Source organism: Xenopus tropicalis, chromosome 1, assembly GCF_000004195.4.
Source record: "Xenopus tropicalis strain Nigerian chromosome 1, UCB_Xtro_10.0, whole genome shotgun sequence".
In the NCBI taxonomy this organism is placed as follows: domain Eukaryota; kingdom Metazoa; phylum Chordata; class Amphibia; order Anura; family Pipidae; genus Xenopus; species Xenopus tropicalis.
In genome coordinates this window covers 165,842,012-166,068,112 of record NC_030677.2, presented here as the reverse complement: position 1 = coordinate 166,068,112, position 226,101 = coordinate 165,842,012, and the positions used below count along the sequence as shown (strand labels likewise).

The 226,101-nt window shown below is 38.1% G+C and overlaps 2 protein-coding genes across 4 annotated transcripts; both read right to left on the bottom strand.

Annotated features, from left to right (window-relative positions):
• Positions 1-72,150: 72,150 nt before the first annotated feature.
• On the bottom strand, positions 72,151-141,491 carry susd2 (sushi domain containing 2). Of its 2 annotated transcripts, XM_031892850.1 has the most exons (27): positions 141,189-141,488; positions 127,404-127,608; positions 125,035-125,186; positions 124,258-124,425; positions 123,086-123,260; positions 122,559-122,763; positions 120,786-120,871; positions 116,599-116,867; positions 116,350-116,484; positions 114,076-114,306; positions 112,890-113,138; positions 110,030-110,284; positions 108,881-109,057; positions 108,369-108,573; positions 107,620-107,771; positions 106,376-106,543; positions 103,869-104,043; positions 102,500-102,701; positions 100,345-100,430; positions 98,997-99,265; positions 96,732-96,875; positions 95,213-95,368; positions 93,413-93,661; positions 91,644-91,916; positions 90,178-90,354; positions 74,032-74,128; positions 72,151-72,438 (listed from the first exon to the last, which is right to left on the bottom strand). In XM_031892850.1, the coding sequence occupies exons 1-27, from the start codon at positions 141,250-141,252 to the stop codon at positions 72,387-72,389; spliced, it is 4,776 nt and encodes a 1,591-aa protein (XP_031748710.1). In that variant the 5' UTR covers positions 141,253-141,488; the 3' UTR covers positions 72,151-72,386. The 2 variants fall into 2 exon arrangements, with proteins under 2 accessions (XP_031748710.1, XP_031748716.1); XM_031892856.1 differs by lacking the exons at positions 72,151-72,438; positions 74,032-74,128 and adding an exon at positions 89,383-89,704 and having other exon boundaries at positions 141,189-141,491.
• A 9,807-nt stretch (positions 141,492-151,298) lies between these two features.
• Positions 151,299-216,575, bottom strand: ccdc60 (coiled-coil domain containing 60). Of its 2 annotated transcripts, XM_012968689.3 has the most exons (14): positions 215,631-216,432; positions 186,431-186,520; positions 183,109-183,191; positions 174,515-174,712; positions 173,016-173,129; positions 170,529-170,633; positions 169,763-169,859; positions 167,455-167,701; positions 162,362-162,449; positions 161,359-161,439; positions 160,447-160,587; positions 158,541-158,675; positions 155,733-155,922; positions 151,299-151,518 (listed from the first exon to the last, which is right to left on the bottom strand). In XM_012968689.3, exons 1-14 carry the CDS (start codon positions 215,916-215,918, stop codon positions 151,402-151,404), a joined length of 1,974 nt encoding a protein of 657 aa, XP_012824143.2. In that variant the 5' UTR covers positions 215,919-216,432; the 3' UTR covers positions 151,299-151,401. The 2 variants fall into 2 exon arrangements, with proteins under 2 accessions (XP_012824143.2, XP_031748706.1); XM_031892846.1 differs by lacking the exon at positions 174,515-174,712 and having other exon boundaries at positions 215,631-216,575.
• Between the last annotated feature and the right edge of the window lie 9,526 nt (positions 216,576-226,101).

Here is a 226,101-nt window from a genome sequence, read left to right as displayed (position 1 = left end):
GCCCCCTGTAAGCTGATAGTGTGCATAGAGGCTGCCTAATAGCCAATCTTAGCCCTTATTTGGCACCTCCATGAACTTTTATGGTGTTTGTGTTGCTCCCCAAGTCTTTTTACATTTGACTGTGGCTCTCCAGTAAAAAAGGTTGGGGATCCCTGCTCTAATCTAAAGGGGTGACCTCTGGTGCGTTGATCATTTTTATGGGGAAAAAAACATCCCTTATCTGCCTATAATCCCCTCTAATGTACTTGTACAGAGTAATCATGTCCCCTTGCAAGCGCCTCTTTTCCAGAGAAATCAACCCCAACCTCGACAGTCTCACCTCATAGCTTAAATCTTCCACCCCCTTTACCAGTTTAGTTGCACGTCTCTGCACTCTCTCCAGCTCATTAATATCCTTCTTAAGGACTGGAGCCCAAAACTGCACTGCATACTCAAGGTGAGGCCTTACCAGAGACCTATAAAGAGGCAAAATTATGTTTTCATCCCTTGAGTCAATGCCCTTTTTTTTATACAAGACAGCACTTTATTTGCTTTAGTATCCACAGAATGACACTGCCTGGAATTAGACAACTTGTAATCTAAAAAAAACCTAGATCCTTCTCCATTAAGGATGCCCCCAACACACTACCATTCAGTAGATAGTTCGCATTTATATTATTTTACCAAAGTGCATAACTTTGCACTTGTCAACATTGAACCTCATTTTCCAGTTTGCTGCCCAGTTTTCCAATTTTGTCAAATCGCTCTGCAAAGCGGCAGCATTCTGCATGGAACCTATAGTTTTGCACAATTTAGTGTAGCTGGCAAAAAATAGTTTCTTGTTTCCACCCCACATACAAATTTCCAGTGTTGAAATATACGCAAAGTTGTCCAATATTTTCTTGCAAGGAAACTTTGGGCTACTTTGGATAGCCAAAACTCTGCATATCTCCAAAGGAAGGAAAAGAGATGTTTTGTTGCCCTTGGTAGTGAAGATTTATCATGGGTGACAAAATATCCCATATGTTATTACCCCAAGCATTACTTTAAAGGGGATATATTGTGTTAAAATTGCAATATACTGTAAAGTGCAATATACTCTTTTAAATATAGAAGGAATGTGCTGAGAAAAGTCCGGCTGATTAATTGAAATTGTTTCCAAAAATCCTAATAGTCTTGGCCATCTGTTCCACTTCCTGCTGCCTCCTTTTCCAGGCTGTGCAGGGGAGCCAGTGGCACTTGACACACTGCACTATTGGATAGGAACCAATCAACAGCTAGATAGACCTGACCTGAACTGAAGCCTACCTTTACATGTGTTTACTATGCAGTGGTGTAGCTATAGGGAAAGCAGACCCTGGGTGCCAGTAGCGTCCAGGCGAAAGGGGGACCCAGACCACAGGTTGCACTAGATATTATTTATTATTGGCTGTATGTAATTAATATTGGCATTATGAAAACATACAAATGTATCCTATAAGCACTTAAGCAATTATATATGTTCATATAAAATTATAGTAATGTACATGCTCAGTGTGAACACAGCATTGTACAGAAATACAATACATTAGACCTAACAGACTTCCTCATTGCACAGTATCATATGATAGCCATAAACTCAATAGTCATGCACAAGAAAATCCATAGTTTACTTAATGCATTCAAGGTACAAGGTAGTTATCTGTGTGCATATAAGTTACCCAACCAAGTAGTACAAACAAACATTAGAATTGTGCAACTGTACTTTATGTGCCAATTTTAGTTGGTAATTATTGATAGGGATGCACTGAATCCCGGATTCGGTTTGGGATTTGGGCAAATCCCGGCTTTTTTTTAAAGGAGAAGGAAAGGCAATGTAACTTGGAGGTGCCAAAATGTTAGGCACCCCCAAGTGACTTTAATTGCTTACCTCGTACTCCGGGCTTGTGCCCCTGTACGGAGAAAACAGCACCAGCCCGGGGTACCTGGAGTGCAGCGCTTCCTCCTTCCTGCTTCCCTTTCCGAAAATGCCAGCGGTCGGCGCATGCGCAGTAGAGTGAAAAGCCGACTTTTCTGTTAAAGTTCAACTTTTCACTCTACTGCGCATGCACACCGCAGGGAACCAGGAAGGAGGAAGCGATCGCTGCTACGCCGGGCTGGTGCTGTTCTCTCCGAGCAGGGGCACCAGCCCGGGGTAAAAGGTAGGCGATTAAAGTCACTTGGGGGTGCCTAACATTTTGGCACCCCTAAGTGACTTTGCCTTTCTTTCTCCTTTAAGGATTCGGTTTCGGCCGAATCTGCAATCCCATCCAAACCGAATCCTAATCCTAATTAGCATAAATTAGCATGTGCTAATTAGAATTTGTAAAGGGTTAAATGGGTGAAAAAAAAAATATCGCCGCGTGCTGCATGTGAGGGGATTTTTAACCCCTTCTGATTCGGCCGAATCCTTCTGAGTAGGTTCGGGGGTTCGGCCAAACCCAAAAAAGTGAGTTTGGTGCCTCCCTAATTATTGAGTATGTTTTGTGAATCCTGTGCAGGTTTTTTTTGGTGATTTTAAAGTAGGAATGTAGCCACTTCCAGTATGATAGTATAATGGAATTAGTGTGCAAGTCGTTTGTACACACTAAAAAGTGCCTACCACAGTCAGGCTCACCACCCTCCCATCGAGGGCCCACAACCATCACTTAAGGTCCCCATACACTATAAGATCCGCTCGCTTGGCGATGTCGCCAAGCGAGCGGATCTTCACCCGATATCCCCACCTACGGGTGGGCGATATTGGGTAGCAAGTAGCTTAAAAAAATAATCTGATCGTTTGGCCCTGGGGCAGTTGGTTCAGGGACCGCATCAACGAGCCGATGCGGTCCCCGATCCGACTGGATTTTCTAACCTGGCCGATCGAGATCTGGCCAATTTCAGGCCAGATATCGGTCGGCCAGGCCGCTTGGTTCTGCCCATACATGGGCCGATTAGGTGCCTAATCGGTCCAAGGGACCAATATCGGCAGCTATAATCGGCCCGTGTATGGGGACCTTTAGTCACTACCAGTACGAGCCTGATGCCTACCTGGAACTACCACCACACCCAGTTTACAGGTTACCCAGATTAGTTCATGCAGTTGTGCAATATTCATCCAAGCAGGTCTAAGCGCCTGCAAGTACACTCAAGTGCTGGACTGTGGATAAGCTCAAGTACCTTTTATGAATGGTGTAAATGCTTTGCGCTTGCAGTAGCAAATAATCTGCACAATCTCATAAGAGTAACCTACAGATAGAATTGTTTTATAGCTAGGCCTGTGGAGAATGGCTTAGTAGATGCAAAGGCCACAGTAGCTCTATATCATGAATAAGTTCTGAAAAATAGAGTTCTGAAGGTAGAGTAAGTTATTCCTTTATTCTTTAATATTTATTCAAAGTGAAACACATAGAAAAGTAATACTATTCACAAAACTGGCAAATACGCCACATTTTATTGAATTCCCATTAACGTGTGTATACGTTTCATGTGGTTACAGACATTTTTGACATCATCATCATTAGAACTTTTGTGGGCTTGACATTTGTACATTGCCATCTACATTCTGTCAACAGATTAGTGAATAAGCCTTTGAAACCTTTCATGTTGGTTAAGTGACTTTTTTCCCATTACTATATGTTCTGTTAGAACAAGATAATTAAGAGCAATGGGTGTGATAGTTGCTTTGTTACTGGAAAAATGTTACATTTATTTCAATCTGCAAGGTTATAATTCACCATTGGTAATTTTATTTCCTTTTAACTAACAATTATTTTACACACCCTCACAAGTAATGAAGGTGTTACTCCAACACTTTTCCAGTTCTGTAAAGAATAATGACTATAATACTACATGAAGATCTTGGGTGGTGCCCAGTATAATTACTGACCAAATTCCATGCTCTTGTGTCACCTATTGTCAGCTATTAGAACTTAACGGACGGTGTTTTTCTCACTGGTACTTGGAAACAGGTTTATCTGCCTAGATGTATGAAAAATTACTCATTATTTCTATTCACTTTTTCTTTGAACTCTTCAATTACAAAATATTATCTACATAATAGGGTAGTAACAAATATTAGGAGGATCCTTGTTGCCATGTACACTGTCTTTAGAGTTTAAAAAGGTCTTAAACTTGCAAGCCCAAAGATTGGTGCCGGAAAAAAGAGAAACATTGTCACTTGGGACCTCTTGTATTCCTGATTCTGAATAAAAGTTCCCTTTACTAACAAATCACATTGTAATTCTCAACTGATTAAACCTTTTAGCAGCTAAAATACAGTGGTACAAAGGGTTAGCTCTGGTCTCTGGTCTTAGTCTGAATTAGGTACTGATCCAGATAGCCCTTTTGTTACTTAGCAATGAGCATTGTATACAAGCGATCTATATTATTGCCAGCTTATTTTGAGAAAATTGGGACAGTCAATCCCTAATATGTATAATCTGAACACTTAGTCCCAGTAAACAAGTTAATTTGCTAGTTTGGAACATACTTGCTTAACTTCAAAAGTGTGGAGGCAGCCGCCAAGCTGCAGATCCTTTTTACCCATGGGAGCCTAAAGCCTCCGGCCTAAAGGCTAGTTAAGGTGATGGCTGTTGTGAATGCGTAGAATTAAAAACATTGCTTCGCTGTCCTAGATATTTTTGGAACCATAATAGGGAAGTAGTGTAAGAATAGTGTTAAGTAAATGTTAACCATGTATATATAGATAGTAATTGAAGAGTAATTGAATCTGCACGACTCCAGTCTTAGTGTAAAACATCTTCAATTCTCCAGTTAATCATCCACAATAAAGAATTGAAGTTGTTTTACACTAAGACCTAAGTCCTGCAGATTCAGTTACTTCTACAGGATTTTAACTCTTTGCACTGCACCCAAGCAGGAGTATTATAGTTTATGTGAGTGCTTGCCCACTTGTTATAAAATATATATATATATATCTATATAAACCTGGATATAAGTTGGGTGGACCAAAAAGTAGGGCACAATCCACCCAAAACTGGGCATTAGACAAACAGCTCTGCTTCCATTGTCACCAAAATTGCTGTGAAACACATCAAACTATACAAATACAATATGGGCTTTGATGAAGATAGCTCAATGTTTTTAGGGGATTCTTATAGTGACAAAGGTGCAGGGTGTCTGCATATACAGCAGCTTCACAGTTGTAGGTAGGTATAGTAGGTACAACAGGGCAACATGGTGACATTAACGACAGATGCCTCCCACCATCGCTTTTGCCCTGGGTACCTGCTAATACTACTAATGACAGGCCTTGCTCTGTAGCTATCAAACAAGCACTTGTTTTTTAGTGAACATAGTTCATGTATCTGCTAACTTTTATATTCCTGCATTAACATATGTTTAGTGTCGCGTCCTTTTAACTTTAGGAAAGAAATACCTTCTCTGAACCATAAATAGCATATATCTGTTATTTCATCTTTACTAATGTTGCTTCATTAGTAAAAAATTAATAGCGTCCAAAAAACCCTTAAGATAAATTCAGAGAACCTGGCAATACTAACAGAACATAACTGATGGGGCAAATGCAATTGCTTACATAGCTGACATTGTTTGCACTAAGGCCACTTTATACATTCCTTTCTAAAGAGGATCAGATACTGAAAGGTTTGAGTGTATGACACTTGGTTCCCTTTACTCATTAGCTCCCTTGTAGCTGGCCTTGCTCCCAAAACTTTCTCCCCACTCCAAGTCAGACGGAAAGCAGCTGCCACACTCATGTACGTCATTCATCCCTCTTAGTTGCTGCACTACATCATCCATATACTGAATTCATTTATTCTTTACAATTAAATTAACAATCATCTTTATAAATATATAATTATAACATACACCAGAGCACTTATGCTACCAAAAGCTTTTGGACAGAAGATTCAGGCCACACAGATCATTTGCAGATTCCTTTTATAGAGAGAGAATGACTGCAATCCAATGGGATCACATGCAGTGATTGTCAGACAAGAAGGTCAAAATTACTGCATGTGTGACAATTCATTCTTATGAGTGGGAGCTTCCATGTGGCTTAGGTGGGCCTGTAAGCACTCTGTAGCCACAACAACAAAAACATTAAACAGTGATTTTGTTTGTGTTCTGTTGGCATTTTCCTTTTATTATTCTAACTGCACTAGGACCAGTAAAATCTAACTGTAGATTGGCTGCCATGTTACAGTTTTGGGAAATCCTTACTCATGTTTTTTGTATTCATACTAATTATAAGAAGAAAGTTTATCTAGCTCCATGAATATTTTAGTAGGGTAGGTCCCAGTTTCCCTTTGAACTCTCTTGGTATATGTCTGCTGCTGGTCCATGGTGTGTTTAGATAGCATTCATCCCTGAACAAATGCTGGAATGCTGAGGTTATTCATATGTTTGAATACTATGCATTGCACATCAACTGCTGTTACCTGGGTGAGAAACATCCAAAAGCATCTTGATTCGTTATGAGCGGTTCCAGTCACCAATATTGGTGTACCTTTCTACTATTAATCACCACTGTCTGCCCAAGATTGAATACCACAGATGGTTGTCATGTTAACCCTAATGCAATTGCCATGAACAGCTGACCTTTACAGACTGGGTTATACTGCCACCCCTGCATACGTGCTACTTTATGCCATGGCTTCTGGACCCTCCCCAATGTTTGGACCCTAACCAAATTTTTAGTTTTTCCAGCTAGCAGTTGCCGTAAATTGTTTGGATATAGCAGATGAGACTAGCAGAATTGAAAAAATAATAATAATAATAATACATTATTACAGTGCTTTGGCATCTGTTTACTATGTATGTAAAAATCGTCCATACCATTTCTGTAATTTTTCCCCATGATATCGCGCTCTGGTTGGTGATAGAAATTGGCACCAATTTTGTCTTTATTTGGTGACTTTATTTCGTTACTAAACCTTGCAAAACAGCTTACTTAGCGTAGATGTGATAACAAATGTTGATATTTATCATCAGAAAATCTGCACTGACCGAAGTGTTCACACATTAGTAATCCTGCTCTGGAATTATTTCCGCTGCAAGTTATTATCGATGTCTGTCGCACTTTAGTAAACAGATGCCTTAATCACTTTCCCATACTCTTTTACAGCCTGAAGTCATAAAACTTGCTATGCCGTCATCAGCACAGTGTCCATCTACTATTAAAAGGTATGTGCTGTAACTGAAATCCTCATTCCACTGACTCCTCCCATTTTTATGTCCATAAAGTACAAAACATGTCAAGCCAATCTGAGGCAAACGATAGTTAACGCTTTATGATATGCTCCAGCAACATTCTAATGTATACACATCTGGTCTCACTGATAATACAACATTCTTGGAGTTCTTGATTTGTCACAAATTATAACAATTACACTTTCCAAAACAGCCATAAATGACTCACGCAGCTATTTCATTATATTACTGACTTCACACATTTTCCCTTTCCGTGCACTAACTAGCCTTGACAAGCCTAATTGTACAAAAATTTATTTTAGGCTGAAATGTACTGTATTTTCAGATAATGTGTCTCAGTTCTCAGGCTGTGCAACTTAAGGCCTAATTTGTTTATTAGGAAGCTTTGCTGAACGGATCTATTTTATCTTTAATATGATAATGTACTTGAAAGAATGAGAATGACCTTGCCATAGAGCTTTAATGAGCAAGAAGCATTTTATCTCACACATTAAAGCTTTGCCTCCTTTACCTACTCTGTATTGATCTTTTATTCCCTGATATTTCCAATGATTTCCCATGTTAGGTAATGTACATGAATGTTTTGACAGTACTTGTTCTCCTCTCAAAATCTGTCACATTTGTTGCTTCACTAGTGAACTGTAACTGTAAGGAAATATGTGTTGTATGCACACAGTGGTAGAGGATAAACTGTCTATGCACAAATGTGCCCAGACCAATATTGTTTTTGTCATAGCAGCATATTTACTTTGTAGGTGTAATAGGCGCACTTGAGTTCTCAAAGTATTGGCTGAATATAGCAAATATTTTGCAAGATCTGGCCATATAAATATATCTACTATACCATTATTTAACTGATTTGGAGATTTCTCCTCCAACTCTGTTTGACCAATTGAAGCCCTCCTGCTTGGTGGGTTTGTTAAAAATTGGATGTTCTGGTATGAACATTAATCAGAAGGCCATACTTTTGAAAATGAGTAATCTGTAAAACTGGTTTTTAGTCTTTGAAGATGAGTAATTAGTAAAAAGGAGCCATCCCTAGGAGGGCAAGATGAAAGGGGTAAAAGTCCTCTAGATTCTAGATACATCTGACAAACACCACCTAATACTTTTTATAACTATATTATTACTATATACTACAGAGAAAAAATAAATCATTTTTTAAAATGTGAATTATTTGGTTAAAATAAACTCTATGGCTTCCCATAAGTCGTTACTTTCTGTATAATGGGTTTCCGGATAAACCAATCCCATACCTGTATAGTATAATATCCTCCTACCCTTGTACTTAAGTGACGACTGCTGAAGTGGACACCCTTCTGAACCACTCCCCCAAAACAGCCTTGTTTACCTACGGAGTTGGAACAATTTAACAATGTTTTGTTTTTTTTTGCTCCACTATTTTTTTTTTAATTAAACTTGAGTTTCTTACTTAAATATACTGGCAATCATTGTAGATAAAATATGTAATTGCAATGTTGCACCACATTTGCCAAACCTTTTTAAAGGTGTAGTTCACCTTTAAGTTAACTTTTAGTATGCTATAGAATGAGCAATTCATAGAAACTTTTAAATTGGTCTTTTTCTGTCCAGCTTTCAAATGAGGGTCACATGAAAGCTATAATACTATTGCTCTGTGAGGCTGCAATTTTATTGGTACTTTTTATTACTTATCTTTCTATTCAGGCTTCCCCTGTTCATTTTACAAACACTCATTTATGCCACTGCCTGGTTGCTAGGCTAAATTGGACCCCAACAACCAGAAAGCTGCTGAAATTCAAAACTAAGATGCTGAACAAGAAATAATTTAAAAAAAACAAGCATAATAAAAAATGAAAAACAGTGGCAGAATATAACTCTTTACATATTACTCCAAAGAAATGTAAACATATACAACTCATTTAATTAATTGTTATTGGTTAAGATGCACTGGTGCCTGTTCTGAGCTGGTGCCTGTTCTGCAACAATCTTCCTGAAATACCTCCAGCCCACCCATATTCTGCACAGGTGTGCCATTTTCACTTGTCCATCATAGGAACTAATGCAGCAAATCAAAGTATTTTCTTCTTTCTGTTTCTTTGGAGAATAGTTCCTGCTTAAAAGCTGAATTATGTACCTGGCGTAAACATTAGTTGACTAAGGCACAGTTTGATACAGTGGTTTTTGCCTAAGGTCACAGGAGCTTACTCTGTGTTATTATTCTATCATTGTTAAAAAAAAATGACATTTTTAAAAGGTGTCACATTTGTATGTGTATGGTAAGGAAGGCAAAAAAATGGGAAAGTGGAAACACTCCACTGTAAACCTTATAGCATTAGACTAGAAGAAATAATAATTCTAAACAGCTGTATCCTGGTATCCTTCTTCCTCCCATTTCCTTGTCATTACATAGTTATGTTGGGTTGAAAAAAGACTAAAGCCCATCAAGTTCAACCCTTCCAAGAGAACCCCAGCACATACACATAGACCCATACTGAGAGGCAAAATTATGTTTTCATCCCTTGAGTCAATGCCCTTTCATATGCAAGAAACCACTTTATTTGCTTTAGTAGCCACAGAATGACACTGCCTGGAACTAGACAACTCTACAAAAATCCCCAGATCCTTCTCAATTAAGGATCCCCCCAACACACTATACTATTTAGTGTGTAACTCACATTTATATTTTTTCTACCAAAGTGCATACAGTACCTTTGCACTTTTCAACATTCAACCTCATTTTCTGTTTTGCTGCCCAGTTTTCCAGTTTTATCAAATCACTCTAGTATCTAGTCTCATCAGCAAAAATAGAAACAGTACTTTAAATTCCCACCTCCAGGTCATTAAAGGAACAGTAACATCAAAAAATAAAAAAGTAATTACAATATATTGTATTGTTGCTCTGCACTGGTAAAAGTTGTGTCTCAGAAAGACTACTATAGTTTATATAAACAAAGCTGCTGTGTAGCCATGGGGGCAGGAATTCAAAGGAAAAAAGGCACAGGTTACATAGCAGATAACAGATAAAACACCATTATATTCTACAGCATTTATTTGTTATCTGCTATGTAACCTGTGCCTTTTCTCTTTTTTCTCTGCTTGAATGGCTGCCCCCTTGGCTATATAGCAGATTATTTATTTAAACTATAGTAGTCTTTCTGTAGCAAACACACAACGTTTAGAAGTGCAGGGCAACAGTTATTAAAATGTTTTAATTACTCTAAAGCTATTGCATTTTTGGTGTTACTGTTCCTTCAATAAACAAGTTAAAAAGCAAAGGACCAAGGACAGACCCATCATTTTTGCTGTTTTGCAAATTATTTCAAAGTTTTGCAAATTTTTCACCAAAGCTAAATGGGACAGATGATCATCACTATATCTGATCATCATCTATCCTTCAGTCAGTACTCTATCCAAGTACAAATATTTTGTTCCAAGTCAATAATACTCAATTTTATCATTATCTTTCTGTGCCGTACTGTATCAAATGCTTTAGCAAAGTCTCAGTAAATGACATCCACTGCCATTCCAGCATTGAGGGTCCTGCTCACCTCCTCATAAAAGGCAACTAAATTAGTCTGACAAGATCTGTTACGCATAAAACCATGGTGGCTCAAACTCATAGTATTGTGATTTGCAATGTATTCAAGTATTATTATTATTATTAACATTTATTTATAAAGCGCCAACATATTCCGCAGCGCTGTACAATAAGTGGGTTTCATACATTGGACATATAGAGTAACATATAAAGCAATCAATAACCGATACAAGAGGTGAAGAGGGCCCTGCCCAAAAGAGCTTACAATCTACAAGGAGAAAGGGTTGAGACACAAGGTGTGGGAATGGGCATGACCAGAGTTGTGAGAGGTGTGGCACAGGGTGTTGCTAAACTAGATTAGGGTAAACTTCTCTAAATAAATGTGTTTTTAGAGATCTCTTGAAGGCAGAGAGATTGGGAGAAAGTCTGTGGGAGCGAATTCCAGAGAAGGGGGGCAGCCCTTGCAAAGTCTTGAATGCGAGCGTGTGGGGAGGGAATGAGAGAGGAGTTGAGGAGCAGGTCAGCAGAGGAGCGTAACAAGCGGGTTGGATGGTACCTAGAGATAAGTTCAGAGATGTAGGGTGGGGCAGAGTTATGAACTGCTTTGAATGTAAGAGTCAGGAGTTTGAATTTTATCCTCGATGGTAGGGGAAGCCAGTGTAGGGATTGGCAGAGCGGCATGGCAGAGGAGGAGCGGTTGGAGAGGTGTATGAGCCTGGCAGCAGTATTCATTATGGACTGGAGATGGGAGAGTCTTTGGAGGAGAAGGCCAATTAATAGGGAGTTACAGTAGTCCAGGCGAGATATTATAAGAGAGTGAATAAGAATTTTGGCAGGATCATGGGTTGTAAATGATTGTATTTCGGAGATATTTCTTAGGTGAAAGTGACATGATTTGATAAGTGATTGGATATGAGGAGTGAAGGACAGGGCAGAATCAAGGATAACCCCAAGGAACCGGGCCTGGGAAGATGGGGTGATGGTAGAATTGTTAACCTGTATAGATACCTCTGGAACAATGTGGGCGTTGGATGGGGGAAAGAGAACCAGTTCAGTTTTAGAGAGGTTTAATTTAAGGTAACGTTGGGACATCCAAGTGAAGATAGCGGCCAGGCAGGAAGAGACGCAAGTTAGAAGCTCTGGGTTGAGATCAGGAGAGGAAAGATAGATCTGAGTATCATCAGCATAGAGGTGGTACTGAAAGCCAAAAGAATTGATTAGTTTGCCAAGTGAGGAGGTATAGAGAGAAAATAGTAAGGGGCCCAGGACAGAGCCTTGGGGAACCCCGACAGAAAGAGGCAGGGGAGAAGATGATTCCCCATTGTAAGAGACACTGAAGGATCGATCTGAGAGATAAGATGAAAACCAGGATAAGGCAGTGTCACGAAGGCCAAGAGAGCGGAGAGTCTGGAGGAGAAGAGGGTGATCCACAGTGTCAAAAGCAGCAGAGAGATCGAGAAGTATTAGTAGCGAGTAGTGTTTTTTGGCTTTAGCCGATAGGAGGTCATTTGTTAGTCGGGTTAGAGCAGTTTCGGCGGAGTGTTGTTGTCTAAAACCAGATTGTAGGGGATCCAGGAGGTTATTGTCAGAGAGGAATAGCGTCAGTCGGTTGTAAACTAGGCGCTCAAGCAGTTTGGAGATGAATGGGAGCAGAGAGATAGGTCAGAGGTTAGTAGGATTGGAGGGATCAAGGGAGGGTTTTTTCAGAATAGGGGTTATAAGGGCATGTTTCAGTTGGGAGGGAAAGATTCCAGTAGAGAGTGAGAGATTGAATAGATGAGTTAAGGCTTTGATAAGACAGGGGTTGGCATTACGTAGAAGTTTGGTAGGAATGGGATCAAGTGGGCAGGTAGTAAGGTGAGAGGAAGACAACAGTTTTGAGACTTCCTCTTCAGTCACTGGGGTGAAGGAGCCAAGAAGAGACTGGGTAGCATGTAGGGAGGGAGGGGAATGGTTATGGGGATTAAGTTGTGCACTTCGGATGGTGTCAATTTGGATGGTGTCTTATCGCTTATTACCCCTTCCAAAAGCTTTCCTACCACTGATGTTAGACTAACAGGCCTATAGTCTTCAGGATAAGAACAGGATATCTTTTTGAATAACGGCACCACATTATCAATTCACCAGTCCCTCGGCACCATGCCAGACCTCAATGAATTAAGTAAAGAGATTTGGCAATCACAGAGCTAAGCTCATTTAATACCCTGGGATGAATACAATCCAGTCCTAGACTTTTGTTTACCTTTAAATGTTCATGTCTCTTTTGAATTTCCTCCTGAGTGACCCATGCATCAGTACTTATATTACTAGAATTGGGTCTTTAAAAAAGGAAGCCTTCATTAGCTTTTTTGCAGGATTTATTTGCTTCCATGTTCATGATAAAAGTTTCAGCTGTCCCAGGTAAGTTGAATACTTTAAAAGCACATACTGACATGTATACTTGTTAAGCAACATTTTAAAGACATTTCAGAAGTTTGCACATCTAAAATGTAGTGTTTAGTTACTCCCTAGTTACTCAGTAGAGTTGTTTGTGCAACATAATCTCCAAGGAGATCATGTTATGATCACTACTCCCTAAATGCTCACCCACACAAATGCTAGAGATGAGTTCATAATTATAGTTATTACCAGGTCCAAAAGAAAATAATTCCTCGTAGGTTCTTGAACTGCCTGGTAATGGTCATGGTAACATTTATATTAAAGGGACAGTAACACCAAAAAATGAAAGTGTATAAAAGTAATTACTATATAATGTAATACTGCCCTGTTCTGGTACAACTGGTGTGTTTTCCTTAGAAAGACTACTATAGTTTATATAATAAAGCTTCTGTGTAGCCACGGGGGCAGCCATTTACAGGAGAAAAGGCACAGGTTACTTAGCAGATAACAGATAAAACCCCATTATATTCTACAAAGCTTATCTGTTATCTGCTATGTGCCTGTGCCTTTTCTCATTTTTCCCAGCTTCAATGGCTGCCCCCGTGTTGACACAGCAGCTCATTTATATAAATTATAGTAGCGTTTCTGTTGCAAACTTACCAGTTTTACTAGCGCAGGGCAACTGTACATTATATTTTAGTTACTTTTATACACTTTCATTTTTTGGTGTTACTGTTCCAACCCTGATAGTCTGTGCTTTTAATACATTTGTTATGTGTTTAATTATTGTGCTTTTTCTAAATGTGTCCCTTTATTTATTGGTCATCTAATGCTTGGCACCTATTGTGTAGTTCATGATATCAGATGATGCGGTCTGGGCTTAAAAAAGACATTTTGCTAAAGCCAAAACTATCATACTTTGTTGTGCCTATGTCAGACAATGGCCATGGGCTCAATGTGCTTTTTTACTTTAGATTTTTGTTTAGCGCATGAATCATAGTCAAAACAATTCAAAGGAAAACAAACTTCTTCTTTGATCTTTTAAGTGAGCTATAACTTAAAAGACATGTTTTCTTTCCTTCTTCAAGAGGAAACGTGACTTTTTGTTGCTTTGTGTTGAACAATGTACAATGTTGTATTAACCCCTTCACAAATTCCTAATGTGTATGAATGTGAACATAAAAAATAACTGTCAGCACTTGCTTATATTTAAAAGTCTCAAAGAGTTTGTTTACAGTGCAAGCCAACATTTTGAGCCCTCCCATTGTGCAGGCAAAAAAAGCTTCTGACTCCAATGAGTGAATCATTTATACATTTATAATTCATGCATTTTAAGTGGCTGGCTTTTGGAGTATCTTGGATGTTACAGGGTTAATAGTGTATTTACTGGTAGGACATATGACTATAAATATTTTTATTCATCCAGGCCATGTTATATCTAGTAAATTAAATCTAGGGCAACTAAACTTGTATAAGTAAATCTAAAGCTACTGGACTTGCTAAGTAATGAAGACGTTTCTCTACTCATCCAAGTAGCTTCTTAGGTTCAACAAACTGGTATGGGAAGTCTTCTGCATATAAACCCTTTGGAAGAGGTTATATACTGAGAACTTCCCATACCAGTCAGTTGAACTGAAGTAGCTGTTTGGATGAGTAGTGAAACCTCTTCAATGATTACTTAGCAAGTCCAGTTGCTTTAGATTTACTTATACTAGATTTACTGGTAGGACCTAAATTAAATTTACCACACATGTACCCAACATGTATTTGTCTCAAGTGCAGGTACTATTCAATATATAGGCAACAATGTCATATACTCTTTATTGTTCCTGCCTGCATAGGTTCCACTTATAGTTTTGTTTCAAGCAAACTTGATGGTTTTTATACTATACATTCCAAAATATGGCGGGGTGGTTTGGCTAATTTGGACCATACTGTGAAACCACATGGTTATATAAGGAACCATCTGGTATTTACAGATTGTTTCACCAAAAAGGACTGTTCAATCTAAGGACTTTCAATTGTTTCTACTAGAAATCTAGCATCTCCTGGTTGTTTGTTGGGAGAGTTGTACTGTACTTCAACACTAACAGCAACCAAAGCCTCACAGGATGTAAAATATCAGACCATCAGTGCATGGGCAACTATGAAGGAAAGTGTTATTTTGGCCACCTTGCCCCAATATACCTGCAATCCTATTGCCAAATTCCCTTCCCAGTTGGTTTTTAGCCAACTGCTTCTATAGGTCCCATCTCCCCTGCTATCTCACAGCCATGATCCCTAGAGGATGCTACAGGCTGTACTGCCGTCTGCACAGGCAGGTGGTTAAGCCGTGATGCATTACTACAATGGTTCCAATATGTGCAAGAAGGGCAGTCACCTCTGTTGGGAACCCCTTAAAGACAGTTCTGACTTTCACAGATACATACATGTACATACAAACATTCCCAGAAGTTGACTGAGCAAAAGATATTGGAAGAGACACCTTTTCTATTTTAGGCAGGCTGCAGCTATTAATAAATAAAGTACTGGTTAATGCAGCACTTACAGAGACATCATAATGTAGATTCCTTCTTATGAGTGTTTTAAAAGGTTTGAGGTACAATTTGTAAAGCAGCAGCAAGTACATCTTCTCGTAATTAAATTAAATTGCAAACATTCTGTTGCAATGGATATTGGTAAATGTTATACTGTAATATGCATTTCCATGTAAAAACTTTACTTTTCCTTTATGAAATATAGAGTCTAGCATATTTTCAGTTTGGGGGGAGACCTAACAAACTGTTGGCTTTCATTTATAATTAATGCATTAATTATGCATTAAATCCTTTTAGTGTTTAGTACCTCAAAAAGTATTCTGCTGACTTGGTATTAAACATGATCTGCATAATCTTCCTAGTCATCTACCCTGACTCACTGCTATGAATTTTGATCTGTGCCCTTCGCTTGTCCCATCTTCTCAAAGGTTCAGCGGTCTATTATTATTATGCCTGATAGTTTCCTCTTTGTCCTTACTTCCATCCAGTAGGACACGGTAAGCGAGTCTGGATAGGGGAACTGCCTGGTCTTCACACTAAGATCTTGATAGTAGAAGTAGAAAACTCAGCCAGAAGCACAGGTGTTGTTGCCTCTGATTCTATCCCAAGTCCTCAGAGTCCTGTATCTGTGCTTCAGTTAGCCTATTTGTTTTTGTTACTTTGTTCTTAAAACACATTTTCCTTTAACTGTCCTGCATGTAGCTGAGACCTTGCAGCCTTTAAGCACTGATAGGTTTATTTAGAAGGCAAGGAAGGTACCCAAGACATAAAAGCAGTGCACATACCTCCCAACTGTCTTACTGAAAAGTCCCTCATTTCCTTTGGTCTCCTGCAGTAAATGCTAAAAAAGACACAAACTTAAAAAGTAGCTTTTGGCAGAGAGCCCAGAAATCTTAACAAGCTTCACCTGCAAAATACTTTGTTTCTCGGACTTAATTAAAGAAGTGGGCTTTTGGCAGAGAGCCCAGAAAGTTATACAAGAGAGATCCAATAGTAACTAATATGCTAAACAAGTCTCTTGGGGGGACTGAGACTTGCAACATAAAGGGAAATTTCCGCTTTTTTAGCAAAACTGTAATAACACATAAAACAAGACCCCAGAAATGTGTTTAAACTTTAAATAACCTGCCAAATTTTGTAAAATGGGTGTGGTATTTAGAGGGTGTGGTTGCAAAAATGGGTGTGGACAAAAATGTTTGCGCAACATTTCTTTTCGTCCCTCTTTTCATTTTACAAATGGTGGGAGGTATGTATTAACTACTCTAGTCCCTAGAACAGAGCATTGTCTATTTCCCATTTATTCCCACTCTGGTTCTCTAACCATTTTCTGGTCTCATTATCTGCTCTGGCTCTTGACCAATGGCTAATGTCAGACCAACCATTTTCTCTGGCAGAGAAATGCACACTTTAGTGGTTTCTGGGCCAAAATCCACGTTTTCTCATTCTGCATTATTCCACCAGTGGGGACTATGCTTGGTCTGGCATTTAAGATTATCTGGCTCTGACTACCTCCACTACTACTACGGGAGTATTTAATAAGCATGGTAAATAATTAATGTGCAGTTATGGTTACGATTATGCAGCATGCGGGGACCTGGGGTTTTCCACATACAGGATTTTTCCCTTTGGAGAACGATGCTTTAAATATATAAATACAGGTATGGGACCTGTTATCCAGAATGCTCGGGACCAAGGGTATTCTGGATAAGGGGTCTTTTCATAATTTGGATCTCCATACCTTAAGTCTACTAAAAAATTAATAAACCATTAATTAAACCCAATAGGATTGTTTTGCCTCCAATAAGGATTAATTATATCTTAGTTGGGATCAAGTACAAGGTACTGTTTTATTATTATAGAGACAAAGGTAATCAATTTTAAAAATCTGAATTATTTGATTAAAATGGAGTCTATGGGAGACGGGCTTTCCGTAATTCTGAGTTTTCATCCTAAGTCCTGTGTGAGCGGTACCTTAACATCGGAAACTATATATATATAGAGCACTCATGGGACTTAAATTATGTGCAAAAATCTAACGGTGTAACTCGACATTTCGGTCCTACACAGAGGACATTTAGCTTAGTTATTATCAAGGTCTAATTAAAGAAAAAGAGCAATTGCTTGTTTAAACAGGACTCTATCCCATAGAAAAGTGCCATATTTCAGAGCATTCTAGGTAACGGCTTTTCAGATAATATATCCCATACCTGTATTTAAAAAAAAAAAAAAAAAAAAACTGTTGCGGATAGCTATTCCAATATCAAAACTCATAACTGATCCTAATGTTTAAATGGAAATATACAGGTATGGGACCCATTCACCAGAATGCTCGGGACCTGGGGTTTTCCGGATAAGGGGTGTTTCCGTAATTCTTATCTTCTACCTTAAGTGTACTGAAAAAATTATTTAAACAGTAATTAAACCCAATAGGATTGTTTTGGCTCCAATAAGGATTAATTATATCTTAGTTGTGATCAAGTACAAGGTTCTGTTTTATTATTACAGAGAAAAAGGAAATCATTTTTAAAAATGTGAATTATTTGATTAAAATGGAGTGTATGGGAGATGACCTTTCTGTAATTTGGAACTTTCTGGATAATGGGTTTCTGGATAAGGGGTCCGACACCTGTATTTGACTTATTAATTACAGTTCTCTATATTAAAGTATTAATATAAATATGAAAATACAATTAGCTAAAGGCCTGAAAAAAGTTTTAAATCAATAGGCTGTGTCTTTTAAATTTTCCATTCATTTAATCCACTTCTGTGTAAGATCATTAGAGAAAGCAGTAGTACGATGTTATATATTGTGCAGCACAATGTCCGTGGAGGCTGCTTTAAACATGGTTTTTAACTAAGCAGAGCACAGGGCAATAATTGTAAATCTAGCCCAGGGTTCAAAGGCTATATCCTATTCTGCACTGATGTGAGGCATATAAATATGCAGTGTGTTACTCTAACAGGGCACAGAGCAGTGGAGATGGAGGTGAAATTAAATTCCTGCCCTACCAGTTATGCATTCTTTACTAGCATTAATGTAAATAGCAGAGCACAGGGGCTGTGGCTGTAGTGCTGCATAGGAGGAAGCTGCCAAATCATGTTGGGAAGCCCATTGTAAAATTTGCAGTAAGGCCAATAGCAGTAACATATGTGATGTGGTGTTTTCATTGTCAACTAGAATATCTTTCCAAATAAACATTAGCATATTATATTTCACTTTACCCCCTATCTATAATCTATTTAATCAAGTTCTCAAAATGTATTCAAAACATGCCCTACATAATCTAAAGACTACACAGATGCTATTGTGGTTGGCATTTGACCCAATCAATAAAACAACATAATCTTACATTCCAATTTATTTTAATCAGAGTATTATTGCACAGTCACCAATTTTCCTGGTATACTTTAATATGATTCTTGAAATATAAGTGTGAAACCCATGAAGCAACAATTCAAGACTCCGACAGGGTAACTGGACCAGTCCCTAGATTAATTTTTTATTAAGAGTTAAAACTTTGTATTTTCATGCTTGTTAAAAAGGCATCCCATCCATCTATATAATGTAAAAAAGGTTTAATTTCTGGTGTCAGTATCACTTTAAGGCAGAGGTGGGCAAACTACTTTCTTCATAACTAAGACTTTATTTTCCCTTTATCATTATAGTCGTTCTTCTTCTGAGTTATTTCAGTAATGCTGCTTATGACCTGGAGACCAAAACAGGGGGCACTTTGGCTGCATATGGCCCTCCAAAGGACTTTTACAGCCTCAATACTGCTGGCCAGCTCCTTTGACCACTATGGATTATTCTTATATTTACGTTCAGCTGCAGATTGGATTTTATAGGCAATAAATTATTTCACTTATTGTGCTATAAACTTGACTTAGATATACAGCCTAATTATAAGTGTACCATTAAAACTACAATTACATGCCTTTTACAGGACTAAAATGCAAATCTTTGTTGGCAGAGACTTTCCTTTATGTGGCCTGTGTTACACAGCAACTCCACTCTGCACATCTCATATCTGCACTTCAAAAGCCACACAGTATGTTGTATGCATTGCTATAAATACATATTTCTTGGTAAAATATGATGCTTAATAGGTCACCAAACTTACCACTCTGTAATCACAAGGCTGAGATCAAAAACCTTTTACATTAATGGAAATACATCACCTTCAATCCATATGCACTTTACCAAGCAAAAAATAATACTTAGAATATTAGAAATAATACCTAGGCTAAACCAGAAATAAGTGCACATGGGAGTTTCATACTTTTTACTAAATATATATTAAGGCATACAAAGCACTAACTTTCATGTCTAATCTTTTATTTTAATAAAGAATTAAATTTACGAGCAATCTATTCTATCTTTTCTATTTTTGCAATCTTGATTACACTACAAGCTAAACTGCACCCCTGCCCTCAGGCTCTCAGGAGGGGATTGCAGAAGTAGTGCCAACAACTTTTACTTTACTAAATGTGTAGCATATGGTGTAAATTCTGTTCTTCTAGATGTAGTGTAATGGACCCCAAGCCCAATTAATCAATATATTTTAACCCTTTTCTGGCATTCCCTTCTAAGGCAGGATTAGACTCCTACATACACAGGGCCCCTACTTACTGGTGAAATCAAATGTGGTACTTGGGTGTGCCTCAGTCTAATGGGTGCCAAAGAATACACCTCATGGGATACTAATAGGTAATAAAATAGTATAACACAACTTCCACAATATTCTTGATTTAGAAAGGAGAGGCTAGCTGACTAACCGATGCAGTCTCTTAAAGTGCCAGTCCCAAAACTGACAGGCTTAATTCAGTTCCTGACACAAAGTCCCTTTAAAACTAAAGTCAACTTTAACTCCCCTTCAAAAGATGCTGTCATGGGTGCCATCACTTCATGCTTCCCCTTTCTTCTCTTTTCAGTTGTTGGTGAAGCAACCTAATAAAAATCGTGGATAGATACATCTGAAATGTACTTGAATTTGAGCTGCCAATATCTCAGAAAAGGTCATTGTTGCTGAAATATAAATAAAACAGTTGGACAGCTATGGATTAACTTATTATGGCTTTGGTTGACTTTGGCAGGTTCAGACTTTAGTTCTTCCTACCCCAGGTAGTACAACCTTTACCAAACAACCTCTTCTTGGACAAAAGGCAACTGCTCCCATGTAGTAGGCACAAACAGACCTGTTCTCAGACAGGAGCCAAAAATTTGTAATTTAACTAACATTGTTCTAATGGAGATATACTCACTAGTATGATCTCAGGGGGAGGCATACCTTCCTTCTCTCCTGGACAGTCTCTCTGGCTTAGAATTGCTGCATGAAGCCCCTGTAGCCTCTGGGGAGCTCTCCTTCTATTTTGGAACCAATACCAGGCTCTTCTCCAGTCCTCCTTCTATTCCAATTTATCTATTGGGCTCCTAACTGCACCACAGTTAAAACTCCTGTGACATGGCGTCTTGGCCATTTGGATTGCTTTCCCCCTCCAGTGGGTAGATGTACGATACAGTTTGGGAAGATGGCTGGAGGGCTAGCTGGAATGGGTATAAGGTCCATCTTCTCCCCTTCTAAGTGGTTTTCTTTGAATACAATAGCTTTGTCAGTAATGTGCTTGTGGATATCTGTTATGCAATCATGTCTCTATTCATGTTTCTATCATGCCCTCTTTCATTTAACTGGAAATATTCTAATTTATTTTTATAAATTCTATTTTATAAGATTCTTTAATCTCAAATTCAGATGGGCACCAGAGTTTTATATTTTCCTGCAGATCTATAGTAATGCATGACCAGGCTATATACAAATTAACCTGGATTTTAAAGCTAAAATCCAGGCAGCTAAAAAATTGCCAGAGGCAAAGGGAATTCACAAACTACCATGAAATAGGTTATAACATATGAATGAGCATTTATGAAGGTATGCAAAGCAATTAGGAAGATCTCTGGCATTGTTTAAAGCAAGTGGTACGTTTTCTCTAAAAAGAAAAAATAAAGAGCAATGATAGTAAAAGAAAATGATAATGACTTGTATATTACATTGTTAAACAGAACTGATTAAAAGGCTGCACAAGTTCATAGAAATCTTCTCTGGCTGTTCATTAATCAGTCTCATTCCCTACATAATGACCTGTCCGGCATCATTTAAGAAATAACCATGCATAGCACCACTACTAAATTATTAAATTACAGTGAGGTTATAAAAATATATGTTTCCCCCAAAACATGAAAAAAGAATGAAAGATGTGTATTTTTCTATATAGCAGTGTCGAGAGACTACAACCTGAAAAAATCACCCATGGCATGCAAAGGGTTTAAAATGGTAGCTGAAGACATTACTCGGTGTTTACTCTACTATTTATTGCTGTGAATATGGATAGAGCTACTGAAATGCTATATACCATCATTTTATTTTCTATTCTATATGCATATAATTATATTATATATAAATCACTGACATATTTGTCAAATCTTAACAGATTGGATTTATAGCATTGTTTTCCAGGGATATCGGTTTTTCTTTGGGCCATCAATATTTTTTGTAATGGCAAGGTATTGATTAACTTATTATGACAATAATATAAATGTATTGCTATAAAGAAGTGTTCAGTTGAATGTGGCACTGATGGGTTTGATGGTGGTTTTTCACTAAGGAAACAGTACAACGTCATTATTTGTATTTGTACACTTTAAACAGTTAAATGGCTGGACTCCCTTTTCTGTGACTGCAGTTCATGGTCAGCAACCAAGGCACTATGCTGTGGAAAGAATGGGAGCTATATCACTGAGCTTTAGGCTTAGGACTCCAGCACACAAGGTACTTTTATTGTGGCAATTAAAATGCATGTTACCTGTCACTATTGCTTATCTATTGACATGAATGAGAAGTGACATAACTTGCTCTGCAGGGATAATTATTGCCCAAAAATGTGCTAGTGTGGGATTTAATTACCCTATATATAGATTATGTTTCAGCATGTAATTATATGATTAAATCAGAGAACTCATCCAGGGCACCCCAGCTTCCACAGGCCAAATACAGCCACTTGGTATTAAGGATAATAATTATTGGCTGTACGTATGCTATTATGGGAGATAATGGGAGATAATAATCCCATATATATAGATTAATTATCAGTATGTAATTATGTGATTAGTATCACTTTAATATTTGACCAGTTCTTCTTTAATATTTTCTCTTGTCCCTGAAAAAATATGAGCTATGAAGCTGATTAAATACCCCAGGTACACTTGGGGGTCAGTGATAGAAACATAACTGATTATTATATTCCTTTCTTTTGTTCATTTGGGTTTTGTGTATTTATTTAGAAGGCATCCTTTGGAAAAACCTGCTCTGTGAAGTTTAAATACAGGCTGGGTTATGGAGCTGATTAAAGGCATCTCTGGGCGTAATAAGATTCACATACACTAATGCGCAGAGGATCAGTATTGCTGATTCTATCTGCAATCAATTAAACTCCCATTTTATTTGTTTTCATGTGCCACTTGCTAAGCCTTAGGGGTTTCCCTTAAAGAATTGTCTTTCTTTATCTTTGAAGCAGTGAAGGAACACACCAGGGGCCCAGCACATGGTGCACTATCAATTATCAAAAGAAACTGTCCTCTTGTTCATTTATTCGGTGTGGTCTGTGTCCATAGTTTGTTTCTTGGGGAAGAATGATGACTTCATCACATATTGCTGTTATAACTAGACTCCTTTCTCCATTAAAACCCATAACAAATGCAATGCCTATCTAAAGGATCAGTAACACCAAAATATGAAAGTGTTTTAAAGTAATTAAAATATAATATACTGTTGCCCTGCACTGGTAAAACAGATGTTTTTGCTGGAAAAAAATGAGAAATGGCACAGGTTACATAGCAGATAGCAGATAAGTCCTGTAGAATACAATGGTGTTTTATCTGTTATCTGCTATGTAGCCTGTGCCTTTTCTCATTTTTTCTAGCTTGAATGGTTGCCGCCATGGCTACACAGCAGGGCATTTATATAAACTATAGTAGTGTTTCTGTAGCAAACACACACATTATACCAGTGCAGGGCAACAGTACATTATATTTAAATTACTTTTTTAAATACTTTACATTTTCATTTCTTGGTGTTACTGTTCCTTTAAAGACAAAGTGGCATTAGTTGTAAATTTAGGTATCGATCATTTGTAGTGTCATAAAGTTGCTCTACCCACAAATGCACACCCTAGCAATATGGCAATGACGTAAAGGTAAATGAAGATTGTTTACTTTAATTGCTTTTTCAGAAATTCAATTAATGTTTGACAGCCTGAAACATTTTCCAGTATAATCATCTTCTTCTTTTTTAAATAAAATATTGCAAACTTATACAATACTTTTTCAACATTTAATTAAAACCCTTTTTTTATCATAAACTTTGCTGAATAACTTCCTGGTTTCCACAGGTTAATAATATGCAACAATTGTGTCAAACAAAAACCTTTAACTTATCAAAACAAGTCAACAATAAATGCACTGTTACCTCAAAAGGGTAGTTCACTAACTTTTAGTATGAAGTAGACAGAGATGTTTTGCAATTGATCTGAAAGATGATGAGGAGAGGGCCTCAATAGAGGGATAAGTAATTAAAAGTAACAATGAAAATACAATTGTAGCCCCTCAGATCAATAGTATTTTGGCTGCAGGAGTCAGTTACCTGGGAATACTGGAATGTAGACGGAGCATTCTGTAAAGTTATTAGTTAGAAAATAGCACACAACAATGCAAAAAGCACCTGTCAGTAAGAGAATCTATTACAAGTTATAAGGCGAATTAGGGTGCAAACCTAAGAATGGAATTTGCATGTAGTAAGAATATTTTTCAGAACACAGTTATCACACTATAAGGTCGGTTTGTTTCTTTTGGTTTCCTACACTGCGCTCCAACAAATCTACCATGAACAATCACTATATGTAAGTGTGAGATCTATCACCTCGCTTGGGCATTTGGATTTTCTGTACTGGTATGGGATCCATTGTCCAACCCATTATCCAGGAAGCTTCAAATTAGAAGAAGGTCGTCTCCCATAGACTCCATTTTAATGAAATAATTCACATTTTTAAAATGACTTCCTTTTCCCTGTAATAATAAAACAGTACCTTGTACTTGATCCCAACTAAGTTATAATTAATACTTATTGAAGGTAAAACAATCCTATTGGGTTTAATTAATGATTAAAGGATTTTTAGTAGACCTAAGGTATTGTGCAAAATTACGGAAAGGTCCCAAGCATTCTGGATAACAGGTCCCGTACTGTATAAGGGGTCTTGCTGTAATGTGGAGCGCTGTGCCATCAACATGGATTTATGAAACTTAATTAACATCAAATACAAAGTGTTGCCTTATTACAGAGGATAAGAAAATCAGTCACAAATATTGTTTATTTAATTAGATAACAATGGGAAATGGAATTGTCCTATTTTTAAGCTTTTAGGGAATTTTACACATGTTTTACATTACAGCATTTGTTACATACTGTAACTGTCACTTCCCAGAAGAGTAGTCAGGACTGGGAGACTGTGTAATTATATTTATTATCAACATGCCAACATATTCCATAGAGCTTTAAAATAAATTGGTGTAAACATTTACACACAAAAATACCATTGTAGTATTTCACTTTTACACACACTCCTTGCTATGGCTAGTAAATCTATAGTGCAGACCTTTAGATACGTGTGCATGCCTTTATTGATCTTTGTGCCTGTCTAGAGGCTTGACACTTGAGCCCTTTTGACCCTTACCTAACACTGCCTCTGATGTGCAACTGGATTTCCATGCTTGAACAATCTAGTATTAAAATTGTTTGCTCTGAAGGACAACTGTTAAGAGATTTTCTGAATGATTGAAGATTTAAAGATTTAAAGAGTTGAAGATTTAAAACAAGACGGGGCAAGTCTAAATAAACTGGGAGAGATCCCACATACAAAGACCTTACATTTTCATGGCACAAATAACTCCCAGGTGCCTTTTATGGATGGACCTTCTATTGAATAAATAAGTATTGCAATGCTCACACTAATGACATTTACTGTATACAGTTAATTCACTGACTGAGAAAAGATATGGGAACTATAGCTTGCAGTAGGATAGTACTTTATATGTATTAGATTTTCAAGTTGTTCACAGTTGATTATTTCAAGAAATGGCATTTGCAAAACCAAGATGATATAAAAGAAAAGTCTAAAAAAAAGGTATCATGTGGTACTTTCTAGTGTATAAAAGTGAATGGATACCAAACCTGGGTCTCTTGTGAAGAGTGAAGAGCCTTTTTCTGAAGAATCTCATTAGCCATAAATTACAGTTACAGTTTTAAAAATCACTGGCACCGAAGTTATTGCAGAGATCTCTGAAATGGCATGTACAGTAACATTCACTTTATTATGAGAGTGGCAGAAACTACTAAAAATAGCTTTACTTGCAATTTATGTTTCTAGAAGTGTTATGGAATTGCAGCAAATACTTAAGAAAATAACGTCAATTTGTGTAATTGGGCTCTGTGTTTGAGAGCTGAGATCTTCATCACCATGAAAGGACATTTTATTTATTTCTGCTTTGCACTCATTGTCCCTCATGGTTTTAGTAATAGATTGAGGCATGTCATTTTCCTTTCTGGTATGTTCTAAAAGATCTATCTTGTACTGGCAGTCATAGCAGGAAGGAAACATTTCAGGCATATTTGATAGTAAAATAAGTGCTGCTCCTTTCATAGTTTCGCATATTAATAGCATTGCTTTTGCAGCTGATGAGACACTCTATAATTATTGGTTAAATGCAATGACTTTGCTGTGGGACAACAATACCTTTGGAAAGATATGGAAATTTATTTTTGTATTGTATTTTTATGTTTTTACAGGAAACAAATAGGTTTATTTTTCTGGATCGGACTGAAATAATTGGCAAATATATCAAAATGCTGCATTTTTAGTTTTTTCAGCTGCCACTTTGTACAGCTTAGGGGATTGAACAATTTTAACACAATCAGAGATAAAAGAAACCTTAAATGTTTATGGTATTGATTCAATTCAGTATTATACATACAGTTACAAATCCCTGTTGGACAAACACCTTGATCCAGGATAATTGAGCACCCAGGTTTAGTTGCTTTTTGTCATTTAATCAGTTCAGTGCTAAGAAAGTGAAACATTTCTCATGTGTTATTATAAAGAATAGAGAGTCAACAAATCGCTGGGCAGTGCTTCCTGCCTATCATTCCAAATCAAGCACTGCTGCACCTATTGACGCAGGAGAACCTTGCAGTTACTGTCACCTCCTGACCAGGCAGTAGCTTCAGGGTTCCCTTTGTGCCAAAGGGTCAACACAATTGCTTCTGAAGAACTGGGCGCAATTGTCACTCATATGCTGAACACTGACATGATGCCAGACAAACATTTGTGCAGTTGTGTCTGATTTGCAGTGAAATGCATGCTCAGTTGTTGTAATTTTGTAAATTGGTGCAATGTAGGGAGAAAACATACCGATTGACTTTGAAAACACAGAGATAAACTTGTGGAAGTACATATGCCCTCTGGTGTATTGCTCATAGGAGTAGGAGTATATGTGAGATATACATACTTATATGTAAAAGGGAACTGCAGGAAGCACTATACAGTGTAAAAGCACAATAGCAACACAACACAGATAAACTGTAGGAACCAAGGCTGTGGGACAGAGCTATATATATATATATATATAAATATATATTACCAATAAGACAACCCAAAAAATAACTCAGAAGGGGTTATGCAAGGACACCAGAATGCTTACCAAGAAACGTTACCCCACAGACCAGTATATCTTGTTCCCCAAAAGCAGTATCTTAAAATAAAGGGCAGGATACAAAAATAATTTTGGAATGTGCACTCGGTTTGGGCCAGTACACAGAAAATAAGGCAGCACTTTTCTTAGGCTTGCTATGAACTAAAACCTCAAATGTTTACTTAATGATATGCCTTTGGGTGGTAGGGGGGAGTGCTGTATATATTCTACTCTCTGTTTGCAAACTGCAGCCAAATATTGACTCATTTTGTAGGCTCTTAGAGAAGTGTGGTCTTTTTTCAGTCCAAATTATGCATTTCAGGCATTGTTACTTGCTACAGGCTCATGACCATTTTTAAACTATATAGTTACAATGTATTCTGTAAAAAAAAATTCCAAACAAAGTAATAGTAGGAGGTAATCAATTGCCTTTGAAAAAGTATCCCTATGGATATGGGAAATCTTCAGGGATCTATCCACATCAAGGGACACATATGGGGCAATGAAATAACAGAAGCAAAATTGGCTCTTATTAGCCAATAACAATAAATCAGATGTTAGCTATAATTTGCTCAGTTGTGGGCTGTAACTGTAGCTGCAGCTTCACTGGACCATAGCATAGATGCTGTTCCAATACTTAAAATACAAAACACGACACAAACAAGGTTTGCATTATTTATTCTCACAATTTATAATTATAAGTACTTATAAGAATTAATGTTTGGCTAATTAAACAATGAATTACCAAATATGTATAGTGTTAATGTATATTAACACTTTAATCCTGTGACCCAAAAGTATTGTTTTTAGTAGATGATCTTTGTTCCAGACCATAATATTTAACTGCTATATTAATAAATAAAAATATATAAGACATATATATTTTTCATAAATCTAAAACCAACAGATAAATTAAGAGCGAATCAGAATAAGTCACTGATTGTGGAACCTTTCTCCTATCTAGAGAATCACTTGCAGATAATGATATTCAGTAGAAAGTAGTAGTACAGAAGATATCCATGCCCAAAAATACACTAGTATGCCATTTCTTTTAAAGGGTTCCCTCAGTGGCTATGAAGCATGATACACTGCCAATCTCTAATAAGCAAAAAAAACATTGTACAACTCACAAATATTTATAATTAGGGCAAAGTAGCCAGACATCATTACAGTGGAAGGAATTGGCCAACCATGCGGATCTGCTGGCATGAACTAAAAGTTTGTTCCCTGTTTTGATCAGTGCCTATAAAAATCTTCTCCTGGATCCCTATGCCTACTGGATTTATAAATGAGTTGGATAATATTTTTGCAAGAAATGTGTAGCTGTTAAAGGCACAGGTTTAGATTTGAGGCGAGAAATAATAATAAGGGCTACACATTATAGAAATATGGAAATGCTCCATTCTTGGTTTTTACCTGTTGAACATTCCAGAGTACTGATCCATTGTGACCGTGGTCTGCTGTTGCAGAAAGCATCAAACCCTATGCCACCGTCACCTTACGCAAGGGAGTGTGGGATTGCTTGTGTAGGAATTGCACTTGTGCTAAAAGAGCCAAATTTTCCAATAATAACACAGAAAATTGGTTTTAAACTTGCCTATTTTTGTTCTTCCTTCTGTTATATTAGTACTACAAAGTTTGGATTATTCAACATTAGAATATATTCAGTAAAGCAAAAAAAAAAACAAAAATGTAACTCATACATTTAAATTGTCATTCTGTATTGCCTTTCTATGTAATAGATAGATAAGAGTGTTTAAAGCATTGGTTTTTAAGAAAGACCATTTTGCATGAAAATGTTGCTCTCACTGTATGCTTCTCCTTAAATGGGAAATCTATTGTGTATTTGTAAATCTATTGTAAATTAATGCATAAAAGTAACTCTAAATGGTATTAGGAAGCAGAAGTGAAAGTATTCCTTTGATAAATTATAGGACGCTGTCTATATAGGTCGCATTGTTTCCTAGAAGAGGACCTTTAATACAAACAAAATGTTATCTTTTATTATTATAGTCTATATTTGAAGTAACACACTCAGCTGTTGTAGCTTTTTGGTTCTAAACCAGTTGCACCATCTCTGCTCGGGCACTTGACAATACAGGTTTGGCTAAATACTAAGATTTCATTTTCAACATCTTTATTGGCTAAAGTACTCTAAACTGAATTTGACAAAGAGAGGCATAGAGTGCTGGTATCCAAAATACTTGTTGGGAAAGAGATTTGCATGGAAACAATATGAGATATGAAAAATGTAATTTTGGATAGTGAACAAATTACATAGTTTAAAATATCAGTAAGGGAATCTTCAGGACTTTCTCCCTTGAGTATACTCTAATGGGGTCATATAATTAAAGACACAATGTTTTGCAGCATTTCATAAAATATTTATTAGCAGGATTGGTACTATGTATTTTCTGGAATGCTTGGGACCTGGGGGATAAGGGATGTTTCTGTAATTTGGATCACCATGCCTTAAGTCTACTAAAATTCATATAAACTTTCAATTGCTTTAATTAAATTTGAATAAACCAATGGTTTCATTAGGATCAAATACAAGTCCCTGTATGTAATAAAAGGCACTAAGTCTGCCCAGGAGCAGTATCCCATAGCAACCAATAAGATGTTTGCTTTTTAACAGGTGACCAGTAAATGCTTTCTGCTGATTGGTTGCCATGGGTTACTGCAGTGGGCCAAACTTAGTACTTTTTATTACATAACCCCTAAAAAGGAAATCATTTTTAAAAATTTTAATTATTTTCTTAAATTGGAGTCTATGGGAGATGGCCATCTCATAATTAGGATCTTTGTAGCTAACAGGTTTCTGGAAAAGGAATCCACAACCTGTACTTTATTCTAAATAATATAAGTTCATTCTACTATGATAAGTAGGTACCGCAGCCCTACAGTATCCTACATGGCTGCTTGCATAGCTCCAAAGAGATTTGTCTTTCATAAATGATATTAGCTCTTCTTGAAGGACACAGGGGCATTTTGCATGTAACAGTTGTGATCACATTTAATTGTATGTGAAGCTATTTTTCTGGCTTTACTGGATGTTAGAGTCTGTGACTGTACAGTGCTGGAAGTTAAAGGCTTAAAGTTACATTGTGCAAGGAGATACATACTCTACATTACTGGGTTCAATATTATTTCAAAGGGATCATGTGTTGATGGGCAGTTAAAGTTACAAAACAATAAAGTATTGGTATTATCGTCATTAGCCCTGCTATTATCACTATAGATATGGATTTTGCTACACTAACAGCAGAATTAGCAACAGCGGGACATAGAGCCATGATAACCATAGGCTCAAAGGAAGGAGCAGTTAATAAGCTCTAATGCTGAAATCTGAGGTACAACAGGAATTAGTGTCAAAATGAGCAGGGGCAGAACATTAGTGTAAGTGTGAGAATGAGCAAATATGTACATTATATACAGTATATAGTCATTCCATTTGTCTCTTAGTAGGGCACTTCCAGCCCAGTCATTATCCCACAGAGGTTTTCCTCCTGCTTTTATTGGCAGGATTCACATCCGCTGAATCCATGTGCCTTCCCGAACTGAATCTGTATCCTTAAAATCATGGGACTTTTGGTCACGTAAACATGAAAGTAAAACCTTTTTTAAGCACGCACTTCTATTTAACCCTTCAGTAGCCTAATTTGCATGCGGAAGTTAGGATTCGGATTTGGTTCGGTAATCTGCCAAATCTTTTACAAAGGGTTTGGGGGCTTTAGCCAAACCCAAAAAAAGTGGAGTTGGTGCATCCCTCATAAAAAAATATTAGTTTTCTATTCTCCTCTTTTAGAACCTACTCTCTGGTGTGTGTCAGTGGGTTTCCTCTATACAGGACAAGCCTTCTCCGACACTTATATTAAAGACACTGTTTTACCAAATTCACTTATTTCAAGAGAACTGATAGCATGCCATATATTTCCCTTCAGATGAGCCCTGTCTGTATCCTCCCTTGTGTCCATATGCTTCTGCTTGCTTTTTTTGCAGGAACAGGGAACAAGAGCCAACAGGCCTAGGGCCACTCCAGCTGCTCCAATTCCACTCTACAATTTAGAACTGAAGGACCAAATGCGTGTGCAGTTTAATCCTCACCATAGAGACAGACAAATAAAAATGCATTAATGGATGTGTGATGGTATTTTGGGAGTCTTGACATGTTTGCTGCATTATAAAGCAGATTAATCTATTCCTGCCTTTATTAGACTGTTAGGAGGACAGTGTCAGAACTGCTGGAAATATGAAAAGGAACACTAGTAATCATTTCTAGCGTGACTGACTAAATTACAACAGTCTTAATTATGTATGTGAAAATGTCACAGTCTATTTGTAATGAACAGGAAGATGAAAGTATCCATGCAACCACTACCTCCAAAAATTACTTAGAGGCACATGTTCTATTTATCATAGGGTTTCATTTCACTTTTTCTATTCACAACCAAAAAAAACCCAAACATGGCCACAAAAAGGCTCATCACTCTGCTAATTAACATTCATATTAGCTGAAGCAACCATACAGCTTTCTCTGTAAAACTAAAATGAAAATAATTCATAAAGTTGGCCTAGTATGAGGTAAATGCTTTCTGATGATTGGTTGCTATGGGTTACTGCAGCTGGGCAAACTTGGTGCCGTTTATTACATAACCCCAATTGTGTTTTATTATTACAGAGAAAAGGAAATCATTTTTAAAAACTAAAATTCTTTTCTTAAAATGGGCTTCTCATAATTTGGATCTTTGTAGCTAATGAGTTTCTGGATAAGGGATCCGTTACCTGTTTTTGACATCCATCTTACAACTTCATATTCTTGTTAGTAAAGTCATCGGTTGTGACATTTTTTTTCAACATTTATTTATTTAATATAACCTTTTACTTGTGCCAAAGCGATCCCAGGCTGCACTGACAGGGGACACAGGTACTAGGGGGCTATTTATAACTTGCAGTGTCAGGTTCTAGCACAGGAAGGAAACTGGCCATTCAATGTTAACCCTGCCACTGGTGTGAAACCATTATGACCTGGGCCTGGACCTGGGAGGTCGGGTGGTCAACTAATTTCCAAATCATAAAAACGGTGTTTCGCCACCATGCCATGCCCAAAGGGGAAAATTTTGCCTCCCAATGGGTAATATCTATAATTATAGATTTTTAGTTAAGGAATACAAATATAGAAACATAAAGCACTGTGATACAGGCCCTGCTTAATTGGTGGACCAGACAACATAGGTATAGATAGCACTTAAAAATAGTAATCATGTGATTTGCCAAAAAATGTGTGAAACTGCTGAAAAATTCATGAAGCAGCAACAGATTCATGGCAAAATTAGCTGATGGCGAAATGTGGAATTTCACAGTGAATCCATGCCTGGTGAAAAAATTTGGTCATCACTACTTTTAAAGTAAAATGCATTTGATGTTACTTGTGTGTTTTAAGCTTGTCCCCGATCAAAAAACAGCAGAGTAGGTTTCATGTCTGAGCTGTGCCAGTGGAAAAATAAGAATGTCAATGTCAGTTTCTGAAATGGATCCCTGTTGGAAACATGCAGACATTCTGTTTATATAACAGCTGCCAAATGAGGCATTTCGTTGAGCAACTCAGCAATGTGGAAGGGCTAAAACCTTGTAAATAAAAAACAAAGCAAACAATGAAAGAAAAATACTTAGACCTAGGGGCACATTTACTAATCCACGAACGTCCGAAAAGCTTCTGAATTGGTTTCTTTGTTATGATCGTTCTTTTGCAATTTTTCCGTTGCCGTCGCGACTTTTTTGCGAATTGTCGCGACTTTTTCGTTGCCGTCACAATTTTTCCGCGTATTGTCGCGACTTTTTCGGCGCCGTCGCGAAATAATCGTACTGTCGCGCCAAGTACGAAAGTTTCGGATTCATTCAAGCTTCAGTATTGTGACTTTCCTTGGGCCAGGTTGGAGTTGCAGAGTGCCATTGAGTCCTATGGGAGGCTTCCAAAATCATGCAAAGTCGCAAAGGTTTGCCCGCCGTTTACGAGCGCTCAATACGAAAAAGTTGCGATAATTTGCGAAAAAGTCGTAACAGCGATGAAAAAGTCACGACAATTCGTGGAAAAGTCGCGGCGGCGATGACGAAAAAAACGCAAAAAATACGAAAACGTCGCAGAATGTTTGTTTCCAATCCGATTTTTTCCCATTCGGGATTCGGATTCGTGGATTAGTAAATGTGCCCCTTAGACTTAAGTCTAAATACTAATAGCTCTAGGTAGGGTCGCCACCTTTTCTTTCCTATAAATAAGATTGGCATCAAGCAATATGTTTACTGGCCAGGTTGTTAAAATGCAATCCAAGTGGTAACCCTAGCTTCAGCTTATATAGACTTTCATAGGGGGAAAAAAAGCCAATTGGCTAGCATTCATATATTTCCTTGCAGATTACATTTTATCTGAAAAAGAAAAAAAAAAGAATTGTGTATTCACTGTCAAAGATTGCAATACAAATACTATGCAGGGTGACCCAAATGTCTGTAAATTTTAAATTCTAACGTTTGACATTGTTTGCTTTATTAATATACCATATTCTTGGACCATAGAGGGAATAAAAATGCTATCAAAATGGTGTCAAAACAAATTCAGCCACAGTCTGGATTTGATAAGTTATCTTGCTCATGGAATTTCCACTATTTGGAAGGTAGTCTGGCAGAACACAGGCCAAATGGGAAGGTAACTACATTGTAAAAATACACTTGTACTTGTGTACCACCCAGTTGTGAAATGGGCCAGCAGTAAATATGATAAAACTTGCTGTTTTTTAGGCATAGTCGATATAGTTAAATTAAAGGTTAAAAAGAAAAAAACAACAACTATATATGTTGTTTTGGTCTGTGCATGATGCAGTTTTAGTATTCATTAGCAGAAAAATCAACAGCAAACAGTAAAGACCATTAGATTCTGGGATAAAAACTTCTTATAAGAACAACCCAGCCAGTAATTCACCCACCTAGCTAGTAAAATACCAGCCAAATACCAGGAATGTACTTGCTGGCAAATTTGTAATCCCTAATTGTTCAGCCTCCATCCTTCCCCTGATCCAACCAAGTTCTGCTCACCATTCCCCCTTTCATGCAATAATTCTGTCGCGATAAATAGCATGCGCGGTATTTTCTGCATGCACGCTATTTATCGCATGCGCTAATTGTCGCGACATTACGCACGCGACAATCGGCAGCATAAAACTGGCGACATTTTGCCCTGGGAGAGCACAGAGTGCTAGAGAGGTGCTGTATAAAAGTTTATTTGCAAAAAAAACCCCCCAAAAAACAATAAAAATATAAGTAAGAAAAAAAAAGAAGTGCTAGAGATAATAAAATTTGGGGGGGCATTTAAGAATATTTAGCCAAATACTTAGGGGTCCGTTTGCTAAAGTGGCTTAAATTAAGTGGGAGATTTTAGACACAGAATAAATGGCAAATATGTTATGGGCACTTTATTAAACAGGGACAAATATAATATTGCAATTATTCTGGCAACAAAACATTGGATTATCACACTCGCCAGAAAATACGCTACGTACTAATTAACGCAAGTTTTACTATTCAGCAAAATGGGCTAAAGGCAAAATTGTTGCCAGAATATTTACAAACATTTAACCCATATAGCATATTGATGCTGTTACTGATAAATGTAATGTAAGAGTGTAGGAGAAACTACATGAAAGTATAGAATACCATATCAAGGAAGGAAAAATTACTCAGTTCAAAAGTAGAAAACTAAAAACTTTTACTCAATATAATAAAATAAAAAAGGGGGGAAAAAATGTAGGGCTTGCTGCCCTTGAGTTCTCGCATGTCCCTCTTTAGTTCATTCACTTCCCCCCGGAGCTGGGCCAACTCAGCCTTGATGTTGGCCAGGTCCCCCTGCACTGATGGTCCCTCGTGCGCAGGAGAACCTGGCGCCCAGCGCTTGGCCTGGGGGGAGAACTCAAGGGCCTGGGGGGAAACTGGGGGAGGAATCAAGGGGGGGGTGTCCGGGGCCTCGGGGGCCTCTGGGGCATATTCGGCCTCGGGGGCCTCTTGTTCAGGGGGCCGATGGTCGGGCCTCTGGGGCCGAAGGAGGTCAGGCCTCGGGGGCCGCAGGTCGGGGGCCGGTGGTCGGGCCTCTGGCCTCGGGGGCCGGTGAGCCACAGGAGCCTGGAGGGCCTGGGGTTCTGCCTGGGGAGGAGGCGCCAGCTGAAGTTCTGTGAGATAGTATTGCAAGATGTTATTTTGTGTAATATATTATATATATATATATACATTCATACACCATCATAAATAACGGGGCCCCTCACAACAACATTTTTTGGGCCCCCCTCCTCCCACGCCCCCAATGGCCCCTCCCCCTGTGAACCCTCACATCAATACAAAGGACACACAGACATTGTTAGCCAGGGCCCCCTAAAACATTTGTGGCCCTTCCCCAAATGACTAATAATGGCATAATAAATGGCATAATAAAGTACAATAATTACCTTCCGCAATTTCAGCAACCAGATCTGAACTCCTACGCTTCAGGTCAGACCACAGACGCTGGAGCTGGCAGAGGTCCACATCAAAGGCAAACCCGGCGAGCAAACCTTCTCTTAGCTCGCCCAGGATTGCCCTCTTCCTCTCGTGGACCCCTAAGTCCCCCAGCGGCGGGTCGTCATATCCTGAGCGCAGGAGCATGCTGATAATGTAGCGCCTCTCCCCTGGTAGCAGATTAGAAACCCCAGGCATGGTCCTCTCTGTAGTGTGGCTGTAGGCTCAATGACACAAAATGGCCCCAAGTCGCACATGTCACGAGATTACAAAATCGCCACAAAATGTCCGCAAGTCGCGAGATTACAAAGTCGTGACAAAAAAAAAAATCGACAAAATATACATAGTAATGTATTTTGCGCAACAAAATATTCTCCGCTACAGTACTGTATATTATCGCGACAAAATATTCACTGCTATAGTACTGTATATTATCGCGACAACATATTGACCGATATAGTACTGTATAATATCGCGACTAAATATTCTCCGCTATAGTACTGTATAATATCGCGACTAAATATTTACCACTATTGTACTGTATATTTTGGCAACTAAATTTTTACCGCTATAGTACTGTATATAAGTAGCGAAATTCCATACATGCCAAGACTTTAGTGAAATTGAGTAAAAAGACACATACTTGAATAAATAACACTGTAAGTCCATATTTTATTGCCAAAAACTCATTTACTGTACTTTTCTATAATTTTTCGCCTGCCTGTAGTAGGTGTTAATTTTCGCATAGCCAAATGCGATATTTAGCGCGCCTAAGTTATAGTGAATCATGCGATCGTATTCTTTTCAGCGCGGAAATTAACGCATGCGTTAAAACTAGCGCATGCGGTCGCGTGACAAATAACACATGCGATCACCTTTGATCCAGTTCATTTGCCCACAATAAGTAGATTTTTGTGTGTTTTTTTTTGGTTTCTCTCTGAACGATATTTTAGAATTAAATTGGCTCCATAATAAATTGAGAAAACCCACAATAATGCATTCCATTGCAAAAGTGCTTTAAAAATACAGGTATAGGACCCGTTATCCAGAATGCTTGGGACCAAGGGTATTCCGGATAAGGGGTCTTTCCGTACTTTGGATCTTCATACCTTAAGTCTACTGAAAAATTAATAAAACATTAATTAAACCCAATAGGATTATTTTACATGCAGTAAGGATTAATTATATCTAAGTTGGGATCACATACAAAGCACTGTTTAATTTTTACAGAGAAAAAGAAAATCTATTTTAAAAATCTGAATTATTTGATTAAAATGGAGTCTATGGGAGACAGGCCTTACGTAATTCGGAGCTTTCTGGATATCGGGTTTCCGCATAATGGATCCCATACCTGTAGTGTTTAATTATAGGGTGGTTGATATATAGAAAGAATATCTTATATTTCTTGATAGATAATATACAGTATATGAAGCTATAAAACACACAAAATATTGCATAGGGAACAGGCTTAGGTAGAATTATACAGTACATGCTTTTATTGAAGGATGTGTAAACCCCCCAAAAACAGCCTCTGTGAAATATATAAATACCTGCCGCTCTGGGTGTTAAAAGGTTTATAGTAAGGCTGCAGCATCCCCTTAATCACTTAGGATTCACTCTCCTCTAGCCCACTCAGCCCCCTCCCTCAGGAATTTTCTTTGGCTGTTGGCTAGTGAGCATGCTCAGTTCTTCTCAACTCAAGTTACCAAACACAACCTCCAGTCTAGCAACCAATGTAGAGATGGCACTGCTGGTTTCCATAGAAACTCTGTGCACTCTGCTGGAGAAACACGTTTATGCATCAGAGGCATAATGGCTGCTGGGTGAAAGCTGCTATTTGTTATAGAAAAATGTAATGGTGCTGGTAAAAGAAGGGGATATATGCATTACAAATTATGGAGTTTGAGTGGGGGAGATGAGCCCAACTTTAAACATGGTAGGAAAATGTAGGGTTTACATGTCCTTTAAGTTGAGGCAACAGTTAACACACCAATTGCCTCGTACACACTTCTCTAGTGGGTTCAAAGCTCTGCTTCCACAGTTACAGTTAAGTGGACTCCCAAATTAACTGAGCATGACTTTTGCACAAGTTAAGGATTATTGCATAAAATGGAAGGGAGAGATTAAGGGAGAAGAACTGGAAAAAGGGATCATTGGTAAAAGGACCACTACATATTGATTGTTTTAATTTTGACTATACAGTATTATTTCATGGAATTACTATGAGAGAAATTATAGTATTTCCCTATTGCTTTGTTTTTCCGTCATACATAAAGTGCTAAAGTTTCATGCTATCAGGGACCATGGACAAGTAGGCAAAGGGGTGGAATTTAACATGACTTTGGCTATGGTCAGCCAAAAAAGCCTAGTAATTGTGTAGTCCAGGCAGAACATAAAGAGAAACATCCCATTAAATATGCTTAAAGCCTGAAATATAATTTAATAATATGCCAACCTAAGCATAATTGTTTGCAAAGGACAATAGAGCAGGAAAGATTTACAGTAAAGAGAATATTTAAATGGATGAAAATATGAAAAGTAAGCTAGTGTGAAAGAGAGACAACTTAGAAGAAGAAAGGGATAGGAATGCAAAAAAACCCAGGAATGATGAGACAATAGAGGAAGAAAGGCAGAATGACAAACATAACATGTAAGGAAGAGGGCAAAACAGAAGAACAGAAGAAAAATAAAAGATGGTATATAAAGAAAGGGAAAGCAGAATGGGGAGAAGGGAGAGATCTAGAGCAAGTGTTGCGGAAGAGAGTTCAGAATAATAACAAATAAGGCAATAATCCTGGAGTCCTGAGAAGATTTTAATAGTTTGGTGCTAAAAATATCAATGAATTGTTTAGAAGCCAGTGTTTGCCATGTGCTAGAAATTATTATAAGTGATTATTGATGCCATTTGAAAGGCACAGATTTTTTCAGAGATAAATTTGAAGGATAAATTATATAACTCAATTGAATAAGATTGTTGTCTAGATGTGCTATGAACAAAAGCAGGATGAAGTAGACCACTGAAGTCTGAATGGTGGGGGTTTTGGCCAAGGCAGCACCACGTTATAGCAGATATCAGTGCTGAATAACTAAATCTGCCTTCAACTTGGTATTTTCGTTTTGGTGTGGTAATTAAACACTGAAGGGAGACAGCTCACTGCTCAAGTACATGGCGTTTCTTCATGTTAATAGGGCACTATTAAATGAATTCCACCATGCTTTGTTAAGAAACACTTTATAATGAGGCTTCCATTGTTATGTAAAGCAGATGGCAAAATTCTAATTGTTATTATATAAAACTCTACTGGCTGTACAGACGTTTCCAGTAAATTCACATACAATGTTGTTTTTTTAATAGTGTGTTTTTCCCAAAACAAAACACGTCATACAGAGGCCCTAGTTGCATTAACACAAACAAATAATATCCTATTGCTGTTATGCTTGTATCTATTATAATGCAAATTAGGATTTTGGAATAACAAACAAAGCATGCATCACTAGACTGTATTACAGAAACTCAGATATAAAAATCTAATGCAGTACTGCACAATTATTGCTGTCATATGTAGAATGTATTGCCCCACTTGCCCTTCAGAAAAGGCAATCATTGCCAGACTACACTTTAAAATTTGCCAAGTTTTCAGTGGTTCTATTTACAGGTAACAGATCTTCATCCCAGTCATTTACCAGTATTTTGTTGCCAATACCTATCATGGAAATATATGCCACAAAAATATACAAAATAAAGTGACCAATACCCAAATAAAGTAGTGAAGCTAAACTAAATGGGACAAGACTGGTGTTGACATAATATACTCACTTTATCATGGAAGCCAGTTCATTATGATTCCAATGCAAGCAAATACACACACATTATTAATACATTAATACAGTTCCCTTAAAGGAGAAGGAAAGGTAAAAACTAAGTAAGCTTTATCAGAAAGGTCTATGTAAATACAGCCATAAGCACTCACAGAAACGCTGCACTGACTCCTCTATCAAACTTCTTCCGTATCAGACTTCCTCTCTCAGAAAAATCCTTAATTCCTGTGGCCTGGGTCTGCACAGCTCTCTCCTCTCTCCCTTCTCCTGTTCCCCCCTCCCATAAGAATTCACTCACCCTCCGATCAGAGCTGCACAAAAGCTATAGAGACCAAGCTAAAATGGCAACTGCTATTTTAAACAAACAGAGGGACTGTGCTCAGGTACGGTAAAGCTTTCTACAGATTAAATATATTGTTCTAGGTGGCACTGGTGTGGCAAATCTATTGGCATTAAAATGCCAAAATGCCTTTCCTTCTCCTTTAAGCATAAAACAAAACATACACACACCCACACACACACCCCTTTGCTTTATAATTAATATTTTCATATTCATACCAACATTTAATCTCAACATATAATTTTGCACATTAACTCACTGGGGCTTATTCACCATGCATTACACAGGTATGAGCAATTTCTCAACAAAGCCCTATTATGTGCATAGTCAGTCACACTTGCACTAGCACTTACATAGCCACTCATATCATTCAAAAACACTACATATACTTAAAATATTTATGTACAACACTTGTTAGTATTCACAAGAATCTCAGGATCTGCTAAGGGAACTTTACATGTTTGGCACCATGTGTTTTGGTAAGATGTATCATTATGAGTAAAATCCTCTCCCATTTATTGAGCCTTGATTATTCTGCTTGGAGACTTGGCAGAAGGAAACCTATATTCAAGTTCTTTCCTACCCTTGACAGAAACTGTAGTGCCCTCTGGCAAGAAACAAAAGGAGGTACATAGAAAAGGGAGAAATATTATCTGCATTACACCAACACTGAACTTGTAAATGCCTTCCCTTTGATTGTGTTGTGCTGGAGAAAAGAAACATTCATACATGTATCTGTGCACACCTTACTTTATTTCTGCCATTGTCTGTACATTACGTGCCCATTAAAGCCTGGTCTCATGATGTCCAAGGAAGACCTCTCATACCTGCCTCATGTGGTTTTAATGCAATATTGTATTTTGGCACTTAAAAGGAAAATATGTAAGAGGGGGACTGGAGCAATTTCGAGGCAGGCATCACCAGTTCATTAAAAAGTAAACAGTAATATTCTAGTATACAGTATATTTGGAGGAATCACTTGGCACCAGATTTATTACAGATGTTCTTTTATACAACTATCCCTGCTGCTAAAATCCTCCTGCTCTCTCCTAAGGTAGAACCTGTTCATCTGCTGATAAAATCCCTATTGTGGCTGACTGTTAAGCATAGGATAGCTTACAAATTCCTTATACTAGCATTTAAATCCCTTCATTCCTATACTCCACAATACACTCTCTAAATGTCTTCAAAAACAAAGTCAGACCCTGCCTTTTGGAACACTAGAGCATGTCTTGTCTGGTCCAGCCCTGGCACTCAAGGCCCAATGCCCAAATATTTGTACATTTTTTTCTCTTCAATATGTGTCTGTATGTTACCCACCCACTTAGGGCAGGGTCCTTCTTCCTACTGTTTCTTTTAGCACATGGTCCTGTCTGGGTCTGGTTGGGCAGACCCATGCCAAATTCGACCCACCACCCCTCTATGGCCCCCACCCTGGCCTACTACCAGAACAGACCCGTTATAAGTTATATTTACCACCTGACCCTGGACCCACAAAACCGTCAGTGACATTACCAAGTAATGGAATTGACATCAGTCCAGAGGTGGATCAATGAGGTAAAGAGACGTCAGAGTTGGGTGGGAGAGCTAAGAGCCAAATTTTCCTCTGATACCCAGGCAGAGTACCTGTGAATTCTGGTTGGTGAATCATGAAAATCCTACCCAAAACCCAACCACTTTGCAGATGTTCCGTGGATACCTGACCCACTGCTGGTCTCTTCATGGCACTTATTCTCTGTATATTTATACTTATTTATTACTATGCTTGTTATGTATTATATGAAGTTGCATTGGTTATGTATCTGTGTCTGTGTGAATATTTGAGCTGTTGGTGCTATATTTATAGACTATTCGTCTCTTATTACCTTTTGGGGATCTTTGTTTTAAGTATCATTATCCCTTGCTTCTGTTTCCAAGAAGCAACTGAACAACAATGTAACATAGGAAGAGATACCACATGTACAAAACTCTACTGCTGCAAATTCAGTTTTATTCACAGAGATCTCTCTTTATATTGTTGTTGTTATGTTGATATTAATCAGAAGAAACATGAACTTGTAAAACAACAGCCTTAGAGAAGAAATAAAACAGATTTATACAGTAGAAAATGTTTCAGGACGTAGCTTGCATAACAGTACTGGCAAGATGTGAGCTACAGTCTCTGGGCACTGAGCTGAAGGCAGATTGTAAAGAAGTGACAATTGGAAGACAGACGGTGCATCAAGTTATGGAGCACAAATTGTTCAAGTCTGCATGGAGGAGTGACATAGGGTGATAATTAGAGGAAGTTTTCTGTGATGGAAGCTGCAAAACTAACTTATATTTTATAGGATGTTGTACTTAAGAAGAAAGGTAAATTGTACTGGTTAAGATAAGTATGTGTAGAGTGAATGGGTTCAAAAGAGTGGACATGGGGTAGGAGGATGAGCAGTGCTTCCTTAGCTACAGGACTAAAGGAGTTGAGGTTAAAGAGGTGTGTGCAAGGGACCATAGCATGTCTGTGAAGCATCTGATGTGATGATATATCATTACTAGGCACATCATTACTTCCTTAGAGAAAAGCTAAAAGGTCATGTGTGCTATAATTGAGGGATGGGTATGTTCCGGATGAAAAACAAAAGAGAAATATCGGAACCAATGAGAGACATTGAAGTGTGAAAAACAGAACACAGAAAGAAAGATAACTCATTTGTAGTGCAAGATAAAAGCTCCCATAAGTGTAACATTTATTTCGATTGGAGAATATCAGAAACAAAGGTGAGAATGAGCTGTGTGGAACTATGCATTTATTTTTAACATGAGCCACATTGATATAAGCAATGCATCTTCTTTTAATTTAAAATTCATAATATAATTTCATTAAATAGGGAATATGGAGAGAGGATTTGCACCTTGCTCACTCTGGATTCAGCTGTTGGATTAAGGAGACTAAGTTAACCAAAGGGAACTTTTACTGCTCTCTATTCACAAGTATAATGGTTTTAGGGGCATATTTATTTTTAAAAAAAGCTAGAAAAAAGGCTAAAGAGAAAATTTACTACCGCAGGGCAGCGCAGGAAGAAATGCTCGTCAGTAAGAGCAGAAAACAGAACTCTAAACTCTCTGATAAATATAGAAGAAAGACATATATTCCTGTTTTGAGCTTATTTTGACCACAAATAGTAAATATTTGGATACATGTAGTGCCTCTCGTTACATTACTGTCCACATACTCTCTCTTTTTAGCACCCTATTAGCATTATGTATATACTGGCTATTCAAATAAACCTAGTGGTTCACATTAGGAAATATGCACATACATGGGGAGGATGAAGGGACTTACATGGGAAAGTGCAACATTTTGAGTTCAACATGGGCTCAGGATGCTTAAGTGCCTCTCATTGGCTTTATGGAGGAGGCTTATTTGTCTACACAACAGAGTAAGTGATGAACAAAACCTTTTTATAGACAAGTAGAAACTATGCTGATTCCTATCCAACAAAGTTATATAGGTATTCTGACTCTTCCTGTGCACTGTATCTATTTGGCAGGTGTCTGTAGCTCACCACCAGTCAGTAGCAGGTCAATATGGAGTAACTGAAATTTATAGAAACACAAGTCCCGTCACAGTGTGTTGTAAAATTAAGTCTAGAACAACTGGACTTTTCTACTGAATAAGCCACTCGGATGAGTGGTGAAATGTTTTTAAGAAAAGTCCAGTTGTTTTAGACTTAATTCTACTAGACACTGTATATCATGACCTGGATAAATGAGAATCTTCATAGACACAAATCCCCTCAGTTTATTAATCCTTTAAAGTCCATTATAACTGCCTTTTCTTTGGTAATGGTAAACAGCAGCTCCATTTGGCATCCTGTATTCTGTTTATGTCTCCATCACAATTGTGAGTCCATCAAATTCTTCTTAAAACTTGGTGGAAGTCTAACAAATGTATTTATTGTAGCTCCAAGCCAGCCAGGGTTATAAATAGCCAGCCATTGTTGGGGACACGGCAAAAACCATCCTATAGACTTCCTTCCCAGCCAGGCCAAGAAGGATGAGCTTCTTGTAATAACTAGAGAAGTGAGTACCCAGTCACAACACAGTTGCTGAGGGGGTTAGAGTGCGTATTGGATACTAAAAATGGCTACTGACAATCATAGTACTTGATAAACAAATACAAATAAGGACACATTAATAGTCTTGCTAAACAAAGCTTTGCTGCAACAAATATTAGAATATTGGGCCATGTCTTATATTGCCCATATTATTTTGTAATTGTCAGAGAAAATTCCATCACTGTGCATGAATGTTCTGCTAAGCTAGATAAAGATATACAGTATCTCCACAGTGAACACAGTTATTTCAAACCCAAATCCCCAAAAGAGGCCAGACCTTTAGGTTATGAGATTGTTTTGATACCATGCCTGTAGAGCAGGTGTTCATGAATGTGCAGGGGCCTTTGATGCAGTAAGAAAATATTTAGCATGGAGTGGTATTGCTTTTGATTAAAAACTGAACTTATCTAGTCATGGGGTCACCGTGCTCCAGGCTGTCCAGTTAGATTGTTGCATACCATTTGCAATATAAATCTAACATAAATGTCACTATGATGGCAAACATTCTGCAGAACAAGTTGTGTCACATACCTGTGTTATACACCTGCACACCACTGATAGATCATGCACATTCACCCAGACTCTGAGCGTTTTTACATTAACTTGTTTCAAAAGTTTTCATTTCCTCTAAATTAATGGCTCTTTCTATCTGTGAAATGAAAGATTACCCCATCCCTGTTGTTCACTGCTTCAAAGATCCTGGTTGCCACTGCACAGCTGGCCCTTTGTTTATTTTACTCCTGTCTGGTCTCGCCTCACTTCAGAGGTTGACAGTGTATTTACTAACATGAAGGACTTTCTTTCTTGTGTGGGTCGGCAGGCTCCTCCCACCGCTGTCAAAATTAACTGATTTCCTGACTTTTTTAGTACCCTCATTCCATGACTCCTTTTCATGACTTCTGTCCTCATTACTTTACTTTGCCACTTTTTGGATCTTAGAATCAGATGCCCAGCTCTGGCATGTTTCCCTTTTCTCTCTTTCAGTCTGATGGATTTTGATGGATTCATGTAGCCTATACTGTTTTATTATTACAGAGAAAAGAGAAATAATTTTAAAACATTAGATTTATGTGAAATAAAATCAACACATGAAACAAAAATTGGCTTTTTTTCTACAAATGCAAATGCATTGTGCAAAGTGCAATTTCAAATGCAAGTCCTGTGTTTTTTTACCTCAATGCAGCTTTTCTCCCATAGTTCCAGTGTAAATGCGGCAATAAGAAGGAGATGGCACAATTGCATCCAATGTCAAAGCACAAGTAAGTCTTCCAAATATTTCTTCAAAACAGAAAAAATGTTTTTCTAATTTCAAAGAAATCCAAAATGTTACCGCTGTTTAAAGCTTGACTAGTAGATTGCAATTATAAAAGTACATTAATATGCATTTGTAATCTATGTATAATTTATGAACAAAGGACATTTCTTTTGTAGTTATTTATAGTTTTGATGACAGAAAGAAAATGGATGATCTCTCAATGCTGCAAGATGCAAATGGAGAGGGAATTCCCAGCAGCTATTACTGCTGCACCAGTAGCTGGGCTATTACTGGATGGACCTAGTGCTCAGTAATGTAATTAGGTTCCAGTCCAGCAAATTATAGTATGTGAGAAGACATTACATCACAATGGGTGCTGCTAAAGCATTTTTTTCTTATCTTGGAATGTCAGCATATGTCAAGATTTGGCATTTAGATATGTAACCCCTTCCTAGCTCTATCTTCTTGGGCAGGATTACATTTCAGCATATACACGGGGCAAACCTGGCAATGCTTCAACTTACAGGTGCAAGAGACTGGACAACCTGGCCCAATGGCACATTGTGTTCTCCTAATAGTTTCCAAGAGATAAACCTTAAGGTGTTCCATTTGGACAGATGGCTGACTAAAAGGGCACAGGCTAACTGCTGTGTCACACGGTCACACATAACCATGGCTCAGCATGATTAGAGATACAGTTCCATCTGTTATACCAGTGTGCTTTCCCAACAGACCTTCATTAGTCTACCAACTGCTACCAACTCAAAAGTACCTATTCCTTAAGGTGAAGTTGCTAATCCTAAGTAGTAGGCTCAAACTACTTACTCAGTGGTGTACTCACAGGGGATCACATGCAGAACAGAAGAGCTGTAACATCCTAAATTGCATACTCTGCAACTGACTACTGTTGTAAACCACTATGGTAACACTGGAATTACTTCCAGCTCCAGAGTAATGGTAATTCCAGGGTTCCTTTGCTTCTGTGCTTGCATTTGCCTGTTATGTATTAAAGCAGGCTTAAAGGAGAACTGCGGCTTTTCCAGCCCAAGGTTACCACAACCTGTTAACAGGGAAGATATGTGCCTCCAAATATGCCCCAATAGCTCCCCATCTTCTGCTGTCATGTACCTGAGCTTAGGGACCCACTCACAATAAACTGTATATATGGAATACAAATGTCACTATATAAGGCTGATTAGTAATGAATTTGGATTCACATAACATGCCAACTCAGAAACCAGTGCAATTTGCATCAGGATTTAATAATCAGCCCTGTAGCATCAGCTTCTATAACAGATGAATATCTGCATCTCAGTCTGACAGCATCTATACCCACCATTGGTGCTAGGACCAAACAATCTAATTAGCCTGATATCCACTCATTTGATGACCTTGCTTAAAGGGGACCTGTCACCCTAAGAAATAATTCAAATTTCTTTTCTATTGTGTTTAGTAAGCAAAATTAACTTCACATACTATATAAATGATATATATCTTGTTTCCTTCAGTCTATACAGAATATACAATTACAGCCAGCAGGCAGCTGCCATTTTGTGAGCACTGTTATTAAGGCAAGCTTTGTATCTTTGCCTAAGGCATAGAGGAGGGGCAGACAGTATATGATTGACAGCTGGGATTTTTAAATGCATTTATAATGGGTTTGAATGTGTTAATATAAAAATGAATTTTGGTTTCATGTTTAATTTGAAAAGGACTTTTATTATACAGCTTTTCATGTCTGGGTGACAGGTCCACTTTAATGAGCGGATTGTAACGTGTATGGCCACCTTTAGTTTCTCAACATCTGCCCAGAGCAAACTGAGCATGAACAGCATCACAGACCCTTCTAACCAAAGTCAAAATAGGGAGCTCCTGTGAAAACTGGATTATAACTGTTATAGAGATGCTGACCCTATCAGCTTGTGCCCTAAGTACAGTATATAGTATATAGCATTTCTAGTGCTTTTCATTTTTAAGGTTTAGTTCTTCTAAACAGGAAATCAGCTCTGGGAATGAGTTGCACCTCATTGTATTTACTATATCATATTGTAGCACAGAATGTCGCTGTCTTCATGGTGAGCCAAGTTAAAGAACATAAGAACACATATATGAGCCGTTACCCATAGGTTAAAAATCCCTGAAATAAAAGAAACTTTTTACAATTAAAATTCCATAGTTCAAGCCCAGCTTTTGTCAGACGTTCTCAGACTGTCCCTATAGCCAGTGTTTCATTATATCCATCCTTTGTGTATGCTTCCCAGATGACCTCCCTCTGTGGGTTTCCTATACATTCCCCATGTGACACTTGTCTCAGTACCTCCTTACCTACTACTTGTCTCTGCTGACTTTTCCCCTATATCCTGTCTGCCAGGACATTCCCATAGCAGAGAGAAGCTTCATTTTAATAAAAATCAACTCACCCTGTGACCTGAGCAGTCTCTTCAGTTTAGTGATCACTTCATTTAGACTCATAACCTGCTCACCTCTTAGACAAACATCAGTCAGGAGACCATGTCAAAGGTCACATGCCCAAAACAAAATCTCTCTATGGTATTCTTGTTGTCTGCATCTCTGCTGCTCCTTACATTAATTACTTTTACACATCCACCCACCCTACATTTCTGTCACCCACTGGTTGTGACCAGTAACTCCTTAACTCCCCTTGATATTCCGTTGTTTTGTTATACTTGACTTACAGGAGCAGAAACACATACTTAAGTTATTCTTTACACCCCATGAACAGTTACCAGGAAACTAGTCCATTCATGTCTGAAACCAGAAGCCCCTCTGAACATATAAGAATGTGAGAAGCATTACATTATGTCCAAATAGTTTTGGAAGGAAGAACTAGTAATTAAAGGGGACCTGTCACCCTAAGAAATAATTCCATACCCTTTTGTATCACATTAGTAGAGCAAAATAAACTTTACTTGCACTATATAAATTATTGAATTTCTTTTTCCTACAGTCACAGCAAGCAGTTGGGCGCCATTTTGTGTACACTGTTATTATGGCAAGATTTGTTTCACCGCAAAATATTATACATTTGCCATCTAGGTGATATCTAGGAAGTGCTGAATGGAAAGTTAAATTAATTATAATTAAAATCTGAGCTGTCAATCAGATATTTCCTTCCCTGCCTCTATGCCTCATAGACGCAGGGTATGATTGACAGTTCAGATTTTTATATGATTTTTGGGTTTGTTGTTTATTTTTTAAAGAACTTTTATTATACAGCTTTTGTGTAGGTGACAGGTCCCCTTTAATGCTTTATTCATAACATATTCCTTGATTTGTTCTCAAGTTCCGGACAATTTGGGGCTGATTTACTTACCCACGAACGGGTCGAAATGAGTCCGATTGCGTTTTTTTCGTAATGATCGGTATTTTGCGATTTTTTCGTAAGTTTTGCGATTTTTTCGGATTCTTTACGAATTTTTCGTTACCAATACGATTTTTGCGTAAAAACGCGAGTTTTTCGTATCCATTACGAAAGTTGCGCATTTTTCGTAGCGTTAAAACTTACGCGAAAAGTTGCGCATTTTTCGTAGCGTTAAGTTTTAACGCTACGAAAAATGCGCAACTTTTCGCGTAAGTTTTAACGCTACGAAAAATGCGCAACTTTTTACGCAACTTTCGTAATGGATACGAAAAACTCGCGTTTTTACGCAAAAATCGTATTGGTAACGAAAAATTCGTAAAGAATCCGAAAAAATCGCAAAACATACGAAAAAGTCGCAAAATGTCCGTTTTCAAGTCGGAACTTTTCCAATTCGGGTCGGATTCGTGGGTTAGTAAATCAGCCCCTTTGTGTTTCAGTCTTTTTGCCTCCATTCAAAAACCAATACATTTTAGTGGGTATAAATGTAACATAGAACAGCACAAAGCACCAAATGCTTAACAGTTAAACTGTATGAGATCCAGCCCTCTATAACTTTTCTTTGATTGATTAAGAAGATGGCACAAATGCTCCTTAGTTAATTACAGCTCCTTAACTTGAGTATTTGTGGCATGATTTAATGGTGTCACTTATTTTCAGCACAGTTTGGAATTAATGTAACTATTAGTTAATAGTGTTGTAGATATCATATGAATCATATTTACACATCAGTGCAGTCTCAGTGATGAACAATCAGTCTGCTTTAATAAGGATGTATAATAACCAAGAGAATTTTTTGTGGGATCCCTAATACCGTGAGCTAATCTGCTGTGTGCCCTGCTAATCAACATGGCTGTACTCACATGTTAGCTGATTGTTTCCCCATAATATTTAGATCAATTTACAATATTGATTCAAATACACTATAAAAGGCAACCATTTACCAAACCTTTGTTTACAGTGGTGTGAAAAACTATTTGCCCCCTTCCTGATTTCTTATTCTTTTGCATCTTTGTCACACAAAATGTTTCTGATCATCAAACACATTTAACTATTAGTCAAAGATAACACAAGTAAACACAAAATGCAGTTTTTAAATGAGGGTTTTTATTATTTAGGGAGAAAAAAAATCCAAACCTACATGGCCCTGTGTGAAAAAGTAATTGCCCCCTGAACCTAATAACTGGTTGGGCCACCCTTAGCAGCAATAACTGCAATCAAGCGTTTGCGATAACTTGCAACGAGTCTTTTACAGCGCTCTGGAGGAATTTTGGCCCACTCATCTTTGCAGAATTGTTGTAATTCAGCTTTATTTGAGGGTTTTCCAGCATGAACCGCCTTTTTAAGGTCATGCCACAACATCTCAATAGGATTCAGGTCAGGACTTTGACTAGGCCACTCCAAAGTCTTCATTTTGTTTTTCTTCAGCCATTCAGAGGTGGATTTGCTGGTGTGTTTTGGGTCATTGTCCTGCTGCAGCACCCAAGATCGCTTCAGCTTGAGTTGACGAACAGATGGCCGGACATTCTCCTTCAGGATTTTTTGGCAGACAGTAGAATTCATGGTTCCATCTATCACAGCAAGCCTTCCAGGTCCTGAAGCAGCAAAACAACCCCAGACCATCACACTACCACCACCATATTTTACTGTTGGTATGATGTTCTTTTTCTGAAATGCTGTGTTACTTTTACGCCAGATGTAACGGGACACGCACCTTCCAAAAAGTTCAACTTTTGTTTCGTCGGTCCACAAGGTATTTTCCCAAAAGTCTTGGCAATCATTGAGATGTTTTTTAGCAAAATTGAGACGAGCCATAATGTTCTTTTTGCTTAAAAGTGGTTTGCGCCTTGGAAATCTGCCATGCAGGCCGTTTTTGCCCAGTCTCTTTCTTATGGTGGAGTCGTGAACACTGACCTTAATTGAGGCAAGTGAGGCCTGCAGTTCTTTAGATGTTGTCCTGGGGTCTTTTGTGGCCTCTCGGATGAGTTGTCTCTGCGCTCTTGGGGTAATTTTGGTCGGCCGGCCACTCCTGGGAAGGTTCACCACTGTTCCATGTTTTTGCCATTTGTGGATAATGGCTCTCACTGTGGTTCGCTGGAGTCCCAAAGCTTTAGAAATGGCTTTATAACCTTTACCAGACTGATAGATCTCAATTACTTTTGTTCTCATTTGTTCCTCAATTTCTTTGGATCTTGGCATGATGTCTAGCTTTTGAAGTGCTTTTGGTCTACTTCTCTGTGTCAGGTAGCTCCTATTTAAGTGATTTCTTGATTAAAACAGGTGTGGCAGTAATCAGGCCTGGGGGTGACTACAGAAATTGAACTCAGGTGTGATAAACCACAGTTAAGTTATTTTTTAACAAGGGGGGCAATCACTTTTTCACACAGGGCCATGTAGATTTGGAGTTTTTTTTCTCCCTTAATAACGTAAACCTTCATTTAAAAACTGCATTTTGTGTTCAATTATGTTATCTTTGACTAATAGTTATGGTTTTTGATGAGCAGAAACATTTTGTGTGACAAACATGCAAAAGAATAAGAAATCACACCACTGTATATAGCCAGGGTCGGACTGGGGGGTGCAGGGCCCACCGGGGCCACCGCCCCCGGGGCCCCACACCAGTTACCACTGGCCACGTCCCTCCACGCGCCCCCCTAACCCCCCGCAGGGGCTCCCTCGCAACATCCTCCCCTGAGCGCGCATAAGTGAAATGCGTCAGGGGAGGACACTGGTGGCCGGGGAGCGCCAACAGGTCTGGGCCGCCGAGGCCCACTTGAGCGGGCCCAGTCTGACCCTGTCTATAGCCCAAAAGTTCAAATCAGCCTTTGTGGTTAGGAGCATGTGTTTCACAGTCATAGGCAGATGTTATGAAGACAGTTTTTATCGTCACAAAGAAAGTTGAACTACTTAATTATCATTTTCATTATACAGAATTACAAATTATACATGGTGCTGTACAAAAAGTTGCAAAAAGAGTTCTGATCCACTAAGCTTACAATCCAGGATTGATACCTGGCACACAGGAAGAATATTTGACCTCACAAATAGTAAATAAAAATACTATAACATATAAATGTTATTTAGAAAGCCAATCAACTTGTTATGATTATAATAAAAACAAACATTATTCCTTGATGCTTCACTCCCCCTTCTCTTACATGCTGTGTTCTTTCAAAGCAGTGCGCTCTCCAGCACAGCCTCAAGCAGCAGCAGCAGCAGCATGGCAGGGGGGCTCAGCATTTGTGCTGGGCAGGAGTTAACGTTAATATAGTGGAAAAAAATATTTTTTTTAGTGTCGGACTGGCCCACAGGGATACCAGGAAAATTCCAGGTGGGCCCAGCTGTCAGTGGGCCCTCCTGCTTCTAGCCATTTCGCTTAATTCATGGTCATTACTTATTTTTCTATGGGAATAAAACAACTAAATATATAGAAGAATAGATTATAGTCTGTAAAGATAAAAAAATGGTCTAAGGTTTTCTGGTGTGCCCCTGGCATCCCAATCCGACTTTTTTTTAATTCATTTTTTTTAATTGATTAAAATTACAAAAAGCTTATTTTATGAATTTTAGATTTTTCAGTTTAAATAAACTCAACATTTTTACCAATCTGTTTGCTTATTTTGTTAAAAAAATATAATCTGAAAAACTCAATAGAATAAAACCATGAAAAAAAACTCGAATGCATTGAATTCATATTCTACTCATCATTTGGGTCTACAAATTTGAAAAAAAAACCCAGAAAAATAAAAAAAAACTAAAAAAATGAGAACGGTTTGATGCTCCACGGAAAGTTCATTATAGGCCAGAAGTGAATAATGTGCCAGGAATGAGTCCAACGAGGAAGCCTTGTGAACGGCAGAAGATAATTGTCGTTACAGGGTAATTCAGTGGGGCAGTTTCATTTATCTGAGAAGTGACATTATATTATATATTGTATTGATATTTTTGCTTTGGCCCATAGCATAGACTGTATGCATAATAATTGTATTAATGTATAAAAGCCCTGACTGTGGTAATGTTTGCAAGCTATACACACATGATATACATGCTCCAGCAGGGCATTCCATGAAACATCTCTGTCTGGAATGTTCTATATATCCTAAATGATCGTTTACTGAGCTTTAACATTTACTTTAAATACTGTAACAACTATGTTGGGGCATGCTGGGCTCTGCCATTCTTCATAAAGGAGAAGACATTTAAATGTTTCAAAATTTTGTCTATGGATGGCTGCAAGCAATAAGTGATTCTTATTTTGCCTTTCACAACAAATTCTTGCTCATTTGTCACGCTGTCTAATAAGGTATGTGGGCTCATTCTAGGCAGAGTTTGGGTTTTACTATTTTGCTACGACATGAACATTGGATAAATGAAGTAAAATTATTCTAAAGGTGGTTGTGTATGCTAAAGATTCTTTTTTCCCACCACACACGGCTAAGTATCCATATATTTTTGGATATTTTTTTCTGTTTGCTGTGATTTGAGTGCATCAGCAGAGTGGGATTTAAATTGCATAGAAATGTTATTTTCTTTTTTCTGGTTTTACGTATGTTACTTCCTACTCTCTTGTATCAGCTGCATCCATATTGTTTTTAGACTAAACATGGCAGCTTACAAATACAGCTCTGAGTACAGCTCTGTTAAACAGCCAAACGCAAAGGTTTTCAGTTATAATTAGTATATGGGAATACCTGTACTAATATAGGGCCACATATACCTCAGCGTGACAGTCAGTCCCTGGCAGTTTTCCCTTGACCATACCTTTGATGGGAAATAGACTGGAAGACAAGCATGATGTGGCTCTTGCATCTGTATAACATCTCTGAATGGGAACATGTTCCCAAAAATGTGACCATCCTTACCACTAAGTAAATCATAATTGGAGCTAAAGTGAATGCACCATTAACAAGAAGATAATTATATAGTGGGGCGCTGTTTAAGGTTTAAAATAATTGCATAGACAAATGATCTTAGCTTGATATTTGGTAAACTGCTAATTAAATAGCATCATCCTGTTGCTATGATAGGATTTACCCTCCTGTCTTTAAAGTGGAAAATCCTTTAACTTCTACAAGATGAGAAAATGAATAAGTAAAACGATATGTTATTAATACACTTTACCTCTTATCTTGCAATCATATTCTTTACAGTTTGGATATATGACTGCATTTTATCATATAACTACAGACGCTTTGCAACCTTGGATGGTACTGTATGTACTGGTATCAAACCATTAGTGTCCCTAGGTTAGAGATGGTTATAGAGAATCAGTATTTATCTTTTTGTATATTCTATATTCTTAGCCAGTTTGCTAAGCAGTTAAATTTCCCTAAAGAAATCATTGATTTACTCCCCATTGAGAGCATGGGGGGAGTTGGGGATTTGTGCCCACTGCATGTGCAGATGTGATTGCTAAAGGAAAGTGCAAGGTACATGTTTGATGCAAGTATCTTTAAAGGAGAACTAAAGCTCAATTAAAAAGGTAGGGCAGAAATGTTGCCCATATGTTTGGGATTCTGTACCAGCCAATAGCCCAACAGTCGTTTAGCAGTGAAGATGCTCAGTACTGATCTTACCTCGTGGCAGGACCAGCCCCTGGTGCCAGTCACTACTTGATATGAAACATCTGGGAACAAACTGGCTGACATGATGCTGAATCTGAAAAATCTTAAGTTATTCTATATCCTGGCACATCCAGTAAAGCTTTTAACTGATCAGTACATTTGACTCATATATTTGAAATGTAAAGAATCTTGTTCTTCATTACAGAAATCAATCCATTTGCTGTATGTATGTAGTTATACATGTACCTATATCCGTGTTTACATAAATACATACATACATACATGTATTTTCTTTATTGCATGGATTTTTAAAAGACTTGTGGGTAACGATGCTCTGTAAACATTACAGACATAATTATGTTCATCAAATGAAGGGAGAAGAATAAGAAAACCAAGGAGAAAATTGGTTAGTAATCCTTTTTTGCCTCAAAATATTTGGTCCTGATACAAAGGCATAGAAACTATTTATGTGGCCTGAATAGTTTGGAATCTTTTACCCTATAATTAGAAATTCCTCAGGCTCTTATCAAAGAGTATTGGGCAACCACATCTTTGTGGCCACATTCTCATCTCCTCTGACTCTGCTCACCCCAAAGCAAGGCATGAATGCCTACTTCAAAAAAAGCAATTGTGCAACATTCACAGATACACACATTCACACATACACACATTTACACATATATACATTCATAGATACACACATTCACAGATATACACATTTATAGATACACACATTCACAGATACACACATTTACACATACACACATTTACACATACACACATTTACACATACACACATTCACACATACACACATTCACAGATACACACATTCATAGATACACACATTCATAGATACACACATACACACATATACACACATACACACATTCATACATACACACATTCACACATACACACACATTCACATATATACACACATTCACACATACACACATATACACACACATACACACATTCACACATACACATATATATTTATAGATACACACATTCACAGATACACACATTTACACATACACACATTTACACATACACACATTCACACATACACACATTCACAGATACACACATTCATAGATACACACATTCATAGATACACACATACACACATATACACACATACACACATTCATACATACACACATTCACACATACACACATTCACATATATACACACATTCACACATACACACATATACACACACATACACACATTCACACATACACATATATACACACATTCACACATACACACATTCACACATATACACACATTTACACATATATACATTCATAGATACACACATTCACAGATATACACATTTATAGATACACACATACACACATTCACACATACACACATTCACAGATATACACATTTATAGATACACACATACACACATTCACAGATACACACATTTACACATACACACATTTACACATACACACATTCACAGATACACACATTCATAGATACACACATTCATAGATACACACATACACATATATACACACATACACACATTCATACATACACACATTCACACATACACACACATTCACACATACACACATTCACACATACACACATTCACATATATACACACATTCACACATACACACATATACACACACATACACACATTCACACATACACATATATACACACATTCACACATACACACATTCACACATATACACACATGCACACATTTACACATACACACATTCACAGATATTGTTATATGTTAATGTTCATAAATGGATCCCGGCATTACTGGCTGGAGTTCAGGTACAATTAAGTGGCCAGCTCAGGTGGTAGCTAGGGACCACAGAAAGGAGATTGCCTAAGCGAGAGGGTCTTCAGGCGTGAGTACCGGGAAGAACTCTAACAAAGGATCTCTTGGCAGGAGTACCAGAAAATAGGCCTAAGTGAGAGGGTCTCCTAGAGGAAGTAAGGAGAAAAGTACCTGAACCTGCATGTCATACCGTAATACTGGATTCTGTGTGAATACAATAAAGAAGTTTATTTGGTTAATCAGCACTTTCAGTCTCCTGGCTAATTCCTCAAAGAGTGGATCCTCAACTGCCTGGTAAGCAACCACCCCAAGGTGGGCAAAGTCCCGGGAGTCACAGGGAGTCCATACATTTGGAGGACTGCACAGATTAACCCAGAGAACGGTAACCCAGTATAACGGACTATGAATTGGCTGGTCTCCTGCAACGTGGAAACTCTTGTGAAACTGAGATTTAGAAAACCATATGCAAACATATACAGTGATCATAACTCAAATAATGTATCAATCTTCCCCTATTAGAATATATAGCTCTCACCTCTCATTTTAAAAAATGGCATCACATTGTGTCCACTAGACATTATTATGCCAATTTTATATTTACACCACTGTTCAATAGGACTTTTAAAACCTAACTTGTCTTTTGCCATAACTTAATTTATCACTGCAATTATGTACAGGATAAGGTCTCCCCTACTGCAATTGCAAAGATATAGGAAGCCACTAAGACCACTTATAAAATAGATAGAATGATAGATAGATAGATAGATGATAGATAGATGATAGATAGATGATAGATAGATAGATAGATAGATAGATATATAGATAGATGATAATTGATAGATAGATAGATAGATAGATAGATAGATTGATAGATGATAATTAGATAGATATATAGATAGATAGATTGTCTGGTGACATATGTCATAATTTGTGTTTTGGAATGTATTATGCAAACTGGCAGATTTTGAGCACATGTAGGGTCCCATTTACTAACCATCGGATTTATTGTTTCTCGATTCAGATTTTTAGCACTAAAAGTCCCAGAAAAAAAGTCACAATTTTTTTTTTCGAGATTTACTATGTGTCCAAATGGCTACAAATCTGAATCCGTCAATTTGACAGCTAAAACTTGCTGAGATCATGTAGAAGTCAATGGCAGAAGCCCCTTCCCTTTCCTTGAAGATCATTCTTTTGTCTTGAGACTTTTGCATTTTTGACGCTGGCTTTTTGTGCAACAATTCAATAAAATGGAGGTTTTGGTGCAACAACTCAAAAATTTTGAGTTTTCACAGTGAGAATACAAAATAAGTCGCAGGTTTTCTCACACTGACTGTTCATATTGGATTTAATTAGTAAATATCAGACATTTGAGGAAATGAGTTGCAGAAAAGGACTGTTTAGGAATCACTAGACTTCCAGAAGAGGAGAAGCAGGAAAAAAGTTGTTTATCAGGGCGTGAGGGATTTTTAATGAAGTGATGGGAAATGCATCCTGCTGCCAGAAAATATGCTGAAAAACTCCCTGCTGTTTTATAAATATAGTAGGGTGAAAGCTGGCAGCGAAGCCTTGGCCCAAATAAACAAACTGCCATCTATGACACGTCTCTAAACAGTCTGATTGTGCGCAGTCTGTTTTCTTCCCTTCAGGATAAGATAATTGATCACACATTATATTTTTATAGTCATCTGTTTCTGATTTTTATAAAAACGATGTTATTACAATGTTATGTACAGTGCATTTGTTGCTATAAGCAGTCATGCATTTTAAAACAAATACCTAACATGAAGGTATATAAGAGAAGCCAAGGCCCATCTATCCAGACAAACTGGGCCCTGGAAAAAGGCAGAAACCTGCCAGGATACTGATGACAATGGCAACTGGAAAGAATTACACATTTGGGATGATGAGGAGGAATATCTATTACATGCTACATACAAGTGCCACTATGAGCTTGGCCTGTATGGAAGGCTTGGCAAGTAGGAAGGCAATACTGAAAAACATCCCTAATGAAGCCGGCCACAAGGTATTTAGCTATACTGCAAACATGTGGTAAAGGGGTTTGTGGTGAAACAAGACAAAATACATCCAAGTACAAAGCAGAAGCCACACTAGAACTGCTTAACGGGAAGAAAATGAATGATCTTGAGTGGCCCATTGACTTAAATCCAAAGAAAATCTGTGGCAGGGACTGAAAATTACAGTCTATCCAGAATTACCGTACAAGCAACAGGCAAGGCTCGGGCAAGAGTTTTAAAGACAGACCAAAACTGCTCTTTCTCTTTGTCCAGAGCTGCTGGGAAATTATCAAGAAAGCCACAAAGCTGTAATTGCTACCAAGTATTGACTTACAGGAGTGACTACTTATACAGTAATTATAATAATATGTTCTCATTATTCCTGCAGTTCCTCCTGACATTTCACTCCTTTTGCCAATGAAAGTGCTCATCTTGAATACTTAAGCTTAGGTTAGCAAAATGCATGCAGAGATCAATACACCATTTGTAAGTCAAGCAATGAAAGGGCATTCCATATATGTGACAACCCTGAAAACATGGATTTGCGTATCCTTAACTAGGGAAATCTTTGCTCTTTCAGCATTCTTCATGCCCTTTAAATTTGGAACCCCACAGGTCAGGATCCATTAAACTGGAAACATAACTTTGGCTCAAGACCACATTGCACCTACAGAACACACCCTGAGGGTCACTGAGGGTTAATTATAAAATTTGTGCAGCACAGAATTATTCGCACAGTGAACATATTTGCCCTGCCCGTGTTTATATTTATAAAGCTGGACAAGACTGTTGCATTTAATGTGCAAACATAATTGCAAATTTTTATTCAAAGCACAAATGTCCTTAAAAGCTTTTTAAATATGGCATATTCACAAATTGCTCATATATATGCACACACTCTGCGTCTGAGTTACGCCACAATTTTGGTGGTGGAAAAACATATACGCTAAACTCACAATTTGCAAACTTATATTCGCAAAGCAAAACATCAGTGCTATATTTGTGCACAATAAACACACATAGAGGCCATGCACATTTTTTGTGCCCAATTCGCTTTTCACTGTGATTCGCAAAAAAAGAAAGATGGGCACAGCAGTGCAAAATGTAAGCATTTAGGGGATAACATGCGCAAAACAATCTAGTATAAATAAATTTAAAGCAACTGGACTTGTTAAGTAATCATTGAAGACGTTTCACTGCTCATCCGAGCAGCTTCTTCAGTTTAACTGACTGGTATGGGAAGTCCTCAGCATATATACTCTTCCACTAATCCAATCACAATGGCACTATGTAACTCTTCAAAAAGGTGACATCTGAAACTCACAGAGGTGTGAATGCTGTGGAGTTACTTTGAAAGGATTACCAAAGTAACCAGTCCCATACCAGTCAGTTGAACTGAAGAAGCTGCTCGGATGAGTAGTGAAACGTCTTCAATGATTACTAACAAGTCCAGTTGCTTTAAATTTATTTATACTAGATATACCATGACCTGGATGAATGAAAATCTTCATAGACATGCGCAAAACAACCATTTGCAAAAAAATATATGTGTTGTGTGAACTTTATAAATGACCCCCAATGTCTCTGAATACTGAATCGGACTACTTACAGTATGTCATATGTGAGAATCAATTGTACTGCCATGTTTAACCAGTCGCCTGCCATGGCATAATTTTTACAGTGACCTGACTGCCAATGCAGTAAATTTTAAATCTGTGGGTTGTGTTTTGATACATGTTGTGCTGCAGCAGACAAGGGGTTAAAGATAAACATATTAGATCCACCTGCTATAGGTACAGAACAATAGGCAATTATACAGAAATAGCTGGGGGCCCTTGAGCACAGAAAATTAGAGGGTACTAACTGTTGAAATCAATTTACCAGTGTAACTGAGCGGATTCCATTAATATAGAATTTACTTGATTACAGATACCTCCCAGAGTAGTCCAAAGCATGAATTTCCACTTCCCCTCTGAGCTGTATAGGGGCTTAGTCTCTGTATGGTTTTAAATGACAAATGGTAGCCCCAGAAAAACTGTCTATGGGTTGCAGAGTGCAGATCTCCCTGCTGCCTTCTTAGCAAACATATCCCATTAGAGGACTAAAGACTGACCATCCTTGCTGTATACATAGTGAAGATGTTTAACATCTGCATTTTATCTCCAATCCAAAGGACCCTTGTAATGTTTGTAAAAGCTGCCCCAGCATAATTTAAATATGGAAGGTATTCCAATACATTTTGCATTAAATTGTGCACTTGGGCATACCCTAAAAAGCGCCCTAGCTTATCACCTCTAAGACCTTTGGCAGGTGTAACATACAGTGCTCACCTGTATCTGACAGTGCTGTCTATACTTTGTGCCCCTAGTTGCCCTTGCACATGTACATGGGGCAGTTTGTATAGAAAGTTTATTCCGGGCGTGGTCATATATTTTCCAAAGTTAAAGACAGCAGCACTAGGTGGTTCAGTGTGTGGCACAGGTCATTTTCATGTGTTCCATTGCAAGACAATACAGCATTAAGTAATTTAAATCCAGCATGATGCCCAGTGCAGCACTGAAGGGTGTCCTTCCACAGTGCCATTTTGCAGCCTATTCTTCCGCTCTCTAACTTGCGCTTGTGAATAATGTGCATGTTAGGGGAGAGGTTGGGGCGTTGACAGATACAGTCCACTCCCTGCCAGGAACTTGGGCACTCCACGTAACCACAAATATAATGCAACATTGTGTGCCCACAGGGGCGCAGGCACAAGTGTAAGGAATGTGACGTGACCTGCATGGGGAGTGCTGCAAGTGTAAGGAACAGGGGAAAGGTTGGTGGTGGGAGATGGCATTTGCAACTGGGGTGGGGGGTCCCTGAGGTGGCAGGCTGGTTGGCCCAGGACACCCCAGACCAACACTGTGTGGATACAACTTCTAATATGCACCAATATCCAATAATAGTTTAATATATGTACTTAGATTAAACTACTGGGATGCGTTTGTTCAGCATTAAATGGAATTTATTTACACTCCCTACCTTGAGATCAATGGTATCTGAAACAAGGGACATGGCTAAGAGCATTCTCCCAGCTAATGTGGGCATATAAACTGTATTATTGTGTTACAGCACCACCTTTGGGAAATGTGTTCAGCAGCTGAGGGGCAGAAAGAGAAATAATCCCTTACTTTAAGCAGTAAGAAGACCATATAGCTAAATTACATGCTATGCCTGTTTGTAAACTTAAATGTTCTTTTATAAATTGAGATTATTATTTTTATGTTTATTGAGGTGAGTGACCAGTAACAGTTACACATTTTTTCAGTAGAACACCTACATGCCCCTTCTGAGCATAAAGCAATTTGTTCCTTTGTTTGTATCCTCCCTACGGTACATTTAGGCAGTTTAAGACGTTTGCAGATTTGGGGGAGCTTCTTACAATCCAAGGCATTCTGCTTATTTACATTCATTGCTAAAAGCTGTAAATCTCATTGGACATAATGCATCCATGGAAACCATCATAGTGTGCTAACCCAAATAAATCCATGCAATTTATGCCAAGGACATGGTGTTTTATTTTGGAAGACAATTCAATTTGCTTTGTGGTATCTCTGTTTCCGTTGTGACTTTTTCTTTGCTTTAATGGGTATGGCAAGGAAACTTCACTCACAGATAGTAAATTCTCCCCTTGAACCGCTTTCCTGTACTCTTTAAAGAGACACAATCAATGGGAAAATAACATTTGCGTATGTGCTTGAGCAACGTATTTCGGATGAACTGATTTAACTGAATATAGTGCTTACCTATGAATGTATTAAAAGGGTAGTTCACCTTCAAGTTAACTTTTAGTATGTTATAGAATGGGCAGTTATTAGTAACCTTTTTAATTGGTCATCATTTTTTTTTTTTTTATAGTTTTTGAATTGTAGCTTTCAATTGGGGGTCACTGACCCTGACAACCCATAAACTATTGCTCTGTGAGGCTACAATTTTATTGTTATTGTCATTTTTTATTACTTCTGATTCTATTCAAACCGCCTCTTATTCATATTTCAATCTCTCAATAAAACCTCTGCCTGGTTTCTAAAGTAATTTGGACCCTAGCAACCAGATGACTGCTGAAATTCCAAACTAGAGAACTGCTGAACAAAAAACTAAATAATTCAAAAGACACAAATAAGAAAAAAATGAAGACCAACTGATTATTATCTCAGAATTTCTCTGTGCCTCGTAATAAAAGTTAATTCAAAGTTAGCAAAAAGACTCAGGCCGCAGTGGTCAGAGATTCTATCATTGCTTACATCACGCTGGACTTGGAGCCCATAAAATATTTAAAAAGAAGAGATTTTGGAATCATAGTATCCCTTTAACAAGCCTTGGGATATTATCCGTATTTATTGTTACAAGACATTATGGCCAGCGCAGAACATAACGATAACAATTGCTGGACGATGCAGCAGTTATTTTTAAGCAAGAACAAAGTGCAAGCACCTATGTAAAGCCTGTAACATATGCTAAGCAAAACAGTTTCCTTGCTCCGTGCTATTCTCCCTCCCCGGTGGGATTCCAGTTATTTTTACTGTTACAAAATGCAGAAGAGAGTAGTAACTTCTGTTTGACTGGAGATCTGGTCAAAGCCTTAGTTGTGGCAGTAAAACTAGTGGCAGATGAGGCTGTGCAACTAGTAGTGTAGCAATGATGTGACATTCCTGAGCTTGAAGCAGAAATATTCGAATGCTCTGCCCGTCATGATGTTCAGAAAAACAAAATGTCTGAAACGGTTAAAGAATTCCTGAATGGCAATTAAGCGTGTGCAATCCATCACCGGCCCACTGTACTGTAAAATACTGACTCTGACATCTCTTTTTATGTGTTAATAGTATCATTGGCCGCACACCCATCTGCTCTGGCCTGTTTATCTGCGCAAGCAAGATGTGTTTAATTTTGGATTTGCGGTTGTGTGCAAGGCTTGATGTGGCCGTATTGCAATGACTTGACTCCGGCGTGATGATTGACACACACTGCATGGAATCACAATGCTCTTCTTGACAGATCGCCAAACCCACCTTTTGTGCAGAACTGGGAGCAGGCTGTGGGTGGATAAAGAAAATTACTCACACATTTTCCAATCAATGTAGTCATATTACAGAAAGTGGAGTTCAGGCATCGACCCCTGTTTACAAAATGACATACTTCATAACTGGGAAACAACCGCCACGAGGATTCTTTAGGAAGAAAAATTGGCTTTGCACATATTTTAAAGGCATAATCCCAAATCCCTTGCTCAGCACTCCAGTTGTTTTGTACAGCTTACAGATGTGGCAAAAAGTAATTGCAAAGCGTTTAGTTTCTGTGCAAATAGAGAACAATGGTGTTATAATGAGAAAGCCAGCTCAGGTTACCAGGCTTAAGAAGGAGAGTCCTGCTGTAAACAGACTTTAAAGTCTAAAGAAAATTCATAATGCGATGTACGGTAGGGGGCAGCACAGGAGAAAAACATCCATGACACATAAATGCTTGGCAGACTCTTTCAATTCAAGCCACACTTTCAGTTTAAGCAACACCAAAGTTGGACCTTCAGTGTGTAGTCAGCCTTTGGCCAGAGCCAATCCCTAAGGGTGCAGCTTTGGACAGGGGTCACAAGAGTTCAGATATAGGAAGTTATCGGCGTATCAGTCATGGTTTCAAGAATTTCTAGGACAGTAAATACATATTCACCCCAAATATTACCCTAACTGACCATCAAAGGGGATGTTCAGGAGTACATATTGAGTAAAGCATGTAGCCACTTATGCCAATTCTCAGCTTGATTCTCAGCCCCTGACCCTGTGTCAATCACCTCTTCAGGAGGGGGTGGGGGGGCAAGCGCTGCAATTTGAGAAAAAACTGCTTTAGACCCTTCCTCATTAACTGCTAAAATAGAAAGATTACCCCTTGCAGAATAAATATTCTGCTCTGTATTGTATATATGTTTCTTTTCAGTTTAAGCAACATCAAAGTTGGACCTTCAGTGGGTAGTCAGACCCTGCCTCTAAAGGTGCAACTTTGTACAGGGGCCCCCTAACACATGGAAAGAGTACAGATGTAGTAACATATTGGCTTGTCATGGTTTCAAGAATCTCTAGTAAATACATACTCACCCCAAATCTTACCGTCAAGTTGGACATTCAGTCATCATTTAGAAAAAGCATGTAGCAACTAATGCCAATTCTCAACCCCTGGCACTGCTTCAGTCACCTCCTGGGGGGCAAGTGCCACATTTGCTGACCCCTTTGTAGAATGAATACTAGAGGCTCTATAATATATATATATATATATATATATATATTCCAGATTTATATATCCTCTTATTGTTTTCTAGCAGATTTGAAAGCAGCAGCATGAACATCTATTTCTCTGTTGCCTCCAAGGACACCAAAGAGCGCAGTGATGTCATTGCTGAGGTGTTTTATATTAGCGCTGTCTGAGCCTCATTCTCTGGAGCCAGGGATATAATAATGTTTTCTAAAAGAATATAGTAATATGGGCTGCTAATGATTTGCTCTGGTGGCCTTAGCAGAAAATAGGCCTCTGTGTACAATTACTCAGACTACATCTGTAGCTGTGTGGTGATTAGTACAATAAACTGAAGTTGTTACCAACCTTGCACCGTTCCACTTATATTAATGTGAAATGATATATTTATTGTGATGGCCAAAATACACACATGCTGAAATATTCACATATGTGCTTGATAGGTGTCGGACCAAAATGGGAATTTCATTTTGTTCTGGTTTCAGGGGATATGAAAATAAAATGTTCTGTTCCATCAATAAATTGACCACTGCTTTACCTCCAGCAGAATAATGAACATTTGTGCCGTCTCCAGTGACTGCTGCAATGAAACTAACCAACATGTCTTGCAGCCGTAAGGATGTTCCCTGTTGAAATTCTCTCTCTCTATGCTTTGTTTCTGCCAAATGCAGGATAGGAAAAGACTTCTCCTGTACCCAGAGGGACATTGAGCAAACACAATATTTCTATTTAGATCATAATTATTGACAATGGAAGTTCTGTTAATGCGGTTTGTATAGCAGACCCTGTTTAAGCTTCATTAACAATAACAACAATATTGCCTCATGTTGCATCTTGGAAACTGCTCAGGAATATTTAAAAGGGTGGTTCACCTTTACGTTAACTTTTAGTATGTATTAGAATGCCCAATTCTCAGCAACTTATTCATTGGTCCTAATTTTTTTGCATTTGTACTTTTTTTTTAATTATTTGCCTTCTTCTTTTGACACTTTCCAACTTTCAATGGGAGTCACTGACCCCGGCAGCCTAAAGGATATTGTTATTGCTATTTTTTATAACTTATCTTTTTATTCAGACCCTCTGCTATTTCTATTCCAGTCTCTCATTCACACCACTGCCTGGTAGCTAATTTAGACTCTAGTAACTATATAGGTGCTAACATTCCACACAGGAGAGTTGAAATTAATCCAAAACCCACAAATAATAAAAAATAAAGACCAATTGCAAATTGTCTCAGAATATCACTCCACATCATACTAAAAGTTAATTTAGAGGTGAACAACCCCTTTTAATAAAGAACCTCAGGGTTACTCTGCTTAATAACTAGAAAAGACTTGGTGCCTGTGTATATAAGGGATGTTTGCATGTTTTGGGACTTTGTCCTTCCTTTCATTTAAAAACAGATTTAAGCATACACTTTGCTTTTAATGGATCAAAGGCGGGAGATGGAGTTATTTGTTCAGATTAACCTGCCCAAGGTTAGCCATAAAGAGGCAGACAGCTGAAGTGAAAAGCTGTAGGTAAATCATAAAATGTAAAAGCACAAGATACAGCACAAGGCCATAATGCTTTGGCATCTATCTTTCCTCATTTATAAATAAAATTCAATGTGATTAGTAGCCAACCATCAAATGAACAATTAAGTCTTAAATCTTTTGGGCAGGACTGGACCTCAAACAACATGAGGGGGGATTCACTTGGCCCCCAGTTAGAGAGCCATGATCCAGACCCTTGATTATCAGCAAAAACAAAAAGTAAGTAATTGAAGCACAGTTCTATAAATCAGTACAAACTCAGCATGCATTCTTTCACTAAAGTATGCTTCTATATGTATCTGTAAAATAACAAACAAAAGACATCAAAACATGTAAAACACAATATATCCATCTAAGCATTGCCTAGCAATATTGTCAGTTACAGACAGAGCTTAGTACGTTGTGTAACTGAGTTGACTCAATGCTATGTGTCTGTATGTACAGTATCTGCAGGATAATACCCTAAAACCGAGAATAATGTGTAAAGTATATCCTGATACATGGTGCCTAATGATGTCTTTAGTTATAAACAGGTGATCTCATTTGCGTCATGTGACTCTTGTGTACTATCACAAAAATAAACGCACCCCCTATTAAATATACATATAAATAAATAACAAATCTAATGATATTTGTCCTGGCAGGAAAATGACCAGTGTGTGGATGTGATTGTATCACCCTAGTTATGGACTGAGATTTCACATTATACCCCACAGAGCTGATTTATTATATACAGTGGTCTTATAAAATTGAGATCAAAATTCCATGCAGTAAAATATGAAACAATGATACTGAATATATTGGTGTTTTGGTCTTTTTTAACAGTAAGGTATGGCAAGAATTGCAAAAGAAGTAAATGCCAATGGCTGCTCCTAAGCGGAACACATGGAACTGGCTCATTTATAATTAGTGAATGGTTCCATGGTCTCAAATACCAAACAAGTGATATATTTATTTCTCTACAATTTCTAACCAATCCAACCACGAGCCAACACATTTATCATCATGATGCCAAGATCTAAGCTGATTAAACTTGTCATCCTTATTCATTTTCTGTATCCATCTACCTCAGCTTATTTTGTTCCAGGTTGGTTCTAGCAGGAGAGGCCAAATACAAGTTGGATAAGAGCATTAGTGACGACTGAATTTTTTCACCAGGCTTGGAATTGCGGCTAAATTGCAGATATAGCCACTGGCAAATTTTTTAGCGAAACTGCGGCAAAAATTTGCCACAACGAAAAATTTGCCAAGAAAAAAGCACATTGTACAGTATTTGAAGTGAGGAAAAAGTTGCACGTGTAAGAAAGAATTGTCACGCAGTAGAATTGAGTAAACCCAACCCATTTACTTTATTAATGCTTATGGAGTGAGAAAAAATTTGTTGCGTGAAAAAACTTCAAAGCATTTCATTAATTTTTTTGTGTTTTGCAAATTTTACCTCAAAGCCAAACAGGGCAGGTTTGTTCATCACTAAAAAGCATTTATTTCTGAACAAAAGAGGGAGAGATTAACATTAATCTAATTCTAATGCACTGTATATTGACTAAATAACTACATTGTAAAAATAATGTATATATTTTTTTTTATTGAACCCCTTTTTGGCTGTAACAGACCTTGTTCAGATAATTAGGTTACAGCATGGGGTACATTGGACTCTCTTCCAAAGGATGGGCCTTTGCTATGTGGAAGAGTGTGAATGGATGGTGTTGATGAACTACACTTCCTACTGCCAGATGTAAAATAATGAGGTAAAAGAAGGATGCCAGGAGTTCTTTAGCAGCAAACTGGAACTACCAACTTTTATTGTCCAAGACAACAGCAATGCAGAGCAGGGTTGATACTCACAATCAGATGGAATGGCAGGCATGCAGATGTAGAAGAATCGCCATCAGAATCAATTTGTTGCACCACTGCAGAGGACCAGCAAGTAGCTTAATATCCTTAGGGTTTTCACCTTAAGTGGCATGGATCCCAAGAGCAGACTAGATCAGGGAGAATAAATCTAAGTCTGATACCCTTGTCATTACTGTGGTCCAAGGCAACAGAGACTGTAAAGGAGAATACTCCCGCTGTCTCTCCTGGTTGGAGCACACAAAAGCTGCTCTTCCTAAATAAGACTGTCTTACTTTCCTAAAAATTGCTATTAAAGAATGAACCTGCTCTTACTATTCCTCATTCATGGGGTCCCTGCTCCCTGACTTTCACTAGAGAGATTGACTTCCTCTAGGGTAGGGCTATATGCTTCTGAACGGTGTTGATCCCAGGCTCACCTGGGTCAAAAGAGCAAGGCCAAAGAGAAAGTTTAACCCCCTGCTAAACACTATATTACAGAGTGCAGGAAGTAGTCTTAAGACATAATATGCTTGGCTGAGCTGCGTTTACTGATTCTGGGATGATAATTTACCCACACAAATACAATCTCCAGCTGAATGGATCAGGGGTCAGACTAATGGTTTAGACTTGGGATTTACAGTTTTTGGTGTAACCCTGATGTTTGGTTGTGGCACTTGATGAACTCCTTATATGGACTCTGTACATAATTCGGCTATCTGCCAGCTTAGGGCTGCTATTCACCATTTTTATCACAATCCAGTCCAAATTTTTAGGTTACTGGGAAGAATTTATGAAAGACACAAACTGTCAAAATCAATACAAATTATATGCTTTTGATTTCTGCCAACACTACAGCATAGTGACAAAAAGGAAAATACAGCTGGTGTGCCACAAAATGTGAAATTCAGTGAGGAGGCTCAATCACAATGATGTAGGTTTCGCCAGGTCTACAAATTGGTACCATGTAGAAATAAAAATCCACTGGAGAGCCAAATGCGTTCTGTGTTGTTTATTAGTTCAGAGTGCTATGCATCTCTGAACTAATAAACAACACAGAACGCATTTGGCTCTCCAGTGGATTTTTATTTCTACATAACACTACAGCATAACCTGCTCTAGCAAATGTCCATTCATGGCACCAGTGCACCGGCACGCATTACACTTGTGCAGCACATACAATCTGTGGGTGGAAGATAAAGGCAATGGAGTGAATGCACCCCAAAGCTGAGGTTCTTTGCAGTTCTTCTCAGCCAGATAGTTCCAGCCAGTGTCAGAGGTGTTCTGTGTCACTGAAGTCACTGGACTCTTGCTTGCACTCTTGGTAATGTCTTTCCATAACAAATTCAGGGCCAGAAGCAGGGTAGCTGAGGCCCTCTAATGCAGGAAGTCTCAGTCCCATCCAATGTGGAGCTACATGTATATTATAATAAATAAAGTACCCCCAAGTCACCTTGGAGTTCCATCACCTGTATAAAAGCACTTTGGCCAGAGGTGACTCAATATACAGTAATTATATTTTACAATAGGGGGTACTTTATTCACTATATATATATATATATACATACATACACACACACACATATACAGTATATATATATATACACACACACACATATATATATACATACATACAATATATATTCACTATATATATATATATATATCCTTAGGCCTTTAATGTCCCCCAAGGGCTGGGATTCCATTGCTAATATCATCTCTTTATTTACCTTATATCCTACTGAATCCAGCATTTAAAGTGTTATACATGGAAGTTGAATTCTGAAATGTTTAATGCACTTTAGTCATCATTTATTCTTTAACATATTTGCATAATATTAAAGAATGCACCTTTATGATTTACAGAAAATATGCGTTGATATTTTGGTCTGTGTATGAATATCAGCAGGAAAGATTTTAAATAATGCAGAAAAAAATGACACACTTTTTTGTGTATAAATAATTACCTGAAAAATATCCCATAACGTTAAAGTGAGTGCAAATAGTGCTGTGGAATTACTCTTTGCTCACAGAAAGCATTTCTACAAATACTAAAACTCAACATGTCACTGTATATATGCTGTGAAATAAACAAACCACAGTTGAACACAGTGAGTGGCCAGCAATTTGTAAAATAAATTCAAATGTTACTGAATGTTAAACAGACATTGATAATAGTAATAGTGTTAATAGTTAGAGGGATTCTGTCATGATTTTTATAGTATAGTTTTTATTACTATATTTCATTGTTTACATAGCAAATAATTCACTTTACCATTTACAATTTTATTTTTGAACCAACAAATGTATTTTTTTAGCTGTTAAATTGGTGTGTAGGCGCCATCTTAGTGCATTGTGCCTGAGTCTGAGCTTTCAGCAAGAGCCAGTGCTACACATTAGACCTGCTTTCAGGTAACCTATTGTTTCTCCTACTCCCATGTAACTGGAGGAGTCCCAAGCCGGACTTGGATTTTTACTATAGATGCTGCTCTGAAATCTGCCACTATATGAAGAGCATTTTTAGCAATACAGGTGTCAGGGAGCTGCTATCTTGCTAACTGACAATTGTTCTGCTGATCGGCTGCTGGGAGGGGGATGATATCACTCTAACTTGCAGCTCAGCAGTAAAGAGAGAATGAAATGTATCAGAGCAAAGGTCTCATGGCTGAGGGAACATGGGAAATAAAGAATATGGCTAGCCCTAAATCAAATTTCAAAATTAAATACAAAAAAATCTGTTTGCTCTTTTGAAAAATGGATTTCAATGCAGGATTCTGCTGGAGAAGCTCTATTAACTGATGGGTTTTGAAAAAACATGTTTTCTTGTGACAGAATACCTAAGTGGTGTTATTATATTAGTTAACTGAGTATGAGCCAGAACTGTCCCCAGCTTGTGATCTGAAAATTAGGGCAGGTATACTATGGCAGTCATTTAGGCTAAACATGAAACAATAATTTAAAAGTGTACAAAAGTGTACACAAGTTTAAAAGTGCACAAAATCTTTTCTTTTACTTACAATGCTGTCTGTTAGTGGTCCCATATTTTAGAAATAAGTGTTACCCTAAGTGGCCTTCAGGCTGGGCTTTCAGGAGCATCTCACCCTAACTGGGATATAGGCCGGTCCCTTCTTCCTCTGCTTTGGGCCCCATAGGCACCAACCCCTTTGTCTGGGAACCACTGAACATTCTGCTTTCCACTTATAATATAGTCCAGTAAGTCTCGTGCCACACTTCCTTTGTGACTTTGTATCTGTGTGATCCTGTTGCTCTCCTTGCATAAGCAGTGTTCCATTCTGTGCCTGCCTATTTTATTGCTATTACCCATTAAGGACAGTGTTAAGTGCCCCAGATTTCAGTGGGTCAGAAAAATGTACTTGGGTTAAAAATAAAATGACTTGTACGGATTACAGTTCATATTATTCAAGCAAGATAGAGTACAAACTGTATGTATGAACAGATATAGATAGAATATAGAATATTAGAAATAAATTTACATTTAGCAAAAAAGAAGTATAAACCCTGAGAGTTCCTCAGTAGCTGCTACAAGTAGTGCATTATAAATCAGGATTACACCACCCAATTATTCTTACAATCCCATTGTAAATCTACTGTCATCCCCGCTGTAAATATTCAGTTTCAAAGTACAGGCATGGGACCTGTTATCCAGAATGCTCAGGACCTGGGATTTTCCAGATATGAGCTCTTTATGTAATTTGTAACTTCATCCCTTAAGTCTACTAAAAAAAATTATTTAAATGTTACTTAAACCCAATAGGATTGTTTTGCCTCCCATAAGGATTAATTATATCTTAGTTGGGATCAAGTACAAGGTTCTGTTTTATTATTACAGAAAAAAAAGGAAATCAGTTTTCAGAATGATTTGCTTATAATGGAGTCTATGGCCTTCTTTTAATTTGGAGTTTTCTGGAAAATGATTTCCAGATAACAGATCTCATACCTGTACCAAGATAGGCTTTCAGACAAGATTGCTCTAGTTATTTATGTTTTTAGAAGCACAATTTTTTCAAGTTAGGAAATAAACTATCAAAATTATAAAAAAAAAAATGTAATTGATGGCCTTAATCCTCTACCCCCCATATGTAATAAAGGCACTATGTTTGCCCAGTAGCAGTAAGCCATAGTAACCAATAAGATATTTGCTTTAGAACAGGTTGAACACTGATTAGTTGCTATAGGTTACTGCTCCTGGACAAACTTAGTGGCTTTTATTACATAATACCTATCATCTTTGAGTCATGCACATCAATTTTAGTGCTAAAAAAGTTCTCAGTGAAATGGATATTTATTTCTTCTTTAACCTGAGTTCGAATTTGTCTTCATTTGTTGAAGTCACTTGGTGCTGGACCATGGCTTTTATTATAACATAATATTAAAGGCAACATTGTTGTTAGCACATTGAAAATTCCCTGAAATGTTGGACATTTAAATAATAAGTGGAAAAACATGTGGAGATGAGTCTGCCATAAAGTCCCAAAAGCCTTTTGACTGGATGGTTTTCCCTATAGCTCATTGGATGGTTGGAATGTCACGGGAGGGAGTGATTTTTTCTTCCTGTAAAAATAAAAAGTACCTGGTTATTATTATTTAAAACAAGCATTTCCCCCGCGTTGGGTTGCCAGTGGATACTTAGTGATGTCTAAATGTAGAAGAAAAGAAGCGCCGGCGACTTACTCTGGGCCTGCTGACAGCTAGTACTTACTACACACTTTTTATTATTCAATTTAAAGTCATTTGGAAGCTGGGTTTCATTCTGTAAACCACGGGAGACAGGCAATCAGGGTTCAAACACAAACAGAATATCAATTATCTGTTTTTAGGTGCCAGTGTTTGCGCTGCTTTTATCTGTACAGGTGCATAAATCCTACAGCACACGACTGGGAACTATCCTGCGCACGTCAAGCATTTCAGAGGAAGGACACGTCGCCTACTGCCAAAGCTCTTCTTATCTGACTTGGTCAATAACTCTTGGCCTTTACTGAGAATGTTTGGTCTGCACTTTAGTCTTGGGAATTAGAAATAATAGCCTACAGTTCAATACAAGGTTAAACTGAACTCGCCTTTTATAGTTATGTATTCCGCTCCTGCCAACTGACTCCAGCAGGCAAACAAACAAACAAACAGAGTGTGTCTATCATATAAAGCACTCAAGGATGGTACAAAAAATACATTTGTTTAGAAAAAATGAAATATTTGAACGTTATGCTTAATTTAAAGGGCTTCTATATGTTACTTTTTTCTTTTCTTTTTTTCCACTGAATTTGTCAAATAAAAATGTTTTTATTAGTAGTTAATGTCCCTTAAACTGGATGACCACAACCTCCCTTACAATCTACCATAGCTCTCCTTTTGTGATTCATTACCAGAATTTGTGATCCATTCAAACCAGAATGACTGGCCCGGAAGACCAAAAGGAATCACTGATGCATGGGCCGTCAAATGTAAGCTGCCCATAGACAGAAAGATCTTCTGGTTGGATGAGGTCGCCAAGGTGGGTCTCTACTTAAATTGTTCACCCAGTCAGTGGCCCTCAGTGATTTGGCCCTTGGAACAACAACTGGATAATACTATGGACTTACAAAGACCCAATCAGAAAGAACTGACATTGTCCTCACCAACTAAGATCACTTGCCAGATAATGATAGACCCCATAAATGGACCAATAAGCTTTTGACTATGCCTCCACTCTCTATTGTAAGGGCGTTGCATGAACATGACTTGTTATGAACAATTCTGCAGAAAAATATGAGTGTATTGTATCCCTTTGCTTACAAACTGCAAATAACAAAGAAAAGGGTATTAAAAGAGTAACTAATTCCAGGAAACCCTTGCGCAATGAAGAAGCCGTAATAAATATGCCCCTTATTGTTAACTGCTGGGAATTCTACTGTTTTTGGGCAATATGGTGAACAGGATTTACAAAAATAGAAGTGAAAAAAATAAAGAATGTAACTCTATTTATTGCCATGACATTCATGAAAATCACTTGCTGAACAATAAGTAGTTGTTTTAAAAAGTTTTTGATGCTCACCAGAGTGGTACATATGTATTGATTATTGATTTGTGTATATCACATGCAATAAATGTGCACTTCAGGCTTTATGAATGTTAAGTGCTCAGCTGTATCCAACATCTCTATTCACTTACTTTTTGCGGTTTCTCTCATGTAGGGCGATCAATACAATTAGGATCAAGAGAGTCAGGAATCCAAACACACTGCCGAGCACAATGCCAAGTATATTATCTATAATGAAATACAGAGAAAATAGCAGCCATCACTTAAACACATGCTCCATAGAGAGTTATGGTACTTCTAGATAGTTTTTAAGACACATGGCTCAGCCCAGCTTGGGTCTGGTTTATGTCCCAGTTCTAGGCCACAGATGCCCATGGGTAGGTGATAGAAAGGGAATATATGATGTCATGGGAGAGGGCAGGTACCAGGCAGCAAAGGTAAGTGACAATAGGGAAGAGGTAGGTTTACAAATATGGTATAGGCCCACAAAGGAAGTAAAGGAACAGTAGGGGCAATGCAGTTAGCAGACACACTGCTTGCTCAAACTTTATCAATCCAAAGGCCCCAATCACATGTTTGCTTTGAAGACCAGTAAAGGCTACCATGACATGACTTGGGTTCATATACAATTGTGTGTTTCATTTTGAAAGGATGAATAAAAGTCTACATTTGAATCTCACTTTCCCAAAAACAAATTCCCCTGTATAATTATCTCCTTATATTTTAAGTCTGGGACCACTAGTGGCACTGAGGAGGAGGGGGAGATTCATATATGAAGCTTATTAGCTATTCTAGTGGAACCCCTTTTTGGCTGAAAAGTGCTTAAACACCAGCTATTGGTAGAACATGGGGCTGCGATTCTCTTTCTCTGGAATGGGCCTTCACTATATTGAAGGAAATAGCTGGATGGCATTGGTAAACTACAACTCCCACTGCCACTGTGTAGTGTAATAGCTCAGATTAAAGGATAGATGGACGCCAGGATCTCTTGCAATCAAAGGTAGAAATAGCAGACACCTTTAAGGATTAGTAAGAGAGGATGCCACCAGTTTATCCCACCTCTTGTTGGAGAGACTGGGCAGGGAAAAACACCTGTCAGCTTGGCACAACTTTGGAATGCAGTCTGGATAGTTATTCCAACCCTCAGGTTAATAACCTTTAACTTGTGTGGGTCCTATGGCCGGGCATAGATCAGGGTTTTACACTAACCTGTATCCTGTCTCTTATTCGTGGCCCTAAGCTAAGGCATCATTGCCGGATGGAAGGGTACTTCCAGCTGTCCTTCTGGTTGGGGCCTGAACTGCCCTTGCTTTCTAGATCTAACTACCTCTCTCTCCTAGAGAGTGCTATAACCGTATTCTGCTATTCTTTCTAGTCCTCGTTCACGGGGCCCTGTCCCCGACTTCACCATAGTGGATGTTGCTCTGGGGCAATGGCTTGGCTTTACTGGGGCCTATTTCTGGTCCCAGGCTCAGTGGAGCTGTGTACTGAGAGTCAGAGGAAGCCAAAGAAGAAGCCACACCTCCTTTGCTAGACACTAAATGAGACTGCAAGGGGTGTGGTCAACCAGCTAACCAATAAGGCATAGTGAAATAACTAGATACAGAGGACTTTGCCCAGTAACACTATAATCAGGAAGAGGTAGAGTTTAAAGCCATAGGGGAGCTTAACCCTATGGGCCCCTACACTAGCAATAAGTCAGCAGATTCCAGCAGGAGGAACTGTATATAAACCATCAGTACAATTATTTTAACAAAACATCATTAATACAAGCCCCATTTCCCTTGTTCATGTTGTACATATACAGTAGCATCCTTCAACTCACTTACATAGAAATACTTAAAAGGTTTAACTAACTGGTAATTTACAGAATTTAAATCTATGGGTCAGGTTTATGAAATACTGAACTGGGGAATCCAGTTCAATATTTTTCCCAATTTTCCCCCAAACACAACATTAACAGTGCAGCAGTGCTGAGCTCTAACACCCTTCTGAGGATCCAGACAGTTTTTTTGCTGCAGTAAAATGATTTGTTCCAGTATAAAAAACAAATAAATATTAGATGGTGAGTATATGTGGACATGGTATTCCTTTTTTGGCTAATAAAGAACATTTGGAGCTAAGTGGAATATGTATATTTAAACAGTCACACTCAAAAGTGAAGTGAATGAAACCTTCTCACGCAATAAGGCAGGTACACAACAATGAGAAGATGCTTGGCTAGATAATTGCGTCACCCAGCATGCCCCTATCTGATATCGCTTGCCCCATAAACTTGTGAAGGCGCAAAGTCCATGAATTCATGAGGGTTGCTGAGAGGTAGGTGCTCATTATGTCAAGTAATAAATTGTACAGACAAGTTCTGCAATATTTCTGTCACCTTATGTGCAAAGATGGCCGTAGTCACTGACAATCCTAATATGATCCATGAATTCTCTAGTGGCACTTGCTGGTCTCATTACAGGTAGAGGGGAGCCTATTCAGTATTTCAGTCCCTTTCATTATTTACAATCCCATAATAGTAACCCAACTGCCTCTGGTCACACAATCTTCCCATATTCTTTTTTCTACATAGGGAAATTGTATCTCAATCCATCTCCATTACTTCAATATGTGTTTTGCAAAAAAGGAAACCAGGCAGAATGTGTGATTCTCTCAAGCAAGGATAAGCCTTTCAATGTGTCCATTTATAACTTAATAAAAGTCAAAGTGGATGATCAGCAGCTGGACTTTTTCCCTTCTGGGTACATACAATTGTTAAAGACACTGCTGAAAGGAAAGTACAGAATATTTTTTCTGCCGGGTATCTGAACCATCACAGAAAAAGGAAGGTAAGTCACTCAAGGGGTTCATTTACTTTACATAAGACAATGTGCAAAGTGCAAATAAAGGCCACATAAAAAGTAGGTATAAATGTTGTCTGTAACAGTAGGGATAATAGCCCCTGGGAAGGGACTGTGGCTGTGGGATAGCAGGTATAGTAGGGAGAGATGGTGCCTATAGTAGCAGTGGGGGGATAATAGCCTCTGGGAAGGGACTGGGGCTGTGGGATAGCAGGTATAGTAGGGAGAGATGGTGCCTATAGTAGCAGTGGGGGGATAATAGCCTCTGGGAAGGGACTGGGGCTGTGGGATAGCAGGTATAGTAGGGAGAGATGGTGCCTATAGTAGCAGTGGGGATAATAGCCTCTGGGAAGGGACTGTGGCTGTGGGATAGCAGGTATAGTAGGAAGAGATGGTGCCTATAGTATCAGTGGGATAATAGCCTCTGGGAAGGGACTGGGGCTGTGGGATAGCAGGTATAGTAGGGAGAGATGGTGACTATAGTAGCAGTGGGGATAATAGCCCCTGGGAAGGGACTGTGGCTGTGGGATAGCAGGTATAGTAGGGAGAGATGGTGCCTATAGTAGCAGTGGGGATAATAGCCCCTGGGAAGGGACTGTGGCTGTGGGATAGCAGGTATAGTAGGGAGAGATGGTGCCTATAGTAGCAGTGGGATAATAGCCTCTGGGAAGGGACTGTGGCTGTGGGATAGCAGGTATAGTAGGGAGAGATGGTGCCTATAGTAGCAGTGGGGATAATAGCCTCTGGGAAGGGACTGTGGCTGTGGGATAGCAGGTATAGTAGGGAGAGATGGTGCCTATAGTAGCAGTGGGATAATAGCCTCTGGGAAGGGACTGTGGCTGTGGGATAGTAGGTATAGTAGGGTGAGATGGTGCCTATAGTAGCAGTGGGATAATAGCCTCTGGGAAGGGACTGTGGCTGTGGGATAGCAGGTATAGTAGGGAGAGATTGTGCCTATAGTAGCAGTGGGGGGATAATAGCCTCTGGGAAGGGACTGTGGCTGTGGGATAGCAGGTATAGTAGGGAGAGATTGTGCCTATAGTAGCAGTGGGGGGATAATAGCCTCTGGGAAGGGACTGTGGCTGTGGGATAGCAGGTATAGTAGGGAGAGATGGTGCCTATACTAGCAGTGGGATAATGTGGCTGTGGGATAGCAGGGAGAGATGGTGCCTGTGAAGGATTATTTGAGACCATAAACAGTTATCAATCACATATTTTTTCAAATATTGCAAGTTACTGTATATAAGGCAGTAAAAATTAAAAAAACAGCCCTTTTCAAATACAATAAATTTTATCTTGTTGATACATTTTTTTATATATACTGCACATGTCCACTTGAGGCTAAAAACCTGAACCCGACAGATGTGAAAAAACAAACATTTAGGTCAGCACATACTTTGAAATACCTAGGATAATAGAAGTAATTTGCATGCATGCAGTAGGCTGTGCAAAATGATAATTACTGTTATTGTGCACGGTTGGCATCCCTTTAGTTGAATGAGCATGGCTTATGTGTCTGCTTCTTTATACATTATAGCTCTGCTGCTTGGAATGTAAACTATTCTACACTTGATGCGGCAATAGGAAAGCACAGAGCTCTAACAGGCGTGCCAATCCACTTCTCTCATAATTAGAAGCATATTAAAAGTAATCATCAACAGAGAAGCTCCATGGAAACTTTCCTTAAATTAAATCAAACTTCACAAAAAGCAAAAAAAAATGACAAATAGCCTTCCAGCAGTCTGTGGTTGGCATTTTCTTTCAAGGATAAAGGAAAATGTTTTTTTTTTTTAATTCTTATATGTACAATTGAAATCCCATAAACTACACTAAAGCATAAATATTTCATGGCAAATAAACCTGACAGGGGCTAACTAGTTGGGAACAACACACCCTTACCTCTAATCAACTCTCAAGGAAATCTGGTTTGGGGGGATTTAGAGTCACTTGGTTCCTTATGGCTTATTGTACATGGAGACCTTTCCATCTGCCACTGAATTACAGTGTGGCAAAATTTGCACAAATGTGCTTCTGTTTTGCTGCAAAATTGGACGCACTTGTACTTAAACTGGCCTTAGTCTGTTTGGTGTCATAATGATGTTTGCATGTGACTCTTTCGGTGGGATGAACACCCTGCCACTGGCGCAACTAGTGCAGGCAGCTACTTTGGATGCAGGTACCTTTAAAGCATGGTAACCAACTGTGTCTGTTTTTGCAAGACCATTTATTGTAAATGAACCCTACTGCCCTATTAAATACAGACTCCAGCACAAAAATTCTGCAGAGTTGTCTTTTGCTTTTATTTTTCAACACAATTAAAACAAACTTTAGTTGCAGTTATGCCAAAATTCATACACTGGCGCAACTTAGCCACCCTGATTGTCAATATCTATGTCCCGCCTCAGTGCTGGCAGGACTGCTACACTGGCGATCTCCCTTATAACCTAATATAACTCAATGTGTTAAAGATATAGAGCAGGAGTCCCGAACCTTTTTTACCCATGAGAAACACTTAAATAAAAGAAAGTTGAGGAGCTGTGTTTGGTTATTTGGTAGCCCAATGTGGACTGGGAGCCTACAGGAGGCTCTGTTTGGCATTACACATGGTCTTCATGTAGCTAAAACTGCATGTTGCTCACGAGTCACTGGTTAGTGATCACTGATATAGAGAATTTTATGCAGATGGAAGAACTTTTATTGTATTTAGGGCAAGCAAGGCATTTGTGAAGTCGGCAAGTTTCTTTCTCTTTCTTTCTTTTCCTAACTTTTCCTACTTATCTGTTCTTTCCTTTTTATTCTCCCTTATACTTAGATTTATGCTCTTCAACTACTTTTCAGCATTGCTCTACATCTCTTGCTTTTTAATTCACTTAATATGGTGACTATTAGAGACACTAATATATTCATCATTTTAACATTTATGCAAAGTATTGGATAAACAATATTATTCTAACAGGATTTTTCAGACACATAATATCCCATATTTCCATCCTTGCTGTTTCAGAAACATTATGCTGCGTGTCACATGAATACAGATACCACCTGTAGGGTTGCAAGAACTTGTTACCCCAGAGGTTGCTTTAAAACACCCAATTATACTTCACTAAAAATGGAAGAAGGGTGTCCTGAGAGAAGACATTTGTTGATAGCCTAAAAAAGCTTATAATACTTTTGCCATGTTACATCCACTCTATATCATACTGCAGTATAAGCAGCTGTTAAGCTTTCTTTACTTTTGATCTATGCTGGGCTAGACCTAGACATCCTGACAAAGAGCAGAGTAGCGATCCATGGATATTTCTAACCAAGAAGAGATGAATACTCACCATAATATCATATAATCCACTTTTGGAGCTATTAGATGTTTGCTGTGTTCTTTCATTTAATTTGTAACTGATATATTTATAGCCATTTTCACTGAATGTACCTATCTTTAATTGGTTTTAGCTTTTATAAAATCGACTACACTTTTGTTTCATAGAATGACTCTGAATTTTTAGTTATAGGTTAACCAAGAATATTACAGTTATGAGAAGAATATCTGAATTAAAAAGGAAAGAAGAGATACTAAAACTGAAAAATGTTTGAGTTTCTTCTGTGTAGGAGTTGTTTGTTTTTTGGGTCATGGTAGGGGTGTAACCAGGTATGGGTGGTGATAGAAATTGTCACCGGTGGTTGATGTCCACACAAGGATCGCTCTAGGTTGTGAGAATGCTGTTGCAGAATAACTTGCTGGCACAATTAGAAATGTTGTTTAAACATTTTGTCAAGTTGTTGAATTGAGGAGGCAGTTAGTGGAGGAAGGAGGGGGAAAATAGAAACTCTACAGTTATTATTAAAACTAACATATTCTGCAGCAATGTAAAATAAATGGGTGTATATGTTGAACATACAGTTTACAAAAAACAACAAATAACCTATACAAAATGTAGAAAGGGCCCCTGCCCAGAAGAGCTTGCAGTCTAAAAATCAAAGCGAATAGAAAAGCTGGATTTTTACTGTTGTAACCCTGCATGTAACATTGTAAAGCTCACACCCTTTTTTCAAATTTTGTCAAATGCTTCTTTGGTACTCATCTACACTATATATATATATATATTACATTATGCAACTAATCCTGTAATCATTTTTTGCACATAATCCTGATTGAGTGCAATACAAGTATGAGATCTGTTATCCGAAAACCCATTATCCAGAAAGCTCTGAATTACGGGAAGGTCATCTTCAATATATAAGCAAAATAATTTAAAGAGTATTTTTCATATATAAAGAGTATTTTCTAAGCTGTTGGATCTGTTATACCTCCTTGTTGAGATTTACATTGAGATTACATCTTTAGGTAGGTACCTAATTCTGGAAATGTAACTAAGCCTGTTGTATATTTGATCCAGAGCAGACTAGCCCTTAAACAGCATTGCCCCATACTATAATACAGATCAGGCTATAGCAGTTACAATAATAAAAAGGAAGGCTGTGAACGATTTGTGTCTCCTCCTAGCCTACTAATTAGGAAATGCAACTGTTAATAACATGAATTCAATTCATTTTTAATCTATTATTTTAATTTGTGATTTATAATTAAGCATGATTTTGTAATCAAAACCCCAAATCATTGGGGCATGTTTAGATTTTACCAGTAGCTGGAAGGACTCTTATGATACTATGCTGTAGGTTTCAACCCAAATATAATCGTCTCGTGGGTGCAATTACTCAAGGAATTCAGCAGCACTGGCAAGCCATATGCTTAACGGGATTTCACCACATTTGTCTTCTATTAACTGAATGATGGGGACACAACACAGTATGTCTGTGTTCTAAGGACTCTTTGTCACTCATGATGAGAGATTGCAAGTATACAGTACAACATGCCATCAGTGCTGTGCTGCTACTGACACAATGTTACAGATTTCTACATGAAGCATTGAATTGCTGGATATTAAATGAGCATGATAATACAATAATGGGGAATGAAATAACATGGAATATGGATCCTTATTAATTGCTATTTCTTACAAATGAGTCTTTGAGTAACCAGTGATCACTTCTTTGGGTTAAAAGCCTCTCTATGAAATAAAACAAATGACAGTCTCTCTTTAGCATTTCTGTGCTACTCAAGAACGGTCTTTTGTTGGCATTCAATCGATTGCCATTATTGGAGAATAATATGCCAGCAAATGTATAAGAACCAATTGCTGTGTCCACTCACTTATTTCCCACAGAACAATTTAATGTAACAGAGAACCACCTTTAGATTCTTGTAACATTTCCAACACTCAAACAGGTGGACCCTCAAAACAGACTTGAGATTTCATAGTGGAATTGTTTGCATTCTTTCAGAAACTTCATCAAGCCTAGAGAAATCCCTGACTAATGTGAGAAAATAACATTCATGGTATGTTCCTGACAGCAGCACACAATGCATCTCTGCAGTTGTCTTGTATAAATTAAGGAATGCATAGACCCTTCCACCGGCCCCCCACTCCTCATCCACCAACTCAAAGGCACATACATTCCTCACATATGAATAAGGTCTCGGCTAATCTCACTTCATCCATATTAGTATTTGTTATTGAAAGAAACCATAGAGAAATCATGCTCTTGTGAGAAGTAACTAAGTATGAGAATTCAAAATGTAGCAGACCTTACACTAAAAAAGATTCAAGGAAAAATGATTGCTTTTTACCTTCAATCTTGTAGAAGCAGGCCAACCAGGACATGCCCAGGGTATCTGCACTTAGATCTATTTACTACTAGTTATACATTAGAGCTTTCCGATGATGTCAGTCAGCTCAATCCATTAATAATATCACCATTCCCATCATTTATTTATACAGGTATGAGATCCACTATCCAGACAACCAGAGTTATCCAGAAAGCTCTGAATTACAGGAAGGCCATCTCCCATGGGCTCTATTTTAATCAAGTAATTCACATTTTCAAAGATATTTTTTGTAATTATAAAACAGTGCCTTGTACTTGGTCCCAACTAGGAATATAATGAATCCTTATTGCAGGCAAAACAATCCTACTGGTTTTATTTAATGATTTTTTAGTAGACTTAAGGTATGGAGATCAAAATTACGCAAAAAAAACCCCTTATCTGGAAAACCCTATTCCCCAAGTATTCAGGATAACAGGTCCTATACCTGTATAATGCCAGCAAGTTATGCAGTGCTTTTCATTAAAATAATAACACACATTTTACAAACAAGGGTTCCAGTATAAAATAAAAAGACCAGAGATCCCTGCACTCCTTAATAAAGGAACAAAAGGAACAAAAAACAATGTTTGGAGCTGCAAGCTCTAAGTAAACAGTAGCCTTTAAAGCCTCTAACTTGTGGTGCATATTTTCTAGAAGCTTAAAAAGTGTCAAATGTTAATGCCAAAGGAAACATGGATGCACCTGTCTGTAGTACCAAGCTTGCACTGTACTGAGCACACCTAGACGCATGCTGTGACTGTGTGTACTCCTTCATGCCTGTCTTTATGCAGATCGTGTACTGATCCATTTCCATTGTGTTTGCCCTTTGGCCAGCCTTTAGTTGAAGGATTAATTAAGGTTCTTGTTGTTTTCCCGTGTCTGATTACATGGCGTAAATTAACAGATGGGTCGAGACCTATTTTGTACATTCAGTCAGCCAGCATTTGTGATTTTATTTTCCTGTGTGTGCAAACACAGAGAGAAATAATAAGACCCTTTATTAGCCTGTCTGTCATTGCCCAGAAAGCAGATGCAGCAGAAGTGGAAAGCAGCACAAGTGGCATCTGTTGCAGTCACACACAGGGAGAGGTCCCCATTGCTCTGTATACGAGAAAAACTTTAATATTTTGCTGCGGCGGGGTGGCATGCTGCCCCCCAATTTGTGCCACCCTAGACCAGGGCCTTTGTGGCCTTTCCACAAAACAAGGTCTGGTCACACACAGGCAGGTTATCTTGTTTCAGATTTAGTGATAATAAACTACACAACAACAGTCTCCACTTTTTATGCATGACCAGAGTCCTCTTGTCTGGTCTATACATATGCCTGTTATTATTTACTGTATTTTCTCTCTCTGCTCTTGTCCCAAGACCATATTCCACACTTTTCTCTCTCTTAATATATTTATATATATATATATATATATATATATAACCTGGGGATTTCTGCATAAGGGATCGTTCTGTAATTTGGATCTCCATACCTTAAGGGCCATGACAGACAGGAAGCTTGTCTCCCTTGTCGCAGGCGACTAATCTCCCCGAAATGCCATCCAACCGGCTAGAATGTAAATTGCCAGTGGGATGGCATACGTGGCGCGGTGATTTGCCGAAATCGCCGAAGTTGCCTTGAGAGGAAACTTCTGCGATTTTGGCGCCATATATGCCATCCCACCAGCGATTTACATTCTAGCCGGTGGGAAGGCATTTCGGGGGGAGATTAGTCGCCCACAACAAGGGAGATTTGTTGCGCAGCGACTAATCTCCCCGTCTGCCACGGCCCTAAGTGTACCAAAAAATAATTTAAACATTACCTAAACCCAACATTGTTTTGCCTCCAATAAGTATTGATTATATCATCCCCAGTCTGGCCAGTCCCTCACTTTCATATGATTTATTAAGAATTCTACTGCCTCATAATATTTTACACAGGGACTGAGTTTTACCAGCAACTTGCTTGCTTTCACGGTTAAAATGGTTGCCCTATTTGTATCACACTCCCAATATAGCAAAAGATGTCCCGCATGCATTCAAGAGAAATCTTGGATGAGAAAGTGTATCTAATCGTGTTTTAGTCCTGCTATGAGATGTCTTGAGAAAGGGCCTCTTAGGAGGACTGAAAGGTTCACAACAATTGTATACATTTTTCACTCATTTATAAGTGCTGTGAGTTCTTCATATGGATATATATCTGTGCTATAAATATATTTATACTAATTAGAAGACACATGAAGATTTGTTGGTAAATCACAGTTAGGTATGACTGACTTTTTTCTTTTTTTTATATACCCAAATTTCATATTCATAATTATATAAATTACCCCACAAATCACACTACCAGATCTTACAAATACACTGGTTACTTTTAAGAAAGAAACCCTCCTCTACGAATAGACCCATGTACAGGTATTTTATATGGAAACCTGTTATCCAGAAAGCTCCGAATTACGAAAAGCCCATCTCCCATAAACTCCATTTAAATCAAATAATTCAGAATTTTAAAACGCATGTCTTTTTTCTGTAGTAATAAAACAGTACCTTGTAATTGATCCCAACTAAGATATAAATAATCCTTATTGGATGCAAAACAATCTTATTGGGGTTAATTAATGTTTTATTGATTGAACAGACATAAGGTATGGAGATCCAAATTAAGGAAAGACCCCTTATCCGGAATACCCTTGGTTCCGAGCATTCTGGATAATGGGTCCTATACCTGTATTTAAATGTTGTCAGTTGCAGCTTGTGATGTTAATAATGGCATCAATGCCCAGTTTGCTTGGTGGAAGTCAGTAGCAACACAACTCACAAGTGGAACCCTAGAACTACTGTCCGGTTGAAACTGGTTGTAATTCCCAGGTTTCCTTGTGTTAATGGGCGTCTTTTCATTTAATTCATTAGAACAGGCTGGACATGTGCCCTGGCACTAGTACACACTGGAGCATAAAAGGGATGTCTATTTTAGTTGTAAATGAGCCTTTGAGGAGCATAGGAGTCAATGTATTAAAATTCAAGATGGATAAAATTCAATCACGGGTAAGTATTTCTCTGACTGTTAGGAAAGTTTTCTTGGCAGTCAGAAAAGTCTTATCAGTACAATTTTACATAAACGGTTAAAGTTGAAATCTTATCCTACTCTATGGGGTGTTAGAGACAAGCAACAGTGCTGGTCTCTAATACCCATCTGAACCATTTATCATTAATAAATAAAACTAAAATCTGCTATATTGTTTACTAATCACTAACTATTGTTACCATTGGGTAAAAAAGAAATGAATAATGTTCCTCTTTAAATGCATAAGAATTATAAGCACAGCTAGGGTCAATGATGATATTTCCCCAGGAGCGAACATCTCATGAACAATATAAAGCATGGACTTCCTATGAGAAATTCTTTATGGGGCAGATGCAAAGAGTGAATATCTACAGTCCCCTCTCTGCTTATTGTCTGTCAGCTTAATGAGCAATAATATTACGTTAGCACAAATAGTGTGTCATTGTGTGGCTTTGAAAACAAGTTCCCAAGTTAGTACTGTTGTAAAGTTTTTCACTGGCCCCCATGAAATTGGCTGCAGCATTGAAAAGACTGTGCTACTCACAGGATCTCGAATTGTGTGGCAGGAACTTATTATCAAGTCCTCCTTTGCTAAAATGTATTTAGTGAGAAAACATCTGCCAACTAAGCCTATAAAATCACTTATAAAAAAGATACAGTTCTTTTTGTTTTATCTAAAGCAAATGCAAGGCCTTTCTATACATTTACATTTAGTGTCCTTTCACTTTGTAAGATGTGTCTCTGCTTTAGAAGCTTTTCTAGAAATACATTTATAAGCAGCTATAGCAAGAGCTGCACTATTCCAGACAAATAACAGATAAGCTATTAAGTATTCAAGCGCATTATTATTGAAATAAGAAAATACACTGCTGTACAAAAGGCAAAAAAATACAGCTTTGAATATTTTATAATACTGTCTTTAGCTAGAGACTCCCTAGATCTCCTATCTCCAATCAGATTTTAGTTTTCTTCTGATGAACTTTTGGATATCGATCATACATTTAAACGCAACAATCTAAAACTAACTTTCAGATTAAAATTGTAGGCTAAAGGACTAAAAAATTCTATTGAATTATGGAACTTCACAACACCTGCAATTCTAATTTCCTTTACTGTCCCTCACTCCTCTGCTTCTTTCCCTGTCTCACACAAAACTGAACTCCCACCTATTCCCCTTCCGTTTTTCTTCTCTACAACTCTCAACAACTTTACTAACACATAACGCTTATACCTTTGTCACCCCCTTACAAATGTGAACTACAACTGTTGGATCTTGCCCAGCCCCTCTCCACCACATGCAAACCCCTAGCACCAGACAAGCAGCAACCAGTATGGCATGTAGGGCCATTGCTGCAGGTTACCCTATGCATGTTTCTGATAATTGGATTCCATATTACTACAACCTGTAGTTTATAATGTGAGGTTCAGCATGACACCATTTCACACCCACACATAACGGAGTGGTGTGCAATCCTAACCCCCCCCCCCCCCCTTGGGTGAGCTGTTGGTGTGGACAAGCCATGGACCAGCCTCCCTGCCGTTCTGTCCCCTTCTTCCTCTTTCAACTGTAACAAAGCTGTATCTCTTATTAACCTCAACTTCCCATATCCACCCCTCACTACACCGGCCCTGCCAGTGACTTGCCAGTGAGCAGTCTGTTCTGCCCCTTGTTCGTAGTCCCCACTCAGTGCTGTAAGCTGCCCCTTAGATTCTGCAATTCAGATTCTGAAAGGAAAATCCACTTGTATCTCTCCCAAGTAAATGCACCCTGGAACGGCTGCTCCAAGATAGCATGCAATACCTTTTCTGTACAGCACCTTTTTCATTTTAAACCCTTTTTTTTTTTAATACCCACTCAATACTTAATAGCAAATCATAAAGGTGCAGGTACCTCATGTGCCTAAAGCAACTCGGTATAGGTTCCAGCCCCTGAAAGGTTAAAACCTTACTTTCAGGTTCCTCCACACTCGCTTACATACTCAAGCCTATGAGGGCTCCATGAGACTAAATTAGCCTATTCTTATATATATAACTCCAATCAACCATAATCCAAAAGGCATTCACATAAACAGCATTGTGCGGTGGTTTTCATGCTTTCTATTCAGATAATAAAAAGCATATATACATCCCTTCTATGAGCAGCAGGAGCACCAAACAGAGCACCACTTACATACGTACATACAAGAAGCATTCTTGTTTCAAGCTCAAATTTTTGAGATTAGTCAATCAAAAGAAAACTGGAAAACATGAGTAAAAAATGGTGGAGTGTATCAAGCAAGTAAATGTTTGAGGGTTTTTTGAGTGAAATATGAATGCCTATCTATTTGTGCAGTAAATGTAGAGAAAAAGAAGCTCCAAAGCTAGGTAATCAAAATAGACTGCTCATTAAAATTGGACAATAAAGTATCAATAAAAATTGGTCTGCTCATGAGATTTAATGTTTAGGAGAATTACCAAAATGGCACCCTTGGTACCAGAATGGGCTTTCATGCAAAAAAAAGAAATTCTGCAACGTCTGTGACAGACGCCCAAGGTTGTGGCTGCACAGTGTGGTCATTAAGCACGCTATAGCGTTTGTCTAATTTTCCATTTTTTTATAGTTTTCTACATGGAATTAAACTACCACATTATTTTTTTTAAACAGCAAATACTGTACTTTACTGTCACTGGCTAAACCACAATCTTATATTGATAAAAACTTTGGGAAATGAGCCCCTTTCTGGCTTGCAATCAGACATGCATGGCCCACTTGATGGGGATACATCTGTATCCTGTTCCTCCTGTGCTTCCTGCTGAGGAAGTGAGAAAGATTATTTGTTGAAAAAATCTCATAAATTATACAGTCTATTCTAATCCTAATATACGAACTCAAGTAATGGGAAGCAATGGTCATACAGCGTCCGTTATAATCTATACCAGGGGTCCCCAACCCTTGGAAAATGGCACCTGTTTTGTACATTATTTCCTACAAGCTCACTGTATTCCCAGCAGTTATAGACTTTTCCTGAGCTCTCAGCATACTCTGCCTGTTATGGAGGACATGCAATTAAGCAGAGGTTGATGTTGGCTGGCTAAGAATACAAGAAACTGCCCTTCCAAACAAACTGGAAGCCCATGGGTTTCACACCCCTGTTTTCATCCAAAGGCGTGCGACAAGTTTGGAACATTTATGGCCGGGCAGCTCCTGAAAAATAAACTCTTAGTCCAATGTCTGGAAGCAGAGATGAATGACACAGGCCGCCCTTTAAACTGAAGCCAAGCCAGGATTATTTCTAAACCCATAGCCTGAGCAAAGTGGACAGCTGCAGATTTTATAAAGGGACAGACACTGTTTCACTTTGGTGTCATGGAAGTAGCAGACCAGGCAAGCATAATTTGCTTTGATTAATACTTCCCCAGTGGAAGGGATATCAGGGCTGAGTGAGCAGGCAGTGTTTCAGGACAGTGGCCTGCAGTCTGTCCCTTTGGTTTATGGAGCACTTCAAAGCGGTAAAATTGAAGGGAGGCAGATAGGGAAAGATGGGGAGGTCTCTGTCCAAAAAGAATAAAACGGCAGAATCACTCACCTCTGTCACACACACCCAGAGATTTGTTAAACACAGGATCCACAAATGCTTAGGCTAGGCATTCCCTCTGGGCCAAGGGCCAAAAGATTGGATCAACATAGCGTCACCCAGCTCAAAGTGGGCAGATCGGTAAAAGAACTGCTCGTTTGGAGACCTAACTAAACAAATGGATCTTCAAGTGTATGGCTAGCATAAGATATACTTAGCATATTATAACTATACCTACCTGGGTTAGGTATAAGTTGCTGAATAACATAGTCATGCCTTCATTTTCACTGACTATTTACAGTACTGCAGCAAAGATTTCAGGAGGGCCACCCTTAAATTATATTTTATTGAATCATGAGGTTTTGAAACTGGAGTTTTCTCTCAAATTTGCAGTCCAAAAATTGTGTGTATAAATTCAAAGGAATTAATATTAAGTAAAATATGACTTCTGTAGTCAATGTTGCCCCCACTATAAACAAACCCAAGGTTGGCCAATAGCTAGTCATCGTTCTATGCCCATGGTTCTATGCTTCTGTGTCTGGGACAGTTCTGAATATTTAGTGACTCTCTTGCAGTCTGCACTTTGAGGAACCTCATGGACGAATTTTGTGCTTTTCAGTCGGCTTCTTTATGCCACTAACGTTCCCTTTTGCCCTAGGAAAATGGATACTTGGGTAAATATTTTACTGAGAGGCATGCCTTTCTCCCATCACCACTGACACCAGTAAACCACCACTTAGTGTGCCCATAGTTCAAGTGTGCCCCTCCATGCATAGATTCCTCAAAATGCTTGAAATATAACAGCACCTTTAAGAAAAAGCTGTATTATGAGAAAAAGACCTAAGAAACAAGCATTATGGTGACAGTTTAATGCTTGCACCATAGAATGCAATTTGCCATGAAAACTTCCATGCTATTAGGTGATAAATTCTTCATTGCCCTCCAGGAAATGAAGTAGGACAGATATGTATATAAGCAGTATGTTTGAAAAGTGCTCATCCTCCATTGCCATTTGTATGTAGCCAAGACATGGGGGGAAACCAAAAGCTTGCCATGAAAGTGGTGCAGTCTGTTACCAGTTGTGAAAAAGCAATAAGAGAAAAAAGGATGGAAACTAGCGAGCATACCTGTAACACATTGGCTAAGCTGACCACTCCAATTCCCATCTGGTTGGCAGGTCCTTGTTGATGACCCAGATAGCATATATCCTCTGTTACAAGAGAATGTCACCTCTGAGCCTTTCAGGTACCCGGTCCCTTCTTTCTTCCCATTTGCCGGAGCTCCAATCCAGCCACAGGAGACCACTAACAATAAAAGAGAAGCATGTACAACTTAAAGGTCATTTTTTTTGTTCCTTAAAACGTATTTATTTTGTTTTATGTCTGAATGATTGTCTAATAGATATTATTGTAGCCAAAAGATCCTTATTAAAAGATATAGGACCAGAATGCTTGGGATATGTGGTTTTCTGGATAAGGGGTCTTTCAGTTTTTTTGGATCTCCATACCTCAAGTCTACTGCAAAATCATTTAAACATTAATTAAACCCAATAGGATTGTATTGCCTCTAATAGGAATTAATTATAATTTAATTGGTATCAAGTACAAGGTACTGTTTTATTAGTCTATGGTTGATTGTCTATGGTTCTGTAATTTAGTGTTTTTGGATAATGGGTTTCAGGGTAATGAATCCCATACCTGTACTATTATACTGTGTTGCTACAACACAATGATGTTGAAGTAAAGCTAATCTCTGATAAATGAAGAAGAAACAGGGATATATAGCCCCTATAACTTATGCAGTAATGAATCCCATATCTGTACCATTATACTGTGTTGCCACAACACAATGATGTTGAAGTAAAGCTAATCTCTGATAAATGAAGAAGAAATAAGGATATATAGCCCCTATAACTTATGCAGTAATGAATCCCATAGCAAGGGCAAGCTGATTATTTCTATATGGCACACAACAGTGCATGGTTTACACATATAATAACACATCCTTGCTGAAGTACAATCAGACTTTATCCCTTAATACTTCCTATTACCACTTGAAAGCCACCCTACGAAATGCCTAATAATGCAATAAAGTGCATTTTATCCAATTCAGCGGAATCATTTTGCACTGTGACTTTCTTGTTCTTTAAAAGCCCATCCAGGAAATACATTTTAATGTGTTCCACTTCATAGGGAGGTTTAGTTTCATATATCACTTACAATGTAGCTTTGCTTTGGTGGCCTTGTGTGCATCCCTGCTCTGCCCTACGGCTAAAGCAGAAACCTAATAAGCAGCAATGCCGTTGTGTCTTGTTTTTATTATGTTACAGTTGGAGGTCAAACATTCATGTGCCAACTGTGAGTAAATAAATGTCAGCGGATGTTCTTACGGAGGGATAAAGCCTGAAATGAATCCAGTCTTTAATGTCAAAGAACAAGCTTACTAGCACCCAGAAGATTTTTTTTAAATACACTATAATGATATAAACATAAGGCTAATGGTTTGTGTCACCTACAAGACCCTATCTGCAAAGGATTACTTTCTTATGTACCGCTTGCCAGCTGTAAACCCCCTGCCCCTGCTCTTGGCTCACCTGCCTGCAGGCTTTTCACAAAGTCCTTGTGACTGTCATGGGATAACTTGGTAGCATTCCCAATGGCGAGATCTCTTGTAGTGAGGGCGTCAAACCTGCAGAATTCATCAGAGCCACACAGCGTGTCCACTGGCTCTTTTAGTGGATCGGTAGGATCTTCTGGTACATTAAAGATTGGCACAAAGTCTTGGTCGTGTGGTTTTCCTTGATAGTTTTCTATCAAAAACTTTGAGTCATAGGTGAAGAGAGAGTTACTACTATTGGTAACTGCCCCTGGGAAAAAAATAAACAAAAAGCTATGTTGGTGAAGAGTAATATTTACAGGGACAGATGCTATATTTGACCTTGTAAAGTGCTATTAGGAGCAGACCAAACTCATTTTGGGATGTGTTCCATTATTAGAGCCAGTACTAACTGCTGCCCTTAGTGCCAGGCCTGCTTTAGGGTATCAGTGGGCCCAAGGTAAAGATCTTATTGGTGGGCCCCCTCCATCAGGACAATAAGGCAGGAGATACAGAAAAAAAGTCTTGCCTTACTGAAATAGACATGAGGTCCAGGCATGCTAGTCTGTACCAACAGTGGTAGGAAAAGATAAACTGTAATCACAAATACCAGCTTAAAAATAAATGCATTAGGTGCATTTGTTATTAGAAAGTAACTCAAATGGTTACATTGAGCTCTTCCAGCTTATTGAAACGAGGGGCCTGCCATTTTGGGGGGAGTAGTAGAAGGTGCAAGTGTCTAAAGAGGCATTTTGTTCATCAGACGCCAGGAAAGGAAAGAGTTGAGATTAGTATTTTATTAATGCACTTATCTGAGCTTTCTGGATTACATATCTGTCAAAAATTCTTGTTTAAATTAATACTGATGAAATATGGAATAAGTGTCATATATTAAATATATTTCATCTTCCTGCAGTCTAGGCTTACTTCTCTGGTGCTGGACCCCAATGCTCTTTTGATTTCCTCTGCTGTGTATCTGAATCTGTGTCAATGGCAGTGAGAAGCTCTGACTGAAGTATCTTTCTGAGACTTGTAACAGCTCCAGCCAAGATTGCAGAAGGGGCCAGTATCACTTCAAAGAAGTATTTCTAAGTGTCTTATTAATAATCAAAATGACAGGATTGTTTTAGTGCAAAATTACATTTTGTAGCCTACAGCTTCCAAAGGGAATCACAACTGTATAGTCAACATCAAATCATGGCCTATTATAGTGCTGACAAAGAGGTTGTAATCAGTGAACACATGCCCGGCTGCATCAAGTACCCTTAGGGGCTGATTTACTAACCCACGAATCCGACCCGAATTGGAAAAGTTCCGACTTGAAAACGAACATTTTGCGACTTTTTCGTATGTTTTGCGATTTTTTCGGATTCTGTGCGAATTTTTCGTTACCAATACGATTTTTGCGTAAAAACGCGAGTTTTTCGTATCCATTACGAAAGTTGCGTAAAAAGTTGCGCATTTTGCGTAGCGTTAAAACTTACGCGAAAAGTTGCGCATTTTTCGTAGCGTTAAGTTTTAACGCTACGCAAAATGCGCAACTTTTTACGCAACTTTCGTAAAGGATAGGAAAACTCGCGTTTTTACGCAAAAATCGTATTGGATCCGAAAAATTCGTAAAGAATCCGAAAAAATCGCAAAACATACGAAAAAATCGCAAAGTACCGATCATTACGAAAAAAACGCAATCGGACTCCATTCGACCCGTTCGTGGGTAAGTAAATCAGCCCCTTAGTGTGTTAGCTCTGCTAGTAAAAAGTCACTTACAGTGAGCGCCAAGCTCAAAAATCTCCTGCGGAGTAGCATTTGGGGGCAGTGTAGTACCATTCCTAAAGCTGAAGTCATCTGTGGCATTGTAGTTCATCACACCTAGGAGACCTTGGGTTTGGTTGATGAACTCCTCAGGAAGGAGCACAGTGACACCAAGGAAGCCCTCCCTTCCTCTCACTTCTGCTCCAGCGCCAGATGGGAACATCACTGTTACGTTCTCATTTGTTCCAGAAAACAAAAACACTCCTAAATATGAAATAATGAACAAAGTTATAGGGTACCAACATTTTTGTGACTAGAAACATTGCAAGGTCCATTACATTCATCAAAGGATCAGCATAAATTGGTAGCAGCTGTGTATTTACCTTGTGATTAAAAGATTAGCTATACTAGTGCTTTAGTCTATGGTTATTCAGCTACAGTACTGCATTCTTTACTTTCACTGCTCACACCCAAGGTCTAGTAATGAAGCTATAGTAATGATATAGCTGTAGTATAGATTTGAAATAGATTAGAGTAGCTAAAGGACTATGTAACCAAGAACACCAACAGCTACACCAATGATGACACTACAAAAAAGCAGCCACAAACTTTAAAAAATGATGCAGGGAATCCCAAAGTGTATTTATCAATGGGTGAAAGATAGAACTCCCATAGAAATGAATAGAACTTGGGTGAGTTTTTGTGTATTAAGTTCTAAACTCACATTTTGATAAATCTGCCCCCAAGTGTGCATTCATTTTCAGGAATTTCAAAACAAGAAAAAGATTTATTGCCCCAATGGACAAAAGTTGAGCATGTTTCCCCAGTGTTAGTAAATCTGCCCCATAGACTCCATTTAAGCAAATGGTTCTATTTTCATTTTTAATTATTTTATTTTTTGTAATAATAAAACAGAACCTTGTACTTGATGGTAACTAAACTGTGTGAATTCATAATGGTGGCAAAACAATTCCATTGGGTTTATGTAATTTGTTTAAAAAAAATATGATAACTGGTTATTTATGATGATCCAAATTACAGAAAAAAAACACTTGTAACCTGTAACCTGTATTATGCAAAATTTATACTGCACCCATTGGTTCAGAGCAATTTTTGGCAAAAATAGGTGTAGTTCTGAAAAAGCACATTTTAACAGTCAGACTGGGCCAGTGGCACAGCGGAAATATCCACGGTGAGCCCCTCATAGGCTCTGCCGATCCAGAATAGATCCTCACGTAATGACATAACCTATATACTTTCACAATATAGCCCAGTATGACCTATATACTCTATACTATACCTATACTATATACTATACCTATACTATATACTATACCTATACTATATACTATACCTATACTATATACTATACCTATACTACAGTATATGCTATACCTATACTATATGCTATACCTATACTATATACTATACCTATACTATATGCTATACCTATACTATATGCTATACCTATACTATATACTATACCTATACTATATGCTATACCTATACTATATGCTATACCTATACTATATGCTATACCTATACTATACCTATACTATATACTATACCTATACTATATGCTATACCTATACTATACCTATACTATATACTATACCAATATACTGTACTACAAAGCTGAAACATCTGATCAGATTCAATGACACCAGAATGGTTAATACCAACAGAACCTAATTAAGCAATACTTTGGTTTTATGTGATTCTTTTTAAAAACGGTGCTTTACATTAAACTCATTCCCACAATTGGAAAGATTATGTCCACGTCATTCTTTTTGCTGCGACACTTTCAGAACTCACCGTTGAGATCTATCCAGCTTCGATCAAAGTGCACCACTTCATTATTTAGAAGAACCTCTAGTTTTTCAGAAGATGCTGCTCGGCGCACCTCGATCACATCAGACTCCCCCTCCCGCATAGCAATGGAGGAAAAACCTGTTACTGGCACAGTAGATCCTTCAAGAGAAGAGTGTATTCATTAACTTTTAGTATGATGTAAAAAATGCTATTTTGAGACAATTTGCAATTATTTGTGTTTTTGAATGATTTAGCTTTCTGCTTAGCAGAGTTTGAAATTTCAGCAGCTGTCTGGTTGCTAGGGTATGAATAGAGGAGGGCCTAAATAGAAAGATAAGTAAAAAAAAGTTAAAATAACTACAAAATTGTAGCCTCGATATTTTTTTGCTGTTGGGTCAGTGACCCCCATTTAAAAGCTGGAAAGAGTCAGAAGAAGGCAAATAATTCCTAACTATATAAAAGTTGGTAAGAATAGGGTTTTCTATAACATACTAAAAGTTAACCTGAAGGCGAACCACCCCTTTAAAGGGGTTGTTCACTTTTAAATAAACTTTTAATATGATGTAGAGGGTACTATTCTGAGGCAATTTGTAATTGGTCTTCATTTTTAATTATTGGTGGTTTCCGACTTATTTGTCTTCTTGTTCAGCAACTCTCCAGTTTGGACGTTCAGCAGCTATCTGGTTGCTAGGGTCTAAATTAGCATAGCAACCAGAGAGGCTGAAAAATGAATAGAGGAGCACCTGAATAGAAAGATAAGTGGTAAAAAAATGACAATAACAAAACAATTGTAGCCTCACAGAGCATAGTTTATTGGCTGCCTGGGTCAGTGATGCCATTTGAAAGCTGAAAAAAGTCCAAAGAAAAAGGCAAATCATTAAAAACAAAAATAAAAAAATAAATGAAGACCAATTTAAAAGTTGCTAAGAACTTGCCATTCTAAACATCAAGGTGAACCAGGCCCTGATGTTATATATAATTCCATAACAATACCAAGGATAGCATCTGGACTTTCCAGGGCTCATTTGCAAATGCAAAGCACTAAAATGGACACAACTTTGCACTACACAAAGGAACATTTATGTCTGTCATTCTCCTTAGCAAGTTGCAAGATCAGTGCACTCACCCATTCTGCTACACACAGGTATTTACAAGGATGCACAGGAAACCTTAGGGCTTGTATCCATGGCCACAACTGACCAAGTGCATTTGACGCTAATGTTGTTATTGAAGCCATGTACCAAGAGCGATGCTTTTATATTTTGTTACATATTGTTACCAATTATTTACCAATGATTGTGTGTCATTTTCTTTCAGGGCTACAGCCAAAAACTACCCTTTGACACCCACCTGACATGGGAGCACTAAATGATGGAAGTGAAGCCTCAGATGTGCCCAAATGCCAGCAGGTGAGCATTGCTTACAGTATTGGTTACACCAAAATAACCAAAGTGGCAGTTGTCGCAAGCTGAACAGGAAGCCCTAGTGCCAAGCAGCAATGTATGTTACCGGCTATACGTACCATTTGACAAAAGCGCAGCCTGTGTTCTGCCCTGAATGTTGAGAGAGCTGTATGGAGATGTGACCAGAGTGTACTCTCCTCTACCCTTGAAAGTAAACTTGGCACCATCAAAGGTTAGAAAGTGGGGATCCCCAAAAGCAGAAGCTAAAGTATGGCAAAAACAAAAGAAGCCATTTTAAATATGTTTTATAAATAAAGACAGACCAATAGGCATTTTAATAAAACACATCTGATATTTTGGCTTCAGTTTTATTCTTTTTTTTTTGTATTATTATTATTATTGATATATATAGTATATAGTAAATAACGCAACTATATATTCTGTAGGGTTGTAGAACAGAAGGGTGTATACATCAAACATACTGATTATATACAAATACTATATACCAATCCTGACTGATACCCGACCTAATCTTCATATGCACAACAGATAATGTTACATACAATGTCAAATAAAACAGGGGGCTTAGACATTGATTCTGAATGTAACAGAAGACATTCTCAGACTTATATTTTAGATTTTGTAGCATTTTATACATTTTCACATCAGTCTGTAAAAATATAATATAAAAGTTAGATGACCAGGGTAACTGCTTATTTTGTTATAGTGATCTTGCCCCCCTGTATCAGTCAGTATTTGTATGTAGTTTGTATGACTGACATATACACCATTCTATGGTACAGCCCTGGGTAATACAAAGGTGCTTTATAAATACACTGATAATAAAATTAGTATAAATTGTATTACATATTCATGCACATAATATATCACAATACAATTTGTCATATTCCCACCAGATGGCACTATTGTACTATAAACAGCAATCAGTTTACACATTAATATAGCATGAGGTTAATGAATGGGCTGTAAGGCTGTTTATTCATGGATCAAATTGAAGTCAACCCAGAATATCATTTTTGCCTAATAAAAGAAAAATAAATTCTAGGCAACTTTGCAATATACATTCATTACAAATTACTAATGGTTTTTGAGTTGTTTGTATATATAACTGCTATTAGAAGCAGTGTTTGTCTGTCCTTTACTATTCTAACACAAGCCAACTGGAGGAGCAAGACCTTTGCAACATTGTTTAAAAAGAAACAACCAGAAGTTCTGCAAATGCTGCTTTCTATAGCAATTACATTTACACATAACTTTTAAAGCACTGAAACATTTTAATAACTATATATTGGAATGTTGCTTAGAATTATGTTTTCTTTTATTTGGCAAAAACTTATTTTTGGGGTTGACATGTCCCTTAAGATTTCACCATGGCATTTTGCATATGAAGGCAAACACTAGAATACAGACAACTGGCAGATCCTCCAGTGTAAAATATTATGTTATACAGCTGTGTAACCCTATTGCTCATATAATGTACAAGTACTCTCTATTTCCTGGGCTGGAGACAGCACAGAGGAGGCCCCTGGCAATGCAGGATTACTGTGCCCCCCTTGGGCATGCCCAACCTGTAGCCCTCCATGAACAACTGGAGATTTTATAATTCCCCTGATAGCCTTTCAAAAGAATATGTTAACAGAAGGAGGGGCACAAATTAGATATCCCTGATGTATATAATGAATATTTGAAATAACTGTAACATAATAGAATGTGTCCTATGTACCTTTATGCCCCTTTCATGCCCTAAAGCTGGCCCTATTAATGTAATGGTTCTATTCAGGCATAACAATAATTGCACTTAGTTAGAAAGGGGTTGCTTTAATTAATCATGGAAATGTTTAGCAGAAACTCCAAGTGGGGATTAATACACTGGTACCCATACAAATAAATTGCGTAATAACCCCTGACAATTTGTGAATTGCTAATAGTTACCCAGCCTAAAGCAGCAGAATAAAATGGATGATATGCCAATTGCTTTGCGATGGGGCTCATTTAGAATCAATGGGCAAATTTGCACCTGGGCAGTAACTTGGCAACCAATCAAATGTTTGCTTTCATTACTGAACCTGCAGCTGCCAGGGAAAAGCCAATTATTGATTGTTTGCTTTGGGATACTGCCCATGTGCTAATTTGTCCAGTGTTTATAAATGAGCCCCAATGTTGTATAGCTTTCTAGCTGCATAAAATATCTGACAGGCTCTGCATTCAACAGTAATGGTTTGTTAGAGCTAAGTAAACAGAATACTATTTCCCAAGACATTTTGGTCACTCAAATGCATGGGTAAGATTTTACATGCAAGCATTACTCTCCATTCCTAAATAGACCAGCACATATTTTCCCCCTATACCTTACATTTACGTACCGACTTTTGGTGGCTTGTAGGAGCGGCAGTCGCTGGATGGTCTGAGCTCTAGGTACTTCTGACAATTATCTGACCACAGGCAGCAGTAGTAGAAAGTTATGACATCATAGATCCAGTGAGAGAAGCCCGGTACTCTGGGGGGTTTTCTGTATGGGGGAGATCCCCAGTCATGGCCTCTGTCCGGGGTACTGCCCCCTACAGAATCACTTGTGAGGACCTGAAAGCCCCTGGAATCATAACAGCACTGTTGTCCTGCTCCATATAGGGGACTGGGGGGAGATGGAGAAAGGTAGAGCTTTAATACAAAGATATGCAGCTCATTTGTTAATATTTTATCATTGTGCATGGTAGCAGCATAAATAGCATTTACTAACAAACTAATATGTTACACACAATATTTGTTTCCAGTCCCAAAACAATGCAATATTTGTATGTAGCAGGCAGTAGAGAAATAGACCTAGAATGCCAACCTGCCCCCAAGCTATAAGAGAGGGCTCATAGCAGTCTGCAGTCCCCCTTAGTATTCTTAAATTTTGCTAAAAGCAACAGAGCTCTTGGATCATGTTTGTTGAGCTTCAGGCTACAGGAACGATACTGACCAATAATCACGCATAGTGGGCTACTGGCAGTGCTTTATTTAGTAGCCAGATGTTAACTATTTGTGGGAATCCTTGCTGGCGTTTCAACACCCTACTGCACCACCAGCCTTTCAGGCAATCATGTACCTGTTATGATCTTTCCATGCATCACTGCACAGGGTAACCTTATAAAGAACAGTAGAGAACATATGTAGCCTTTCACATCATAAACACAATGTTTATATTGTAACAACACAAAGCAGACAGTGTACATGGCCAAGTAATTACATGCCACTAATAAACAATTGTAAATGCAGCTCTACAGCAAAGTCTTACCCTTTCACCCAAGCATATACTAACATTCCAGCCTACAAGGGGGGACAGGCTGTTCTTACCGACTGCGTACCTTGTTAAATGTCTCTTTCATGGATCACTCACTTCTGTGACATTTAAGCAGAATTTAATTAAAATAACAGAGAGATGTAATTCCCAGTAAATTTCATTATGATTGGGACTCAGCTACAAACTACAAGGAGGGCTGGGCTCAGTTCCAGATAATCAGATCTATAAATGAAAGGCTCTGGTTGCAGAAGAGGTGTATATTTATATATGGGAGATATAAAGGACTTTGTTGCAAACCAAAGAACAAATGTTGCATTTTTGGTAGAGCTCCATAATAAATCCATAGGTTTGATTAACAGTTGTTTAAAATAACCTTTGCCTAAAGTCTACATGGAGGAAGCAATCTCCAGAGTGTACATGAGCGTTACCTGCCATAGATCCCTCTCACGCAATGAACAGCTCCAGGATGGTAAGTGCACACACTGCCCGACCCGATATCACATCCATAGTCTGGCTGCAAAACAAAGCCCATTGGATATTGTACCAGTTTTGTAACCAATACCGACCAATCAGCAGGTGGCATTTACAGGTCAACAGTAGGCTAAACTCATTTTATTGGTTGCCATAAGTTACTATCTCTGAAGCATATCGTAATTACTTTATATTACCCCATTGGAATACTTCTATATTAACTGATGTTCCATAGCAAATGCAGAATATTACCAATACTTGTATTGATATTAGCCTTATAAAATGATACCAGCATTGGATGTGAGGTATAGGCATGTGTATATGCATCTCTACTGTCTGCTGTGCATTTGTATAGAATAGACTTTAAGAAAACTTAAGACTAAATGTAACAATGGACTGACTGACCCAATGTATCCAACTAATCATAGTGCAGGCTAAATGGAGAGATACTGTACAACTGCTCAGCATGGGACTGGGGTGTGCGAGGCCGACCTCAGGTGCCCCCCCCCCCCAAGGAGTGCAGTGCTGCAGTTACTGTATTAGCTGGGCCCCCTGCTGTCAAAGAGTTGCAGACTTGGGAAAGGAGGACAGAAGCTCCTGTACCTGCATGTTCGTTCCCCTACATAGCTTTCCATACTGCTCCTTTTCTAACTGATGTCTAAGCAGAGATGCACAGGGTTTGAATGGAAAGTTTGAACTTCCCCTCCAGCCCATCCAATACCCATGTGGCTTTACTGGGACTTTACTTTCCTCCTTCAGTTCTGAGGTCTGTATCTCACTGACAGCAGGGGGCCCCAGCTAATCCTAGTATGTGCACCCAAAAACCCACCAGGCTCAGGACTGCCCCCCGATGGTGGCAGGACTGGGTTGGTGGGGCCCACAAGGGCTGGAACCCACCAGATTTTTTTCTGGTATTCTGCCAACCCAGTTTGACAGGAAAAATCATGGCCTGATTGGAACTAGCATAAGGGTTATTGCACACATGAGGAGATGTGAGGAAAAGGCATCTTAGCTGGTGAGCACTTTCATGTCTAGTGAAAGGGAAATGGCTGCTTTATGGCATACACACCAGTCATGTTCTGTGCTAAAACTTGGACTACCTTGCAGTTAGCCTTTAAAATAAATCAATTCAATTCCTAAAGTCACTAGTATGCTACCTGCAAGAACTGTTTCTCAGCTTGCAATTTAAAGAAGAGGAAGGAAAACCCATTTTCTCTGCTGAGGAAGGCAAGGTTGTATCGCTTATATGTCTCTGTATGTGCTGTACGGGTCCTACTTTACAGTGCTAGGGGATGTTGTACTGTATAAATAATTACCAACACTTCATATTAAAATTATATATATATAATATTTCCCTCAGTTTCCAGCTGCCCTCTAGTTCTTATTATTCTTGGTTTTTATTTTGGAATGCTCTTACTTGAGTGGGATCAGTTATTACTTTAATACGTATAAGTACGTATGCATGCTGATTACCTAACACAGTTACGTCAGGTATTTCAGACATTTTCATGCAAATACTGTTTGAAGGGAAAATATACTTTCTTTTTGACATGAGTTAATTAAGTTGGGGTTGTGCAGAAAAGGTGCATAAACACTCTGAGAGCTTCCAGAAATAAATGTACAGTAATAACTCTATTTTATGTACTTGGAAATTACGGTTTCCAGGAAATGACATTGTTTATTTGCAGTCTGGCACAGGTAAGCGGCTTTCTTTTCTTTCTGCATTTTATGTTTTCCCACAATGTATGCCAATTATTTTCAGTCCCCGGGAAAACATAAAATCATGTCCTACTGTAAATGTATATTTTTTGTACAGACATACCTGATTCCACAAATTGAAAGGATACCATGTTACCATTTCCCAACTTCTCTTAGGCTCACAGTGTAATGCAACCCCTCACCTCTATTGTGAAGTAAATGGATTCTGAAGTCTTCCATAGCGGGTAAAACATAACCCCAACTAAATGAGCTCATGCCAAAAACTGGGTTTATTGGAGACCGTTTCAGAAGGAGCACTCATGACATTATAAAGCACCTGGACTGGATTTTGATCTTGCCACACTTTGGCTTCAATGTTGCCACTGAATCTATCCAATCATCTACCCAACATACATGGAATCTGCCGGTGTCTGCTCTGGATTGTGCCAATGTGCAGGGACAATCGATAATCTCAGAGAGAAAATCAGGAAGTTTCTTATCATTTTGGTGCCAGTTAAAACACTTGTCTTGTGCCCATGCAGCAGAATCCCTGCGGAAGTCTTCTCCAAGATGCCAGGCCATGGCATGGTCCACACTCCACAGTGAATGGACATTCCTAGACAGAAGGACCCAGATTAGGAAATATGTAAGAAGATGGAAAAATGTGCATGAATAATGTAAGGTTGTAATTATATGAGTGTGAATTATTGTTGAGGTATTTGTGTATGAAAATGTAAAATTTGTTGCAATGTGGGAAATTGGCCACTAGATATAATAAGGATAGCCATGTAGTGAAGGACTCTGGCCACCAGTTAGGATGAGTTAGGGCTTGGGGAGAATTCCACCAGCATGAAAAAATCCTGTTTAGGAGAGCAAAGAGGTATTGGGGATCCCTGACGAGAGGTGTGAGTAAGAGAAGCTCTGAAAAAAAAGAATGCCAGATTGCTAGAAAGGAACAATTGGGAAAAATTGGTGTCTCAGTAAAGTGATGAAAGTGACTAGTGACTAAGAAGGAAAAAGTGTTATTCACAGAAAACTCTTATAGAGAATTGGAGGCGACCTGTATGGAATGTAATGTATAATTATACTGGTGGGCCAAAAGTTAATAAAGCAGTTGGAAATTGAAGTTACTCTTTCATTTTGAAGGTTTTGGGATTCCTTAGTAGGAGGAAGTCAACTATATATTTTATTGAACGTTTCGGTCCTTGTACCTCCTACAAATAGGAAGAATTGCTTTTACAATCAACCCTTTCACCTCCCACAGTTATTGTAAGGTCTGTTCAGCGGGCACAGAGATTCTAAAGTGGCAGTATACCCAGCTGTTCAACATAAGTGCATTGAATAGGACTTGTTCTCGAACATAACTTTTGTTTATTGTTTTAATCTGTAAAATCTGTGTTTTTTGTTATTTCTAGAAGCTGAAAAAATGAAAAAGTAATACCCCAACAGAATAGACTCCTGCCAATAGATAAATGGCTCAATAATAGCCCAAACCATAGATTCTTTGTAATTAACATTATAGATAAAAAGTATATTTTTCACATGCTTATTTATTGAATTAATGTTGAACAAGGGGTATACTGACCCTTTAAATATGAATCATTATTTATAAAAAATAAAGTTCAGGAAATGAAACATAGATATGAAAGTTTTTGTGCTTGTGAATATTAAAAGGCCAAACAGAAGGCACTCGTGTGTGTGCCGGCCAGAGGAAATAGCTCTGTAACCCCTGTTATTTCATCTTCACTTCCTGTGTTTATACAATATATTAAGTACAACTTACCACTGTCCTTCTCCGTACTGACTTGGTGTAAGCCTTAGGCTTCCAAACTCAAACGCACTATGCTCAGGTTTAGCTGGCTGAGGGCAGAAGGTGAAGGACCCATTATTGGGGAAGCCGCGAGCTAGAGAGTACAGATATTTCCAAGAGCCGCTCCAGGAGCTAGAATAAGGTTCTCCTGGTACAGTGAATAGATTTGAAAGCATAATTAGCTCACAATACCATAATCATTTAGTACTGTGTCGTAATAGTCATACAAGAAATAAATATATATGTATACGGATTAAAATTGGAGATTATGAAGCTGCAGGTTCAATCCCTATTCAAGTTCTATTGTTGTAAAAGGTCTAGAAACCTTTAATAGGCAAAATTGAATTTAATTCTGAGTGTCAAAGTCACATTTAATGACAAATGTAACTGTGCATTTAACGCTGTGGGTCACTCTATTTTATGTCAGTTGGGGTCCCAGTGTCATTTATGTGTGGGGGTCAATGCAGCATATTATACCAAGGATTACAGTGCCACTGCGTACTGGGAAACATTTTCCATTTTTATGCTTGGAGGGGAAAAAAACAGGTACAATTCTATCAGAATGCTACGTATTTATGAGCCTGCTAAGTTTAGGGCTCCCTTGCTCCACCTTCATTGCAAGGAGCAACTATCATAAATTTCAAGGTGCTTCTGATACACAAAATGGGCAGAAGTGGAACACACGTGCCCATGGGTTCTCAAATGAGCTCTATTGTTTGTAAATATGAGGAAAATAATGTGTTCCTGATCTACCAACATGTCCCAAATTCCACCTGATCTACCGTATCTACCACTAATTTGTTTTTGTACCAGGGACCATGAACACACAGTAATCAATCATGTCTCTGAATATAGATTTGCTTGCTGGTTTCCTATTTTGTCCCAATTCTATCTTTTCAGTTGGAAAATAAGGCCTGACACATGTTCTTTCACTTTCATCTTCTTCTCCAAAACTGCTGAGTTTTTGTAAAAGGTTTTGGGGTTGCAGAGATACAATAAATGTCCATTTTGGACAGATAGTTAATATTAGCTCTTGAGTTGGAGCTAATTTTGAAAAAACTATTTCGTTAACTATCATTGACCCTCTACTGGCAACTGCTGTCCATCTTTCTGCTGTGGACTTCCTTCACTGGTGTATCGTAGCAAGCCTTATATATTACCCTCTGCAAATGAAAAGGATTTTGTCTTTTTTCATGACTGGTGCTTGCAATCAACCAATAAACTTTTTAAAACTAAAAGTGTCATTTACCTAGACAGAAGCTTAAGAGCACCAAGGGTACATAAGTAAGAGAATGGGATGCACAAGGTTTGGGGCAGTATGCTGCCTCCCCCCACTTTCCGCCATTGGTTTTGAAGTGCAGAGCCTTGTAGCAATTGATCTATATTCCTGGTAGGGCTGCAATAAAACATAGCCGGTGTACTTTGCATTCCTGTATACTGGGTGCAACCTAGCCTGCATGAAGTAAAAGTCTCTTGTGCAGGGTCAGACTGGGCCACAGGCAGATATTAATGAAGACTTTGGGAGGCTGAGCCTCCCCAAATCAAAATCCAGTTAAAATCCCATCTAAAAATCACCTTTACCTGCCTGAAACAGCAATCTGTTCAGAACTTGTTAGAGCAGTGGCAGATGGGGAGATTAGTTGCCCTGCATCAAATCTTCGTTACCGCAGGCGACTAATTTACCCGCAATGCCATACCACCGGCAAGAATGTAAATCGCCGGTGGGATGGCATACATGTCGCTACGATTGCATGGCATTACAGGGAGATTAGTTGCCCGCAGTAATGAAGATTTGTCATGGGGCGACTAAACTCTCCATCTGCCACTGCCCATACAGTTCAATAAACAAAACCTGGGACACAAGGTATCTGAAGTGAGGAGCATACACTGAAAATTGCACTTATATATATATTTGTAATTTATATTTGCAGGTTGGAGAGATACATGTGGACTGTGTGCAGGTAGGGGGCATTCGGGCAAGAGGAGAATAGCTTTAAACTGAAGTGTCTCTCTCCTCCTGGTTTCATTTACTTTGTACAATGACTTCTTATTGGTGTCTGTAGCCCTTCTCTTCTTCACACTGAGAACAAGATTCTAGGAGTGGCAGTAAGGTGTGTAGTATTGTACTTCAGTTTAAGCTTGTACTAGTTAATAGATATTATGTTTTTTAGCTATTTCGTTTTTTTAGTAAATTACTTACAAAAAATAAGTAAACCTGCCCATCACTACTGCACAGCACCCCTGAGAGATTTGTGAACAACCCAAACAAAAAAATCACCCTCCACCTATGGACTGGGCCAGCGGGGGCACCAGGAAAAAACCCTGCTGTTTGTGGGGGCCACAGCGGGGGTCCCTTGGGCGGTGCGGGGCCCCTGGGGCAACCATGCTCTTGTAGTTTAAAATATCATTTATTGATCTTCAGACATCTTGTACAGCAGAAACATATCAGTAATATATATTTTATAGCTAAACAGCTTTACCTGTTTCTTCATATCCCCAGACTTCAATGTTGAGGAACTTATCTTCAAAAGTGTCTGAGTCCCATTTTACAGTCAATGTTCCATCATAATTCGGGGTTCCATAATATTGCCATTTTGTTTCATTCACCAAGGTACATTTTTCAGACTCCATAACCTTTCCAGGGTGTACTATAGGGTGTACAGGATTTCATATAAAAAAAAATACATATTAGGTGTCACAAATGCACACTAAATCAACTTTTCTAAAATGTCAATAGAAAGAAATAGTATGAAAAATATCAGGTACTACATATGAAATGCTAAACAAAAAGTATTCCGCTGGGGTACCTGGCACCCACCAGAGAATCTGGCTCCAAGGTCTCGCCACCCTGGTTAGCACCAACCCTCCCACTGCCACCACTGCATCACCCCCTTCCTCCAGATATTATAGTTGCTGCATACATTCCCTCTGCTGCACACCACCACTCACCTTCATAATAGGCCAGTATGACCACCACAGGCAGCATATTAATTCCTGATGCAAACTGCATATTACAAATTTAGTTAAATACAAACAGTAATGTCATCACTTGGAAAAAATAACTGATCATTGATAAACTGGTTTAAATAAACAGTTCAAGGTTGATATAGACTACATACACCCAGTTAAACTGAAAGCACCGTGAACTGCTGAAGACCATTTTCCACTGCCAATAATAGGAAGCACCACCAGTAGCCTGGGCTTCTCTATACTGTCATAAAGGCAATGGCAAATTGGGGTTTTGTAGCAACAAAAGTGAATGGCACTCAGAGCTGCAAGCAAGGGAACAAGCCCTTTAAATATTTATTGTGGAAGTGCAACGTTTCGGGGCAAAATAACCCCTTTATCAAGCGTTGCACTTCCACAATAAATATTTAAAGGGCTTTTTCCCTTGCTTGCAGCTCTGAGTGTTGCTACGTTGATTTTGGGAGGGTGCCGATCCCTCCAGCAGTGTGCACCGGGCGTTCAATGATTTCGGAGAACTAGGGTGTGTGGAAAGGGTCTCTGTTGTGCTACCCAAATTGGGGTTTTGCCCACCACTATCATGAAACAGAAAACAGCAGTGGTCAGTGGCAGAAAAAACAGCCCTGTCTATCTGTCCTCAGTCAAAATGCTCATGCAGGAGCAGACATCAATCCATAGGTGTTTTGTTCAAAATGGTGGCCAAGACGTCCCACGTGTTATTGTCTTAAGCAGACAGAGGAAGGTGAGAATGTAAAGTTACCTGAAAGCCATGTGCCAGAGAATGGATAGCTGTGTCCGCCATCTGCAGATACTTCTAAGGAAATCCGCCCTGTCTCTAACAGGAGTGGTGAGATACAGTGTGCATGCCCGTCTTTATCCACATACCCATCGGTAAGTATTTCACTTCTGAACCTGGGATAGCAAAGTAAAGTGTTTACAGCTAGAAACCACTGAATTTTCATGGCAGCACCCAGCAATGGGCAGCCCTAACCCCCTGGGATAGATGAGAAGTTCAAATGTTGAAATCAGCAGATACTTAGAACCTGCTTTGGGAAAACAGAGATTCCCTATATCTGCCTTTTTTTTTTACAGCAGCTTCCACCATGATTCACTTGCCATCTCAATGTGTCTTTCTGATTTTAATGGTGTAATAATGATCCAAGGTGGTATAAAAGTAAATACACAGCTTTATAAACATACATTTATTTTACACCACTTTTTACGCCATAAACTGGCATAAGTTAAATTAACTTTTACTGCATTCTGGAAGCCAAACATACCATTATATGTGAAGATAGAAAGACAGAATTTTAAAGCCAAGCCTCTATCTTCATGAGAGAAAATGTCATTTTTGTTTATACAATAAAGATAGCGGATTTGCTGCACATATTTTTACTTTCAAGTGAAAGCAGTTTTAGTTTTTAGCTCATTGATTACACAATATAATTTAATAGATCTGAAGATTCTAATTCTCTAATGGTTCATAACGAATGTAAAGTGACTATATACCTGCATATTACATCAGAACTTCTGTTGAAGGAAACATTTAAAACCATAAAATCCTGGCCACCCATTAGCAAGCCAGACTCCGGTGCGATGCGGATGCAGAAGGTGCGGTAATCTGGACAGCAGGTTCCGAGATTCTCACAGGTCACATGGCATGAACATTCCTGCAGGATCACCCCGCACTGACTGGAACAAGAATCCTTGGATCCTGGATGAATACAATGCGAGTTTGTGGGGCTGATTTACTAAATTAGGCCAACGCAGTTACCATTAGCAACCAATCTGATATTTGTTTTCATGTTTTTTACTTGTAGTAGACTAATGAATATATATTGGTTATTAGCTGCTATTTGGCACCCATGTCAGTAGATCAGAATCAGGATATATAAGCAATTAAATATAATACATTAAATTAAACAAGACAATTTTATCAGAAGGGCTTATAAGGTCCATAAATCCTTACTCTTTTTTAACAAAGGTTTTTGAACATGCAAAGAAATAAAAGTCTTCCATACCTACAAGGCACTGAGCTGCATCACCTGACCAAGTCCCATCAGGCAGACATGTTCTTAGCTTGGTTCCATTCATAATGAACCCTGCATTACATTTAAACTGGACAACTGACCCAGCCAGGTAGGTAGTGCCAATCTTTTCTCCATTTTCTGGAGGAGCTATCCAACCACAGGAGACCTCTAATAAAAAGAACAATAAAGAAAGTAAGCTTTCTGAAATTTAACAAGAGTAAATAGCACCATTGGACCATTGGTAGTACAGTACGGTGTGCATTACAAATGTTTATACACAGGTAATTTGTGCATTCACCAGCCCTTTTCTATATGGTATCCTGTCGCCATCACCTGTGAGACCAGCAGCCTTTCAAGAGTCACGGTAGACATAACACACAGGGTCGGACTGGGGGTCCAGGGCCCACCGGGGCTACCACCTCAGGGCCCCTGACATGCTCCCCTCAACCCAACGTCCTTAAGTGAAACACGTCAAGGGAGGACACCGGCGGCCAGGGGTGTGGCATCAGGTCTGGGCTGCCAGGGCCCACTGGGTTTTTTCCTGGTGTCCCGGCAGCCCAGTCCGACCCTGGGTGGAGATCAATCAGGAATGTGCTCCCTCCCATTATATAAACTATGAACAGAAACTGGGCACAAATCTCCAGGGACAACTGGGGAAACCAGTGTCAGACTGGGACCCCAGGGGCCCACCAGAAAACCTTAAACCATAGGCCCACTCTCCAAACTATTTTCCCCCCCTTTGCTCAATCAACCTCTTTATTCTTCTAGTCTTTTTTATTTACATGCTAGCATCTATCCTTACATTTATTTCTCCTCTTTCTTCCCATTTAGAAATAGGGAATGACCATGAAGTAGGCCAAATGGTCAGGAGCAGGAGGACCCACTGACCCCTGGGACCACTGGGAGTTTTCCTGGTATCCTGGTGGGCCAGTCCGACACTGGTAACACAAAAGTTACTATGGATATTTCAGCTATTCTATTCTTCCTGTATAGTATGTGAATAGATTCAACTTTCTCCATATGTATACAAAGATCTCTAACCTACTTAATAAAGTAAAAAAGGCAAAGTAAAACATATATAGTGGGTCCACAAAGTAACTGAAATTTTAGTGTAGGCCACATTCCTGTTTGTTTTATTACCTGGCTTAAGATTCTTCACCAAATTTGAATGGACGAGAAAGGATATTTTTGTGGCATTTGCAACATTGAGATCATAAGTGGCAAGGCCATCAAACCTGCAGAATTCATCATCACCACACAACTCCAAAAGAGGCTCGCTAGGATTTTCTTCAAATGAAAATGTAGGCTGGAACGTGTGGTCATGCTTGACATGAGAGTTATTTATCAGTTCCTGTGAATCATAGGTAAAGAGTGAGCTCTCGTTTGTTACTGCCCCTGAAACAAAACACAACAAATATGTTTTCAATATATAAATGCTTTAACACACAATGCCTTGCTTCTTCACAGGTCTATCAATTGGCCTTTGTTACACTGTAATTAGTCAGAAGTACCAGTGCGCAGAACAGTAAGAAGCATACACTTAGGGGCTGATTTACTAACCCACGAATCCGACCCGAATTGGAAAAGTTCCGACTTGAAAACGAACATTTTGCGACTTTTTCGTATGTTTTGCGATTTTTTCGGATTCTGTACGAATTATTCGTTACCAATACGATTTTTGCGTAAAAACGCGAGTTTTTCGTATCCATTACGAAAGTTGCGTAAAAAGTTGCGCATTTTTCGTAGCGTTAAAACTTACGCGAAAAATGCGCAACTTTTCGCGTAAGTTTTAACGCTACGAAAAATGCGCAACTTTTTACGCAACTTTCGTAATGGATAGGAAAACTCGCGTTTTTACGCAAAAATCGTACTAGTAACGAAAAATTTGTAAAGAATCCGAAAAAATCGCAAAACATACGAAAAAATCGCAAAATACCGATCATTACGAAAAAAACGCAATCGGACTCCATTCGACCCGTTCGTGGGTAAGTAAATCAGCCCCCTAGGGACAGATTTATGAAAATGTGAGATTAAAGCTCAACACCAACTTTCTATTCTTTCCTATGAACTTTTTAGAAGTGTATCTTTTTCTATGGTGAGCTCTAATCTCACGTTTTAATAAATCTGCCTCATAGTGCTTTAAATAATAATAACATTTACAATTACTTTAAAACCATATATTTTTTAGCGATTAGCCAAAACTTTATTTTTGAGTTTCCATCCCCTTTCCCTCAGTATTGTTAAACATGATTTACACATTTTGACACATTTGCTGTGACAATAGACTTTGTCCACTGATGGCCACACAGGCCTTTTCCTTGCCAATGATGTAACTTCATGTCCTGCTAGCAAGCAGATCACGTAATGTAATAGGGATAGCCAAACTGCATGCAAAGCAAGGGTAAGAGTTGCCTCCAAAGTTACTTCCAATGTCACTTCCAAGACCCCTTCCCCCAAATAGCAATAAAAGGACTATTGCAGCAAATTTTAATAAAATTCTAACTTTTGTAAATAGCAGCCAGTCAGCATTTAGCATTCTTACTGAGCTTTCAGGGCAAACTAATTCAGTATATGTAATACTACACCCCAGCTTTGGCTCACATCTAATCTATTCAAATATAACATCTGTGAAAGAAGCCCTCTATGGCCACTCCCAGAATCTTCAGGAATTGTGCTACTAAGACCAGGCCCAGGGTATATAGTCTGACAGATGCCAGGCCAAAGCCTGGTCCTACCCCCCCCCCCCCCTTTTCTATCTCTATTGATAGCACCCTCATCAACCCCGTCAATTCAGCGTGTTGTTTGGGGGTGATCTTTGACTCCTGTCTCTCCTTTTCTAACCACATTAACACCACTGTCAAAACCTGTCACTTTTTCTTACGCAATATTGCCAAAATTCGTCCCTTTCTTTCTACTGCAACAGCTAAGCTGCTCATGCATGCTCTCATCCTGTCACGACTGGACTACTGCAACCTGCTATTAACCGGCCTCCCTAACTCCCATCTTTCCCCCCTACAGTCTATATTAAACACTGCTGCCAGAATTCTCCTCCTCTCACCCAGGAGAGTTCACGCCCTTCCCCTGCTAAAGTCCTTATCGTGGCTTCCTATTAAACAAAGAATTTCTTACAAACTTCTTCTCCTAACTTTTAAAGCCCTTCATTCCTCTGCTCCTCACTACATCTCGTCCCTTGTGTCTCCGTATGTTCCCGGCCGACTCCTTCGTTCCTCTCAGAGAAATCGTTTGGTTGCGCCCCCCACTACTACTGCGGTTTCCCGCCTTAAACCTTTCTGCCTTGCTGCCCCCTACATTTGGAATGCCCTCCCTGATTTCCTCCGGAGAGAATCCTCCCCCAGTCTTTTTAAAACTAAGGTTAAAGACTACCTTTTGGAGCACTCGCCCAGCACCTAATCTGGGAACTGGCACTTATATTGTGTCACCCACTGTGACCTACAGCACTTATATTTGCCTATTTGTGTCTGTTAGTTACCCTCCCATATAGATTGTAAGCTCTACGGGGCAGGGACCTCCTTCCTCTTGTGTCCTCGACTCTTAACTTATTGCTGCTGTATTTATCTGTATTTATTATTATACTTTGTATTTATCTATTATCTTATTAACCCCCTGTTTGTATTAATGTATTCTACTGTACAGCGCTGCGTACATAAGTAGCGCTTTATAAATAAAGATATACATACATACATACAAAGTGTGAATCTGCACAAGATTGTCGGTTTAGAAATCAAGTAGAGTTAAAGGGTACATAACTAAAAACTTGGGAATTATGATTGCCTACCTAATACTAAATATTAAAAGAATTCTAAGATTAGTTCAAGTCTACTGAACATATGCAAGGCTTTTGGCATTCTGAATCTTTGTGTAAAATGGGGTTTCTGCTTTTAAGCATTCTTCATGGCTGTGGAACAAAGATTGTTGCACCACTCTGTCTGCTGTGTCTTTTGGCTTTACGTTTCTGTAACATGCCATATTGTTCACTTACAGTCAGCACCAAGCTGGAACAGCTCCACTGGTGTGGCATTAGGTGGTAAGGATGTGCCGTTCCTGAAAGTGAAATCATCTGCTGGATTGTTGTTCATCACTCCCAGAAGCCCTTGTGTTTGGTTCATGAAATCATCAGGAAGAAGTACATTTACACTCAGAAAATCTTCTCGCCTTCTCACTTCTATTCCAGCTCCAGAGGGGAACATTACAGTGACATTAGAGCTGATAGCGGAGTACACAAAAACTCCTGAATTGAAATAACATAAAATCAGTTATTATTCAACACCACCCCTTCCATTTCCAATGTTCATAGTCTGCAGTGTAGTGATGAGCAAATCTGTCCCGTTTCGCCAAAAAATCAGCAAAACTACAGAAAAATTTGTGATCAAGGGTGTTGCATGACTTTTTTGTCATACACAACTTTTTTTGACGTGACTGCGAATCCATGCCTGGCGAAAAAATTCACTCATCACTACTGTAGTGTAAGAAATAGAAGAACCAAAGAGGTTAGGATTAGGAGCCAAAAAGCCTCCTCTGAGCATTCAATATGTTAAAAACCCTCCCAAAACACAAGTTATGCACTTCCTTTATACTACACACAAAGCACTGAGAGATTTTAAGCCTGAGAAAATGAATTATGATTAATGCAAACATGTTTGTAGTATAAATAGTGTGGTGAGCCATGCTGTATTGCAGTGTATACAGACAATATTTAGTTTGGCCACTAGATGGTACCAACCACAAAATTCTGGCCTGTAAAGAGAATTCCCCTTCAGGAGCCTATATAAGGAGGAGCACTAGCTGAGCACTACCTCTTTTGCTCTAATAACACCTACAGGAGAGACAGACAGACAGTCAGACCAGGAGGGTACCTTATCCTTGCTAGGGCTAGATAGAGAGAGAGTGAGAATTTGGGGGGTAGAGCCCCTGGGCAATTGTGTGCCAGTTAGGGATCACAAGCGTGTAGGACTAAGCTAGCGTCAGCCTAGAGGAGCTGTAGTGAGACAGCTTTAAAAAAGTTGCAAAATTGTGCCACTTTACCTATTATTTCTTCACTACATCAAAAAATTACTTTGGGAGAAAGGTCAGAAAAATGGCCCATTGATATTGTTCTATAGACAGACTGGCCAAGAGAAATGTTTAGCCAACTTAAAACCTGATAGATAGAAAAAGGTTAGACTTACCTACTAAGTCCATCCAGCTCTGTTCCTCAAAACTTATTACTTCTTGATTCAACAGAGTCTCCAGCTCATGTGAGGACCCATCTTTCACCCGCACCTCAATAACATCCGAGTCGTCTTCTTGCATAGCCACTGAACATAAGCCGGCTGCATGTACCTCAGATCTGTCTGCTCTATCATCAAAATGAATTTCCGCATTTATCTGGCCAAAGTTACCAGTATCTGGTTTGGTAACTGAAAGAAAATAAATAAATAAGAAAAAAATTCTTGGTAAGCTTGTTAAAAGGTTTATATTTCAACTGTTTGGTTTTCTACTTTAGGCACAAGTGGTAATGTTTCTTAGAATTTAGGATATTTCTGCAGTGAATGGGATATCAGTAGGAAGCAACATGGCTTTATGAAGGATAGGTCATGTCAAACAATTTTATTGTGTTTTAATTAGGAATTGGACAGAGAGCTATCAACTTAGATTTAGCCATTTAGTGCTGCATACATGAAAGTCCCAATAAGAGTGACACTAGGGGTATATTTATCATGCTGTGTAAAAAAGTGGAGTAAAACATTACCGGTGATGTTACTCATAGCAGCCAATCAGATGCTTTGCTTTGGTTTTCGAACTGTTAAAATGTAATTGCTGAATGGTTGCCCTGGACAATATCACCGGTAATGTTTCACTCCACTTTTTACAAAGCATGATAAATATACCCCATATGTTCTCAGTTATGAATATTAGAAAAGGTTGGCCAAGGTGGGATTGTTTACACTTGATTTATATGTATGTGTGTGTGTATAGAGAGAGTGGGAGGGACCATACAATTATCTGTTTGCCAGTATTTCTATCCAGCGTCCAATGATATTAGAATACGGAAGCTTTCATCTTTTACAGTTAGAGTTGTGAATTTAAGGAATTCTCTCCCTGAAATGGCTGTGCTGGCACATACAGTATATAAGATCATTTTTAGAAGAGGTTGGTTGTCTTTTTATCAAGGGAGCAAGTACATGAATACTAAAATTAAAGGGATTCTGTCATGATTTTTATGGTGTAGTTTTGTTTTACTAAATTACACTGTTTACAATAAAGCCTTGTTGAACCAATAAATGCATTGTTTAGTTGTAATATTGGTGTGTAGGTGCCATTTCAGTGCATTGTGTCTGAGTCTGAGCTTGCAGAAGGACCCAGCACTGCACCATCAAACTGCTCAATGTTATTTCCCAAGCTGCAAAAAAGCAAATTGGGATGCAAGTTTCTCCTTCTTGGGTGCTATTCTCATATCTACCACCAGGTGGTTCAGCAGTGCAAACAATTTGTGAATTTGTTTTGATCTCTACAATGCTGAAATATTTTCTACCCTTCAAGAAACCTGCTTTGTGGAAGGGTGAGGGGGATTGGTTGGTCAGAAATCATTGCCTCTCATTGTATTTAATGTATCTGAGGCTTAAGTTCCATTGCCTATCCATGTGTTCAATGTGTTTTGGGTGTCAATACCTCTAGAATCTGGAGTCATTGTTCATAGTCAATGTACCATTATTTACAAGTGCATATAGTATGGATATATGTTTATATTCTTTACTGAACAAGCAAGCTCAGGCCAATGGCACATGTAGCATAGTTCCACTTTGTATTTTAGTTTGTAAAGAAAAGCCTGATGCTACCATAAAGTAATAGGAGGCAGTAAAGGCAATTTTGGCCATTTCCCTATTTGCTAAAATTCATGATGCAACCAGCACGTTCTAGCAGCCTAGGTACAGAGGTGTCAGGGAGCTGCTATCTTGCTATTTTCCCATTGTTCTGCTGATTGGCTGCTGGGTGGAAGAGCTGATATCACTCCAACTTGCAGTGCGGGAGTAATGATAGCAGCCTGAAGTTTACAGAGCACAAGTCACAGGTCTGAAGGCACTTGGGAAAGTAAGGAAAAGGCTAGTCCAATGTCAAATTTCAAAATTACATATAAAAATATGTTTGCTCTTTTGAAAAACAGAGTTCACTACACGACTTTGCAGAAGATTTAAAGAATCTCTGTAACTTAGTAGATCCATTAAAAAATTCCATAGTAGATCCAGGGACCATTGTAGTTGAGTTAGGCAGACATTTTTTCCTCCTCTGAGACTAATTGGAGAACTTCATGAAGAGTTTTCCCCTTCATTTAGATCAACCAGCAGTTAGACAGGCATAATTTAGTCAAAAGAGTTGAACTTGAAGTGTGTGTGTCTTTTTTCAACCTAAATTGCTATGAAACTAAAATAGAAAGGAATTTTTTAAAGCAGTTACCAGTTTACCTGTAAAAGCCTTTGTCCGAGCCTGAATGGATAGTGACTTGTGGGATGAAGACACCAGTGTGTATTCTCCTTTTCCATTGAAGGTGTATTTGGAACCATCAAATGTAACAAAATGGGGATCACCGAAACCAGAGGCTGTCAGAAAAAGTTGGTCAGAAAAATATTTTGGTGACATTTGGTAAGCACGTTATGCAAATAATGAAAACTTTTTCCAACAACTAATAACGGCAAACTAAGATTCTTACATACCAGCCTTTGGAGGTTTGTATGTACGGCAATCACTGGATGGTCTTAAATCCATGTAGTATTGACAGTTGTCAGACCATAGGCAGCAGTAATAGAAAGTGACCACATCGTACATCCAATGAGAAAAACCCGGTACTCTGGGGGGTTTTCTGTATGGTGGGGAACCCCAGTCATGTCCTCGATCAGGTGTACTGCCCCCTGTAGAGTCAAAGGTGAGGACTTGAGCTCCAGTGGAATCATAGCAGCACTGCTGCCCCGAAGCATACTGAGGACTGCAAAAAGAGCAGGGAACAATGTGCAGTGTTAGTAATGTCTTTCTAAGGAGACATTCCCAGAGCCCCTTGCTACAAAGTGTATGTTACACTATGTTGCCTAAATCAAATAGAGGCGATCGTTGACAGCTGAGATTCTTCAAAACTACAGCAAGCTAAAGCTGAAAGTAAAACCTAAACTTTCAAAGGTTGCTATACAAGACCATGCATTTAATAAAAATCAAAACAAAAGTAAGAAGACAATTTGTAATAGTAAACAGTTTAACTTGCCTTTATACTCTTTCTCCTTCCTGCATGGAATTTAAATTACATTCAGGGATAGGCCTTTCTTATGGCATCTTTAAATCTGTCATTTAAACCTCCAGCTTGGTTCCGGACTCCTGTCTCTCCGCCTATATGAACCTGCTTGAGCATGAGCAGTTGGTGGTAGCAGGAAATCTGCTTAAACTGCGCACGCGAAAGCAGGTTAGTACCGACTGAGAGACCCGAAGAATGTTTGCTTGCAGGGAAGTTGTTGGCCAGGTACACAGCTGAGTTCCTCTGCTCTTTTAGCTAGAGGTTAGCGATAGGGACAGATTTTAAAGTTAGAGACTATGCGATAATGGAGAGGTGAGAGGGGCCGAGGCAGTGCTAGTTAAGGGGGCTTTTATAACCAGGGGGTATAGTTCTACTTTACGTTTTTATTTGTGCCAATATAATGAATTTTGTAACTGCATCACCACCTGCTGGTCAGTTCCTGTAACTGTACAGAGATATAACTTCTCTGTTTCCTTCTGAAAGGATATCTCTTTGTTTGTTTTTACTTGTACAGTTACAGGAAGTGACCAGCAGGTGGCATTGTTATTCCAACAATGTATTATATTGGCAAAATAAAAACTTATATAGCTCTGAAACTGAAAAAATAAATGTAAATTGCTTAGAAAAGCAGCCTAAGTAATTTTAAATCTATTCAGACTTCATCTGCATCTCCTACATGAATGTCTACCATATCTGGAACAAATCCTCTAACTGTGGCATTATTTAGACAATAGCCAAAAAATGAAACAGATGACCCACAATAGGTTTGTGTCACATACAAGAATTTGGTGCTACAACTTAAAGATGATTAGACATGGGTTTTACTGTGTTGTATATGGCATAATGGCATAACAAATTAAATATACCTACAAGTAGCAACTACAGATCTACGTCTTTAGATTATCGCTAAAGTAATCTCATAGCTGTACAAAAGACTAAAAGGAAGACATTCCCCTTAAATTACAGTACATCTGTGTATTATCCCTAGAGAAAAAAAGGATAATGAATAGATTTAAAAGGGGGTGTTAATATAGACAATTCTTTTGTATACCTAATATATCTCCTCATAACTGTTATTTGGGATGCACCCCAGGTGCTACTCTGCTTTTGATTGGGTTTATTATAAACATTTCAGAGGCTTCCTAGATGTTGCAGACAATATCTATGGTATTTCCTACTATAATAAATAAGACAGTAGGAAATAGGAAATATCATAGTAAGAAAATACCATAGATATTCTCTGTAACATTCTGTTCATTAAAAGGCTACGGACATTTTTTTCCTGACATCATTTTGTGACTTAGTATGGAAACTGTGTATGTTCAGTTGATACGCCACCATCTGACGTGTTTCTCCAATCTTGCTATTTCATTTGTTACATGTCTGTGTGGCCTATACTATATTGGAAAGACTAATACTTCCTTTTAAAACTGCATGGTAAACTGCTGTAGGTGCATTAGAGAGGCGTTTGAAAAGGGGGAATCTGCTAAACTGGTTGTGAGGCAGTTTAAGTAAAGGGATATTCACCATCCTCTTTAAGATGTATGATAAATAAATGGTGCCTACCTTTACTTAGGGGTAATAGAGGTAATAGAGCACATTGGATCCTACCGATGGATTGCAGATGGATTTTCACATTTAACACATTGACTCTTAATGGACTTAATGAGTTAACAGTTATCATTGCTTCTTATGAGATTCTAGGATTTATAAAATTGACCTCTGAGCCCTTCTAATTTTATAGTTTTAAACTTGGATTCTATGTCTAATCACATGGACTTTGCTGCAATGTAACATTAGATCATGCACTCGCTGCTTTATAGCTGAAGTTTTTACTTTGCTACAATTGAACATCATATTATGGGCATATTTAGGCTGATGGCCCACAGAGCGAGTTAGTCTCCCGCAATAGATCTCTGTTACCATGGGCGACTAACCACTCTAAAATGCCTTTCCACCGGCAACAATAGGAGTCGCCATTGGAAAGGCCTACGCCCCACTTCGGCTTTCTGAAGTTGTGCAAAGTTTCTTCCTGCAGGCAACTTTGCACAACTTCGGAAAGCAAAAGTGATGGGAAAGCCTTTCCATCGTTGGAAAGGCATTTTGGATTGGTTAGTCGCCCATGGTAGCAGAGACCTATCGCAGGAGACTAACTCTCTCTGTGGGCCATCAGCCTTATAGCTCATGCTGTTACTCTAACATGGAGTGTATTTATAATCCTGTATAAGTGGATGCAGTATGTCTGCTAATATATAATCATATTATTTGCGTTTTTATTTTAGACTGGCCAATGTAAATACCCATTAACTGACATGCTGGTTAGTACAGACTCGGTGTGCAGCAGTAGGCAGTCTGCAAAGATCTGCAGAGAAGTCTGCTTGTTGGTGTTGAGTTACAATAGCAACCTGTCTGATTTTACAATAGCAAATCAGACCTTTGCTTTTGTTTTCTAATTGCTAATTGGTTGCTATTGGCAACATCACTGGTGATGTTGGCTTACACACTGTAATAAATATGCCCCTTAATCTATCAGAGTATGACCATGATGAAAGTGTATTCCAGAAACCAGCAGCAACATTCAACTGAATGATCTCTTATGCTCAAGCACCTTTTAGCCCCGTTGTAGTAATTCTGCCAGATACAGTTGCCCTGGCTGTGCACCTACTTTGCATGTATTGTGTAAGTATGTAAGTGTGTTGGTGCTTTATAAGAGAAATCAAATAAGTGTGAGGCAGAAAGGAAGGACACATAAACACATTGGGCGCGATTCACTAAAGTCCGAAATAAGGAGTGCTATTTATAGCATGTGTTAAAAATCTTATCACTTCTTATTTTTCATCGATTCACTAAAAGGACACTTGTCATAATTAAGAAGTGATGTTCTTGGCGTTATTTATCTTACAATGACATATTTTAATGAAAAAAACTATGCGATAAGCGTTATAGGGGCCGATTCACTAAAGGTCAATAATGCTTATCGCATAGTTTTTTTCATTAAAAAGCATGCGATAATTAAGTACCGATTCATCAAAGTCATTTCGCATGTGTTAATCCGCATATCGCATGCACAAAAAAAACGCATTGCGTTAATTAGCGAATAGAAATAGTACTAACGCATGATTTACAAACACATATGAAGCGTTAAACGTGCAAAATATCGTGTTAATCTGTGTGAATATTAACCCTACTTGGGGCAGGCGGTACTTAAAGAAAATTGCGGTTCGTGAGCTATTGGCAACACAACATGGAGTTTGCAGTCGTATTTTTTCAAGTATATGTTGGCCCTAGAGTGATGCATCCTCCAGTTTTCAGGGAAATGGTGGTTTTCAGAAAGTAATGGTTACGTGCGTAATATATTGCGCTCTGCAAGTGTCCTTTTAGTGAATCAAGTGAAAAATAAGAAGTGATAAGATTTTTAACGCATGCTATAAATAGCACTCCTTATTTCGGACTTTAGTGAATCGGGCCCTTTGTCTTTATATTAATCCATAATATATCTATATCTATAGTTTGGTAAGGATACTTTTAATAACATTCAGGTCTGAAATATAATTCATTAATTCAAACATTTGATACTTTTTTATTTCTACGAGTAAATGTAATGTTTAGCATGAGTCTCACCTTGCCTGGATGCTCCGTACACAGTGGACTGCCCCCGGGTGATATGTGCACACACTGCCTTTTTCAATGTCGCATCCATAATCAGTCTGAAAGGATCAGAGAGATCAGAATAGTGTCAATAATGTTTCTGCTTTCAGATCTTCACTACAGATTGGTTCTAACTCTGCCCACTTTAAAGTTGCACAGATGTAAAAAGGCTAAAACAAGGAAACATATAGGACATAATGTACCTAATAATGTGACATGCTGACCTACAATTGTAGCAGCAGAATTGTTGGCTGGTAACTGCTGACAAAGATACCAGAGGAAAGGAACATATTCAAAGATAATAGAATTTCTTGTATTGAAGGAAACAAATGAAAAAAAATGTAAACCGTTATATCCTTTTTATGAAATTCCACAAAATATTAGCAAAATTATGTATTTAAGATATTACCAGTTCTGAAACTGATTTTGTACCAACATCACTATCTGCTGGCCAGTTGTTTTTATACTGAGATCCAGTTGTCAGAATGTGTCAAAGAAACACAACTGTTCTGATGTTGCTCTGTTTAGGAGACAATTTTTCTCATGTCTTCCCGAAACAGAGCAACGCCTGTACGGTGTTATTTCTTTCTTCTGATATGTTTCTCAAACTAAATCACAGTAGGAAAGTTGGCCAGCAGGTGGCACTGTTGGTACAACATTCATTATATTAGCAGTTTAAAAACAAATAAGGGGGTCTGTTCATAGTTTAGAGGTAAAAACATTTAAGCATTGAAAAATCCAATGGGATTGTTAATCACTAATATGGATTTATGCTATGGTAGTTGTCATTGAGTACAAAATACTGTTTTATTATTAAAGATCTTTAAATAACTGAAAAGTGTTGTTTGCTGTTTAAACAATTATATAATAGAATATCCACCCACTTGAATGTTAAGGCAGTCATGGGCATGTATGCTATTCATAGTTATCTTGTATTCATTATATATTTATTTCATTGAGTGCCATGTGTTACTGAATATATAGGGTTAAATTAGTCCAAGTTTGGCTAGAAATCTTGTTACAGCCCTTATAGAGGCACTGGTGTCATGTCTAATAAATCTAACTTCTTTTAATATGAAAGCTCCACCCCTACTGAGTTTCCTGTCATACCTCGTCTACATTCTCACACCTACAGCCCTGAAAGGTTATTAGACAAAGGGATGAAATAGTATCCTATCTATTCTGGAAATACAATAGATAAGTTAGGGAGTAGGGGGGTTGCATGAGTCTGTGTGTTCTTGGGATACATAGGCCTGGGACACAATTGGGACATTGGCCACATTAGTAGAATTGGAAACCAACCTAAAGCAAAGGAACTAAAATTTCACTAATGAAGGGAGGCCCAGAGACCAACATTTCTCCCATTAATGCCCATTGGATTGCTATAGAACTATCAGCCCCACTGGATCTGTGCAACCTTGAGGAACAAGAACATAAAGGATTTCAGCATACCAGCCTATCTGTGGCTTGGCTACACATTGACTATCCGTGGGACACTCTAGGTGGCACTAACTGTTATAAACATCTTTAGCACAGAACAACACTCTACTACTAAATTTATGTCTTAAAATGGCACCAAGATCTTGTGCTAGAATATCTTACCCCTGAACTCTAAGTTCTCTTGCCTGATAAATATACAGTGTTATAGCTTATAGGTAAAAAAGGCCTGTTACAAAACTAGTGGCAGTAGTGGAATTTGAACCCATGCCCCTAAAGAGACTAGAGGGCTTCCCATTAGTCACTCACATGGTATCTACCAGTATCCGCTCTGGCCTGATCCAGAGTACAAGGACAGTCTGGGGTCTCTTTCAGGAAGTTGGGCAGGGCATTGATCTCAGCATCTCGCCAGCTTATACACTTGTCAGATGCCCAGGCAGCAGAATCATTTCTGAAACTCTCTTCAAGGTGCCAGGCTAAGGCATGTACTGGGCTCCATATGGCATGCACATTCCTGGTACAAAAAAAAAGCATAAAGTAAGTGGCACAGCAAGTTCTACAAGATCCGAAATATTTACATCCCACACAAGAATTTAAGATCATAATGCAAGCAATACCTTCCCATACTTATGAATGCCATGCAAATCAGCTGCTTCTTTTGGTTTATACCAGCCATAATCTTTCATTTTTTGCAGGTCTTTAAATACACTCAAATTTTTCATTAGCCTAATAATAAATACTAAATGAATAAACAATACGCAAATTCTTTTGCATTCATTATACTTAACAGTCGGAAGTAAATATGACCCTATAAATGTAAATATACTAATTAGTACATCTGTCCATGAGGTTTATCACTTGGAATGATCCTCAGCATTCCCACGTCCCACTGGTTGTATGGTGCTTCAGCAGGAGATGGGGTGAAGGTAAAGGTACCACTGTTGGGATAAGTGGGGGCCAGTGTGTAGAGATATTTCCAGTCAGCCCTCCAGGTGTCACTGTATGGAGTTCCTGAGAAATTAAGGCAAAAATAAAAAAAAAATTGTAATTAATGACCAAAACTAAAGCCAATATATTAATAATCATCATTCTATAATAAAACAGCCCATAAATCCATGGAGATGTCCAAACCACTTGAGATCTTTATAATAGTATATTAACTATAAGTTACAATAGTTAACTTTCTTTTCAATAACCCCCCTGCTTGCAGTCTAGTTAGAACTGATATAGGGCTTTCCCTAATAACACAGCTTGTATCAGAGTTACAGGGCAGCAGCTGTGGTGGCAACTCTGTCCTATTACTGTATTGGCCATCAGAGTAACACTTTTGATTACTGGAGTTTTTACTGGGACATCAGTTCTTATGAGATATAGAGGGGCTTTTGGTAGTTGATGCAATTTAAAATGTTATTTTATGAGATATTTATTTCTAATTAGTAAACATTAAGTCTTATATTTGTTAACTAAGTTTACAATCTACTCTAATGGGTTAATAGACTCAATATTTCTGTGGGCTTGGCACAAGACAGTGCTGTTTTGCTAAATGGCAGTTATTGCTCCTGACTCCATGTGTTCAGCAAGTAGGTTTGTCTCTGTGTAGTGAGTGAGCTGCTGTCTAACAGCATTACTATAATTTTACTATGTTGCTGTCTCCATCACTAAAAGTGGAACATAAGGCTTTGCAGTTTCCATCTTTAATATATGGTGGGGGACAGGAAGTGAGCAAAACTAATCTTTTACAGAGTGACCAACTTACTGTATAAAAAAGGGAGTTTGGAAAATTGTAGGAAACTGTGAGTTATTTTTATAGCAGTATAAGATACTTAATAAAACTGCAAAAACAATCATACTCCAACTCTTGATTAGTGAAGCAGAGTGAAAATGTCTGCCCAAGGGGTATGCTTGTGGCTCAGGCATTTTTGGCCATGCATTGTTACTGCATGGCAAGAGTCTGAATCCCTTGGAATGGATATATAGTACTCGCAGATCTCCAGCATTGTCTCCCCACCTGTTTCACTGTAGCCCCAGACCTCTATGCTGATGTTCTCAGAAGGAAGAGTTTTAGCATTCCAGATCAAAGAGAGGGTTCCATTGTATCCAGGGGTTCCATAATACTGCCATTTCTTGGAATCAAGCTGCACACTCTTTTCAGCCACAGATGCTTTGCTGTGATGAACTGAAAAAAAAAGTACACTGCTCACTGGTTTTTCTGGATCTAGTCTAGTGCAGACTCCTTGCTTCCCAGACAGAAAAAGCTGTTGATACATATGTGACCGCAAAGTCCTGCTTAAAATAATAAAAAATCTATATTGTCCATGGTCAGCCTTAGGGTAATTTGCACCCTCTGAGAAATAGCGCAGTAGGCAACCCCTATATAGTTTAAAACTAATGATACTGGCCTTTAATAAAAATGATCAGTGTAGCCTTATATAAAAGAGAATTTTACCCTTGCACAAGATCTTCAACACTATTCTCACATCAGTACATGTATGAGACAATAATAGTACAAGGTGAGTATAATAGTGATCAGAAGGCTCCATGTGGCATTACCCTTTATATCAGAGGTTTTTAATATTTAGAAATACAGGATCGGGTGGATTTGACATGATTTAATCTAATTAAACTGGTTTATAGCACAGGAAATCTTACCTTCTCCAATAACTTATAGCAAATTCAGAATAGGCAATTATCTTTTTTTATCCTGGGATAATATCCTGCCCAAATACTACAGCATTAGAAAGAATAACTTTGAAACATTGTTCCCCAGGTATTCAATTTACCTTACCTGCTAACCATGTTCCGGATCTTGTAAAATTGTGGCCTCCATCCTGGGATACAGTTAGAGAGATGCGCCCCGTCTCCAGCAGCAATGGGGAAATGCAGTGAGCAATGCCAGCGGCATCTACGTAACCTTCAGTGTTTGTCTCATTGTTGAATCTGTGGATTCATTCCAATCAGAATTCCAGTTATTTTCCCTCCAGATACACAGCCCTACCACATGGACCTAACTTACATCCATAGCTTCTGGAATACTTTATGAAATGTTTAGGTAAGACATTTGTGACTTAGCCTTGTGATTTAGACATTGATGGGCAGTATTGGTCTGTCCACCTTCAACAAAGTAGCCAGTCACTGATGGTCATGGAATGTGCACTAATGTCTGCATGCTATCTATCAAATGGCATACCACTTTGTGGCACCCACTTCTAGCCTTCTGCACCCCCTACACCTTTACACTGCACTTCCCTATACAAGAAACCTGTTTGGGATAAAATAATGTACTCTGTACTCCAACAGATAAAGAGCCAGCCTTTTGTTCAGCAATCTGTACAAATACACTCATGATACAGCTTCACACAAATACCCAGACAAAAAGGGAGAAAACTGACCCACACTATAACTTTAATGTTTGCTCCACTTTACAAAGGGTATGTTTCCTCTGTACAAGTCTAATGTGCTCAGCACCCACCAAACAGAAAATAAGGCGCAAAATATATATTTCCAGTGCATCCCTGGTGGTCTTAGCCCTGGTATTATTCTGTAATATAATAGCACACCAATAGTCACTAGGAATACTAGGAAATATTGCAGATTAATGGGCTTATTTAGCAGTTTTCGAGTTTGTGATTTCTGTGATTTTCGAGTTTGTGATTGTGATTTTCTGTGATTTCTACTTCGAATACACATGCATTTTAAAAAAGACTTGAAAGTTTGCTTATTTTTAAAAAAATCTGAATATGAAAATCTCTGTTGAATAAAAGAAATCTTGAATACCTTGAATTTGTGGATTTGCAAACTTGAAAAAACTGACACTTTATAATAGACTAAAATTTGTACAGCATAGTACCACTATTTAAAAGGATGAACACCAATACGAAAAAAGGAAGGAATGCATAGTGTTTATACAGTATATATATGTTATATATGTTATGTATATAAGTTCCTCTGTGAAGGACCAAAATGTCAACTTACACCATTATTTTTTTGCACATAATTTAAGTCCCATGAGTGCTCTATCTGCTGACGACGGTCCCTTGTGGATCGAAACGCGTCGATGTGAGTGTGGAGCAATAAAACCCTTTTGATACTTTTGAACAATTGAAGCCGTGAGTGCTTTCTACTGCAGCTATGTGAATATTTTTGGTGAGCACCCGGCACGTGGCCTGCGATTGGTGAGTGCCGCCAGTGGAACAGATATATATATATATATATTTATTCAAACTTTGTTTCTACTATTGCAAGTGCCATTTTACTCTAGGTATTTTTAAGTAATATTTCTGCAATGCTTTTATTATTATGTGTTAATAGTGTGTATTTGTATTTGGCATTTTTTTATTTGTATGCACCACAATGGACTGCATTTTAACTTACATTGCACCATTCATTTGGAATTTAAGTTTTATACATTTTTATACACTATGATGTATTGCACTTTATCTTACGTTGCACTTTATAGAATATTATGCACTTTATTTTACAGATTATCTGGAATTGTGATTGGTTTGATATATGCTGGAACTGAGATCTTTTTTAAGGGTTAACACAGCCACTCCAGAGAGGGGTGTGGTTGGGTGGTGGTTAACTGTTGGGTGAGTCTTTATAAACACTGTTTGTTTGCTCATTTTATATCTTGATAAAGGTCCCGGGTGAGGACCGAAACGTTGATCTAAATAAACTAAGTATCTTTTTTTGATTACATTTTCCTGGTGTGCATCAGCATTTTTTACATATATATATATATATTTATTTATTGATATGTTCTTTATGTACTTGTACTTGTGTTCTAGTACCTTTAGACATCAAGATTTTTCAGTCATTTATGGTTTCACATTTTGATTTACATTTCAAGTTACACTGTTCTTTTAACTTGTTGAGCTAAATTTTTCCAACTCTTTTTCCTATTTTCCATTTTTAACTACTTTTTTGCTGGCCTGTTTGTGGGTTTCCAGAGTGCCCAGCACCTCTTCTTCGTTATTGTGTTGTCCGCTCTCCTGAGCTGAGGGCCTGGGGACTGGAGCAACTGGGCCACTTCTTTATTTTAGTGAGTCTTCTAGAGTGGTGAATGTAATTATGTCTGTGTTTGAATATTTTCATTGCTGCCTAATGCAGCCACTACATCCCAATATATAACGTGGCACAAAATAAGGAACAAACCTGCAGATAATGGTAGAGTTGGGACTAAATGTCAGATTGAGAATGATGAAATCTTTGCCTCCCATTAATGTTCCAGAATGGGGGCTGATGCTGATGCAGAACTGGTGGTAATCTGTGCAGCAGGTTTGCAGCTTCTGACAGGTTGTGTGACAGGAACAGGATTGCAGTCTCTCCCCACACTGTGAGCTGCAGGATTCTGAAGCTCCTAAAAAAGACAAAATACCAGGCTGTGTACACTGACCCATGCAGAAGATTATGCACTGTTTAGTAGTATGTATGTATGTATAACCTATAAAACGCTAAAACAACACACAGCGTTGTACAATCTTACAATGTACAACAGTACACACAGGGAGAATGCATATTATAATAAATACAAAGAATAATGAATAAGTATGAGTACCCAGATTAAGTGCCATGTGGTCAGGGCTGGAACTAGGGGAAGGCAGAAGAGTGCAATGATGGGGGGGCACCAGGCAGGTACCTCTTCTGCCTACCCCTACTTAGTACTCTTTTGCCCCTGACATTTACCATTGTGCGGCACCAACCCCCCCTCCCCGAGACATCACTGCTCATGTGTGTGCTTCTTCACTTGTGTGCAAATTATTACCTGTTATGTAGCTCAATCCGGTTTAAAGAAATTCATATATTACCCTCCATTGAGTTTCATAAGCTTTTAATTTAATAATTCAAATGTCTATCGGAGAGAATTTTTATATGTCAGTAGTGCTTAGATTTTTACACAGGTATCTATGATTTGGAGCTATATTTTAATGTGATTATTTTAAAAGGGAATAATAAAAGTTCAGTTTTAAAGTCAACATACACGTGTCTGCTTCAAGTCTTTATAATACATATGGGCGCACCCCTGTGATAAACATGTCTGAGTTTTTCTTATTTAGTAAGTAAGAACGTAAGAAGCTTTAACATTTTACTAAAAATGGGTAGCAACAATTTAAAGATATATAAACGTGAATGCTCGGCAGTGGTAGCAGGAATGTGGTTACTTACATGCAGTTGGAAGTCAATTCTTATTATATGTCTCATTTATTACATACTATAGTATGGTGAGTTATATCATCTCCTTTTTTATGTTAGGGTTTTGCAAGCCTGCAGCCAGAAGCAATGCTCATAGAAAACAGCATACTGTATAAACTGCCACACCATCAGCTTGCTATTACAAATGGCAGGGTGGTGCACTGCTCAATCCTTATTCATCTCCACAAAACAGGAAAGTCTGGTCAGGGAGCTATATTCTTATTTATCATATGACGTCCAACTATTTTATACTGCTGTGATGTAAAATACCTGTTTTAGCATGAAGCACAAAGGCAGAACACCCCTTCTGGTGTGTATTGTTTTTTCAGCATTACGGCACACACTACTATGCTAATAGGAGCATTCAGGCTGTGTGCAGCTAAGAGTCACTGCATTTGTGGTTACAATCCCTGATGGAAGTAGGGTTGCCACCTCACCCCTTTAATACCGGCCACATATTGAATCAACATCGTGCATGGCTAGTTAGCAAATAATTTAGATGCATGCTGCATGGCTCCACATAGTTTAGTCTGCAGCATGCATCTACATTTTGTTATCTAGCCAGGCAGGATGTTGATTAGTGATCAGCAAATCTGTCCCGTTTCACATCAGCAAAAAAGTCATGAAACTACAGAAAAACACGGGTGTCATTTTTTCAAAACAATTTGCCAATGGCGAAATGTGGAAATTCGCTGTGAATCCATGCCTGGCAAAGAAATTTGCTCATCACTAATGTTGATTCAATATGTGGCCGGTAATAAAGGGGTGAGGTGGCAACCCTAAATGAAAGTGATCTATGTCAATCCCAGCTGTTGTGATCACTGCACTTGTGGTAGCAACACCGCTAATGCTCATTTACCTTCACTGAGCACTAGGTGCCCAAATTGTTGAAGAACTGCACCCATCAATTGCCATCCACTGACATATATGTGTTTAAATACTCCTCTCTGTGATTTGCCTGTTGCCCCTATTTGCTGGATGCATTGTGCCCCTATTTGCTAAATACACGGTGCAACATACTCAGAGAGAAGCCCTGTAATCACTACCTGCCTTCAACAAGCAGTATAAGGTAAGGGTTCCCATAGCATGCTAAACCTATATGTGTAATGGCGCATTTGGTACTCTGGGGCCTTCATAACTTATACATCATTTACAATTGGTAGATCAGTTGCAATTTGTAGTGGTAAGTGTAAATGTTGTGCTACCTGCAGTTATGCTGGGATGCTTGGAGAGACCCTTGTACTGTGGGTAAAAACATGGCAAATTGCACCAATGTTTTATGTTTAGCACTTTGCACAAGGTTTATTTAGGGTTCCTTAAACTAGGATTATTCTCAGTAAATGTCTTTTGTAACTGAACAAATATTTATTTAAGTCAGATGTTAAATCATTTTTATCATTAAAAATATATAAAACATGACTGCAAATATTTATTTAAATTAATTTAGATATAACCAGTTCTGGAAGGGCATTTTTTCTGTATGCTGGGGTGCAACAACTTTCAAAGAGGCTAGACCAATATAATAAATGTGTATGACATGCATCTTTTCCTAAAAATTTTATTATTTTTATTTAATGTATACCCCTTTCAATAAATATGATATATATTTTAACCTTTCTGATAAATACAGTGTACAGCGAGTACATTCTAAAGCTGAAACTTTTAAACTTTTAGCCATAAGAACTTGCACAATCCTTCTAATAAATTGTTAGTTTGTATAATGACATCCCCAGGTACAAACATTCCCAGCTATACACAACATACACTCACTATAAATAACAGTGCACCTGTAATGGTGAAGGCACACTTGGCAATTAGTAGCTGTGACTTATACAGTAACCTATGGCGGGAAAGTTGCCACAATTAGTCACCGCAACTAATTGCCCCATGTGTCTTTGCCCTTACTGCTGTGCTGGAGCTTGGGTTAGTCACAGGGTTCCCAAATATCCTTCTCCTGCTTCTATAGTCAGGCCCCACACACACTTGAAATTGCATTAAATCTAGTGTAATAACATACTTGTAAGCATTAACATTTTTTTAGTCAATTAAACAGCATTTCTGAAAGCAGTCAAGGAGTCAGTTAAACAATTACTTGCCTTCCCCAATGGTAGTGGCCTTTAGCTTAAGTGAACAGGTCAATTTGATTTTTCAACTGACTTCAGCTAAATGTCTGTTTATTGCACTGTGTATCCAAGGTACAAAAGCCTGAAATTGCTGGTTTATTTTCAATGTTATGGGGTTTATAGCATGAACCATGGTTAATGATGTGAAATTAAGCACAGGGCCATATAAAATCACTTTATGAATAGGGTACACATTTCATTAGCGCACAATTATAGTTATCTGGAGCAGCCTCAGTCACTACACGTGGCTTCTCAAAATGTTATAGGTCTCCCGAGCAGAAGAGAATCATTTGGCAGATCTTTCCAGCCTTAATGGTGCACGTTTCTAGTTTTATGTCGATGTGAGTGAGCTCTTCACTAGGACCTCATGAGTAAGAGGGTAGTGATAATGAGATATGTCATTATATCCTATAAGATATGTAAGGTTTGTAACTAGTGATGATCGATTCTGTCCCGTTTCGCTTCGCCAAAATCTTTCAAAAGATTTGCGAAGCGGCGAAAAATTAGTGCGAAAATGTCGCACGTTAAAAAAAATTGACGCCCGCGGCTATTCTTTTGTCGTCCGGCTATTCTTTTGTCACCCGCGGGTATTCTTTGTTGCCCGCGGCTATTCTTTTGTCGTCCGCAGCTATTCTTTTGTCGCCCGCGGCTATTCTTTTGTCGCCCATCTATTCTTTTGTCACTCGCGGCTATTCTTTTGTCGCCCATCTATTCTTTTGTCACTCGCGGCTATTCTTTTGTCGCCCGGCTATTCTTTTGTCACCCGCGGCTATTCTTTTGTCGCCCGGCTATTCTTTTGTCACCCGCGGCTATTCTTTTGTCGCCCGGTTATTCTTTTGTTGCCCGCGGCTATTTTTTTGTCACCCGCGGCTATTCTTTTGTCGTGCTGTTATTCTTTTGTCGCCCACGGCTATTCTTTTGTCGCCCACGGCTATTCTTTTGTCGCCCACGGCTATTCTTTTGTCGCCCACAGCTATTCTTTTGACGCGGGCGACAATTTTTGGCCACGTTGCAAATTTTTCCGCTGCAAATTTTTTCATCCGCGAAACAATCCGCCAATGGCGAAATGCGGAAATTCGCCGCAAATCCATGCCTGGATCACTATTTGTGACTGAAATTACTACAGCAGTCAGTTAAAATTACTGTAACTGGCTTTCAGCACCAATGTTTTAAACTCCACAGTGATGCTCTTTCCTTTATTACACACATTACAGTTTACAATTCAACTGTGACTTTTTAGTGAATACTATTGTCATGCTTAGTCCAAGTATGCTCTTTCATGTATTAGAATTTGATCCACCTTTTTACTTATGTCTTGTGTCATTTGAACACTTTTCAGGAGTAAAGACATACAAAAATACCTTAAGGGCTTATTAACTAACATAGGGGCTAAGTGCAAAAGTGCAGTTGATAATAGCAACCAAGCAGCAAAAACAGTATACTCTAAAGCTGGCTATATATGGCACAATAAAAGTGGCAAATTCAGCACTTCCAGAATGAGTTGGTAGCATATTTACTGATATTTAACCAATCGATATCTGGCAGATATTTATCAGGCAGGTTTGAAAGGCTAGATAGGTTCCTGCAGGCCTCCAGTATGATCTGATTATTGGTCTGATCAGTTCAGCCAAAGGCTCTGTAACTATATGGCCATTTGTATAAAACAAAAGCAAAACCCTGATCTGATTTTGATGAGTAAAGTTGGCCTTAAGGTCCCCATACACGGGCCTGTGTATGGGCACTCCCAACGGGCCTGCCCGACCGATATCTGGCCTGAAATCGGCCAGATCTCGATCGGACAGGTTAGAAAATCTAGTCAGATAAGGGACCGCATCGGCTCGTTGATGGCGTCCCCGGACCGACTTTACCTATGCCCCTCATTATAACTCAATCGTTTGGCCCTGGGGCCAAATGATCGAATTACCCTGGGTTCTCCCGATATCGCCCACCCATGGGTGAAGGAATAGCTAAATATTTCTAGATGTGAGTTTATAGCTTAATACATAAAAACGCACTCATGTTCTATTCATTCCTGTTAATAGTGGTAAGTTCTAACTTTCACCCATTGATAACACTTCTAAAAATTCCACAGGAATGAATAGAACATGGGTGAGTTTTACGTATTAAGCTCTAAACTCACATTTTGATAAATCTGTCTAAAATACAAGAGGGGTACATGCATTCTAATTTAGAAATGTTAGCAGGTATGGATGCATCAAAATGAAACTTGGGCAGATCTAGATCTTAGTATCTATCATGAATTTCCTTCTACCCTCCTGGCGACACTATGCCAGGTGCATTTCCTACAACTTAAAAACAGCTTAAACCACCACCTGCTTCCTCCACCTCTACCTCCACCTTCCTGCTTCCATTCACATAAATAGGAAATCCCTGAAACTCCGTTACAGGTGCTTTTCAGCTTCAGGGAGTGATTCTGTTCCAAAGCGTGCAGTTTGAGACAGACAAATCCGTTAAAGTGATGTTGCTTTGGCAGCATGAATGGTTAACAGTCACCCTTGCCTAGAGGCCCACACTAATTAAGATGTGAATGTTATAGGATATTTTAAGTTTATGCTGCAGCAGGTGCTTCCTTTATTATACACCTTGCCGGGTATTCTGACCTCAGGCATGGAAACTCCTGGCAGCACCTGAAATCTGTGCCAGTTCTTTTGATTAAGAATTAAATAAATGAAGGCACACTCGTTCAACAGACAGGATTCTGTTTGCTCTGAAAAGAACTTTCATTCATGAGACTTTGAAACCTGCAAGTGCAAAGTTACTTTACTCCCCACTTAATTTGGAAAACAAAAAGACTTAGAAACTCAGCCAAAGCCCTTAGAGCTGTTGCTTTTTGGCATTTGTCTCATTTCTAGGTATTGTCAGTTATACCTACATATTGTAAATTACTTCCAAAGAAATTCCAAGTCTAGACTATATTATGATTAAGAGAAGGTTCCTTTTTGTTATACCTGTTTAGGTCTCCTGGGTGATTTGGTTGTACATATCTTCTAGCTTTGAGCCACCATCTCCCAATCTGATTGTTTGTTTGCTTTCATAATTCAAAATGCCAAATGTTGTTTGGTTTTGCAGAGTACTTGACCTGGGACAGTTTGCCCAGAGTCCCAAAAGGTCATGCTTGACCTACCCCGAATCACACAATGCTAATAAGTAAAGGGGTACGTATTTCTGCCAATATCTTGAAACAAAAATTAATTAATGTAAACTGCAAAAGTGCTTAGAATATAATTTTTTCATGAATTTCATTTAACGATTTACATTTCCTTTTAAGCAGAAATAAACAAATTCTGGCCCTTAAGTAGCTTGTGTACTAATTAAAGGTGGCCACACACATGGCGATCTGACGATCTTTCGTGCAACCATTGGTCGCACGAAACATCGTCAGATCCGCCACACACCGTTCAGGGCTGAAACAGCAGATAAGGAGGTAGAAACAATAGGATTTCTACCTCCTTCTGCCGATTCAGCCCTGACGGCAGATTTTGGTCAGACGCCTTCTATGGCGCCTGATCAAAATTTTCTAACCGGTCCGATCGGCGAGTCAACCGATATCAGCAGCTTCCTGCAATATCGGTCGACTCACCGACATGCCATACACCCACCGAATATCGTACGAAACGAGGTTTCATATGATATTATCGGTGCGTGTATGGCCAGCTTAATTGCTTTTATCACTTTTTTCATCAAAAAAACAGTTGCACATGCCAAAAAAATTCAGCGCGGGTCATTTTTTTTGAGGCACCCGACAATTTTCGTGTTGTGAATTTTTGTGTCCATTTCGCAAATAAATCTGCCAATGGCGAAACGTGGAAATTTGCCGCAAATCCATGCCTGCCGAATAATTTCGCTCATCACTACTGGTAAGTACAAGAGGGATTTTACCGGAGCATTACTAATGCAGAATGGCACCTTTGGTGCCAAGTGGTACAAAGATTATGTGCTTTATATCATATACTGATATATAATAATTTGTCTTTTTTATGGGGTCACTCGGTCACCCTAACACATCACTATTCCATGCTGATGACAGAAAGTGTCTTGGTTCATTTGCTAAGGGATCCATTTCTAGTAGGGTTGATTTAGAAGCAATATTCACTGAAGGAAGTGATTCTTCACTGTGTGACTGTAACATGTTTGCAGTATGATAAATATGATAAAAACACTGTCTCAGAAGTTCAAGGTACATCCAGCATGAAACTGGACTAATTGTCTAGAGCACAGAATGGACTTTTCAGACCTATAAACAAAGCTGAATATGTCAGCTAATTGGATAAATTAGATTTGCTCTATTACAGTACGTGACCTCTCAGCAATCTTTAGCACTACAGAGCATTTCCCTTACATATTTATCATGCAATTGGAATTCACAATATTTTCCTGTATCTCTGTTCATAGTTTCAGTCTCTGACAACTGATTCTGGCATTGGTCACTAAGATAAAGGGTTAAGAAACTCCTTTCTCTCTGTAGAGTCTGGCCTTAAACTACAAAACACATTGCTAATACTTAAAATACAACAATGGGAAACAAGGGGAGGGAAAAATGTAAATAGGTGATTTAAAGGAACAGTGTTCCCTATGGTAGTTAAGGATACAACTATAGATACCTAAAAGTCAGACATGGTGTATTGTCTTTAAAATATTAGCAATGTGTTTTGTACATTTAAGCCTACGATTAAGTGTCAAAGACCAACACAAAATACATAAGGCCCTGTGAGGTGAGTTTTCAATAAAGATTTTTTTCAGCTTTTAATGACATTCTGTTGGCCTGTTTGAGGGTTCCCAGAGTGCCATACACCTCACCTTTGGTTACTTCACATACGGTTTGTCCACTCCCCTGAGCTGAAAGTCTGGGGCTGGAGTACCAGGGCCACCCGTTAACTTTGGTGAGTTTTCTACAATGAGAAATGCCTTAATGTCTGATTTCAAATATTTCTCCTCAGGGACCCTGTAACGCACCTCTTAAGTTGCCATTTGCTCCAGGGTTCCCACAGTAATAACACAGCGTCAACATGCGCAGCGCACTTGTGCCTAAAGAAAAGTGCACACATGGCATTTTGACAACATATACATATATGCCTGTGCCAGTAGAACCCTTATACATATATGCCTGTGCCAGTAGAACCTTTATACATATATGCCTGTGCCAGTAGAACCTTTATACATATATGCCTGTGCCAAGTGAACCCTTATACATATGCCTGTGCCAGTAGAACCCTTATACATATATGCCTGTGCCAGTAGAACCTTTATACATATATGCCTGTGCCAGTAGAACCTTTATACATATATGCCTATGCCAAGAGAACCCTTATACATATGCCTGTGCCAGTAGAACCTTTATACATATATGCCTATGCCAAGAGAACCCTTATACATTTATGCCTATGCCAAGAGAACCCTTACACATATATGCCTGTGCTGGTAGACCACTTATACATATATGCCTAAGCCAAGAGAACCCTTATACATATATGGCCTGTACCAGTAGAACCCTTATGCGTATATACCTGCGCCAGTAGAACCCTTATACATATATGCCTACGCCAAGAGAACCCTTATGCATATATGTCTATGCCAGTAGAACCTTTATACATATATGCCTACGCCAAGAGAACCCTTATGCATATATGTCTATGCCAGTAGAACCTTTATACATATATGCCTACACCAAGAGAACCCATATAAATATATGCCTGTGCCAATAGAACCCTTCTAGCACAAACAATCTGTCGGTTCTTATAGCCCTTTCCTGAACTATTGCACTTTCTTGTCAGCACAATCTCTAGTTATCTTGTGCACTCACTCCTTATAGTTGTATCCATCACACAACTGCTCACTGCTTTGCCTGCCATTCACCACAACAATTTATGATACAAAATTCCCTTCTATATTAAACACGTATAGCACTTATTACCTTTTCCATCTTTTTGTCACTCTCATTTTCTTCCTAAAAATAGTTGCCACATATTTACACAATTTGAAAATTTGAACACTGTATGTTGCTTCAGTCACATGAGCCTTGATTGTTTGCTTCTCCAACAGGTTCTTAGCGCTCATGCCATTTCAGGTCATAGCTGAGATTTATAGAACTGAAAAAGGAGGTAATGGTAATATTCCAAATTGCAAAGCCATAAATGAAGGCACAAAATGGCCAGTAGTAAAAAAAACCGAGTAGGAATAGTGGTCAAGGTGCACCAGCCCCAGACCCTAAGCATAGGGGCATAAAGCAAAAAGCAACAACCACCATGGGCAAATATGCACTCAGGAAACTCCACAGGGGTCACAAAAAAATGTTAAAAGTAAAAAAGACTTTATTCAAAGATACATTAAAACATCTGCCCTATGCATTTCATGCCCTAGGGGCACTTAGTCATGGGCTGTTTTAATGTAACTTTGAATAAAGTCTTTTTTACTTTTACAATTTTTTGTGACTCCCTGTGTAAATTCCTGAGTGCATATTTGCCCATGGTGGTTGTTGCTTTTTAATATTCCAAATTATCAATTTAATAGATAAGGAATAAATCATGTATTAAATGAGAAAAAAAAACATTTGAAACAGTTTTATATAATTCATTTGTTCACTTGTTAGCTTTACTATGCCTAGAAGGAACCACAAGTAGCGGCCCAAGTAACTGATATAGCGAAAAGAATTTGCACAGATGCACAACATTTAAGAATCCACCCACTTTTGATAATGAAATTTGTTACAGAAGTGAGATGTTCATGTTACTCATTATTGGAGCATTAGGTAACAGCATTGGTGCTTAATAAAATACTGAAAACGTATGTATATCGAGTATTCTTGCCACCCAAATTGAGCAACTGATGTTCTAAGGGCACACACACACATTCTTACATAGGGATACTGCTGACCCATTATTTTACTTCCTCTTCTGACTCTTCCTGGTTTTCAAAAGGGGGTAGCTGACCCTGCCAGGCAAATACCTGCTATTTTAGGCTACAACAATTTAACTGTTATTGTCACTTTTCATTACCTATCGTACTTTTATAGGACCCACTCCTATTTGTATTCCAGTTTTTCATTCAAACCACTGACCGGTTGCTAGGGTAATTTGAACCCTAGCAACCATATTGCTGCTAAAATTCTGAACTGGAGAGTTGCTAAATAAAATAATTCAACCAAGATTAAAAAATGAAGGCCAGTTGCAAAATGCATTATGTCATTCATACTTGTAGTTTTCCAGAGCTCCGCAGCAATGTAAAATAATGGGTTTCAAGTACAGTCTGTTACTTTCTGCTTTACTTTAAGTGTTGGAACTATGAACATATACTGTAGCTCAGCAAACTGTAAGAATGTACAAGCATTCCTAATAATAGATCATTTCCTTATATAATGTTATGGTAGTCAACTCTTACCTATATCTGTATATTACTAACAATAATACATTTAGGGTTAGTTTGACACCTATGCACCCCTGTAGAAAGAGTGTATTTGCATCCCACCGAGGCTACTTTCATATAATTATGTGAGTGTTGCGTAAGTGTGGGCATGAGATATAAATATATTGGGGTATCCCTGATTTGCAAATTAATACAGAAATTCATGTGGGGCAAAGAAGAAATAAAAACCTGAAAAATGTTTTTAAATTACAATAATAAACCACGGCATAAGTCTAGATTTACCTTTGTGAATATAGACACTTCATTGGTGCCCATGTTGCTAAATGGGGGCAGTGCAGATTTTGCTTACACAGAATAGCTCTGTATGTATATATTCCACTAAGCCTTTTATGAGCATTGGCAAACACACACAATAATCACTGATCTCTTAATACAAAGCCTTCTTTGTGTCCCGTTATTGTTAGATGTATTTGGTAAGTTTGAGCTGTGCTGATTTTTACCACTAAGTGGCAAAAATACTTCTTGTATAGTGCTTTAACTTAATGGAGTCAAAGTAGCAGATCTCTCCCGATGCACCTATCCCTTACTGCTAAATAGGCTTGCAAAGGTAGTTCAATGCTATGCTATGAACACAGATGCCATTATATCAGAGGCTACTGACATCAGCAGCTGCAGAAGGAGGGGGCTCACAAACAATAGTTTGGGGGTTTTTACCAAATGAAAAGGGAACAGTATGGCCTGCAGCTGGGGCTGATATTCACATTATCCTGGTTCCAATGCTGAAATATGTCCTGCTGGATTACATTTTATGTGAACACTGGTAACCAGCTACACCTGAGCATACTAATTGTAGAGGAAAGTATATTAATATTCTATATTCCCAAACTGTGAAGCTGGACCCCTGTGTGGGAGGGGGTGGTTAAGCGTGATAGTGGTGAGATGTGGTGAGATGTGAAAGGATAGTTTGCATCTAAGTTAACATTTAGGATGTTATATAATGCCCTATTTCTAACAACTCTGCAATTGGTCTTAATTATTTATTTATTTAATAGTTTTTTATTTCTTTGCCTTCCTCTTCTACATCTTTCCCGCTTTCAAATTGGGGTCACTGACCCCAGCAGCTAAAGGCCTATTGCTCTGTGAGTTTACAATGTTACTATTATTGTTACTTTTTATTCCTAATCTTTCTATTCAGGACCCCTCCTATTCATATTTCAGTCTCTCATTCAAACCACTGCCCAGTTGCTATGGTAAACAAGACCCTAGCAACCAGATAGCTGCTGAAATTCCAAACTGGATACCTGCTGAACAAAAAAGATACATAACTGAAAAACCACAAATAAGAAAAAAATTAAAACCAATTGCAAATTGTCTCAGAATATCTTTGTCTACATCATGCTTTAATTAATTTAAAGGATGAGGATGAGGTGTGCCCTGATATATTTTCCTACATCTCTAACCCTAGGGGGACCCTAACCAAAGATTGGACCTCCAAGGGGTCTTAAACTAAAAAATGTTTTTGACACCTGCTATTCTAGAGGAATCCATATACAGCCATCAGTTTCAGCAATCAGCCCCTGTAGGACCAAGCAAAGGTCACTGAGCTAAAGGATTCAAACAATTTTGCCCAATCAATGAAATTTTACTTTTCACCTACTTTATATCCATCTGATCATCCTATAGGAGAACCAGTGAGACATCAGTTGACTCACACAACACATCACAAGACATATTAGGAAAATAACATGGTCTATTGTGTGGCTATTTGTACATAAAAGAGAGGTCTCTTTATCATTCACTTTAATGATGCTTACTTATATGCTCAGAAGTGCAATCTAGTGAACTGCTACCATTTTGCCACCATACTTTACTGTAGGTATGGATCCATAATACCTCTGCATAATACAGGCACAAGGAACCACTATAATAGCTAAATGTCTTATTATTGTTCCATCAAGGCTCTGATCTCAAGTGAGAATCTGCGTCAACATTTGAAAATAGAGGTGCATCAGACATGTTCTGCTTGAAATTGAAGTTGGTGTGTTGACAGCAAATTTCTCGTTTATTTCCCATCATGCACCACTGCAGCAAAGGTTCTTTGCGAGCACAAATCCAAATATCCAAACACATAGCTGAAATAATGGAGTATTACTTACTGTCAGCAGGTTCATGTTCATTGAACCCAAACAAACAAATACATGAATACAAGCAATGGATCAGTAGCTCTGTGTCTGTTGATACACAGTCATATGAGATATTGTATTTTTACATACATGCACAACTTATAAAAGTGCCTTTTGCTGGGTTGGTATGACATACAGACAGCTGCACATTTCATATCTTGCCATGTATAAGTCAAACCTGAAAATAAGTTAAGAATTAGAATACTTTCTCTTTCAGAAAATAACAAAACAGATTATCTGTGGGCTTACAAAACAAACCAGAACCTGCTGATCCAAAGTACTGCATGGGTAAGGTATGCTTCTGTCTGTATGTGCACCATGACTTGCTGGGTCAAATCCAGAATAGATCCACTCCACTTTCATGTATGGCCATCTGTAGTAATGCCATGTATAGATCCTGGTAGTACCCAATAATACATGTGGCCTATTCCAACAGTCAAACTAAAACATGTTTGTACACTCACACAGGTAGATCACATGAAGTAAGCAACCACCTTATGACAGCCATGTGAGAATCTTTTGCAATATATTGTACTGTTACCATTCTCAAACTGTACACTGATCAAAAAGTTTTTTTTTCCAGGTTTTATCTTTTGGACAAGGGAAATTTAATTCACAAACACATTACCAAAATGTTAAACCTCACAGTAACTGCAAAGGCTTCATATTTTTCATTTCTATAAACTTTTCCTTCCCTGGTTAAGCCTATAAATCACACTGCCAGTACTTTCAATAGTGCCACACATGGCCAAGTTTGAAGCATTCCATAACAAGTAACATTACAAGTTACAAGAGGTATTGATTTCAGACACGTGCAGTCCCCTGCACTTGGCGATTTCTGTGCAGCTCTCAGCACTCCTGCAAGTCTACTTCAGCAGGAATGACAGATTTGAAACCCTTGAACTGTAATAAATTAAATATTTAAGCTTATCAGCCTTTGCCAATAGCTAAATGAAAATATGTTTTATGATCAACCGTGGGAGAAGGGTTCACTTTGCCAGCCTAGAGGCAAAGAGTTAGTCATTAATCACATTGGGATAACATGCACTGTGTAGACTTACCTGAGACCTCAGGGGGGAGAGTGAGAGTAAGGAGACCTATGCAGATGAGAAGTAATGCAGGCATGGTGCCTGGTGCCTGGTGCCTGGTGCCTGCTACAATGTAAGCGAGTGCCAATGGGGCAGAGTAGCAGAATCTTTCTGGCCTGCCAGGAGACACAGTGGGACTCTCCCAGCTGTTACTGCCTCACACACACACTGTGCCAGCCCCTGTGCACACAGATAAGGAGGAGCAAGCAGGGCCTCCCCTTTGTGCTGCAGATCCTGCCTGCTCCGCTCTGGCAGTCTGCAATACAGTGGCCTCAGCCAGCTGCAAAATGCTACAGAACTGACTCGCAGCCAGCCTGGCTGGGTTCCTGGACAAGATGTAACTCTTACAAAGTTCCAGGTTTTGTAGTACTGTATGCAGACAGGAAGCAAATCACAACAAAGAATATAAGCCAGACATGGTGATACTAGAAATAAACTCCGCTGTCATTCCTTCCCCTCATTTTTGTACCTGGTTCCATGCTGCAGTGTGTGGCAGATGACATATATCTATTCATGTGTAAAATTATAACTAGTTGAGGAGCATACATCATTGGGTTTTACAAATAAAAGTTAAAATAATTGAAAAGCAAAATTTAAAGTTCAACTAAAGCCAGTGAGAAGAAAGGGTTAAATTAATTCTCTGTTTAGTGTATGTCTAGATTGCAACTTCCCACAGCCATCAGCCCTATTTGAGCAGGTGCTGGGCATACCTGGGAATGCAGAAACTGTGCCACAGAACTAGAGGAGCAGGAGACCTGCAGCAGTTGCGTATGGCATAGTTGTCATATGAACAGTAAAATTAAGCCTTTTTTAACATATATTAGTTTTGGCTTTAACAAGAGACATACCGGTACTGTAAATAGCTATCTAACATTAATGATAAGTGAAGAATTGACGCATACCTCCCAACATTTTGAAAACATTCAAAAGAGGGACAAAAATAAAAGCTGTGCGGCAAATTTTTACCACACCCATTTTGTGACCACACCCCCTAAATACCACTCCTATTTTACTAAATTTGGTATTTTATTTAAAGTTTGAACACATTTCTGGGGGTTTGGGGGCCCTATTTTATGTGTTATTACAGGGTGGCTGAAAAGGTGAAATTGCCCTTTAACCGTCGAGTCTCAGTTCCCCTAAGGCTAATGTCAGACCAGGCGTATGGCGTATATTTTCGGCAAGCTGAAAAACACTTTCCGAAAATACTGCCATATGCCTCCTGCCTGTGCCTGCAGCTGAATGAATGGAATACGCTTGGGTGCAGGCACATGTAGCCGATATCTGCATAAAAACGCAAGAGAATGCAAAGTGACGCATTTTTATGTGTATTTTGTCTACATGTGCCTGCACCCGAGCGTATCTCATTCATTCAGGTGCAGGCACAGGTAGGAGGTGTAGGGCCATATGTTTGGCTTATTAGTTACAATTGTATCTCAGTGCAGGGGAGCTTTTTACGTTTCTGGGCTCTCTGCCAAAAGCCCACTTATTTAATTAAAAGTGAAACAATGTATCTAAGTGCAGGTGACACTCATTAAGATTTCTGGGCTTGCTGCCAAAAGCTACTTTTAATTAAATTTGTATATTTAGCTTCAGTGCAGGAGATCAAAGGGAAATAAGGGACTTTTCAGTAAGAATCCGGGACTGTGGATTGAGCTATCAAAAGAGGGACTTCAAAAATCGGGACAGTTGGGAGGTATGATGACGGATGTTGCCCAAGTTGAAACATAGACATATAAGAAGCAGGCAGGCCTGCACTTGGCACAGACATTCACTTTTTTTCTGAACACTCTTTAAACCCATAAGTGAATTTTAACTATTGTGCTTATATGTATAAAACATGTGTGTCCCTAGGAATGTACATGCGTGGTTTTCATGTATCTGTTAGTGTATAGACACTGTCTTTGGACAGGATGCCAAACTGTATCCTGCGTTTGTCTTTGGCAGAGCTGTAAGAGCATCCTCCTTATCCAAATTTCAGCAACAGCCTGAGACTAAAAATACTGTTTTCACTGGCATTCTAACCTTCTAATCAAACATGTTCAGTTTCAGCATGTTTACTCCATGCTAAAAGTCAGACTGACACACCTTTAAATGGACTGTATACACCTAAATGCCTTTGCTAAATGAACACTTTAAATAGGGCTTGCATTCTACCTGTTGTTTTCATTAAAATAATTATCCATATGATCCAATTTTAGCCATAATAAAGCACTAATTTAAAAGTTGAGCTATTTTTACTAAACTTACACCCATCTTTCTTTATAAACAGGAAAATCTGTTCAGAGCTCCCTATCTACCTTTAAACAAACCCCTCCCTTCTCTAAGCAGCAGTCTTTGAGCAGCTCATTATCAGAGGCTTCTTAATGGACTGGTAATTTGTTTTATCAGCTTACCCTGTGCTCTGTGGGATTACGAAGTGACAGGAAGTGATAAAGTGAAACCGGCTTCAAATTCTTGTTTAGTGCGAGCAATAACAGAAGCCATTATATTTCTTAATTAAAAGAACAGGCAAAAAATATGTTTAGCACACGTCCTATTCATTAAGCTCTTGTTAAAATGGGTGTATACTGTCTCTTTAATGCACTAGCACAAATAAGCACTTGCCACAACAGTTAAATGGCTGTTTGTTTTAAGCTTGGATTACTATCAAAGGCTGGAATGGCTGATGATACACAGTTTCATGGATGGGTAGCATGGCGACCACTGGTCAGGTTTTCTGGTCAGGTTTGCTGTATTGGCTCCTGAGTTAAGTTCTGATCTGTTCTGGGAAGGGACAGTTCAGCTTTAAGTTAATGTTTAGTATGTTATGGGATGTGCTTTTCTTAGCAGTTTTTCAAATGGTCTTTATTTTTTTTTAAACTTCTTGAATTATTTGCCTTTCTTTTCTGTCTCTTTCTAGCTTTCGAATGGGGATCACTGCCCACAGTATGTCTTACTGCAAGTAACTTCATCAGTCTAGAAAATTAGTTTATTTGATGTTTTCTACTAGAGTGGTATGACAGGACTGCAAAAAATGTGTAGAGCAAACAGGCTTATAGTTACATAGTTATATAGTTACATAGAGTTGAAAAAAGACCATCAAGTTCAACCCATCCAAGTAAACCCAGCACACACAACCCACACCTACCAATCTATACACTCACATACATAAACTATATATACAACCACTAGTACTAACTGTAGATATTAGTATCACAATAGCCTTGGATACTATGCTTGTTCAAGAACTCATCCAGGCCCCTCTTATAGGCATTAACAGAATCTGCCATTACCACATCTCTTGGAAGGGCATTCCCCAACCTCACTGCCCTCACCGTGAAAAACCACCTACGCTGCTTCAAATGGAAGCTCCGTTCCTCTAATCTAAAGGGGTGACCTCTGGTGCGTTGATTGTTTTTATGGGAAAAAAGAACATCCCCCATCTGGTTATAATCCCCTCTAATGTACTTGTACAGAGTAATCATGTCCCCTCGCAAGCGCCTCTTTTTCAGAGAAAACAACCCCAACCTCGACAGTCTAACCTAGTTTAGGTTTAACTCTTCCATCCCCTTTACCAGTTTAGTTGTCTCTGCACTCTCTCCAGCTCATTAATATCCTTCTTAAGGACTGGAGCCCAAACCTGCACTGCATACTCAAGGTGAGGCCTTACCAGGGACCTATAAAGGGGCAAAATTATGTTTTCATCCCTTGAGTCAATGCCCTTTTTTATACAAGACAGCACTTGTATGTATGTATGTATGTATATCTTTATTTATAAAGCGCTACTTATGTACGCAGCGCTGTACAGTAGAATTCATTAATACAGACAGGGGGGTTAAAGATAATGGATAAATACAAAGTACAACAATAAATACAAATAAATACAAGGTACAGTTGCAATAAGAGTCAGAAACACAAGATGAAGGAGGTCCCTGCCCCGTAGAGCTTACAATCTATATGGGAGGGTAACTAACAGACACAAATAGGCAAATATAAGTGCTGTAGGTCACAGTGGGTGACATTACAGTATAAGTGCCAGTGCTCCATAAGGTAGTCTTTAAGTTTAGTTTTAAAAAGACTGAGGGAGGATTCTCTCCGGAGGACATCAGGGAGGGAATTCCAAATGTAAGGGGCAGCCAGGCAGAAGGATTTAAGGCGGGAAACAGCAGTAGTAGTGGGGGGCGCAACCAAACGGTTGCTACTTATTTGCTTTAGTAGCCACAGAATGACACTGCCTGGAATTAGACAACTTGTTATCAACACAAACCCCTAGATCCTTCTCCATTAAGGATACCCCCAACACACTACCATTCAGTAGATAGTTCGCGTTTATATTATTTCTACCAAAATGCATAACTTTGCACTTATCAACATTGAACCTCATTTTCCAGTTTGCTGCCCAGTTTTCCAATTTTGTCAAATCGCTCTGCAAAGCAGCAGCATCCTGCACGGAACTTATAGTTTTGCACAATTTTGTGTCATCAGCAAAAATAGAAACAGTACTCTCTATGCCCTCCTCCAGGTCATTATTGAACAAGTTAAAAAGCAAAGGACCAAGGACTGACCCCTGCGGTACTCCACTAACCACACTGGTCCAATTAGAAAATGTTCCATTTACCACCACTCTTTGTAATCTATCCTTCAGCCAGTTCTCTATCCAATTACAAATATGATGTTCTAGGCCAATATTCCTTAATTTGATCATTAACCTTCTGTGAGGTACTGTATCAAACGCTTTAGCAAAGTCCAAGTAGATGACATCAACTGCCATTCCAGCATCGAGGTTCCTACTCACCTCCTCATAAAAGACGACTAAATTAGTCTGGCAAGATCTGTTACGCATAAAACCATGCTGGCACAAACTAATAGTATTGTGAACTGCAATGTATTCAAGTACCGTATATCCGTATATACTCGAGTATAAGCCGAGTTTTCCAGCACTCAAAATGTGCTAAAAAAGGAATCCTCGGCTTATACTCGAGGCAAGTAGGCACTTACATGTCAGAGCGTTGAGCACTGAGCAGGCACACCCCCCGTGCGACTAGGCGAGTCGAGCCGAACCAAGAATGAACGCTCGCACGTCGGGCGCCCCCCCTGCGATGCGCCAGGCTGAACCGAGAATGTACACATGGCACGTTGGGCGTACAACCACCTCCTCCCGCCCCCCGCGTGCGATGCGCTGGCCCGGGCCGCGAACGTATGCTCGGCGTGTCGCCCGCACACACCCCCCCCCCCCCCCGTGTGATGCAGGGCCCCGAACCGAGAATGTGCGCACGGTCACCCAAACCGCCCCCCCACCCGCTGATGCCCCGAGCTGAAATGCGAGTGAATACACAGGGCACCCCGTGCGCAACGTTCCATTCCCCGGCTGAAAGAATGAACAGATGGTACATTGTGCGCCTCGGCACCCACGGTCTGTGAACAACCCCAGGGTACGAACGTGTCACCCCAATGGTACAAATGCTATGGCAGACACAAACTTTGTTATGCAGGTAAGAGATAAGTACCTGTTATTTTAAGTTTCTTGGAATAAAAGCACAATAAATATGCTGTATTTCTGACCTCTTCATTTCCCAAAATGGTTGGTCCCTAGAAAGGTACCTCTGCTGTCTGCCCCCATTTTCAGCCATACATATCAGCTAGCTGGCAGCACTGCCAAGTGGGCACAGGCCAGAGTCCCACACCTGAACATGTTAGGTTGTTAGAGGATGCTGATTGCAGTTCAGTAATGGCTGTAGGAAGGATAAAGGATTGCAAACACACAGCACTGGTCTACATCTGTCCAGTTGATGATGGCCCCTGTGGCTCCATAAAGTAGAGTAAGTCCTGTGCCAACTGGTCAGAGTTACATTAGCAGCTTAATGCTGTTAGATGGCCAGAGAATGTATTCATGTAACAAGCGCCGGTGATTTACACTAATTTGTCCATTTGAGTGTCCTTTTATTAAATAATTTGATTATTTAAACTTAGCAGTAGCGGCTGCATTTCCCACCCTAGGCTTATACTCGAGTCAATACGTTTTTCCAGTTTTCTTAGGTAAAATTAGGTACCTCGGCTTATATTCGGATCGGCTTATACTCGAGTATATACGGTACCCGATCCCTTATTACCCCTTCCAAAAGTTTTCCTACTACTGATGTCAGACTAACAGGCCTATAGTTTTCAGGCTGAGAACGGGATCCCTTTTTAAATAACGGCACCACATTAGCAATCCGCCAGTCTCTCGGCACCATGCCAAACCTCAACGAATCCTGAAAAATTAAGTGAAGAGGTTTGGCAATCACAGCGCTCAGCTCATTTAATACCCTGGGATGAATCCCATCCGGTCCTGGACCTTTGTTTACCTTTACATGTTCATGTCTCTTTTGAATTTCCTCCCGAGTGACCCATGCGCCAATAGCTAAATTACTAGAACTGGGCATATTACAAGGGAAGCCTTCATTATCTGGCTCCTCAGATGTATAGACAGATGAAAAATAAGAGTTCAAAATTTCCGCTTTTTCCCCGTTCTCTCTTATAGTGATGTCTTTAAACAAAGTTCATATAACGCGCTGTGACTTTATAGGTATGGCACCTGTTATACAGAATGCTCGGGACCTGTGGTCTTCCAGATAAGAGGTCTTTCTGTAATTTTAAATATTTTAAGTCTGCTAAAAAATCATTCATTTAAACCAATAGGATTGTTTTACCCTTAATAAGGATTATATCGGAACTGAGATCAAGTATAATGTACTGTTTTATTATTAAGTAAAAAAGTAATCATTTTTAAAACATTAAATTATTTGCTTTAAATGGAGTCTATGGGAGATGGTTGTAACATCATTTAGGGGTTTCAGAATAACAGATTTCTGGATAACTGATCCCATACCTATATTTGTAAGTATACCTAGGGGCCCATTTACTTACTCACGAACGGGCCGAATGCGTCCGATTGCGTTTTTTTCGTAATGATCGGTATTTTGCGATTTTCGCGACTTTTTCGTTACCAATACGATTTTTGCGGAAAAACGCAAGTTTTTCGTAGCCATTCCGAAAGTTGCGATTTTTTCGTAGCGTTAAAACTTGCGCAAAAAGTTGCGATTTTTTCGTAGCGTTAAAACTTAAAAGGCGCGATGTTTTGCGCAAGTTTTAACACTACGAAAAAATCGCAACTTTTTGCGCAAGTTTTAACGCTACGAAAAAATCGCAACTTTCGGAATGGCTACGAAAAACTTGCGTTTTTTCGCGCAAATCGTATTGGTAACGAAAAAGTCGCGATAATTTCCGAAAAGTCGTAAAGGCGCCGAAAAAATCGCAAAAAATACGAAAAAGTCCCAAAATGTTCATTTTACAATCGGAATTTTTCCAATTCGGTCGGAATTCGTGTCTTAGTAAATCAGCCCCCTAGTGTCAGGAGTTTTAGTATTTTACTGAATAAAAACAACTATACTATATTGCTTTTCTTTATCATGAAAGCTACCTGTATGATGTGGTTTTAGGGCTTTGGCACACGGGGAGATTTACATTTTCGCCGGTGGGATGGCATTTCGGGGAGATCCCAATACAGAGTGAGTTTTTTTTTTATCCGAGAACCATTTGCACTTTCTAGTAGTGGTTTTGATTTTTTGCATTCACTATAACTTTGCGGAGTTTACCTTTTAAATGCATTTATTCTGCATTTTGGTTTTTCTATGTTTCTATAAAAAATAAATCTAACTAATCCTAATAAAACCATCCACTGCAGGAAGGGGGAACAATGACTTATATATAACTTATGATGATACTGTATATCATTTGGGCAAGTTACAATGGGCAAATTAGGCCAATGCAAATGCTGGGCCTTCAAGGCAATAAGGGCTCTGGCACGCGAGGCAACTTCGGCGATTTCCGCAAATCGTTGCGCCGCGTATGCCAACCCACTGGCGATTTACATTTTCGCCGGTGGGATGTCATATTGGGGAGTTTAGTTGCCCGCAACAAGGAGACTAAACTCCCTCGTGTGCCAGAGCCCTAACTGGAGTAGCTGGGGGTCACAGCCCTGTAAGTTTTGCATTCAATAGAGTTTTCCCCAGGGCCCAACCCATGTTAAGGAATCTAATAAAATATATAACTTTTGCTTTGTACATGGGCTTATAGACTGCTAATTTAGTTGATAACTACAAAAATGTGACTGCCATGTATTCAATTAATGTATTGTTCTACTGTACAGAATTGCATGCACAAATACATACAAATATACATACAAATGTCTATCCGTCTATTGGAGCCTCCTCTTCCTAAGCAAATACAAAGTATCTGCCATTCTTCTCAACCCTGAGAAACAGATAAGGAAATAGCATTCTAAGAACTATGTTTATCACTGATCTCTGCAGATAAGTAAAAGTTTCAGTGATGTATTATTAACTAGCCCAAGAAAGGGTAGTATAGGAATAAATGTTCAGGGAGATGTTTGGTAATTAAGATGTTCATTTACAACAAGTGGACTTTCCGTCTGTAGTTAGAAGGAACATGGTGTTTTCTCTAATAAAGGCCCTGATACTTTTCTATGTTAAGCACATGTTTTAATAAAAAATCTTGTTTCTCCAGGATTCCTGTTTAGTTTTAGCTGAGTTGTATGCTTAGGCTGATGTCCCACAGAAAGATTAGTCGCCTGTGCTTAATCTCAGCTACCGAGGGAGACTAATCTCCCCAAAATGCCTTTACACCGGCAACAAAGTAAATCAATGGTGGAATGGCAAGTGTAGCTTAGTTTTTTGAAGTCATGCAAAGTTGTCTGCAAGAGGAAACTTCACCCGTCTTTGGAAAAATGAAGCAACGTTTATGCCTTTCCATCGGCGATTCACTTTGCTGTTGGTGGAAAGGCACTTTGGGGGGATTAGTCGTCCGCAGTAGCCGAGATTAACAGCGGGTGACTAATCTCCCCGTGGTAAGCTTATACAACAAGGACATTATTTGCAACCAAAGGGAGTCACAGAATAATGTTGGAAGGAGACTGAAGGTAACAGTATAACAAGGGATTATGGGAGCTGTAGTTAAGTTATTTCAATAAAAACAAAGCATTCTCCTGGTATATCAGCCAAAGTGTCTAAGAAATTTACACTGTGCAAAGTTCTAAGGTCATTAATGCTGAAACTACTCAAGTTGTGAAACTTCAAGAATAAGTGGAGTGTTAGAAAGATTACCAAGCAAATGATGATGTGTCTATTAGTTTTAGTGGATCTCAACAGGTTTGAGAACCCACATTTTTAGTGGATAAAAGCTTGCAAAAATCTCAAAATTGAGAAAAACTTGACCAGACATGCCCTTTGATAAGCTCTGGCCCTTTGTGGGCTTCAATCCACCATTCAAGACTGTCATGGGGTATTTGTGACATGCTTCATGTTGCTATAGATACAAACATAAATAGGAAGGCCAAATAAATTGCTCACCCCTGGGCCCCCATCCTCTGCTTTGGTCTCCTTTGGCTGTGCTTGCAGTCTGTATATAACAGTTACATTTATATACGTCTTCTCCAGTATTATTAAATGAAATGTATAATATACCTAGAAAAAAGGCTAAAGCCACTAAATATATATACACATATTTATTTTGTATTAAGTATTCTTGTGCTTAAGCTACACTATGCCAGTTTACTGGAACGCGTATTGGATCATAATCCAGAAACCCATTATCCAGAAAGATTTATTATGGGAAGATCATCTCCTATAGACTCCATTTTAATGAATTGTTTTTTTATTTTTTTTAAATGATTTCCCTTTTCTCTGTAATAATAAAACAGTGCCTTGTACTGCATCCAGATATAATGAATCCTTATTTGAGGCAAAACAATACTATTGGGTTTAATTAATGTTTAAATTATCTTATGGTATGGAGGTATGGAGATCTAAATTACGGAAAGACCCTTATCCAGAAGAACCCCAGGTCCCTAGCATTCTGGATAACAGGTCCCATACCTGTTTTTGGAGATGGTCTGAGAGCTTGAAATGTTCCAGTCTGATATAATATGGAATAAATATAATGTCAATACTAAGCTGCAGGTTTAAAAAGCAAAGATATAAAGTAAAATCAGATGAAAAACTGGACATATTAATGGATATTCAATAATCATTCTAAAGAAGAGAAAAATAAACCAACAATATGCTTTTTTATGTAAAGACAAAGAGTAAATTCCATAAGGTTCCTGGTGCATTCTTTGACTGTTACAGCAGAACAAGGTAACTCAGAGCAATCATCTCCTGGGAGGTGCACTCTGGACTCGACCAGTAGACGTAAAACAGGCAAGTCGTGCATTCAGCCATGCTGTGTACTCCTCCAAGGGCATCTGTATTAGGTGTTCCCTCACGAACTGGAGAACAAAGAGCACAGTATGCAATGAGACTGTTTAAATGCTTTTACAGATAACCATAATTGTATCTAGACAGCAAACATGACTTCCTTAAGTATGAGGCTGTATTTAATTCTAAGCACAGAACATTCTTCGATGAGTAATACATTTTATTTTACACAGTGGATACTGCATCAGAGGTAACTGCCATAATGGTTTTTTTGGCTATGAAGTTTTTTGTTATTTGTTTTTTTTTACACTATTTGTAACTTATTACTGGTTAAAATAAGTTAAGTGGTACCACTGTGTGAAAGTTTAAGTGTGTTTTGTATATTTAAATTCTTAACTTCTGATGAAACTCTGGCAGCAAGACATGCCATATTTGTAGCTTATGCAGTATTGTCTTTGGAGGTAGGCAGTAAGAGAGTTCTTACTTATAAGTATTAAAAGGCTATACACCTAAACATTGCAGTTCTCTAAACTTCTGTCCTTCTACTAGGCCCCACCCTTTCCTGTGTAGTGTAGGGGCTAGATTCCCTGCTGAGGGGGCAAAGCAGCATTTGTGCCTCTCCTTCCTGCGTGTGTGGTCCCTAGCTAAAAAGCACACACCACTGTCAGCAATATGTAACTTTAGTTTTGGGGTAAGGGTCATAGCACCGTGCTGGTTAGCATTGCTGCCTTGCAGCTCTGGGGTTTACGGGTTGATTCTGACTAGAATACTATATGCAAGGAGTTTGTAAATAAATTGGTTCTTGTTGATAGTGCCCATAGTATGTGTATGCAGCTGTTACACAACTGCAATGTCGAGCATCTGATGTAGTGGATCAGATTCTGCATTAGGGTGTAAGATCTAAACTGAAAGAAGCATCAGACAAATCAGCTAGACAGTTTCATTATTTGCTTTTTAAAGGGATTTCTGAGAACTAAGTTATATAACATAATAAAATAGAAAATAAGCTATTTTGACATTTCAAGTTAATGGACCAGTTTGATATTTATACTGCAAGCAAGTATGCCTCTAAATATGCCTTTCAATATTGTATATTAGAGAGACAAATGGCTCCAAATAACCACTCCTGCTTTTTTCTGTATGTTAGTAAATATTTTATCTGTTTTCTTGCTTTAAAGGTTTATTCTCCCTGCTATTAAATCAATGTGTTTAAGCACAGCATTTATGTGCACTAAAAAGTCTTCATAAATATCACTAAAGAAATCAACCTGAGTTTTAATCTGAGCTGTGAATCATAGTTTCCTGGCTTCTGTGTGATGCCAAGGAGAAAACAATCGGGAGTTTATAATTAAACTGTAAATAAACATGAATCTGTGTAGGTCTGAAGGCTCGTTTCTCTTTAATAAGTTGGCGAGCCTTAACTCTGTATTGTACTTGATAACTGATTACAAACCATTAAGTTTTGGCCCTTTTTTATTTTTATTTTTTATATTACAAAAGTCCAACCGACTGTAAAACATGGGTTACATCAATTATTTCTCACTGCCTGGATAACAAAATTTATGTGAAACATCCACTAGCTGTAAGAGCATATGCGTTACTAAAAATATAGACTTTAATTGCTGCATGCTACAGAGAATGAAATCATATCTTAACGGTATATTTATGGCAATGTGCATAGCTAGGAGCATTTGTCAGTAAGGAAGACTTGTCAGTAAATTGTGCTGCCTAGTTGTAATCAGGGCTTATGACAGCTGAGCCTATGAAGTATATTTATAAAGGCATTACAAACAAACTTTCCACGGATGTACTTGGAACTGCTTGGCATCTTTAAACTAATGGCATTAAACCAGTGCCTTTGTGTACGTTTCTGCATAAGTATGTTGACAATGTCTTTATGTGTGCTTAAAGCTGGCCATACACGTGGCGATCTGACAATGTTTCGTGCGACCATCGGTCGCACGAAACATCGTCAGATCCGCCACACACTGTCAGGGCTGAAACAGCAGATAAGGAGGTAGAAACAATAGGATTTCTACCTCCTTCTGCCGATTCAGCCCTGACGGCAGATTTTGGTCAGGCGCCTTCTATGGCGCCCGATCAAAATTTTCTAACCTGGCCGATCGGCGAGTCGTCCGATATCAGCAGCTTCCTGCGATATATCTGTCAACTCGCCGACATGCCATACACGCACCGAATATCGTACGAAACGAGGTTTCGTACGATAGTATCGGTGCGTGTATGGCCAGCTTTAGTGCTAAACCTCAATCTGAAAAAGACAATGGAAAGTACCATTGTTTATAGGCCTAGCTCCTGATATTCTGATCTAATCTTCTATTTACTGACCCTTGGCCCATCTTCCAGGTTGTCTCCTTGCTGCCTGCCTAGACCTCTGCCTGTTATTTACCTGATTGAACTCCAACAGCCTAGACTTGGCTTTTTTTTTTTTAAAATTACACTCAATCCTGCTTCTGTCCCATAAAAGTCATCTCTATACCAAGCTCAGCTGAGAAATTCGAATAAATGCACATTACTTGGCTATGTGGATTGTTGGAATTAAACACAAGTGCAATTACTAGTGTAGCCCTTTTATCTAAAATTTCTAGAAGTTAAAAACTGTAGTTGTAGCTTAGCTGGAGCTTTAGTGCTAAAGGCAGCAGGTATATAAAGAGTGTTATTCCCATTAGAACTCCCAAGTATGTGTACACCCGACAGCCCAGAGAAAGTGTTTTGGTTTGCAGTCATTTTAATAATTTATTATATTTAGGAATGCACTATCAATGGAGAGATAAACCATCCACTTCCTTTCCATAACTCACACTGACAATGTGTGTTTGTGCTCCAGTGGTAAGGATGCCTAATAGAGCCAAGCAAAGAAGAAAGCCACCTTGTACTGCAAATTCATTACATTACAGTCAATGGCAGGTTTATGGTGCAATCAAAATGAAGAAAACAATGAGTGGAAATAGGGAACGGGGGACCAGGCAATAAAACTTTGTCTTTATTGAAAATAACTGGTACTATAAAGTCAGTTTAATATGTATAAAACATCAACCAACTTACATAATCATACTGGGTGTAGGCACGCAAAACTATACAATGCACTTATTTTATAAACTGGAGGTTCAAGCTGTTTTAATGATCAATTTCCAGACTCTCCTTTGCACCCTGTGAAAGAATCATACTGCCTATTAAGCAGCTTAAATCTGGTGGGGGCTTATGGGCAGATGTATTAAACAGATTTTTGCAGCCCTTGATTACTAGCAATACTGAGTGATCCCTACCAACTATGGAAACATATCAGTATAAATGTAAAGTGATAAATGGCCTATTCATAGAAACTTTGCCACTGAATTATTTATTTTTTATAGTTTTTAAAGGAGAAGGAAAAGCTAAGTCACTTGGGGGAGCCAAAATGTTAGGCACCCCCAAGTGACTTGAATCGCTTACCTTCTACCCCTGGCTGGTGCCCCTGTATGGAGAGAACAGCACCAGCCTGGGGTAGCAGTGATCGCTTCCTCCTTCCTTCTTCGCTGCGCGCGCATGAAAAGCCGAACTTTAACAGAGAAGTCGGCTTTTTCACTCTACTGCGCATGCGCCGGACTCGGAGTTGCATCGAAACGAAGGCGGAAGGAGGAAGCACATCGCCCCAGGTGCCCCGGGCTGGTGCGGTTTCCTCTTAACAGGGGCACCAGCCCGGGGTATGAGGTAAGCGATTCAAGTCACTTGGGGGTGCTTAACATTTTAGCACCCCCAAGTGACTTAGCATTTCCTTCCCCTTTAAATGTGTGTCACTGACCCCTGCAGCCAGAAACTATAGCTCTGTGAGTCTACAATTTTTAGCTATTGTTACTATTTATTACTTCTCTTTCTTTTCTATACAGGTCCTCTCCTATTCATATTCCCATCTCTTGTTCAAACCACTAACTGCTTGCTAGGATAAATAATACCATAGCAACCAAATTGCTGCTAAATTGCAAAACTAAAGAGCTGCTGAAAACCATACAGAATAAAAAATGAAGACCTATTGCCAAATGATCTTAGAATATCAATGTATCAATCATACTAAAAGTTAATTTAATGGTGGAGGTGAACAACCCCTTGGAGGTTTAGAGATCAGCCTTGAATTGTCATATATAATAATAAACTCTCCCATGATAAACCCTTTATTTTTAGCCTCCCCAAACAAAAGTTGTAACCTCCTCCCTTGTCATTAAAACAGTTTGAACTGTCTATGCATTAAGAATTAGAAAACATAAGTGGAGTTATTAGATAGTATAATCACCTCAATAGCTACACTGACATCTGGAGAACACAGTTCCCACGTGCGAAGACCTTCCAAAAATTTTAAGAAAGCACTGGGTCGTATTCGGACAAACAGTTTCTCTTCTAACTTTTCAAGTTTGTTCACAATATTGTGGATCTTATGATTCTTCATCATTTCCTGTGGGATCCTAGACATCAAAACTACAAACCTAAAGAAGAAGATATATAAAAAGAAAGTGATATATAACTAAAGAATGCAAAGTAATACAAAGTACAGCAATTCCCTAAAGCAGGGGACAATAGAAACAATTGTTTAAAACCTAATTCTAATATTTCCAACTGTGGTTACTGTTACTAGTAGATACTGAGTCTGTGTGTGGGCCAACCTGCCAATTATACAAGCTTTGATTGGTTAAAAAAAATATTAGGCCAGTCTGTTGAGCCCATCAATGTGTCTGTCACCCTAAGAAATAATTCAAAATTATTTTCTATTGTGTTTATTAAGCAAAATAATTTACACAATCACATCAAATAGGCAGGTGCCATTTTGTGGACACTGTTATGAAGGCAAGCTTTGTATCACCCCAAAATCTTGTGTATGTGCCAGAATGGGGGACCAGATGCCCAGGCCCATGCACTGGCTACACAATTATATTGTGAGGAGGGAGGGGGAAAGTGAGAGGTGAATTGAAAGTTAAAGTACTTGTCTGCTCCGCCGGCACAGAGGCGGAGCAGGTAATATATGATTGACAGCTCGGATTTTTAAATGTCTTTATAATGGGTATGGATGTGTTAATTTAAAAATAAATTTGCATTTCTTGTTTAATTTGAAAAGGACTTTTATTATACAGCTTTTTATGTCTGGGTGACAGGTCCACTTTAATGACAACTTACACGTGTCCCTTTCTTATCCCACTTCTCCATCATCCCCTCCCACTCATGCTACCTTTCTCCCCACTTTGCCTTTTTATGCTTTCCATAGACTATGATGATCAATTACATTCCATTTCAAAGTATATTTTCTTAGATGCATTTATTTCTCTGTTTGGTGTAATAGGAGTCTTAGTCATGGAAAGGTCACTAAAAGTAGCACTGTTAGGGATTCTATTCTCTTTCTAGCACATTACAGCAAAATAGGAGGCAGATGTGAGTATTGTGATATAACTATAGGAAAACAGGGTGCACCCAGGCCAAAGTGGAACTGCAAAGTATGGGCAGAAATGCTGAAATCACTGAAGCCCTAGATTTTCCTGTTTAGTGGGTTCTCGTTATCTTTTTTATTTAAAGAATACACTTAATGAGTATGCTAAAATGTAAGCACAATCATGGGCAATACAATTTCAACTGTACCTATGTAAAGGTGATGTCCTAGTGCCTATACCTAATGTGGGGCCACACAGTTTTCAACAAGGCTCTGCATGATATATTTCAAATTACTATCTACTTTATTTCTTTATAAAACCAGCGAGTTGATAGCTGCACATATACATTATGGGGGACATTCACTAACAATTTTTTAGTGATTTTGCAACAAAACCACAATAAATCCAAAAGCACAAATACACCATATAAAAGCTGTCCAGATCATGTAAAATTCAAAGGCAGATTTTTACAACTGGATGATCATATTTGTTTGTGGTTTCAGGGGTTTTTGACATTGGCATTTATGCAACAATATGAAAAAGTCATGGTTTTCACATTTTTTTCACGTCTGTGCATTTTCAATTCAGATTTAATAAATGTATAGACATTCAAGGTTTTAGTGGAAATGAGTTTAGTCATGCTTTAAAAAACCTCTAAAACCACAAAACTGAAAATGTTGATAAAACGGCCTCCAAGTAATACAAAAATGATAATAACAATAGTATAGTGTAGCCTGGCAGTTAATCTGCTTGGGCCAGTGATCCCACAAACAATGAGCTGATTTAGACTGGAACAGGGTTGTAATAAGGCAAGATGAGATTTTTTTTTTATTGTGAATTAAGATTTTTTGGTGTAGAGAGTTCAATTCCACTTGCACTGATCTAAGTGCAGGAGAGGTAAAGGTTGCCATGCACAGGCCAACAAAAGCTGCCTTCCAGGCTGAGTCAGCAGCTTACTGGCCCATGCATGGTGGCAGCCAACAGCTTACCTAGCTGCGATTATGATCTGATCACTTCGGGCAAACGATCGGTCAGCCTGAAGTTGTCAGCCTACATAGTGGCAATTATGATATGATTGATTTCCCCAAGTCAGGTCAGCTTGATGTTGTCCACCTCAAGGTGGACATAGCAGTAAAAAATCTGCTTGTTTCGTGATCTTATAATGTATTGCCAGTGTGAGGATGGGGCTGAGGCAACATCAGGTCTCCTAGTGGTAAGAAACACACACATATCCAAATACAAAATTGCTTACATTTTGTCTGTTAATATTATTCTAAGTGTTTGTGTGAATTTCCCAATTTAAGTGTGTTTAAGTTCCCGGTTTCCTGCTGACAAAGGAGTCACTGGAAAAGACTAAGTTATACAGTCATTTGAAAATGTAATATGTTGCTGGAGCAATTATATCAACTAGAGTCTCTGTTCAAAATCCTGTCTGATAATAAGCTGGGAATGAAATATGCAAAGCAGAGATGTGATTTAGAAACACCCAGAGAGATCCATTATGCTTATTTCAGGTTTAGCCTATCTTTTGTTATACACATTGAACAATTCAGGTATAAAATGCAACACAGTGTTCCTTTCCCCTTAATTGTGGCATCGAATTGTTATACTTAAAAACAGTCAAGCACTATTTTGGAACAGGCACATTTGTCATTCCAGTTACTGTATATTCAATGTTTTCTCACCAGTTATTTTTGTCTTTGTAATCCCTGTCTTCTTTTACATAGTGATAAGCATTTCTCATCTTCTCCAGATCCTGGTGGAAGTTTTGCATACTGTCCAATGATCGATATTTCTGAATATTTACTTCTTGGCATCTTCTGTCAAAAAAGTAACATGACAAGTGCGATATATGAGACAGGAGAAAATACAGAATTATTATTTACACAATGCTTCTACTCATAGGGATCCATATCTTTCAGTCTGGGGGGGCAAAACTAAACAAAATGGACACATTTGTCTAAGTGTTTAGGGATGAAAATAAAAATTAAAAAATGAAAGTGCAGTGTAGCCACATATGCTTAGATTCCATAATTGTACCCAAATGTTTAACCCCAGCATTACTGTGCTTATTGCAAGTCCTATAGTACGTGATACATATTTGTTATATACAAATGTCTGATGATGACCAAACCTTCCTGTCATCCTTCCCCAAAAGATACATTAAATACAATATTGCATTATGTATCAAACTGAGAGAGGGTATAGTCCCCTGCACTTCTATGGTCTCTGTTAACTCCCTCATGTGTCTGACTGAGGGATATTATGATCCTTGAAAATCAGACTTGCTGTATGCTTTGAGGTTCTATTACCCATTATGCCACACATCTAGCAGCTCCCAGTAACAAATTATTATTATATATGTTGTAAATATGCAACAACCCAGGAGGAATTAGTGGTGCTGCCATTATGCAGTTATTAATGGTCATTCTGACAATGCTTGAATCTGAAAGTGTGAAAGTAAAAGCATATCCTTCCAAGATCATTCATAATCGGATACTAATCAAGCCAAAATAAAAATCCCTTTGGGCAGAAACCACATCAGGTAATCGATTGTCTGGACAGAGGGCTAAAGTATCAGGTAACTGTTTGTTTTGCCAAACCAAGCAAAAACACACATATCAGGTGACCTTGTTGTGTATGGCCTGCTTATGGCACTAGTGTAAAATTGCACTAAACTGATGTAGATTTTCCCAGAACTGGTAAATGATCCTCATTTAATCAGAATAACTAATCTGAAAGCCAAAGCATCAGGTAAGCACCTATCCACTAAATAGGAGAATATTTAGTGACTTGGCTTTAACTGAGAAACTAAACCCCTCTACAAATTTATAGCCACTGGCCACAAGCACAGCTCCCCCTGCTCCCTCCTCAACTGCATAAAGTTGACAGGCCAAAAGTGAAAGGTCTACATTCGGAGACCACATACAGGGAATCCATCATAAGGCCTGTCAGATTGATGCAGTTAGGGAGAGGGCAAGGTTGGTAGCAGTACCTTATACAAACAATATATTTCATGTGCAAAATGTGGGGCCATTTAGTAAACAGTGTGCAATAGCACCAACATAAACATGAATAAAATAGAACTCAATATTTTAAGTTTAGTCCATGGCAGGCATAAAGTATAAGGCTCCCTTGTCCCTTATTCACATTAACAGGGTCACCAGGAGCATTTGCACTAGGAGAAAACTCAGGCACAACAACTTAATGCGCTGGTTGTCAAACTCTGGGCTGTCACCCCAAAAGGGGTCTGGTGCATCAGATAAGGCAGGCCAGCCACACATCAAGTTAGGATAACATTTGGGAAGAATACCTATTTGCTTTTTAATATATTCATGGAAGGCCACTTTGAAAATCAGTTACATTTGGTCAACACTTATTGGCTTTCCTAGATATTTCAGGAACTATGGCTAATTGCCCAATATATGTTTTAATATATTTAAAACCTCATTATTACCTAGGGGAAGCCTGACCAAATGTTAAGCCTTAAAGGGGAGACTGAGCTGAAAAAAAGGGACATGTGTATTTAGTTTTGACAAATTTTATACCTACCATTATTACTGTTAATTTTACTTATTTCTATATACTTGCCTTTCTCTTGCTTCCACTTTATCATGAAATATTGTATCTGCATCAGCCGCCACTTCAAAAAACATATCCCTCATTTTTGAGAACACTGCTTGCTTCTTTTTAGTAACAAGGTTAGAGGGGTACAAAGTGGTAGCCGGGGAGCTGTATGAACAGACAAATAATTGTTACAATAGTTGATGTATAAAGCACAGAGTTTCACAGTACTTTAAGTGAGGATGTAAAAGGTATAACAAAAACAAATTATCAATAACTGAAGAAGATTCTTTGGGATGGAGGAAAAGCAATTTCACATGGTACACTTTTCTGAAAGAAGTGCTAGAGGCATGCATTCTAGGAGGGAAGTAGAAAATCATGGGTGGAATGCGCAACACAGTTGTTAAATAAGTTTTGAATAATTGTAAAATCATGAATATTTACAGTACCTTGCAGGGTTTCAACCTCAACCACTTAAAATGTCATCATCCAAATCCACCTGGTTTTTAATATTAGCTATTTTAACTCGTGGAAATAATAAAATACATTTGATGACTTGTGTATAGAACCCTTTTCACCTAACATTTCATATCTGGCCAATATCCACCTCCAATGTTGTAGCCCGCCCCCACACAGCATGGAAATACCCCACATGGCATGGCCACACTGCCATAAATCACTGCTCTGACCCCTGATGTCATGCTTATAATTTAGTCAGTAATTCATTTTTTAAAATTAATTATTTTTTTTGTTTTCTCTGTAATAATAAAACAATACCATGAAGTTTTCATAAATAAGCTGCATGAATCTATATTGGTGGCAAACCAATCCTGTTGGCTTTATTTCATTTTAAAGGGTTTTTGGCACTTTTAAGGTATGGTGATCCAGATTATGGAAAGATCCCTTATCCAGAAAACCCCAGGTCCATTACCATCTTACCTTTTTGGCCTTTGTAAAAGAATTCTATTACTTTGCTGATCTTCCCTCACAGGGAAATCTTCAGTCTGGGCAGATGGGGCCCTACAAAGAGAACATTTTGTAATGTATTTAGTTTATCTGATACAGAAGCTTACTTTGTTTGAGAAGTCAATCTGTGACACTTATGAGTATAGGTCAACACAATATCATGACTTATATTTTGCATTCATGGTTCTCTGTAGGACTACAGACTAAAAACCTTTCTCATATAAAACAGGACATTTGTTTACAAGAAAGTTTAAATAAATGCCTAAACTCCCCCGATAATACTGACACATTCCTATAGATTTATAGCAATGTCTCAGTATCTCTTTAAATGTATATTCACTTTTTAATCTTATTGGTTCTTTAACAGCAGAAAGTAATCTTTTCTTGACATCCACTCTTTACCAGACGTATTGTACTGCCCACATCTTACTTTTTTATAGCTTTGGCCCATACCTATGAAAATCTCAATATGGAAAAAAGGGATAATTTAGGCCATTCTCCTAATCTGCTCTGTTCATGCTGGTTACAACCAGGTTTAGGAACAGTTTAGAAAAATTTGAAGTTACACTGGGCCTGAATCTTTGCTTATGACATCATATTTATGACAAAAAGGGTCAACAAAAAGCAGGTTAAGAAGGTGCCATAGTCTAATACCTATGACATTGTACTAATCAGCAGTGGCATAAGTAGATGTTACTGGGCCCCACAGCAAATTCAATTTAGTGCCCCAAGATATTGGTAGGATAACATTTTCTACTATAATATATTGAAATTGCTCATTAATTAGGGTCTTACTGGGCCCTCTACACTCCTGCCCTCACCCCTGCAACTGCAGGGTCTGCTTCCTTTGCAGTTACACCCCTGCTAATCAGCATGATACACACCACCTCTCTCATGCACATTTTTAAGCGGCTTAAAATAATAGAATTAAAAACAGATTGTTTGCCAGGGCTAAATATTAATCCAACCTCCATACCTTAGCAGTGTGCATTTCTTCTGACTTTCCTCTTCATCTAAATCTGCCTTTATACTTTCTGCAATCATCTCAATTAATTTCTGCAAATCTGACATATGGAAAATTCGAATAGCTAATATTAACCATAGTGAAATTATGATTTAAAGCACTGTTCAACATTACTATTATCTGAAATGTAAGTACTTTATTAATATAACATAACAACATAGTAAACAGAGCTGAAAAAAGAAAAACGTTCATTAAAGGAAAACTATAACCCCAGAACGAATACTTAACCAACAGATTTATTTATATTATTATTATTATTAACAGTTTATATTATGTTAAGTGACCTATTAAAGAATCTCACCAAACTGGAATATATATCAGTAAATATTGCCCTTTTACGTCCTTTCCCTTGATCCACCATTTAGTGATGGGCTGTGTGCTCCCTCAGAGATCACATAACTAGAAATAATGCAGCAACTGGAAATAGTGTGGAAGCAAAAGACAGAACTCTTTCCATTAATTGGCTGATGTGCCCTAGCATGTGTGTGTCTGTGTGCACTCTGAATCCTATGATCTTAAAAATGGCAATTTTCTATTTAGGATTACCCACTGGCACATACCACTAAAAAAGTATATTTTTATTAAAATGGTATATTTAGATGAAGCAGGGTTTTACATATGAGCTTTTTTATGCAATATATTTTCATAGAGACCTACTTGGTTTTGGGGTATATTTTCCCTTTGGGTTCAACCCTTTTTTCAATGCAAAACCTGCCTGAGAGTTGATCCAGAGAAAGGCAAAAATCCCATCTGCAGCCTCTCCAATTTGCCTCAGAGGGGAAAAGGTTCCTTTCTCACTCTGAGAGGTAGAGATGTAGCGAACTGTTCGCCGGCGAACTAATTCGCGCGAACATCGGGTGTTCACGAGTTCGCAAACTTTTCGCGTATGTTTGCAATTTGGGTTCGCATGGCGTTTTTCCGGTGCGTTTTTTCTCGGCCTAAAAACGCCGCACAAGCAACACATGGTGTTTTTCAGCAAATCCCGTTTCCATGGTGCTAATAGTGCGAAATAGCAAAAAACGCCGCGTATTTCCGTTAGGTCTGCCAGCTGCCTTTGCGGTTTTACGCAACACTGTGTCAACAAAGTATTTTTCAGAGAAATTTTTGCCCTTGATCCCCCTCCTGCATGCCACTGTCCAGGTCGTGGCACCCTTTAAACAACTTTAAAATCAGTTTTCTGGCCAGAAATGGCTTTTCTAGGTTTTAAAGTTTGCCTTCCCATTGAAGTCTATGGGGTTCACAAAGTTCGCGAACAAGAGTTAGTTAATAACTTTGTGTTTACTCTGTTTTTAAAAAGGGATCCAACTATTTCCAACTATATACACTATCTAATGTATCCGCCAGTACTACAGCCTTGGGAGAAGCCTTCACTGTAAAAAAAACCCTTTCTACACTTCAAAATGAACCTTCCTTCCTTCTGCTCTGAATGGATGCCCTCACAACATCAAAGAGTAATTATATTCTCCCTTAAGCAACTCTTCTCTAGCGTAAACAATCACAGTTTAGCAAACCTTTCCTCATAAATAAGACCTTATATAACCTTTATAAACTTATTTGTTTTTCTTTGGATGTTATGTGTGTAATCAACATCTTTTTTAAGGACTGGAGACCAAAACTGCACTGCACATTCTAGACGGGGCCTTACCTGTACTTTGTAAAGAGGGAGAATGACCTCCCATGAGTCAGTACTTCTTTAAATATAGGCCCTTTTTATGTATGAACCTTTTGGCTGCTGAGTGATATTGCTTGCTACAGCTAAGTTTATTATTCACAAGTCCCCCCAGGTCCTTCTCCATCAATAATTTAGCTAACTTAATTCTATTAAGAATATAAGTGGCTTGTATGGTTGTATTCATAAGGTAACCTTACATTTATCAACATTGAATCTCATCTGCCACTTAGCTGCCCAGTCTAACAGTTTGTCTAGATTCTTCTTCAAGGATGACACTTCCTGGATGGAATTAATTGTCCTGTATAGTTTTGTTTTGTCAGCAAACATGGATACATTGCTTATAATAGCCATCATGATTCATTACTAAACTAATTAAATAAAAGTAGATCCAATACAGAACCCTGTGGCACCCCACTAAGAAGAATGATTCATTGACAACCAACCTCTATACCAGATCCTTAAGCCATTTTTTTATCCATGTACAAACGCATTACTAAGACCAAAAGACCTTATCTTTAACTCTTTCACTACCAAGCATGTATGTGATAAGTGCTTGCAGAAAAAAGCTTTAACTGCCAAGCACGTGTTTTATTTTTTGTAGTGTAGCTTTGCTGTTTGGTAGTTTGGTGCAGAAAGACGAGCTATTTCAGATTTGTCAGAATGAGTATTACAGTTAGTGGGTCTAACAACACAGGTAAGAAAATTCATATGCACTATTTTCATTTGGGGTCATACCACATACTTCGGTATATCTATTCATATTGATTATCAAACTGTTCAGTATACCTCTAGTGTAATTTGCCTTTCTATGTAACAAATTGTGCAAGATAAATAAGGCAAATTGCAGCATTTTTAGTTGGTTTTCAGAAATGCCACCAAAACCACTATTTTTAAGAAACCTTTGCCATTTGGTAGTTTGGGTACCCATTTTGGATTTGTACTTTCCAAAAATATATGGTTTTCAGGGGTCACCCTACTTTTTTTGTTTATGAATTAGGCCATTTGTTTATGAATTAGGTAAATGTAAGCCATGAAATTAGTATGCACAAGATATACTTTGGAGTCTCTAAGTGCCACTGTTTAGTGGACCCCTGTCATTTATATATGGAATAGAAAGACATATTTACCCATTTTGGACTCGGCAGAATTGTGTTTGTTCCAAAAATATATGGGTTTCTTGGGTGAACTTTCATTTTGTAGCTTTACCTCACATAAAATGATGTGAATGTGTTCATTTTGCAGAAGGAAAAAAATTATATGAGCATATGGGGTTATTTTTATTTTGGGGCCCCTACCTGCCACATACTTAGGTAAACGTATATACATTGTGCTTAAAACTGTTCAGTGGACCCCTGGCATGTTTTATCTTGGTATCTAATGATAAGATATTATCAGAAATGTCTTCAAAATCGCCAATTTTAGAAAAGCTTTGCGGTTTGGTAGTTTGGAGTGGAAAGCCATGTATACCCATTTTGGATTTAGGGGAATGTGTACTTTCCACAAATATATGGTTTTCTGGGGTAAGCTTACTTTTTTGTAGCTTTATCTCACATAAAATGCAGTAAATATGTTGATTTTCCAGTAACTGAAATTACATCATATGTGGGTATTTTCATTTTAGGGCCCCTAAATGCTACACAGTTAGGAAAACCTATGCACATTGAGCATCAAACTTTCAGTGGACCTCTGGCATTCATATTAAGGTTTTTTTTTATCTTTGTACCTTTGGACACTATTTTCAGTGTTCAGTGAATCTGTATTGGCATAAATTATTCTGGCCAAAGAGTCTTAATTATATTTTGTGTATTTCTATGTCATAATGTTTCTTTCAGTTCAACCACTTAACTATCTTCTCTAAACACTGTGACCTACAGCAGACATATTTTCTTTAAAATACTTTACTAAATAATTTCATGAGAGTGCAGGCCTGGAAGTACCTCTTAAGCCTCTTTCTAAGACATTAATGAATAGAAAAGTAAATGAATAGGATTGAGAAACATCAAATAAGAAAGCATTTTATAAATATCTGTATGGCATTTTCACTATTAGCTACAGTTAATGTACTAGAAAGAATACCACTAACTGAAACCATCTTTAAGGGGAAATTGTTATTATGATAAAGAAAATCCACATTATTGAGCTTTCCCAAATTGTCTTCATTTCTTTTACTTACGTCTGGCATGATGTGCCATGATGGTCAAACTAAAAACCTGTATTTAAGACCTATAAATTAATTTACAATGTCATCTAAACACAAAACAAAATATACATTTGACCAAAAATACAGCATGGCAATGCTTGCAGTTCAACAGGGACTCTCCAAGGCATGATGTTGTGCAGAGTGAGTGGTGCATGGGACAAAGAGTTGCAAGCACTGAAGTAGTAACTGTGCTGCTTAGTTCTTTATTAGATGTATATTTAGTCCTGTAGAATGATAGCAATTAGGCACATGGTGTTTTCTATAGGAAGTACGCGAAAATTAGAAAATGTTGCACTGTTGGTATGAGTACTGTGCCTGTACACAGTGATCAGTTAATAAGGTTTTTTATTAAAAAAAAAAATTTCCATCTCATATTTGTTTTAATTTCCTCCAGACATGCATTGGCTAAATTCAGTGCCAGTGTTTGTTGCTAGGCATAACTCAGAAACAACAAAGTTATAACTTAGCCATCACTGTTTCACTTAATAAATGTTCATAAATCTATGATGTGTCATTTTCTACCATTTGACTGCAGGGAACTATTGCAGTCTTATGAATATTTTTATAGCAAACCCATAACAAACAGCCCAGCGTCCAAAATACATATTGTAAATGACAGAACTCCGGGGTGCTTAGCTGTACAGTCTTACATGTTGGCAATGGTACTTGTACCTATCCAGCCATAGATGAGCCCTAATATCTCCATGTTGCAGAATGGTGTTGGCCTGTTTTACCTATAATCAGCTTGTGTTGCCAAAAACACAATTGTGCAATAAAAAATCTGTCTGATTTTCTTAATTTTATCTGGCTATTCTTTATCGTCAGTACATTTTCCATTCTGCATTTCTTAGATGTCACTGCCCTCCTTTTATTCCCCCTCCCTCATCACATCTAATTGTGTAACCAGTGCATGGGCTTGTGCATCAGGTCTCCCATTCTGGCACATAAATAAGATTTTAGCATGATGCAAAGCTTGCCTTCATAACAGCGTCCACAAAATGGCACCTGCCTGCTTGCTGGGATTGTGAATTCCAGGACTGAAAAAACAAGACTAAATAATTTATATAGTGTAAGTAAAGTTTGGCAAACACAATAGAAAACAATTTGGAATTATTTCTGTGGTGACAGGTCCACTTTAAGTGCCCCACACTACATATCCATGGTGATACTTACATTCAGACAAAGGCTCTTTGTCTGCCTCTTTGCTTAACTTGCCATGCACACTGGTCACAGCAGATTCAATTGCATCAGCTCCTTCAAGATTACAATCTGAGGAACTTACACCTCCTGCTGCCATCTCTTCTGAATTTGGAGTAAGAGAGGACTCACTGCCTATGGCTGATGACCGTCCACTGATGCGTGAGATGCTACGGAAGGATGCACTGCACTGGCGACTTGTTTTCTGGCTCATCTTTTTACCCTGGAAAATTTAGGATCTGAGGATACTGTAGGGTAGGGGCAATAGATGTGGCCTGTTTGACAGTATGCTTAGGCAAGGACAGCTATATTAATATAGATTATTAAATTCATTTACATCATTGTAATAATAGGCTCAATACAAACTGTAATTTGTTGCTGTAGCAGGATTTTGATAGCAAGATATGAGGGAGTCACTTTTAAAGGTGATGTATAGTCAAAAATCAAAATCCTTGTGTGCGTAATATAGACCAAATGAAATAAATTTGCAATATAGACCAATTAAAAATTCTTTACCATTTTTTTCAATTAGACGCCTTCGTATTTTGCATCTTATGCTATTCCCCTGAAATGAGCTCTGATCACAGCTCCTGGAAACCAACAGGTCCAGTGGCCATCCCAAAGTAAAAAAAAAAGCAGGGGACTGCTCTGTACCAGACTTGAAAAAAAAAAACAAAAGCAGGGACTGTCCTATACCATAAAAAACTAATAAGAGCAGAGAGTCACGCACAGATAATGAAGTGAAACATGAGCAGAGAGAGAAACATGCCCACTGCTCATTCTGCTGCTGACATTGAGAAATACAGAGCTCCAGTTAGCTGTGTTTTAACCCTGTTTTACCAGCTTTGCTTTCCTATCTTAGGGCTATATATAAACACCAAGTTACAATTTTGACTTTACATCCCCTTTAACAGTGGTATTCTACTGCAATGCTTAATTGATTTTTAATTATTCTAGGGAATTGGAGAATCATACATAAAATATTACTTCTGTTTTATCATCAGGCATTCAAATAAAAAAACACTGGACTATTTTATTACTGCCCTCTAGTGTTTTGTAGTAAATACAAAACACATATATATACAGTACACACTCACCTATAAAAAATGGTTCTGCATGTATCAATGAAGCTGAGTTTTTCAAGTAGAATTTAGAATTACAAATATAGGATCTATCATCCAGAATGTTTGGTACCTGGATTTTTCCAGATAAGGGATCTTTCTGAATTATACGAAGCTCCATACCTTAAGTCTACTAAAAAAATACACATTAAATAAACCCAATTGGAATGTTTTGCCTCAAATATAGATTGATGTATCTTAGCTACTATTAAGTACAAGGTACTGTTTTATTATAGAGAAATGATTTGCTTAAAATGGACTATGAGAGAAGCTTTCTTGATAATGGGTCTCCGCATAAGGGATCCCATACCTGTATAACATTTTCTGTTAAATCTGAAACTAGCATTAGGTATTTACTTTGTTAATTGTATAAACTGGGTGCCTAATGTTCCATAAACTGGGTGCCTAATGCAGGTATTCATTATTATGATGGGCCAAGGGTAAAGGGAACATTAGGGCCCTTACATGAAGCACTTGCATCTTTACTTCTGATGCAAGCTGTACTGAGCCCCCTGCTCTGGATTAAAAATACATAAACATGGTTTTGCAATTAATTTTGCAAGCAGCAAAAATTGTGGTACATGCATGTCATAAGAAAGCACCTTCTACCCTGCAATGGTTTTGCAGTACAGGTATGGGACCCATTATCCAAAATGGTCTGGACCTGGGGATTCCCGGGCAAGAGAAATCTACTAAAAAATAATTTGAACTAAATTATATCTTAGTTGGCTTCAAGTAGAAGGTACTATATAATTACTACAGAAAAAGGAATTCATTTTTAAAAATTAGAATTATTTGCTTATAATGGAGTTCATGGGAGATGGTCTTCCTCTAATTTGGAACTTTCTGGATAACAGGTTTCCGGATAACAGATCCCATACCTGAATTATGTATGTATATTACTGTAGGTTGAAACTGAGCCCAGGCAATCTCTAGATATATAGTTAATCAGTTACTTGGGGAAAAAAACAGATGCTGGACTGCTGCCCCAATATCAATAACTCTATAAAAATGTATTGATCGAATTTATACCACTTTAATTCCTTGCACCTTGATCAACAGCAAGGTCATACATTCACTACAATCCTGCATATTCTGTATGGCACATAATTTTTTTTTTTAGATTAAAGAAAAAAAAAGAATCCATATCAAAGATACTTTACCTTTCCAGCCTGAAGCTGATCCCATTTCAAGTCTGCATTATTCTCTCTGGTAATTTTTTTTACTGGTGTTTTGCTGCCACCTGCATCACTGCATTTACTGTTTAAAAGTCAAAAATAGCATTGTTATTTAATTACAAATAGATCTTTGGGATATTCATAAATGCAGTGTTGTTCTATGTATTTATTTAAAAACCACAGTTGAGGGCTAACAATAGAGAAAGCAGACCTGCAGGATGCACCTGAACAGGAATTTAGTAATGTATTATGTACTCTGCTTTCAGATTTACTATACTATTTATATTTTTTCATTTTCTCTTCATATTTCAGAACAGTTCTAAATGGTACATGATATCATATTTAGGGAACATATGCTGGTACAGTACATACATAAAAAGAGCCAACGAGCACTTAGATTTTACCTGTTTCTATGTCAGGTACATAATATACATAAGTAAGTACACTTAGGGCCAATACTGAATGGGTTAATCATAGTCGCACAATCAATTCACAGCACAAAAATTCCAATCACATTGTAGGTTTTTAACCATGCTGAGAAATCGTGACTTGCATAAAATCTTTAAAAGTAAATTTGTTCATAAACTGAAGATAGACTTTCCACTGACTTCTACGGTATCTTGACCTAATTTTCTTTTTTTTCCAAACATTTTTGTTATAAATCTCAACAAATCTTAGTAACAAATCATAGAAAATGCCAAGATTGTGTTTTTTTTACATGGATTTAATTGCAAATTTTAATAAATGTTACCTTAGGTTCCAGCAGGAAGACACAGGCCTTATAGCACTGGAGGGTTCTAAGGTTAGAGATTCGAGCAGCCAGTGAAGAGCACAGAGTTGACGGAAGAGAGTTTCCCTAATGGACAAAAAGTGATAGACAAACAAGCTGTAATAATTCATGCTGTAAATCTAGACATATCAAACTATACATCCATTATTCAGAAGATATTATTCTAATTATAATAAAACAACACCTTGTACTTGATCCTAACAAAGATAAAATTAATCCTTATTTGAGGCAAAACAATGCTTATATCATTTTTTAGTAGACCTAAGCTATGGAGATCCAAATTACGCAAGGACCCCTTATCTGGAAAACCCCAGGTCCCAAGCATTCTGGATAACAGGTCCCATGCCTGTATATTTAAATAATATAATTATACAGATACAAATCCTTATCATGTGAATTGTTAAATTATTGCTCAGATAGAAGACATCTTTAGGACATGGGAATCAACCTTCCTACTGCTTGAGGTGTAGCTGTGCTATAAGTGGAAAGACCAAAACAACAGAGGGAAGTAACTTTTCTGGAAAATGTTCAATTATGTGTTGTGACAGTGCAAAGAGAAAGAGCCAGTGAAAAAACACAGAGGATGGATTTACTGCTATACCACTAATACTATTATCTACCACTGTCCCATTGGGACACTAGGAGAGAAATAACAAAAAAAGGACACAATCCCAGAAAATCCTGGATGGGGAATAAGATAGGACCCAAATAATTGGTAATTTGTGGAATGCAAATACTTTTATTTTATAAAAAGTTTAACAATGCATTGTTTATTCATCCCCCTTTTTCATTTATAGGTTAGCAATATCATTCACAATGGTAACCTCAACCATTGCCTCTTCAGTTTAGGGCATTCCCATTCAATCTCAAGATATGGACAGTTTTGTCTTTTTTTTAATGTTAGTTAAAAAAATGTTTGTAATGTTAGACAATTATTTATCTGTCAACGCCAGAACAATTTGCAAAGCTCACATTTTTAAAATAAAGTTCTGGCATTCGTGTTAAAAAAAAACAAAAAAAAGCTTAAAAGAAAAAAAGCTCCAAAGAAATGAGGGCATGATGGAGGTTAGGTGAATCATTGTTCATTATATGTTAGAACCTAATTTAAAAGCCTATCACGGCTATGTCACTACATGAGACATATAGTAATGAACATGACAGAACCCTTTTCAATTACAGTGATATAATCAAGACTCCTGAGAATACTTGATGAGTTATTTAATTTTACAGAATGCTCTGCCATTGAGGCTTATTCATTTAGAATGACGATAATTCAGAGCAGAAAGTGAAATGAGGATAGATGAAAAATATTGTCTTAACATACAAAGCTATGCATGGTTTTTCCAAGTGTCATGTGTGAGAAAGTAGGACACACAAGTACAGTTATTATAGAAGATTCTAATTTTGCCTATGAATATGAGTCTTAAACTGGCCATACGTTTTGCAAGATTGCGCCCCTTAGCGTGCCAAACATTTTGCCCCTGTGCTAACTGAAACTAAACTGAAACGTAAATGTAAAAATATTTTATAAAAACATTTTTTTATTAATTTACCCCTTAGTATCTGTATAGGTAAAGTACAATACAAAATCAAACTTGGCAGAAGAAAGCAGATATGAAAGACTTTGTTGTTGTATTTACAATAATTTAGGATACTGTACTTCTACCTTAATCAAAATAAGAGATGTTTATTATTTATATATACAGGTATAGGATTTATTATCCAGAATGCTTGGCACTTGGGGATTCCTGAGTAAGGATGTCTCCTGAATATGGATCTCCATACCTAAAGTCTGTTAAAAATCATTGAAACATTAAATAAATCAATTGTTTTTTTCCAATGTGGATTTATGCAACGTAGTTAGGTACTCTTTTATTATTACAGAGAAAAAGAAAATAAATTTAAAATATATATTTTCTTAAAGTGATACTGACACCAGAAATTAAACCTTTTTTTACATCTTTCATAACATTGTCTTTGCATGAGCTTTATAATTTTACATTGCCTATCTGATCCCCCATGTTTCTCTATGAGGGGGCTGCCATATTTGTCCAGCAGGAGGCCGTTAGCATTAGAAACTATAACTGACAGGCTGAGAAGGGACAGTCAGGTTGGCAAAACAGTCAGGCTTAGGAACTTCAAGTAACAATTACATACAAAACCAGCCCTATCAGTGAAAAATGATCAACATGACCTATAGGTAACTTTTTATGTAGATTCATATTTTAAAAAGTAGTTTTTTCGTGTCAGTATCACTTTAAAATAAGAGATTGCCCTTCCATAATTTATAGCTTTCCGGATAAAGGATCCTACTGTTATTCTATAGTAAATAAAGCTTACAACTTACAGAACTATATGCTGTAGGGGAGCTAAGGAGTGGGAAAAGTGATTCCATATTGTTACAAAAACCATAATTATCTCATTAAACAAAGAGAAGGAGTAACTTACAGGTCTGCATCAAAGATGTGACTTGAAAGTAAGCTGTGGTGGATTGGGGTAAATGGACGTCTCATGCTCTTGCTTTCCTTTCTCCGCTTTTCTTTCACCTCTGTGAGGAACAGTCTAAAAAGATAAGCATAAAAGGTTATCGTTAAAGCAAATTAACTAAATAAATATGTTCATAGGAAACAAACGTAACATTAAAGGAGAACTATCATTAAAACAAAAATTAAATATAAGCTTTGCCTCAAGCAAATAAAACTTTGTAAGTAAAGGTATGGGTTCTATTATCTGTAATGCTTGGACCATGGGTTTTCCAAATAAGAGGTTTTTCAACAATGTGGATGGCCATGCCTTAAGTCTACTGAAAAACAATGTAGGATGCAATAAACGCAATAGGATTGATTTGACACCAATATGGACTTATGCAGCTTAGTTACCATCAAACAAATAGTATCGATTTATTATTACAGGGGAAAAAGAAAATTAGAATTATTTGCTTAAAATGGACTCTGTGGGATATAGCCTTCAGCATTTTCTAGATGAGAGAGCCCATATCTTGGTATTTTTATATAAACTGGTATGTGCTCTCTTTGCCTAGACTATGTATTAGAGCTATTAAAACTGAAAACACAAAGCTATATGTAGAGAGTCAGATTACTGGGGCAGGGGTAGTTAAGATAAACATGATTTAAAAATTGTTTAAAAAAAAAACTTACTAATTATATTCATAAAATGTCTTATAAGATAAAGTTAATTCACAACACCGACTCAAATCAACACACTTTCTAACAGCTTGTCTTCCCATCTGTTTGCACAGCCCAGTGCATAAAGGTGATAGAAACACATCCTGCTAACTTAGGTACATTAATACTGCACGAACATGAAGACGTTCAGGATTTAGAAAGAAAATCACTCTACAAGGAATTGTGTCTTGAGTTTTGAAGCAGGAACACAGGATTTTTTAACTTTATGACTCTTCGGTTATATATTAGCACTCCAAAGCTATACAAACATGTTTTGCAGGCCTTATTGGTTGGAAGATCTAAAGCAGCAGATACTTTTACATCTGATTATGAACAGATGGTAATAATAGGTAGAAATAGGTTAATGACGTACACTTTTAGTCTAATGCTAGATCTGGGGCTTCTCTACCGGCAGGAATCACCAAATGAAAGCATGCATTTTCAGGATAAAATCCACCCCAAGTGTGAAAGCTCCGAATTACTGAAAGCCTGTTTAATCAAATAATTCCGAATTTTAAAACTGATTTCCTTTTTCTCTGTAGTAATAAAACAGTACCTTGTAATTGTTCCCAACTAAGATATAAATAATCCCTACTGGATGAAAAGCAATCCTGTTGGGTGTAATTAATATTTTGTTGATTTTTTAGTAGACTTAAAGTATGGAGATCCAAATTATGAAAAGACCCCTTATCCAGAATACCCTTGGTCTTGAGAATTCTGGATAACAGGTCCTATACCTGCACTTATGATGTTTACTCTTACTTATCTGCCTGTTCATTAGTAACAGCCTCATCTTCTTCAGAGATTTCTTCCACATTGTAACTTGGTGGCTGTGGCTCAGTTCTGTGCTTTTCATACTGAAAACGCTGCTTTTCCTTTAGGTCCCGATTCTTTGCCTCTTCTTCCTCATGTAAAAGATAAAAGTATCCCCGGCCTTGCCTCACTCGACTCATCAGCTGCCTGGAATAGAAGATATAGCAGTCCTTAATGGAAGATACGGCCCCCCAAGGTCATTTACCTGGTCCCCGCTGTGTCCTCACCCCTGGCTACTACCTGTCTGCCTCAGCAATTGCATTTAGGCTGACAGATAGTAGTCAGGGTGAGGACGCAGCGGGGGGGGGGGCGTAGTTTGAGGGCTAACTATAGTCCGGCCCCCCAACAGTCTGAGGGACCGTGAACTGGACCCCTGTTAAAAAAGTTTGAGGACCCCTGATTTAAGATTTCCTTGGGCATCAAACTGTTAAAAAGCCTCTCAGCATTCAAATGTATTAAGTTTTTCATTTTATCTGAGATGAGAAAGATGTGATGCTGTAAACTAAACTTTTTGCCTCAATTTAAAGACATTTTGTAAAAACCACTAACTTTAGAAAAGATCCTATTTAACCAGTTTGAATTTGTCAGGATATGTAATTTAAAAAATAAACGTGTATCTTTGGTTGGCGTACTGTTATTAGCCTTTCTGTACTGCTATGGGTTTTTTATCTATACAAGTCAGAGATCTCCAAAAAATTATACATATTTGGCATTGCTTTATTTATACATATTTTATATTGCTTCATGTATACATATTTATATGGAAGAGCACTCGGGCCACCAAAAAAAAAAAAAATCTGTAGAATTATGACTTTAAAAAGTCTAAATTATGACTTTTAATCTCATAATTATGAGGTTAAAAATCAGAATTTCGATTTTTTTAAAGTCATAATTATGAGATTAAAAATCATAATTATGAGTTTAAAAATCATTTAACAGATTTTTGGTGGCCCCAGTATTATTGGTATTATTATATCAGTATTATTTGGTATTGCTCCATTAAGGAGACATGAGGGGGGTTCCAAACTAATTTTGCTAATCGTTTGTTTGGTTAGATTTCTCCATATTACTGAAAATGTTTTGCTTTTTCATATTTTAGTTATTTTTATTGTAATAGAAAAAAGGATTACACAAAGATGAGAAACCTAAGATCGTTCTAAAATAAAACAAAAATAGTTGAAATTAAAGATCCCTTTAGTAAATGTCCATAATCTGAAATAGTGCAAAAAGAAATGGGCTGGTATTTAAAGCAAATTTTACATTCTGCCTTTGTTACAGAAAACAGAATTTCAGATTAGTGAATGCATCTCACAAGGTGGTGTGGAATTTATTAGGACCCTTGACTGAAACAAGGTTGACTTGAAACAAGGTTGTCCATCTGTGACTGATGATTTTATGGGTGCACACAAAACCATCCCTGGACCTCTTGAAAAAATCATCAGAAAACCAAACGCCTATGAATCTCAGCAGTTATGAAACTCTGTTGCATATTTTACTTATTTTACTTAAATGGTAAATTAATTTGCATGGATTACATTTATATTAGTTTTGTCCTGTTCCTACAGACACTATTGGACTAAAAGGCTCCTTCAGCTTCTCATTCATTGGTTCGGTAAAATAAATATGTCTCAGAGCTTCTTTTCTTAAAGAAAAAAAAATCTCATCTTTTTCCTTATATGAGTTTGCTTATCTTCTCAAAATTTAAATTGCTTTTTTTTGCCTTGGAGCAAGACTACAGATTTTTGTGTATGCTCCTGCATTTTGCCTACATTTCTGCATAAAAAGTGGCTTTGTAAATATTTGCATACAAATTACTTTGTTGCATAAATTCACACAGGAACCATGAAACTGCCAAGAACCTTGTACCTATTGTATATGACAGACAGACAGATGATGGAGTTTACATTAAGAGTAATGCCACACAGGAAAAAGGGAATTGCACAATACCTTTGCACTGTAAGTCACTTTATTTAAAAACAAATAGGTAACACCTGTGATTAATGAATGTCAAAACTGGGTAACCAATTTTGTATGTGTATGCCCTGTGTATGAATATTTAAAATTGATATGAACAATTATAATGCACAGCAACGACATAGTAATTTAGGCTGAAAAACTACACATGCTTCCAGTTCAACATTTTTGCCTACTGTAATTAAAACCTGCCTAACTGCTAGCTGATCAAGAGGAAGGCAAAAAAAATCACATATGTTGTCAAAAATAGCAACAATATAGGTATACATACAAATAACTTAGGATGTGTTGTGCATGCCTTCTATTAATTGCTAGAAATTTTTGCTGCAGGGATACTGGAGCAGGGGCATAACTGCACAAGAAGCAGACCCTGCTGTTGTAGGGGAGCTGCAGGAGTGTTGGGAACTCAATGCAATAATTAAAACTATCTGCAAGGAGTTTGTATGTTCTACTTGTGTCTGTATGTGTTTCCTCTGGGCTCTACTGATTTCTCCCATTCTCCAGAAACATACAGGCAGGTTAATTGTTTTTTGACACTCTGATTGTGATTGTGATTCAGAGTGTGAATGTGATAGGAACCTATCACTCCTCTGGGGAAGGGACTGATGTGAGCGATGTATAATCTCTGTAAAACCACTGTGGAAATGTGTACACTATACAAATAACAGGAAATAGAAAAAATAATGAGCAATTTTAATACAGTATAACTTGGTAAATGGGCAAGCTTACCAATGTTTTGATGCCCTATATTAAATGTAATTTGCTGTGAGGCAAAATAACATCTAATTACACCACTGTGTGGCTGAAATTATTCCATGTTCATTGTACTCCTTAATATATTGTTTTAAAGCACTTAAATTCAAATTTTGCTGGAAAAGATCTTAAAAAAAAATATGAAATGCTCAGCATCCAAGTCCCCCATTCTACATTAATATTTTATAAATGTACCTTCTTCAGCAATAACTTAAGGTTTTGGGCTAAATATGTACCAGCTTTATACATTGATCTGGAGTGATTTTGACATATTCTTTGTGGGGGTACATTTACCCCCAAACACTTAAAGCTGTTACTGCTGCACCAAGTAGATTTACAAAAAAGTGGAACATGAATACATGCATGCAGCATATTTTAGTATTTTTTTTAAGATTTTTTTCCCAATAGAAAAGCCACATTAAAAAAAATAAACGCATTAAAAGGGGGTGTGTATTATGCAATCAGTTTTTTTTTCATTGTAATTAAAATAACTTTGCAGAGCTCTGTACCTGTTTTCACTTGATTTGTCAATCTGGGAAGATAAAAGCTTTAGGGAAATTGTCACTAGACAGGAAATATATTTTACTGTTGGGTCCTGGTTTTGGAAAGTAACAGGTGGGCCAAATACTACATTCTCTTGGTCCAGCTCACATTTTGGAGCAGACATTTCATAGGAAGGTTGTCCTATGGAAAGGTATTAAATTGTAATTAAAACATTAGAATGTATTCTCTGAACAGATCAAAAACGAAGGAAGGCTATCTCTTGTGGTACGTACTTGCAGAGGGTCTGGGGGTAATGGCTGTAGATAGGAAAAGCAGAGGGAACAACTGAGAGCGAAAGTGAACCCAGCAGGCTTAACAATCCCCCAAAAACAATAAGTACTATAACTATAGGGGTCATAAGGGGTATAAGTTTTTATTTTGCAATTTTAAAATATAACAATAAATGGAAAGAAAGGGCAGAGGAAAGGAAATAAAAGAAAGAAGGAGGAGGAGAGAAGGAATACCAATGCCAGTTAAAAACAGATTCAGTGGGGGTGTCCTGCAATGCAACCAAGGACCCCTAGACCATCTCAAATTTCTTTGGGCATCCACAGGCCAAGTATGCCAGCTTTTGTCTGGGAAGGGTATTGTTCTCCAGAAGGCATTGGTTGAGGGTGTGGTGGCTTTGACAATATGTAGGGGGGAATATATCCTATTCAGAAATTTTATTTGGATGTACTTATCTCGTATTGACATTAAGATGGTAGGGACTTGCTTTAGCACGTCATTCCAGATTTCAGGTATATTGCTTATCCATTTGTCTCGTAATTTATTTAGGGGGTTTGAGCAGGCTTGCCATAAGATAGTGTACAGCCAGGCTACTGGTTTATTTAGGTCCGTTCTCCTAAGGTATACCTCGAGAGTGGAATCTGCCAGTTCCACTGGCCTTGTGGGAAATTGAGATCTAAAAGCATGCCTGAGTTGCAAATACCTATAGAACATTTTCTGCAGAAAATGGTGGCTAGCTCTAAGGGTTTGGAACTGTTTTATTTCCCCATTTTCCACTATGTCATAAAGGTTTTTAATTCCATTGGTAGCCCAGCAATTGACATTGGGTAGACCTTTAAAGTGTGGGAGAGACTCATTTTCCCAGATTAGCGTCCAAGGGGACCATACTGGTTGTGTCTGATGGACATGTTTAAGGGCTTTTTGGAAAATTTGAGTTACTGTTATCATTGTGGTTGTGGCCATATAAAAATGAAAGGGGCCCCTGTAAAGTAATTTAGCTAGGGCTTCTAAGGATCCCAATGGCGTGGCTCCTAGGATTGTAGATGGATTTTCTAGTTTTAGGACAAGCCACAAATGAGCATAAGTTAGTTGACTGGCCCAAAAGTAAAGATTAAGGTTGGGAAGTGCGAGGCCCCCGCCCATGTAGGGTTTTGAATCCAATGCGTGGGCAGTCACCAACCCAAAGAAATCTCTGGATGATGGAATCTAGATAAGTGAACCATTGGTTTTGGGGTGCTATGTGTTAGTTGTGAAAAACGTATAAAAACTTGGGGAGAAACGCCGTTTTTAGTAAGTTGATTTAGCCCGGTAGGGAAAGTGGTAGCTGTTGCCAAATTTCCATTTTAATAGTGAGGGCACAAACTATGGGGTTTAGATTGTTTTCTTCAATTTTTTTACAGTCAGATTGAATGGCGATTCCCAAGTATTTAAAGTTTTGGACTACCTTTAATTGACCAAACAAGGGGGGTGTTCCTGGGGTCAAGGAGTCTAGGGGGTAAATTACTGATTTTGTTTGGTTAATTCATAGTCCTGATACATTCCCAGATTCCTAAATCACATCTAAAGCTTCACTAAGAGTATTGTTGGGGTTGGCTAGATACAGAAGCATATCATCTGCGTATAGAGACAGCTTCTCAACTATTCTAGTCTAGTGACAATCCCTCTACTTACCCCAAACATTTCTACTTCTTACTTCTTGAGATTTGCTTTACTCGTCATTGCAAACCCACACACATGTCATACTTTCCATTCTTATTTCAAGTTTGTTTGTTTGTCTTTTTAAAACATTGCATTTAATTAAAATCTGTTCATTCAATCAATTTCAAAGGCCCTAAAAAAATATTGTGGCCAAATATACAGCATATGGATATACTGCTTTAATACATCTATGCTTCTTTCACTTGTACAAGTATTGGACCTGTTATACAGAATTCTCGGGACCTGGGGTTTTCCGGATAAGGGTCTTTTCGTAATTTGGATCATCATAATTTAAATTTACTAAAAAAAATAAACATTAATTAAACCCAACAGGAGTGTTTTTCCTCCATTAAATATTAATTATATCTTAGTTGGGATCAAGTACAAGGTACTGTTCTATTTACAGAGAAAAAGGAAATCATTTTAAAAATGCTGAATTATTTTAATGAAACGGAGTCTATGGGAGATGGCCTTCCTGTAATTTGGAGCATTCTGGATAACGAATTCCATACCTGTATTGATATACAGTATCTGAATGTAGAAGTTTTATTAAAGTGGACCTGTCACCCAGGCATAAAAAGCTGTAAAATAAAATCCCATTTCAAATTAAATATGAACCCCAAACTCATTTTTTTATTAACACATCCATACCCATTATAAAAGCATTTAAAAATCCCAACTGTCAATCATATATTGCCTACCCCGCCTCTATGCCTTAGGCATAGAGGTGGGGCTGGCAGTTACTTTCACTTTCAATTCAGAACGTCTTAGATGTTGCTGCACTCCTCACATTCCCCCTCCATTCTCACAATTTTGTAACCAGTGCATATACATGGGCATCAGGTCCCCCCATACTGGCACAGAAATAAGATTTTGGCAGGATGCAAAGCTTGCCTTAATAACAGTGTCCACAAAATGGCACCTGCCTGCTTGCTGCAACTGTGAATTACAAGACTGAAGAAAATAAGATTAAACTAATTTATATGGTGTAGATTACATTTATTTTGCTTGACAAACACAAGTGAAAACAATCTGGAATTATTTCTTAGGGTGACAGGTCCCCTTTAAGAATGTTGATTTTAAATTAAGTTTAAATATTGTGTTTTCTCCTCCCTACAGATTAATACAAGTTCTCGTATTTAAAATACACAAAATGAATCATGCATTCATGCAGCTAAATGAATGTCTGAAGACACAAATGCCATCTAATTAATATGAGTCATTGTTTCTGGCTAAAACGAACATTGTTCTTTCTTAATATAGTAGGAAAAATAATTGTAAAGAATGCTAGAAGCATGGAAATCACATTAATATCTGCCAAGCAGCAAAATGGCAATGATCTTTTTGTTTCCTTGGCAACTAATATGACAGTGTTGGAGACTACAGGAATTCTGCAGCAGTTGCACTGGCAAAGTACACTTGGGCTGCTTGAACCTTCCAAACTCAAGTTCTCACCAATATATAGACAAAAGACCTCTTATAACCACTCATAAAGGATTTCTACAGTAATAAAAGAAAAAATCTGTGTTTGTACATAAAACAGGGAAGAGATATTCATATTATTCAACAAGCTGTACTTTATAACCTTCTAATACAATATATAGTGAATAAAGTACCACCTATTGTAAAATATAAGGTTATTATAAGTCACAGAGGAGTTCCATGGCCATATAAATGCACAAGGCCACGGTCACGGAACCCCAAGGTGACTTCTAATATCCTCATATTTTACAACAGCTTTATTTATCCAAGGAATGACCATAGCTCAGTGCTATTCTATCTAGATGCAGGATAACCCTGCAATGTGAATCTTAAATGAACAATTTGTTAATTAAAACCATCTGTAACAGCTGACCTGTACAGTCATTTTCTAAAACAATAACTGCAATCAGAAAAATATTAATATTCGTTGCCATCTGATATCTTATATCCACCTATATCTATTCAGATCCTGTGACTTTATTTACTAATGCCAGGTAGATCACCATACTTTATTCAGGCTGTTCTTAAAATATTGCTGAATTGTTCTAGATCAAATTCATTTTTGTTTATCTTACCTAATTAGTCTTGGCTAACACTACAGGCTATAGTTCTGCTTCCACTTAATTATAATACATTGCTGTGAAAATAGAAAACCTTTCATGGCATGCATACAAAGATTAATCAATTAATACCCATTTCTTGGGAATAAGCAACTTTTCTGTTTCAGAGAAATACGAAATGGACTCCAAACCTAAGAAAAGATTTGTTAAGGACACAAATAGAACACAAGCATAAATAAAGTACATTTCGTCAGATGCTCCTGGCTAGGTGGAGACCCACAGGAAACAGGTAAAGCAAAACCAAATAACCATACCAGAATGATCACCTCCTTGTCTAAAAACAAACTAAAAATCTGTTTTCCTATAATGACTGATTGTTGTACTAGAAGCCTTGTCATAAGGTCTGGGATGAATCAATTAACATGCAATTATTGGAAATATGTGACTTCTGTTTGAAAGAAATATAAAAGGGTCCAGTTAATATAGTGAGGTGAAAGTGTAATTTATAGCAGAGTTAATATCACATCGAATAAGTAGGAATTGCAAAATTGTATTAATATTTTTTCTTTTTAACTCCAGTCAAAAAATAAAGGGCTATTTTGGGGTATCCTTGTTCTGAATGTTTCCCTTGTAAAACAGGCAATAAGGTCTTGAAATACTGGTAAATCAGGTGCTCCAAAATATTTTGTAGAAATCTTTGTAGAAATGCAACCAAGCTTAGCTCCTATCAATATGTTAATAAAAGTAGGACTCTAAAGAATCACATACTGCAATGATCCAACCCTACTTCACTTTGTTCTACTGTAAAGTCATGGATTCTGGCACTTGAGATCCCTTTGCTTTCCAGACACTCTGTGCACCACCTACTATGGAAAGCAGACAGTCTAAAATCCCAGAATCACTACCCAGTGTAATAAGGTAAGGGAGGTGTGGCACTACACTGTAGTATATACTGAGTATAAGGGATGGTGGAAATTATTACAACATGGGTTCAATCCAATATGTAGAACCAGGTATATCTGTGTAAAAATATCAATGTATATTTATGGATGTTTAATGTTTATGCACCTATTCTGCTTAAGCAGAACTGAATGAGATCATGTCAAATAGAGGAGGAATATTTCTCCTTTAAATAAAAAATGGCTGCTTGCAGTAAGGCGAAAACTTCCTACATAAAATATATAATGAAAATTAAATATGATATTCTCATTCTATCATGAGTCATTTATGACTCATACAGCAATTTTAGGAAATATTGTACATCTTAAATAAACATGTGTTAATAGACTGCCAACATGTTCTTACCTGGTGTGCTGGAACTCATTGTTGAAGTTAGTTTTGTCCTTTTTTCTTTGCCTCAGGTAAAATGTGGTCCCAAATGATGCAGCCTTGAACAAATAAGAATACTTAGTGAGTCACTAACTGGTGCTAGGTCCCACCTTATAATTACAAGTCTGTAAACAAAATCTGTTTTGTCCTTATGCTACCTGGTGTATAAAACAATACAGGGCACTGTCTCTTGAAGTAACAGCAAGTGGCAACATGAGAAACATAATTCTATCTTTAAGGCAATGGTTAGCACTGCTGCCCTGGTGCAGCAAGGAATTTCTATGTTTTCCTCGTGTTTGTGTGGGTTTTGTCCCACACTTCATAAACATAATGGAAGGTTAATTCACTTCTGATCAAAGAGTCTGACGTGGGTCATACACTCACTATAACCTGGAAAATCTGCTCCTAGAAAGTAACACATATCAACTAATCAGAGATTAGCTCTGTTTAGCCAACTGCAGGAAGAATAATAAATGTTACAATTTGACTGGTTGATATGGGTTACTGCTCTAAAGCATATTTCCCACTGATAGTAAATGAACCCATCCTAGTAACCGCTGTGTTAAAATATATATTTTCAGATGTATTTAGTAAAGACATAAATATACACACATACGGGCTGATTCACCAAAGGTCGTTAACGCTTAATGCATATTTTTATGCGTTAAAAAGTGTTCGATAATTAAGTACCGATTCATCAAAGTCATTTTGCATGCGTTACTACTCATATTGCATGCGCAAAAATTCTGATTATCGCAAATCGTTATTTCCATCGCATTGAGGTACAGTAATTATTGAATAGAAATAATACTAACACATAATTCACAAACATTCAAATTCATTTGAAGCATTAAAAGCATAAAATGTGGCGATAATTACTGTGAAACTTAACGGCTCCCAGGAGTAGGCGTTATTAAACAAAATTGCAGCTGGTGATTGTAGTGACAAGATGGAGTTTGCAGTCGGATTTTTTCAGGTATGTGTTCGCCCTAGAGTGATGCATCCTCCAGTTTTCAGGGAAATGGAAATTTTCAGAACGGTAGTTCTCAGAAAGTAACTCCTACGTGCGTAATAGCGTGCGCTAATATCGCCTGCTACGAACTAACGCATAAATATATTGCATGGTTTAAAATAACTCTTAAAACTATGTCATCGCCAGATAAATAACGACAATAGCATCACTTCTTAATTCAGACAAGTGTCCTTTTAGTGAATCGATCGTTAATTCTCAAAATATAAGACGTGATAATATTTTCAACGCATGCTATAAATATCACTCGTTTTTTCGGCCTTAAGTGAATCAGCCCCATAATGTTACAATTAATTTGGAACAGCCTATCTACAGTAGCAAATAAAGGATATATATATATATATATCACCCTGCATGAAGTTTAAATGATAAATTATGTTGTCACTTCCCCTTTATGGACTTCCTCAAGGCTCACATGCATGCGTTACTACTCATATTGCATGCGCAAAAATTCTGATTATCGCAAATCGTTATTTCCATCGCATTGAGGTACAGTAATTATTGAATAGAAATAATACTAACACATAATTCACAAACATTCAAATTCATTTGAAGCATTAAAAGCATAAAATGTGGCGATAATTACTGCAATATATTTATGCGGTAGTTCGTGACAAGATGGAGTTTGCAGTCGGATTTTTTCAGGTATGTGATCGCCCTAGAGTGATGCATCCTCCAGTTTTCAGGGAAATGGAAATTTTCAGAACGGTAGTTCTCAGAAAGTAACTCCTACGTGCGTAATAGCGTGCGCTAATATCGCCTGCTACGAACTAACGCATAAATATATTGCATGGTTTAAAATAACTCTTAAAAATATGTCATCGCCAGATAAATAACGACAATAGCATCACTTCTTAATTCAGACAAGTGTCCTTTTAGTGAATCGATCGTTAATTCTCAAAATATAAGACGTGATAATATTTTCAACGCATGCTATAAATATCACTCGTTTTTTCGGCCTTAAGTGAATCAGCCCCATAATGTTACAATTAATTTGGAACAGCCTATCTACAGTAGCAAATAAAGGATATATATATATATATATATCACCCTGCATGAAGTTTAAATGATAAATTATGTTGTCACTTCCCCTTTATGGACTTCCTCAAGGCTCACATGCCTTGAGGAAGAGCCGGCGGGGCTTGAAATGTCGCTTTTAATGTGTACAGTAAGACTATGATGTGAACTTTTCATATAATACATGTTTTGCACTTTAAATGTGTGTGCTATCCAGTTTTGAAAAAAAAAAAAAAATATATATATATGTATATATACACACACAATATATACTATATCTACACAATCTACTGGCTAAGGGAAACAGAGACTGGGCTGTTGTGGTTTGTGGGGATAGTTAGATTAGGTGGGTCTTTAAGACACTTGAAACCCACTCATTCCCTTTATCCTCATTGCCCAATACAACTGTAAATACTACAGCATATTTTAAGATATATCACTGCTACATTGTACTTAATTAAAAAAGAATGTCTGTCAGAAATGAAGCTGCTTTTGCTCTTGCATTAACGACGCAACATTTCTAGTAAAAAAAACAACTTGTAAATAGTGGCACAGTAAAATCTTACAGTGTAAAATGGCTCAATAACATGAAAGACTAACTCCAATAATCCAAAGGAGGCTTAGGTTTGTGCAGTGGTGTCATAATTTGTGTGTGCACATACAAGCATGGTAGTTGTCACAGCTTTGGCGGGTCCTTGTCAGTCTGCCGGGGGGCTAAGCTTGTTCTGGTATGCTAGATCAGGTATAGTGGATGGTTTAACCCCTAAGGTGGGTGACCACTGGTGGATGGAATACAAAAGGTACGCTATAAAGCGCTGGGTGGGTACTGACATGGGTAATTAGAAAAGGGGACCGGATAGGTCCCGGATTGGCGGTGGTTAACAGGCAATTCCTATTTTCATTTTCCACATTACTAAGAATATGTAACATATAATAATAATTTGGATAGATTCAGAAAATGACCACAGAAGCATAATGTGCTGCTATACATATAATATTATGTGTATACGTGAATACAATGTGGAGCTTGAACACTCATAGGAAAGAGCAATTGAAACATTTTCATGAATAAATGTGTCAGTTTATGAAAGTTTCCCTGCAGTCAGAAATCTGTTAAAAAAGCAAAAATACTAAATTGCAAAATACCCCTTTGCCCCTGAATGTTGAGTGAATATAATTATATACAGTATATGCTTGAACAGAATTTTTCCCATTAAACACTATATTAATGGACTGATTTTATTCCATTACCATTTCTCCTTTTGATATTTTTGGTATGCTTTCAGCATTTGAATCCTCTGCTGAATAGTTTTCAATAGCCTCCTTTTCAGATTTAGGTTCCTAGAAAATAACACAACTGGATAGTCAATAAGCAGCAATATTACAAAAGAAAACAGATACATTGAGTACTTTGTTAGTGTTTAGTGAAAAATAATGCTAAATTGCACAAAATAGTATCGATAGCTAACAATTTCATACATTTGTAAGGTAAAAAATTATGCATAAGTGCTTAGTTATGTTAGTCAGTTAGTTAGCCAAAATGTAATCTATAAAGGCTACAGTGGGTAGATGTCTAGCATAGAAGCCAGAACACTACTTCCTCCTTTACAGCTCTCTAAGCTGTTAGCATTCAGTAACCAATCAGTGACTTGAGGGGGTCCCTGTGGGACACAACTGTTCAATTAGTTCAATTGAAACTGACCTGCATGCTCACAAACTAACTGAACAGTTATGTCCCATGTGCCCCCCCTAAAGTCACTGACTAACTAAGAGAGCTGAAAGCAGGAAGTAGTGTTCTGGCTATTTATTATGTTAGACATCTGCTCAATCCAGCCTTTATAGATTACATTTTTGCCTAACTAACTATATTACAAATATTTTTTTATTTTGCACATTCTATCTATTTTATCCAGTTTCATTTTTACACTGAACTGTTAGTTTAATAGAATAGCATGATACCGTGCTGTAGATCATCTTTAAACCCAAAGCATCTAAACCAGGGATGCTTTAACTTTATTGATTCTTTGAGAAAATCCCAGCAGTCAAATTTTATCATACTTGAAATATTAATGATTACATCCTACACATTATGAATGATACCTGATTCTATATCTACCAAAATATTGTAAAGAGGATATGACATTAGCAGCTGGTATGTTATAGCAGAATGATGTCAGTACTTTGCAGTGCTTAACTTGTGAATAACAGAAGAGCATCTAATTCTAATAATTTAGATAAAACACAGGAGACACATATAAAGGCTGAACAAATGAAAGAAGCCACTGAAATTCTATCACTATTTCACGTCACCTATATGGACTTCAGATCGGTTATGTGCATCTCTAATAGTCTTAGAAATCATAGATTTGTTCTTATTATTGAGATTTGTTTTAATGTAATAATATAAGACATTTCTGAACACTTCTAAGACTTAAAGCAGAGGCTCCTAAAAAGTGGGCTTTCTGCCCCTGAGATGCCTAAAGCAGTGAAGTGCCAAACGGAAGATCATGAAGGGAAATTTTAAGTAAATACCAATTTACTGTACTACAGTAAATATCCCTGGAACAACAGTGTAGTAAATGATATGTCAGTGTTCTCTTTTATTCATCTTGTATACTGACCAGTTACAGAGACTTGAACACAATTCCTAAAACCTTAAAATTCTGCACCCATTTTAGCACACCTAGCTATGTTGAGCAAACACATTTGATGATGTTCTGTATTAACAGTATGTGCTATATACTGTTAGTCATACAAAATGTATTACTGCATATATATTGTAACAATTTCATTTATTCAGAATAATTTGTAATAAGGACAGAAAATCAAATGCCTAAAGTAACAGATGGATATTTGCCCCTTTTTAGAAATTAAGTGTCAGTGACAAATCCAGTCACACACACATCTAAACAAAAACCCAGCATTTTTTATAAACACAAATATTGCACTAGTGGAGAGATATAAACATTTGCATTAGGTTTAAATGAGATGGTTCCGACAGTAGTAAACTCTGGGTGCAATTCAGCTTCTGCTTAGGCACACAAGCAAGTAATTGCTGAGATTCCTACTTCCCTACAAGTCATTACTGTCAAGAAATTGAAGGAAATGAAACACTGAAAGTCAGTGACATTCTAACAAAAGTCTGCTTGAATGCATTTTTCGATCTTCTAGCGGAATTTTGTTCTAGAACTTTTCATAGGATTTATTCATGAAAAGCCCAGTCTATAATATCAAATTTCACATTGCAAGGGACTAGAGGAAAACATTCTGGGTTAAAAGGCACAAGACATACTGGTATTAACTGTAGTAGTACCAGCAGCAGCATTATAGCTTGGGCAAGTCTCAGAACGCAGTCTATTTATTACAGAACAAAAATGGGAGTATACTTTACTCCTCCGACACAGAATACAAAAAAGATAACAGCTGAGTTTTGCTATGACTGGCCTACCGTGTTTCCCCAAAAATAAGACACTGTCTTATATTTATTTTTTCTCAAGAAGACACACTAGGGCTTATTTTCAGGGGATGTCTTATTTTTATTAAGTATAATACAACCATCTATATTTATTCAAATACAGTTAAGTCATCTTCTTCTGGAACATTGTCATAACTCTCCAGACCCGGAATTCCATCCTGAATTTCTTGCAACTCTATTTCCACTCCATTCGCGCATGCGCAATAGGATGCCTGCGACTGTGTTACCACACGGCTAGGAGAAAGGAGTGATGCAGTTGCCACCCGCGCAAGTGCGAATGGTTTGAAGAAAGGAGCTGTGGCAGATAAAAGGTATTCCAGTCTTCCTTACCGGTCCGCGCCAAAATGCATAGCGTGGCTATGCAGATACTGTAGGCTGCATAGCCATGCCCATCACTAGACCTTATCATTGTTACATCATTGTTTTAAGACTCTTTTACTACAAACATGTACAGTAAAAAAAATGGTCCTAATCACTATGTAATACGTTCTTGCTGGTAAACTCATCATTGATCTGTCCCCTGGACTTTCCTTGATCCATTCCAAAGCATGTTACCAATCCACCTCAATGGAGAGCACCTGCCCCCCACTAGATATATCCATACCCAGTCCGACCCCACTATGTCCCTGCCTTTAAAATAGTCTTGGAAAGATGGTGATCCTAGTGTGGAGGGCTAGGTCTTCCTTGTGTCCTACCACCCTGATTTTTAAACCTTATTTAGCAAAGTGGACACAACTTAGTATACTTCATATATATTTATACTAAGGAATTATAAATGGGGTTGGGCTAATTCCTCCTTTAAGTGCATAATTTTACATTTATCAATATTGGATTTGATTTGCCACTAAGCAACCAAGATTGCTACTTTCCCTGCAAAGATGATACATCCTGTATTGGTTGAATTGTTATACATTTCTGCTACTGGCAAGCACTGCTAATTGTATCAGTGCTTGCCAGTGGCAGAAAAGTATAACAATTCAACCAATACAGGATGTATCATGCTTTTCAATGCCCCCCAAGTCATTAACAAATGAATTAAATAAAAGTAAATTCAATACTCTGCAACACACCTCTATTAGTAAATTAGAGAATTTGCTGTTGACCACGATCCTTCATCCAAATCTCTATCCATGTAAAAATAACACCACCAAGACTAAAAGAACCATAGCAAATGCAAAAGTATAAAACACAGAATCAAAATTTTTAGTAGAATTTAAGTAGACCACATCTACTTCATCAATGTCACTGTCCAACATCCCATTATTAACAACTTGTTTGATATGATCTGTCTTTCCTAAAACCTAATAACACCTTGTAATGTTGTTCTCGGGGGAAAAATATTAAATGTGATCTCTTATAAACCTTTAAATTACTTGCCCACTAGAGATGTCAAACCTACAGGCCAATAAATGCCAAGTTCAGACAGAAAACCATTTTTACAGTAAGAATTAGCTTCTTTTCAATCCATTGGTACTATGCCAGATGAAATGGGAGTCTGACAAAATCACAAATAATGTCCTGGCTTATACTAAACTAAACTTTTAAGCACTTAGTGGATTCATTTTACCAACATGTTCTGTGAGGTGGAAAATATGTAGAAATCTCATCTAAACCTTTATATGTAATTATCCAGTTTTTTCTTGATTTTTTCCTGTTTAGCTATTTCTGTTGTTGCTAAGTACAGGTCATATGTCTATGAAGATTCTCATTCATCCAGGTCATGATATACAGTATCTAGTAGAATTAAGTCTAAAACAACTGGACTTTTCTGAGTTTTTCTTGAAAACGTTTCACCACTCATCCGAGTGGCTTCTTCAGTTCAAATGACTGGTAGGGAATTCCCCGGTATTTAAACTCTTGATGGTAGTAGAGTCACAGACATCCAATCACAATGGTTCCATTGAACTTGTTCAGTTAGGTGTTAGCTGAAACTGACAGGTGTAAGAAGGTATGATCCAATCACAATGGTACCAAGATTCTCATTGATGAAGGTGTTAATCCTTCAAAGTACATGACTGGAAGTGTGAACTGTTGTGAAACTGCCGGGGTAAGGATGTCAACGCTCTCTACTACCATCAAGAGTTTAAATACCGGGGAATTCCCTACCAGTCATTTGAACTGAAGAAGCCACTCGGATGAGTGGTGAAACGTTTTCAAGAAAAAACTCAGAAAAGTCCAGTTGTTTTAGACTTAATTCTACTAGATAAGTACAGGTCCTTTTCAAAAAATTAGCATATTGTGATAAAGTTCATTATTTTCTGCAATGTACTGATAAACATTAGACTTTCATATATTTTAGATTCATTACACACAACTGAAGTAGTTCAAGCCTTTTCTTGTTTTAATATTGATGATTGTGGCATACAGCTCATGAAAACCCAAAATTCCTATCTCAAAAAATTAGCATATCATGAAAAGGTTCTCTAAACGAGCTATTAACCTAATCATCTGAATCAACAAATTAACTCTAAAAACCTGCAAAAGATTCCTGAGGCTTTTAAAAACTCCCAGCCTGGTTCATTACTCAAAACCGCAATCATGGGTAAGACTGCCAACCTGACTGCTGTCCAGAAGGCCATCATTGACACCCTCAAGCAAGAGGGTAAGACACAGAAAGAAATTTCTGAACAAATAGGCTGTTCCCAGAGTGCTGTATCAAGGCACCTCAGTGGGAAGTCTGTGGGAAGGAAAAAGTGTGGCAGAAAATGCTGCACAACGAGAAGAGGTGACTGGGCCCTGAGGAAGATTGAGGAGAAGGACCGATTCCTGACCTTGGGGGACCTGTGGAAGCAGTGGACTGAGTCTGGAGTAGAAACATCCAGAGCCACCGTGTACAGGCGTGTGCAGGAAATGGGCTACAGGTGCTGCATTCCCCAGGTCAAGCCACTTTTGAACCAGAAACAGCAGCAGAAGCGCCTGACCTGGGCTACAGAGAAGCAGCACTGGACTGTTGCTCAGTGGTCCAAAGTATGTCATTCGGAAATCAAGGTGCCAGAGTCTGGAGGAAGACTGGGGAGAGGGAAATGCCAAAATGCCTTAAGTCCAGTGTCAAGTACCCACAGTCAGTGATGGTCTGGGGTGCCATGTCAGCTGCTGGTGTTGGTCCACTGTGTTTTATCAAGGGCAGGGTCAATGCAGCTAGCTATCAGGAGATTTTGGAGCACTTCATGCTTCCATCTGCTGAAAAGCTTTATGGAGATGAAGATTTCATTTTTCAGCACGACCTGGCACCTGCTCACAGTGCCAAAACCACTGGTAAATGGTTTACTGACCATGGTATTACTGTGCTCAATTGGCCTGCCAACTCTCCTGACCTGAACCCCATAGAGAATCTGTGGGATATTGTGAAGAGAAAGTTGAGAGACACAAGACCCAACACTCTGGATGAGCTTAAGGCCGCTATTGAAGCATCCTGGGCCTCCATAACACCTGAGCAGTGCCACAGGCTGATTGCCTCCATGCCACGCCACATTGAAGCAGTCATTTCTGCAAAAGGATTCCCGACCAAGTATTGAGTGCATAACTGAACATAATTATTTGAAGGTTGACTTTTTTTGTATTAAAAACACTTTTCTTTTATTGGGTGGATGAAATATGCTAATTTTTTGAGATAGGAATTTTGGGTTTTCATGAGCTGTATGCCACAATCATCAATATTAAAACAAGAAAAGGCTTGAACTACTTCAGTTGTGTGTAATGAATCTAAAATATATGAAAGTCTAATGTTTATCAGTACATTACAGAAAATAATGAACTTTATCACAATATGCTAATTTTTTGAAAAGGACCTGTATTAGTAGAGTGTTTTTCCAAAGAACAATTTAGTTTGACTCCATTTCCAAATAAGTGTAAAAAGTGATGGTGAGCCATATAAGCATGAAAAAAGTTCCTTGGAGATGCCAAATAAGGGCTATGATGGGCTATTTGGTAGTTCCATTTGGACTGCTAGCCTGCAGGAGGCCCTGTTGGAGTAAAACTGTGTCTCTCTGCTTCCAAAACTTTCCAGAGATTTAATAAAAATGGGCACCTACTTTGAGGCCACTGGGAGCAAAATCAAAGGGGGTGGTGAGCAACATGTTGCCTCCGAGCCACTGGTTTGGGATCACTGATCTACTTGTTTTCTCTTGTTCTGTCTCCATGTGGTAGCTCTGGTTCAAATTTTAACACCTGTTCTTCTGAGATACCAATATGCCAGCTATGGCCCATGTTTCATGCAGGTACTATACTGCAAACAGGTCCTAAGCATTCTGAATAACAGGTCCCATGCCTGTACTATTAAATCATTAAATATTTTTGATTCATCAGGATTTGAATGGCTAAAGCTGCAATTATATTTGACAATCAGGTATCATTGTTTATAAAATAAAAAATGTATTTTTTATTTGTATGTTTTTACCATATAGCTTGATTCAATACTGTATTAGTGAAGACAATGTAACAGATTGATTAGTATATGTCCAACCTAACCTATCATCCTAATAACAAAACTGCAGACAAATTCAAGCAAACAGTTCTTTAGCACATTCCAAAATATTAATTCTCACCGTCTCACCGTATTAGAGCTAAATGAAGGCATAAAAGCAATGTATGAAGGTAGTAACACAACGTGCAGTACTTGGGTGCTTAGTGTTTATTGGTCTCACATGTTTTCAGGCCACATGGCCCTTTTCTCATTTGCAGACAAAACAACTATTGTAACCAGCCATTAGATGGCATTGCACCTCAGGTAATGCATTTTTATTTATTTTTCCTTCAGTGTGACCTGGAGTTCTAATTGCAAGCTATGAATGTGCGCGATAAATATGTACATAGTGTGCCTGCCTCTCGGAGCTCCCATTAGCCATATGACTGAGCATGGACGCTAGAATAAATGCACCATTAACCTGCTGAAAAATAGCTTTTAATCAAATTAATAGATTTTATCGGTCCCTAAAACACTTTGCATTTTGTGAAAAAGCCTTTGGACTGTTGGCAGAACTTTTATTCCAATAAGCGTTACATTATGAAACATACATTATGTTTTGTTTTTCTTCATAAACTCAACTTTCATCTGTATGAGACAGTGATTATAAAGTCTTTACGTCTCATCTGCTTGGCGGGAGATAAGAAATGTTTTTTCCTTAATAAAGCAGGATATTCTCATGACTCAAATTACACCAATATAATCCTAAATGCATTCTTTTTCATACAATGTGCAGGATTATACATTAGGGCTCATTTACAATTGCAAAATGCAGTATTCAAAGTGAAATTTTGAACCATGTGTTATACCCACAATGCAGTGTGTCCCCATAATTCCAGCATAAAAGTAGTTGCAATTCCACATTGTCTCCATTACATTAAATTAGAAAGTGCCAAGTGTGCTGGATAGGCAGTTGCTAAATTTCCTCTTGCAGTTCCTTAATGGCTACAAATCTAAATGCATCCATAGGGACATCCTTGGTAACAATGTTTCTGCCAATGGATGCACCTTTTCCATAAAGCCATTTGTTGACTTTAATTCTACTATAATGAGAGATAATGAGACCCAACAATTGCCATAATATTTTGCCCAGGCTTCCTCCTAGTTTAATGTTGGAAGAAAGCTATAATTGCTGGGGGTGCCAAATGTTAGGTGCCCTTCCCCAGTGATTATAATGGCTATCCTGATAGCTAAAAACTACACCTGCCTGGGCTACTTTTGTAGAGCAGCATATTGCAATCTTCTTAGTGTCTTCCTTTGTTTTTACTGGGTGGACATGCATGGTAGAGTGAAAAGTCAAACTTTAAGCAAAATGTCAGCTTTTTTACTCTACTGAGCATGTGCTGGCTCAGAGCAACAGAGAATTGAAGAAAGAAGGTTGCAATGTGGTGCAGCAAACATGAGCAAAGGCCCTTGCTATTTGATAAGATGTGGGTTGCCTAACATTTGCCACACCCCAATTAATGTTCCTGCTACTTTCTTCTTCGCTGTGTGCTCACAAAATTTCTTTTGTCCACAGTTTTGTAAAACTGTGTGCACACACTTTTAAAAGACTGTTGCGTGCAGTACAAAATTATGTGTTTTCACACAATATTCTTTGTTTGCACCACAATTTATTGTGAGTGCTGGTCTCAAAAAAATACTGATTTATTTTTAAAGTATTTATTTAAAAAGGGGTAAAAAAAAAAGTTAAGTGTATCTTTTACACAGCCCTTTTCTCCCATGAGACTCAAAGCACTTTACAGCAAGAAAGTTTTCTGGGACACCACTTGTCCAGTGCCACAGGGAATCAAACCAGGGTCTCTAGTCATAAGACTAAAGGGTATAACAGCTGATGCTAAAAGATTATAATGGCTTACCTAATATCCCCCACAGGGCTTTTGGGCTGAATGTTAGGCTCCCCCAAGTGGTTGTAATCCCTTGCCTGATAGCCCAGGCTGGTGCTTCTGTTAACAGAACACTGCCCCGGCCCAGAGTACTTCTGATCGAGTACCATGGAGCAATCGTTTTCTTCCGCTTCATTCTTCAGTGGCCCTGGGCCAGCTCTTGCACAGTAGAGTGAAAAAGATTTTTGCTTAAAGTTTGGCTTTACACTGTACTTGCACATGCTCACCCACCGAGAGGAAGGAAGAAGATCACTCTGTGGTGCTTGTCCAGAAGTAATGTGGGCCTATGCAGTTTTCTACTAACAGGAGCTTGGGCCTGCGGTATCAGGTAAGTGATTATAATCACTGGGTGGTGCCTAACATTTGTCACACCCCAGTGATTGTACCTTTCCATATTATTTAAGTTTCCTACTGATTAAAATAAAATTTAAAGACACCATTTATGTTGTCAACAAAATATTCTTATGGTTATTTATATAGTAGGGTGGGAGCTGCCACTATATTTCTTAACGACCATGAAAACCTATTAGTGATGTTGTTATTCTGTTTATTAAATGCTTTAAGGTGACCTGTCATTGCTCTAAAAATGCATTATACCTGTAGTGAATGTTTAATATATTGTTTATTTTCTGTGATATCAAATGTTATTAATATGTCCCTTGGTTAAACATTTTTTGTGCTGTTTGCTACACAGACACCAGGGAAAATCAAGTAATTTATGGTCTCTCAACCTAACAATGTTCCTATTCCCTTCATGCAATTACCCCTCTTTTCATAGTGCCACTTAATTTCATACATAATAATAACTGTGCTGTGTGCTACTTTGAATAACATTAAAGGTTAAAACTTAAGCAAGCAATTTGAAAAACACTGGACTGCTTTGCCAGAAAGGAAACAGAAACAGTTAGGAATGCCAACAAATACTTTCACCCACATAGATAAAAGAAGAACTATTCAAAAATCCATAAAAGGCCCTTAATACATTATGCATGTGGTTAGGCATAGTTATATACCTACATAAATGTATTCTAATAACAGGATCCATTTAAAGTATTGTTTTTGATTTGTGACCACTGTACATACAGTAGAAGGGCTTTTTTACTAAGATACTGTAAGGGCAAACCGCAGTTGCCAATAGCAAACAATCAGCTATTAGCTCTGAACAGTCTACCACAAGTTGAAAACAAAAATCTGATTTTTTTTTAATTTTCTTTAATATCTGCATGTTTTTAACCGCTATGGTGATTTGCTCAAACTGGGATTGGTAGAGTCAAAGTAGTTGGGAGACTTGGACACCAATTTCAGTTTAAAGCTGTCTTCTCACTGCATTTAATTAACATTAATGCAGGTTTTACCCAAACAGTGAAGTAAATACAGTCACTTGAAAAAAAAAAATTGAAATTAGACCTTCACTCTTGTTGGGTCTGGTTTGGGTTCTCCACCCAAAACACATCAAGGTACATAATCGCCCTTAGGACTCACCATTTGCTACATATCTCTGTAGCTCTACAGAGAGAAACCCACTGCTCTGTAATAGACCTAGGGCTCTTACGCACGTGTTTTTTATTTGTTTAGACATGCATGCTGAGCACACAAAAAAGTATATTTTGCATGTATATGCATTTTTAACTGCACCTAAGTGTTTTTGAAATAGAGATTGGGAGAGAGTACAATAGGCTCTTGACTGCACGCACTCCTTCCTTGCCTGCCTACTCCCTTTTTCTCCCAGGCCACGTGCATTATTTTACTAATTATTATTACTAACAGTTAATAATTTGAAAGGTAATTGTTGTATATTTATATAATTGGTGGGAGTGGGAGTAGCCTAGAAGTGGGACCTAGGGGCCTCACATTTCATTAGTCTGCCACTGCTAAAGGCCTGTGGTAGCCTAGGGCTAACAAAAAACATTTATATATAACAAAACAAGAACATGGTTCTGCCATCAATATATTAAAACATAAAAATCATCAAGTTCCAGGAACTAATGTCTGATTATTACAGAGAACAACCAATTCTATAAAGAAAATATAGAATTGCTTTTACAAATAGTACTTCTTGGGAAATTACACTGCTGTATTTTAAAGGTTTTCTGGATAATGGATTTCTGTATAACAGATCACAAAGCACACCTTTTATAAAGTCAGGCAGAGAATCCTGTGTGACAATAACAGAGCCCTTTCCAACAACATGCATAATCATTCACACAGGATTTGCTCTAAATCTCAGGTCTCCTCTATACAAGTATACACTGTAATGGCTACAAATCAATATTCCTTTAAATTCACACTTTTAGAGCAGCTTCTCATAGCACTAATGTATCAACAGGACAGTACCAGCAGGGAAGAACTAAATGAAAACCGATTCAGCACACTGATTACACAATGAAGATGTTGCTTTCTGGATAATACTAGATTCAGTCAATAAGCTAAAATGAGAAAATGGCAAAAAAAACAACCACTGTTCAGTTACTTTCCATTCCTCTGTGATTAGGTTTTTTCATCTCCTATTGTTAAGACAATTTCACTACTATTTATCATCACAACAAAGAATTTGATCTGGTCACATTGCATAATTCCATCCATATGAGACCCTGTGCTATTTCATCCTTGGCTGCTTTTTATATTCGACATTAATTAATTGAACAGATGACCGTTTTAAAGTGTTTCTTTAAAGAAAAAACATTCCGGTAAACCATGTAATTCCACTAAGAAATATGTGAACATGATAATGAAAGCATTGCAAAAAATGGATGGTAGAAGAACTATGGCAGGGATTGAATTATGAATAACCATTTCACATCACTTGCATTGGAATCATAGTGGGCCTCTCAGTGCCCACACTTATCATCTGCAAATGTTTTTAGAATACCTGCGGACTGAAGTTTTGATCTAGTGCGACTGTACTAGATTTAAAAGAGGCAGGCGGGGTCTGTTCCAGATCCCCCTGCAAAAATCAGCACACTCCTGGGCACAAGTGCTCTTTGAATAAGCACTAAAGCACACTCTTGCACTTGTGCCCATGTGCTTTGAAATTGAGCCCTAATATGTAGCAGAGACCCCTATATTGATTATCAATTTATAAAACAGTAAAGTGCAGAAGGGTGTAATTGTTGTTGAAAAATATTGTTTGACAAATCAGATTCAATATATAATGTATTGAGTTCTAACTAATATATTTTATAATGTCTTTTACTGCAACAACCTTTTAGTAAATAATATGTACTGTGAAAATGTACAGGCACTAATGGCTGATTTACCCTATGCCTATGCACTGTATGACTTTCATCTCCTAATGCTTTTGCTAAGGATGTCTTCTCTTGGCATTGATAACTGGCAAACATAGCTTGGTACCTCCATGATAATGATAGGTCTACAAATAATAGTCTGGCCATTGCAACAACACTAAAAGTCTAAAGTGGCATGTTCTGAGTCCTGATTTCTGAGTCCTTTTCTATAGACCTTATGCTTCAAATGTACTGTGTTATTAAACTGTCTGATCTGCAGGCAGCATCTTTTGAGATATTGGCACCTGAAATCATAGCAGACAGGCTAAGAGCAAAATAAGTGCTGTCCAAATAGGGCTTTGCAATGCAGTAAACATTAACATAGACTTTAGATGGATACAAAATGGCATGCTTGAGGTTATTGTCTGTTTCACTGACAATGAAAAACAATTATTACATTCATTGTAATTGATTCTGCAATATTTCTAACATGTAACCCGCAAAGTGGTAAAGTGATAAATACATTCATAAATACTGTGGTGACTAAAAAATTAATAGTGGCATTGCCCAATGTGTAAAACCACTAAGTCTGCATTGTAAATACTGATTTACAAACAATTTACATAGAAAAATAAATTATTTATCATTTGACCAATCAGTTCAATTTAACTGCTGTAAACAAAGCATTTTTTTGACACTTAAAGGAGAAGGAAAGCTAAAAACTAAGTAAGCGTTATCAGAAAGGTCTATGTAAATACAGCCATAAACACTCACAGAAACGCTGCACTGACTTCTCTGAAAAAAGATTTCTTGTGTCTGTAATTCCGGTTCCAGATACACGCAGCTCTCTGTTCTCTGCTCTCTCCTGCTCTTCCTCCCTCAAGAATGCTAAGAACTCACCCCCCCCTTAGGAATGTGGATCTGAGCCAATCGGCAGGAAGCTGACTCATAGGGGCACATTTACTAATCCACGAACGCTCTGAATGCATCCGAATGCGTCTTTTTCATAATGAGCGTATTGTTTGCGACCTTGCGCGACTTTTTCATCGCTATCGCAACTTTTTCGTATTTTGCTAGACTTATTCGTACTTTCCGACAAAGTGATGTGCCGAGTACGAAAGTTTCGGATTCATTCAAGCTTCGTTATAGTGACTTTCCTTGGGCCAGGTTGGAGCTGCAGAGTGGCATTAATTCCTATAGGAGGCTTCCAAAATCATGCACTGAAGAATCAAAGTTGGAAAGGTTTTCCTGCATTTTACGATCTTTCAATATGAAAATTTTGTGATTTTCGGTTCACCAATACAATATTTTCGTAAGCATATTCATGATATTTGCGATCTTCAGAAATTTTCGTATCCAATCCAAATTTATCCCATTCAGGATTCGAACTTGTGTTTTCATGAATGTGCCCCATAGTCTTACAAACTGAGCATGTTCACTTGGTCTGGGTGTCTGTAGAGGAGTAAGGCATTATGGGAACTTTCTTTACACAGCTCAGCGTTTTTTCTTCCTGTTTGGCTTCTGATCATCTGAACGGTAGAAATATGGGGAGACTTAAGGGCACTATTGAGAGAACTGAAGGTATGCCTTCAGCTTGAGATTAACTCTTTATTAGCCTTTCCTAGTCCTTTAAGGCCAGATTTCTTAATGTTTGTATTTCTTTATTTTCCTCAAATCAAAGTGCAACTTTTAGTGCATTAAATATTGTATTTTATTACCCTAAAACCATGCATTTTTTAAATTTAATAAGTGCCATCTAAAAGTTGTTGAGGTCATGTAGAAGTCAATGGAAACTGTCCTTTGCAAACTAACATTTTTACTTAATTTCTGCTTGTAATTGCATGATAATTCTTAAGTAAACAAAGCTTTGAGGTGTTTGTTTAATTTTTGTGTTCATTCCACAATTTTTTTAATTTGTGCTTTTTATAATTGTATTTTTTTAATAAATGCAAAAACATGCGTGCTTTTTTTAAAAAGTGAGTTTAGTTGTGATAGAAAAAAAACCACAAAATTACACAAATACGAATTTTAATAAATCTCCTGCTTAGTTACATTTTCATGCACAGTGCTCTTTAGAAGCAACTCTGTTCTTGTCTTTCCTAACTCAGATGTATACTAAAGGCTGTTGCAGTCCTTTTGTGATTATAGAAAATCTAATGGTGGCCATACATGGGAAGATTTGCTCGTTTTGCGAGGTCACCAAATAAGTGGATTTTCTCTTGATATGCCCACCTAAAGGTGGGTGATATTGGGCTAATTCAATCATTTGGCCACAACAGCATGGGCACTGTCGGAACAGGGACTGCATCAACGAGCCGATGTGGTCCCGATCTGATAGAAAATCAAACCTGGCCGATTGAGATCTGCCCAAATTTAGGCTAGACATCGTTTGGGTAGGCCCGTCAGGGTGCCCATAAACAGGCAGATAAGCTGCCAAATTGGTCTGAAGGACCCAAAGCCCATATATGGCCACCTTTAGCTTGATTTTGCACTGATAGGCCTAACCAGTGACCATCCAGAATTTTTTTCCTGATAGTTGTAATTCAAAAACCAATGGAAATAGTTATAATAAGGGGACCCTACTTAATGGATTCCTACATTAGGATTAAAATTAGAATGTTATAGTGCAGTGACTGACCAATTGCTGACTGCAGGCTTCCACTTCAAGTACATACTCTTTCACCTCTATGTAACCAGCTGTTGAGCTTACATAAATGGATATGTAATAGGCGGCCTGTGATATGCTACAGCTTGAGGCCTAAAGTTGTTATTTGGAATTTGAAACCACTTTTAAATAGAGGAAAACCATGGCAAAAAATAGCCAGGAAATCACTTTTCATTAGGTAATTGTAACTGAAGTGCTGACCTAGTCATAATCCCAGGAAGCACTTTAACAGTATTTCAGGAACATCACTATTTATTTAGAGAGACATATATGACATTGCCCTAAAATTCTGGTTCCACTTTTAAGAACATTATATATATATAATTATACAAAGTGTATATATATATATATATATAGATATATATATAGGGACATTGCCCTAAAATTCTGGTTCCACTTTTAAGAACATTATATATATATAATTATACAAAGTGCATATATATTTTTATATATATTCCTTTAAACAATGTCTCTCTACAGATTGAAAAGAAGTAGGGCTGTGTTCCTCTTGCAGCTTTGCTTGGCTATTATGCCCAATGACTCCAAGCCATACACCCATGCCCATACACTGTTATTTGTAAGGAACATTAGAAAGCATGAAAGGAAATAAGAAGGACTGTGTCACCATGACACAGATAACAGAATTAGGCAAGAAAATATAGTACCTGGCAAGTGTGTGTCTGAGCTCACTACAGTGATGGTATAGGGGGGGGGGTGCAAAAATCACAACACATGCAGCACTCAAGAAAGCAATCGAAAGTGGAAAGTGGGCTTTAGTTCCACTTAAAATAAATTGTTTGATATAGTACGGATAAAGAAAGTTATTGAATTATAACAGTGAGTGTGAAGACATGGTTTGCCAAAGAAGAAAATTATTTTAATCTGAAAGCTGGTGTAGGCTACCATGGCAACTACATTCATGAGAATAGCATAGGAGACTAAACATACATTTTAACTAAAGGGTATCCTGGTATCCTTGAAGCAAGTAGCTAGCAATGTTCTGAAAGGGAGCCAGATCATAATGAGATAAGAATTAAAAGAATATGCAATAGGAATCAAGTTTTGATGTGGAAGAAAGGGCTCAGGTTACATCTAGTGATGTATCTGCAACCATGCTCACAATTAAGACTGTAGTATTTGTCTCTTCGGTATGTTAAATCTTTTCTACTATAAAAAAAACATTATTTTAAAAACATCAATATGATTATTTTTATCAGGCAAATTATGAAAATGGCAATTCCTTTGCCCATACACACAGCGCAAAAACATATGAGGATCCAGTAGAAAGACTCATGGGGTGAATACTGGGAAGATGACAATAGATGCAACAGACAATGGATAATAATTCACATATTCAACATGTTTGTTAACTAAAGATAGTTATAGATATATATTTTTGGTTAGGGAGTAAATAGCTAAATGAAGTAGAGAATATTGGCACAGTATTAAATATTTACAGTACTTAATCCCTTTCTCTGCATAGCCTGCTCTAAGAAAATAGTCTAGAATTGGCCTTTTTTGATAAACAAAAGTTTAGAGAAAGCGTTCAAAATAGAAAATATTATATACAGTTACACAGAATATATAAAATGTATTTAAGTCAATAGTGATGGAAAAATTAAAAATGTGCCCTGGAGGGGGGCTGTATTCTTAAGCCGGCTACACATGGTATGAATAGATGCTTGTCCATTTGGAGGACCAATTTGGGCTAATATAATCACCTGGTCCTTGGTACAGCAGTTAAACCATGCAGTCCTGTTAGCCATAGTCTGCATATATGGCCCAATGTAGTTTTTCACTGATGAGATTTTCTGCTGGGCTAAATCATTCTCTAAATGAACCCTAATAATGAGTTCATTATTGTATGCCCCATTGCAGGCAGCATGGTTGCACAGTGGTTAGGATTATTGCTTTGTAGTGCTGTGTCTGAGGTTCAATTCCAACTAAGCACTCTCTGTAAGGAGTTTGTATGTTCTTGTTGTGCTTCCATGGTATTTAAACTAAGTATTCTGTTTCCCCCGTCACACTCCACAAACAGGGAGATTAATTGACTCTAGTGTGGGGCAGGGCTAATGCACCTGTGCTGTATTGGAGTTTCTAATATGCATGCACATTTTGCTTATAGAAACTCATATTTTGTTAGTGTGGATAATTACATTAAAGTATAAATTGAATCATTACTTATTAAAAACCAAAAAGTTAGAGATTCATTGTATCCCTAGCATTCTAATACAGAAAAAAGTAATCCTATAGACCCTGTTCAATGCACACTCTCTCTGCCAAGTCAGGACATGTTTCGGAGCTGATAGGACGATCCATATATTTCTACATTCCATCTATAAATATATGTCATATAGGCTGAATTTAATTCCAGAAGGGCTTGAATTTTCTCATATAGTATCAGCATATGTGTTCTTCTAGTTCTGCCTATCCAGTACTGGTAAAACCACCAACATTTATATAAGTTCCTGTGGGAAGAATGCGCTCTGTGAACAGTAATTGAGCAATTTGTCATAGAAAACGATTTTTCCTGTCACCATTTTCATTGACATCAGATTGGAGCATTCATTTTTAAGAAAGATATCTTACAGCAGACAAAAAAATGGACATATTTTGTGTGGGAGAAATGGAATGTTGTCAACCCTGCAGCATCCATAACAGGGTGTTTATATATCAGCAGCACTGCTTTCATTCATCAGTTACATATGGTCTAAATATATATTCAATCATAAATGTTAGCTATAAAGTCAAGTTTATAATTCTCTTGTACATTTCAAGGTCCACTTAACCTTTTTTTTTTCAATTTATTTTCCATTGTAATTTTTCTAATAGAAATACAAATAAATGAAAGGCATCGGGGATGGTTTTGCCTGTCTTAGGCAAATAAGAGCTTGGATTCTTGGGGTAGAAGCCAAGCAGGGATAATGTGATCTAGGTCTAGAACACATTATACATGGATCATTTATACCTTTATACTGTACATATGTCAGCTTGGACAAAGGCTGGAAGATACCATTGCATCCTAGAGACAGTTACATCTCTCAGCCTGGACAAAGGCTGGAAGATACCATTGCATCCTAGAGACAGATACATCTCTCAGCCTGGACAAAGGCTGGAAGATACCATTGCATCCTAGAGACAGTTACATCTCTCAGCCTGGACAAAGGCTGGAAGATACCATTGCAGCCTAGAGACAGTTACATCTCTCAGCCTAGGCAAAGGCTGGAAGATACCATTGCAGCCTAGAGACAGTTACACCTCTCAGCCTGGACAAAGGCTGGAAGATACCATTGCAGCACAGAGACAGTTACATATCTCAGCCTGGGCAAAGGCTAGAAGATACCATTGCAGACCTAAAGATAGTTATACATCTCAGCCTGGGCAAAGGCTGGAAGATACCATTGCGCCACAGAGACAGTTACATGTATGTAAGGGTTATGAAAGGGAGAAGAGACAATTCTCAAAAAATACCAAAAGGTTGACAGAAATAACATTGAGAATTGTGTGGTGCATTAACTTTTCTTTCTTAGATAATTATACCTGCATTATAAATACATGACACAATATTATTTTTTACCTAAAGTCTATTCATTGTTTCTATACTTGTTATTAACTGCCTGCTGCTTTTTCAGAGTAGCACACACATACATTTATCAACAATGGGTAAATCTGCCTATGGGCAGTAACCCATGGCAACCAATCAAATGGTTGCATTCATTGTTCTACCTGCAGTTGGCTGGAAAATGCCAATCACTGACTGCTTGCTCTGGATTGCTGTCTATGGGCAAATTTTCCCAGTGTTGATAAATGAGCCCAAGTACTGATAGTAGCAATGCTATCGATGTTATCTGTCAATAGGAATTACTTTTATGTGTCTATCTAAATTAGAACTCCTCCCCCCCTTATAATCATGATGTGCAAAACCTAAGAGCAAATTTGTTTATGGTTTAAGAGTTTCAAAAAGACTAGCTATCTGAGGTAGTTTGTTCATTAGACACCCTTTAGTTATGACCTTCATTTTGACTTGATACATTTCATGTCAAAACTCAAAAGAAGTATCATTGTGTACAAATAATTTCCAATTTCATAGTTCAGCGGTATTCAAAGTCACACCTATCCTTCTAACAAACATGCATTTTCTCCTTAACTCTATTAAACGTTCAGCCTTTCAGCATGATTCATTTTAGCAACTCGGTATCCTCAAAATTCTGAGACGTGGGGAAAAAAAACGCATGACTGACTCTTCTATCCAAATAATAGACACTTGCCCAGGCATATAAATAGAAATAAATATAGCGATCTACTCATTTTTAGGTGATCTAAGATCTTGAAAATATGACATATTAGGCTCATGCAGAACAATTAATGAATAAAAACCATGCTTTGTTTGCAATAGACAATAACATTGGACTGGTTGGCCAAGTCAGTGACCAAAACTCTACATATGCAAACAATGTAGGATGACTGTTGTGTTTTCAGTATCAGTTATCTTGAAATTTTAGACACTTAGGTCAAGGGCACACGTAAAAGTGGAGCAAAGATTGGCCCAAACAAAACATGAAAGCAGGCTTTTTCAGTCTCTTTGTACCTGTACTCAGGTGGAAGCTGTACAAAAGAAAGAGGATTCAATACTCTCCCCTGGTTTAAAAATGGAGGCTGAGAGCAGCAAAGCCAACTCTCTATGTGCCCTTGCCCTTAAAGCCATCCTTTGGCAAGTGTGAAAGGCCTTGAGCAGAACATGAAGGAATTTTACTTTGTTTAGAACATTCTTTCATTGAGATCCATCAATGACCCTGAGACTTTGACAACAAATCCATTACTCTTTCTTAGGCAACCATAACAACATATATATGTTGTATACCTTTTATGATATATGAAATCATAACTAGAATACAAAATTCTGCCTATTACTCTGGATTACATAGTAGCTGAGCAGTGTTCTTTTGGCTAAGCTTATACAGAACATTATGTCAGAACTAGTCATAGTTAGGATTAGCGGATAAAAACTGCACCATAAATAGAAGCAGAAACAATCAATTTAATTGACATGAATATTTCCTGTAGTGTTTTTCACTGAAATTGATTATGCATCAGTGAAAGGCCATACACAAGACTGAACAGTAAGTTTTTCTGCTTTAAACACGATCACAGCGTCTTTGTCTGGATCACACTGTGAAGGACAATTAAGCCCCATGAACCTGTAATAGGGCCTTCTGTGGTTTGAGCACTTGGAAAGGCAAAAGCTGTTTCATTTGTAAAGTTACATATTAGCTGACAACCTCTATTACCCCTACCTAAGCACTTAATGTAAACAGCTACAGTCTTACAGCAGTCTAATTAACTTTAGTTTAGAGTGCTAAAAATATACTGCTTATTTGTGCTGCTGGTGTAGAAATAGTATAACAATAACATACTGCAAAGGTCATTACAGCTGATAATAAAGGATACATATTGTTTTTATTCTTTGTATTGGTATACTTTTGCAATGAAACTCTCTGCAATAGTTAAAGTGCTTGCTAAATGCATTAATTACTGGTTTGGAGTATATGAACAAATACAATCTAATTTGGGTTGGTCACACTAAAGCTGCCACTAGCTACAGAGTAGGTCCTACTTCACTTCAGCGACAAGCTTGCACTTACTGATACTGACATTCCTATATCTCCTCTAGCTAATGTTAACCAACAGTGTTAAAAATAGGCAAAAGGACATATTAAGTTTAGTATCCCGAAACTGTCTAAAATGACCTCTCTCCAAGACTGCCAAATGTCTCCAGAAGCAATATCAGCACAAAAACTGTCTGTAGGGAACATGTTTTTTTTTTATCAAAGCAAACCAGACCAACATTGCTAAATACTTAAATGGTGTAAAGATCTATTAGATTCTGGAGCAATAGAGACATGTCTGCTGAAGAGAGAAACTGAATTCCATCTGATTAAAAAGTATGGGTTTACCTTATTCAAGCAGAGCACTATGTTCTAAAATGTAATGCAAAACCATTTGGGAAAGGCCCTTTCCCTTTTCAGCACAATTAGAGCTCATGTACAGAATTGGTTTGCAAAGCTAAGAGTGGATCTCTACCCAACTGGACACTGTGTGATTAACTGGTATGCCAACTGTGATACAGGATTAAGCCCAAATACCAGTGCTGACCCTCACTAATGCTGTTGTGGAATCAAATTACAACAACAGTGAGGGCTGTCTGCCCTAGGCACTGGTGGACCTGAACAGACTGCCCTTACCTTTTGTGATAGGTATCACCTCCTTTGTATCTCTTTATATATATAGGCACTACCAACAATGTTTCATAATTTAGGTAAAGTCTTCCTATAAAAGAATAGTATGTTCTAGCAGCAAAGGGAGTATCAGCTTCATATTAGTGACCTTGGTTTGGAATGGGTTGCTGGACAAGCAGGTGTCCAATTACTTTTGTCTATATAGTGTACCAAAGGGAATGAGCAAAGAGCCTTATTTTTAAAGTTTTAAGGAGTTGTAAACTATCATCATGATTTGTTCATAAACTGCAAAACAAATACATTTTTAGAGAAAGATATAAAAACAGCAAGAAAATGGCCAAGTCATTTCTTAGGGGAGTTACTCAGGCACAAACCCAAGGGGTACCATTTTCACATTCTAGGGTGTCCTTTTACTCTTGCCTCCAGCTAAACTGAAAGATGTCACTGGGAATAAAATGGTTTCATAGGCTGGTTCATAAATTGTCCCCTTAATGATCTATTACAAAAAAGTTTAAACTATTTACTTAAAGAGATACTGACACTAGAAATGAAAGCTTTTTTACATCTATCATAACAATGTCTTTGCATGCTATTTATAATTTTGCCATAAAAGTATTTGTCCGATGCTTTGACATTACCATTCTGATCCCCCATGTTCCTCTGTCGGAGGCTGCCATATTTGTGCAGCAGCAGTCTGTTATCATTAAAAGCTATAACTGACAGGCTGAGAAGGGACAGTCAGGTTGGCAAAACAGTCAGGTTTAGATACTTCAAGCAACAATTAGTTACAGAAGCAGGTCTATCAGCATGGTCAACATGACCTATAGGTAACTTTTTATGTAGATACATATTTTTAAAAGTTTTTTTTTTCATGTCAGTATCACTTTAATCCCACCATTTAGTGATCTCTCACAATTTCTTTTGAAAAAAATATGTTCCTACATAGCATGTCTGATTTCCACTCTATCATACAATAAACAGGACTGACAAGAAAATCACTATGGCAACGAAGAGCTTAGCCCAACTGCCCTTTTCCTGTTGCATCTTTTGTGTCACACTTGACTCAACTTTCAACCTGCTTTTCTGGCAAAATATTAACCCGTTTCTGTTCTGTAAAACATTAACTTACAGATCTTCCACATACAGTCCTTTCACACATCCTAAGACTTACTAAGCATCCTGCAGAACAACCCAAAGATCATGTTGGTTCTGCTGGGAACAAATGGGTTAACATTAAGCTCAAAATCTGCAAGAGCTGGTATTAAAACTGCTCTTGAAGATGAAAAACAGCAGTTCTTTGTAAGTGTTCGTAATACAGTCTCAGCTCTGAAGCATAAGACCCAAAGCAAAAGTACTGCCGAGAAGCTTGATGAACACTTGAGAAAGATAATTAGGATGTTTTACATATTAGCAAAATAAAGCTCAAACCTCAAAGGTTACCAAAAGGAAAGTAAGTTACTTTAATTAAGCTTAAAGAGTCTCCATGGTAACTTGTGCTTGCAATGTTTGTTAATTTTTGCCATATAAAATAGATTTCGCAGTTTATAGGTGAGGTGTAAGCTGTTTACAACTATGGCATTGACATGAAGCATATACACACTGTAGGTTTTGCATAGTATAGCCTTCAAAGTATACCATGTATAAACTTGACCTGGTATAAATTTAAATTAAACTCGATCATGGTTATATTTATAAAATGTCATAATAATGCTGTTATGGGTTGTACGAAAATTTCAAGTTTAAAAATCACAAATTTTTCAAGCCAGTATCCTTAAAACTCAAAATTCGATATATAGTCTCAAAACATTTTTAGTGAAAGCTGGCTGTGTTGGTGAAGTCTATTGATTTCAATACACTGGCCTAAATACCTGCAAGAGCCAAGCTCCAATAAGCAACCACCCAGTCCCCTAAATTATTCAACCTAAACTTAGTAAAGTATTTCCTGGGGCAAAGTGCTTTATATGCATTCATTTGTTGCTGAATTAAAATTAGGGATACACTAAATTCATAATATTTGAATCTGGGCAAAAAATATTCAGCTGAATACATACCTCCAACACAGCGCAGTGATTTTTTTTGACCACACTCCCTAAATACCACTCCTATTTGGCTAAATTTGGCAGATTTGAACATATTTCTGGGTTTTTTGGGTTCCTCTTTTATGTGTTATTACAGTTTTGCTGAAAAGGTGAAATTGCCCTTTAAGCTGCAAGTCTCAGTTCCCCTAAGGCTGATGCCACACCAGGCGTAGGGCTGATTTTTTCGGCAAGCGGAAAAACGCTTGCCGAAAATTCAGCCCTACGCCTGCTTCTTGTGCCTGCACCCGATTGAATGGGATATGCTCGGGTGCAGGCACATGTAGCCGATATACGCATGAAAACGCAAGACTTTGCATTCTCTCGCGTTTTCATGCGTATATCGGCTACATGTGCCCGCACCCGAGCGTATCCCATTCATTCGGGTGCAGGCACAAGTAGCAGGCGTAGGGCTGAATTTTCGGCAAGCGTTTTTCCGCTTGCCGAAAATTTCAGCCCTACGCCTCGTGTGGCATCAGCCTAAGAGACTTGTTTAGCTTATTAGTTACAATAGTATCTTTTTATCTTTCTGGGCTCTCTGCCAAAAGCCACTTATTTAATTAAAAGCGGGAAGTGCAGGTGAAGGCTCTCTGCCAAAAGCTACTTTTAATTAAATTTGTATCTTTTTTAGCGTTCAGTGCAGGAGATCAAAGGAAAATTAGGGACTTTTCAGTAACAATTCGGAACTGCAGGTTGAGCTGTTAAAAGAGGGACTGTCCCGCGAAAATCGGGACAGTTGGGAGGTATGTGAATACTGAACCTATTCTGAAAACTAGTTTGAATCATTAAATTTGAGTCTCCACAAAAATATTGTTTTCAGCTGTCTAAAGTCACATAAATTTTAGGGTTCAAAATTAGCTTAACAAAAAAGGGATCAGTTAAAAAGTGCTAGGATTCATCCAAATCCTGAATTCAGCAAATCACTAATAAAAATAGCCAGGGATGTATGATAATGAGTGGTATGGGGGTATAAAATTCAGCAGAATTTGCAAATCACTTCTAATTTTAAAGAATGAGGATTTTTTAATCCCAATAAGCACTAAAATGACAGCTATAAAGAGCAAACCAGTTTGCATTCACTGAATATAACTAAAATGTTTTTTTAGCAAGATGCACAGCTCCTGCCAAAACCCCAAAGCTCCTACAGAATTGAGTACTGATGCTAATGTTTAGTTGGTTACATTTTCATTATGTAATAAAAGGTGTTAAAGCAAAAGGAAAGGCTACATCACTGAGGGGGTGCCAAAATTTAAGACCCCCCTTGTGACTTTTGCTTACCTGAAAGCCCCGGCTAGTGCTTGTTAAGATAAAACTGCACTGGCTGGGGAGTATGCGGGCAAGCATTCCTTCTTCAAGCATGCCCAACTGTGCAAAAGGAAGGGGTATGCTTCCTCGCATATACCCTGGGCCGGTGCAGTTTTCTCCTAACAGGAGTATCAGGTAAGTGATTACAATAACAGGGGGGGTTGCCTAACATTTGGCACCCCACAGCGATTTAGACTTTACTTCTCCTTTAAAGGATATGCAAAACTTAGAAAAATAAATGTAAAATGGCTCAGGGTGCTTATCAAGGCACTCAAGGCATTTTTTTCAATTCATTATTAATTATAAACTGCTAATATATAGGTATGAGACCTTTATGCAAAATGCTTGGGACCTGGGGTTTTCCAGATTTGGGGGCTTTTGTCATTTTGATCCCCATAGAATAAGTCTACTAAAAAATAATTTTAATATTAATTAACCACTATAGAACTGTTTTGCCTCCAATAAGGATCAATAACAGGTATGAAATCCATTATCTTGAAGCTTGTTATACAGAAGGTTTTTAATTAGGGAAAGGCCATCTCCTAAATACTCCATGTTAATTAAATAGCTCAAGTTTGTAAAAATTAGGTCATTATTCTCTGTAATAATAAAAAAACAACACCTTGTATTTGATCCCAAGATATAATTAATCCTAACTGGAGGCAAAACAATCCTATTGGGTTTAATTAATGCATAAAGGTATTTTAAAGAGACTTATGGTATGAGGATCCAAATTATGGAAAATAACCCCTTATCCAGAAAAACCCAGCTCCCAAGCATTCTGGATAACAGGTCCTATACCTGTATATCTTAGTTGGGATCAAATACAAGGTACTGTTTCGTTATTAGTGAGAAAAAAAATGTAACAATGTAAATTATTTGGTTAAAATGGAGTCTGGAGAGATGGTTATCCAGTACTTTGTTGCCTTCTGGATAATGGATTTAAAGATAAGGAATCATATACCTGTATTTATAACAACAGTGTAAAGGTCCCCGAACCGACTTTGCCTATACCCATCGTTATAATTCGATCGTTTGACCCCAGGGCCAGGAGAAGGACCAGCAGGTGGGGCTGTTGTTGCAAAATTCATTATGTTAGCAGTTTATAAACAGCTTAATAGCATTCTAACAAAAAAAAAATTAATGTAAACTGCAAAAGTGCACCCTGAGCAAATTAAAATAAACCAGCGAAGAACAAGACAGAAGAAGTCTACTAATAGACTACTTGAGGTTTTGTGGTTAGGAAATTGGAAAAATCAATTTTTTGTCACTTACCATTCCCCAAAACAATGGTTTTGCAATGGTTCACCTTATTCTGTACCTTGTGTATGTGGTTTCACACAATTTGGTGTCACTACAATTTTTGGGTATTAAACACTGGGAATAAGTCCAACTTTCAAAACCACATCTTCACTAAAACTGTGCAATTTCAATCCAGATGGCTGTGATATTATCAACAAAAAGGTTACAGCGAAGATGTTAGTCACTTCAGGAACACAAACACAATATCTCAACTTGTGATTAGGACGTGAAGTAGAAGATTTAACCTTTTCACTTTTACTGATGTTGACAGAAAGTTGCTGAACCATAATTCCCAACACTAGAGGAGTTAAACACATGCCAACACATATTATAATCTTGAACTCAACGCTTTGGAAAAGCTCTACGAAAAATTAAATCATTAGTATAATGAAGATGAGGTGCAGATATTCACAAAGTTATGGCTAACATGTGCTAATTAAAACTCCTGAGAATTACACAAGTGCTTCTTGTCAGAAATATGATTGGAGGCAATAAAGACATTTAGAAACGGTGCATCATTGTGCTATTTTTTTCCACCGGCTTTTTTAAATCATCAAATGTTTCTGCATCTCATTTTCCACAGACTAAAATAGAAGCAAAAGTGCAAATGATTCACTGACGAATAGTTTTCAATGTTTTACAACATTTCTGAGAAAGGTAGAACAGTCCTATGTGTGATATGTAAAACAGATGATATATTATAAGAACTGTAGCTATTATAAAAAATCAACAGAACTATTGGTAGTAGTCTGTTGTATTATTGTTTCCTTATACAGGTATGGGACCTGTTATCCAGAATGCTCAGGACCTGAGGTCCCGTATAAGGGATCTTTCCATAATTTGAATCTCTTAAGCTAAAAATCAGTTAAAGAAGAAGTAAACCTTTTTTTTTCTTCAATCTTTAAAATTACTCTAAACAACCCCCAGAATAACATACCTTAGTCCAGGGGTCGGGAACCTTTTTGGCTGAGAGAGCCATAAACACAACATATTTTAAAATGTAATTCCGTGAGAGCCATAGAATATGTTTGGCCGCGAATGCTGCGGGGCAAGGTAGGGTGGGTTCCAAAGATGCCAGATGCGATGCAGAGGAGGTCGTGGCCTGCGCTTGGCGGATAGAACATGTGTTCTAAGGCTTAGAGCATGTCTTCTATCCGCCGAGTGCAGGCCACGCCCCCCATTATTTTTTTTTATTAAAGATTTGGCAGCGAGACAGATGCAGCCATCAAAAGAGCCACATCTGTACAGCGCTGCGGAATATATTGGCACTTTATAAATAAATGTTAATAATAATAATAATAATAATCTGGCTCCCGAGCCATAGGTTCCCTACCCTTGCCTTAGTCCCTGCATTCAGTCTATTTCCTGGTACAGAAGCTACACCCCCTCTTCCTACCGTGCTCTCCTTATCTCTTTGACTACAGGATAGTAGACTGTCTCATTAAGACTGCAGTAAGCTACTGCATTATCTACTTAATACTCAGCAGCTAAAAACTAACGAACATGAAAATTAAGGCCAATGCCACACGTAGTATATTCTTTGAGAGCTGAAAAAAGCTTGCCAATTTGTGCCTGCACCAGGAAGCATTGAATACACTTGGGTGCAAACACATGTAGCCAATATCTGCCAAAAAAAATGCAAGACTTTACATTTTTGGCGGATATTGGCTACATGTGCCTGCACTGGAGCGTAGGAGGATTTTACAGTACCAGGGCAAATTCTCGACAAGCGTTTTTCAGCTTGCCGAGAATATGCAACGTGTGGTATTAGCTTTAGCCAAGATAACAAATAGTAAAGCTCATTTATGTTCACAAGGAGTAAATGCACAGAGCCGGTGGAAACATTTTTTTTTCCATTCAAGTTCCCCATTCATGAAAATTCTTGCACCTATATTTCCTCCTCTCTGTTTGTGTAGTGGGCTGATGTATCGCTTGTACCTGCTTTACAGCACAAGGCACACATGGCTTGAGGGCAAGGGAGCACTTTATTTTACTAGGGTTGCCACCCGGCAGATATTTTACTGGCTTGGCTGGTTAAAGTGATGCTTGGTGCCACTATTGTTTATAAAACAGAAAGAAAAAAAATATAGGAAGTCTGTAATTTTTCCCCAAAAATGTGGCAACCCTATATTTTATACCTGTCTTGAGCAGGTGCTAAGAGTTTCCTTTGCATTTTGCACCTATTGGCACACTAACTTGCTCCAAACAAAATCATGAGCAACTGGTGTTACTGACACCACATGTAACTTTTAAAGGAGTAGTCCCCACTCTTGTTCAAATTTATTTGGGCTGAACATATTTTTAATCTAGTTTCTTCATGGGGAAAAAAGTCCTTGGATGATTACATTACCAGAGCACAGCTTTAGATTTTTTGGGATTAAAACAATAGACAAAAAGTTCAGCACAAGCCCAATTCTTGTTGAACAAGAGGTATACTGCAATAGTACACAAGGAGATTGCAGCAATCATAATGTTATCTTCTTTCACATCTGCACCAGGTCTTAATGACCACTATTTTGTTACTATTTCTATTTCTACTTTATTATAAGGAATTACATATAAGGCTCATTTATCATTGCTACATTCAGCTTAAGGAGACCTGTCATCTAAGAAAAAAATTACAAATCCTTTCCTATCCTGTTGGTTGAGTGAGATAAACTTCACTTGCACTGTATTAATTATTTAAATCTTTTTTCCTTCAGTCTTCAGATTCACAATCATTGCAAGCAGGCAGGCGCCATTTCGTGGCCATTGTTATTAAGACATATATGTATCATCCTAAAATCTGGTGTAAGCACTTGAATGCAGTGCAGTGACATGGAAATTGAAAGTACAGGCCTGCCCCCTCTATGCCTGAAGCATAGAGGCAGGGCAGTAAATATTTGAGTGACAGTTGAGATTAAATGCATTTATAACAGTTATAGATGTTTTAATGACAAAAATAATTTTGAGTTTCATGTTTAATTTGCAAAGGACTTTTATATACAGCTTTTTATGAGTGTGTAAAGCAGGGGTGTCAAACTCAACCCCATAAGGGGGCCGAAACCTAAAACACAGGCTAAGTTGCCGGCCAAATTTTTTATTAAGATACTGTATGGTCAGGTACAGTCACAGTGCAATCAGGCGATTGGTGCTGCACGGTCAGGCACAGTCACCAGGGGCCATATAAAACAGCCAGAAGGCCCATATTCGGCCTGCGGGCCTTGCGTTTGACACATGTGGTATAAGTGAAAGTTCCATTTTAACACCTGCTCAGTTGTTTGAACAGACTGTATTCAGTACCTTCCACCACATTTAAAATAGGCAGGTTGTACAGGGCTATTGTGTGCCTTGTGGTCCTAGTGCTCCCTAGACTGCAAAAATCTGGGGGCTTTCCATCAGATGCCCACCACCAGCATCCTCTGAGTGAGGAATAGCACTGTGCATGCCATTTTAGAAATCAGCAATCTATGGGACCCAAAGGAGCAATATTTCCTGCAAAAATGTATAATACTGTCTACAATTAATCCAATAATATAGCAGTATTAGGTATTAGTGATAACCAAAATTTTATCCATTCAGTGATTTTTCCATCATGCACACCTACAAGGCAAGCTAAAACTTAAGTTGTGTGAGTTTTCTCTGAGCTTGCAGACTGTTCCATTCATAAGGCCTCCTTTTACAAATCAACGTATTGCATGCAATTCTTATCACACATTTGAAGAAATGTAAGTAGCTGGTCTAGATAACAGAACAACAGAACAGTTCTCAGGTTTTTTAAAAATACATAAAACTGATTTATTATAAAAAAATATTACGACAATAAATTAAAAAAAAAATACCTGTTCATCTTGTCCAAGAGAATGAAGAATGAATTTCTTTGCCTCTAGGATGAGTGGTTGTCCCAGATCCTCATAAGGTTTGTTGATGGGGGAATTATACCCCTGCTGGGAGAGCTGTTTCTGCCGCCGGAGGTAGTTGGCCCTAAATACACCCTCTCGATTTGCCTCCCAGCAGCTGTAATACGTTGGGCTTCTAGCTTGGATTTTTAGCCCTTTTTGACTGGCAACTGGCAATGGTTTTATGAGGACAAAAGTTTGTGGATCCCTGTATCCCTGGTTTCCTGGCATATTTACCCCACAAACTTAGAATTTTGTTTTCATCATATGATTAAAAAGATATATACATAACTGGTTACTAAACCAATGGTCCAGTAAAAAATATATTTACAGCTAAATAGATTTTATTATGCCCATTCTATATGGCAACTTTCCATGCACTATTCTAAATCCACAACAAAACATAAAAATTATGAAAATTGAAAACTAATGAATGCTTTCTAACTTTAAATAAAACTAAAGCTGTTAGTTATAAGTAAAAGCCTATCATATCTAACAGGACTCTAGCAGAAGCGGCTATCTTTCATCGCTTTACACAGTCACACAGACACACAGGACAAATGAATCAGTTCGCAAGTTTGCGTTGCCCCAGGTTACCACAATGCTTGGCTCACTCCACTGCACAGATCATGGGGGTGGAACAATACAGAGAACGAAAGACATTCAACTAATTACTAAATACATTTAGAATTCTATCAAATGGTAGGTGTTTATAACAAAAACAAATAGTAACAACAGACTGAAGAGATACTAATAAGAAATCTTCCCAGTTTTTATTAAGTGAAGCTGTGCGTTGCTTGTCCCCCTCCAGCACGTCAGATGGTTTAACTTTAGTGGGAGGAGATAGAGTTACCAATAGTGGCCTGCTATTGTAGGAGTGCGAATCTGGAAGGAAGCTGTGTTTATTACTTCTAGCAGCCTATGCCAGTGTTGTATTTACCTTTCAGGGTTCCTTTGTAGTAGGATTATATACTTTTAAAAGTTGGATTATTGTCATTTGTTATATACGCGTCAGGACGTGGCTAAGGGGGCTGTGCCACCATAACCTGTTATCCCTGTTTTTGAATGCAGTTGGAAGGAAGAATCTCTTGAGCAGCTGACTCTTGCATAGTCTAAAGCTGGCCATACATGTTAAAAATTTTCTCCTACTAGCTACCATTCTCAGCGCGGTCTCAGAAATTTGACAAATTTTGATAAAGGTTAGTGGGCACTAAATAATCACACATTTTGCTGTGACATCGGTCAGGAAATCAATCAGGCAAGTTTCAAATTTTTGTTGTTGGCAATGAATTTTGCCCATTGTCCAGTTGTTTGCAGGACCAAGCAGGTGATTTTCTAGCTTCAACTAGACCAGTGGTTCTCAACCTGTGGGCTGGGACCCCTCTAGGGGTCGCCTAAGACCATTAGAAAACGCATATTTCCGATGGTCTTATTAACCAAGAGACTGCTTCTCTATGGTTGGGGGTCACCACAACATGAGGAACTGTATTAAAGGGTTGTGGCATTAGTAAGGTTGAGAACTAGACGATATTGCCTGAAATGGTCGTTTTCATTGATGGACGAATCGTGCGTATAAACGGTAGTTTCAGGATAAGATTGGTTGTACAATAACGAAAAGCTGTTTTAAATATTTTAATGTGTATGGCTACTTTAAAGGGCAAGGAAAGGCTAAGTCACTTGGGGGTGCTAAAATGTTAGGCACCCCCAAGTGACTTTAATCGCTTACCTTGTACCCTGGGCTGGTGCCCCTGTTAGGAGAAAACAGCACCAGCCCGGGGTAGCTGCAGCGCTTCCTCCTTCTGGCTTCGTTTCGCTGCGACTACACGATAGGCGCATGCGCAGTAGAGTGAAAAGCCGACTTCTCTGTTAAAGTTCGGCTTTTCACTCTATTGCGCATGCGCGCGCTCGTGAAGACAGAAGGAGGAAGCGCTGCAGCTACCCCGGGCTGGTGCTGTTCTCTCTGAACAGGGGCACCAGCCTGGGGGAAAAGGTAGGCGATTCAAGTCACTTGGGGGTGCCTAACATTTTGGCACCCCCAAGTGACTTTGCCTTTCCTCCTCCTTTAACACCTATGCAATGACATTGCGTCCGATTTGGAGAGTTTGCAGGAGACTGTCCAATGATTGGACCAGTGACAATGCAGCTTAATTGGTAAGACTTTCTAGTAGTTTAATTAGATTAACTGCTTCAGAAATCTTTTTTTTTTTTTTACCAGTGCTGGCAGGATGGGTGAGGCTGCATCTCTACTTAAAGGAACAGTAACACCAAAAAATGAAAGTGTATAAAAGTAATTACAATATAATGTACTGTTGCCCCGCATTGCTACAACTGGTGTGTTTGCCTCAGAAAGACTACTGTAGTTTATATAAGTAAGCTGCTGTGTAGCCATGGGGAGCAGCCATTCAAAGGAGAAAAGGCACAGGTTACTTAGCAGATAACAGATAAACCCCCATTATATGGGGCTTATCTACTAGTTATCTGCTATCTAACCTGTGCCTTTTCTCCTTTGAATGGCTGCCCCCATGGCTACACGGCAGCTTATTTATATAGTAGCTTTTCTGTAGCAAAAACACCAGTTTTTTGCAGAGCAACAGCACATTATATTTTAATTACTTTAAAACACTTTAATTTTTTGATGTTACTGTTCCTTTAAGAAGATGCAAAAGGAAGAGGAAGTGTCTGCGAGTGGGAGTGCTAGGTGAAATGAAAATTGTAGTGGGACATCTTGGACTGTAATATTAATACTGTAGAATAAAAAGAGAACAGGAATCATAAAAGTGAAAAAAATAATAATGGTGACAGATAAAAAAGAAAGAGAAACATGGAGAAAAAATGATTAGATTAAAGTACAGAAGTTAAAGGGGAGAAGAAGGATAAGAATGTATAAGCTAAAATAAAATGGGGGAGCAATATAGAATAGAAAATGTAGTGTGGGGGCATTGGACATTTTCCTCTGTTCTGCCATTAGGACTAGGGATGCACCCAGGGCCGGATTTCTATCCTGGGCGTCCCGAGGCCGCCCCTGTGGGTGTCCCCCCGTGCGCATGCGCGAATGCGCCCCCAGTGCGCATGCGCAAACGCCCCCCCCAGTGTGCATGCGCAACGCGCCACCTCCCCATTGCGCATGCGCGAACGCTCCTTTAAACTCCCATACGGAGCAGGAGAGGTCCCGACTGCTCTGTATGGGAGCCAAATTTAAAAATTTTCCTTGCGGCGGGGCGGCATGCCGCCCCTAAACTTCTGCCGCCCTAGGCCCAGACCTTTGTGGCCTCTCCACAAATCTGGGCCTGGATGCACCGAATCCGCTTTTTCAGCTTCGGCCTAACCCCCAAATCCTCCTTCAAGGAGTACTGAACCAAATCCTAATTAGCATTTGCTTATTAGGTTTTGGAAGGGTTAAATGTTGCCACACACAGAAAAATGTTCAACTTCCTTGGTTAGGTGCCAAAAAGTCACGTGAATTTTCGGATTCGGTTCTGCCAACAACGTGGATTTGGCCGAATCGGTATCCTGGCGAAAAAGGCAGAATCCCAAACCGAATCCTGGATTCGGTGCATCCCTAATTAGGACCTTGCCCCAGGCAAAAGAAGCAGAGGGAAAATGAGGGAACTTTGGCAATAAAAATGGATGAAGAGGATGGAGCACAGAAAGAGAAAGTAAATCGGAGTCAATGACACAAATGCAGAGTAAGGTAAGGGTGTTCAGGATTGGGGATATGGAAAAGGAGAGATAATTGGAATGGAAAGAAATAGGGGATGTGAAAATAAACTGAAGCATTTAAGAACAGAAAAGACTCGAAGAAAGAAAAATAAAACAGAGGTAGCAGAAGACAGGAGTTAATATAATTTTAGTCTTAGTTGTCACTGGCACACTAATCCAGGTCCAGCCTGACAATCTGTGGATTCCAGAAGGTCTACTGAAAATTGCTGTAGACAGTCACAATTTATTGGGCTTTTTGGGGACTGTTTGAGCCCCTGTGTACTTGAAATGGCAGTGACTATTTAGTTCCCACTCCTGGCATGCTAGCCTTATGAGTCAGTGGGGCTCATTTTCAAATGGAACTGTTTTGCGCTAGAGCAGTAACCCATGGCCACCATTTAGAGATTTCATTTCTTGCAGGAAACAGTTTAGTGGCAATTGGTTGCTTAGTGCTGTTGGTAAATGAAGTAAAAAGGTGTCATGGAAAAACAGTACCAATCTAGGATTACATTATGCTGTTTTGCATAAACTTCACTTGGTAAGCCATTTCCAGAAAAAAGGGGATAATATAGTGTTATTTTGGTTCTTGGACTGATGGGAACATAACCCATGCGCTATTGCACTAGGAGCTCTTTGCAGTTTGTGTGTACACTTTGATTCATATTGAGTGAATGATAATGAGATACTTAGAAAAGGCTACATTAGATGAGGTCTAGTGATTTCACAATGGCAGCTCTGCATGTATTTCTGAATATGTTTAAAAAATTCAGTTTTTTAAAGGAGAAGGAAAGCCTAAGTCACTTGGGGGTGCCAAAATGTTAGGCACCCCCAAGTGACTTAAATCGCTTACCTTTTACCCTGGGCTGGTGCCCCTGTTAAGAGAGAACAGCACCAGCCCAGGGTAGCCGTGAGCACCTCCTTCTTCCGCATTGGCGCGCTTGCGCATGTGCATTAGAGTGAAAAGCCAAACGTTAACAAGAAAGTCGGCTTATCACTCTTATCACCCAGGGAATTCAATGCAGAAGAAACGCAGAAGAAGGAAGTGCTCGCTACAGGTACTGTACAGGTGCTGTTTTCTCCTAACAGGGGCACCAGCCCAGGGTACAAGGTAAGTCTAACATTTTGGCAGCCCCAAGTGCCTTTCCTTCTCCTTTAAATGGGCTAAACTACACGGGAGATTCTGACCCACAAAATATTCTGACCCACAAAATCTTGTCACGCAATAGCACGAGATTCTGTGGGATTCTATAAAATCTGATCCCCACTGCTGTAAAGTAAGTCAAATCAGGTAAAGTTGGAAGGTCGACTTCTGCCTTGCAGTGCTGGGGTCATGTGTTCAATCCCAGCCAGATCCAGTTTGTATGTTCTCCTCATGTTTGTGTGGGTTTTCTCTCACACTTCAAAAATGTATTATACAAGCAGGTTAATAGGCTTCACCCTAAATTGACCATAGTGTGTGTGAATGTAGTAGGGACCTTAGATTGTAAGCTTCTGTGGGGCAGGGACTGATGTGAATGATACGTATTCTCTGTTAAGTGCTGTGGAAATGTGTCAGTGCATATAAATAATAAAAAAATGTTTTGTTCATGCATCTAAATGCAACATTCAGTTTATTTCCGTGGGAAAAATAGTCCCGCATACTATATTTCAGACACCTTCAGATTTTACGTTGTCGGATGCAGGCGCAGCATGTAGCGTTCACTTCCTATGCTCCCATGTAGTTTAGCTCTCAGATGTATGTAACTTCCTATGCTATTAATATCAGTAGGATACAAAGCTGGATTTGTTAGAGGAGCACAATAAAAGAAAACATTGTGTTAATGAATATTTTATCCTTTATCTTGTATAGTACAGTTACTGAACGGTACTACATTATATTTTAATATGGTTGAGGGTTGAAGGAGTTTTTCATTTTTTTTATTGTGCCTGACAAGCCATATTACAGTGACAAAGAAACAGATTCTTTTAGTAATCCATGTTAAATGAAAATATTTTCTCATTGTGTTTTGCAGCCATTATTCATGCATTATTAACATGAACTCCAACACTCACATAATCACTGGTACACAGTAAAGCGATACAAAATGCATAGGGTAGAAAAACAGCTGACATTCCTGCAATGCCAGTATCGAAGATAAAGCTTTTCATAGCCATGTATTATGGTTTTTGTTTTTTTTTCTTTTTTATCAATGATTCCTTTTTAGTTATGTTTAAAGAACCTTACAGTGTATTTGGTCTTCATTAGTGATGAGTGAATCTGTCCCATTTTGTTTTGCCTGAAAATTTGCGAATCTTTGAAAAGAAAAATACGTGAAACGGGGAAAATGTCACAAATCATAAACAATTGTCGTGTGCGTCATTTTTGTTTGTTGCATGAGAAATTTTCCCACAGCGGGTTTTTGCGCCCGTTTCATGAAAAAAATGGGGAAATATTTCGCTAGTCTTCTTTTAATTTTTGTGGTTTATAAATTATTGAGAATTTGCTCAGCAGCTCTTCAGTAAGGAATTTCTACAGCTTTCTGGATAACTGGCTAACTTGGACCTTAGCAACCAGGCAGTGGATTGAATGAGAGACTGAGATGAATAGGAGAAGGTTTAAAGGAGAAGGAAAGGTAAAAACTAAGTAAGCTTTATCAGAAAGGTCTATGTAAATACAGCCATAAACACTCACAGAAACGCTGCACTGACTTCTCTGTTAAAAGATTAGTTGTGTCTGTAATTCCTCTGCCACAGACACTCAGCTTTCAGTTTCCTGCTCTCTGTTGCTCCCCCCTCCCTCAAGAATGCTAAGAGCTCACTCCTCCCCCTTAGGAATGTGGATCTGAGACAATCAGCAGGAAGCTGACTCATAGGGGCACATTTACTAATCCACGAACGTCCGAAAAGCGTCCGAATGCGTTTTTTCGTAATGATCAGTATTTTGCGACTTTTTCAAGTGCTCAATACGAAAGTCGCAACAATTTGCGAAAGTCGTACTGGCTATGAAAAAGTCGCGACAATTCACGAAATTTGTAATGGCAATGAAAAAGTCGCGACAATTCGCGCAAGTCGTAACGGCTACGAAAAAGTCGCAAAAAATATGAAAAAGTCGCAAAATGTTCGGTTTCCAATCCGAATTTTTCCCATTCGGATTCGTGGATTAGTAAATCAGCCCCATAGTCTTACTAACTGAGCATGTTCACCTGGTCTGGGTGTCTGTGCAGGAGCGAGGCATTATGGGAATCTTCTTTACACAGCTCAGCGTTTTTTCTTCCTGTTTGGCTTCTGATCTTCTGAACAGGAAAAATATGGGGAGTCTTAAGGGCACTATTGAGACAACTGAAGGTATGCCTGCAGCTTGAGATTAACTCTTTATTAGCCTTTCCTTCTCCTTTAAATAAAATTATACGTTTTAAAAAGTAACAACAATATAATTGTAGCCTCTCAGAGCAACTGTTTTTTTTGGCTGCTGGTTTTTAGTGACCCCCATTTTAATGCTGGAAAGGGGCAGAAGAAGAAGGCAATATCATTTGAAAAAAAAAAAAAAGAATGACCACTTCAAATGTTGCTAAGAATAATACACTTTGAAAATACATACAAAAAGTTAATTCAAAGGTTAACAGTCCCTGAAAGGTGAAGATGTGAGGTCTGCACCAGGTTTTTTAGTGCCTTAAAAAGAGAGCCATTGAACTATTTAATGAGCACGTGTGTATCCATCAGGTCTGACTACTGACAAGTACATTTGAAGTCAGGTTTTATGACTGGGACAGCTTTGCTAAATCAGCTAAACAAACTGTAGCAACTAATGAGTTGGCAACAATAACGTTTCAACAGAAATTCAGAATACATTATGGCAAATCAGGTACATTGAGGCACAACCACCCCAGGTCTATTAGAAAATGTTGGCCTACTCAACACAATTTACAGCAGTCCTCCTGGCATTTGTCAAAATATCCAGATTTCAAGCATTTTCCTGGAATTGTTGCAAACAGCTTGGAAGGAACCCAAGTCAATAACACTACTTCTGTTATAAGGTCTGTCTCACCTAAGGTGATCAACAGAGTAAATAGAGGTACATGTGTGGGATCCCTTATCTGAAAACCTGCTATCCAGAAAGCTCCAAATCCGAGTTATGGCATGGCCATCTCCTATTGAGCACTTTTTATGTAAATTATGCATATTTTTTCACTGTAATAATAAAGCAGTAATGATGAGTGAATCTGTCCCGTTTTGCTTCACTGAAAAATTCGCAAAACAACAGGAAAATTCCCGAAATGGCAAAAAATAAGGGAAACGCATTTGTCACGCAACTTTTTTCTCACATTACTTTTTTGTCACCCACGCCATTTTTTTAAGCAACTGCACCTATTTTGCCACAACGTCGCCAAATATGACGGAGATTTGACAGGTGACAAATTGCAGTTTTCGGATGTTTTGTGAAACAATACATCAATGGCAAAATGCGGAAATTTGCTGCGGATCCATGCCTGCTGAAAAAATTCGCTCATCACTATAAAGCAGCATATTGTACTTGATTTAATTAATCCTTATAGGAAACATTGGAAAGATCCCATATCTGGAAAGCACTAGGTCCCGAGCATTCTGGATGACAGGTCTTATACCTGTACTTACTAACTGATCTTGAAAGCTTTAGCAAAATGCAGTAAGAGGTACAAAGTTTGCTACTGGTCCAATCATCAATGTCAACCAACTTTTTGGTTGCTAAGGGTTACAGCACCTGGGTCCAATGATTGCCGTCTATTACATCTGAGGGCAAGTCTGTCAAGCTGAGGGATATGAGTTGCATCAGCCTATTATAGATAGAAGGTTTTTAAGGTTTTCATTTATCAATTACGGTGCAGCTCTGCTGGAACTTACATGCTGCATACAGTTCTAAGTATTTAACTCACTCCAGACTCCCTGAAGTGGGTGCCAATGCCCCGTGTCAGATGTTAGAAGGAGAGGATGGCTGTCCACAGCAATAATGCCCAGAAAACTCACCCTGTACAATCTGTGACCTGGGTGCCAAAGTGCTAACAAAGAGCAATCATTTTGATTATCATGATTGTGCCTAAGCACTGCTACCTTTTTGTTCTACTCAAAAGCATTAGGGGTTAATATTTACATTTATGGTTGTGGGGAAAATTCACTAAAGAATTTACACTATTAACAAATGACATATATGGGATATTAGCAGGGAGGAGAAGATGTACATAATTGGATGCAAAAGTGTCTGCTTTATCTTTATAATAGCAGTTTGCCAGCCTGAACGTGACAAAAGTCCTCTTGGCAAATATTTGTTCGAAAAGTGCAACTTTTGGTTAATTGGCAAATATTCAAGGGTTTTCACTTAGTAAATTTCGCCTGAAGAAAATGCAAAGTTAATTTGCCTACAATCTCCTACTCACTTTTAGTAAATTGCTTATTCCTGAAAAATTTTAATTTTGGGTTTTGCAATATCCTTTTTTTTTTAACCTTCAGTAAATATGCCCCAATGTGTCAAAATATTGCATCTCTTGCATTCTTCTTCCAACTTGGAATTGTTGGCCTAGAATCTAGATAATGGTAAGCAGACAAAATGCAGATGACAGCTTCTGTAGATAAAAGGCCTTAAGTGTGCGGGATAAAGAAAAGTGTTTAAAGGTGGCCATACACGCACCGATAATATCGTACGAAACCTCGTTTCGTACGATATTCGGTGCGTGTATGGTATGTCGGCGTTTCGTACGATATTCGGTGCGCGTATGGTATGTCGGCGAGTCGACCGATATCGCAGGAAGCTGCTGATATCGGCCGACTCGCCAATCGGACCAGTTTGAAAATTTTGATCGGGCGCCATAGAAGGCACCTGACCAAAATCTCCCTTCAGCGCTGAATCGGCAGAAGGAGGTAGAAATCCTATTGTTTCTACCTCCTTACCTGCCGATTCAGCCCTGAATGGTGTGTGGCGGATCTGACGATGTTTCGTGCGACCGCTGGTCGCTTAAGTGTCCTGATGGTTTGAATTGGTCTTTGTGGAAATAATCACACCTTTTTTTTGCCAGAGAGAGATAACTGCAATTAAGGGACAAGAGAGTTAAGACTGAAGTAAATGGTTACATGGTTCTTTGGAATTTGGCTTACAAATCTTAAAAGAAACTTTTGCTCCCGTGCTATTTTAGCCCATTTCCTGCACAGGCCATTATATTTAAACTGTCATTTACATTCAATTCTTGTGATGTCAGAATATCTTTCCAGATAAACAAGAGACAGTTCATTTGAACGAAAAGGATTGCTGAGTCAGTTTTCTGACATAATTTAACTACAAGGTCATTAAACATTCAGTTAGCTCTATCCCTTGCGGCAGCGTAAGAGAAAAAGATTGTGTACTTGGTCCATGATGACTTTGTCGGCTTCACTTTTTTCACTTGGCAATCATTGTTGTGCAGAAAACAATTACATTTCACATTATTAAAAGTAATTTCACTAGGAAATAAAAGCTAATTTAGCTGCCTCTGGGAGAGAAACCAAACACAAGTGTATGGGTTAGGAATGATTACAAATCTAATATGGCAGCTTGTTTTTATTAGATTTTTTAAACAATTGTAGTCTACTTGCATATTGATTTATTAGCAAATAATAGATGCACTGAGCAATTACTTCTGCCAGCAGTGATTGAGGGACATTTGAAGGTTATAGATAACTTTAATTTACTTCAAAAGGAAGCAGTATAATAGAATTACTGCCAGAAATACTT

Bases quoted from the DNA above. Each gene is read 5' to 3' on its own strand.
- susd2 (XM_031892850.1), bottom strand. From the start codon at position 141,252: ATGCCTGCATTACTTCTCATCTGCATAGGTCTCCTTACTCTCACTCTC. The intron at 124,426-125,034 runs GTAAGGTAAATT...TTTTTTTTTCAG, and splicing joins ATCCGGAACATGGTTAGCAG to TTCATCACAGCAAAGCATCT. The intron at 120,872-122,558 runs GTGAGTGACTAA...TGATCCTTTCAG, and splicing joins CGGATACTGGTAGATACCAT to ACTGATTATGGATGCGACAT.
- ccdc60 (XM_012968689.3), bottom strand. From the start codon at position 215,918: ATGCCAGGAAACCAGGGATACAGGGATCCACAAACTTTTGTCCTCATA. The intron at 186,521-215,630 runs GTATTTTTTTTT...GTTATTTTCTAG, and splicing joins CTCTTGGACAAGATGAACAG to GAACCTAAATCTGAAAAGGA. The intron at 167,702-169,762 runs GTAAAGTATCTT...TAAATTTTCCAG, and splicing joins ATCAGCTTCAGGCTGGAAAG to GGTAAAAAGATGAGCCAGAA.